At 31.8% G+C, this 288,358-nt stretch overlaps 1 protein-coding gene across 1 annotated transcript; it reads left to right on the top strand.

The window, feature by feature from the left end:
- Positions 1-76,654: 76,654 nt before the first annotated feature.
- LOC145252687 (serine/threonine-protein kinase H1 homolog) lies at positions 76,655-275,619 on the top strand. The gene is made up of 2 exons (XM_080112508.1): positions 76,655-78,562; positions 258,085-275,619. Exons 1-2 carry the CDS (start codon positions 77,651-77,653, stop codon positions 258,394-258,396), a joined length of 1,224 nt encoding a protein of 407 aa, XP_079968634.1. The 5' UTR covers positions 76,655-77,650; the 3' UTR covers positions 258,397-275,619.
- The last annotated feature ends 12,739 nt before the right edge of the window (positions 275,620-288,358 follow it).

The following is a 288,358-nucleotide window of genomic DNA, read 5'->3' as shown; positions in this document are numbered from 1 at the left end:
TTCTAAAATATAACGATAACGACCGTCAACGAACTTCACCAAACAATCTACACATTACAACCATTTTTATTTTTTTCATGTGTTGAATAATAGCATAACACATCTGAAATGAAAATTCATAAAACGAATGCAATTTCATTTATTTACAAGACTAAAATATATATGTCTCTCTCGTCGTTTCGCGGCGCGCACTTGTCGGATGTTAAAAAAAAAAGTGTCTCTTTTCTTTCTTCTAGTCGATTCATGGTGCGCACTTGGTAAATGTTAAAAAGTGTCTCTTTTCTCTCTCTGTTTTCTCTTTTTTCTTTCAAAATGTTCAACTGTTTTTTTTCAACCGGCGTTTCTTTTTCTCTCTCTGTTTTCTTTTTCTTTTTCGAAATGTTCAAACGCTTTTTTTTCCAAAACAAAATGTCCTTTTCACGCATGCGAATTCTTTTTCTGGCTCAAAGTCTTTCTTCAGGTGCAGTTTTTTTTTTCTTCTTCTTCGGGCGTCTCTTTATCGGTTTTCTTTTCTGTCTCTCCTTCCTTTGTTTTCAGAGGTCCCCGTCTGTCTGTCTGTCTCTTTCTTAGTACGTATTTTCTTCTGCCACCGATAATGTAGGATTATAACACAATCCCAATACCGTTTTATTTTTATTTTTCCGTGGCAACCCAAGGTCAAATCCTGGTCACGGCACCAAGTGTAACGCCTCGTTCGAGGAGGTGGCTAGGACTCTTATTTCACTGGATCTCGGCACGTGGTTGTCTAGGCTCCTCGGAAGTTGTTACATAATCTGGTATGCTGAAAGCGAATATCGAAGCGGCAGGCAGGAAGAAAGACAGCGATTGTAGTCTATCTACAAAAGCTTAATTCTCATAAAATTATGTACAAATGTTTTTACAATTCTCATTCAGATTTTGTAAGTTCTTTTCAAAGTCTCAACTCTCTTCACAGACAGCGACAGACGGATGGATGAAGTGGGGAGGGGTCCTCTTCCCAGGGAACGGTGGGTTTATACGACCTGTTCTCCCCGAATTCAACGAGCAATCTGTTTTATTTTAGAGCGCATCGATCCAATGTGGTGGGGTGGAAGTCTCCCCAGCCAATCAAATCACACTAAGCCCCAACAATCTGAGACCCCATTCAAGACTAAAAATCCCATAACCTCAAGGTCATCAACCATCACTCAGCCAGTACAATATGTCCATCTAACATCCTCGCATTTCCTGTTGTTGAGTTTTCCCCAAATAACAAAATATCTCAGGTCTCCCAACCAAAAAAAAAACAAAACAAATATATCCATTTCGACAGTGAATTAAAATATATCTATATTTATCTTCTCTATCTTAAATCTTTGGGTTATCTGGCGTCACCCGGGAATACAAAGCTACCTCAGCGTAGTTCCAATGCTCCTCAATGGGGGATTACCTTACATTACTAATAATAGGTAACACCGACTCAAAATAACAAATCGTTTATGGTTGGACATCTACTTTCCCGAGCAACGCCGGGACACAGATGAGCTACTATATATATAGTAGTGCTGGTGTATGTTTAAGAGAAATCAACAAAATTCTCAACCATAAGAATGAGAGAAAGTACACATGCAAATCAGTTATTTAAAAAGTACATGTTATACATGACGACCTACGCTACGATGGTTTCTGTTTAGAAAAGACTTTCGTAATTCATCCCAAATCTTTGACGACTCGTGCAATGAAGACAGTTCAACAAATGGAATTCAACGATTACCGGTTTCATCGTCCGGTGAATTCGCCCAAGTGTCCTTTTTGGAGAAAGTACTGAAAGATATATATTACCTCTAAAAATAGTGACCCCGACGTGATAAAACCTTTTGACAAAAAAGAACAAAAGAACATAAAAGGACGCACAGAACAAACCTTTCCATTTTAAAAGGTAATGTTTTACCCCTAAACAAATATATTTAATGAAAAATATAGCACGAAATGAACAACAAAACTTCTTTTCAACAATAATAACGAAAAAGTGAATTTATTTCACAGCAGAACGTTGAAGATAGGGCTATGATAGAGGAAGAAGGAATAGAAAGTTTTTTTTTTGTGGAGGGGGGGGAGGTCTGTGTCAGGCAATCGGTATATTCCCGGCGTCGTCCTAGTGGATAGCAGTTGTCTGCAGGTGGAAACCGTCGATGCTAGGTAGAGGTGTCCGGTGGACAGGGAACGAAAGAGGAAAGGTGTTGCTTGGCTGGAGGACAGGTCCTGACTGACGATTAACTGTAGTCCCAAAAAAGTGGTTCTTTGGGGACCGATGAATCAATGCGCCCTGTCAGCTGATTGGCCAGTAAGTAACCGAACAGTTCAGAGGAGGTGAACATTGATTCCCAAGAGAAAATAGGTCTTTGTGACTGCTACAAAGATTTTATTTTTAATTTTTTTGCGAATTTTTTGTTTTGATTTTAATTAGATGTTATTTTTTGCTAAGCTCAGAAGAGTGAACACTAACAACGGAACCCTAACAACATATATGCACATATCCGTGTATATCTATATGTATTGCTTTTATTACATGTGTAAATTGTAAACTGTGATTTTGGCCCGCTCAATCGATATGTTTCTTGCTTTTGTTTTTATTTCTGTCATGTCACTGCTATTTCGTAAATAATGTGAATGTATCTGTTTTATAATTTATGTTATATGAATGTATAATTTTTGTTTGTACATAATAAGATAAAATTAATTTTTCCTCTTTTTTATTCGTCATTATAGGTTACGCTTTATAAGAACTGATGCGTGTTTAAGGAAATATACGTCCGTTTCGTTAGCTTTTAGTAATTTCTACATTTTTCCGATTTGTCTGTCGTTCCTAAAATAATTATATACATGAGGAATCGGGGCAATTTCACTTATAGACTGAAATCTACTTCCATTTCCAACATGCTGGGAAATATTCTTCATCAAATAAATTGATCCTCATTGTTTCATTTCTTGCGACTCTCTTTTACCTGTTATACTTTATTAACTCGCTACACACAACCTACACTTTTTATTTATACAGCGTTTTGATTGGTTATAATCCTATTCTAGAATAAGCAAATATAAATTGGAATCAGAACATAATGTATAATATTAATTTATTTAGTACAAACAATTATTACAATGAACTATGCTATTTTTGTTCAGAAATGCTTCCTTTCTTTTGTTCTTACATTTACAGGTTATTTCGTGTGTGTGTTTTTTTTTTTATTTTGCTTGCATCGTTTGTTTTTCCTTTTCACCTTCATCTTTTCTCTTTTTTCTTTTAGTTTTCAGTGAGGGAAATGTATAAACAAGTTGCAATGTACTTTTCTTTTCTTTTTCTTTTTTAGATCGCATTCGGTTATTCCAGAATACCTTATTAATATCTCATATAGCAACACCTTTTCCGTAATTATATGCATTCTTATCTATTTTTTAAAGTTTTTGTTAATATGCATTGTGTATTGTGCATTTTATGGTTTTTACTTGTATCGCTTTACTATTTTTATTATATACTAGCAGGGGTGCCCGGCGTTGCTCGGGTGTTTGGAGGTGTATGCTGTGCAAAAAAAGCAAAAAAACAAAAAAAATGGTTAATTTTTTAAAATTTGACCCCTATTATGACCCCTTAAAATTTATAGTTTCGGGCTCAAATCACTTTATTAAGTTAGATCCAGGTTCAAGGAACCTATATCTAAAATTTCAAGTGTCTAGACCCAAAATTGTCGGAGGAGTTTGGTAGAGTTCTTAAAGGTCAAATCGTTGAAATTTGACCCCTTAACAGCCAAATTTCTGGCTGACACCTGTCACATCGATTTTCCCAAATCTCAGTACCCGGTATTTCAAATTTCGAGTCTATAGACTAAAAATTGACAGAGTTATTGCGTAGGGAAATGTACACAGACAGACAGACAGACAGACACGTTCACTTTTATAGATATATAGATATTTTATCTTGCTTTTTTTTGTATTTTACTGATTTTAATCTGTTACATACTTTTGTCTCTTGAATCTTTATTTTACGTTACTTAACAAGTTACAAGACCAGAAACAAGCTAGCACTTCTCGTGCACAGAAAAACGCAAACAAGCAAGCAAACCCAAAAATTAAACAGACAAAATATAATGTAGAAAAAGTATAATAAAATATATTAAAAAAGTATAAACTAACATATCGTCATTACCTTTTCGGTTTCACAAATGCACACACATAAATGTATATTAACACTAAGAAATGAAAATGAATAATGAAATGAAAGTTAAAATTTAAAAAATTAAATATATGTTGCACATATTTGGAACCAGATAACTCTAAACACATTTACACACACACACACACACACACACACACACATATATATATACATGTACATGTATAAAGTATGCAATTCGACGAGTAAAAATATACACATGCCCATACACTTCGCACACATATATACACAAATATAACCACAGGCATACGTATCCCTTAATGCATCTTATAAATAACCATGCGTGTGCCACGAATTTCAGTGCTGACATGTATACGATCTTGAGTAAGTCGCACTCGCCCTTTCATTTAAAAATTCTAGAGACTATTTTTATTAAGTCTTTGAGACCTTCTCTTTGCAAACAAAAAGAAAATCTTTTAGAAGTTAATTTAGTTTCTATGTAATTTTTCCCCCGTTTATTTCTCGCATTTTCCCCCACCATATTCATTACTTTTTTTAAAAATAATATTTTCCTCGATTTAGCTCTGTTGAGTGAGGGACGAAACTTGGTTAGCTAACCTTTATTTTCATTTTTTATTTTTTAAATCATCATGTTGATTGGTCTGTATTTAGCCAATATATATATATATATATATATATATATATATATATATATATATATATATATATATATATATATATATATAATGCCCCTTATCTTGAGTTGAGCATATTGAGAAGTGATACACAAATTACCATTAGCGTATAAGCGATGCTCTTTGTGTAAACAAATCGAGCAGAGGTAGTTCGGACGATGTCAAAGCATTGTTAAACTCAATACTCACACAACAGCCGCCAATAACGTAGTGGTTAGGAGCCTTGACTGTCGTACAGACGGTCGGGTTTAAATCCTGGCTTGAGGTAGTTGCTTGTCTAGCCGCACTGGTGAGCTGTGAAACAGCGAAACAGTACTGTATGTGGATGACTATATAGATTTTGGAAAAATCGGACTACGTTGAGAAAATGGCAGTTATTCTCAATGATGTTTCGAAATTCCGTAAACTCGGCCCCGTCGAGTTGACGGATAATACTTGCAAGAACGAGGCTAAAATGCAAAGACGTCTACTTGCATTATTTAAAAAGAAGGTTTTTTGCAAGGACATCTATGACAGGATCAGGCCCTCTGGGTCACAACGTCCCAGAATGTATGGTCTCCCCAAAATCCATAAGCAAGGTGTTCCACTGAGACCTATTTTATCAATGGTTGGTTCAGCACAACATTCTTTGGCTCAGTGGCTTGTGGCAATTCTGCAACCTGTGCGCGAGTTATGCCGTGGCTTTCGTTATAAAGATGGCCGGCCAGCTGAAAAAATGACGTCATCGCCGAGGTCCCAACAAGCAAGATATGTGGAACTCTTAGACTGTCAATAATGAACAGTAATTTTTACAGACAGCGTTACAAAACTTCAAAATTGGATTGAAATAAAGAAAGAACACGATGATTTATACTGAAACTCATCTAATATTAATAATAAAAAAAACACAAGTTGTTTGTTTAAGTATTATAAGCAATTGAATATTTCGTTGTATTATAGATTTTAAAGATTAGAATGCGTTCTTTAATTACTTATAAATTACATTTTAAAAAAGTGAAGGAACACAATTTGATTTGTAGTAAACTTGAAGTTTATTTAATATAATTAAATGAAAATTATGCATGTAAGATTATGAATATTTGAAGCAGAACACAAGCAAAACATTTGATATGAGTTAAGACAATAAACAAATATTAAAATTAAACTATTTTTTAAAATCAAAATGAATATTTTTTAATCAAAATGAACAATATTTTTTTAAAATCAAAATGAATATTTTTTAATCAAAATGAACCACAATATTTTAAATGCAAATGAACCACAATATTTTTTCAAAATCAAAACAATATTTTTAATAATGAAATATTGCACAGTAAAAAAAATAATTAACCTAAAGAAAAAATCATGTTTCTTATTTAAGATTATTTCACCACATAACAAAAATAACATGCAAAATCATTTTTTTATATCCATATTTTCAGTTTGTTAAAATACGTGGGTTTGTATTACTGTACACATAGATTCGAAAAAGTTGTCAAAAAACAAATATATAACAAATAAATGTTATCAAAGGCAAGATAAGTTATTTTTCTACCAAACTGGATATATTTTTCGTGTTTTTATTCAATGTAACATGTTTATTCAGCTCGAAAAACATACAGTGTTTACCGATGTATTGGAAAATTCAAGATGGCGTCTGATTCTCTCGTTAACACGGTAAGTTTGGTAAAAGGTGTTATAAATACAAAACCGGATAAAATACTGTTAAAAACTCGCTCAATATATGTTACCGTGACATAGGTTGACATATATTCGGCGGGTTTTTAATAGTATTTTGTATAGTTTTTTTATTTATAACACCTTATCCCAAACTTACCGTGTTAAAGAGAGAATCAGACGCCATCTTGAATTTTCGAATACATCGGTAAACACTGTATGTTTTTCGAGCTGAATAAACATGTTACATTGAATAAAAACACAAAAAATATTTGGTAGAAAAGTAACTTATCTTGCCTTTGATAACATTTATTTGTTATATATTTGTTTTTTGATTTTTCGAATCTGTGTACAGTAATACAAACTCAATTACGTTAATGAAATGAACTATAAGACCAGTTTAGTTTCATATATATATATATATATATATATATATATATATATATATATATATATATATATATATATATATATATATAAGTATTTTTAAATTTTATCTTTCTAGCTTTAAAAAAAAGTTAAAAAATTTTATCAGCCGGCATAATTTATTTTTAAATATGGAAAAATTTCAGGAAAATTAATTTTTGCTAGATTTTTAAAACATGTGTGTCAACAGCTTAAAAAATCGTCTTTTCAAAAGAACGTGTTTTAAAGAGTCGATGTTGTCTCGCATTTTCATTATTTTTGTATGCTGTAAAAAAAATTTTTTAATATTAGCAATTTATTTGAAGCTTCTTCTTTTGAAATGGTAAAAAACTTCTTCTTTTGAATGGTAAAAAACTTAGGATGATAATATTGAATTAAATTATAGTTACATCGTGTTAAATACAGGGGGGGAGCACGTTAAAACTTACTTTGCTGAATGGAGATATCCACGAGTGACTACCGGTGTCAAGCAACTATGGGACTATCCGTGATGACGTCAGCAGATTAAATTATTTTTGCCCACCGGCCATCTTGTCTTTTAAGACAGTCTTGGTTATACACCACGCGTTGTATCCCAGATTCTTTTCGGTTCGTTGATTGTGTACGTGGGCTGGATTCAAATGCAGAGACGTCTTTTATGTGCTCATTTGATGTCTCTAGTCTCTTTACCAACATACCGTTGGATGAGACTATACGCATATGTACCGATGCTCTCTATGATGGTCGCCTGACTGCTCCACGGTTTTCTAAAGAGATTCTTATTGAACTCATTTTAATGTGCACTAAATCCGTGGAGTTTAGTTTTTGTGATATTATGTACTGTCAGGTTGACGGGGTTTCAATGGGGAGTCCGTTGGCCCCAACTTTAGCGGATATTTTCGTCGGGTACCATGAATCCGTTATGTTTAATTCTACAACTAAACCCACTGCATATTTCAGATATGTTGACGACACTTTTGCTATTTTTCCATCGCAAAGTGAAGCGTCGATATTTTTTAATAGGTTGAATTCCTTACATGGGGCTCTTAAGTTCACTCTGGAAAATGGAAAGTGAGAAGGACAATTCGCTTCCTTTCTTGGATGTTCTTGTCGAACGCTCAAGGGGGGGGGGTTCTCACTACAATTTATAGAAAGCCGACATTTACTGGCCTATATGTGAACTGGTTGTCTTTTGTATTAAAATCACGTAAGGTCGGCCTAATTAATACTTTGGTACATAGAACCCTCATGATTTGTTCGCCTAACAGATTAGACGCCGGACTCGATAAGATCAGGGAAATATTCATCAATAATGGTTATCCTGTTGACCTTATTGATGACTGTATTTTCAAAAAGGTTGCGGATTTTAAATCCCCTAAAAAGTTTGGACCCTTGAAATGCCCGGTTTATTTGAAATTACCGTGGATTGGGGAGGAGAGTAATAGACTTTCCAAACAGATTCACAGAAGTATTTACGGCTGCTTTAATTCTGTGTCCTTGCGTTTGGTATATACTACGAGACCTGCTTTTCCATCTTTTCGCAAGGATAGTTTGCCATACATCCCAAATAGTAATATTGTATATCAATTTAAATGCCAGTGCGATGCTGGTTATGTTGGGCGAACATCCTTGCACCTTTTGACTCGTATAAACCAGCATGTTCCATCGAAGATCAGACAAGGGAGGATGGGGTCTGGTGGTCTCCCTCCTTCTGCAGCCTTGGACTCTGCTATTGGCCAGCATTTGGTTGACAACCCGTGCTGTGCCGATAGATATAAAATAGATTGGTTCGAGGTGCTACATAGAGCGGACTCCAAAAACCATTTAAAGATTTTGGAGTCTGTCTCTATTGCGGTGCGTCAACCTTCTTTGTGCCGGCAAAAAGAAACATCAAACGTATTGTTTCTCTTTGGGGAACTTTGAATCTTTTCTCCGGTTTTTTTTTTTTTTTTTTTTTCCTCCCTCGTTGTGCCAATATTTTAATCGTTTTTAAACGTTAATAAATTTATTTTAGTGTCCCCGTACTTTTGGTACATTTAATAAGTTCCCCATTAGAACTCTTTATTTTTCGACACAATATTATTTTGTTCGCTATGGATTTTCTCCTGACGAGATGATAGCCGAAAGAGCTCTCGAGAAACTCCCGCTTATTATTTTTAAAACTATATATAAATTCTGTACCTCTAAACATTTATTATATATGTATATATAATCATGTATAAACATAAGGGCATATAGTTCTAACCTACTCCATGTAAAGACATATACGCTCGTATATATACACTCATATATACACATATGTCAATATATACACATTATACACAAGTCCTTAAGTACGCACATGAAGACAAGCACACATACATACACACATATATCTGTATACAAATGGGCATAGGGTATTATATCAAGAATAACGCAGAAAATTATTACTTCGATTGATATTCATAAATGACCTCCCTGTGTCTGAGCTGGATATATTTATTGATGACACCACGCTCTGTAATAGACATGAGGGTAAAACGAATGTACACATATCCAAGACAGTGACAGGAACCCTAGAAAACGACCCTTATGTCGTAGTGAAATGGGGCTAAAAGTAGATGGTAACATTCAATGCTACTAAGACTTAGCTTCTTTCCTTTAGCAACTACAAAAAATTTTCTCCACCATTGATTGCCATGACAAATAACACCCTATTCGAGAGCTCATCATTTAAACTTCTCGGTTCAACAGGAAACATGAATTGGAATAAATACATTGATGACATTGCCAAGGCTGCAGCAAAGACGATTTGCTCCTTCTACTGGTCTAGAAAATTATTATCATCAGAGAGTCTCCTATATATTTACACCGCCACAATTCGCCTATATTGTATTGTTGTTAAATTTGAGCTAGGGCATCTACCACTAGTCTCTCACACATAGACAAAGTTAAAAAATATCTAAAATCTAATAGGTTCTGCACTATCGGCTAAGCTCCAGCCTCTGTCCCATCGCTTCAATGTTACATCAGTATATATGTTTTATAAGTACGTTAATGGAATGTGTTCTGGTGAACTCATAGCACTTATACTTTGTTGATGTACATACTTCCAATTAGCCCGACAAACAGCAAAATTTTACCCCTTCACTGTTGAGGTTCCTAGATGCTGGAATGCCTTCTATTCTAATAGCTTTTCTCCCCTTGGATTGGTAGACTTTGGAATTCCCTCCCTATTTTCTACTTTCCTGGTTGTACTGGCATGCAGAAGTTTAAATGTAGACACTAGGGGTGGATCAAATACAATTGTAATTGTATTTCAATTGTATTTAAATACAATTTTAATGTAATTGTATTTGTATTTGTATTTTAACATCACAAGAAAAAGTAATTTGTATTTGTATTATGGCATCCAGGAAAATAGTATTTCGTATTTGTATTTATATTTGAGAGAGAGAGAGAGAGAGAGAGAGAGAGAGAGAGAGAGAGAGAGAGAGAGAAGGAAACTTTCAGAGCTCTAATGATAATAAAATGCAATGAGGACATGATGTAGAATGTAATGTAGATGTCAAATTTGGAAGGAAATATTTCTTTTCTTTTTCTTCTTTTTTTTTGCATATTTTCAGATTTCTTTATTACTTTGAAAAAAAAGTACTTATATTTGTTTTTGTTTAAATCAGTTATTGTATTTTTATTTGTATTTTGAGATTAAGGAATAAAAGTATTTGTATTTGTATTTTTAGACTTAGACTTAGGAATAAAAGTATTTGTATTTGTATTTGTGTTTCTGGTAACCTAAACGAAAGTATTTGTATTTGTATTTCAATTGTTAAAAGTCAGTATTTGATCCAACCCTAGTAGACACCCATGTTTTCTACAATACAAAGATCTACTCACCAGATATGCCCGCTTAGTCCAAATAATCCATTGAACAGGACTGATTTGCTGCTTGTGTGGAAGTCGATCCAGAATTCTTAATTGTATTAATTCGCTTCTCTAAGATATCGAAAAAAGATATGTTTGTTTTCAATTCTGGAAGACCGTTTTATGCTGTTCACAATTTTTATCCATTGATACTATATATGCTCTTGATCTGCCAGTTTATTCATTTTAATATTTTGTACGGGTGTGTAGTTTTGTGTGTGTGTGTGTGTGTTGATAGGAAACTCCACTAGAGTGTGGTAAACTTGAAACCATTTCCGTGTTTTGTATCTGTAGGCATATGTGTTGCACGGTTGTGTGTAGACTCATTGCTGGACAGACATTGAAAGTTTACCATGAGTGTATTATGTCAAAGCTGGCCCAATAAATGAGGTCATAGCGTTTGACCAAAATCAAATCTAATGAAAAGATAACCATTTTAATTGTTTTTATGAGCTCATCATGTGTTTAGTTTGCAAAGGAAATATTGTTTCATTCTACTTCATAAAGACGTAAATAAAGGTTCGACCCAATGTGGTCAGGCTATTTAATAAATAGAATACGTCTGAAAATATGTAGCTAAATTAGGTTTGTATGAAAAAAGCACTTTATTACTAACTAACTAACCCATGTTCCAATGTTGGTCAGAAAAGTAGATTTACTCACAAAATGTCATGCCCAACCATGAACTATTGAATTATTTGTTGTTTATGATTATCCAGCCCGAACAAAGACCTCACAATGTTAACAGCAGATCCCCAGCTGAAGCAAATTAACCTCAACCATTTGAAAACATTATGGAATGGCATAAATGTTTTATCAGTAGATATATAGAAAGATTCTCAAAGTTAAAATTTATTCGAAAAATTCCGAAACACATTGACAGGATGAGCGCTTAATTTTTTTACATATGCATATGTTAAGAATTCAAATATTTTCGATTCTCAAGGAATTTCAGTGATTGACAATAATAATTACTCGAAAAATTCTAACTTCTTCAAAGAGCGTAATTATGTGTAAGAAAAAAGTATAGATGGAACATACTCAGTCGGACCCCAAAAACAGAGACTTCTTCAATAGATATTTCAGAAAGATCTTTGATGACCTGTGTGAAAGCTCCTTGTGAGTTAATAATAATAATAATAATAATAATAATAATAATAATAATAATAGTAGTAGTAGTAGTAGTAGTAGTAGTAGTAGTAGTAGATTAGAACCCCGGGATAAAGAATTAAAAATCAGTACAAATTAGTAAAATACAGTACAGTATATAATATACATGTATATAATCAAAGAACATTATAAATAACACCTTAAGGCAGGGCAAAAACACATCGTAACCTGAAAAAAACGTATCCTAGGGCCACCGTATCCCGGGGTTCTACTGTAATAATAATAATAATTAACAGAACCCATGGAAATTCCACCATAGTTTAAAGCATCATCACACAAGCCAACAACAGAATAAGTGTAATATTAGTTCTGATTAGACCATGAATTAAAAAATCAATATTTTGCAGACAAATGTGAATAGCTGCTTGAGATATATTATTACAAGAAATAGAATTATAGCAAGGCATCACTTTTTTCTAGAGATATAATTTAATCAAAGTGACTTGTAAAGCAGTATTAACTATGTCACAAACTTTTTCTGATAATCTGATAATTTAGTATGTAAGCAATAAGATTTGTTAGAAACATGTTACATGTCAACTTTTGCAATTTCTTCATAGTGGTAAGAAAATGGAATGGATCAGTAATTGGTGGGATTTGATTAATGAAAAAATAAAAGTGTAGGATGTTGACAGATGATATGGCTATACTTACATGTATATATATATATATATATATATATATATATATATATATATATATATATATATATATATATATATATATATTTCATAAGATAAATATTCTTAATTCATTAATTTGTTAGATGAAATAAAATGATTTTAAGATCATAAAGTGCTTCACCCATTTCCGTGACTGACTCCTTATACCCCTTTTGTTCTCTCCACCCGTTTTCATAACATGAGGAGAAATAAGGTACTTGTACAGTATTCTACCTATATGAGAAAACAATGAAAAGTCATACTACTCAATGATTTGACGTGATTTTCAGTTTTAAAAACTTTTATGTACGTCATAGATAAGATTTTCTTTGTTTTTCATAGGAGTACTATATCATACAAATATCTTATTTCTTTAGTCGATTTCTGTCCAAGTACCTTAATTCTTATTAAAAATGAAACTCTTCGATTATTTTCTGTAATTTCTGTTGAGCTAAGAGTTTGCTTGGTTTTAATAATTTTATGTACGTCAGAGATAAGGATTTTTGTTACTGCGGTGGCAAAGTGGCGACAGTAGCGACAGCCGTGGCGGTGGTAGCGGTGGTGAGTGCGGTGATGTTAATGGCAGTGGCGGTGATGGCGGTGGTGGCGGTGGTGGCAGTGGCGGTTAGGGTTGCAGCGTAGCATCTGAAGAACAGATACTACTCTTTGAGATATTAAATCCTTTATTCAAGCTAAAAGTACAATGCAAGTTCAAACTGAACAAAAAACTTAAGCACAAGGCCAACTCAAAAGGGGGTAAAATGGGGGTCGTTGGTCATCCTTGTCACTCCAGAACTAAACAAAAGTTTCTCTTAGCTAGTATCTTCTTACAGCATTCATCCTTTCGCACTGGGGAACGTCCTACTTAGAGCCCAATTGTTTAAAACAATTTTATTTACGTGTAAAAACAGAAAAGATAACAGTAATAGTACAATAGTTCATTTATGTCGAGGGCAGGGGAAGAAAAAATACAAAAGTTGTTAGTAGGACCCTCCCAACAGTTGATAGACCGCCCGTTCTGCTCTGGTTTGTAAAGGAACCTGAACTCCTGCAGGACAATCTCTAAGTGGGGGTGCCTTCTAGATGGGACGAAATGGAGAAAAGAAAAATTATTGGGGGAGGGTGTTAGTGATTGATTTCTTTCTCTCCAAGATGGGTGAAATTTAGAGGGAGGGGTGAAAAGAAAAATTGCAGTTAAGAGGGGGTGGAGATCTTGGAGGCTTCCTAGTTGAGGAGGGATGGAGCATTCACTCGGCTAGCTAAGAGGCTAAAAAATTTATTATACTTGATGGAACTGCACGTTCCACACCTAGCCAGGAACACGTATTCAAATTTGGTTTCTTTTCGTACACACAAACTTGCTACATGTAACCATCTTCTGTCGAATACCATCTGATCTTCACCCATAGTTGGTGTTCAAAGAAGGCGATCAAATCCTGATTAGAAAAAGACAACACCCCCCGGGACCTTAGAGTCGTGACGTCCAAATAACAATTCTCGTCATGGCCAGGATCATAATGTAAACCATCTGCCTTTCCCTGTCCCATGGCAGCCTCACGTTGTCAACGACATTAGATATGGTAATTGGGCAAGGATGTAAAGAATGTATGCAAGCACCAGTACTAGCAAAGTTTGTGGCAATCAAAGAAAGCGTGATCAGTCGTTTCTACAGCCGTTGTTCCACAGCGGGGACAAACAGGCGACTCCAAAAAACTGGAACTGCATTGTATGTTGTAGAGGGGAAGTGCATTTCGGGCCAATCGCTAGGTCAGAGAGAACTCTGAATTGTTCAGATGACTTGAACCTGACGCCCAACTCCACGCAGAGTGGATCACACTTTGCTGCCAACCCAAACACGCACACAGTGTGTCGTCGGCGCCCCCCCCCCTCACTAGATCCCTGTGGAGTTCCTTACGGGTAGCAGTCACAAGGTCGCTGGACCTTGGTAGTCATTTTAGCGCAGCTCATAACTCTTTTAGGAAGGCGGATTCTCCCCGCAGGCTGCAACCTCTTGAAAGAGGGGTCAAGAACAAGGTCGGGAAACGCGGCAGTAATTGCGGGGTGCCATGGTTGATCATCTTACATGTAGTGGCTCAGGAAGGCCAGCCTCTCAGCGTCTTGATGACACTTCAAGTCCGGCATTCCCAAGCCTCCCTCAAATGGACATTGAATACAGACCTGTCTGCTCACCCAGTGTCTTCCTCTGTCCCAAAAGGAGCGAGGACAAGAGTTTGATGAGAGTTTTAGGTGTTGTGCAAGAAGGGGAAGTACGGCCAGTCGGTAAAGGATGAGAGGAAAGATGTACATGGCGCATGCCTCAGCTCTGCCCTTTAAGGAAAGTTTCCTAGGAAGCCACAAGTTGACTGCAGCCTCCACCTTTGACCGTAGCTCTGACTAATTTTTGTCAAGCTGGAGATCCAGTATGAACCACACGCCGAGAATCGGAACTGGGCCATCCGTCCAGCTGAAGGGCTCCAGGAGGTTTGCGTTGCCACTCCAGGTGCCCAACCGCAGTCCGACCGACTTGCTGCGGTTTATTTTGGCTCCTGTAATTCTTTTGTACAATCTCAATGTCTCAGAAGCTCAACACAAAGACTGTGACATTATTGGCGAACGCGGATACCTTCCGTGCGTGGAATTGCTATACCTGCAGCTGAGCCACCAGGTATATCAATTCTGCACAGGGCCGAATTTGCCTCCCCACGTCTCAGCTTGCAGAGCAGAGGCTCCAACGCCAAGACATAGAGCAGGGGCGACAGTAGACAACCCGACAAATCGACCGAGAGATAACAAAGTGTTTTGAGCACTTTCTGTTGACTTGCACAACAGTCGTGGGTTGTCAATACATCACAGAGATCCACTTGCAGAAGTCCGGTTCAAAACTAGCGGCCTCTAAGGCAGATACCAGGAAGCAATGGTTGCCCTATCGAAAGCTTTGGACTGATCTAAATTGATCAGCGTGGCTTCCGTGTTGTCTTCTATGCCTCCCCCCTCTAGGATTGTGCAGATCAGGAGCAAGTTGTTCTGAATCGATCTCCTCTTCACAGCATAGTTCTGCTCTGGTTCAATCAAGTTGCCGATAACAACCTGCAGCCGATTTGACAAGATCTTAGCCAAAATCTTCAACTCTGTGTTTAACAGAATTATGAGCCTGTAGTCATCAAATTCTTTCCCGTCATGCCCATCACCTTTCCTCAGTAATGTGATCACTCCCTTTGTGACTTGCCCTGGGATGGATCCCTGAGCAAACCAATGGTTGGACACATCCATCAGAAGAGGCAGAAACATGGGCGGCAGCCTCAAATACAGTTCATATGGCAGACCATCGAGTCTTGGCGATCTGTCACAGCTGATCTGCTTCAGCACAGTAAAAACCTCCCACTCTGTCACCCAGCCCTCGCAACTAGCCGCTCTAGCTGGCTCAAGATGGGAGGAGTCGGCCAAATAGTTGCTAAAGTCAAGGACCAGAAGATCGGGCTGCTGCGTAAAACACTCCTTGAAATGTTCTCAAAACCCCTCGCAGATCTCCCGAGTCGATTCCAAGGTGCATCCATCCGGATGCTTCACTTTGCCAATATACTTGTCCGAGCTATGCCTAGAAACTACACGACACACATCCATATTAGAATTGACTACTTCATTGCCTATCTTTCTAAGCCTAGCTCTAACTACTTGGCCTTCGTAATGCTCACTAGTCTTGCGTAGAAGGTCCTGCTTAGCTAGTTCCTGACTAATCTTATCACCCTCCCCCCGTAGCCTGGGCTAGTTTCTGTTCTAGCTACTTCTTCAACTTAGCCTTATCTAGTGCGAGGTGCCGAATATATTTGATGGAGAAGCTTCTGATCTTGGCTTTAAGATCTAACCACCACTTACTCTCAGTAACCGCCCCCACTAGTGCCTTTTTAATTAATTCTCTTATCTCGGAAGTTTTGTATCTCCAGAAGGGAGGTGTTTAACTTCCAGTACCCTGCTAACTTAGGCCTATTTCCTAGCTTCATCCAGGCCATAACTAGTTATGGTCTGTCTGACCTAGCCAAGTGAATGTGAGACAGGATAGGAAGTTTACTTCACCTCTCCTAACTAACCCTGTCCAAATAGGTATTTTTATAGGAAGAAACACTATTGATCCACGTCCACATCTCCCGCCCTGGATGCTCGACCCAAAACCTGTCGAACAGACCGCATCTAGATATCAGATCAACCAGGCTGGGCTCGCATCTCTCCGACCCTCTAGCTTCGCCTCCTACCTTGTCTATCTCGAGGTCTAAGATGGCGTTCCAATCCCCCATTAGCACTATCCACTTCCGACATGCTACGAACGCATCAAACTAACCAAAGAATGAGACCTTCTCACGAGCAGTGCTGGGCATATGAACTGTGATCACCTGAAACACAGAATCTTTTATGGCAACATCGGCCATGACCAGCCTGCACTCCACACCCCTATGAACAATGTTGACTGTCGCAGACAGGGTACGTTTAACCAGCAAGGAGACTCCCTTCCTCCACAGGCTGCCATATGCTGAGAAAACCTTAAAATCTCAAGCCAGTACCTGACAGTCGACAGAAGAAACGAAATGCATCTCCTGAATCGCAGCCACATCCACTCCCAGGGACAAGAGGTTGTGCTGAAGGCCAGCCGCCTGGCCCGATGATCTCAAGCCCCTTGAATTCAGACTAGCCAAATTCAAAGCCATGGTACCTACCTTAAGGTGTATCACACTCAGCTTCGAAGTCAGCTGGGGAGAGGACGCCAATATTGTATGCAATGCTCAAGGTGATCAGGTTTTCATGTCCTGACCTTCTCTCATAATGCCACCAACGTCCAAAGGGAAAGTCAATTTATATAGTGCCGAATGAACCAACACTGGGACCCTTCACTTACATTGTTTTGACAGTCCGTCATTTTTCCTAATGAATTCAGTTCCCGTTACAGCTCCTTCAGCGGCCTCCAGCTTTGTCCACAAGTTGGTTTTCAGGCCTCTGGAAGCCTGACGAAAGTTGTTAGCAGTGGGGCGTCCGGGAAATTAGAGGGGACATTAATGTCTTTTCAGATAATACACTTTGATCTTAGCCCAAAGGCCAAGGAGAACAAATTATTTTTATTAGCTTTGCCTTAAAAGCGACACCAATTTTTTTGTTGTTTTATTGGAGAATATTTATTTGGAATATCCCACTTTCCTTTTAAGGGATGCTAAGGTTTATTTGGAATATTCCACTTTCCTTTTTTAGGAGAGCACAGCATGATAACGGTCGAAGCAAATACGGATCAATAAATAAATAAAGAAATAATAATAATGATAATAATAATAATAATAATAATAATAATAATAATAATAGGCACCTCACCAAATATTAAAGGAGGATGCACTTCATGATTCATAATGGAGATTCAGTCAAATATTGTCTTTTTGTAACGTTTTCCGGTTGAAAAAAAAAAATTTCCCTCTATCTTGGATGACTATCAGATATTTTATCTTAGCTGCTTTTTGCTCCCAGACAGTGGCAAAAATAAGACAAATTGTATTCATTTTTAGTTTGTGGAAGGGAATCTATCACCATACTTTCCCTTAAACACGCCAGTTAGACTTTTATTAAGTACAATACTTAATAATTTTTTTTTTTAATGGAGAGTAAGGAATGCATTGTGGCTGCATTATCGGCAGCTCCCATTACTCTCGCTTCTCTTTATTTGTCCCTCAGCCCACATTTTTAATGAGTGATTTTTCTGACAAAGGGAGAAGAAAAAGCTGTATTCTAGGTTGGCAATGTTTTGTGCGAACAGTCGCCAGAGATGTCGGAAATTCTGTGTTTCTATGTCTATCCTTGTAGCCATGTCACTAGTAAGGGTGCTGGAGGTGAATATTTTATCTGGGCTGACGTTATTCGCCTGATAGTCAGGGATCCAAACATTGGATTAATCATTAAGGAGGCTGTCCTACCAGCAGGTGCAAAGTACTGGGGCTGCTGTATTGCCATTTGGTGAATGGATTCTGGACCATGCAGTAGCTTGTGGTGGGGCCTCTCAATGCCATATTAGTGGGTAATTGTTACGGCTTTACCTCATCATGTTCTACAAAAAAACAAAAATATTTCTTTGTTTCTTTTTCTCTCTTAGTTTCCCCTCTCTGTCCTGCTCTAAGCAAGTCTGACGACCTAGTCCACAAATTACAAAACTCCATCATGACAACTTACCATTTATGTGCTTCTGGGTTGTACTAGCTCACATTACTGCATTTATATTTACTCTCTATCGCCCCCACAACAGCGGAATTACAATCTTTAAAAGCATATCTGAGAAAATTGACCATGTCCTATCTGCTTATCCTTCAGCTAACATTCACGTACGTGGAGACTTCAATGTTCACAATGTCGAATGGTTGACCCACTCAAACAAAACCGATGATGAGGGGAGGTTTTGTCATGATTTCTCCATTGCTTATGACCTCACTCAGATTGTTCATGAACCCATCCGTATGCCCAACACTGACGGCCAGTAAGCAAGTCTCCTAGACCTTTTTCTCACAACTTGCCCTGAACTATGTTCAGTTTCCATTCTGTCTCCTCTTGGATCTTCCGACCACTCTGTTGTATCAGTTAAGATAAAAATGAAATGTTATAAGTCCTCAGACATACCTCTCCATCGTACAATATATCGATACACTATGGCTGACTGGGATAGCTTCTGTACATTTATATCAGATCTACCTCTGCATTCCATGTTTAGAAAGGGTGTGTCCTCTATAGTATCAGACATGACGGAATGGTTAATTGTAAGTATAGACCATTTCATACCCTCGAAAAACTTCCAGCAAAAACCTAATAAGCCCTGGTCCTCTCCAGAATGTGCTGCTGCCATTGCGCACAGAAATCACTTTTTCCATTGCTTCCAATGGTAATAGATGTATGGAAACTAAAGCCGCTTTCAGGACTGCCAGCAACCATTGTAAAAAAGTATTAAAGAACAAAAGAGAGTTGTATGCTCAGTCCGACAAGTCCAAAGTAGCTGAGCAGCGGCTTGGTTCCCACCAGTTTTAGCAAATAGCAAACAGAATCCTCAACAGAAGCGTTTGTTTTATCTCAACTATCATCAATGGGCCTCAGGTAATCTCGTCAGCATCAGACAAAGCCAAACTCTTTGCCAAGAACTTTACAGCTAATTCTACTCTTTGCGACCACAGCCACCAACTCCCAATATTTCCTCTGAAAACACGCTATGTGATATACAAATATCTGTACGTGATGTTGCCAAGCTAATCAAAAACCTTGATTCCAGTAAAGCAACTGGCCCTGATGGTATTCCAATCATAGTAATTAAAAAACTTCAACCAGAACTAGCGCCCATACTTATAAAACTGTTTAAAAGTTGTCTTAGGGAGAATTGCTTCCCATCACCCTGGAAAATCTCATCAGTATGCCCTGTATTTAAGAATTCAGGTGATCGCTCATCCCCCTCTCAGTACAGGTCAATAAGTCTCCTGTGTGTCATGAGTAAGTTGCTGGAATCTGTGTTAAATAGAGAAGTAACCAACCATCTCAGCAAAAATGACCTTCTTAGTGACACACAATATGGTTTCCGTTCTGCTAGATCTACAGCAGATGTGCTTACAGGTATATTTCACAGGATTAGCAAATCTCTTGATGGAGGCAACCTTTCTAAGGCAATTGCTCTTGACATATCAAAGGCCTTTGATAGGGTATGGCATAAAGGTTTACTTCACAAGATCTCCAGCTATGGTATAGCTGGAAATGTTTTCTACATTATTAAATCATTTCTCTCTGATAAGCTCATAAGAGTAGTAGTTGATGGGCAGAAATCAGCGGGCCTCAGTATTAATGCTGGAGTCCCTCAGGGGTCCATCCTGGGGCCAACTCTCTTCCTGATCTACATTAATGATCTTTCAAATCACATCATTTCATCATTCAAAGACATTTATGCTGATAACACTACCATTTATGGTAGCACTTCTAAGACAGTAAACGACCAAGTTTTCTCCGATTCTCTCTCCTCTGATCTTGAGCATGTGATACAATGGGGAAATAAATGGCTGGTTACTTTTAATGCATCTAAAACCAAGCTTCTACCTTTACATCATCAGCGGGCTGATCCCCATCTGGCATCAATTGAAATTAATGGCTCTCATCTTGAGGAGGCCTCACGTTTTGACAAGCTTCTGAGCTTGACCTTTACTCCTGATCTGAAATGGAACACGTACATCAAATCTGTTGCCAAGGCCACTGGAAAAATGGTCGGATTCTTCTATCAATCCAGTAGATATCTCACTGCTGATGCAATTCTCTATCTATATAAGAGTCAGGTACGTCCAAGGATGGAGTACTGTTGCCACATCTGGGCAGGGCTGCTAGAAAGGACTTGTCCTGCCTTGATAGAGTTCAAAATAGACTTCGTAGCCTCGTAGGAGATGTCGTTTTCTCTTCGCTGCAATCTCTATCTTACAGAAGAGATGTTGCGAGTTTGTCTTTGCTTTATCATTATCTTCATGGAAAGTATTTGACTGAGCTTCAATCTATGGTACTCCTCACCAAACTTTCACAAGAACACTCGTCTAGCTGAAAACACTATCAATAATTCCCCCACTCTTTATCTGTGCCTAAACCTAAACGTAGATTCCATGAACAAAGCTTCTTTCTTAGAACTGCACGGCTATGAAATTGTCTTCCGTTTTCTTGCTTTCCAGCTGACTACAATATAGTTGTCTTCAAGTCCAACGTAAACAAGTTCTTGATGAGCCGTTGCACTTGTTAACAAATTTACCGAATTTCCATTACTAACAATTACTATATTGTCCAACTGACTACTGTACACTCTTAACCCTTATCCTCGAGTGGTCTCTGGGCCTTGATACGTGGTTATGCCTATGTAAAGAAATAAAAAACTACAACAAAGACCTACCTTAAAATTCAATACAAATTTTATTTTATTTGCCTCTGAAAAAGAGCTGTTAACAACCTCGAAAGGTAATAATCTTCATCAGGAACTGGATGCTGATTCATCTGTCTTCGAAGTTTGGAGATTACAGCCGTTTGAAGGGGGTTGGAATGATGCCTTCTGATGAAAAGATTCAATTTTCGTCTTGAGTTAACTTTACAGAAGTCCATAATTAATGTTCATTTGAAGGAAAAGTACTTAACAACAGGTCGATAATTCAGACCTTAAAGTTTAGACTCATAATAATAACTGTCTAATCATTTAGGCTTAACATTGAAGTCTCAAGGAGACAAATGTTAGAGATGCCCAAATACTTCATATGCCGAGAGTCAGTTATATAGGTGTGTTCTTCTTGGTTGCCTTCTGGAACTAGGTTCCATCCTTCTCGTTTAGTTGTCTTGATGGAAATGAAAAAGGAATGCATGCAAAAAATTTTCCAAAGCAAATCACTCCGCAGTGAATAAAATTGACCAGCCTGATTGGTTTAAAAGAAAATACTGTGGAAGGCTTGCTGTAATTGTTGCATTTCTGACATGACAAAATGTCGTTTATATAATGTTATTGTGATGAAGAAAGAAAAATGAATAATAAATTGAACACGTGTGTGCCTTTAAAAAGTATTTAGCACAAACGGTCGATGTTGTGTAAAATATAGACACTTTTGAATTTTATTATGAAACAAATTGAACAAGTGCGTCCTTATAAAATAATAATATTCGAGACAAAACGGATGATGTTTAAAAAATGTGGACACGTTGATGCTTAAAATAATAATAATAATAATAATAATAATAATAATAATAATAATAATAATAATAATATAATAATAATAAGAAGAAGAATTGAAGCTGCATATCTACAAGGTTTCTCTATCCTCTCTCTCATCTCCTCTCATTGCCCCCCCCCAAAGAATGATGCCAAATAGTCGAGAAAGGTCAAGGAGGATGGAAAGATAGAGAAGAGAGCGCTGACCAAACCTCCGTTGGACAAGTGTGAAGAGAACTGGGACCTTGGGGATGTTTATTGCCACTCAAGTTCCAGTGGAGACCAATGGCTGCTGCCAGCGAGAAACCAATGGAGGGTGGTTGTTGTGATGACGCAAATTTAGTTGCAAATATTATTGAAAGAAGTGGAATGTTAGGTGTATCAGAAATTTGGGGGAATTTTTGTCACTCCTAACAGAAAACTGCAAATAAAATATAAAAAATTCGTAATTTCTCTTTTTAAAGTGGGTTGGGTTTTTTTTTTGTTTTGTTTTTTAAATTCAATTTTCACCCCAAACAAGGCACAGTGCTACTTTGAAGCAGGGGCTACTATCAGGGACTTAATTAGCGGGGTCATTATGAAGGGAGATGAGTAGAAAGATGTTTGTTAACATTACACTTGAAAAAAAAAATAATAATAATAACAACAACAACAACAACAACAACAATAATATATATGAACAAAATCACGCATTACTAATGTTCAATTTAATTTACTATTTCTATTATTAACGGAGAGTAAATTATACTACTGCTATGTTTTCATGTCCAATTCAGTTTACCATCTTTCAATGCTTAATTCAGGAGGACTAGTGTACTTTAATGTGTTTTCTGTTGTCAATACCATCATCTCAAATATGACCCTTCCGTTGGGTATAGTGTAGTATCTGTTCTGCTTTAATGAGAACATTTGCCCGGGTAATACCTCATCCTTTAAGAGGCATTGTAATATATGTTCGTTCATTATGACACTACTCTCCTAGACTTGAAAAACTATGCGATCCGAAGGAGCATATGTTTGATAATAATAATAATAATAATAATAATGATAATAATGATAATAATAATAATAATAATAATAATAATAATAATAATAGGATGATGATGATGATGATGATGATGATGATGATGATGATGATGATGGTGAAAAGAAGAAACAGCAATGTTATCATAGATGTTGACATCATACGTGTGTTTAACTGCTCATGCAATTTACCAACATAAATAAATAAAAAGAAAATTTGTATCAGAAGATTACATGACGCATGAAACGCGCATACCAAATACACATTAAACGCAATAAAAACAGTTTTGATCTATCTATATTAACTCGTACAAAATACTAAAAATTTATAGAGTTTGAAAGAAGCAGCAGTCGTAACTGCCGCCTGCTTATATGATAGCGCAACAACTGTGGCTGCTGATTTAAAAAATTTTTTTTTTTTTTTTTAATTTGAACGAGCTTTTTTATGTTTAAAAAATACAGAAACTCTTTTGTTTGTTTACATTTCGATACGTTAATATAATTTTTTAATCGTAAATTTATTAGAATATTAGCAGGCCGCTAGGTGTGTCAGAGACTTCGTGAAAAATATTGAATAATTCGACCCCCTGTCTTTCCAAGCTTATAACTACTCGAAAAATGTAATTCAAACCCTAATTTTTTTTCAATTAAAGGAGCAAGGACCAAGGTTTCATTAAAAAAAAAAAATACAAACAACATGGTTTAAAAAAAAAAAAAGGTTTTAAACTTCGGACTTTACAGGTAAATTTCCAAAAAGCTGTTCTTTTTTTGTTTGTTTGTTTTAAATTAGAATATATTATTTATTGATCTTTTATCTTCAATTTGTGACATATAAAACTTTGGCACATAAATTAATTATTTACTTTTTAATAGACATTTCAAAATTGGGGGCGTGAATTAATTCGACCCTCTGTCTTTCCAAGCTTATAACTACTCGAAAAATGTAATTCAAGCCTTAATTTTATTTTCAATTAAAGGAGAAAGGACCAAGGTTTCATTTAAAAAAAAAAAAATACAAACAACATGGTTTAAAAAAAAAAAGGTTTTAAACTTCGGACTTTACAGGTAAATTTCCAAAAAAACTGTTCTTTTTTGTTTGTTTTAAATTAGAATATATTGTTTATTGATCTTTTATCTTCAATTTGTGATATATAAAACTTTGGCACATAAATTAATTATTTACTTTTTAATAAACATTTCAAGATAGGGGGGGCGTGAATTAAAAAAAAAACGTTTGTCTAAAATATTATATTCGGTTTATCAGAAAGAGCATAAAATTTCACATTGACCCTGAAAATATCGTAAAAATAGAATCAATAGAAAAAATTTTAAAGTTTAAAAATTGAAAAATACGGAACTCGTAAAATTCAATTAATCTCATTACTGTTTTTTAAAAACTAAAAAAAAAATATTTCTATTACTTTTTATACAACTTTAATAGTTTATTTTGGAAGAATAATCCATAAAGAAAATAAACAACCCACTTTTAAAAGAGAAATTACGAGTTTTTTATATTTTATTCGTAGTTTCGTGTTAGGGGTGTCAAAAATTCCTACAAAAATTCTGATACGCCTAGCAAGCCGCCCGGCGTTGCCCAATCGCAAAATACGCATAAATATTATAAATTAATTCATGAAAATTTCTTTTTAATTATTATAGAGCCAATTCTCTATTGGTTATTATCCAATATATAATAATGATTTCAGAAGATATAAAAATATGACTTAGGTACTTTCCACTACAATCGAACCCAGAATGTTTAGCAATCCAGTTTTAATCGTTATTTTCTCTCCAACGTCGTTATCGTTCGAACTACACATAGGTGGATACAAAGGATTAGAAATTAAGCGACTTTGAGTTATCAATGTTTAATTTTGCGCATGTGCAAAAATAACGGTAAGAGTAATGTTTTATTCGACTCGCCCTGCCAAGGTCAATTGTTTTGTTTTCAATTTTGTCCCTTTAAAAGCAATTTTTGCCGGCTAAAAACCAAGTCAAAAGTGTATTACAGGTCCAAATATCATATATCAAACTTCAACTCTGTAGACCAAATATTCAAAAAGGAGTTTGGTAGAGACTTTTCGCACCACCGACATTGTCACTTATATATATATAGATATATATATACAGAGAGAGAGAGAGAGAGAGAGAGAGAGAGAGAGAGAGAGCGAGAAAGAGAGAGAGAGAGAGAGAGAGAGAGAGAGAGAGAGAGAAAGAGAGAGAGATAGATAGATAGAAATATTTTCGTGTGCTAGAATGTTTTCATTTTAAATTTTACTCAATTATGTAGAAACCATGCATCAATAAGATTCAGCGTAATAGTGAAATGAAACCATAAAAAATTAATAACTAATTAATTACCACTCGCTTTTCAAAGGAATATGCAAAATAGTCAACCTTCATCTAGTGGCTTGCGTATCCATAATTGTTCGTTTTAATAATTTTTAATTCGAAAAAGCAAGCTTTTAATATCAGTATCAGAGCGAGAAAAAACTCAATTTTATAAGCATATAGATATACCAAATTAGTTGCACTAGTATAGTTGATTTTCCTTCCTTTTGTTTGAAATTGCGTAACGTCGTAACAGTGGCGAATATTAAACATATCAGGCATGGCAACATCTGGTCAGACCAGAAGTCTAATACCATACATTCGTCTCCATGAACGACAATCGTTTTCCCTATTTCGTGGAAGGCCAGTACTCAAAACCGTGCAAATAGCATCCTATACTACAAATCTTGAATTTGAGTCGATCACTGATTCGCCAGTCACAGAGGATGCAAGCGATTTGGCCAAGGACATTGCAGTCACAGCTATGTATCAAACCTCGATATTAGAAATCATGAGAAGACCCTGGCCATCTCGACGAATGGTTCCTCACTCATTTTTATTAGTGATCAAGTGGTCAGACTCAAGAAGAATCACGCAAACCAGTTGTTCAAATCCGTAGCAAATCTTCAAAACCAGCATCACGAAGTCTGCATAATATAATTTAAAGTAACAGGCAATTGGAGATTCCGAATATTGATACTGAAGAAAAGCAGCGAAAGTGCAGATTCCTTAATAGCATACTTTTAAAAAAAAAGATTCTTATTATTTTGTTATAACTGAGGACGTGGCATCCTACCGGACGCCAGACATTCACCCACTGTCACATATATTCCAACCGAAAAATTTTTAAAGACCCTAACCGCCGATTTAAGTGCCATTGTTTGTATCTTTCTTACACTTGGTTTACCGGTTATATTTGCCAGGTAGGTTTCATAAGTCACATCCATAAGTCACTGATTTTTTGGAGAATAGTGAATATAATGTAATTTGTAAAGTAAGTTTTTTTTTACATAGGAATCACCACTTATCAAGGCCCAGAGACCACTCGAGGATAAGGGTTAAGAGTGTACAGTAGTCAATTGGACAATATAGTAATTGTTAGTAATGGAAATTCGGTAATTTTCTTAACTTATATGGAACGGCTCATCAAGAACTTGTTTACGTTGGACTTGAAGACAATCAGATTGTAGTCAGCTGGAAAGCAGGACAACGGAAGACAATTCCACAGGCGTGCACTTCTAAGAAAGAAGCTTTGTTCATAGAATCTATGTTTAGGTTTAGGCACAGATAAAGAGTGGGGGAAATTATTGATGGTGTTTTCAGCTAGACGAGTGTTTCTTGTGAAAGTTTGGCGAGGAGTACCATAGATTGAAGCTCAGTCGAGCACTTGCCATGTAAATAACGATAAAGCAAAGACAAACTCGCAACATCTCTTTTGTGAGATAGAGGTCGCAGAGAAGAGAAAAGGACATCTCCTATGAGGCTACGAAGTCTATTTTGAACTCTATCAAGGCAGGACAAGTCCTTTCTAGCAGCCCAGCCCAGATGTGGCAACAGTACTCCATCCTTGGACGTACCTGACTCTTATATAGATAGAGAATTGCATCAGCAGTGAGATATCTACTGGATTGATGGAAGGATCCGACCATTTTTCCAGTGGCCTTGGCAACGGATTTGATGTACATGTTCTATTTCAGATCAGGAGTGAAGGTCAAGCTCAGAAGCTTGTCAAAACATGACTCCCCAAGATGAGAGCCATTTATTTCAATTGATGCCAGATGGGGATCAGAACGTTGATGATGTAAAGATAGAAGCTTGGTTTTAGATGCATTAAAAGTAACAAGCCACTCCTTTTCCCATTATACCACTTGCTCAAGATCAGAGGAGACAGAATCGGAGAAAACTTGGTCATTTACAGTCTTAGATGTGCTACCATAAATGGTAGTGTCATCAGCATAAATGTCTTTGAACGATGAAATGATGTGATTTGAAAGATCATTAATGTAGATCAGGAAGAGAGTTGGGCTCAGGATTGACTCCTGGGGGACTCCAGCATTCATACTGTGAGCTTCTGATTTTTGCCCATCAACTACTACTCTTATGAACCTGTCAGAGAGAAATGATTTAATAATTGAGAAGACATTTCCAGCTATAACATAGCTGGTGATCTTGTGAAGTAAACCTTTATGCCATACTCTATCAAAGGCCTTTGATATGTCAAGAGCAATTGCCCTAGAAAGGTAGCCTCCGTCGAGAGATTCGCTAATCGTATGAGATATAACTGTAAATCTAGCAGAACGGAAACCATATTGTGTATCACTAAGTAGGTTATTTTTGATGAGATGGTTTATTACTTCTCTATTTACCACAGATTCCAGCAACTTACTCATGACGCACAGGAGACTTATTGGCCTGTACTGTGAGGGAGATGAGTGATCACCTGAATTCTTAAATACAGGGCATACTGATGAGATTTTCCAGGGTGATGGGAAGCAATTCTCCCTAAGACAACTTTTAAACAGTTTTATGGGCGCTAGTTCTGGTTGAAGTTTTTTAATTACTATAATTGGAATACCATCAGGGCCAGTTGCTTTACTGGAATCAAGGTTCTTGATTAGCTTGGCAACATCACGTACAGATATTTGTATATCACATAGCATGTTTTCTGATACAGGAAGAAATATTTGGGGTTGGCGGCTGTGGTCGCAAAGAGTAGAATTAGCTGCAAAGTTCTTGGCAAAGAGTTTGGCTTTGTCTGATGCTGACGAGATTACCTGAGGTCCATTTATGATAGCTGGGTTAGAGCACACGCTTCTGTTCAGGATTCTGTTTGCTACGAGGGGCGTGCAATAAGTAATGCCCCTGACCCACTTCCCATAGCAGTAGAGCAACGAAACTTGGCACAGTTATTAGTCTTTTTCTACATAGGAACCACCCAGAGTTATGCATTTCTCCCGTCGTTTGATGCAGCTCTGGAGACCGTTTTTGTAGAATACCCCAGGTTGGTCCTCCAACCATGATGTGACTTCAGATATCTAGGCTGCATCATCTGAGAAACGCTTTCCTTTCAAAAACAACTTCATGGCTGGGAAGAGGTGAAAGTCAGAGGGTGCAAGGTCAGGAGAGTAGGAAGGATGGGGGCAAATTTCATAACCACACGCCCGTGCTTCTGATCTGGCAACATGTGAGTTGTGGACCGGAGCATGTCCTGCAGGAGGAGGATACCTTTGCTGACCTTGCCCTGCCTGATTTTGATAGCTTCCTTTAATTTCCTCAAAAGTGAAGCATAATAGGCTCCTGTAATTGTGGTATCATTTGCCATGAAATCTGTCATCACTACTCCATTCTGGTCCCAGAAGACTGTGAGCATGACCTTGTCAGCGGAGGGCTGCACCCTTGCTTTCTTTGGAGGTGGTGAGTCCAAGTGCTTCCACTGCATTGACTGGGCTTTGGTCTCTGGATCATAGTGATCGACCCAGGTTTCATCCTGTGTAATCAGTCTTTTGAAAAACTTTGACTCATCTTCTTGGCACATCTCCAAATTCATCCTTGAGCACTCGACGTGTTCTCGCTTCTGGAATGGTGTGAACAACCTGGGAATCCATCTGGCAGACACCTTATGCATATGCAAATGATCATGAATGATAGTTTCCACAGACCCTGTACTAATCTTGACATCTTTGGCTATTTGGCGAATAGTAATGCACCGATCTTCCAAAATGGCAGCCTCAACTTGAAAATTATACAGATGCCTCATCAATGGGTGACCAGGTCTGGGAGTTGTTTCCACAGACTTCCGGTCATGTTTGAATTCACGATGCCAGCGTTTTACAAGGTCGTATGATGGGGCATTATCACCATAAGTTTCTTTCATTTCATCAAACGTCTCCTGTGGTGTGCGTCCTTTCAAATACAAAAACTGGATCACTGCTCGAAATTCAACAGGCTCCATTTCACACCTGACTCAGTTCAAACACCTGTAAAACAGAAACCACAATTAGTTCAGAGCTGTAATTTGCCACATAACCCGTAGAGATATAAATCATTGCACATGCAAAATTTCAGCTAAATCAGACAACTGGAAGTGGGTCAGGGGCATTACTTATTGCACGCTGCTCGTATTTGCCAAAACTGATGGGAACCAAGCTGCTGCTCAGCTACTTTGGACTTGACGGACTGAGCATACAACTCTCTTGCATTCTTGCGTTCTTTCTTACTTTCTTACAATGGTTGCTGGCAGTCCTGAAAGCGGCTTTAGTCTCCATACATCTATTACATTGGAAGCAATGGAAAAAGTGATTTCTGTGTGCAATGTTAGCAGCACCATGGCTGGCTGTTAGGCTTTTGCTGGAACTCCTTTGAGGGTAGGAAACGATCTATACCTTCAATTAACCATTCCGTCAGATACTATAGACGACACATCCTTTTTAAACATGGAATGCAGAGGTAGATCTGATATAAATGTACGAAAGCTATCCCAGTCAGCCATAGTGTATCGATATATTGTACGATGGAGAGGTATGTTTGAGGACTTATTACATTTCATTTTTATCTTAACTGATACAACAGAGTGGTCGGAAGATCCAAGAGGAGACAGAATGGAAACTGAACATAGTTCAGGGCAAGTTGTGAGAAAAAGGTCTAAGAGACTCGCATACTGGCCGTCAGTATCGGGCACACGGGTGGGTTCGTGAACAATCTGAGTGAGGTCATAACAGAACTTCCCCTCGTCATCGGTCTTGTTTGAGTGGGTCAACCATTCGACATTGTGAACATTGAAGTCTCCACATATTTGAATTTTAGCTGAAGGATAAGTAGATAGGACATGGTCAATTTTCTCAGATATGCTTTTAAAGATAGTAACTCCGCTGTTGTGGGGATGATAGAGAGTAAATATAAATGCAGTAGTGTGAGGTAGTACAACCCGGAAGCACATATAGGGTAAGTTAGTGTTGTGTGAATTCAATTTTGTACTTATGACTAATACTTTAATTTGATTCGTTTAGCTTCGCTTGTTTGATGTCGAAGTGATGTTCTGACAGAAATCAGTATACGGCCGTCAACCTTTCCGAATTAACTAAGCGGATTTCATCTCTATTTTGCTTGAGCTGTCAACGTGATACAATTCTTTACAAATTCTGCAAATGATAGGTATGTTGTATGTCTAGAATACGGCGCTACCGAAACCTTTTTCATATTCAATGTATTTTTTTAAATCTGTAGTAGGCGATCAAGTTTTAATTTTCCTAATACTGAGAGGTAATCAATTTTACAGATTATTCATTGCAACCTTCTTACAAAAATATCCTCTTGCATTCGGGCTAATTGCAATGTGTATACAGTATGTAAAGTGAGCCATTTTTATATTCCTGTCGACAGTTTGGGCAAAATCATTTCGGTTCATTTAAACAGTTCAATAAACTTTTTCACTTCTTGGTTATACAAGATGTCTAGCATGCATCCTGGCGTGTGTGAACTTCTGTATACGTCAACTAAGTAGTCTTTCACTCCTCCTGCTTCTAAGATCAGAGTGGACGTGTGAAATGTCGTGTTATTGGACTACTACCCCTCTCCAATCTTTTCTTGTCACGTTGTTATTTGTATTAGGATTTTGTCTTTCACGCAGACTCGGCATGAGAATCGTTTCGAACATACGGGAATAATTTTCAACAGTGGAGTCCACAGATTTATATCAAGTAATCTTTTTCTTTTATTTTTTTTTACAAGGTGATCACCACTTATTCTTTTATTTCGAGGAAGGCAAGTGTAGCATGAAGTTATTGATTTGATTACATCCTATTTCCACGTGATACAAAAAGGGAGAAATAAATAGGAAAGAGTATGCTTAACGTACGAAAAAAAAAGAGAGTAGTTTATACAAGCTAATAATGATATTTCGTATCACATATATATGCCTCTACAAATTCATGCACTTTTTTATTTTATTTTGCATTTTACCGTTGTAAATTGTCATATCATTTAGTTTTGACAATTTAACAAATTGAATTTTTTCATAGGTCTTTTCAAACATGGAAAAACTCAATTTGTTAAATTGCTCAATTACTCAAAACCTATTGAGCGACATAAAGTTTCCTATTATTTAAATGTTTTTTTTGTTTGTTTGTTTTTGTAATCAAACTGTAGCAACAATTATATTTAATCTGAATTTAATAAGAGGGTATTGCAGAAAAAAATTAATTTTAATGAAAAGGATCTGACATTTTGTAAAATTGTTAGTGTCAAAAAACTGTATAGCAATGTCAAAAAAAATGATTAACTGGAAAAGGTGATATCAGATTGAAATGATACATTTAAATTTGGAAAAATAAAAAGACATGGAAATTAATCAACTGGTTTGCACGATTCTTCTTGAGTCTGACCACTTGATCACTAATAAAAATGAGTGATGAACCATTCGTCGAGATGGCCAGGGTCTTCTCATGATTTCTAATATCTAGGTTTAATACATAGCTGTGACTGCAATGTCCTTGGCCAAATCGCTTGCATCCTCTGTGACTGGCGAATCAGTGATCGACTCAAATTCAAGATTTGTAGTATAGGATGCTATTTGCACGGTTTTGAGTACTGGCCTTCCATGAAATAGGAAAAACGATTTTCGGTCATGGAGACGAATGTACTGTGTTGCACTTCCGGTTTGAAAAGACCTTTTACAACTTACTGTTTTGCTAACATCCGGGAATTCACACCTAATCACCTAAATAGAATCCCATTTTTTCAGAGGTGGTGAGAATTCTGGTTTAGCGGAAATGTTTATTTACAGTGATTGAGAAATTTTCACGCTTCACTTATTGAACAAATAAAATAAAAGAGATGATTAATATTAATAATAATAATAATAATAATAACATAACAACAACAACAACAACAACAGCAACAATCCAGATCAACAAAGTTGAAACAGAAGCCAAAGCGGCAAACAGGATGAAAGAGAACAAAAAAGGATGGAAAAGTGGGAATATCTCCCAGAGAAACACTAAACAAAAAACATGATGAACTAAAGCAAAACATAGCAACAAAAGAAGGAAGATTAAGATGATACAGATACAAATCAGAACAGTACAAACAAAACAGAAAAGAATGAAAGCCAATTTTATAAAAAGTAACTGGGGGAAGAACAAAAACAGAACAACCAGACCCAACAGAAACAAAACTCTACTGGAGCAAGATATGAGAAGTGCAACAAGGCCACAACAGAAATACCAAATAGCTGAAAGACATGAAAGGAAAGTTACAGCAAGTTGAATAAGAGACAGGAAACGAAATCGAAAACACTTAAGATAAGTCTAAAAACAATGGCAAACTAGAGAGCATCAGGTCACAATGAGGTGTACATGCATACTGGTTAAACAAATTCACAATACTACATGAAAGGCTAATTTAAAATCTGAAAAGATGTATCCATGAAACAGACATGCCAAAATGGATGACCAGCGGTAGAACCTCACTGATGCAAAATGACGCCGAAAAGGGACCCCCCCCCATAACTACAGCTTACCAACTATGTGGAAAATCTTAACAGCACAACTGAGAGAACAAATTTACCAATCTCTTTATAGTTGTAGACTACTTCCCGAGGAACAAAAAGGATGCTGAATAGGAAAAAGAGAAATGTGTAATCAACAGGGTGGAACAATAAAATTGACGCACTAGTAAAGACGACATGATTCCATTTCCATTTGATGAAAACCGGTTTTCTTTTTTTTTTTTTTTTGCAGATCATCTAATGGATGCCAGTTGGGTACAAATCCCAAGAGCGATAAGAGCCTTCTATCATGTCTGAAAGTGACACAATGTTCAACGAGCGAGATTGACGATGCACTGCTGTACAAGTCATACTCTCTACCGATCCAAGTTATGACAACAAGATCATTGCCAGAGCCCTCAAAATGCAAATCCGGACAGTTCAACACTTGAAGGCACAGCATCGAATGACCCACAGTTATGGTCTTTGGTTTGGTTTCAAGTAAGGGCCACATCATGCCACCTCACATCTCTGAAGTCAGCTTGAAAATCAACACCAAAGTGAGTGTACATGGATGTGCTGAAGAGTCTGGTGATCTCCTAGTGCAATCAGGTGGCCGGTGGCAGACTCTGGGTGTGACAGCAGGACTCGGCGTCAGCCCACAAGTCCAAATAAACCCAGACTTGGCTTCAGGTGGAGTGCTATGACTTTGTACCCTTCTCTCACTGCCCCCCCTCCTTCCCGACATGAACCTACTGGATTATTTTGTTTGGTACTATGTTGAGAACATCACTAACATGACCTCCTACAACACCAAAGTCAGCCTGATCGCTGCCATCCACCGAGTATTTGGTAAGCTCCAACTGGCGCTTGTGGAAATGGAATGCTCCCAGTTCTAGGTCCATATCGAGGGGGTGATTGAGGCTGAAGACGGCTACATTGAATAGATGTCAGCTCTACTACATAATCAAGTTACCTGAATTGCTTTTTTCAATAAAAGTTTTAAAATAAAGTTGTAGTGTTGTTTTGTTTAGAGCGACGATTTTATCGTTTTACTCTGACCAAAAACCCCGAAGGAGATAAAAACGTAGAAAAAAAGATTATATCCATCGACTACAAGAAACGCCACTACAAGATTCCTTATGTATGGATAATAGAATGTTTGAGAATATACAAGCTCAACAAAACACAAGAAAACAAGAAACGCAGACTCTGTGGACAAAGGAATGAAACGATAAACCACATCATAAGTGAATGCAGAAAACTAGCCGCCAAAAATATAATAATAGACACGATCAATAGGGAAGGCAATACGCTGGGAACTATGCAAACAACTGTATCTTGAACACTCAGACAAATGGTACAAGCAGAACCCGGTAACAGTACTTAAAAGCAGATATCATAAAATCCTATATGACTTGAATGTACAAATAGATAAACCCATCTAAACAAGGGGACTAGATATCATAATAACTAACAAATGTAGATCGTAGATTTCGCCGTTCTAGCAGACCACAAGGCGAATATCAAGGAGATGGAGAAGCAAAGCAAAGACATGGAACTGGATAGAGAGCTAAACAGGATATAGAAGATGAAGAAAGTCAAGATAACACCAATAATCGTAGGAGCACCAGAAACAATTCAACCCCCACCCCCACCTCCACCCAAAAAAGAATGGAAGAAATTGAAATCATAAGGATGTCTGAGAAGATACAATGGATAGCAATAATAGAAACGGCTAAAATATTAAGAAAACTCCTTAAATGTAGAGACTAATACATGCAAGCTCCAAACGCTAACCTGTCATATAGAAACTGCAATAGAAGTAAAACAGAAAGAGGAACATCACATGGAATCAAGAAAAACTGAAACTGTATAATCGTAAGTTAACACACCCCTCAAAATATGTAGTGCTGATATCGACTGGCACCACATCAAATAGTCGAGAAGGAGGATGGAAAGACCGAGGAGAGAAAGTATCAATCAGACCTTCACTAGATAAGTGCAAAGAGGACTATGACCTTGGGAAGGCTTATTGCCACGAAAATTTTGGTTTAATAAATCTTTTGCTAGCCAAGTTTTGAGTTCGATTTTCAATTTGGCATTAACAACGGTTTCAATTATTTTGGTAAATGTTATTTTCTCCCATTTATATTTTAATTATTATTTTCTCTTATTTATTTAGGGTGACATGTCGTACACACTGTCACATTTCTATAACATTTCAAACAAGTTTTTTATTATCGAAGCGTGTAATATAAACTATATAGATTCAATATTTTTCCTTGATAAATGGATTAGTATGGACTACTAAACCTACATCTGAATATTTCTTTTTCAATTCAAATTCAGATTACAGACAAATCATTTAAATTTATACGTGCAATTAAAATTGCAGCAGATGCTTCTCACAAAACATGCTATTTTTATATAGTTTTTGTATTTTTTTTTTTAATTAAAATCGTTTAATATTTACTCATCTTGTAAATGATTGTATTGAAATTAAATAGAAGTTGATTAACCCATTCCAACGTTAATCAACATCCGACAATACTTTGTTATAGAGTTTAAAACAGAAAAGTAAACCACAATTAGAAAGACATAATTAAAAGAAATGAAATAGAACACAATTGGTCTTATAAATTACATCAAAGATTAGACGATCACGAGGAGAGGACACGAAAGGTAGTTTCGAATTAAGATTTTTAATTTTAAATTAAGATTTTGGTAAGAACTAAGAACAATTTATGGTGTTTATTCTCTGTTCGCTTAATTAGGTCTTTTTGGAAACACTTTCTTCACTTTTCACATTTGCATGTTGTATGGTTACCCAACGTTTTCACACACCCATGAACATATGCACCAGAAGGTGCTCAAGCCTAATTATCTCTATTCTCTATACACTATGGCGCTAAGATTGTGGATTATAAAAGCCGAACACAAAGTGATGCTCTCTCGATTTTCTTTCTTGACTGGTCCGACACGCGTGTGCCTAATGCATGCATAAAATTCAAGGTATGTGAGACACACATTTTTTCATTTTCTTTACAGACACCCATTATTTTCAGACTTTCAGACGAGTTCTTACGCACACCTAAAGGCGAGTCTGAGTTTGCATTAAACAATTTGTTGTATGTCGAACATCTCATCTTCGATTTGTTCCTTGTTATCATATGTTACAAAAATTTATCAAGAGAAATGTGCATTTTCTTATGTTGCAAAAATTTGTACAAAGTAAAGTTATGATAATAAATCAGGTTCACAATGCGTTGATTTTTGTTTCAGGATGTTTTTTTTCTACAAATTCAAAAACATCTCACCATTTTTTAGCAAATCCGCTAAAATGCTCTAATCTTCGGTGAAACAGTCTACGCGTTGCATTCAAATGCCAATGTTCTTGAAGCTGCTGGAATTCATCTCTTGTCAACTGCTCTAGGTGTTAATCGACGAGATCTTTGATGTCCTCCATCATCAACTTTGAGACCTATGAACTTGCTAAAAGACATCATCTTTTTTGACTTCTGGTATCTCAAATAATTTCAATACGACACTGCATTAATAATAATAATAATAATAATAATAATAATAATAATAATAATAATAATAATAATTTACAATTCTCTCTTTCATTTCTGTTGCTTTGAAAGAGAAAATTGAGGTATTCCTTTCCAATTCTCGCTGTCAAATCCTGTTAAATCGTAGACTTTGCTGTTCTAGCTGACCACAGTGTGATTTCCCAAATTATACCTGCATATTATCTGAACTCAAACACGCGGCTTATTTTATTTTTATCTCTAAAGTATGCATTACTTCTAAACTTAATACGTAACCCTAAAGTTAAAATAACCAGACTTTCCAATTTGATAAAAGTTCCATTATAGCATATTTATTATGGGGTGGAGCTGGAATGCTCGAACATTCTAGCTCGAGGTAGATAAAGGCAAAAGTAGCCATGCATTAATATGAGAGGGATGACTATCTTCAAGTAATATCTTAAACTGGGAATGGGGCAACGGACATGTACTAAGTAGATATTAATAAGTCCTTCTCACCTTTTTTAATGGAGAGTAGATAATGCATGTGGATGTGTTATTGATAACTCCAGTAACTCTCGCTTCTCCTTCAGTCCTCATTTCCAATGAGTGATTTTTCTGACAAAGGGTGAACAAAAATCTACTTTCCAGGTCGGTAGTACTTGTGAACAGTAGCCCGAGATGTCGGAAAATTTCTGTTTCTATGTCTATCCTTGTGGTTATGTCACTAGTAAGGGTGCTGGAGGTAAACGTTTCATCTGGGCTGACGTTATCTGCCTGATAGTCAGGGACCTGAAAATTGCATTAACCACTAAGGAGGCTGTCCTATCAGCAGGTGCAAAGTACCGGGGTTGCTGTATTGCCATTTGGTGAATGGATTCTGAACCATGCAGTAGTTTCTGGTAGAGCCTATTGATGCCATACTAGTGGGTAATTGTTACGGCTTTACCTTATCATGTGCTACAAAAAAAATATTTTTCTTGTCTTTTTCTCTCTTACTTTCCCTCTCTGTCCTGCTCCAACCAAGTCTATCGACCTGTTCCACAAATCCCCAAACCTCAACATGACAAATCTCAAAAAAAAACACGAATAAACCTAGAAACCCATCCTCCAATGTAGACCCCTACTACCAGGTCTCCTTCTCCAACATCAGAGGTCTACGTTCCAACCTTCCAGAGGTTGAAACACAATTACCGGAGACGAAACCGGACATATTCTTTCTAAGTGAAACTGGTATAGGGCCAACCACTTCCCTAGACGAATTCATAATTAAAGGATACTCCAACTTAACATCTAAATCTGACCCTCAAGATCGACATTAAAGATGGCTTTCTATGTGGTAGAGATATCTCCAGAGAAGACCCTAATTTACCTTATATGTGCTTCCAGGTTGCACTAGCTTACACCACTGCATTTATATTTGCCCTCTATCGCCCCCACAACAGTTGGGTTACTATCTTTAAGAGCATATCCGAGAAAATTGACCACATCCTGTCTGCTCATCCTTCGGCTAACATTCACATTTGCGGTGACTTCAATGTTCATAATGTGGAATGGCTGACCCACTCAAATAAGACCGATGACAAGGAGAGGTTCTGTCATGATTTTGCCACTGCCTATGACCTCACTCAGATTGTCCAGGAACCTACCCGTGTGCCTGATACTACCGGTCAGTATGCAAGCCTTCTAGACCTTTTCCTAACAACTTTCCCTGAGCTATGTTCATGTTCCATTCTATCTCCTCTGGGATCTTCCGACCACTCTGTTGTAGCAGTTAAGATAAAAATAAAATGTAAGAAGTCTTCAGACGTACCTTTCCACTATACTGTACATCGATACTCTATGGCCGACTGGGATAGCTTCCGTACATTCATATCTGATCTACCTCTGCATTCCATGTTTAAAAAGGATGTCGTCTATAGTATCAGACCTGACCGAATGGTTAATTGTAGGCATAGACCGATTCATACCATCTAAAAAATTCTAACTAAAACCTAACAGCCAGCCATGGTTCTCCCCAGAATGTGCTGCTGCCATCGCGCACAGAAATCACTTTTTCCATAGCTACCAATGTAATAGATATACTGAGACTAAAGCTGCTATCAGGAATGCCAGCAACCACTGTAAAAGAGTAATAAAAAACGCAAGAGAGCTATATGCTCAGTCCGTTAAATCCAAAGTAGCTGAGCAGCAGCTTGGTTCCCACCAGTTTTGGCAAATAGCAAACAGAATCCTGAACAGAAGTGGGCGTCTATCCCAACCATCATCAATGGACCTGAGGTATCTCGTCAGCATCAGACAAGGCCAAACTATTTGCCAAGAACTTTGCAGCTAATTCTACCCTATGCAACGAAGGCCATCAACTCCCCGTATTTCCTCTTACTTTTCCCTGACTATCAGGCAGATAACGTCAGACAACATGCTATGCAACATACAAATATCCGTGCGTGAGGTTGCCAAGCTAATCAAGAACCTTGATTCCAGTAAAGCAACTGGCCCTGACAGCATTCCAGCTATAGTGCTGAAAAAGCTTCAACCAGAACTTGCTCCCATACTTACAAAACTATTTAAGCATTGGCTTAAGGAGAAGTGCTTTCCGACACCCTGGAAAACCTCATCAGTATGCCCTGTATTTAAGAATTCAGGTGAAAAGTCATTTCCCTCTCAGTACAAACCAATAAGTCTCCTGTGTGTCATGAGTAAGTTGTTGGAATCCATATTAAATAAAGAAGTAGTCAACCACCTCAGCAGAAACAACCTTCTTAGTGATATGCAATATGGTTTCCGCTCCACAAAATCTACAGCAGATGTGCTAACGATTATATCTCATAGGATTAGTGAATCTCTTGACAAAGGCTTCCTTTCCAGGGCAATTGCTCTTGACATATCAAAGGCCTTCGATAAGGTATCGCATAAGGGCCTACTTCACAAGATTTCCAGCTACGGTATCACTGGTAATATTTTCTCAATCATTAAATTATTTCTCTCCGATAGGTTCATAAGAGTAGTGGTTGATGGGCAGAAATCAGAGGCCCACAGTATTAAAGCTGGAGTCCCTCAGGGGTCCATCCTGGGCCCAACTCTTCTCCTGATCTCTCCCAAAACACATACTTAAATCATTCGTTGACATCTATACTGATAACACTACCATCTATGACAACACATCAAAGGCCGTAAATGACAAAGTTCTCTCTGATTCTCTCTCCTCTGATCTCGAGCACGTGGTACAGTGGGGGAAGAGCTGGCTGGTTCATCTAAAACCAAGCTTCTATCTTTACATCATCAGCACTCTGGTCCCCATCTGGCATCAATTGAAATGGATGGCTGTCGTCTTGGGGAGGCTCCATGTTTTGACAAGCTTCTGGGTTTGACCTTACCTCCTGATCAGAAATGGAACACGTACATCTGGTCTGTTGCCAATGATGCTGGAAAAATGGTGGGATTCTTCTACCGCCCCAGAAGATATCTCACTACTGATGCAATTATCTATCTGTATAAAAGCCAAGTACGTCCAAGGATGGAGTACTGCTGCCACATCTGGGCAGGAGCTGCTAAAAACAGTCTATCCTGCCTTGACAGAGTACAAAATAGACTTTGCAGCTTAGTGGGAGATGCCCTTTTCTCTTCCCTGCAGCCTCTCTCCCAGAGAAGAGATGTTGTGAGCCTGTCTTTGTTTTATCGTTATTTTCATGACAAGTGCTCGTCTGAGCTCCAATCTCTCGTGCCCCCTCACCAATCTTTCACGAGAAACACCCGTCTAGCTGAATCCACTGTGAAAAATTTCCCCCACTCTTTATCTGTGCCTAAATCCAAACGTAGATTACATGAGCAGAGCTTCTTTCTCAGAAGTGCACGACTGTGGAACTCTCTTCCGTTTGCCTGTTTCCTACCTGACTACAACTTGGATGTCTTGAAGTCTAACATAAACAAATTCCTGACACTCTATCAAATCTCCAATACTAATGATTACTACAATACTATCTCATTGATTACTGCACATGCAATAACCCTTATCCCTGATTGGCCCCCGGGCCTTGAAAAGTGGTGACCTCCATGTAACAAAACAAAAAAAATATCAAAGAAAAGGAGAAATGGAACACATACACAGAGCTAGCCAGAGAGCTAAAAGGAATATGGATGATGAAGAAAATCCAAATAATACCTATAGTAGTAGGAGCACTAAGGACAATCCCAAAAACTTTGAAAAAATAGGAGAAATTGAAATCAGAGGAATGACTGGTAAGATACAACGAATATCAATAATGAAAACAGCTGACATATTAAGGAAAACCATTGAATGTGGAGACTAACACACATGAGTCACATGTGCGGGCCAGATAAACGACTGCAGAGGCAAAACATAAAGCACTACATGGAACCAAGAACATTGAAGTGGATATCTATAAGTTCTCTACACCCTCCCATATTACCCCCCCCACACCACCACCACTACCAAGAGTGAGACTGAGTAGTCAAGGAGAAAGGAAAGACCGAGGAGAGAGCACTGACCTCCGCTGGACAAGTGCAATGACAACTGGGACCTTGAGGAGGCTTATTGCCACTCAAACTCCAGTGAAGACCAATGGCCGCTGCTAATGAGAAATCAATGGTAAGCGGCTGTTGCGATGATGCAAAGTCATGTTATCGAAAGAGGTGGAGAGTACTGGAAACCTTGCTGTCACTCAGCTTCCAGGGAACACCACAAGGAGAGATCTTTGATGACATGTGAAAGCTCCTTGTGAGCCAATAATAATAATAATAATAATAAACGTCGGGACACGGTCAGCTGATCTCTGTTATTAAATAAAAGTATCTTTGTCTGTGTATGTGAGAGTTCGTTCCCTATAGACTCCGAAACGGCTGGGCCGACATCTAGAAAAATTCACACAAATGTACTTCATGTATCTGGCAATGTTCTTAGATAGTTTTTTGTCAGACTGTTTTGGATAAATATCGATAATCGAAAAGATCCAATGAAAATATGAACAGACAATTTTGGCCACTTTATACAGCCCAACATCACATGTGCAGTTGATAAGTTTTATCACCACACAAGCATAAAAGTCTGACATATAAAATCAACAGTAGGTTCTTTGATATGACAGACGCATTCGAAATAAATGTTTCTATTTAAAGCACAACTGAAACATAATACTTGACTTTTGCATTTTAAACTCTAATTCAAGCCATTATATATAAAAAAATAATTTTATAAAACTAACAGTAGGTTCTCTACAGTGCAATGTAAACTACAATGCATTATTGACTAAATCATTGCGGGGAGGAATGTGAAGCTTTCTTCGTTGCACCACGATGGGTTCCCAATTAAAGCAGGCAATCAATCGATTTTATTGAAAAATTGGCGATTTCACAGATTTCGATGACATTATTCAATCCCGGGTAACGTCAGGTCTCCATGTTAGTTCATAATAAAATTTACATTTATAATGTAAAACCGGTTCCTCCTCTGCGAGATTCGATGATTCAATCAAATTATAATTTCCCCTATGTAGATAATGTTTGAAATGTCGTACAACTTCGTAAACAGAATATAAATCTCTTTCAAATATGCTGTGATAACACAGCGTGAGCTTAAGAAGAAAGAGGAATGGGTTTCCAAGAAATCAAAAACATTTTATTGCAAATCTCTTCCTACACCTAAACCATCGTCCGCCAAACCACTCCACATCGGCAAGGAAATTTGACAATTCGGTGATTTGATAATAATATCCCTAACAATTTTTTAAATTATTATTTTACTATTTCGTTTGGAAGTGTCGAAACCGAATTGCTAATTTTCTTCTTTTGAGACGTAATCCTTTTCACTTTAAAAACGAATACGCCGTCTGACTAGTGCATTACTTTGATAACAGATTTATATGTACAATATTTTAAAATAAATATTAACATATTTTATACCGACAGACACTAGTGTTTCATACTTATGAAACTACCAGTGTAGAAAGTGATAATTACTGCTGCTTGGGAGACTAAAATTCAACCATAAAGCCATCCCTGACTTTGTATGCAACCGCTTTCCCCCCAGGCCATCGGCAACTAACACATGAATGGGAAGAAATCAGATACTTATGGATGCCGTGCTGGCATTCACAGTCAGGTGTTCACAGTAAACAGTCATGAGAGTATTCAATGATAGGAAGTCAGAATGATGCGTTTTCGCTAAAGATGAGCGCTTTTTTTCTTAATTACACAAAGAAGGATCAACTTTACTTTCTTAAAGGGGCTTTATAATTATGCTTTTGTAAATAAATATTAACAATTTTTATTCCTACAGACAATAATATTTCATGCTTACGAAATCAGTGTAGGAAGTAATAATTACTGCTGTTTTGGAGATTTGAAACTGGTCACAAAGCTACCCATGACTTTGTATGTTAGCGTCTTTCCTCCAGGCCACCAGTAACTAACACATGAATGAAAGGAAATTAAGTACCTATTAATGCCATGTTGGCGAGCATTCACAATAAGCAGTCATAAGAGTATTGGACGACAGGAAGTCCAAAGTAATACGTTTATATATTTATATATTTATATAATGTGAAATAATGGTAATATTGTCGTCCTTTGAAGTTGCAAGCAGCTGTTAATTGCATGTATTTTGCTTATAAAAAAATAAAACATGAGCCATTGCTTGAGAAACTCTCAGCTGCCCCAAATAGGCTAGAGGTATGTTCTTACGCTATGATCACGACTTCACTTGTCTGTGTTAGGTATCTAATAGAGATATGGTTAGATTAAGTAAATATCCATTATCATAATCTACATTTTATTACCATATTCTACAGATGGTCTGTTGCAGTTTTTGCTGAGCATGACCCGGTTAGTATTTGATTGCTAAACAAGTGTTGCTTTGTTTGTCCATCTCTGTCATTTTTTCATCGTTTTTATTTATTCCTGGCCTCAAATTCGGATTCTCTCGTCGGGCGTTTACAATCTTTTGCTGTTGAGAGTTATGATTTTTCCTCAAGATTTGGATAATGTTTACTCAATTAAATAGGTTCAGCTTTTATTGCAGGCATATTTCCCTAGAGTAGTCTGCACGTTTCTTAATCTTATGATAAAGCTTAGTTTATGTAAGGAGCCTTTTTCTTTTGACGGTAAAGTTTGTTATTCCCGTATTTGGTACTATAATGACAACGTACAATGTAAACTGTATTTTTGCTGGTGTCAATATTCAGTTGGATTCTTAACCCTTCTAGTGTGAAGTTCATCACTCCCCATCCCCACCTGGTCTCAGAACTAACTGCACATGCTTCCACCACCCTGTCAACGATGAAGCTTATATAGTGATAGTTGCATCTTGTACATTTTTCTGATCATAGTTCATTAAAAGATATTTTCTGTGCGTATCCCCGAAAATTGTAAAGAGCTAATTCCTCGCTATTCTATATTTATTTACTGTTAATTTCGTTATTTTTACAGAATCTTATCATTATATTCATGTTCAGTTCTGTCAGATGTATCAGTTTTACTGTATCCCTCTATACACTTGATAGTATTCAGTCGCGCACCATCCCCTGTCTTTTAGTTGTTCAAAGGTACATTTTTCTGATTGTGAGGTGATGTCCGTTAAGAAAGACTGGGTATTGTTCCTTTCTTTCTTTCTGGTTTCTATTATTTAAGATGTATTGTTCGGTGAATAAGTCTTTTTAACTGCAACAAACTTTGAGAACTTGCGTATCAATGCACTGTATCTAGTTTTGGAATATTGATAAGCACGTCTGTTAATGACAAGGATTGTACATATTAGTTGTCTTTTCACTGGCTATGTGTAAGATATACAAATTTTAACATTGTGGGCCTTCAATGTTTTTTTTTATGCCTTGTAGTGTAATTCTAATTCCTGGAATTAAATCTTAAAATTTTCTTAGATGTTAGCAGTCGTTTTTCAATCTCAAACACACATTTGTGTTGGAGATTTAAAAGGTCTATGCTTATCCTTTACTTCTTATACCACGTAATATATTGAGACAAGGCTAAAGGCAGGGATAAAGAGAACGTATGTGATGTTCATATTTTTTTTAATTGCATGTTTATACGTCTGAACTGATGACCGAGAGAGAAGCCTCAGTTCTATTTCTGGCGTGACGTCAGTGAAATTTCATAATAAGTGGAGATAACTGATTTTTACAAAGAAAATAAATTGTAATTGACTAAATGTAGCTAAATCAATGATTGAGTGGTCCGTAGTCACATAATCTGAGATTCCACTTTCGGAAACATCCAACTGAAGAAATATTTGGAGTGATGCCTATGTTACTGAAAAACCTATTCTCCTATTTTGTTTGTAATTATGTGACGTTCAATGAAATAAAAATAAATCAAATCTTAAAATAAATAAACGAAACGTCAAAATCATTGAATAAAACATTAAATGGAACATGAGTAAGACATTAAAAACTGTAGTCAGCTTTTTACATTTTGCAACTGCAGTCGAGATGACAGAGTTCATAAAATTCCATAATCTTTTCATATGGCTGTTAATGTGTGCACGCATCATCGCTACACACATTGGAAAGCAGAAGGACTGACCTGACCTTCTAACTACCTACAGCGCCTTTGTAATCCCAAATGGCACTGGCCAGACTCAGCGTCACTTAACTTTGATAGTATCGACATGATTGCGCTGTACATGCTAGCTACTTCTGATTGAGTGTCAAAATCAAAGTTTAGTATTGCTCCCGGTGCTCTGTTTCAACTCCTAAGTAATTTACAATTGTATTTTGTGTGTTACACACACTTGGGGTTGTTAAATAATGGGGCCAGCCATGTGCAGGAATAAACAAGAATGAGAATTGCAGTAACAAAATTCCCAGACAATGTCAGGTTCCCAAAAAAAGCAAGTGGGAGAAAGCAATTCAGATTCTGACCTCTGATGTAGACGAGACATCAAATGCGGAACAAAAAGCAATAGATTCAGACTTAGGCAATCGTAATAAAAACAAATGGGTTTTGGAAAATAGGACAGTTACGGAGGTCAGAGACGCATGTTTATGAATCGGCTTGTCTACATTGCCCGCCACACATTGGTTGTCAAATAAAGTTTGTTTTTATAGATAAAGGAATTTGTTATTTATTTGATAAACACAGTATATTTAGGATGTACGTTTGGTGTTATTCAAGTAGAGTGGAAATGAAATAAAGGTGATTAATAAAACTCATTAATAAAAACAACTATATATGTGTTTGCACAGTAAAAAAGCAGAGTTTACTTTTATACATATTTTGTAAGAGATATGCTTGTTATTCAACTGATTGAACGTTTAACCTTCAGAAGAGGGTAACTTTTACAACTGAATTTTATCAAGTACTTTATCCACTATGCCACTGGTCTGCAAGATTCCCGAGTTTAACAAGATACATCTGAAACAGTCCAAGGTTACATCAACCAAAATGTTGTGAAAATAACACTCAAGATGAGAACAGTAGTCTAAAGAATTCGAATTGGCCTGATTTATTTACCCGTCTTTTTGTACTTATTAAGTCCCAGGGTCTATTCAAGGGTAAAAGTCAAAGAGATTATCACTAGGACAATTATCAGCACTACAAGAGGGTAGGAACAAATGGATGGAATATGCAGAACATTACTTAAGAGGAATTATCCAAAAGGACAATTCAACAAGTAATTGTTTCAATGAAGCTTAAAAACGACCATGATGTAGTCGGTTGAGAAACAGCCTCGTGGTATTTTGTTTCACAGATGGGATTTTCAAAAGAAAAACTGTTTGTGGAAGTTCCTATGATCTTTAGTACAAAAAGAGAAGGGAAAGTTCTTTGTTGTGGTTATGGGTAGACAAGTTTTTGCGAACGTTTCACAGGATGCCTAGGTATTGGAGCTCAGTTAAGCATCAACCATGATTATAACAGTACAGTAGAAAGAAACTAACAACATTTCTTCTGTGTGAAAGAGAATGTAGGGATGCGAAGTTCTCACTCCCTCACTAGATTATGAAAATGATTTTGTATTCTGTCAAGACAAGAAAGATTTCTCGGAGCAGAACTTCCCCAGATATGACAGTAGAACTTGATCTATTGCACGATATTGCCCATTGTCATATTGTCTTTGTGTCTCTCAGAGTGACTACACAGGCTTTCCCACAACAGAGGGAAAGCCAAAAACTATCTTCCTCATTATTAGAAATGTATAATTTATATTGTCCAATTTCCACTGTACACTCTTTAACCCTTATCCTTGATTGGCTTTTTGGCCTTGATAAGTGATGATGCCTATGTAAAAAAAAAAAAATTTAGGGGAATCAAAAGAAAGAATTGTAAGAATAAGTAGATTTATGCTTGGACGCAATATCTTAAAAAAAAAAAACTTGGATTAATGAATTAAAAAAAAACTTGGATTAATGAATTAAAAAAAAAACTTGGATTAATATCTAAAAAAAAAAACTTGGATTAATGAATTAAAAAAAAAACTTGGATTAATGAATTAAAAAAAATTTTTTTATTCCGATTTAAAACTCTTAATCTGGTGCAACCTTGAAATTATCAGAGAAGACTTATTCTTCATTGTTAACATTATATTTATGCAAATCCCATCATAAACAAGCGTGTTAAGAAATCAAAGTTTTTACCCACAAAAGCTCGAGTCCTTGCATTTTACTTTCACACCTGAAAATGGATTTAGCTTTATAAGCTTTGGTGTCAGGTGTGCAATTAAACGTGGTTATTTTTTTTTTTACTCTAACAGAAAAAAAAAAGAAAGGGTGAAAAAAAACAAAACAAATATGCAACAAATAACTGTTACCAAAGGTAAGATAAGTTACTCTTCTACCTAGTTAGATAAGTTTGTTTGTGTTTTAAGTTATTTTAAAGAAAAGAGGGAAAAGATAAATTTAGAAGAAGAAATTTTTAAACTACAAAAATCTCAGCTCATAAAAAATAATAATAAATGATTTTTGTTCATTTTAAAATTTCGGTACTAGTGCAGAGAGTGATATGGACGTAAATAATAACGTTATTATTTAAAAAGCCATTCTTAACATGGGGAGGGGGGAGGGTGTTTTGTACCTATTATATACTTTAGCCTTGAATTTGAATAAAAAAACATATCATAAAACTTTAATTAAACTTGAAAATACGATTTAAAAAATAGCGCGGATCACTCTCTGCACTAGCACCAAAATTTCATCAATTTTTGTTTTCGATTTCTATTTGAAATATTCATGCATATATAATGCTTTTTAGGATTTCTTTATTTAAAAACCTTTTTGTTCAAAACAAAGCTAATGTCCAATGTGTCCAGTTAGAAAAAAAAACTCGCTGTTGCCATAAGCATTGCACGAGGATCCTTGATAATAGCTCAAAAATCAAAAATGAAACAAAATACTGGTCGAATATTGCAGTTTTTAGACAATTGGTAGTATTTATTGAATCTGCTTCTATTAGTATTTAGCTTTCGATTTTTTTGCCCTCCTGCAATGTTTATGGTAGCCATGTTTCTTTTATTTATTGTAAGTTCATTGAGTGGACAGTAGATTTTATTTTGAACAAAAATCGCTTTAAACTAAGTTAAAGCAAAAATAAACTTATTCAGGTAGATAGAAGAGTAATTTATCTCGTATTTGATCACATTTATTTGTTGCATATTTGTTTTTTCATACCTTTTTATTTATTAGTTACAGTAACAAATATTCCAAAACATTTATAATTTTTCAAAAGATTGTTTTTTTGTTTGCTAGAAAAATATGCCATCACGTTGATCAATTTATAATTTTTCAAAAGATTGGTTTTTTGTTTGCTAGAAAAATATGCCATCACGTTGATCAATTTATAATCTTATTTGTGTCGACTACCCATATTGAGGAAAAGAAGAAAAACACAACATAAAACAAACGCCCTTTTTATTTTAACAGAGTGAAATCAGTATTATGGCCTTTGTCATACATTCTAAATTAGACCCAATCTCTGTCCAGGCGATCTAGCCTCTCTGACAACACCCATATCTCATTGCATAAACAGGGAAGAGCCAAGAGAAGACGTCTGGTTAATATTAACTTTAATGGAATCCTAAAAATACTACTTTTTATAAAACATTGTTGCACAAAACCATTAAATTCAATGTTTTTTGACAACACACAGGCTTGATTTAATTTGCAGAAAAATGAAATTATCAAGATTGTTGTTCAGGTTAGCTGGAGACAATTTAACAAGACTGTTCTTGTTGACACTTGTTTCAAACGCTTTTACAAACATTTCAAGATGGCCACTCTACGCTGAGATTCATTATACTCATGAAGAATTGTTTTTCAAGCAAATAAATTTGCATAAAAATAAAATGATCAATTTAAAACAAAGTTTGTAGAATAGGGAACTGGTAATTTTGTTTCTCTGTAAATTTATCTGCCTAGGAAAAAAGTTCCTTTGTGATTATAATGCATCAACCAGTGTAGAAAAGTCATTTTGAAATATTTGGACATGTCAACAAAAAGAAACAATGTTAAATAGTTTCCAACTAAAATTAGCAATAGCCATGATAATCATAATTATTGGCAAAAGTGGATTATAGGGAGTAGGAAAAAATATGCAACAAATAATTTATACCAAATGCAAGAAAATCTACTTTTCTACTTGCCTGCATGTTTCAAGAGTAGATACTCATTGTAAGATTTAATATGCATTTGTTATCATTACTTTTACTTAGTCAGATATGAGCATTTTTTTTATTATGGCCAATGTTATATATATCATTTATTATGGCCAATGTTATATATATCTTTTATTATGGCCAATGTTTATATATTTTTTTATTATGGCCAATGTTTATATATTGTTTTTATTATGGCCAATGTTTATATATTTTTTTATTATGGCCAATGTTTATATTATTTTTTTATTATGGCCAATGTTTATATATTTTTTTATTATGGCCAATGTTTATATATTTTTTTATGGCCAATGTTTATATATTTTTTATTATGGCCAATGTTTATAAATTTTTTTTATTATGGCCAATGTTATATATATCTTTTATTATGGCCAATATTTATATATTTTTTTATTATGGCCAATGTTTATATATATTTTTATTATGGCCAATGTTTGAATATTTTTTTTATTATGGCCAATGTTTATATATTTTTTATGGCCAATGTTTATATATTTTTTATTATGGCCAATGTTTATATATTTTTTTATTATGGCCAATGTTTATATATTTTTTATTATGGCCAATGTTTATATATTTTTTTATTATGGCTAATGTTTATAAATTTTTTTAATTATGGCCAATGTTTATATATTTTTTTATTATGGCCAATGTTTATATATTTTTTTTTATTATGGCCAATGTTTATATATTGTTTTATTATGGCCAATGTTCATAAATTTTTTTATTATGGCCAATGTTTATATATTTTTTTATTATGGCCAATGTTTATATATTTTTTATTATGGCCAATGTTTATATATTTTTTTATTATGGCCAATGTTTATATATTTTTTTATGGCCAATGTTTATATATTTTTTTATTATGGCCAATGTTTATATATTTTTTTTATTATGGCCAATGTTTATAAATTTTTTTATTATGGCCAATGTTTATAAATTTTTTTATTATGGCCAATGTTTATATATTTTTTTATTATGGCCAATGTTTATATATTTTTTTATTATGGCCAATGTTTATATATTTTTTTATTATGGCCAATGTTTATATATTTTTTATTATGGCCAATGTTTATAAATTTTTTTATTATGGCCAATGTTTATATATTTTTTTATGGCCAATGTTTATATATTTTTTATTATGGCCAATGTTTATATATTTTTTTATTATGGCCAATGTTTATATATTTTTTATTATGGCCAATGTTTATGAATTTTTTTTATTATGGCCAATGTTTATAAATTTTTTTATTATGGCCAATGTTTATAAATTTTTTTATCATGGCCAATGTTTATATATTTTTTATTATGGCCAATGTTTATATATTTTTTTTATTATGGCCAATGTTTATATATTTTTTTATTATGGCCAATGTTTATATATTTTTTTATTATGGCCAATGTTTATATATTTTTTATTATGGCCAATGTTTATAAATTTTTTTTATTATGGCCAATGTTTATATATTTTTTTATTATGGCCAATGTTTATATATTTTTTTATTATGGCCAATGTTTATATATTTTTTTTATTATGGCCAATGTTTGTATATTTTTTTTTATTATGGCCAATGTTTACATATTTTTTTATTATGGCCAATGTTTATAAATTTTTTTTTATGGCCAATGTTTATATATTTTTTTATTATGACCAATGTTTATATATTTTTTTATTATGGCCAATGTTTATAAATTTTTATTATTATGGCCAATGTTTATATATTTTTTTTATTATGGCCAATGTTTATATATTTTTTATTATGGCCAATGTTTATATATTTTTTTATTATGGCCAATGTTTATATATTTTTTTATTATGGCCAATGTTTATATATTTTTTTATTATGGCCAATATTTATATATTTTTTTATTATGGCCAATGTTTATATATTTTTTTATTATGGCCAATGTTTATAAAATGTTTTATTATGGCCAATGTTTATATATTTTTTATTATGGCCAATGTTAATATATTTTTTTATTATGGCCAATGTTTATAAATGTTTTTTATTATGGTCAATGTTTATAATTTTTTTTATTATGGCCAATGTTTATAAATTTTTTTTATTATGGCCAATGTTTATAAATTTTTTTTTATGGCCAATGTTTATATATTTTTTTATTATGGCCAATGTTTATATATTTTTTTATTATGGCCAATGTTTATATATTTTTTTTATTATGGCCAATGTTATATATTTTTTTTATTATGGCCAATGTTTATATATTTTTTTTATTATGGCCAATGTTTATATATTTTTTTATTATGGCCAATGTTTATATATTTTTTTATTATGGCCAACGTTTATATATTTTTTATTATGGCCAATGTTTATATATTTTTTTATTATGGCCAATGTTTATATATTTTTTATTATGGCCAATGTTTATATATTTTTTATTATGGCCAATGTTTATATACTTTTTTATTATGGTCAATGTTTATATATTTTTTTTATTATGGCCAATGTTTATATATTTTTTTTATTATGGCCAATGTTTATAATTTTTTTTATTATGGCCAATGTTTATATATTTTTTTTATTATGGCCAATGTTTTTATATTTTTTTATTATGGCCAATGTTTATAAATTTTTTTATTATGGCCAATGTTTGTATATTTTTTTTATTATGGCCAATGTTTACATATTTTTTTATTATGGCCAATGTTTATAAATTTTTTTTTTATGGCCAATATTTATATATTTTTTTATTATGACCAATGTTTATATATTTTTTTTATTATGGCCAATGTTTATAATTTTTTTTATTATGGCCAATGTTTATAATTTTTTTTATTATGGCCAATGTTTATATATTTTTATTATTATGGCCAATGTTTATATATTTTTTTATTATGGCCAATGTTTATATATTTTTTTATTATGGCCAATGTTTATATATTTTTTTATTATGGCCAATGTTTATATATTTTTTTATTATGGCCAATGTTTATATATTTTTTTATTATGGACAATGTTTATATATTTTTTTTATTATGGCCAATGTTTATATATTTTTTTATTATGGCCAATGTTTATATATTTTTTTTATTATGGCCAATGTTTATATTTTTTTTTATTATGGCCAATGTTTGTATATTTTTTTTATTATGGCCAATGTTTACAATTTTTTTTATTATGGCCAATGTTTATAAATTTTTTTATTATGGCCAATGTTTATATATTTTTTATTATGGCCAATGTTAATATATTTTTTTTATTATGGCCAATGTTTATATATTTTTTTATTATGGTCAATGTTTATAATTTTTTTTTTATTATGGCCAATGTTTATATATTTTTTTTATTATGGCCAATGTTTATAATTTTTTTTATTATGGCCAATGTTTATATATTTTTTTTATTATGGCCAATGTTTATAAATTTTTTTTTTATGGCCAATGTTTATAAATTTTTTTTTTATGGCCAATGTTTATAAATTTTTTTTTTATGGCCAATGTTTATATATTTTTTTATTATGGCCAATGTTTATATATTTTTTTAATATGGCCAATGTTTATATATTTTTTTTATTATGGCCAATGTTTGTATTTTTTTTATTATGGCCAATGTTTATAGATTTTTTTTATTATGCCCAATGTTTATATATTTTTTTATTATGGCCAATGTTTATATATTTTTTTATTATGGCCAATGTTTATATATTTTTTATTATGGCCAATGTTTATATATTTTTTTATTATGGCCAATGTTTATATATTTTTTTATTATGGCCAATGTTTATAAATTTTTTATTATGGCCAATGTTTATAAATTTTTTTTATTATGGCCAATGTTTATATATATTTTTTATTATGGCCAATGTTTATATATTTTTTTATTATGGCCAATGTTTATATATTTTTTTATTATTGCCAATGTTTATATATTTTTTTTATTATGGCCAATGTTTATAAATTTTTTTTATTATGGCCAATGTTTATATATTTTTTTATTATGGCCAATGTTTATATATTTTTTTATTATGGCCAATGTTTATATATTTTTTATTATGGCCAATGTTTATATATTTTTTTTATTATGGCCAATGTTTATATATTTTTTTTATTATGGCCAATGTTTATATATTTTTTTATTATGGCCAATGTTTATATATTTTTTTATTATGGCCAATGTTTATATATTTTTTATTATGGCCAATGTTTATATATTTTTTTATTATGGCCAATGTTTATATATTTTTTTATTATGGCCAATGTTTATAATTTTTTTTATTATGGCCAATGTTTATATATTTTTTTCATGGCCAATGTTTATATATTTTTTTATTATGGCCAATGTTTATATACTTTTTTATTATGGCCAATGTTTATATATTTTTTATTATGGCCAATGTTTATGAATTTTTTTTATTATGGCCAATGTTTATAAATTTTTTTATTATGGCCAATGTTTATAAATTTTTTTATTATGGCCAATGTTTATATATTTTTTTATTATGGCCAATGTTTATATATTTTTTTTATTATGGCCAATGTTTATATATTTTTTTATTATGGCCAATGTTTATATATTTTTTTATTATGGCCAATGTTTATATATTTTTTATTATGGCCAATGTTTGTAAATTTTTTTATTATGGCCAATGTTTATATATTTTTTTATTATGGCCAATGTTTATATATTTTTTTATTATGGCCAATGTTTATATATTTTTTTATTATGGCCAAGATTTATATATGTTTTTATTATGGCCAATGTTTATATATTTTTTTATTATGGCCAATGTTTATATATTTTTTATGGCCAATGTTTATAAATTTTTTTATTATGGCCAATGTTTATATATTTTTTATTATGGCCAATGTTGATGAATTTTTTTATTATGGCCAATGTTTATATATTTTTTTTATTATGGCCAATATTTATATATTTTTTTATTATGGCCAATGTTTATATATTTTTTATTATGGCCAATGTTTATATATTTTTTTATTATGGCCAATGTTTATATATTTTTTTATTATGGCCAATGTTTATATATTTTTTTATTATGGCCAATGTTTATATATTTTTTTATTATGGCCAATGTTTATATATTTTTTTTATTATGGCCAATGTTTATATATTTTTTTAATTATGGCCAATGTTTATATATTTTTTATTATGGCCAATGTTTATATATTTTTTTTATTATGGCCAATGTTTATATATTTTTTTTATTATGGCCAATGTTTATATATTTTTTTATTATGGCCAATGTTTGTATATTTTTTTATTATGGCCAATGTTTATATATTTTTTTAATGTGGCCAATGTTTATAAATTTTTTTATTATGGCCAATGTTTATATATTTTTTTATTATGGCCAATGTTTATAATTTTTTTTTATTATGGCCAATGTTTATATATTTTTTTTATTATGGCCAATGTTTATAAATTTTTTTTATTATGGCCAATGTTTATATATTTTTTTATTATGGCCAATGTTTATATATTTTTTTATTATGGCCAACGTTTATATATTTTTTATTATGGCCAATGTTTATATATTTTTTTATTATGGCCAATGTTTATATATTTTTTATTATGGCCAATGTTTATATATTTTTTATTATGGCCAATGTTTATATACTTTTTTATTATGGTCAATGTTTATATATTTTTTTTATTATGGCCAATGTTTATATATTTTTTTATTATGGCCAATGTTTATATATTTTTTTTATTATGGCCAATGTTTATAATTTTTTTTATTATGGCCAATGTTTATATATTTTTTTTATTATGGCCAATGTTTTTATATTTTTTTTATTATGGCCAATGTTTATAAATTTTTTTATTATGGCCAATGTTTGTATATTTTTTTTATTATGGCCAATGTTTACATATTTTTTTATTATGGCCAATGTTTATAAATTTTTTTTTATGGCCAATATTTATATATTTTTTTATTATGACCAATGTTTATATATTTTTTTTATTATGGCCAATGTTTATAATTTTTTTTATTATGGCCAATGTTTATAATTTTTTTTATTATGGCCAATGTTTATATATTTTTATTATTATGGCCAATGTTTATATATTTTTTTATTATGGCCAATGTTTATATATTTTTTTATTATGGCCAATGTTTATATATTTTTTTATTATGGCCAATGTTTATATATTTTTTTATTATGGCCAATGTTTATATATTTTTTTATTATGGACAATGTTTATATATTTTTTTTATTATGGCCAATGTTTATATATTTTTTTATTATGGCCAATGTTTATATATTTTTTTTATTATGGCCAATGTTTATAATTTTTTTTATTATGGCCAATGTTTGTATATTTTTTTTATTATGGCCAATGTTTACAATTTTTTTTATTATGGCCAATGTTTATAAATTTTTTTATTATGGCCAATGTTTATATATTTTTTATTATGGCCAATGTTAATATATTTTTTTTATTATGGCCAATGTTTATATATTTTTTTATTATGGTCAATGTTTATAATTTTTTTTTTATTATGGCCAATGTTTATATATTTTTTTTATTATGGCCAATGTTTATAATTTTTTTTATTATGGCCAATGTTTATATATTTTTTTTATTATGGCCAATGTTTATAAATTTTTTTTTTATGGCCAATGTTTATAAATTTTTTTTTTATGGCCAATGTTTATAAATTTTTTTTTTTATGGCCAATGTTTATATATTTTTTTATTATGGCCAATGTTTATATATTTTTTTAATATGGCCAATGTTTATATATTTTTTTTATTATGGCCAATGTTTGTATTTTTTTTATTATGGCCAATGTTTATAGATTTTTTTTATTATGCCCAATGTTTATTTTTTTATTATGGCCAATGTTTATATATTTTTTTATTATGGCCAATGTTTATATATTTTTTATTATGGCCAATGTTTATATATTTTTTTATTATGGCCAATGTTTATATATTTTTTTATTATGGCCAATGTTTATAAATTTTTTATTATGGCCAATGTTTATAAATTTTTTTTATTATGGCCAATGTTTATATATATTTTTTATTATGGCCAATGTTTATATATTTTTTTATTATGGCCAATGTTTATATATTTTTTTATTATTGCCAATGTTTATATATTTTTTTTATTATGGCCAATGTTTATAAATTTTTTTTATTATGGCCAATGTTTATATATTTTTTTATTATGGCCAATGTTTATATATTTTTTTATTATGGCCAATGTTTATATATTTTTTATTATGGCCAATGTTTATATATTTTTTTTATTATGGCCAATGTTTATATATTTTTTTTATTATGGCCAATGTTTATATATTTTTTTATTATGGCCAATGTTTATATATTTTTTTATTATGGCCAATGTTTATATATTTTTTATTATGGCCAATGTTTATATATTTTTTTATTATGGCCAATGTTTATATATTTTTTATTATGGCCAATGTTTATAATTTTTTTTATTATGGCCAATGTTTATATATTTTTTTCATGGCCAATGTTTATATATTTTTTTATTATGGCCAATGTTTATATACTTTTTTATTATGGCCAATGTTTATATATTTTTTATTATGGCCAATGTTTATGAATTTTTTTTATTATGGCCAATGTTTATAAATTTTTTTATTATGGCCAATGTTTATAAATTTTTTTATTATGGCCAATGTTTATATATTTTTTTATTATGGCCAATGTTTATATATTTTTTTTATTATGGCCAATGTTTATATATTTTTTTATTATGGCCAATGTTTATATATTTTTTTATTATGGCCAATGTTTATATATTTTTTATTATAGCCAATGTTTGTAAATTTTTTTATTATGGCCAATGTTTATATATTTTTTTATTATGGCCAATGTTTATATATTTTTTTATTATGGCCAATGTTTATATATTTTTTTATTATGGCCAAGATTTATATATGTTTTTATTATGGCCAATGTTTATATATTTTTTTATTATGGCCAATGTTTATATATTTTTTATGGCCAATGTTTATAAATTTTTTTATTATGGCCAATGTTTATATATTTTTTATTATGGCCAATGTTGATGAATTTTTTTATTATGGCCAATGTTTATATATTTTTTTTATTATGGCCAATATTTATATATTTTTTTATTATGGCCAATGTTTATATATTTTTTATTATGGCCAATGTTTATATATTTTTTAATTATGGCCAATGTTTATATATTTTTTTATTATGGCCAATGTTTATATATTTTTTTATTATGGCCAATGTTTATATATTTTTTTATTATGGCCAATGTTTATATATTTTTTTTATTATGGCCAATGTTTATATATTTTTTTAATTATGGCCAATGTTTATATATTTTTTATTATGGCCAATGTTTATATATTTTTTTTATTATGGCCAATGTTTATATATTTTTTTTATTATGGCCAATGTTTATATATTTTTTTATTATGGCCAATGTTTGTATATTTTTTTATTATGGCCAATGTTTATATATTTTTTTAATGTGGCCAATGTTTATAAATTTTTTTATTATGGCCAATGTTTATATATTTTTTTATTATGGCCAATGTTTATAATTTTTTTTTATTATGGCCAATGTTTATATATTTTTTTTATTATGGCCAATGTTTATAAATTTTTTTTATTATGGCCAATGTTTATATATTTTTTTATTATGGCCAATGTTTATATATTTTTTTATTATGGCCAATGTTCATAAAATTTTTTATTATGGCCAATGTTTATATATTTTTTATTATGGCCAATGTTAATATATTCTTTTTATTATGGCCAATGTTTATATATTTTTTATTATGGTCAATGTTTATAATTTTTTTTATTATGGCCAATGTTTATAAATTTTTTTTATTATGGCCAATGTTTATAAATTTTTTTTATTATGGCCAATGTTTATAAATTTTTTTTATGGCCAATGTTTATATATTTTTTTATTATGGCCAATGTTTATATATTTTTTTATTATGGCCAATGTTTATATATTTTTTATTATGGCCAATGTTTGTATTTTTTTATTATGGCCAATGTTTATATATTTTTTTTATTATGGCCAATGTTTATATATTTTTTTATTATGGCCAATGTTTATATATTTTTTTATTATGGCCAATGTTTATATATTTTTTTATTATGGCCAATGTTTATAAATTTTTTTTATTATGGCCAATGTTTATAATTTTTTTTATTATGGCCAATGTTTATAAATTTTTTTTATTATGGCCAATGTTTATATATATTTTTTATTATGGCCAATGTTTATATAGTTTTTTTATTATGGCCAATGTTTATATATTTTTTTATTATGGCCAATGTGTATATATTTTTTTATTATGGCCAATGTTTATATATATTTTTTATTATGGCCAATGTTTATATATTTTTTTATTATGGCCAATGTTTATATATTTTTTTATTATGGCCAATGTTTATATATTTGTTTATTATGGCCAATGTTTATATATTTTTTTATTATGGCCAATGTTTATATATTTTTTTATTATGGCCAATGTTTATATATTTTTTTATTATGGCCAATGTTTATAATTTTTTTATTATGGCCAATGTTTATATATGTTTTTATTATGGCCAATGTTTATATATTTTTTATAATGGCGAATGTTTATATATTTTTTTATTATGGCCAATGTTTAAATATTTTTTTGTTATGGCCAATGTTTATATATTTTTTTATTATGGCCAATGTTTATATATTTTTTATTATGGCCAATGTTTATATATTTGTTTATTATGGTCAATGTTTATATATTTTTTTATTATGGCCAATGTTTATATATTTTTTTATTATGGCCAATGTTTATATATTTTTTTTATTATGGCCAATGTTTATATATTTTTTTATTATGGCCAATGTTTATATATTTTTTTATTATGGCCAATGTTTATATATTTTGTTATTATGGCCAATGTTTATATATTTTTTTTATTATGGCCAATGTTTATATATTTTTTTTATTATGGCCAATGTTTATATATTTTTTTTATCATGGCCAATTTTTTAGTATTTTTTTATTATGGCCAATGTTTATATATTTTTTTTATTATGGCCAATGTTTATATATTTTTTTATTATGGCCAATGTTTATATATTTTTTTATTATGGCCAATGTTTATAATTTTTTTATTATGGCCAATGTTTATATATTTGTTTATTATGGCCAATGTTTATATATTTTTTTATTATGGCCAATGTTTATATATTTTTTTATTATGGCCAATGTTTATATATTTTTTTATTATGGCCAATGTTTATATATATTTTTTTATTATGGCCAATTTTTTAGTATTTTTTTTATTATGGCCAATGTTTATATATTTTTTTATTATGGCCAATGTTTATATATTTTTTATTATGGCCAATGTTTATATATTTTTTTTATCATGGCCAATGTTTATATATTTTTTTATTATGGCCAATGTTAATATATTTTTTTATTATGGCCAATGTTTATAAATTTTTTTATTATGGCCAATGCTTATAAATTTTTTTATTATGGCCAATGTTTATATATTTTTTTATTATGGCCAATGTTTATAATTTTTTTTTATTATGGCCAATGTTTATATATTTTTTTATTATGGCCAATGTTTATATATATTTTTTTATTATGGCCAATGTTTATATATTTTTTTTATTATGGCCAATGTTTATATATTTTTTTATTATGGCCAATGTTTATAAATTTTTTTTATTATGGCCAATGTTTATAAATTTTTTTATTATGGCCAATATATAAATTTTTTTTAATCTGGCCAATGTTTATATATTTTTTAGTTGCTCGATAATTTCACAATTAAAAGAAAATAATAATAAAAAAAAACTTACCCTAATCTGACTAGCAACCAATATGTTTCCACTAGCCCCTCTCTTTTTTTAAACTTTAAATTAGCGACCAGTTCCTCTTCAAAAGCAGAAGCTTTACTGGAAAATATTCGTGTTTATCTATGTAAACATAATGCAAAGATAACAAATCTTAAACCCAGCATTCACACTTGAAACTTATACAACAGATAAGCTGAAAAATGAATTTTCTTGCGTTTGGTAACAGTTATTTGTAGTATATTTGTTTTTCCCCTTTTGTATTGTTAACCCCAACCCTAACTTTTGCATTACTACTACTAATACTACTACTACTACTACTACTACTAGCAGAACCCGTAAAAACTTCATGATAATGTAAAATATTTACCCTCACATCAGCAACAACCTTCTCATCACATGAGTAATCAATTAGAATGGAGCTGTCCTTCAATAGAATAATTAGTGGAAATATTAGCTCGGATATAGAGAACTGCTTGAGATAGTATTATAAGAAATAGAACTAGGGTGAGACATCACTTTTTTCTAGAGATTTTAACGAACCAAGTAAAGAATAGATACCCTGTACCAGAAGGCGAAAACTGGCGCACATTTCAAGTGACACCGGTTGTTCGACCTTTACATTGCTGTTGGTTGTTTGTAAACACATCAAATAGCAGCATGGTCGAATCTTCGCGAGCAAATTTAAAAAAAAATATATTTACAAAACTTTTTAAGATTTAAAAGAAAAAAATATACATTTTTTTTAATATTAAATATTTACAAAGCTTTTAAGGATTAAAAAAAAACTTTTTTTCTATTTACACAAAACTTTTTAATATAAGTAACAAAACGATCGTAGTTAAACAAAATATATTTAAATAAGTGGGTGCCTTTCTGAGTGCTTTTTTTTAAAAATATATTTACAGAAATTTTAATAAAACTAATAACAATAATTATAATAAAAATAAATAAATAAATAAAAAGAATGAGCTATTTTAATTACGAACATTAAAAATCGACGTAATAACTGAGAATATCGGATGCTAAAACTTACTTGTATTTAACTTGCTCTTGTAGAGAAGAAAGCAAATAGCAAGTTTTTTTTAATAAAAATAAAAGTTATAAAAAGATATGTGAATAAAATAATATATTTTTAAATCTCGATTGTTTGTACTTGTTTATACTTGTCATTTTATGATACATAAAAATTGCCTCGGTCTAGAAGGATTTCTCTTTCACAGACCACCTAAATACATCGGACTTTAAATAAATATTGAATTGTATTAAAAGTTCACACGGCCCCCCCCCCCCAAAAAAAAAAGAAAATACTGTACATAAAAATCGATCTTGGTCGCAAAAATCCACAAAACATTAGCAAAAATCCACAAAACATTAACAAAAATCCGAACAAGTCGGTTATTTTATATTTATTTCTGCCATTAAAAAGTTTGGTTTAAATAATTTTATTTAAATGTCTTTAAAGATATGTATTTTTTTAATAGAGAGGAGGGACCAGCGTCCAAAATTCTCCGTTTTAACATGTTTTTAATGTTTTGTAATTACCATAGCTCATTCTTTTTTTTAATTATTTCTTAGTTTATTTATTAATTTTTATCATAATTATAATTATTATTAGAAAGTTCTGTAAATATATTAAAAACTTATTCAGAAAGGCACCCATTTATTTAAATATATTTTGTTTAAATACGTTCGTTTTGTTACTTACATTAAAAAGTTTTGAGTAAATAGAAAATTTTTTTTAATTCTTAAAAGTTTTGTAAATATTTAATATTAAAACATGTTTTGTAAATATATATTTTTTCTTTTAAATCTTAAAACGTTTTGTAGTCGAACTGAAAGCTGATTGGCAATGCATAACTGAGATTAAAATATAAAGAGGTATCTTCCAAGGTGATTCCCTATCACCACTACTGTTAATCATAGCCAAGATGTCCCTAAACAATATTCTAAGAAAATGCTAAGCCGGAAACAAGTTCACTAATATAGATGAAAGCACAAACCACCTAATGTACATGGATGAATTGAAGCTATTTGCAAAAACCAAGAAGGAATTAGAGACGTTAATAAACATAACCAGAATCTTCAGCCAGGATATCCGAATGGTATTTGGCATGAAAATTGTGCACTGCTGATCATGAGAAGAAGAAAACTGGAAGCAACGGAAGGCATGATACAACCCAGCCAAACGAAGATGAGTTTACTAGGTGAACATGATAGCTACAAATATTTGGGCATTCTGGAAGCAAACAATCAAAGCAACAGAAATGAAAGAAAAATTTGGAAAGAAATATCCCAGAAGAACAAGAAACTCCTCAAAATTAAACTATATAGTAGAAACCTAATTAAAGGTATAAACACTTGGGCAGTGTCAAGAGTAAGATACTCTGGACCGCTTATAGGTTGGACCAAAAGGAATTGAGGCATCTTAACCAGAAGACAAGGAAACTCATGATTATGCAATATGCACTACACCCAAACTCTATGTGAAAAGGAAAGACAGAGGAAGAGGGCCGGTCTGTAAATGACACAAAAAAAAAAGACTTAGAAAAATACACAATGCAGAACACGGAAAGTATAATTACCACCGCAAAAGACACTGAAAAAACAAACAAGACAAAAATAGAAGAAACGAGAGAAAAGAAAAGAAAAAGGAGAAGAGAAACAACTACACGGACGATTCATAAGGATGACAAAAGATAAGATTAACGAAATCCCTAATAACAGCTGTTACGATAACGTAAATTCTTCTGCAATTGTTATCAAAAGAAGTGAAGAGTACTGGAAATCTGGGGAAACTTGTTGTCACTCAGACTCCACAGCTTGTTTTCAAAGAGATAATAATAATTATTAATATTATTATTATTTATTTATTTTATTTTTTACTGTTATTTCACCCCAAACAAGGCAGAGTGCCACTTGGACGTAAAGGCTACTATTTGGGACCAAATCTATAGGGACACTATGTAAGGAGTTAAGCAACGAGATGCCTGATCACATTACACTTTAACTTCTGCAGAACAGTCAGGAAAGCAAGGACTGCGGAGGGAATTCCAAAGACTAGCTGTTCGAGAGAAGAAACTATTAAAGTAAAAGATTTTCCAACATCTAAGATCTCTACAGTGGGATTTTGCTGCTTGTCGGGTTAGTCGGGAGGTATTTATGTTGAAGTGCTTTGAGTTCGCTGGAGCAAATTCCATTAAAATATTTATAAAACGGGTACAGGGATGTAATATTTCGTTGATGGGACAGAGATTGGAGTTTAGTGTGGGATCTATTAGGTTCGAGACTCTTTTTTTTTACCCTGTTTAAAAGTGAGAGACTAGCGGCAAATACACCATCCCAGATGTGGCAACAGTACTCCATGCATATATATATATATATATATATATATATATATATATATATATATATATATATATATATATATATAAACTTTTATTTTGGCTTCTATTCAAGCTAATGCACCCAAATCATATCTATCTATCTATCTATATATATATATATATATATATATATATATATATATATATATATATATATATATATATATATATGTATGTATATATATATATATATATATTTTTTTTTTTTTTGAAATCGCAACTTTATATATAAAACTCGGTAGAACATCCACTGAATGCCAACATCAATATATTACATATGAATGAGTCCGCTATGAAATTTCCACAGATCCCACTAGTTATTATTATTATTGTTCCTGTTCTTGCTGTTGCTGTTGTTGTTGTTGTTGTTAAAAAAGAAGAAGAAGAAAAAAAATTAAATTAAATGCAAAAAACACTGAATTTAATAATTGTTTTGAAATAATGCCGAGTACCAGTTTTAGGATTATCCTAAAGTTGAACTAATTGTGGTTTCTGTTTTACAGGTGTTTGAACTGAGTCAGGTGTGAAATGGAGCCTGTTGAATGTCGAGCAGTGATCCGGTTTTTTTATTTGAAAGGACGCACACCACAGGAGACTTTTGATGAAATGAAAGAAACTTGTAAAACGCTGGTATCGTGAATGCAAACATGGACGGAAGTCTATGGAAACAGCTCCCAGACCTGGTCGCCTCCTCCCCTTCTGCCATTGATGAGGCATCTGTCCATCAAGTTGAGGCTGCCATTTTGGAAGATCGGCGCATTACCATTCGCCAAATAGCCCAAGATGTCAAGATTAGTACAGGGTCTGTGAAAACTATCATTCATGTCCATTTGCATATGCATAAGGTATCCGCCAGATGGATTCCCAGGTTGCTCACACCATTCCAGAAGCGAGAACGCATCGAGTGCTCGAGGATGAATTTGGAGATGTGCCAAGAAGAGGAGTCAAAGTTTTTCAAAAGACTGATTACACAGAATGAAACCTGGGTCGATCACTATGATCCAGAGACCAAAACCTAGTCAATGCAGTGGAAGCACTTGGACTCACCACCTCCAAAGAAAGCAAGGGTGCAGCCCTCCGCTGGCAAGGTCATGCTCAGTCTTCTGGGACCAGGACGGAGTATAACCCCAACCCCTATCTTGTCCGGGGCCGGGCCGCATCTGTCGCTAACTTGGTTCACAAGAGCATACTTGTGATGTACTCTTGGCCGTGTTCATTGCTCCCGGCTCGCAGGACCATAGATGCAACCCAGCAGGGCTACATTCTTACTTGTCTAGTGATAGACCCCTCCAGGGTGACCAGGCTCTCACTGGTCACTGGAAAATATTTCTTTGCTGCTCAGGGCACGCAAAATGTGCATGACCCTAAGTCCGTGTGGCAACACTTTGGCTGTCACTCTGGCTTCGTGCTGGATCCAGTCTATCTCTTTCATCCTCTGGTGTCAGGGCATACCTAAAATAAACTGCATCTTCATTCAGGCCGGCAATCGAGAAACAAAAAACTCTGGTTCATTTTTGTAAAAAACAAACAAAATAATTATTTATAAATCATTTTACACTTGTTCAAAGTCGAGTTCTTTGATCCGAGCTTCGTGATGCAGGTTGTATAACTTAAGTTCATCCAGTTAATTTCCCAGCTAAGAACAAGAGCTTTTGAACTTAGCTCTTATGAGGGTTTCTGTCCCCACCCCAGGCGGGGCGAGAGCGATGTGGACGTCTCGATGCCAGCCAGTAAAAAGACCCTAATTCTAAAAAGACAATCATTTTTATAAAACTGGCCTCTTCCCCTCCTCTGTCATTTGAAGACTACTTTTTTTTTTTCCTCTAAACCTCTTTTCTTGTGAACCTCTTCTTTCTCTTTCGTGACCATATCTCTCCCTAGATTCAATTTATGTATTTATCTGTTCAACTAACTTATCACTGGCTTGGTGGCCTGGTAGTTAAATACAACAGGTAGACCCAAATGACAACATCTCCCAGACACCAAAGCAGACATTTTGAACCCAAGTCATTGTTTCCATAGTATTTGAATTGTTCTTTTCAAAACTAAACCAGAAAACGATCCTGTATTGTTTTTCTGCCAAACTCAAGAATCTCATTATCATATTTATTTATTTATTTTTTCCATTGAAATATTTTATTTCTTATGGACATTTTTGCCTCTTCTTATCCCTACATAAGTACAAAATGGAAACTAAAACCGCTTAGAACAATTATTATCTATTATCCTCCTCCCCTCTGTATAAAGTCCCAGGGACATTTTTCTTTTTTTTCTTGATCAAATATCACACCCCCTCTCCTACCTTCTCTTCCTCTATTTGAAAAGCAAGGCCATCTGGTATTGCCCAAAATCTTGCTATAGGAGTAGTGATGACAGATTTCCTGGCAAAGGGTACCACAATTATAGGAGCCTATTATGCTTCACTTTTGAGGAAATTAAGGGAAGCTATCAAAATCAAGAGGTGGGACAAGATCAGCAAAGGTACCCTCCTCCTGCAGGACAACACTCCGGTCCACAACTCGCATGTCGCCAGATCAGAAGCACGGGTGTGTGGTTATGAAATCCTTCCCCATCCTCCATACTTTCCTGACCTTGCACCCTCTGACTTTCACCTCTTCCCAGCCATGAAGTTGTTTTTGAAAGGAAAGCGTTTCCAAGATGATGCAGCCTTGATTTCTGAAGTCATGTTGTGATTGGAGGACCAACCTGGGGTGTTCTACAAAAACGGTCTTCAGAGCTGCATCAAACGATGGGAGAAATGCATAACTCTGGGTGGTTCTTATGTAGAGAAAGACTAATAACTGTGCCAAGTTTTGTTGCTCGAAGTGGGTCAGGGGCATTACTTATTGCACACCCCTCGTAATGTGCGCGTGTATGTGTGACTTTTAATGTAATGTGTGCGTGTATATGTGACTTTTAATGTAATGTGTGTGCTTATTTGTAACTTTTAATGTAATGTGTGTGCTTATTTGTAACTTTTAATGTAATGTGTGCGCATGTGTTACTTTTAATGTAATGTGTGCGTGTATGTGTAAATTTTAATGTAATGTGTGCGCGTGACTTTTAATGTAATGTTCATGCGTATGTGTGACTTTTAATGTTTTTTATTTACTTCAGTCGAAGTTCTCAGAAATCAAGGGGCCCACAACCTGGGGCTAACACTTGAACTCTATATGAGATACATAGATATTCGAATGTTCCATTAATGTCCTCTATCTCTCAAACACAGTTAGTAAAGAAATTGAGAACATACTTTTCCTCTCCCCAATTAACTATTTTCATATGTCGTAGTTTATTTTTTGTTTTGGTCTCTTAGTCTTACTGGATTCCAGAACAAGAATTTATCTAGTCTGGTGGAGTATCAAGCTTCGTGCTATTACTTGAAGTAACATCACTTGGAGAAAGTGCACCATTCCTCATAAAAGCTAATGTGAGTTAGCCCTCGTGTGGACATTTTATTTGGGCAGTGAATCCTATGTGATTTTGATGATTTAGTCAAGGTTTACTTCTAGGGAAAAGTATCCTCATGCCAGGTTGTTCTGACAAACCCGTGCGCAGATGCACAGAGAGACCTTAAACACTCGAGGAAAGTGTCTAGTAGGCATTCAAGTTTTCTACTTTAGGCATTAATATGCGTGCGTATGTGTGATTTTAAATGTAATGTGTGCGTATATGTGTGACTTTTAATGTAATGTGCGTACGTATGTGTGACTTTTAATGTAATGTTCGCGCGCATGTGTGACTTTTAATGTAATGTGCATGCGTATGTGTGACTTTTAATGTAATGTGTGTGTGCATGTGTGACTTTTATGTAATTTGATGCGTATGTTTTACTTTAAATGTAATGTGTGTGCGCATGTGTGACTTTTAATGTAATGTTCGTGCAGATGTGTGACTTTAAATGTAATGTGCGCACGCATGTGTGACTTTAACTTATTTCTCTTTACTTTAGTTCAAATTTTCAAAAATTAAGCCCTTTCCCTCTTACTGGGCCTAACACTTGGTCTCTATATGAGATACGTAGTAATTCGAATATTCCATTAAAGTTCTCGTGTACATCTAAAAAATCTGAGTTAGTAAAGAAGTTTAGAACATAATTTTTCTCTCCCCAATTAGCCATTTAAGTATGTTATAGTATATCTTTCTTGTGGTCTTTTGCTCTGACCGGATTCCAGGACAAGAATTAATCTAATCCGGTTTCATTCTGTTACTTGAGGTAACATCTCAAAGAGAAGATGCACCAAAGCCTGAAAGCCAGTGTGGGTTAACTATACCGAGAAGATCTTATTTGGGCCGCGAATGCTAGGTAATTTTGAATATGCGCGTACGCCGTATATGTGTATGTAAGAGAGAGAGAGAGAGAGAGAGAGAGAGAGAGAGAGAGAGAGAGAGAGAGAGAGAGAGAGAGGGGGGGGGGGGTCAACATATATTTTTGTATACTTGATCTTTGTAATAATAATAATAATAATAATAATAATAATAATAATAATAGAGAATATATATTATTCCTATTTGCGTCCGTTTCTGTGTCTGTGTGCGCGTGTTTCTTTGCGCGTTTATATTTTCCCTTTTTTTATAGCCTGTGTGCGTGTGATGCAGAAGTTACAAAACGAAAAGAACTTAATTCATTGAATGCCCGTGACTGATGTTCAGGCACCAACGACGATTCCTCTTATTTTCTTTCTTCTTCTTCTTTTTTTTTTTTTTTGTTCTTATTTGAAGAAAAGCCAAGAATGTACAGACTTCCGGTGCAGAGAGTCTCCTCTTCACGTTTTTCTTTTTTTTTATTTTTTAATTTTATATATATATATATATATATATATATATATATATATATATATATATATATATATATAAATAAGCAAAAGTACCCGTCGTTGACTGAGTTCAAAAACAGCCTACAGAAAAAAGTATGATAGGTTATGAAAAGGAAGGGTTTTAAAGAGATAGTTTCGAATTTGGGGGTATCAAAACCAAAGCAAAATATGATGAAAGTAAAAATAAAATAGATAAACCCCATAATTTATTATACCATACCTGTTCACACTGAAACACTTATCACAATATTCTGTGGATCTATATTAAAAAAACTTGTTAAATTTTGTGACATATTTCCATTCTATGGAGGTCAGGCGCGAACGAACACACCATAATTTTATTATACCACATTTCCTCAAACTGAAACATAATTATCAAAGTATACTTACGCAGATAGATATGAAAAGTCTTTATTAAAGTTTGTGCCTATTTCCATTCTATGGAGGCCAGGTGCGAATGCAGACCCCACAATTTTATTATACCATCCCTATTTAAGTTAAAACATACTTATCAAAGTATTATTATGTATATCTATATCAAAAACACTTGTAAACGTTCTTTTTTAATTTTTAAATTATTTCCATACTTTATGGACCAGGAGGCGCGTACGAAGACCCCACAATTTTAATGAATCATCATTACGCCAAATCAAACATACCCATTCCTGTGTCTCGATACATCTTCTATCATTATATGTGATCAGTTTTCTATAATAGTCAACCATATAGGAGCCTATTCGTGACCACACGCACACACACACACACACACACACACACACACACACACACAGACGTTCAGCTTTATATTATAGAATATATATATATATATATATATATATATATATATATTAATTTCTGAGACTCATTTTTTTCATTCGACTTTTCGCCTTAGAAAATAAACTTTATGTAAAAGAGTAATTTCATAAAATGTCAGTCTTACCGAATGTTCATTTTTTTTTTTTTTTTTAATTTTAAGACATTAAAATAAGCAAAACCGAGTAAATTTGTTGGTTAATACCTTCAGCTAATCGCCACCCCCATGAGATTCTACTTGTTTTATGGGATTACGTGTGAACATCCTGACAAACTTGACTGAAAAATGACCCTCGCCCTCATAAAAATATATTTAGAATCTATAATGAGGGATCAGTTCGGTATATGAATTTAACGTAAAATGATCTTCCATTTTCAAGGCATTCTAACTGTATATATTATTCCTTAATTGGAATTCATTTTTGAGATGAGCATTATATATATTAATTTTATTTTTTATTTCGGACTATTATTCTCATCTTTATTAGTTGTTGCTTTCATCTTTATTGGTTGTTGTTTTTCACGACGTTTCGGCCAACTATTCCTCTGGCCTTCGCCAACTATTCCTCTGGCCTATCCGTCGCGGTTACCACCTAATGAAGGCCAGAGGAATAGTTGGCCGAAACGTCGTGAAAAACAACAACCAATAAAGATGAAAACAACAATTAATAAAGATGAGAATAATAGTCTGAAATAAAAATAAAAAATTAATAGCATTCTAACTAGTTTTAACTTATTCTACAGCCTAATCGCCTACAAAGTCCATCTCCCCAAGAAAAGCAAAGAATTTATCTCTCATAGCAAAAACTTTCTTCTAAAACGCTAGAATGGTGGACGATTTTATAGAAAAAATATATATGTGACACTGATCACTTCCCCAAACTCTAAAATACTTGTTTTTATTTTTATTTACTAGTTTGCCTAAGTTTTCAGGATTGACAGGGCCCGGCGATTACAAGTAACTGCCTAAAAAATAGAATCTTATTTAATTTTATGTGCGTGTGTGTGTGGGGGGGATTTAGCTCACGGTGTTAATCTACAAAACTACCCCCAAATGTAACGAACAAGGTGAATGTAGAATTCTCCCCATTTCAACCCATTTTTCCATTTTTCTATCTTATTTTTTATTTTCTATAAATTTCAATTTTAAAGTTATAAATAAAATAAACTGTTGAGTTTGATGTTTTCGGATGTCTGGTGTGAACGCAGAGTCCAGTGCATTATATATATTAGTGTTGGGACGATTAATCGGAATCACAATCAGAAATGGAAAGATCGGAACTTTTTACGGTATCGGAATCGATATCAGAATCAGAAAAATGTGTGTCTATTTTCCGATGCTAAAAACGATTCCTTTAATTATCTTTTTTATTTGATCTCGCTTAAACCAAAATCTTCCACTATTGATAGTAATAATATAATGATAACTATTTATTGATTTTAAAATACCAGTAAAAATAAAATCTATAGATCACCGCCCCCCCCCCATTTTTTTTTTACGTTTGAGAAAATATATCTTCATTTTATGATAATCAGTAAAATAACAACTATATAGTTAAATGTTTAGAGATTTATAAAGAATTGGAATTAGAATCGGTAATTGTATTAGAAGCAAGAATTTAGTACGGAATTAGTAATTGTATCGGAATCAGGAAAAATACTGAAATCCTTCCTTCACTAATACATGTGTGTGTGTGTGTGTGTGTGTGTGTGTATGTGTGTGTGTACATACATATATATACACACACATCTCTCTCTCTCTCTCTCTATATATATATATACTAGCAGATGTACCTAGCGTATTAAATGTAATGTTAAATTCCTTTAAAAAAAAAAATGAAGTAAAAAAAAAAAAACAGAAACGAACTGAGACATGTGCATGCGAGTATTATGTTTGTCCTAAACAGTTCACTTTTAGTAAGTAAAAAAAAAAAATTCAAGTTGAGATTGAAACCGAAATCTAAAGACAGTGAGTCAAGTATGATAACCACTAGGCTAGCTTATCACGATCTTTACAAATTGTTTTCAAACCTACTTATTCTTAACATAAGGAAGCTATCATGTGAATGATTCGTGCATGCATATTCATGAAACAGTTGGCAAACATATAAAAATCCGATGACTCCTAAGTACCAATTTTTAATTTTGACCCTTAACAGCCCTTCTTTCCGGATGAAAACTGATTAAAAAGTTTTCCACATGTCTGAATATTCTATATACCAAATTTCAAGTCTGTAGATCAAAAATTCGTTGAATATATAGTCATAAGTAAAGACTCCTATTGTTTTAACTCAAAAATTTTAAGAGTTACAAAGACAGAAGTGGTGCCATTAAAACGAATGAAATTTTGTCCTCCAGAATTCATTTTTTTACATAGTCGCCATCATTTTCAATGGACTTTTGCCAGTGATAAACCATTGCTGTGCATGGGTGTCTGGAGCTGCCGTTGTCATACGATGATCATTCCAAAAGTAAAGCCTCCTAATGTTTAACTCTAAAAGTTGAAGAGCTATGAAAACAGGAGTGGTACCATTAAAATGAGCAACATTTTGTGCTCCAGAAATTTTTCTACGTAGTCACCACCATTCTCAATGTACTTTAATCAGGAATTCAATAACATATCTTTTTTTCTGATGTACGTCCATGACAGGAGTTGCCTTCTTAGAATCTCCCACTGTCAATATCTGCAACAGAGAAAGGAAACTTTCAGGTCAAGAATGCATGTTCAGTTGCCATAATTTCACAATTTGCAACCACATCTGATCCATTCGGATGGAATAAAAAATAGGAGGCATTACTTTTAGAATGCACTTCATATACACACATACACACGTGCACACACATACACACATGCACACACATACACACGTGCACACAAGTGTATATATACATAAATATATTCAAATGTGAGATGATATATAACCATTTTCAATAATCAAACAACATTGCAGTTCACACAAGCCATTAAAGCCACAGATTGAAGTTCAAGGCCCGAGTTTCACCCTCATTTTGACTCATTAGTTGAACCTATCCAAACTCAAGTTTCGAATCCCGACTTTGGATATGTTCAACTAATGAGCCGAAATGAAGGCGAAACTCCAGTGTTGAACTTTGTGTGAGTTGCGACATTGTTTGATTGTGGAAATAATTACATATATGTGTGTGTGTGTGTGTGTGTGTGTGTGCGTGCGCGTGTGTGTGAATATATACACAGGGTGGGACAATAAAAGTGTCGCTCTAAAGAAAACAACACTACAGTTTTATTTTAAAACTTTTATTGCAGAAATCAATTCAGATAACTTGATTATGTAGTAGAGCTGACATCTATTCAATGTACCTGCCTTCAGCCTCAATTACTGCCTCGATACGGGTCTAGAGCGTGTCTTTTCCACAAGCACCGACCGGAACTCTGTGAATACTTGGTGGATGGTGGCAATCGGGCTGGCTTTGGTGCTGTGAGAGATCATGTTGGTGATGTTCTCGACGTGTGACTAAACGAAGGAATCCAGCGGGTTCAGGTTGGAGGAGGAAGGGAGCCAGTGAGAGAAGGGAATAAAGTCGTGGCACTTCATCTGAAGCCAAGTCTACGTTTCTTTGGACTTGTGGGCTGGAGCCGAGGTCTGCAGCCACACCCAGAGTCTGCCAGCAGCCACCTGATTGCACCAGGGGATCACCGCACTCTTCAGTACATCACGTACACTTTTGTGTTGACTTTCAAGCCGACTTTGAAGATGTGAGGTGGCCCTCACTTAAAACTACACCAAAGACCATAACTGTGGACAGGAACTTTGTTTTCATCATCCTGAACACATCCCTGTTATTCGTGGCAATCCAGCAATGCATTTTGAAGATACTGGCAAAGGTCCTGTTGTCATAACTTCGATCGATAGAGAGCATGAGTTGTACAGAAGCGCATAGTAGGTTTTCATCAAATGGAAATGGAATGTCGTCTTTTCTAGGGCGACAATTTTATCGTTCCACCATATATATATATATATATATATATATATATATATATATATTTAGGCAGCATTTTTTCATTCAAGCAAATATTATTAAATACAGCGGAGACATTTTTTCTTATAATTCTTTTTTTCAATTTTTCAATTTTTCGTATTGTCTTTTTTGTTGTTTCAAAATCAAAAATATTAATAAAGGATCCATACATGTTGCTGTTACGAGCACTTTCGATTCGTCCATGAATCATCATCAGGTGTTAAAAATACAGGATTGCGAAAATGAGGATTAAAAATGAAAACTAAAATATATATATTCAGTGATGAGTTAAAATAAAAGTCGATTAAGAATAAAAGTCGATTAAAAATTCGAGTGTTAAAACCAGCAAGTTCGTAGACACCATGTACGAAGTCCGTCCAACACGGACTACGCAAGACATTTCAGAACGTTACTGCTTTTTTGAAATGCAATGTCATTTATATTCGGTTGAAGAGTTCTAATGTACGACGCTTCAAGAATCTTTAATTTTTTTACATTATTTTCCCGTTGTATAATTTTTGTGTTGTCAACGAGGACCTTTCTAACATTGGAGGGGGGACAGCTATGTTCTTTTTTTAAATGTTTGTAAATCGCTCTTGTGTCGTTAAGGTGCATAGTTATTCGCCGGGACAACGTTGTTGTTGTATGCCCAATGTATGTATTATTTTTGGAGTTACATTCTCCAATAGAGCAAAAAAAAAAAAAATGTCTCCGTTGTATTTAATAATATTTGCTTGAATATATATATATATATATATATATATATAAAATCAACTTTTTTTGGATATTATCATTATTGGATATTTTACCCTCCACCAGACTATCCATTTACGTGAAATCACCTTTTCTACCCCCTAATCCCTCTGCTGGTTGGTTGTTTTTGTTTTACGGCATATCAACCCTTTTCAGGTTATTTAATGCCGAATCCAAAGATTTTGAAGAAAAATTTTTTAATAGAATATATTTGTTGTTTTCACGTCGGTTTCTATTTAACCCATAGTTGGGAACCTAACAGGTACTACCACTCCGGGTCAGAGTGGACCTGAGAGCAATGGCAATTAAAGGGTGGCTCCACACTCTCCAAAGCCCGCAAGCTGGGGCCTCACCACTGGATATAGTTTAAGGTCATATCCAGGACCCCTATTTCCTCTGCTTCACTATTTTTTACCACGTAAGACCTATGATTTACTTGTAGTTTCATTAAATACTTTTGCAAGCAAAATCCGATCTCGCATTTTGCTAATCCCTACCTTCTGATGAGAAGGAAAGTATTGCTTTGAAACTTTGCGGATTAAGGACTATCCACTTATTTTGTGCTTCCTTTTTAAAATGAAATATGTTTTTAACTCTTTTTCAAAGTTATTACTTGTTCTTATTATAAGCTCTATTTCCTATTTGGTTTTATCGAGCTTTTACATCTGGTTGAGATTACTTTATAAATATTAACTCTTTAATATTATAATATACCTTAGATTTGCCATCTTGGATTATCTTGGTAAACTTAATTGTAATTCTTATATATATATATATATATATATATATATATATATATATATAAGAGAGAGAGAGAGAGAGAGAGAGAGAGAGAGAGAGAGAGAGAGAGAGAGAGAGAGAGAAAGAGAAAATTATAATATAAATATTATCTTAAAATTGGAACCTATCAAGATAAAAAACTAAAAAATAGATAGAGAAATATAAAATAATATATAAAATTACAAACAGAAATATTTATTTTTCTTTTATATATATAAATATATATATACTAGCATTTCGCCCCGGCGTTGCCCGGGTATTTGGAGGTGTATGCTGAGCAAAAAAACAAAAAAAAAAACGGTCAACTTTTTTAGCTTTTACCACTATTATAACCCCTTAAAATTTATTGTTTTGGGCTCAAATCAAGTTATTAAGTTAGATCCATGTCCAAGGAACCTATATCTAAAATTTCAAGTGTTTAGACCCAAAATTGTCGAAGGAGTTTGGTAGAGTTCTCAAAGGTCAAATCGTTGAACTTTGACCCCTTAACAGCCAAATTTCTGGCCGAAAACCGATCACATCGATTTTCCCAAATCTCAGTAGCCTGTATATCAAATTTCGAGTCTGTAGACTAAAAATTGACAGAGTTATTGCGTATGGAAATGTACACAGACACAGACACACACACAGGTTCACTTTTATAGATATATAGATTATATATATATAATTATTTACTATAATAATTATTAAATATCTACAGACACTAGTGTTTCATCCTTTCGGGAATCATCAATGCAGGGTGTCACGATTAACGCCAGTCGAGATATTCGAACCCCGGCAACAGAAGTCATGTCTGGCTTCATTAGCAAGGACCTGAACCATTTGGCCACCGTCAACTGCGAGAGATACAGTTGAAATTAAACATTTATTCTTATTAAATGCTTTTAACGTCAGTCAAAGTGATCTAATCATTATATATATATATATATATATATATATATATATATATATATATATATATATATATATATAAACTGCTACAAAATTAGTATTACATTCGAATTCCTCATAAAACTTTATGCAACAAACCTTGTATTTGATGTTGGTCAACTGCATCACGGACAAGAGAGACAGATAGTGCATTTTCGACTTTTAGGTTGGATCCAAGGATGAACAAGATAATTTATTTTTTTTTAATGAAATAAAGTTGGGAAATTATTCAAAATGATTTTTTTTTCATTTATCTACTCATCTGTGATGTATTTGTGCGGAAATATTTTAATGTTTAATGATATAGTAAAAGATATAAATATGTCAAGTTACCGTAGATATTAGTTGCGAGCAAAGTAATAAGGGGCCAGCCATCTAGGAAGTAAGCTACCGGTAGGAACTAACATAAATGTCATATCAAAGAACAGTCTTTAAATTTTATTTATTGATCAAAGTGATCTACTCTGTCCTCAGTCAAAGGAGGAGAACCCCTCTTAGACTGAGTAAATTTTTAGATTTATTCGAATTCAGAGCGTCCCTTTTTGGGGGAGTTGTAATTTCATTATATTAGAAACTGGCATTGCTTCCATTTGAAAGAAAAGAAATACGGACATTGCACCTACCTGTATATTATAGATTTAAATTTATGTAAAACAAATTCATCTTTATTGATTTTAAACAAGTGTGGTTGTGGTACCGTAGGCTGAAAAAAATAGAGAAAAAACGGTTTATTACATTTTTTCATATAAAAACATAAATTATGTCTTATGTTTTTAGAACACATTAAAACTGAAGATTAAAGATAAATATTTTTGAGAATAAAATGTGGAAAAAGAAATAAAAGAAAAGAACTAATAATAATCGTAGATTTGTTGCTTTAAAGTTTGAAATACATCTGCGTATCGTTGTCATTCTGCGCGTGCGTGCGTGTGTGTGTGTGTGTTGTGCAACGAATAATGGGGTCTGTCTATTCTCTAAAAAGATCCACCCACTCGATGGAAGAGAAGGCTGAGAAGGCCTCAATAAGAAAAAGAAAAGAAAAACTTCAAATGATAATGTTTAGGCGAACAACACAATGTATAGCAAGTCTGTTAGTAGAGAGACAAACGTGTTAGAAGATAAAAGATAAAAGAAAAAGAAGAAAAATAATAATAGTAATAAAAAAAGGGTGAAGGAAGAAGACGACAAAGAAGAAAGGATAGTGAACAGCACCCGTGTACGACATTCCAGGCATTATTGGCAGTGGTTTTTAGGGACGGAGATCTTCGCAAACAACCAATGAGAACCCAAGATAAAAGTTTTTATTCTTTGCTGTCTCACAGTTATCTGCCCTTGCGTTGTTTGGGAATTGGGTCGCAGCCGCTTTGCCGATTCTACTAAGTAAAGGGGAGGACAGGCAGCCGTTTCGGAACACCGGATTTTGATCGGATATTATTCTAATATTAAAACACAAAAAAAGAAAAAAAAAAGACGCCGGATTTTAATCGTATGTTCGCGGACGTTTCTACGGAATTTCTTCATTTGTATTTTTTGGAGAGATAAAAAGAAATAATTATTTAATGACTTGGATCCTCAGCTGCTGTTCTGTGGAAAGATTCTACTGCGAGCACATTAGTATTACTCCGCCACATTCGAAAGTTGAAAACTTTGTTATTCTTCGCGTGATAACTTTTTCGGAGACGAAAAAGGGTGGAAATTATTTTCATATGCCATTTTTATAGCATTGCATTATATTTTTTCGCTTTCTTTCTTTAATCCGAGTTTGTTTATGAAAGTTTTTGGATGTTTTTACCGGAGGACTATCTTTTCTAAATGAATAACACTAAGTAGTTATCCGGTTGTTTCTGCTAGGGGAGGAGAGACTATTCTATTTTAGTTTTATTGTGCAACTCGGAAGTGAATATACCAGAGAAAGGTTTTCCCTAAACAGCTGGATGTTTCGATGTATCTCCTGGACTTCCTGCTATGTGGGAAGGGGATGAAAAACTCAACTGGTGACACATTCTGCCGGCAATGGGCTGTTTAAACACCAAATTAGTGCCGGAATCCCCATCAAGTCAACAATATCTAAACCCGGTGTATCATGGCCCCCAAAACCTGTACAAAAACAATCCCAACACTGCCCACCATCACCGGACCAAAGAGAAGAAATGTGGCGGTCAACCGCAACAACAATCGGATAACAATGGCCCCGCCGATGCGGCTCCTCGTCCCAATAAGCGAGTGGAGAAGTATATGGCCACATTTGATAATCGAGTAACCGCGAAATACGACATTAAGGCCTTGATCGGCCGAGGTAGTTTCAGTAAAATTGTACGCGTTGAGCATAAAGTTACCAAACAACCGTACGCCATCAAGATGATCAACCGGACAGAGGGACGCGAGGTATTCGAGTCCGAACTCAATGTTCTTCGTCGCGTAAAGCATGCAAACATCATTCAATTGGTGGAGGTGTTTGAATGCAAGCAAAAAGTGTACATGGTCATGGAACTGGCAACGGGTGGCGACCTCTTAGATAGAATCATTGGCAAGGGGTGCTTTTCCGAGAAGGACGCCACCTACGTTTTGCAAATGATGCTGGAAGGTGTGCGTTATCTGCACAGCCTAGGCATCACACACAGGGACCTGAAACCCGAAAATTTGCTTTACTATCACCCAGGAAATGATTCGAAAATCATGATTACGGACTTTGGGTTGTCTGCCACCCGTAAAGGGCCGGACAATTGTATGCGGACTGCGTGCGGAACCCCCGAGTACATAGCCCCTGAGATTTTAGCACGCAAGCCTTACACCTCACAGGTGGACCTGTGGGCGGTCGGTGTCATCACTTATATTCTTCTTAGTGGGGAGATGCCTTTTGAAGACGATAATAAAAACCGACTTTATAGATTGATTTTGAAAGCCAAGTATAGCTACGCAAGAGAGGTAAACAATTCTTATTTTTTTTTTCATTTACAAATTTCATTTTGAGATTTTTTCCCCACATCGTTTGTTTAACGTTAACATTTGTATTTTAATCAATTTCAAACACGTGTGCTGCTGCTGCTGTATGAACCCCCAAGCCTCATTAGTTGATGATTACTGCTGGTTTTAGTTACCATGGTTTTGTAACTTTAACTTGCTGTGATGTTTGTCAATTTCAACATCTTTTATGTCGATTTTATCAATTTCTTGGTACTCATGCAGAGAGTGATCCGTGCTGAAATAATAATGTTATTATTTAAAAGGCCATTCTTAACATGGGGAGGGAAGGGTGTTTTGTACCTATTCTGTACTTTAACCTTACAATTGAATAAAAAAAGATGTCATAATACTTTAATTAAACGTGGAAATACGATTTAAAAAATAGCGCGGATCACTCTCTGCATTAGCACAAATTTCGGGTTTGTATTACTGTACAGTAGATTCGAAAAAGTTGTCAAAAAACAAATATATAACAAATAAATGTTATCAAAGGCAAGATAAGTTACTTTTCTACCTAACTGGATATATTTTTCGTGTTTTTATTCAATGTAACATGTTTATTCAGCTCGAAAAACATACAGTGTTTACCGATGTATTGGAAAATTCAAGATGGCGCCTCACTCCCTCTTTAACACGGTAAGTTTGGGAAAAGGTGTTATAAATAAAAAACTAGACAAAATACTATTAAAAATCCGCCGAATATATGTCAACCTATGTCACGGTAACATATATTGAGCGAGTTTTTAACAGTATTTTATCCAGTTTTTTATTTATAACATCTTTTCCCAAACTTACCGTGTTAAAGAGGGAGTCAAACGCCATCTTGAATTTTCCAATACATCGGTAAACACTGTATGGTTTTCGAGCTGAATAAACATGTTACATTGAATAAAAACACGAAAAATATATCCAGTTTGGTAGGAAAGTAACTTATCTTGCCTTTGATAACATTTATTTGTTATATATTTGTTTTTTGACAACTTTTTCGAATCTGTGTACAGTAATACAAACCCCAAATGTCTTTATAGTTTATATAAATAAAACATTGGGCATTTTTCACAATAGCCAACAAATCTAAAAAGGGGTAAAAAAAATACAAAGATAAGTAACTCTTTACCTATCTGGATAATTTGTGTTTTTAAACTTATTTTAAAGCGTTGATTTATTTGAAACAAATAGTTTTAAGTCTGAGTTAGAATGAAAACAATTGGCGGTTTTTTTAGAGCCATCTCGACCCTCGATAATCGTTGAAAAATCGAAAACTAAACAAAATATTGTTAGAACAGAACATTACATTTTCCCACGATTGGTGACATATTGCATGCATGGGTTTCGACATGTATCTTCTTTTATTTTCTATTTTTAAATGATTATCGAGGGTCCAAGTGGCTCTAACGAAATTGCCATTTGTTATCGTTTTAACTCCGTCAATTAACACCTAAAAGCGTTTATTTATTTAAAGCATACAAAATAACTTATTCGGCTAGGTAGAAGAGTAGCTTATCTTGCCTTTGGTAACATTTTTTTGCATATTTGTTTTTACCCCCCCCTTTTTTTTTGTTTTATTGGCCATTGTAAAAAATGGCCAAAACATTTATTTTCTATTTCTCTCCCACTGTGGCAACATTGGACATGATGAGGTATGTTTATAGTGAGACCCTCAAAAGGTGGCACTTTGAATAGGTGTCAAATTTGCTGTGATTGTACCCATTTCGGGTGACCGACGATGAACTATCCCCTCCGAAAGAGGAGGTGATGCAAGGGAGGATGACGTTCTAGGACCGAACAGAACAGTATCGTATTCCACCCGGGCCTGAACAATGTTTGTGTTTATATGCGTAATTGAAAATGAAAGTTGAGGTATAGGGAAAGATGGTACTTGATTTCTATATGAATTTAACACAATTTTATTATTATTAACAACAACACGGCCCAAATGTGGTACGCACACACTCCTCTGCTTGGAAATGACTCCACAGAGATTGACATTATATGCAGCATTGCAGCTTCTTGAAAAACAGTTGTTCTCTTTTATTTTTTTTTTTTTTTTTGTAGTTTTGTTTGTAAGCGGCGGGTCGAAGTGAATTTAAAAGTTGAATTTTTGACAAAACTTGAAAATTATCATTCAACTAAAATTGGTTTTCATAATCTAACTTAAACAATGAATCGTCACATAAACAAGAGAAATGGATACCCATTTCGACGGGTTCCTCTTTGTTTTAACAATGATTACTTATGAAGAAGATATAAACAGGAAGAACACACGCACCATCCTCTCTCTCTCTCTCTTCATCTCCCTCCCCCCTTTCCTCTCTCTGACTGTGATGGTAAAATAAAAATCCATTCTCCCATCTTGACACTATTTCCAAAAGCTTCTTCATCCGAACATTATTTGTCATTTTTATTTATTTATTTATTTATTTGTAAAGAATTGAACATAAATACATTTAAAAAAATAGTGATGTTTAAAAAAAAAAAAAATGTTTGAAGAATAATACTTTTAAAAAGTTTTTTAAGGTCAACAAGTAGTATCAGTATTATCTTTTTTGTCTGTTTTCGTTCTTTCTGACACTTTTAAAGTAAACGTCTGTGAATCGTTACAAGTTTGAACTGTCAATCTATTTTATTTTTTAGTAAAGTAATTATAATTTAACTTAATTAAAAAATTGCTTTAAAAGTAAAAATAATCACAGCTCTTCAATAATTGGATTGTCTTTTTGCTTAAGAAGGAATAATTTATTTTCGTTGTGTTAGCGTAGCTTACACAACCTATTGTAAAATGTTATGTTCTAAATTAAGAATTGTGGAAAATTTTAACGTTAAACCATTCAAGAATAATAATACTAAAAATAATGTATTGGAGAAGATCAGCATAATATTAGTACCGTCGGTTTCGAACCTGATACGTATATGCTCTTATTTTTGAATTGTTCTTAGTCGAGCAGTCTGCTAGGGTTCTCTCCTACCAATCTTACCCAATTCTCAAAATATAGGTTTATATGTGGAAAAAAATCGTTTTACTGTTGTGGATTTTGATAAATCTTTTTTTTTTTTTTTTTTAATTTATTCCATTACATTTCTTGTATCTTTACTTCCTGGTGTTTTAAATCTTAATTTAAAAAAGGAAAAAAAAAGTTTTCTGCATACAGTTTGAGTTAGTGCGAGTGTCCCCATTATTAAAAGTGTATTTAGGGCGGACCTCGAAACTAAACAGCTCTCAAATTATTTTGAATCATGCTATCATTGAACGAAGAAGAAATACTCAAAGTTTTCGATTATTTTACGCTTTGGATGTTGCAGATTATCATCATGATCATCATCATCAATGAAAAGCCGACAGTCGTTTTGTTTTTCACATAGAGTTGATTTAAGAGTCAATTATAATTTCTCTTAAACGATTCTTTTAATTTCAAAACAACGCTAAAAGATAGTAAAAAACCCAATTGATTCTGGTTTATCTACCCATTTATGATGTATTTGCGCAGAAGATGAGTAAAGTAATAAGGGGTCGGGCAGACAGCTTATTTTAGGAAGAGACTAAAATGCTATCGTATTTAAATTATGGGGAAATACGACTATCGGAATACCCTGGCCAAATCAGTGAAATCACCGCAAAAAAAAAAAAAAAAAAAAAAATGTCCCGTTCATCAAACTTAAACGAATTTAGGAAAACTCGTCCCGGGAAAACTCGTCTCGGGAAAACTCGTCTCGGGAAAACTCGTCTCCGGAAAACTCGTCTCGGGAAAACTCGTCCCCTTTCGCTAGGTAGGAAAACTGGTCCCGTATTGAATAAATATCGATTGAAAACACATTTTATGATCGTTCTTGAAGGAGATATTGCTTTTTAAAATAGACTATAGCCCCCCCCCCATAATATTTTTAAAAAATATTTTTATTTATTTAATTTTTTTTTTTGTTTTTTTTTCTACCTAACTGGCTAAGTTCTTAGTGGTTTCACTTATTTTAAAGCGTTTATTATGTTCATACAAAGTTAATTAAAAAAATTTTTGGTTCTTATTTTAACGATGTTTTTTGGAGTTATAAAAACAATAATAAAAAAACAACAAAAAAATTAAAAATTGGGAGCGTTACTTTTTTGTTTTGGTTTTTTAATTATGATAGTTTTTTGTTGTTATGTTTTCGTTTTCTCTCATACCAAATGCAATGCACTCATGCGTTATTTAAAATTATAATTCTATCAATTATCAACATTTATTGTCGTCTTGTCAAATTTTGCAAAAATTAACTAATAAATTAAAAGCGAAATATTTTTTTGGCGCGAGAGATGCCATGTGCTAACAATCTCTCGTTAACTCATTTTTAATTTTTTTAATTTTTACTTCAAAATTCTAAAATCAATCATTCAGAGAAAAAGTAATCACTAAATAAATTTATTAATCAATTTTATTGAAAACTCCGCTATCGTTTATCAAGAATCTTTTTAATTTCATTTTTTGTTGGTTGTTTTTCCGAGGGAGATATAACCCCCCCCCCTCTCTAAATTATATTTCAAAAAATATTAAAATTTTGGTTTGTATTACTGTACACATAGATTCGAAAAATAATAAACTAGACAAAATACTGTTAGAAATTCGCTCAATATATATTACCGTGACATAGGTTGACATATATTCGGTGTTTTTTTTAATAGTATTTTGTCTAGTTTATTATTTATAACACCTATTCCCGAACTTACTGTGTTTAAGAGAGAGTCGGCCGCGGCCGCTATTTTGAATTGTCCAATACATCGGTAAACACTGTATGTTTTTCGAGCTGAATAAACATGTTACATTGAATAAAAACACGAAAAATATATCCAGTTTGGTAGGAAAGTAACTTATCTTGCCTTTGATAACATTTATTTGTTATATATTTGTTTTTTGACAATTTTTTCGAATCTATGTGTACAGTAATACAAACCCAAATCGATTTTACCCTTTTATAACAACAGTAAATAAGTAAATTCTTTTTATATTAATATAAAAAAATATGCGGTCTCGTTTATGAACATAATAAACGCTTTAAAATAAGTGAAACCACTAAGAACTTAGCCAGTTAGGTAGAAAACGGACACTTAGAAAATCGATTTTATTTAAAAAAAAAAAAAAAAAAAACATCAAACAAGTAAAAAAATTTTTTTTTTTAATATTATGGGGGGGGGCTATAGTCTATTTTAAAAAAACAATTTCTCCTTCAAGAACGATCATAAAATGTGTTTTCAATCGATATTTATTCAATAAGGGACCAGTTTTCCTACCTAGCGAAAGGGGACGAGTTTTCCCGAGACAAGTTTTCCGGAGACGAGTTTTCCCGAGACGAGTTTTCCCGAGACGAGTTTTCCCGGGACGAGTTTTCCGGGCACCAACTTAAACACCTAACCGGAAACTCGAAAACGAATTAAAATGAAATTTATGTCAATTTATTTTATTTTATTTTTTTTTGCTGCTGCTGTACTTATTTATTTTTAAAAATTTATTTCAGTCCAGGTACGCATTTACCAGGAAAGATGTATTTCCCCTGTTATTATTTTAATAAGAACAAATTACTGTTTCGGTCAACATTATCCCTGTTCATTTATTTGGATCGAAAATGTAATGTTTAAGAAAGATAACGAAATAGCAATTTCGTACTGACTAAAATAATAACAGGGGGAATACAATGTGCACTGCAGTGGGCAGTGGCAGTGCACTTGCACTGGTTGACCATCCTGCAAATAGTGTTTATTCCGAAAGCCATTCTTAACATGGGAGGTTGAAAAATAAGTAAATGTCTTTCGAAATAAACACTCCCAACCTTTAATGTGAAGAGCGGCTTTCGGAATAAACACCCTTTGCAGATTGGACAACCAGTGCAGTCAGTGCACTGCACTAGTGCAGTGAGTGCACATTCGCCGAAATAGTAATTCGTTCTTACTGAAATAACAGGGGAAATACATCTTTTCTGGTAAATGCGTACCTGAACTAAAATTAAAAATTTAAAAAAAAATTCGTTTTCGAGTTTCCGGTTCGGTCTTTAAGTTTGATGGACGCGAACGATTTTTTTTTTTAGCGGTGATTCCGGCCAGGGTATTCCGATTGTCATTGGCAGCCAGTCACGTCAGGTACTTTTTCCTGTGACTAAACAAGATGTCTTAGCCCTTATTGCGTAGAACCAATATTCACGGTATTCACACGAACGTATATCTTATATTAAATATTATTTAATTATAAATAAATCATGTTATCCAAATGAAATCGCATTGTGATGTATGTACCTAGTTATTCATTCAATCAGCGTCATAATGTTTCGATTGGCACACGTTTTTAATACTACTAGTTGTTAACAAATGGCCACCGTCACAACGCAGTCATCGAATTTAATTTGAGATATTATTATAGATTAACATTCTCCACTAAATCTCACTTCCTAAAAATGAAATTCTACTTTTTCAGGCGATTACATGTGAACACTAAAAAAAAAAAAAAAAATGGCGACCCCCCCCCCCCCCAAAAAGCAACAAAAAAAAAACCCCAACCATTTTGAATTGGAGGTCAGTTTCGCATATAATTTTGCATAAAATGATCTGGTGATTCGATCGTTTTAGGGCAGTTAACTTCTTTTTGGCGCTTCTTCGTTATAAGAGAGCAGTACCAGAAAGTCGAAAAAAAAATCAATAGTATCTACTTACTTTTATGTAAATTTTTAACTAAAAAGGAATCGTATTTATTTAGTTGTCATGTCGCAATTAGTTAAATATTACTGCATTCATTATTACATAAAACATATACTTTCATGATTTCATGAATCAGTGATATCCGCCATTAATTGTAACAAGACAGACTGCAATTACTTCCCCTGACTTCATGCTGCTTATTTATGTATAAACTTGAAGTTTATTTCAAAAAATATTTTCATTAATTATTAATTTTCTATTTTATCGTTTGTCGTAATTTTTGGACATGTTACTAAATTCAACATGACAATTAAGTAGATACCATCGGTTTTACTTGAAATTGAATATTTCGAATTACACTCTTATAACGAAGAAGCACTCCACTTTTTGAAATAAACTCTGCATTTTTAGGCGATTATGTTTTTATTTACAATGTTACTACTGAGACTGTAGCTGTAAACATTCGGTTAATTGATTAAGGTTTAGAAACGAAGACATCTTACGTTAACTTTACATACAAAACTCATTCCTAACTCTGGATTCTAAAATAATAAAAATGTTAATAATAATAATAAAATAAAGGAAACAAAATATTTATTTTTGAATGGGTGGGTAAGGGAGAATGTTGTAAATATTTACCGATAAAACAATAAATAAAAAGAAAAAACATGCCTGGAATCCCATATAACAACATTAAAATAGAAAAATTATTGTTTACTTATGTTTGATTGACTCATTCTAAATTATTTATTTTTTCTGTAAAATTTGATAAAGCAGTCATTTTTTTTTTTTTTTTGTATCTTAAATGAAATTGCTGCTTTAATGATTTTTATTTGAACCCTCACTCCAAAAATTGGGGTAGTTTAAATTTAATGTAAAATGGTTCACCCACTTTCTGATTACATGTTTTTTTGAATTGGAACTTTTTTTATTATAAGGTTTAAAAGACTTTAATTGTTGAAATAATATTAAATTGATGTAATAGAAATGCCTGAACCTTTTATGTACATTATTTTTGTTCCGCTAACCATGACCAGGTAGAAACGTCAAGTTGTTTTTATTTTATTTTTTGTTATTATCGCCTACAGAGAGGATTAAACGTCTAACCTTCAGAACTTAGAACTGATTGTTGCTCAACACATTTATCCTTTGCGTCACAGGGCTGTGTAAAAAGTAATAATCAAGATAAGAATAGTAGTTTGACTAACCTAACTAGTACAAATTATCAAAAATTCTGAAACCTGAAAATGAATATTTGTTCAAAAAAGATTGCAATTTTATTTGTGTACTGTCCTAAAGAATTAATTTCCATTATACTTGATTAGTCATAAAGTCAGGACCCAGTGTTTAGACTGAAAATCGATCAACAATGCCACAATGAGGAACATATTAGTCACAACCCTTTTTTTATGTTGTAAACAATCCTCAGGATAGAATGATATATAACTGGAACACGTTTTGGACTTGCATTTGATGGGGAACCCAGAAATCATAAAAAAGTAGAAAGACTCTTAGAACCTTTACTTTAGACCTGAAATGGAAAGCTTATATAAAAAAAACCGTTGTTAGTTAAAGTCACTAAAAATAGTTGGTGGGTTCATACCCAAACTCAGACTAGCAGCATCTTAGTCATGCTGTGGCTGATGTGGTCGTGTTCTCTGTCTGTATTATAAGATATGGTTTCATGCAGTTCTAAGAGGTTCACCTTGTCAGACTTTGCCTTCTCACCTTTTGAGAACGGGTTAGTTTATTGCTAATCACCTGAGGCGTCTCTACCAGGGAATACTGATGGAACTGCACATGCAATTTTTGTTTGGCCAGAGTGCTCTTCCTCTAGAGTGCTGGCTTTTCAAACCCCATTTTCCTGACCTTGTGTCTAATCTTCCCGGACACAGGAAAGAGATAAATAACTACCATTATTTGCAGTTCTTGGTACACTATTCTCCTTAGACGAGTTGAGCTGATTTCCTCTGAAGAGGGAAGATTCTAGGGAATGTTAAATTTACAAGCAATTCCCAATTGTACTTCAATATATTGCTACTCATATTTGTTAGAGTATCTGTTCTTCTACCAAAAAAATGGAGAGAAATGTTACATTTTTATAACCAATCAAGCATTGAAAATATTCATTTAAAAAAAATCAGCAAAATTTTGGTGCTTATCCATAAACGGGTCAAATAAACTTTTTTACAAGAAAAATCTGGAAAAAATCTTTATAATGTACGTACTTGTCACTGCATGGACATGTCATATTCCAAAAATTACGTAAATCGATCAAGTAGTTTTTTAAGAAAATCAAATATTATGAGACATTTTATCGAAGAATGACTTCACGCCATCTTGTTTATGAATGATACACTGCTAGCGACACATATTGGGAATGTTTGGAATATAAAACAGAAAAGGGCAGACAATCGACTTTCCACGCTCTAAAAAAAAAAAAAATACTTGGAAAATTAAGACATAGGTTTTTGGGGACGTTGAAAACGAAAATAATGTTTCAAATTCCAGCAAATGAAGAAATGTTAGTTTAAAGAAAGTGGGGGATTACTTTTCTATAATAATTAAACGTATAATGATCACCCACTTTATGGCCACCTGTTTTGGTGGTCAAATAATTTACGCCGCTGAAATACACATTTGCTGAATTTTTGTTGGATGAGCGTCAACGTGTGGGTGCTCAATTTACGTGAAATGCTTCATATCGTGGAAACTACTTGTTTGCTGGAATTTTAAACGTTATTTTCGTTTTTAACGTCCCAAAAACCTGTAAATGTCTTAATTTTCCAAGTGTTTCTTTTTTTTTTTTTTTTTTAAGAGCGTAGAAAGTCGATTGTCTGCCCCTTGCTGATCTTATATTCCAAACATTCCCAATGTGTCGCGAGCAGTGTATCATTCATAAACAAGATGGCGTGAAGTCATTCTTCGATAAAATGTCTCATAATATTTGATTTTCTTAAATAAATAAAAAAACTATTTACGTGATTTTTGGAATATGACATGTTCATGCTGTGACAAGTACGTACATTATAAAGATTTTTTTCCAGATTTTTCTTGTAAAAAGTTTTTTTTTTGCCCGTTTATGAACAAGCACCAAATTTTTTATATCCTAATAAAATTTATTTACATTCATCCAATAAATGACATCAAACTCATGAAAATTAGTTTCATCACAATTGTTTATATCGGCATACTACTGCCTCTCCCCTATCAAATCTTTTTATTATTTATATTTATGTAAAGTCAGGTATGTGTATATTATTGGTAGATATAGGATTTATCCTAAACTAAGTAACTGATCATTATAGATTTTGGAACATAGCTGTGAGGTGTAAAGGTGGTTAATGTGGGCTTTATTTAGTTTAATTTAGTCTCATGCAAAGGGAGAAAATTCAGATACTTTAAATTTTTGTGAAAATTTAACAGTAGGCATTTAACAGATATTATTAATATTTCCCAAATTTCAGTTTCTTTGGAGTATTTTAAAAGCTTTTTAGGCAACACGATATGGGTATAACTTTCCATTTGAAAATTCAAATATTTCAGATTTGCATTAACTTTGATCATACTCATAAAGACACCAATTTCCTAAATTTCAATTTAAGCTTAAACTTTGAATTTTAGACATTTTCTAGAATCACATAAAAATTTTCATCAAAATTGAAATAAAAATTCTAGACATAATATTTCATAGTATTATAGTCCGATTGTAATATTTGTAAGCGGACATAAAACTGTTATTTGATAAATTAATTTTACCAATCTAGAGATGAATATTCTTCTAGTGATCATATATATTTTTTTAAAGTACCTTTTTATGCACACCCATTATTATTTAAAATGAAATAAAACAAAAATTATGGGAGATTACAAAAATAATATTCTTCAAAATGTGAAACTAATCTATATTTTTGAATTTTTGAGATGAGGATTAATAATTTTCTTTTTTTTTTTTTTGTTACAAGGGAGTCACCACTTATCAAGGCCTGAAGGCGACTCAAGGATAAGGGTTAATGAATGAAAGGTGGTAGTTTAATAATCGTTAACGGTGTAAATTGGGTAGAATTTGAATCATTTAAGAGGCCGACTCAATAAGAACTTGTTGACATTGGATTTGAAGGCTACCATATTGTAATCGGTTGGGAAGCAGGCCAAAGGAACAGTATTCCACATGCGGACAGTTCTAGGAAGGAAGCTTTGTTCATGGAATCTGTGTTTAGATTTAGGCACAGATAGAGAGTGGAGAAAATTGTTGATAGTGGTTGTAGCTAGTAGTTGTAGTCTGGTGTGTTTCGTGAAAGTCTGGCAAGGGGGGACCATAGATTGGAGCTCAGACGAGCACTTGCCATAAAAATAATGATAGTACTGTTGCTATATCTGGGCAGCTGCTAGAAAGACTTTTCCTGTCTTAACAGTTCAAAATAGACTTTGTAACCTCGTAGGGGATGCCCTTTTCTCTTCCCTGCAACCTTTTCCCACAGAAGAGACATTACGAGCCAATCTCTGCTTTATCATTATTTTCATGGCAAGTGCTCATCTGAACTCCAATCTATGCCCCCCCCCCTTCGCCAAACTTTCATGAAAAACACTTGTCTAGCTGAGACCACTATCAATAATTCCCTCTACTCTTTAACTGTTCCTAAACATAGATTCCATGAACGAAGTTTCTTTATTAAAACTGCACACCTGTGGAACGCTTCCCTTCTTTTCTAGCTGACTACAATATGATCGTCTTCAAGTCCGACATAAACAAGTTCTTGATAAACCGTCCTCTTAAGTAATCCAATGTACACTACTAACAATTACTACAATACTGTCTGATTGATTACTGTACACTCATTAACCCTTATCCTCGAGTAGCCCCTGGGCCTTGATAAGTAGTAACTTGTTTGTAAAAAAAATAAATAAATGAATAAATAAAAAGCAGTCTTGCAGTGCCTCTTCTGTGAGAAAGAGGTTGCAGGGAAGAGAAAAGCGCATCACGTACTAGGTTTCAAAGTCAGTTTTAAACTCTATCAAGGCAAGATAGGGCGCGCCAAGCAGCTCCTCTCCAGATGTGGCAACAGTATCCCATTTTAGGATGTATTTGGTTCTTATACAGATAGAGAATTGCATTTGCACTGAGGTACGGTAGAATTATCCAACCTTTTTTCCAGTGATCTTAGCAACAGATTTGATTCTGACTACTGTTCTCCTCTTGTGTTATTTTCACAATGTTTCAGTAAGTTTGCAAGGACACATCGTATAACGGATAAAGTATTAGTATTCATTAAAATTCAAATCCTGAATTTTAATAAGTTTTCTCTTCTGGCGGTTGAAGGTTCAATTCTTAGTATGGAGAATCCTAAGAATACAATTGCAAATTACTTAAGACTTCTACCTGATTATATCCAAGAGAATGAGATCAGTTGCTTAAATAAACTGTTCCATTTGAAATTCTGTGCAGATTATCGAATTCAAGAGAAAGATTCTAGTGTTTGACAAGATACACCTGAAGAAGGTCAGAGGTTACATTGGCGAAAACATTGTGAAAATAACATTCAAGATGAGAACAGGAGTCCGATTAATCCAAATAACACTAACTAATTATATTATTTATTATCAGTCTTATTAAATATTGTTTATTGAAATTATTGTGAAGGTGATTAAAAAGAAAATGAAAATATATTGTGTTGTATAAGGATTGAACTCACAACCTTCTGATTATAAAACTTCATTCCTTTCCTCCCACCATTTTTCTTTATTTTTGATTATTGATTCAATAGATTATTCTGAATTCAAATTTAAATAAAATATTTTGCAACTAATTTTGATAATATTAACTGGCTGGTAATATTATTTACAATTAAAATAAGTGCATTATTTCACTGAATATAAGACTTATGCAATAGGATGTGTGGATGAAACTATGGAATAACAATTATTCTGTTGGCAGTGAGACCTCTTCTTACATTATAGATAATATATTCTTATGAAAAGAAGGCTCTGAAGAGAAGCTCTACTGATGGGGTTATCGCAAAACACCAGTTACTATGATGAGTTTTTAGAAATGAATTGAAGATGAAATGAAAAATGGAAACACTTAAAAAAATATTCAAGACCAGAAATTCGTTTTTGTCCCAGTTAGAAAATTGAAATAGAAAGTTTTAAGTTAAGTAAATTCTTAACTAATCTAATAACCATCTTTGTGTGTGTTTTGTGTGCGTAATAATTTGCTTCATGGATAAATGAATATTTTCTTTGTAAGATTTTATTTCATAAAGCTTATGAATTGTTATAAAAACTATTTCTGTAATTTGAAGAGAAAATTTATGCAATGTTACATTAGATGAATTAAACACAATCATTATCATGTTGGAATTGATTCCAATAATTGCGCAGTAAAGTTAACAGGGAAAAAGGGGCACAAAAGCAAATTTACAACAAATAACTTTTACTAAATGCAGAAAGATTTAATGGTCTACTAACTCGCATCATTTTTGAGTTTTGAAACTATTTTTTAATGTTTGATTTTTAGATTTTGTTGCCTTTGTAAAAAAAAAAAATTAAAAAAATCTAAATAGCCAACGTTTCTTTATTTAATGCAAAGATTCGATGTTGTATGTTTAATAACTCAAATATCGAAAATAAAAAATATTTTTGCTTAATTTTCGATTTTTCAATTTAACTGATATTTTTTTTTTTTTTTTCATTTTTTATCACTCCATTTTTTATTCTTGTTAACTCTACTGCACAATTGGCTTGATTCCTTTTTTTTAGTAAAACCTATAGTATATGTTCTTTTGTAATTGTTGATAAACTTTGTTATCAAATAATATAATACATTGATAATGCGGACCAACTCTGGTTCTCTCTTGTAACCCATTCACTGCAAAAACTTGCTTTGTTACCACAATAAAAATAAACTTTCTTCTCCTATGTGCCAGACAAAATTTTCACTACAAAAACTTCCACTCTGTGGAACACATTACAACAGAACTGTTTCCCTGCAGATTACAACATAGCTGTCTTTGAATCAAATGCCAACAAATTTCTGTCTTAAACCACCCAGACAAGTAATCAAATTGTTCATCGCTTTTATTATTTTTTTAATGAACAATTATTCCATCTCATTACCGTTTATCCTCTAGTGTTTTTTGGCCTGGATAAATGGTGACCCATTTAGTACAAAAAAAAGTTCTAAAATAAAATGATTTTTATAGATTTGTTAAAAGTAAATTTAGATGAATGAGAATCCAGCAACATTTTTGATTGGCTTTGATTCTGGCATTGGTTTTTCCAATTCTAAGAGATATGACGATTACCAACATCTATGAAGGAAAGTGGTGTTACAGAATCAACTGAATTTCAACTTGTCACACCTAAGTTGTCAATCTGCATTATCAACCACCTTGATAAGACAGTGATGCGTTTGAAATTAATGTTTCTGTTTAGAGCATAATTGAACTATGATACTTGAGTTTTGTATTTAAAAATTTAATTCAAGCCATTATACCAATTTAATTTTATAAAATCAACAGTAGATTCTCTACAGTGCAATGTAGACTACAATGTATTGTGGACGAAGTCACTGCAAGAAGACATGTGACGTTACCTCCCAGTACATTACAGGGGTGAGGGTCCACAACTAGAACAGACAATCGATTTGATTGAAAAATGGGCGATTTCACCAATTTCGAGGACAATAAAAGTATGGGAGAGTTGAACATTTGTTGATTCTCATTAAGTCCCAGACAATGTCGGACCTCCTTGCTAGTACTATATAGATTGATAAACTGTTCTATATAACAATATAGATAGATACAAATTGATGAACTTTAATGAATGTATTTCGTCATAATAAATTGATACAGACGATCAATGATTTGTATTAGTTCACATGGATCTATGGCACAACAGATATAAGTCTTGATTAACAATCAGTTTTAAATGACTGTCTTCTTTAGGTTAAAGGTTCAATTCTTACTGTAAACAATAATAATCAAGAATGATATAATAATTAACATGTGACAGAACAAGAAAAATCTACCCCGGTGTATTAAAGGGTTCAATTCTCTTTATTCCATATAGATTCCCAAGTTCAAACAGATTCCCAAATGCGAAAATCTGAACCTGATGGTCAGAGGTTACATTGATTAAGATGGGAATAGTATTCTGAATAATCCAAAATGGATTGATCTACCATAAAACAAGTGACCAGCAAATTATTCCTTGCATTTATTTGGATGTTTCTTTGTTCAGCTATTTTCAAAACAGAGAAGCATACAAAGGGAAACGTAAGGATGACCTACTCATCAGATGTAAATAAAACAAACAAGAAAAACAATCAAAACTAAATAAAATTATTTTATAGGTTGATAATTATTTCTTAAAGAAAAATATACTTGAATCTATTGATAATATATGGTATAGGGTGCTATAGTTTATAAATTGATGAACCTTGTCATAGAATAAAATACTTCATATTTTGATAAACTTTGTTCTAGAATACTTTATCTTATATAGATTGATATACTTTGTTGTAGAATAAAGTGGCATGCAATTAAATTTCAAAATTCATTCTTTCTGCAGTAAATGTTTTTCTACTTTCAACAGCTCTACTTTAAAATCATACATTTTACTTTGTACACACATCACTACTCTCACCACTACTTCCCTCCTTCTACCATTATTTTTTTGAAGGAATATCAAATGTGTCAAAATATTGTTTCTTCCAAATTCCACCAACTTTGATAACATCTCAGGAAATGAAGAAAGCTCTTTCTCATTAACTTTGTTGCTCTGGCCACTTCATCTTATTATACAAGCGAGGCAATAAAAAATCTTTGAAAACACAATCTTTTATTTCCTGTTGTTCGTGCATGGCATTTTCTGGAGGTTTTCTGAGCAAAATCTTTTCTCTCTGCTTCTCTGTCTATATTTTGCCAAATAAGCTACAAAAAGCTCATTGTTTTAACGGAAGCAAGTCGGGTGTAATTGAATCTCAGCTTGGATAAATACTTAAAAACTTCTGTCTCCAGAGATGGACCAAATCCCAGCATGCGGCTGGGTTACATTTTCTTTCAAGAAATCCTTTACCCTGGTCTCTCTGCACAGACACACCAACAAAACCAAAAAAAAAAAATGAAAGAGGGTGGGGTGGAGATTCACACACGCACATTCTTATGAATTTATTTTCAGGAATTTGTCTTTTAAAACCTATATAGCTTGTGTCTCCTATTATTATTCATTCCTTTTTTCTCCCCCCCCCCCTCATTTCTTCTTCTGCTCCTCTTCCTTCTTTCATACATCTTTCTCCTCCTACATCTTATTGTTCTCTTCACACATTTATCATTTATTTATGAAAATCAGATTTTTATAGTTATGGCTGATCAAATAACTTATTTTTCTCCATCTTTCCAAAAAACAGCCTAGTCTAATTAGAATCATTGCGACCGTTTATTAGTGAAAATCGGACTTATAATTATGAATGACCTAAATAAGCTATATTTTCTTTCTTTTGAGTAGCAGTCCGGTATGATAACTGACAGTGACAATGGGGATATAGACATAGAATATAAAATATAGATTAAAAATAAGTTCCACTGACAGAAGTAAATGCATTAAAAAGAGCAAAAGAAAAAATGTCTAAGCCAGCAAAAGACGGGGGGGGGGGAAGAAACATATAAAAAAATTGGCAAAAAAGATAGATTGATAGAATACATATACATATATGCCTATCATTTCTAGTTTAATATTATTAGACTGGGCTAGTGTCCAGGAGATTTGAAGAAAAGCTAAGCTATAGATCATTAGGGTATACCATAACTAATCGACTTTGCAATCTAGTTGGAGATTATCTCTTCTCTTACCTAAAGCCTCTTTCTCACAGAAGAGCTGCTGCTAGCCTTTCCCTACCCTATTGCTCAGCTGAACTCCAATGTTTACTCACTGAAAAATATTATTTTACAATCAAAAATAAATAAATGCATTAAAATTTTAAAACCAAATATCAATGAAAAAAAAAAACAATTATTTTCTTTAAATCCATTATATTCACATTTGTTTTATAAATATTTTTCAGTTCTATAACCATGCCTTTTTGTTAGCTTCATTATATAAGCTAGCAAAAAGAAAATTAGGAGCGTTAACTCTAAGAATTGTTCCTCTTAGTTGATATTTCTTTTAGGTGTTTAAGACTGTCTCCATATTAAACATGCTGCCAAACTAGATTAAGTATTAAAAAAAAAATAGATTGTTGCAAAATATGTTCATTGACATTAAAATTGTACAACAATAAAAAATGAAAATACTATTTTAAAATTGATTTTAAAAAATTGATTTTAAAAAAATAAATGTATGAATATTTTACAATCAAATATCAATGAAATATTTGATAACAATTATAATTGAACATATGCTCACAAACCAAACAAATATGTCCTTTTTCTACAAAGTCGTTAAAATGTAATAGAACCATTTTGTTATGTGCTATGTTAACTGATTACCGGTTGTAATTGCTGGAAGATTGTTATTTTCTTATGTTACATTGATCATATCGGTTAAATATCCACTTATATAAGATGTGTGTATTTTGTGTTTTACATTTTTCTGCTTTGCCAGCAGTGAAAGTCTTTTCTACTACTAGTTGACATATCGGTCTCTGCTAAGGTTCTCAATTTTTCTGGAATTTTAAATTCAAGAAAAGTACATCTTTAAATTAATTCTCATCCATTTTTTTTTATCTTAAAACAAAATTATTCAAGTTTATGATAAGAATCGCTATTAAACATTATAAAAAATTGTCTAGTATGAGATTCTAACCCAGTTAGTATAAAATATTGACAATGAAGGTGGACGCTCTATCCACAAGGCCACCAAGCTAATGGCAGCATTTTGTCATCTTATTTTTTATTCCAACTTGAAGATTATTAAAAAGGACTGAAAACAAGGAAGCAATCAAATGTTATGTTATTTTTTTTACTCAGGAAGATAGAATAATTATGGGGAAGTGGTTTGCTCAAATATTCATCTATTTCTCTAATAATGGGACTGAGTAAGGAAAGAGTAGTATCTATGTGGAAAGATTCAATTTATACTTAAGGAAAACATGTGAATTATATTCTTTCTTTTTAATTCTTAAATTTTATTTAGATTGCATATTTTATGGTATAATTCTTTTGTCATTTAATAGCAAAACAATGATTTTTTTTATATAAAAATTGTATTGATTCCGTGTTTCTCAGGATTTATTACATTCAAATTTCTTTTGTAAATATTTCTATATTCGAAAAAACATACCCCCTTTTCTTTTTTTGTTAGGTTCAATATTTAAGCTAAACAAAATGCAAATTAGGAACATTAAATTATACGAATAAGAGTTATTCCCTTGATTTTTTTCTTGTTTTTATTTAAGAACTTGCCTGGGTGCCCGGCATTGCCCGGGTGTTTGGAGGTGTGTGTTGAGCAAAAAAAAAAAAAAAAAAAAGTTGTAGTAGGCAGGCTAGAACCTTTACCGCAAAGGAAAAGAATGTGAAAAAAATAAATGTGACGTTTTATTGTGTCATCCATCACCAAACCGGAAGTGGTAAAGGTTTAAATTAAAGCTAGTCAATCGAAAAGAGGGATAACTTTTGAAAAAAGCGACCCCCTCCTTGTAGAAAAGTGCCCAGTTGAGGGTGAAGGAATGAATGTTTTTAGCCAATTTTTCAATGTTTGTCATTTGAAGAGCTGAGCTTCAAAACGATACCAATCTTGTGAAAATCCGTCGCCTCTGAAAAGTTTTAGGTAGACATACATACATGAATTTAAACAGGTGAGATTTATATTATAGATGTCTCAATATCAGCAAACTTCTGAACTGGATTAAGTATTAAAAAAAAAATAGATTGTATCAAAGTATGTTTATTGACATTAACATTGTACAACAATAACAAATTAAAATTGGCTGGATTTGGACTCCCAACTTCAGAACTGCTGAAAAAAAAATAAGACCTTCAACTCCTGACTTTTGGTAGAAATTATGCCCAATTCCCCGCCTCGGAGGTTATTATCTGCAAATAATGACTCCTAATTTTTGCAAAAATTCACAATTCTCAGCTAAATTTCAACACTTTGTTTAATACTCAAAAGAATACTCAAACCACTGAATTTATTTTCTGCAGTTTTGTAATAAATAACTTCCTGTTGAAAAAAAAAAATGAATGGTTACTTTTTGAAGAATTTTAAAACTTTATTTTTTACTTGACTGTAACCAAAATAGACTTGTCAGGTTTCATTTCCTCAAATAATTTATTTTTGTTTTGGGTTTGATTTTGTTTTTTAAACTTTTTAAATTGATTTCTTTGTCAGTTTGAAACAATTGATTTAGGACAAACTCTGAATTTCTCTATAGAGATTTTTTTAAACAGAAAGAGACATTTTTAAAGTTTTCAGTTTAGAAATGTTATTGTCTTTATTTACATTTTCAAAAGTTATAAATAAATTTTGGAATTTTCTTTTCAATTTCTCTATTGAAAAAAACAAAACCAAAAAAAACAGTTCTTAAAATTAAAATTCTTTTGTTAGACTACTTGAAATGTTAACTGGTAAAAAAAAATTCATTAACTTTTGTCATAATACAGCCGGTACATACTGGGGTGTTGTCTTATCAATGTGAGAGTTCATACCATTGTTTTTGGGGGAGGTGAGGTTCATTCTATTCATTATGACCGTCATTTTAATCACCAGAGGTGATAATGGGTGGTGCTGAACTGCTTGAGAAGCTGAAATCATTAGCAGCGAGATCTTTATAGTTGAAGAAAATTCAACCATGCTTAAAATGAATAATTTTAATTGTTGGATAGTCAATACTGTATTTGAGATCTACATACAAACATAGTGGTAGTAGAGGAGAACAACAGATCCTTATTTGTTCTGGTATAAACCCATATTCATGTGTGATCAATTATACTGCTAGTGTGAACTAATATGATTTAGCAAAAATCTCTTCATCCTCATCCAGTTATCTCCCCTTCCCATATTTGGCTGATTTAGCCTTAAACTCTGTTGGACAGTGTTGTCCTTGAACAATTCCAAGTACAACCAAACGAAAAATAACTGTTATTCAAAACTAACTAGTGCACAAACTACGTTGCTACAATATATTACATTATTTCTTGATTATTTATTATTATTATTAGTTGTATATTCTATTATTAGAATGCCATTACCATAAAAAAATTAGAGAAAATCAATTAATAAACAGGAATAAAGAAAAAAAAAAGCAACGTTTTTATCACAATCTACATTCAAACAATGGAATATTTAGATCAACAGTTTATTCTTGGATAGTGAAATTTATTTTTGGGTGTGATTGAAGAAAAAGTGAAACTGTACTACCCTGTATGGAGATTGAACTCTCAACATTCAGATTGAGATATTAGTGTTTAATACAATAGTTTCTCTGAAATCCAGCCGTGCTTTGAATTGATCAACCCAACTCAAATATTTTTAGTAATTAAATAGCTAATATTTTATTTTGAGGTTTACACACACAATACATAAGAAGGGCAGATAAAATTAGAGATCCTGATTTGTTTGGTTCCAAGTGGGCTTATGTTTTTTAGCCATTAACGGATGTAAAACTTTACCAATTTTTTCTCTTCTTTGATGACATGATTTTCACTGATTTAACCTGCAAGAAATTTTTTTTGTTTTTTTTTGTTTACAAAGGAGTCACCACTTATTAAGGCCTGAAGACCACTCGAGAATAAGGGTTAATGAGTGTACAGTAGTCAATAGGACAATATCGTAGAAATCGTTAGTAGGGGAAATTTGGTAAAGTGGATTACTGAAGGAGACTGCTCATCAAGAACTTGTTTACGTTGGACTTGAAGACAACCATATTATAGTCAGCTGGAAAGCAGGGAAATGGAGCAGTTCCACAGGCGGGCAGTTCTCAGAAAGAAACCTTGTTCATGGAATCTACGTTTAGGTTTAGGCACAGATTAAGAGTGGGGGAAATTATTGATAGTGGTTTCAGCTAATCGAGTGTTTTTTGTGAAAGCTTGGCGAAGGAGGACCATAGATTGGAGCTCAGATAAGAAAACAATAAAGTAGAGACAAGCTTGCAACGTCTCTTCTGTGGGAAAGAGGTTGCTTGTATTCAAAACTAGTTATCAAGGCCTAAAGGGCACTCGAGGATAATGATGAGTATTTATCAAGTGAACAGTGAAAGAATATGGTGAAGATTGGTGCTGATGGTTGAAACTGGACAGAATTTGATTAGGAGGATGGCTTAACAAGAATTTGTTTGCATTGGACTTGAAAACGACCATGTTATAGTCACCCAGGAAGAAAGGGAAATTATTTACAATGGTTGTAGCTAGAGGGGTTTTTGTTGATGTTTTTCAAGGAGTGGGGGTTACATTATAGATTAGAGCTCAGTCGAACATCTACCATAAAAATAACGATAGTGTAGATAAAAATTAACGTTTCTTTTGTGAGAAAGAGGCTGTAAGGAAGAGAAGAGGACTTCGCCTACTAGATTTCAAAGTCCGTTTATATTTTACACAAAAAGTACAAGAATGTAATCACAAAAGTTTATTTATTTTTTTTTTTTACATTATTTGCACGTTGTCTTCATTTTGTTTATTTGTTAACTTTCTGAGAATTTAAAACTGAACGATTTATTTAACCAACTTTCCCTACTGTCACTATTACTTTCTTGCAACATAGAACAGGCTCTTTCCTATTTATTGTAACGCCTTCATTAGAAACAGATAAAACAATAAAATAAATGACTACACAAACATTTTACAGACAAGAAATCAAAAATACAATTGGCTGCTTGTTAAGATAGTTGACAGATCGATTTTTTAAAGATGTCGTTTTAAGCAAGATCGATATTACGTAATTGTCATGTCGAAAATAGTAATATATACAAAAGTTAGGAAAATTCATCAATTTGAACAACTGTTATTTTGTTTTTAGTAAGTCTATCGCTATAATGCTAAAATATTGATTGCCATAAGTGTAATCTAAAATTTTCGTTCCAAATTATGTCTCCTGTGTGTAAACTCTTCACCGTCTACTTTATAACATCTAACAAAAATACAATTTTACCCAATTTTGCATAAAAATTACTTTTAAGTATAAATAACTTTCTACTCGATAAGTTTTCCTAATTTTGTGGTATATTACTATTACTATTTTCGACATGACAATTAAACGCATTAAATTGTTTTTGCTTAAAACGACACATTAAAAAAATCGATCTGTTGGCTTAACAAGCACCTACAATTGTCATGAATAAGGCCCTAAAATATTTTTCTCTTAAGGATATACATGTAAACTTTCGATTTATTTTTTGCATATTGATCAAGAAAGTGGTTATTCTCATGTTGATTCCCGCCTTTCTGAGATCAAAGTGTAGTATCTTTTCCGTTTGTAGTTTACTAGAAAATAAGTCAGCCATTTTTATACCTTTTTTTTTTTTTTTCATTCGTGAAAGTAAAAATTCTCTTTGGAAACATTAATTCACAAAATTTACTTTACTGATAAATAAACTGAAATGCATTTAGATTTCCTTAGAAAGCAAGTCAGCCATTTTAATGATTTATTTTGTGAAATAATTGTAATTACGACAAATAGTTTATTTACAAAAAAAAATTTACTTAAATTTTATTGACTAGGATGCTTCTCTATTTCTTAGAAAACAAGTCAGGCATTTTAATTATTTTGTGAAACTTTCTGACTTATTTTGAGCATGTATTAAAATAACATTAAGTTAACTGCACAGTTATGTCAGGTAAGGAGTGTGTGTGTATGTGTGTATGTGTGTGTATACATTCAATATTTCTAAGCTGAGCAGCAACAGAATTGAAATTTAGATGATACATCTCAATATACTAGTGTGATGGTTGGCAGTGACTAGAGTTCAGGCTGAGAAGAATATGTAGATTCTATTCAAGTTATAAAGACCAGCTTCAGGAAATTCAAACGTTTTACAGTAAAGCAAGCTGCCTGGTGGTTGTGACTAGAACATCTTCACTTATGTATGAATGTATTTATATATGTATGTATGTATTTGTGTATATGTGCATATGTATGTATAGCTATATGTGTGTATATGTGCATATGTATGTATAGCTATTGTATATGTGCATATATTAGTGTGTGCATATGTGTGTATATATATTAGTATTATTTAAAATATTAAGATTGTATCTAATTGCTAACACATTTCTAGATAATTTAAAGTATTTCAAGTGGACATATACAAACTTTGACATTTATATAAGAAAAATATAATATGAAAATGAATTTATGATTTTATTAATAAAAAATGTCACTTTGAAAATAGGCAAGAAACTGAAGAGTTTTAATTTGGTTTTATGCTGTTACGAGTAAAGCATGTGGTGAACACATCAGGAAACAATAAAGCGAAACAGAGAGAACATTGTGTGTGTGTCTATATATATATATATAGAGAGAGAGAGAGAGACAGATAGAAAAGAGAGAAAGAGGGGAGTACTTCTGGCACGTTATGTGTTCCACTCTCAATCTGCACAAACAAACAAGTCTTAGTGAGAGAAAAAAAAGAAAAGTTTCATCTTATATTTTAGGAGCAGACATCTTTCTCATCTGCATTTTGTCGCTCGTTTTTTTTTTTTTTTTTTTTTTTTTTTTTTTCCCCAAGACAACAAAGTACCCCAAACTTCATTAAATTCTAATTTTCAGTAAACATTTAGCTTATTTTAAAAAAGTTTATTTACATGTTTTTGTGTAATATATACATATGTATTTGTGGCCTGGCAAGGCCGCAGGGGAGACAACCAAGCAAAGAAAACCCAAGCAAAATTCATCCAAAAGCAGCAAAACTGAAGCTGGCCTGCCAGGATAATATATATACAAATGTAGGTAAAATTAGGGCATATTTTATTGGTTTGAAAATATAGGTTCTTTTTTACCAACTGTCATAAAATTTTAACCATAGATAATATTATAATCTTCAAAAAAGCTGCAAATTTTTATGTAATTTTGTCCCGTAGAACAGAGATATGAGCATTTCAATATTCAATTTGGCTATAAGTAATATATATAATATTATTTATTTTTCAAAACCTCTGGCTTTGATGTAGGAGAGACTAAAACTTGCTGCTATGGTTTAAAATGATCTGAAATAACAGCTAGGTGAGACTTTATTCCAAATATTTCTCATGTTATATCTCCCCTCTTTTGGAAATAGGGTACGATTATGAATATCTCCAGTACCAAATAATCCTTATACACTGAGATTTACTTTATGTATGAAAAGAAAAAAGAAGAGATATAACATAAAAGATTTAAATATCAATTTCTAACAGTGTCAGCAATGTAGAATTGTGGACTATGAACTAAATAGTCATAGGTATGATTCCATCTTGGGACGAATGCTAGTTTAGCCACACAAGAACCATGATATAGTGCGTGTGTCCAAAATTGTTTTCCCAATAGTCCTCTCAATAAACCTGTTTTTTTTTTTAATTTATTGTTGCTACAAATTGTTCTTTGTGGACATTGTTATTTCTTTTTGAATACTTGTAAGAATTTTGTTCTGAAGAAATTCGATCTTTTGACAGTTTTATATTTTATTATGACTTATAATAAACATTGCTTTGAAACAGTTGTAAACACTTTAATATCATTATTATACTCTTTATTTGGTTGAAAATGATTTAAAACGTCAAAAATAAACACAAATTCCGGTGAGATTTTGTTCATAGGAGTTAATCCAGTGAATAACAGATTGTTCTTTTTTTTTGTTAATTATTATCGTTTCTATTAAGGTTAACATAAACTAATAGACACTTCTATCTGGTAATAGAAATGAGAACACTCTCACCTCCTGGATTAAATAAGAGTTTGTTTTAAGTATGACAAGTTTGAAAAGATGCACCTAAAGAAAGTCAAAGATTACATTGATTTAAACATTGTAAAAATAACAGTTTGAATAATCCAAATGTATTTATGTATTAACTAAGTAACCGATCATTGTAAATTGTAGAACATAGGGGTTTAGGAGTCCAAATGTGGGCTATAATTAGTTTAATTTAATTTTATGCAAAAAGAAAGCCTTTTGTAAAAAAATCAAATCCTCAATTTTTGTGAAATATTCTCCAAAATTCAATTTTTTTTTTTTTTTTTAGAGTAGTTAAGAGTTTTTAAGGGGCATAATATGGTACAACCTCCTATTTGAATATTCTAGGTATGTGCAAAATGAAAAGCCGATGCTCAAAATGTATAAACATTTTGACCCCTCCCTTTACTTAAAAATTCACCAAAAATCAGTATTTATCAAATAATGATCACGGACTGAACCCATTATTTTTATTTGAATCTTAGTCGAAATGTATTATTTTGTTTGAACAAAAAACACCTTTACTAAAGTTATGGTTTTCAGTAGTAAAAAAAAAAAAATAAATTCATTCATTTTTTTTTTTTTGCTTTTTTATGAAAATAAAGCATGTAAATTGTAACAATAAAAAAGAATTAATTTTTCAGGAACATTACAAAAAAAGCCCCCTAAAGTCCATATTAATGAATTCAATATAACTCAAAGAAAATTTATTTTTTTGAACTATCAATATTATCATTGAATTAAGCATTGTTTATTTAATATTTTCGCACAAAATATTATAATTGCAAAAAAAATTTTTTTCTTTTTTTAATTACATGTTTCACATAATTTTTATACGTAAGGTTCTAATATTTTCCTTGCTTGAATGAATGTGAAACTTTCGGCATAACATAATTTTTATATAATCTTGAAATATAAAAAAAAAAAATTTTAATTTAAAAGCAAGAACATGGGAAATAATTAAATTTAAAAAATGGTAAAAATTACAAACTTTTACGGTAGCAATGCACGGCTGGGGAAAAAAAAGAAAATCAGCACCCCCTATCTCACTTTAACTACCTGACGTCATTTTCAGACAGTCTTTTGACTTTCTGACATTTTTGGGCTTCCATGGAATTCATACGAACGATTTTTTGTTTGTTGTGCTTCTGCGAAACCAGAATCTCTTGCTTTTGGGAACTAATTAAGATATTTTTTGTACAAACAAGGTGTTTTTTTTTTGTTTTTTTTTAATTTAATTCTATATCTTAGAACTTTACTAATTATCTTTGAAATAGACCAGAAAACTAATATTTCAAAGGATTTTTATAATGAATTTATTTAACTTCAAAATTTAGCTGAATTTGTCAGCTTCCAAATGTTGCTGTGAAAACATTTTTCATTATAACTTTTTTTTTTTTCACGTGTAAAATATTTTTTCCCCCTTTAAAAATTAACTTTAGGCTTTAATTTTCCAAATACAATCAAAAAGTAGCCTGAAACCTACAAAAAACAATTATAATAAACCAGCTTTCAAAATTATGCCCCTCTATTTTTCCGCCATTTTTGCCCGTACCTAGAAAATTAATTTAGATTTCCATTGAAATTGAATCCATAATCATTAGATATCAAATAAGGAAAATTCCCTGAATCACCTTAAAACCCCTTAAGTTTAAACTTTAAATTTTAGATATTTTTTAGAATCAAAATCATCTAATGCAGTTTAATCAAAATTAAAATAAGGATTCGAAACATAAGGTTTAATATTGTTATATCTTGATTTTAATCTTCATAATGCCTTGTGCAAAATTGTTCTGTTTAAAGAATTCATTTTACTCATCCTGGGACGCTATTCTTATGTTTATATATATATATATATATATATATATATATATATATATATATATATATATATGCTAAAAAGTAGATTTATACTTTTTAAACATGTGTTCAAGGAAATGGCTTCGCAATGAAGCAGGATTAAATAATTTATCCCATTTTATGTTTTACTTATTATACGATTTCATTCTCCTCTTTTTTGGTCCACCGACTTATTTTTTCAAATTTTTTTTCTTTTAAACATTATTAACCTATTTTTGTCCCACTGTATATAAGCGAATGTAAGTAAATATATTTGTACTTACAGAGTCCCTCAGAAAGACTTGACATTAAACATTTCTTCGCCCTTTATCCATTATTTCCTTTGTTGCCCCAAATTATATAAGTATTGGATTAGTAGTATTTTTTTTTCCGGGGTCATTAATGAAACTTTCTTTGGAGGCGTAGTGTGTTCAGAGATGTGAGCCGACTGTATGAATCAATGAAAAACAGTTTTTTCAATGAAATAAAATGAAACAATATTATTTAAGATTTATAACGTTATACGAGACAACTTGTTTCTAAAATTTAAAAATGTTAAATTTGTATTTTTAAAAAATATTTTCAATGTTTTCATTTATTCATAAATTTGACTCTTGTACGGCACAATCACGTTGACGCACCAGTTCTCGCCAGATCACCGAAGTTAAGCAACGTTGAGCCTGGCCAGTACCAGATGGATGACCATTTGGGAAGGTTGGGCGTGGGGCCAGCACCCTCACCCTGTAAAAAGAACCCAGTCGCTACAAAAGCATCTGCAAAGTTGTAGATGGCCTATGCCCCTTAGGGGCTCAAAGCTGTGGATAAATTTGACTCGCCCTACTGAAATCATGTTAACTATATAGGATCCAATAAACACTATTTTCGTTTTCATAATAATGAGCTCTGTATCAATAAAACTCTTGTGTGTCCATATATGTGCACGTTTTTCGTCTCTTCATGATGTACACATGATTTTATTTGCTATTTAATCAAATTATTTATTAAAATAAAAAATGCAATAGCTTAAAGTACTAAAACGACATTTTTCAATATTCTATTAAAAAAACAAAAACAATTGAATTACGAAATTAAATCCAACATAGTACATTTCGATTTCTTTATTGTATTATCTTTTAATGATATCAGTAGTGTCGTATCGGTTCTGTTATAAACTGTTCTTCCAGGAATTGTCTCTTCCTTTTTTAAGGGGTAATACTCTCAAGTATTACATCCTCCTTAAGGAAGGGGTATCTGTTCTGTTGTCATATGAGGTCACCTTCCTACGGACGACCTTCTTTTTTGAGAGTGAGGGTTAGTGTAGTATCTGTTCTGTTGCCATGACACCATACTCACAGGTATTACCTTTCTGCAGCGATCCTCCTAAATATTAACTCTTTTGAGGACAGTAGAGTATATATTCCTTCCTCATGACACCATCCGTTTGGAGGGGGTAGTATACTATTTGTTCTGTTATAATATCATCCTTCTAAGTATTAGTTCCTCCTTTTTTTAGGGAGAGGGCGTTCACCATGATGCCATCCTCTCCATTATTACCTCATCCTTTTGAGGTTAGTGTAGTGGAGTGTACGTTCGTTGGCCATAATATCCTTCCAAGCTTACAAAAATATGTGACCGAAGGTAACTTATATTTGTTAGTATGTGTGTGTGTGTGTATATATGTATGTGTATGTATATATATATATATATATATATATATATATATATATATATATATATATATATATATATTAGTAGATATAGCTGAGGTGATTGTTGCAAAAACAGTGAGAATTTTGTGAAAATAGTGCTCCAGCAGACAATCCCTTTTGTCTGATCTGATAAACACTTGTAAAAAATAAAGATTTATTTGTTCCTATTTAATAACTTGACTAATAAAACCTAGAGTACATTCTTAGCTCATCTTTTAGGTGATATTTTAGGAACATCCTTAAATAAAGATTCACTTATGGTGCAGATATTTATCAAGATTGTCTTTACTTGAAATGATGAAAGAGTTTCTGCCATACACATACATCCCCCCCCGTTCCTCTCACGTACGTGTGCGTGTATGTTTTAAGTTGTTTTATCAAGTGTTTCCCTTGTGTATGTGTTTAATTTTGAAAGTAAAAAAAAACAAACTTTAAACCCATTTTTGTATATAATCTGATGTTTATGATGCCAAGTATATTTTTATGTATATTTATATTTTTGTACTTGTTCAAGTATATTTTGATTCCATATATATGTGTGTGTATTTGTGTAATCGTGTTTTTTTTTATATACATAAAAAAATTGGCAGTTTGTGTTGAAAAACTATCTTTCTCGTGAAAGTGTTTTTATCGTGTCTAAGAGTGCATTTTAGTTATATAGAAAGAGTCAAAAGTGTTTAACAACTAAAAATCGTGTATTTGTCAAGTCTCAGCTTTTAAAATAAATGGTGTTATTCATTAAAAGAAATATATGTATGGTTTTCAAATTTCTATAATTAATACGAACATATTTACCCAAGATGTGACCAATTCCTTTTATTCAAAAAAGCGCCGATCATATTCTATACATCGACTCGGAATTTACTTTTAAAACAAAACTCTTGTTACAAAAATGTGATGGCATCTCTCCTAAGGTTAATACGTACCAGTAGAATGAAGAAAAATAAAGATAAAAATGAAAGTCTTGTTTTCTTGTCAAGTCTCAATTTTTAAAAGAAATTATTTTATTTATTGAAAAATAAATATACTACTAGACGGACCTGTGATTTGCTGGGTTACATCCACTAATTTTTATTTTACTTCAATTCGAAATTTTTAATGCATTCGTGTATAAGTGAAAAGAATCAGTCTTTTTACTGCTGTATTGTTGTTATTATTATTATTATTATTATTATTATTATTATTATTATTATTATTTATTATATAGTGTTATTCTATATTCTGAAATAGAAGTAAAACATTGTTTTGATATTTAATTTTCAGTATTTATAGTCTGTGCAGACATATGTATGTGAATTAAATGACCATGTTGAAAAAAAAAAAGTCAATCTTTATCTAAATGTTCACCATAGGTATTAAGAAATATTAGAAAGTAGTTGAAACAACATAGTCGAAGAGACTAAATCAAACAAGAAAACCATTTTCTTTCAAACATAACTCAATTCCAGAACTAAAGTATATGTTAGCATGTATTTTGTATTATTACACTACATAGGAAAAAAGCCTTAGGGAAACAAACGTTGATGAATTCCCATTTAGTAAATTAAAAGATATACAGGATGCATAAGATGTTTAAGAAAATAGGTTATTGTTACTATAGCAAAAATATTATTTGACTTGATATTTTCTATTTTTCAGAATAATCGATACTGGCTCCTATACAACAGCAAATTAAGTAGCATACTGTTACGATAACTATAAAGGCCGAATATAATAATATTCAAAGAGCTCTGTTTTGTTTGACTGTTTTCTTTTCTGAACATTGCTTTTGTGTAATATTTGCCTTCATTTGGGACCCTCCTCCTGCTTTATCATCACGTTCGACTTCACTGTTATAGTGATATATTACTTTCATACTTACCTTCATGTCTCATTCATGTACAACTGCATGCACATATACATATACGGATGTGTTTGTGTGTGTGCGCATACATACATACATATATATATATATATATATATATATATAGAGAGAGAGAGAGAGAGAGAAATAAAAAGGAACAAACCGAGTTATGTGTTCATCAACGTTTCGTCTTTATTTCGAGACTTCCTCTGGATGAATAGAAATAAAGACGAAACATTGATGAACACATAACTCGGTTTTTTTATTTTTTTATTTCTCTATTTTGTTGGAATACTATTTCCATTATTCTCATCGTATGTATGTATGATCTCCTGAGTATGATACAAAGTGGTGTGGAAGCTTTTGGAAGTGTAAAGGCATCCCTTATTTACCACTACTCTCAGGTTCATTCTAAACCAGAGTGATAGTATCTGTCAGGGCTTCTTTGGATTAAATAGAAACTATCTTTTACAAGCTTTATTAATATTTATTTATTTATTTATTTACAAAATAGAAACTTAAACACAAAGTAATGTACTACCAAGTGTATACAAAACATATGTAAGGTAAAAATGACCTAATGACAGTTGACATTAAACCCAACAATTAAGTTGTGTGCGTGTATAGAGTGAGAGAAAGTCAGTTATAAGTATTTGTCTTGTTATCCTCCCCCCTCTTTCTTTTTTTTTTTTTTTTTTTTTTTTTTTTTTGTTTTGTTTGAGCTGGGGATGCCAGATATTCACCCACTATCTCATATATTCCAACCGAGGGATCTTTTGATGATTTTAATCGTCTCTCATTGTGAAATTTGTTGGTTACAACGCCCAAGGCACCTAATATTTATTTCTAAAAAGTATCTGATTTACCTATTATAAGTTTGTCTTAATGTTATCTGCTTTGTTATAAAGTTATTTGCCTTACATTTTACGAATGAGCTAAAAAAACAAAACTATATACTTTTTTATAAATTTGATTTTTAAATATTTGTCTTAAAAGAGCTTTATTTATCAATTTGCTAATATGATATTTGTTATTACATGTAATAAACTGTATTTGTGATGTTCAAATTTACTTGTCGTCAGTGATTAAAAGTGCAAAGAGCTTTACTATTTTGATGAATGAAGCTGAAATGTTGTTTGGTATTTATTGGTAGACAGGCATTCTTTTGGAATCTGTCTACCTGCTTGCAGACAATTTGTGTTTGTACTTATTTTATGCCGGATGTAAACTAGTACTTGTCTAACCTCCATCTGCTTGACTGATATTATAGACCAATTTGATATAAGTGAGTTTAGCAGAAGTGTTAGTAATCTGTCGGTTTCAAGTTAGCTGAGATAATCTTTTTGAAGAAGAACTCTCGAGTTAGTCTAATTGACAAAATCATGAGTTCCTTGGCAATGTTCCCATAAGAAAATATTATTACTTTGATGTTTGTCATCTAAATGCTGCTGGAAAACCTAAATAAATAATTCATATTTTCATTGTGTATCAAGTATATTTACATATTTTGCCAAATTGCGTTATCTAACAAAGATTTGGTTTGTATTTAAAACTGTACAAATAATTATTAAAGCTGTGACTTGTTGGGGTAAGTTGACTATAATGGTAAATAACCATCAGTTATATATTGTTTTGAACCAGTTGTCTGTAACTTTAAATTGTCTTCAACTGTAGATTTGGAGGATCAGTCGTCTATAACTATATTTACCCATGAGTTATTTGGGATTAGTCAATAGCTATGAATTCTCTTCAGCTATGTATTTTTTGTTGTTTGTGTTCATATAACTATTGTTTGAGATAAGTCGTCATAGCTGAATTGTTTTCAATTATGGATTATTTTGGATTGGGTTCTGCTATTGGATTTATTGACTTTTTGTATAGCTTAACATGGATTTCTTGGGATTGTTTGTGTCTCTGGAATGTTTGCAATTAATTGTCTAAAGCTATGAATCGGCTAAATCACAACTCGGTGTTTATCATATTAGAACATTAAAGAATATTAATTTATCTCCTTCAAGTATATTACTGCGATAGTTTTTAAAGAGTGTTTTCTATTAAGTGCCTCTGCTATAAATCTTAGAACCAAAAAATCAGATTTATCTTTTTTTTCTTCATTTTTTATTTCTAATGCTTCCAAATATTTGCAGAATATTTATTTTTGTCTATGAACAACTGCTACCCATTTAATTTGAAACAGCATAGTATATTCGGAAACTATTCTCAACAACAGAATTTTACCTGAGTATATTGGAAACAGACAACCAATGAAGAAGTTGTATGCCTTCTAGGCTCATTTCCCATTATTCATTTAAGTGTGAGCAAGTCTTTTCATTTAATATGAAAAGATTTTTGCTGGTTTGTTTTTTTCTCCATATTGTTTCCATCCATATTGACCTTAAATATCTCACTTCTTTCATCTTTTCATATCTCTCTCTCTCTCTCTCACACACACACACACGTATATATATATATATATATATATATATATATATATATATATATATATATATATATGACAACGCCCCTCCTCTTATTTTGCTGTTTGTTTTAATAACTTAAGAAGCTTCAGAGGAACAGATGACGTATTGGAAAGGCATTGGTAACCAGTTTGGGACTCTCCTTGTCATTCTTTTATCTCCTCTGCTATATTTACTTGATTCCCCACGAGGCCAACGTGCCTCTTAAACAATCGAATTGTTATTGATGAACTGATAGTGACGGCTTCATTATGACAGCTCTTTGTAATTTCCAGTTGTTTAGTTTTTTTTGTTTTTCAAAAAATGCAATATTTTTAGCATATGCTTTATAAACATGTTTTGATTTCATCATTCGTTGCTGCCATTTTCACAATATTTCGTCCTTCAAAGGTCATCTGTCATAATTTGTAACTTTGTTGAAGTAAACTCTCTATTTAATCCCCCTCCTCTCATTCCACCTTTCATACATTTTAAATATCTCAAACCAGTTAATTTTTTCTTAACTTCATCACCAGCGTTTGAATTAAGAACCTTTAAGTAGGATTCATTTTAAAATATTAATTTCTATATACACTTGGCTATGCATCTATTTTTATATTATCTTCTATGGTTTGCCTATGTTATGCCATATTATTCCCTTTGTGAGTTATTGAATTGCAAATTGCAGTACCTATTGTAAAGACAAATGATTGGTAGTTTACCAAAATCTAGGGTGGGAGTGGGAGTTTATAACTTTTGCAGAAGTCAATCTAGTAACATAGTGTGAGTTGTTCATGGGTTTTAAAAATTCAGAGCTATCAATATTAGTCTATTTAGCCGGATATCAGTTTGTACAGCGACTGTTCAAGATATTCTCAAATTGATTAACTCGTGAAAACATTTGCAAAAGAGCAAGAGAAATATTGTTTAGTGATTTTCAATGGACACTGTTTTCGAGTTTGCTGTATTGGGATTTTTGTTATATTATTTTGGAAAATATTATAAAAGACTATTATCTGAGGTTTTCTTTGAATTTAAACATTTTCTGTGTGTATATGCAAATACAATTTTAGAAAGCTAGAACAGCATAGGATTTCTTTAAAAAAAATAGACATTTATTTATAATCAAATTTTCAGGAATGGATTTTTTTTTTTTTCTTCATAATTTTTGTAACATGTAATCACTAGGAAAATAAAGTCTGTATACTATTTTACCAGTGAGATTTTTAAACATTCAATAAGGAGGATCTCACATAATCGCGTGAAGGAAATAAGTAGTTTTTTTTTTGTTGTTTTTTTTTTTTTACCTTTATGAAAGCATTGTTTAAATTTGAATAAAATCTTAATTTTAGAAAGCCAGTACAAAGCAAGATGAAAAAAGATATATGCACACATGGACAATATTTATTTGTAAGATTAATCTCTAGGAAAAATTGACATAGTAGTTTCATTTTTTAGATTTATTGATCATCAACTTAGGTCATTTTGTCATCATGACTTGTTTTGTTGATGAAACCACTTGCTTTTCATGACAGCCTTAGGCAGCTTCACAACTGGCTACAGGCCTCCACCAATGTCTCCCAACTTGGACCACTAAGGGCTCTGATGATCTTGAGCTTTAGCTTGTCCTTTATGTTACAGCTGAATCTGTTGATATCTTGTTCACTGTGCGGCACAAAGAAGTCAAAGGGATTAACGGTCATATGTCAGGTGAAGTGTGGTTGACAAAGTTCTTTGACTGCTGAGTCTATGTCTTTCAGTTGGTATGGCAGGGCACTGAATCTTGTTGCCATATTTATAGTCTATCCGCAGCTGCCTGGTCGATCCAGGATTTCACTACCTCGATTTTTAGCCTGAGGCCCACCGGGAAAGAATTAGGGTAACATGACATCACCTTCAATGCTGATGACACTACACACCATGATTGTTGCTGGAAACTTTGTCAGCATCACTCTGAACATGTCTTTGGATGAGGCAGTTTACCACCTGTCGTTATGGAAATTGATCTTGTTTATATTATAAACTTACAATATCAAAACTATCATAAATATCAAAAAGATGTGATACCTGATAAAGGTATTTAAGAATTCATATAAGATTTGGTTAATATTTTAAAATCTGCACCAGAATTCTAGCATCGATACTGGACTTTAACTTCTGGAAAATTACACCTGCCAGAAATATCATTTTTATTCATTCGTTATTTTTATGATCAAATTATTGGGAGTATTTTAAACCTCACTCTTTTACTATTTATCGTGAATTTATGCTATACTTAAGTAATTTATATTCATTTTATTATAACAATATTTTTATGGTGGAAGAAATAATTTCTATATTTCAATTCAATAAATTATGCAAAAAAATAAAATAAATATGCTTCAGTTGCCATGCAGGGAAATGGGAGAAGACGATGCAATGGTGTAGCACCTGTCCAATTTAATTTGTCCTTAAGTTACTGTTCCATTAGTACACTTACTAGATTTCCTTAAAGTCCATTGCAAGGTCCAGATATCTTAACTGAGAAAGCGGTCCTCTTTCAGTTCAATCGAAATATGCATTGAAAAAATTCTGATAATGCCTTAATGACTTATTAGATATAGAGTATAAGTCTGAACAGCACACTTATGGAAAATGACTCCATTAGACATATTTTTATTCATTAGTTACTTTTATGATCGAATTATTTGAAGTATTTTAAACCACACTCTTTTACTATTTATTTTGAATGCTTGCTATGCTCTGATATTTTATTTATTTTATTATAACAATATTACTTTTTTATTGTAAAAAAATAGTTTATAAAAAGGGGAGGTGGAACCCCCCCCCCTCCCCAATGACTGATTTCCTACCTCAGATGTGAAAATATCCTACTCTGATAAAAAAAAAAACTCCTGCAAAAATTGTTGCTGACCACTGACTTAAACTGCCAACATCAAAGGTGTGGAGTTTGCTGAAAAAAAATCCGACTTAAAAAAAAAAAAATAAAAAAAAAACTCTGACTCCCCATCTTTGCAAAAAAGATTGATACAATATGTTTGAGACAATGTCAATATCACATCTGCAAAGAAAGATTTAAAAAAAAAAATCTGTAATGATAATAAATCTTTTTTATTTTTCCTTTTTCTGAAAACAATTCCCACCAAATGTTATGACAAAAGTTTCTGGTCGTTACCACAGTTGCCCAAATAATGTTTTGTAAATTAAGAAAAACCCGAGAATGATTTTCTTTGTCACAGATTTTTGGTTGTCTTAATAAAACGAATATTAAGATAAGATATAATTATTATTGACATAAGGGGCTGAGCCTGGTATATTTTCATTTGAAGACAAACTGCCAACCACATGTGGTCCTGAAATTACCAGTTGTGTATCTCTTCCATAAACTACTGAATAACAGAAGTTACCCATTTTCAGATAGTGTAACCATAGCCGAAAAGACCCTGGCTTGGCTCCGTTGTTATCAGCAGCAGCAAAGCAGCTAGCAAAACAATATGGTGAGAATAATGACTCTTGATATTTCTAGCATTTGTCTTATTGGTAGAAAGGACAAAAAGAAGCCAGAGGCATTTGGCATTTCCTTAGATGTTTTCTGGGCAGTGGCCTGCTTTTTCACTTAAAATTGGTTCCCATTAAAAACAACCAACTACCTTTTCTCTGTTTTCTCTTGTAAGTATTACGTCCCACCTGATTGTGGGCCAAGTGAAACCCTTTCCTTATTCTAATGCCTGAAGGAGAAAAAGAAAATGTTATTTTAGTGATAGTTTCAATATCTCTCTCTCTTTCGCATATATATATATATATATATATATATATATATATATATATATATATATATATAAAAGATGAGAATTAAGTTATATATAACTTTATTCTATCATCAGGATAATAAGGAAAAGTAAAAGGTGAAAATAAGAAAAAAAAACTTTTTAGGCCATGACATTTCGAAGCTAAATGCTTCTCATGAGAAGAGAGGGGCCAGAATTATACAAAATGTAGATATGGATAAAAACTGGCTTATTTTCATTTAGATATGAAATGAGAATGAAGGAATAGGATTATATGATAAAAAATAAGAAATATTAAAAGTAGGTACAATGCATAAGAGTAAATCAAAAAGGTAGTATATACGTAGGTAATAGTAAAAAAAAAAAAATATGGGTAACTATGAAATAATGGGGATCATTAAAAAGAGCAAATAATAAAAGGGAAAAAAAAAGGTAAGATAGATGAGAAAGTGGAGAAAGAAGGGAAGGAGACATGGGCACTGTATCACAGGCATATCAAGAAACTGGCACTTTTCCACATGCGAGCTCTCTGCTCCAACCTGAGAATCGGATGGCAGGATGGCATCATCAATCTGGAGGACCTTGACCAAGCAAAGTCCACCAGCATAAAGCCCACCATCATGAAGGCCCAACTTCGATGGGTTGGACACCTGATTCTAATGGAGGAGTGTCGGATGCCAAGATGCCTGATGTACGGGGAGCTCCAGGCTGGCAAGCGAAACCAAGGTCAACCAAAACTGTGGTATAAGGACACAGTCAAAGCCAATCTCCAGTGGTGCTACATCAAACTGAAAGACCTGGAGGGTTATGCAATGGACAGACTAAAATGGCGAGGCTCGGTTCATAGAGCTGCTACCAACTTTGAAGAGGCTTGATGTCAGAAACTCACTGCTGCCAGAGAGATACCGCAGAGCAGTTTCAGCAGGGAACACAGCAACTGACTACTTCCGATGTCCCCACTGTTTTATTTGCTTCTAGGCTGGGGTTGCAGAGCCACCTCTGTATTCATAGATGAGATGTAAAATGAAAGCATCATCATTGGATCTGATGGACAACCAACAACAAGGATAAATTATGGTTAAAACAATACTCTTTTGTAAAAGAATTGAATATTTTTGGTTATCAGTATCATAGAAATGTAAATAAATGAATAGTTCTATTTAAATACAATATAATTTCTCACACTAGTAGAAGTGGCAGATTTCATAACTCATATTGTCATAGCCCATCCAACACTAACCACTGAGGTTTTGTATCTTGTTGCACCTAACCACTCTGATAAGTTGTAGAGGAGAGGATGAAATGTGTCTGCGGATAAATGTATTTTATACGTGTGTGTGTGTGTGTATATATATATATATATATATATATATATGTGTGTGTTCGGTGGAAGAACGACATAAGCTCCACTTGATACATGTCATAAAAAAAAGGTTAAATGTTTGGAGCATAATGATTTTGTTCATTGTAATTTCCTATTTTCCAGAATGATTTAAATATTAATGCACTCTTTTCCGAGCCGCCTAATTTTACGGAACATTTTTTTTCCAAGAACATGCTTCTTTAAGGCTGCACTTTCCTACAATGCATTTTGAAGAATTACTCACATATTCTTCTCCACTATTCGCTTCTGTTTTGCTGTTTCTCATTCCCTCTGGTCAACCTTTCATCAAAATTTCAAGTTTTAGCGCTTATGTCGTTCTTCCATCGAATGCATCATAAAGTTGCTCGGAAATCCACACAGAAGATTGGTTTATAGTGGTGAAGGCTTTGTGTAGAACTATCCACACTTTCTGGTGTTACTGCTAACTTCTGTTGGTGCAGATAACTGCCACAGGACAGAATATACGGTAGACCATAGGTTTTTAAATCGGTTTCCTTCTCCTAGATGCACGTCTTAACTGGGGGTGCATCTCTCCCAGTGAATTAATGTACCTCTAGATATCAACCTGGAAATTTCTATGACTTGGCACGGTACATACAGCGCCTAACCTTCCCAAATGGTCATTTTATTCGGTTGGGATTAAATTATCTATATATAAATACTGGTATTTATATTAGATTGAAGTTTACCATTGCATATCAGGTAAACACTACATCCTTTTGATTTTATTTCTTATATATATATCGGCATATAAGGCAACCGTCAGATAAGACGAAGTACAAAATTGGAGCAAATTTTAATAAATTTATCATATATTGGTTGTATAAGATGACTGCTAAATCACAAAACCATGTTTGTTTAGTCGAGGCTATATATATATAATCGCTAGTAAACATTCCAAAGTCAAAGATTTCACACTCATATTGTTTTATTGTTAATATGGTGTATTTTACACGTGTTTCGTTGAATGGTGGACCAGATTTATATTCCTCAGAAAAAAACAGCTGTAGATCTTTTTTTCCTTGGATTAAAAAGGATAAATGTTGGTAAAAGGAAATACATTGAAAAAAGGAAGGGGTATATTAGCACTTGCAAAGATCTAGTGTTGGACACCCTAAGAAGACATGAAAAGGAACCATCAGGCAAGACGGTAAACAGTGGTAAATGGACACAGATAATCCCCACAATTGTGATCACTAGAGACTTAGCATAAGAACAGCCAAATTCGAGATGAACATGGATAGTGATTAAATAATTGATAGGAGTGTTTATTCATAGAAGTTAGTCCTATTAAACTATGGATTCTATAAGATAGTGCTCAATAACTAGGACAGCTATATTTTAGTTATATTTGAGTATATTATTGTCAATGGTCACATGATACTATGATGATAATAAGGTCATAGCTGAAACATGTATGTACATATGTAGCCAAAATGTTTCTGTAAATAAAAATTTATTTTATATATATATAATTAATTTTTAATTATTATTTTGTAGATATTATAATTTAGTACAATTATTACATTATTCTTTACAAAGTTTATTATATTACTGTTTCTTTTTATTATTTCAAAATGTGTCAGGTTTCTTGCGGTATGATATCTTTTTCTGACACAAGCTAAATTTCTTAATTCTAGAATGACCTGTTTTATTGTGAGTTGAGTACCGCATGTAGATTTAGGTCTTCCTTATGTAAAACAGAAAATGAAACCGACACAATCCATAACTTTTTGGGAAATCTGAAGTTAGGAAAATCTGGACTAGGATTGGATTGTTTTATATTTGCTGAGAATTGAGAGATTTGGCTTTCTTTGCAATCTCGAGTTGGTTAATAATATGGGTGTTGTTTGAATTTGAAAACAGACCCAAAACATTTAGCAATATATAAATCTTTAAACAGTTTTAAGACAGCTGGTTACATATGTGTGTGTGCGCACGAACACACGCATATATAATCATATTTTAGGGTTAATTATAAGATCTCTTATCACATAGTATTACTTGGTCTAAAGATAAAAATATTTGAACAAGCATTCTGTAGTATTTACATTTTTATTTGAAGATTCTGAGTGTCAATTTACCATGTGTCAGACAGCATTAAATTAAATTGTGAACAAAATAGCACATTTTTTTGCAAGATTATTGTACAAAAAATATTTAACATTTGATGAACAATGTCTTTATGAGAAACGTATTTATTCATGAACAACTTTTAGGCTTTTAGACATAAGAATGTGAAATATGCTAGTGATGGTCCTCTATCTGTGTAAATTATCACAAGGAGATTTGCGAGTTGAGGATTCTCACTTTTTCAGCAACCTGTTCTCCAGACAATAAATATCTATATGATGAGACTGTAGTGAAAAGAAAGCTTAATCATAGGTTTAAAAATGTTTGAGTTAAATGAGCTTTAAAATAATTTTTAAATTACTCAAATATTTAGTAATGTGCATAATTTTAAGTGAATTTTATAGATTTTAAATTTCATTAAAATCAGATATGAAAGGTTGACATTAATATTCCATTTAAATCCTTTTATTAGAATATATATGCATATAAATTCCTTTAAATTTACACAGGCGTTGGTTTAATAGCTCAATAGTGTATCATTACTAGAACTGAAAATCTAATATAATTATTTAATAAATATTCCAAATTTCATTTTAATACATTTTAATTCATACAATTGTTTCAGCCTATTTTCAAAACACATCTTCTTAATAATAAATTTAAGATGTTTTCAAATGGTTTCTTCGGTGGATTAAAAGGAACAATTTTGATGCTAACAGTTATGGTTCTTTGGTTTAATTTGATGTAAAAATTCACTGAAGACGCCTTTTCAAAAACTTTATTAATTAAAAAACTGATATTTTGAAAACAATTATATGCAATAAGTATTTGGAACAATTATATGCAATAAGTATTTTTCTTATTTTTTACAAATTTGGAACATTTATTAAATTATTATATATATATATAATATAACTACTTCATTTACTCACATAAATTTAATATACGAGAGTATAGATTTATGCGTAAACTTTAAGTATTTACTTCAAAAGTGCTCAATACGTAGGTAGAGCTAGTTAGTAATTTATAAAATATATATGGCGACTAAGCTACACTGAATATTCTGCGTTTCATCCACTGTAGGATTCGTCAGGCTTAATATATATATATATATATATATATATATATATATATATATAGATGATATTAACCGCTCTTATAATAGAATACCTATTTCAAATCTAATAAAAATGGTGCAGTATGTTCTTTATACACTTACACACACACACACAATGCACTTAGCGTTAACACTTTACTCCTGGGGGATGGTACTAAAAAGATGTAGACTTTCAACTAGTGCCCCTCATAGGAAAATTTTAATTAGCTGATGATTATTCATAACAAATTTTACGTTTCTTAGTCTAATTGTTTAAAATTAGTAAACGGACAGACGTCTCTTATATTAATATAGATTTAAATGAAGGTAGCAGCAGCAGCTGCAATGTGGATTACGGCCATAGTGGAGTTGTTTTGATTCAAAGAACCTTCCATTTGTTTGAAAATAGTTCTGTCTGGCTGACAAGATTCTCTTCTTTGCATATGTGCTTCCTTTTGCTTAACAGGATGTCAGGAATTAGGACTGATTTGAGTTTGTTATAAAAGACTCTGATTGGTATACTTTTTCTAAGTTTCAGGAAGTCTGATACTGAGACGTTGACCCATTCTTGATGCCACGATTTAAACAAATTCATGACAATTGCTAGTTAAACAATCACACGCCCAAAATGTAATGTTTTTCTCCCCACCCCGTTCTCTTCAGACCGTTATCTCTGTTTCCAAGGTCTATCCAGCTGTCTGTCAACATGGTTGCAAATTAAAGAAACTGCTTTTTTTTTTCACATTTTTTAAAAATCTTTATTTCCAAGGGCTATTCAGTCAACTGAGCTGCAAGTTTAAAAGTGGCTGCTTTCATATGTTTTATCTCTATTTCCAAGCGTTATTCAGCCGTCGGCTATCAACTTAATTGCAAATTAAAACAACTGCTCTCACATTTGTTGTCCCGATTTTTAAGGGTTGTTCTGCATCCTTCTATCAGTTGAAGTACAAGTTAAGATGATTTTATCCAATCTTCTACAATCTACATCCTGCTCAAACTCTGATGCTCTTAGCTTGCATGCTTGTCACTGTGCACATGCTACTTGTACATGAATGTTTTGGATGGTGGGTGAAAGGGCGAATAACATAATTAAAATGGTGAGAGAAATGGAATGATGTAAATAAGAGTTTTAGTTGTTTTGCTTTATAGTATATTGACACTTTTCAGATTATATAATGCCAAATCCAGTCATTTTGGTAAAAGTTCTTTTGCTTAAAGTTCTTTATATCTTCCCATTTATTCATGGTGCTCAATTTAGTTTCATTGAGGAAAATTATTGCTTTTGCTTTTGCCTTTATAGAACGTGATTGAGTTTTGCAAATGGAAAAGAAAAGAAAAACAATAACATCAATGTTTGTTGCATTTAAGTTAGGAAGCTGATATGTTCAGATAGCCTGATCAGGTAGCACCAGAAAATAAAAAGAAAGTACAGGGGAAGAATGATGATCTATTATGACATCACAATGTATTCTGACTTTATGAAATCCTTTGATTTTGTAGTGGAATGATGTAAACAAGAATGAGATGAACAATTGAGAAAGACTGGAAGAAAGAGAGGGTGAAGATAAACATAAAGAAGGGAATGAGTCTATTAAGACATCACAATGTATTATGTCTTTGTAATGGGATGATGTAAATTTATAAAAATTTGATGTTTATTTATGGAAATCAAACTTTTATAGGTGCAGATGTCTCAAATAAGCTATAATTTTTATATTTTCCTTCAGACGAGTATTCATAAATGTATTGGATAAAAAACAAAAAAAAAACTCAATTAGTGTTAAAACAAAGAGAGAGAGAGAAAAAAAAGAACAATATTACATTGTTAACGCTTGTTTAGTATTATTAGACTGGGTTAGTGATCAGGAGAACTGGAGAAATGTACAAGGTTATTAGGACCTACCATAATCAATGAAAATTGTATTTCATAAAGGTTTATAGGTTTGAAATAGAAGTGTCTTATCAATGTTATCTGCCAAGTTTATTACCTATAGTCTCTCGTGTCATAAACATTAAGGCTTTTTTCCTACAACTGTGCTATCAGTTAAGATCTGCAAGTTAGCAAATTTCCTTTTCTTTTTAGTTTTATAGTTTCCATCTTTTTAAAGATACGAGATGTTTTAATGTAAGGACATATTATAAACTAAAAACATATGAAAGAAGTAAATGGACGATCCTCAAAAATAATTCATTTATGCTTAAATTTTCTACCTTCATCAACGGCCAACACTTGATGCGGTACAAAGTCGTAAAAGTTTGTAACATCAATATTTTATTTCCAAGGACTCATGGTTCAATGGATAAAGTACTTGGTAAATTCAAATGTTAGTTACACTCTCGGGAATCCAGTTGTAAGTGATACTTTTCTGTGGGTTGAAGGTTCAATACTCAGTACAGGCGACACTCAAAATACAATTGACTTCTACCCAGTCATAGTTGACAGAACGAGATATGCTATACAGGGGATTATATAGAGACTTAATATTCCGTGCAGATTCCTGAGTTTGGCAGGAACATTCCATAAGTTTGACAAAATAGACCTGAAGAAAGTTGGAGGTTACATCGATCGAAACGTTGTGAAAATAAGACTCAATATTAGAATAGTAATCTGAATAATAAAAATAATATGAATTATCAATATTTTATACGAATTAACATCTTTTGTTGTGTTTCACATATCAATATATCTATCGTATATTACCATTTATGTATGGCACAAATCAAAGAAGCATAAGAATTCTCAGAGTTATAGAGGAGCTCCAGGGCTCTATAGACAAATTTATCTTTAGTTGACCTTTGGCCAGTAAACAAAAATATTTATTTGTTAAATAGAAAAGTTACTAGTCTAACTCAGTTTGGAATATGACATCTTCATTCTGTGATCAGTAAACGTACACATAAAGATTTCTTGTTTAATTAAAAAAAATGTAATTTTAAATATGCACCGAATTTTATGTTCAGATTTGAAGGCATAAACATTCAAATTGCTTCAGATGTTTTTTTAAACAGCCTTTGTTGAAAAAAAAAAACAACAAAAATAACGAGAGTTTATTGTTTTATTAAACCTTTTATTGTTTAAATAATTTGACTTAAAAAAATAGATTGAAAAATTTCTTTTCAATCTGTAATGAGCTTTGGAAGATTGTTGGTGAAAAAAACACAATTGTCAAAATATAATTAAAAAAAAAAAAAAATTTCTAGGCACCACTTGAAAAAATCACTTGCAAATGTGACTGTTTTGCTCGAAATGTAAAGCCCTTAACTGTATTATAGCTTAATCTAAAGGTGGACTTAATCAGCATCAAATTGCTGCAAACCTCAGGATTTATTTTTTTTACTGTTAACTGAGCGATTGTCAAATTTATCAGCAAGGGGGAATAATCAATATCTAGCTTAAATTCATCAGGATCCTTTGATAACAGTTTTCACTATTAATGATAATAACGATATCTATTTCTTTCAGGACTATATGTATATATTTTTGTTTGTTTGTTTTCATAGTTTTACAGATCAAAGAACTTTTATTAATAAGACATCACAAATTAATAACATACAATTTTTTACTTTTTAACATTTTGTATATCTGAGAATGTCTAATATAATTACATACATCACAAACTAAGAACATACTTTTGTTAAATTGCATAAAATTGGACCCGTTGGTGTATGGACTTGACTCCTGTATGATATATAATAGGTCTATTATTCTCCTTATGAGGTAATAACATCCGTGGGTGTGGCTTGTCTGATGGTCATTATTATCTATTATTAAGTCGATGTAATTGTCTCTACTAAGGTTATGCCTATTTCCTTCACATTAAATACCATTACGATTTCTCTTAAGATTATCGCAACTCATCTCTTATTCTATCAACAGTTTCATAAATTCAACTCTTTTCTTTTCATTTCTGGGGCTAGGACAAAATGTGAAGTTTATGAAGATTATTTGCTAAATAGCAAAAAAAAAAAAAAAAAAAAAATCTATTAGCCAGATAGATTCATAGCACGAAATATTGTAGAATTACAATAATCTTTTTTGCTCCTTGCTTATAGTCCCTGCTCCACTTATGTAAATATATTCAATGTGCATCAATTAACCAAAGATTATCAGTCTTAGTATTATCTCTCTCTCTCTCTCTCTCTCATGATTTTATTGCTGTGGTTTCCTAGATGTTGATCCAATAAAACTCTAGTGTTTATGAAATAGTGCTCAGTAACAAGTAGAACTGCATTCTTTCTTTATTTATTTATACAAACATTATTGGCTATCTATATGCATACATGTTTCAATTGTAATTTTGTTTTCAAAATCCACCATGATCAGGCCAATAGTCTTTTGATGTCACTGAATTTGGACAAAAATTTGCAAAGGAAACATGCATATATATGTAGCCAATAATGTTTGTATAAATAAAATTATACAATATATATGTACATAGGTAAACAATTTTTCTGTTGAAAAACTGTTTCTAAAGTTATGTGTTTGAACAGAAAGACTTTAATGTTTCATTCTTTGTATGCAGCGCCACCTTTCAGAGTAGCTATTTTATACCAAAATCAGACCCTTCTTAGGCATGCTGTGCTGGTGTGGCCTTGTTTTCTGTCGTTCTGAAGTGTGATCCTGTGCAGTTCTAGGAGGTTCACCCTCCCAGGCTTTACCTTCTAGCCCTTCAAGAAGTGATTAGATTGAGGGCCCCTATCAGGGAATGCCGGACCTGGCCAGGTATTTTTTGGTCATTAGAGCGATGGCTTTTCAAATTCCACTTTTCCGAACTTTGTTTAATCTTTCCACCATGGACGGGGGATAAATAAAATCCAGTTATATTTGAGAACGTAACAATACAAGCATGATTAGTGTATTTAATTAAAAAAAAAAAAAAAAAAAAGCAATAGTAAAGCGTAATGTTCGTTTCTATGATTTTGCATTTCTTTTAAAAGACGCACTTTAAGCAAATGATTAAAAATAACAACTTTTAACATAATTTTTAGAAGATAATGTTTCTGTTATAATTTAAAGATTTTTACAAATATCTTTATTTTATATAGATCTATATAGTGTTAATTATGATTACGACTGTAAAAGCTGTGGTTGAATCTGTTTTATTTAGCTCTATTCATTTTTTTATCTTTTGTTTTATTTATTTCTTTTTTTTTTTTAAAGATATATCTTTTAATTCTTTTTAAATTTTCCATAAAAATGTCTGAAGATGAAAGTTATTATTTGAAGAAAAACTTTTTAATCTTTTTATTTTCATTTTGTTCACATGAATCGGATGATTCTATTGTTGGCATTCGTTTCCCCTGATATCTTTCTAGTTGGAATCCTTTCTAAGACATCAGGTATGTTCACTGGAGGTACCACATGAAGGTTACCAACATCCTAATTTAAAGTGTTTCTGGGGAGCGGGCTGTAATCTAACTTAGCATACTCAGTTTGTGTCGTTAACCACTGAGCCACCCTCATCTCCTATTTTGCTTTTGTTTGGTTTTATTTAACCATCTTAAACATTGTTGCAGTAATGAAAGAAACTTTATTTTAAATGCAATTAATTGTTAGATTATGTTGTAATTAAATGTCTCAGAAATATAAATTAGAATTCTTAGTTTATTGCTGGTGTACATTTACAATTACAAAAATTAAATTGTTGTACCAAAAAAAAAAAAAAAAAAAAAAAAGAAAGAAAGAAAATATTTGTTTTGCTTCAGAGTTAATGGTGGTCTCCAAACTGAAGTCGGGAGAAAAACTTAGTTTACTTTTTGTGGAGATTCTTACAATTTCTACAAATTTAAAAGTCTGAAGGAAAAAAAAAGTTGAAGAGACTGAAAAATATTTAATTAGGATTAGTAAAATGTACAATATTGTAAATTGAAAGTTTTATGTGCATAGTTAAATAATTAGTCCGAGCCCCCCCCCCCCAAAAAAAAATCACTCAGCCACCTACATGACTGCTGCTTTCAAACAAACAAAAGTCCTCAGAATTTTAGTATTATATAGATAAGATTAAAATAAAAACCGCATGGACTTCTATATTTGTGGAAGCGATACATACAACAACTAGATGGCATTAGACTCTTGCAGATAGCCACCCCATGGTTGTATCCAAATATTCGTGTTGGGACGATTAATCAGAATTGAGAATCAGAAAAATCGGGACTTTGGTGGTATCTGAATCAGAATAATTTGTGTATATTTTCTGATGCCAAAAACGATTACTTTGTCTTTTTATTTGATTTTGTTTAAAACAAAATCTCCCACTGCTTATAGTAATGAAATAACAAATATTTCTTGATTTTTAATCGACCAATAAGATACCCCCCCCTGCCACATGCATGTTTTTAAGCTTGAGAAAATATCTGCACATTTAACATGTGTTTTTACAGTAATCGTTGGGGGGGGGGGGGCAAATATCAACTTTATAGTTACATATTTAAAGATTTATAAAGAATCAGAATCAGTAATTGTATCAGAATTGGGAATTTAGTATGGAATCGGTGATTGTATTGGAATTGGGAATTTAGTATGGAATCGGTAATTGTATCGGAATTGGGAATTTAGTATGGAATCGGTAATTATATTGAAATCGGGCAAAATATTAGAATCGTCTCATCACTACTAAATACAATTTAAAAAATAGATTTCTCTTAAATTTAAGCTTGTATTACTCACATTTACACACCCATAAGATAAAAATAATTTTTTCAAAGTATTAGTGGTTTCAATTATGGTTTAAATGTTATTAAAATCAGATATACATATTTGAAATTTTTTATGCCTTCATAACCACCTTAGGGGTGGATTTAATGAATCGGGAATACTTTCATTATCTTCCCATTAAATTTTATGTAGGAATACACTTTTAGATTTTATGTACATTCTTTAATCCTTTCTTTTTATAGTGAACACACAAACGTCACCCCCTTCCCCCATATACACAGTAAGACACAGACCTTGAGCTTTGTATATATAGAAGATGAGTTTTATGATGGTGTCATAGTAAAGAATCACATTTTGTCTTTTACTTATTGGTGGGAAGATTTTCTTGTTTGTCTGGGACATCATTTTGTTGGAATAGAGGGCGTTTACCCATATACCCCTATCTGTTGGGATGCAGGACGTAGGAGAAAGGGTTGGGGCTCGGTTAGGGGTCGTCCCAGCTGAAATCCCCTACTCAACCTCACTGAAGAAACTGAAAGTGATGTTGAGGTCTACCAGTAAAACGCACCCCTCTACCTCCACTCTGAGTCTGATCTCCTATTTTGTGTTGGGCAACACCCTATTTCTCTGGCTTATAAGAACATTTTTTCTGATCACAATCATTTATTTCTATCTGTTCTCTTTCTCTTGTATTGTTATTGAGCCAAGCATCCCCCCCCCCCACTAAATCATCCTTCAGTTTTAACTGTATATCTCTCCCTCATATCCCTCTTTCTATATATTTCTCTCTATCATTCCCCTCTATCATGTCCCTCCTTTTCTCTCTTCCCTCTGTTACACCCCCTCCATTCCTCTTTCTCTCTCTCTCTCTCTCTCTCTCTCTCTCTCTCTCTCTCTCTCTCTCTCTCTCTCGTGTATGTGCAATTAGATAAAAACGTGTGCTTTCTTTTCTCTTTCTTCTGCTGCTGTTAGTCTCTTAAATTTTTCAGAGTGTTCAACACGTGTATACACAAACCACAAGTTCTAACAGGCCATCTTTCTTTCTTCTCTCCTCCCCCCCCCTTTTTTTTTTTACATAAAATTAAACTCTTGAGGTTCATCTTTGGAAACATAATCTTATTTTATTTGATTCCATTATGAAATATATCCCAAATTAAATCTTAACAATTCTCTTCTCCTCTCCCCAAAAGAATTCGTAAATATTTGATCATCTTTCTTCTGTAACTAAAGGCTGTCTTCACAGATTGAATTAGAAAGAAAGAGTTCTAAATCATTTTTATTAAAAAAATGATTTAGAACTCTTTCTTTCTAAATCCTGTTTTTGCTTTATAATTACATGTTGTAATGCAACGAAATCATTTTCAAAAAAAAAGTTCTATAATTTATCAATATAAGAAATGTTTCTATTGTAATATTTATTTATTTAAAGCTCTATTGCAAACTTATGAAGGTTTGAATATTGATGTTCATTTTGCCTTCTATTTCATTTCCATAAAAATAGACCCGAACTAAATAAAATAATTGTTTTGCTTTGTTTTATATTAGTATATTATAATATATAATCCACAGCCACATATTTCGTCATTCTTGTGACTCACTAATATGGCTAGACAGTTATATTTGAAACCCAGGCCCCTGCAGTTGCCATCCAGTGCTCAACTATCAAATCTTCCACTTATAGTGGAAGAAAAAATATATTGTATTTAATTGGGTCTAACCTTTTTATTTATTTAATGCAAGCATAAAATAAATATCGACTTCTTAAACTTTTAAGCTTTTTCTTCTCATTTTTAAGTTCTGTTTAGATTTCTTTGTTTTCTCCACAATTTTCTATCATTCATATCTTGATTTGCTAATCACAACTGTCTCGCGTTTTCGACTACTGTTTCCAATTCCCTTGAGATGTATCCCACATTGTGTGGACTTAAAACTTGTTTGCTTGGATCTTCTGAAGACATCCAAACCAATTTAATATTCTACTTGAGATAACTTCCTCCACATTAATGATCTAAAAAATTTATATTAAAGTTAGCTGCCATTTTCTTTTGTTTTATAGAGCTTGTGACTCGAGGATTCTTATAGAACCAATTTAATATTCCATATATATATATATATTTCAAGTGATGGTTGTTTAGTTCCAACGAGAGAAAAAAATGTATATTTAAAAGAATGTAGCCATCAACAATTGTGGGTTTTTTAGCATTTTATCATATTTTTATTTTAAAATATTTTTATAATTTTTATATATATATTATATATATGTCAATATTTATGTTATAAAACTAATCTAAACATACCATTGAAAGTTTCTTTGGTTCTAACTGATATCACGAGGAGCAATTATTGGTTAAGTCCATAAAATAACTGAAATACATTAGAAAAAAAAAAAACAAACAAAAAAAACGAAATTCATTTTCTTTTAAATAGGTTTTCTTTATTTCCTAAAACAAAAAAATTAAACAAAAGAATATCTGAAAAATATATTTATAGAATTTAAACATTTAAATAATTATTTTTATCGATAAATCTTTAAAAACATTTACAATAATTCAAATTTGTTTTGATTCATTAAAACTATTTGCAGTTTTGTGAAGTCATTTTTTTTTTAAGCAAACACGATTGAAATTTTGACTAGCAATATATTCCAATAAGGTCAACGAGAGAATACTATTCACACAGAAACACACACAATCTAAATGAATAAGTGCAAAAGCATTTTAAATCACTTCTATATTATCAGCAAAACCGTTTACTGTCATTGAAATCGATAATACAACATAGTATTTGGAAATACTGTATATATAGTACGGATAAAAAGACACCTGTTTGAATGATAAATTTGCATAACTATCTTTTAAACAGTTCATAATAAATTAATGTTTCGTGTTATTCTTTTGTAATTTTATTGTTTGCACATACCATCACTCAGTCAAAATGATTTCTTTATTTTGATTTCAGTGCGCTCTTATTTAAAGAATAAATAAATTTGTATAAAAATTACTAAAATGTTAATGTTTATTACGAATAAATGCAAAAGTTTTAGTCTTATGTTTGCAAGAAACTTATAAATTTATCATTGAAATAGCAGGGTGGGGTAGTGTCCAACCTTGCCGGGTCATAAAATACGCTTAAATATATTTTAATTCATGCAGATTTCATATTTATTATTACACAACCAATTCTCTATTGAATATTATATTGTACCTGATATAAAGTAGTGATTTCAAAAGTTAAAAAAAAAAATAATAATAATTTGGGTGCCATCAACTAGCATCAAAACCAAAACATTTAATGCCTCAGCCGCGTCTCCTACTGATGTAACTATCAAGAGATAATTAAGAAAGATTTAATATTAAACGATTTTAAGAAATTAATTGAATTTGGTTATGCGCAGATAGAAATAAAAATAGGTCGGCAAGTTGAAATGAACAGCTTGCATTTCAACTTGCTAATATATGTTTGTACGTGTGTTATTCATCCATCCAAACAAAGATTTTACTCGTTATAAACCATCCTTGGTGTATGATTACTATTTTCTGTTAATTTCAGTGTTATGTGACCACTGTAGCAGTGTCAGAAATTTCGTGAAAATAGTGAATAATTCCACCCCATCTTTCCAAGCTTATAACTCCTCGAAAAATGTAATTCAAGCCCTAATTTTTTTTTTCAATTAAAGGAGCAAGGACCAAGGTTTTATTAAGTGTTTTTTTTAAAAAAAAAGGTTTTAAACTTCGGACTTTACAGGTAAATTTCTAAAAAAGCGATTTTTTTTTGTTTTAAATTTGAATATATTATTTATTGACCTTTTCTCTTCAATTTGTGATATATAAAACTATTCAAGATAAATTAATTATTTACTTTTTAATAGACATTTCAAAATGAGAGGCGTGAATTATTCGACCCCCTGTCTTTTCAAGCTTATAACTCCTCGAAAAATGTAATTCAAGCCCTAATTATTTTTTCAATTAAAGGAGCAAGGACCAAGGTTTCATTAAAAAAAAAAAAAAAGACAAAAAAAAGACAAAAAAAAAACAATGTGTTCTTATAAAATAAGGTTTTAAACTTCGGACTTTACAGGTAAATTTCTAAAAAAGCGATTTTTTTTTTTTTGTTTTAAATTTGAATATATTATTTATTGACCCTTTCTCTTCAATTTGTGCGACATAAATTAATTATTTACTTTTTAATAGACATTTCAAAATGGGTGACACTTGGGGGGGGGCGTGAATTTAAAAAAAACGTTTGTCTAAAATATTATATTCGGTTTATTGGAAAGAACATAAAATTTCACATTGACCCTGAAAATATCGTAAAAATAGAATCAATAGAAAAATTTTGATAGATTTTTAAAGTTTAAAAATTGAAAAATATTGAGTTCGGAAAATTCATTACTGTTTTAAAAAAAAAAAAAAATTTCTATTACTTTTAAAACAACTGTAATAGTTTATTTTGGAAGTATAATCCATAAAGAAAATAAATAACCCACTTTTAACAGAGAAATTACGAGATTTTTATATTGTATTCGCAGTTTCGTGTTAGGGATGTCAAAAATTCCTACAAAAATTCTGATACTGCTATGTGACCAGTAGTTAAATATTTACACAAACATACATACACACATAATCTACTGTTTTATTTATATAGATTATTATTTAAAAATTTGGATCAAAGTATTTTAACTAGCAAGCTGGCAAAGGTGGCTAGTATAGATATATAATCCTGAATAAATACGTAAGTTATGAATATGAAAAAAGAAATGAAGTCCTAAGAATTGATGTAAATTTCAGTTAAGTGTTGTTTTTTAGTTAGTGAATCAGAATTTAACCAATAAGTCAAACAGAAGTGGTTTATATAACCTATCTTTAAGTGTCACGATTTTTGCTTCCTACAGTTGAATACATTAGGTGTCTAGCAGTGCATTTTACCAACCACTAACATTCGGAATACTTTAGAGTCACTTCTTTGTTCACCAATGCATTGAATTGACGTATTTTATTGCTGTTGCTAGAAACTGAATTTCTATTCTTAATTCCCTGTGACCTCTATAAAGGGGTGGGGCACTCTTAAGAAAAGGGCCCTTTGCGGTAGATATTCTCTGTGAAGAACACAGTATGGTACCCAGACAATTTTCTAGATCACGAGACTTAACAAAGAAAAAAAAAAAAAAAAAAAGCAGTTTTGATGATAAATAAATAAAAAAATAACTAGTGTACCCTACAACATAAAAATTACGTCATACTTGTTTTATTGCTTCTCAAAGTGACTTAGTGAGAGTAGTTATTTTTTATTTATTTTTTTTTTTATAAAGATTACTGATACTTCAGTAAGATCCTGCTGATGCTTGTTATGATATCGCTTGGCAATCAGATAAGCAACATAGATATTTTGCTGCTACAGATGACAATATTTATATCAATGGAAAATTTCCTTTACTTACATGGAATATCTTCTTGTAAAACATTGAAACAAAACTCTAGTTTTCTCTACTAGTCTTGGTTCACAACTTACCTGCAACTTTTTTTAATAAAATCACTTGGAAAAGAAAATTATCCTCTTGTTTGGAAATGTTATGTTGTTGATTATATAGTTGATGCTTTAATAAACTAAATATTAAAATTTCAATGGACTAAAACAAAAGTATCCAAATGTTCTGAAATCAGAACAGAACAAGTTTTATTGTATTTATGCTTAAGAATACCCGCATATAAGAAGGATACCCATCTTGGGATAAGCAAAATTAATTCTCTAAACAGAATTTTGTGCGATTTTTTTTCTGTTCCCTTATGAGAAGTAAAATCGAAATGTAATAATACTAAACCTAATGTTTAGAATCCTCATTCCCATTTTGATCAAAATCCATTACATGATTTTGATTCTAGAAAATCTTTAAGATTTAAAGTTTAATAAGCTTACAGCACTATAACGTTGACTCACCGATTTTTGCCAGATCACTGAAGTTAAGCAATGATGAACCTGGCCAGTACCAGATCAGTGACCATTTAGGAAGGATATGCACTGTATGCAATTAAATTTCTAGGTTGATATCTGGGGGCACATTTAACTCACACCCCCGAATCAAGATGGAAAGCATCAGGAAACTGCCATCTTTACTTGTCTTCCCGAGATTATCATGGTTCTGCAATTTGGAAAGTTGTGGTTGCTGATGCTGTTAAAAAAACAGCAGGGCTGCTGCATGCAAGCTTAAGAGAGCTTAAAAATAAATATTAATTCAGAGAATATTGTCTAATTGGTGTCTATGGATGAAATTCGGTGAAAATTTGATATATTTGAAACTAGCATGGATAGCCGGCATTGCCCAGGTGGACATGAAGTTCAGTTGGACACAGCCGTTAATTCCATCGTTACCCCCACAACAATTTAAAAATAAAAGAACGGATATAAACATGAAAATGTAATCGCCCCCCCCCCAAAAAAAAAGAAGTATGTGAAAGCCTCCCCCACCAGATATTTCGGCAGAAGGGATATGAAGATAAAAAGCTATTCTCTAGATATTGAGCATTTTTTGATGACTATATACCAGTTTAAGCTAACTTCTTTAATGCTGCCTCAGTTTAGAAAGATTTCTCATTACGGTTTGTTGCAACGAAAACAAACTGAAAATAATTTTTTTTTTAAATAACGAAGTAGAATTTTTTAACCAAAATAATCGTTATAAAAATGATTAGTTATGACTTAATGTATTAAAAAAAAAAAAGTTAGCAGTTATGATGTCAAAAAATGTGATGTAACCCTCAAAATCAGAAAAAATGTTTAATTCAATTAATTGCCGATAAAAAAAAATGTTAAATAAATAATACAAAGTTTAAAAATCTTTTAACCCTGTTTAAATGTAAAAGAAGAAAAAATGTAAATGATAAGTAGTTTTTTTTTTTTTTGTCATTGGATTGAAATTTTTGTTTAAATAAAAACTTAACCTTCAGTTTACTTAAACCTCTGATAAAAAAAATCGAAGTAAGGAAATTGTTTTTTTTTGTTTTAATATAATTATCTGCCCAAATTACAAAACAACCCTGTTTAAATGCCAAAAAGAAAAAAGACTACCATTACGTGTACGCGAACGTCAAAACTAAAGCTTACGAGGAAACCTGATACACTGGCCAACAATTCTGATTGCAAAATAACATTGGAAATTCTTTTATTTAAACCAATTCAAAAAATAATGCTTGATGCATGTGCAGTTTTTGAAGTTGTTTAGAAAGACAAAATTTTACTGATCCTCCCTTCGTTTAAAACTTTATTTCTATACAAAAGAATTCACTATTTTTTCTAATTTTCACATATTGTGTGACCGAGGTCTCCCTCTTTCAGAGGGTACTGGTTTTGACCTGGTCCAATGCAGCTGACAAAAGATTTTAGTAGACACACACACACACACACACACACACACACACACACACAAACTGACGTTTGAGATTTATATTATAGATGTCAAATGGGATGTTGTACCCATATTATACTGCTTAAAAACCCTTTAAAATACTACAAAGTAACTAAAATTTGAGGAATATTTATTAAAATTTTACAAAAGTCAAAGGTATCATAAATTTCACTCTTTTTATATATATATATATATATATATATATTGTCCTCTATATATAAAATTAAAACTTCATATAGTCCACATTTCACAACCTTACACTTAATAGTTATGTTTCAAAATTCATAATGGTTGATTAATCAGTTTATTAGTGAATATAAAATGTAGAAAATATAAATATATAATTAAGAAATTAGAAATCTAAATAGAAATATATAAACATATATACACACCTAACGTATTATAGCGTTTCTGTATAGTTTACTTGCTATGAGTATACTTTGATACTATGCATATAGGTATATCTTTAATATATATTTAAGTGTAATAATAAAATCATCTGAAATAAGAGGTAAGATAATTGTGATGTCGATGGTGACGTAGTTATAGACAGGCATACACAATCTTTATTATAAGATTAATCTGATTTTTTTTCCTCCTTTAACTTAACAGGCAAAAAGAAGCAAAATACATTTTGTGACTTATTACAGCAGTCAGTAAATGTGTTGTTGCATTAAAGAAGTCTTCTTTAGTGTATTCCGTCACTTCAGACCAAACTCGGTTTAGATAAGGAATTGCTTTAACCTCTTGTCCATCAGTATAAATAGAAATAAGGACTCTATCACTCGCTATCAAGTTCAAAGATAGACCTACTTTAGGTGTTATAATAACACGGTGCATAGCTAATATTAGTTCTATGCTCGTCTTTTTCTTCATTCTTTTACAGAAGAGGCTTTGGGTCAGGACAAGGAATATAGTATCTCTGTGGGATTTTGCTGATTTTTTTTTTTTTTTTTTTTTTTTTTTTTTTTTTTAAGTAATTAGGTATGTATCTGTGAACCACTGCCACTATTCTAATATAATTTTGTTCAAAATTTTATTGTACAACTAAAATTAAGTTTCTTTATTTTTATGTTGTTGTTGGTAGTGGTGGTGCTGTGAGTTTAAGTGATAGTCATATTATAGTGCCATCTAAGCTACATGCGTTTTTGTTGTATATACAGGCACTCATATGTTAAGAGTCAGTATTTTCACAGTGACATTAAGAAATATGAGAGTGGTTGAATCAACATGTATGATTAGAGAAATACATCTATAAATATAAAAGCGAAAATGTATGTATGTATATTCGCTTTTCCTCAATGTCCACGAAAGGCTTCTTTCAAACAAGCGCTTACTCGCTTCACAACTTTTTAAAACTTTTTATATCATCTATAAATTGTAATATCTACAAATTATCCACGGAGCTCGCCTCTCTATTTAATTTTATTGACTTTCAAACCTTAATTATTCCACATTTCCCGCATCGGCACGCATTACATTTGCTTTTCGGTATAAAAAAAGCGAACCTCGACTCTAATCACAGGCCCAGAGCCAGTTTGGTCAATGTCGACTTCGTCTTCGCTCCTCCTAATAAACAGGGAGCGGGTTTTTAAAAATAAACAAACCCATTTATTCAAAACTGTCCCGCACAAAATAACTGCTGAATACCTATCGCCGTCACGTCAATCAAAAACGTGCACCTGTTTTTTGTTAAAACACTTTACTATTTTCCAACTGCGCGTTGTCAACGCTTCGGCTTTTTTTCACATACCCCGAAAAACACCCGGGCAACGCCGGGTACCCCTCGCTAGTCTATATATATAAAAGCGAAAATGTATGTATGTGTGTATGTATGTTCGCTTTTCCTCGATGTCCACGAAAGGCTTCTTTCAAAGAAGCGCTTGCTCACTTCACAACTTCTTAAAACTTTTTATATCATCTATAAATTGCAATATCTCAGAGATATCCACGGAGCTCGCCTGTCTATTTAATTTTATTGACTTTCAAACGTTAATTATTCCACATTTCCCGTATCGGCACGCATTACATTCGGTTTTCGGTATAAAAAAAAGCGAAACTCGACTCTGATCACCGGCCCAGAGCCAGTTGTCTCTAGAGAGCTAAGTAACGTTTATTCAATGTCGACTTCGTCATATCAGACGGTAGCTTTCATTTTGCTCCTCCTAATAAACAGGGAGCGGATTTTCAAAAACAAACAAACCGATTTATTCAAAACTGTCCCGCACAAAATCGTAACTGCTGAATACCTATCGCCGTCACGTCAATCAAAAACGCGCACCTGTTTTTTTTTTTAAACACTTTACTATTTTCCAACTGCGCGTCGTGAAGGCTTCGTTTTTTTTCACGGGCACCTGTTTTTTTTTTCACATACCACGAAAAACACCCGGGCAACGCCGGGTACCCCTCGCTAGTAGATAACTAAAAGAGATGAGTGACGTTTTCAAGTAATTATAAATTACAGCTAATTAAAACAATTATAACAGAATTATAAAAATATAACTCAGTCTGAGAACTAAGGTATATTTTAATATATATTTTTCTTATTAAATGGGAAAAACAGGAAAATGTTGATCAACTCGCGTCTCCTTATATATATATATATATATATATATATATATATATATATTTGTATGTATACGATTCATTCCTATATGTACCATTAACCGATTATTACGAATTTTGGAACAGTTGCTCTTTCTGTGAGGGCGTAATGTGGGCTATATTTAACTTAATTTAATTTTCTTCAAAGGGAGTAGAAACTCTGTAAAAATTCAGACACTTCTGATTTATGTGAAGTTTTAATAAGATATTAAATATCGGTTAATAAATATTCCCATATTTCAGTTTCTTTGACATATTTTAAAGTATTTCTAAAGGGCATGATATGAGCACAGCCTGCGATTTGAAAATTGAAATATTTCAGATTTGCATTAAATTTGATCCATAAACCCAAGATCCTGTTTGTGGCTAAGTGTAAAACCAAGATAACGGTTTTTGATTTTTTTTTTTTTCCCCAATAAATAAAAACCAACAATCTTTGGTCTTTTTTAAAAACAAAAAACAAACCCTTGTCTAAAGTCTTTCATAAAACATATATAAATTAAAAATTGCTGCCAAAATATATAGTACTTTATCTATTTTTCTTTTCATGTCTGCAAAAGGAGATAATACGTTTTTTTTTTTTTTTTTTTTTTTTTTGCTTCCTTTAAACAAAACTAAAGTAAAAGAAACTCCCTTCTCTACCATCCTCTCCTCTCCCGAAAAATATTTGACTCTGCCAGAAGAATTTGGTTAAAAAGATTGCTTACCAAAGATAATGCTTTGTCTGCAAAATTATTTTGTTTTATTTTATTGTTTATTTTGTGTTGTATTTTACGCCAAAGCAGGATGTACTACTCTTGGCACTGTTTTTATCGTCTCTCTCCCTCGCTCCCTCTTGTCTTTGAGTAATTAGGATTTATTATTATAAGAATCTTTCATTATAACTCACATGGAAGAATAAGCATAGATGAACAACGAAAAGAGAAAAAGAAAAATGTGGCACTTTCTCTCTCCCTTCCTGTCTCTATACAGCAAAATTTGCAACAGTGTTCTCTCATACTTGGACAGAAATCATTTTGCCAGCTTGCCATATGTTGTCATCTAGATTTTATTATAAAATTTCACTTAAGATATTATTTAAAGCAATTGTTTTGTCTTTTTTTTTTATTTATTTTTTATTTTTTCTGAAAATAAGATTTGTCTCGGTCTGGAGGATTTTCAAGAATCAGTGCCAACGGTTTTAGGGTTTTTGTTTGTTTTGCAAAAAGTTTTTAAAATAACAGTAGATTTAGGAAAATGTAGTTTACAATAAGTTTATCACAAGCAGAATCGCCAATCCTATGGTCACGTCGAAAGAATGGATGATTTTTGGGGTTAGTAGATATAGAACAGTAGAGGTAAAGAGTCAGTTGGTAAAAAAAAAAAAGAACATGGCAGGAAGTCGTAAGCATGGACTGGAGAGAAAGAAAAGATAAAAAAAACTGGTCAGCAACATTAAATGACCCATAAATTGTTTGCATTAGTTTTTTAACATATCAAAATTAATTTATCACAAGAAAAATGTCTGCAATTCTGTGATGAATTTACAAATAAACTAAAGAACGTTTTGTGTTGCTAGCAAGTTGACTGCATCTCAAATGCTGTTCTTTACCAACATCTCAACCTAAGGTCATTGTAGTCTGTCTTGGAGAAACGTTTTCGGTAATTTGAGCTACAGCTAGTTACCCAGAGGGAGAATTAATTTTCAATGTAATCCTTCCTAACTTCCTGCCTAAGTTGTACAGGAGTATCAGTGGATAGCTGAGGACGTGAACATCAAGAAGAATTTAGTTGAGTTCTTAAGTCCACAGGTTGTCAACCTTCAATGGTGAATCACAATTGGCTAGCCATATCATGTAATCCTGCTCAAGACAGTCATGTATAGACTGCTATGGATCAAGATGTAGTGCCGACCAGTGAAAAAGTTGGCTCACTCTGACCAGGTTGAATACTGTTGCGAGATTAAATGGCCCCAAAATTGTTTGGTTAGATTTGATAACATATCGAACCAATTTATCTCAAGAACCAAAATATATTTCTGCAATTAATTCCATGATAAATATCACAAATATGATAAAGAACTTAGTTAATGCTTGATTAGTAGAGGTTATAATTATAATCTTAAAAATTACATCCCTTTGATTTCTATAAATAGCTTTACTAAATCGAATATTTTTTCTATTAAGGAATCATCCAGGAGCCATTCAAAGACAATTTTTTATTATTTTTTTTTATTTTTAAATATTCTATTGAAAATAATTGTATGATTATTTCCACATTAGAAAAGAAAGCAGCCTTATGCTGTTCGTAGATGGTGGGGGGCACAAGTGATGTAGTGGACATCGATACCAACTATGGAATAAATCCCATCTCGGATCTTTCATTTACTTACCATTGGAAAAGGTATGAACCCACTTCTGTCCAATTGTTTGTAAAATAACTTGTTTCAATTTTCTTTTAACATATAAAGTCAGTCTATCTTTGTCCTTGAGAGTTTTCTTTCTATATTTGATTCTGGTTTGTCAGTTCTTTGGGAGTTAAGAACAATAAAATGTAATTTGATTTAATTCCTTCCAGAAAATACTTTGGCCAGGTGTAAATTATTTTCATACGTACACTATCTTAAAAAAGGGGGCATAACTCTGCATTCGTAAATACAGAGTTACTTTACATTATTTGAAAAAACAAAACAAATAATATGAAAGAAAAAAACCTTTAAAACATTGCAAGTAAAACTACTACCGGTAGTTACAAATATATTTGATATGTTTTCTATCAGTATTGTTGTATTTTGCTGTTAAATAACCACAAAAAGAGTTGATACCCATAACATAGATAAACTAACCCTTTGATCGTTCCTCTCTCCTCTAACTCATACTAACTGGAAGTGCGAAAAGGCCGTTGTAGTATACTTATGAACAAATCCATGAAAAATATCTATTCTTCTTTCAGAAATTTTCTCAACTTTTGAATTTTTTTAGTATATTTCAAACGATGATAAAGTAAATAAAAACAAAGATGGCTCATATCTTTCAAGAAAGTTGTAAGATGGCGAGGGTGGGAGTAAAAAGGAGTGGGTTCAAGCAAGCCTGTTTCGGTCAAAAGTACTGATATCATACTCTACCTAACAATAGATCCCTTTTTTGTTTTCTTCGTTATTTTAATTTTTTTTCATTTTATTTAATTTTTTGTCTTCCGTCTGTTTTCTATATAGATTCAGTTTGGTAAAGTGATTGGATCGTTTCACATCTCTACTGATATTATCCAGAGAAGTACATATGGTATCTGTTTAGCTGCAGGGTTTGCTGGGTGAATGACTTGAAAGACTGCCTATGGGGCTTCTTCTTTTATTCTTCTTGTTCTCTTAATTTCTGGTCAATATCTTTAAGTGCCAAGACAAAGTTAAGACTTGGCAGTGTTCAAATTCACGCATGAAACTCAAAGGCAAAAAAACAAGTAGATAATGTATATCAGTCTCGCTCAGTAGGAAATGGTGTAATGCCCGAGATGAGATCTGAAAACCACATTTACAAAACTCCCAAGCAATAATGTGAACAATGATATCTGAGTTAGACATGAACTTAGTTCTGTGCCAATAGAAAAGCCTGTATATCACAGTATTATCTCATATTATTATTCTAAAACTGAGTGAATCAAAGGCTTTACTCTTCTATATTTTAATAAAAAAAATACATACTTAAAAGATTCCTGAATTTAGAGATTGAGTTATGTTCAATAACATATTTAATTTTAATTGTTCTAATTAGTCATAATTTGTAAATAATTTATCAAATAACTTAATTTCTGTCTATCACTCCCCTTCTGTAATATTTGATACACCTCTTTTCCTAGTTTATACGGTATCTATTTCTCTCTCTCTCTCTCTCTCTCTCTCTCTCTCTCTCTCTCTCTCTCTCTCTCTCTCTCTCTCTCTGCTTTTTAACAGTCAAAAATAATAAAATTTAAAATAGGGATAGTTCATTATTTACGCCAGGAAAAAGAAAAGTTAGTAATACATTTTAACCTGTATTTAATAAGAGAAAGTGACGTGGGGGAGGCAGATAGAAAGAATTAATTCTGTCATGTTTTTTTTTGTTGTTTTTTTGTTTTATTTGTGCATTTAACTGGCTTTGTAAACTCCCCTTTTTCTTAATTTAAACCATCAAAATCGAGCATGCATATATATATATTATTTTTAAAATATAATTATCCACTGACACATGTTTCGTCATCTAGAGTGGCTGAATCTAGCGAGATTCGAGATTCAGCCACTCTGATGAGTCGTAGGCGATGAAACACGTGTCAGTGGATGATTATATTTTAAAAATATATATACCGCTCCCCATTTAGGGGGTACCAAATTGGTCAAAGGGAAAATTATTCTCAACTCACATTTAGGTAAAAATACACTTTCGTATAAATAATTGAATTCATTCAAAAAGTATCGCTAACGGAAATAAATAAAAACGTGTGTGTATGTGTGTATATATATATATATATATATATATATATATATATACACGGCTCCTTCAGCCTTTGACACACTATGGATACCCACAAAGGGGTGCCTGCACATGAGTTTTGTGAGAGGCGGTGCGTAATCTCCAACCATACCTCTCCCGAGTCAAAATTGTTAAATACCAGTGGCAAGTGAAGTGTCTGTACAGGACGACTGGAAACAAATGCCGAGATAAGTGGAAAGCACATACAGCACTTAGAATTACCAAATGGTCACCCATCTGGTACTAACCAGTCTCAACGTTGCTTAACTTCAGTGATCTAACGAGAACCAGTGTGTCAATGCGATTATGCCATATATCTCATATATATATATAATTGTCACGACTTTCCTTTCATCACATTTTTGGCTTAGACTAATAAAAACTGTAACAAAACTTCAAATTTATCACTCCTTTCGAAATTTGAACAAATAACTTAGACAGAAAGGCCTAATACGATTACCACAAAAATGTAAATCTGAAAATTTAAGTGGTTTGTATCTTGGACATTATATGCCAAAAGCATTCTAGTTAAAAGGATCACCATTATTATTACCTAACGATGTTAACACACATCTTAGAATACTGCTATAATCTATATACCATTGAATACTGCTATAATCTAAATACTATTAAATACTATATATCTAATGCTATAATCTATATACTATTAAAGTCATGGCGCTTTTTGTAGTTTCTTTGTCAATCACGTCCCTATTTGTGTATAAACAAAGTCAAAATAGACAAAGCACACATTACTAAGGCAGTAGTTTTTGTCAATACCCGAGTTCAACTCTCACATAAGTCTAAATAATTATTTTTATTTTTAAGTGGATACATGCTTTATGAATTAAAACAAAAAAAATTAACAACATAACATAAAATATTGCATAAATATTTTTCCATCAAACTAAGTAAACTTTTTTCTGGTAATTCACAAGAAAAGTAAACAAAGGATATTCACATTATTCAAAATGAATTATTTTTGCTTAAAAAAACATTTCTAATGCTTTCTGCCACTAAAAACATGTAAATATATTCATCATAGTTACTTACTCTTGTATACAAATACTAACATATTTTTTCCACAAAATTTCAAATATTTTTCTTCATACTAGAGATATAAAGCAGTAGAAGGTAAAGATAAGAACTATATCAAGTAATAATGATTAAGTATTAAATAATAATAAATAATTAATAAAAATTTAATCTATATTTATAATTGAACATTTTTTATTTATTATTCACATAGAAGTTCGAAAACTCCACGACAGAATCGTGCCAACTTAGAAATAACTTACCATTAACATGTTAGCATTGGGTAAAATTGTACTAAGTTAGCATAAAAAGCCCTAAGTATGCCGGATATGTCATAGGTTAAAATTAACATACTACTATTACTACTAATAATAATACAAATACTGCTAATATTAATGATAATAATACAACTAATTCTACTGCTACTACTACTACTACTACTACTACTACTACTACTACTACTACTAATAATAATAATAATAATAGTAATAATAGGTTATAAGTTGCATAACAGAATTGCAGTAAATGCCTGATGTAATAAACTTAAGAGTGTTAATCATGGTGCTTAAATGTAAATCCCACCTCCCTTTGCACCAGTTAGATCCAAAGTAGCATGTAGGCAGCTTTTTGGTTAGTACTTAGTAAAAATATAGTATAAATAGTTAGTACTTAGTAGAAATATAAATAGTGTACCTTTAAAGAGTATAACATGCACGGGTGCTTCAGTTTATGCTATTGAAAGTAATTGATGTGAATTGTAATCGGTTTAAAGTGTGGATTTAAAAAGGAAGGCATTTTTCTTTTATTTTCTTTTTATGTATTTTCAATAAATATCAATGGACCATTCTTTTTTTTTTTTTTTCATCTGATGATGTACTAGATATAAAATTGAGAAAAAAATTGTTTACGGCTGAGAAGGTGAATCAACGTCCAATTAATCTTGCTTCGGTTAACTGGAAAAGAGAAATTTCGATATTAAAAAACAGCTTGAAATGTTATAAACTTTGCTCAGTACTCTCTGCACTCTTTCAGTTAAAGAATGCAGAGAGTAGTGGGATCTTGGGGAGGTTTTTTTCCACCAAAATGCCAGAGAAGACTAATAGTCATTGCCCACAAGCAATCAGTGGTAAGCGGCTGTTGTGATAACCATTGTAAATTATTGTAAGTTATTGAAAGAGGTAGAGAATACTAGAAATCTGAGGAAACTTGTTCTTGCTTGAGTTCTGTGTGAGAACTAATGAATAATGATGATAATGATAATGATGATAATAACTAGCAGAACATGTGGAAATTCCATGGTAGTTGAAAATTTTTAAAACACATAAATAAAATGAATAAAAAATAAAATAAAACAAATAACGACGAATTTAAAACAATTTTTAGCAACTTTTTTTAAAAAAAAAAACTGAAAAGAATTGATTTAAAAAATGTAGATTTTTTTTCAATGAAAATTCAACACACAATATTTTTTTTTTCTTAATTTTTACTAAAAATTATAAAGGAACAGATGTCCATTCACTTGCACTTTTTTCTTTAATTTTAAAAAGAAACTATAATAAAAAAATTTAGTCTCCTCTCAACATGACCTTTTTCCTAAATTATAAAATAAAATAACTAATTTTAATCCGTAAACAGATAGCTATGTTTTTTTTTTTAATTTTTGGAGAGGAAATGGTTTTAATGATTTTTATCTTATAAAGAGAGGATATTCGTTTCTCATTAATTTAATATTTGCGATGTTTTTTTTTTTTTTTTTGTGTGTGACACTGGACGTATGGACAAGTAAATTAATATATATATATATATATATATATATATATATATATTTTAACATCCTCTTTACATGCTAGTATGTGTTGGATGGCTTTAAAAAAATTGACTATGTATCTTCGCCCAGGTCTTTATTTATCCCTCTTTCTCTCTAGTTCATTTTTATCACTTCCCCTACCATGGTTTCCTTGGCCTTCCCTTGTTCTCAGAGAAAAGCCAAGGAAAACATAAGTACAAATGATACAAAATTGACTTAAGAGGAAGCAGAATAAAGAAAGACCTGGTAGAGATAGCTTTATTTACTTTAGCCATGATATAAGAAAAACTATTTTTTTTAATGATGAAAGACAATTGAATGTTTATTAAATTTTGATGCTGTTTTTCATCATCTAATGGCATTGTTTCTTGAATACGTAAAGACTCAGTTGGGGGTTGGCAATTTTTCAAAACATTTGATTTGGAATCAGGATTTAAAAAAAAAAAAGTCGGAAGTCAGATGTTTTTTAGACATTTTTTTCCTCTTAGAAGTAGAGGGTCAGAGTTTTCAACTGTTGCAATATTCTAGAATTGGAGTTTGGGTTGTTTGAAAAGTAGGAGTCAAATTTTCGTTCACCCCTGCGTGTTGTCTGTCAGAATCTGTTTCCTGCTCTTCACACTGAAAAACACAAAATATCCTTAATTCATTGTGATATGAACAAATTGCTCATTTCTCACATGAATTCATATACTAAAAAATGTGCCATAGACTTTGTTTATTTTATCATTCTTATTTTTTATTGTATTTTTTATAGAGTTGTATGCAAGAATTTTTTCTCCCCCTCCCCCTTAAAAATTTTTTTTTTTTATGTATATCGCTATAAAGATACATGTTTATCTGTAAAGGATTCACTTAACTAATTAACCGATCATAATGAATTTTGGAAATCGGCTGTGTTCGTAAGAGTCGTAATGTGGGTTGTGTTTGGTTTGATTTAATTTTATGCAAAGGGATAAAGTGTGTGGACATATTTGGTGAAAATTTAGATACCTCCAGTTTTTATGAAATTTTAACAATTTCTCTAGAATATTTTAAAGGGTTTTAAAGAAGCACAACCTCACATTTGTAAATTTCCAATATTTATTCAGCAGATGCCAATTAATCAAGATTCCCTGAATTCCAATTTCTTTTTAAGACCTTATAAGCTTGAGCCTTAAATTTCGGACATTTTCTAGAAACAAAATCATGTAATGAACTTTGTTTAAAAATTGCAATACAGATTCTAGAGATAAAGTTTTGTATTATCATAAATTTTAATCTTGTTGGACATAAAAATAGTGCAAAATTGTTGCTATTTGTTGGAACATTAGTTTTACCCGTCATGTGACAAGTATTCACCTAGTGTACGTTTATGTATATATAACTCGCAGAGAGACCAGACGTTGCCTGGGATTGAATGCGGATCAATGAATGTTCCACACTTCCAATACTTTTATTGCCATCGAAATTGGTGAAATTGCTCATTTTTCATTCAAATCAATTGATTGCATACTTTAGTCAGGGACTCACTGTGGTGCACTGAGAGGAAGCATTACATACCTCCCTGCAGTGACGTAGTCCACAATACATTGTAGTCTATATTGCTTTGTAGAGAACCTACTATTGATTAAAAAAAAAATTATTTTAAAATCAATTTAAAATGTAATAGTCAAGTGTCTTGATTTAGTTGTGCTCTAAACAGAAACATTCATTTTGAATATGCCTTTGTCTTAATCCAGAAACCTACTGCTGATTTTATATGCCAGGCTCTTCTGCTTGTGCGGTGATAAAACTTCTCAAATACACTGTGATGTTAGGTTGTATAAACGTGTTGTTTTTGGTCCAAATCGGACTGCTCCTTCTTTAATCAGATTTTTTCGAGTATCGATTTTCAATATTTATTGGGGGCATTTCAATACAAAACCTACCCAAGAAACACTCCCAGACACAAAGTACATTTGTGTGAAATTTCCAAAAAGTTGGCTTTGCCATTTCAGAGTCCATAGAGAACAAACTCTCTCTCACACACACACACACACAAAAAGGTGTTTTTATATAAGTAGGGAAGAGATACTGAGTTTGTCAATCTTTATTATTTTTAATTAAAGAAAAAAAATACTGGAAATAATACAATAATAATAATAATAACAACAATAATAATAATAATAATAATAATAATAAAACGCTATAGTTCTCAAAAGTGCACACTTTTTTTTTTTACATAGGCATCACCACTTACCAAGGCCAAGAGGCCACTCGAGGATAAGGGTTAAAGAGTGTACAGTAGAAATTGGACAATATAGTAACCGTTAGTAATGGAGATTCAGTAAATTTGTTAACTTATACAGAACGGCTCATCAAAAACTTGTTTATGTTAGACTTGAAGACAACCATATTGTAGTCAGCTGGAAAGCAGGAAAACGGAAGACAATTCCATAGGCGTGCAGTTCTAAGAAGCTTTGCTCATGGAATCCACGCTCAGGTCTAGGCACAGATACAGAGTGGGGGAAACTAACATTATGTATATTAACTAGCAAAAAGATCCAGCGTTGCCTGGATGTAGACATATTGCCAGGTAGAGGGTTTAGAGAAACATAATTCAAAATATAATTATATTCAGTTTTTGTATTTATCAAAGTTACATATGGGTGAGAAACACAAGAGGGTTATTGTAAAACTGAGCAAAGGACTAATAGTTTTATTGTATCATTGTCTTAAATGGTTCTATTGCGACCAATTAGGTGTACTTCCTATTGTACTTCAAAACAGCTGTAAACCATCATTTCTTTTTTAGAAACAACTTAAATCGAAAGTTCTTCCTGGGTGTGGTGGGAAGGGTATGACAAAGGCGGAAGATGTTGACAATGAATGTTTTAAAATGAGATCATATTTGCACTAGGATGATTGTCTCATCTTTTGCCAGGTTATGTTTAAAAGCTGATGGTTGAAAACAGTTTATATATATATATATATATATAATATATATATATATATCTTTACTAGTAGAATACCCATCCCAAGATGGGTATAAGCTGTAAATATAACATTAAGTTAAAATTTTAATGTTATTTTCTTCTTTGAGAGATATGATATTATTTAGATGTCCCTCACTCCAAATAAAAATGGTTTAATTTATATATATATATATATATATATATATATATATATATATATACACACCAAGAACACATTCCATCTATTATATAAATGTCACCTGTCTGTTTAAATGTGTGTATGTATATATGATTGTATTGTCTGCCTAAATTTGCAACAGAGGTGACAGATTTTCACGAGATTGGTATTGGTGTGAAGCTCAATTCTTCGGACGACAAATATCGAAAAACTGGCTAAAAACATTAATTCCTTCACCTCAACTGGGCACTTTTCTACAAGGAAGGGTTGTTTTTTTCGCCGATATTTTCAAGTCTCCCCTCTTTTCGATTGACTAGCCTTAATTTAAACGTTCGCCACTTCCGGTTTGGCGATGGACGCAACAGTAAAGACATCACTTTTTTTTTCATGTTCTTTTCCTCCTTTCCAATACGGGTTCGAGCCTGCCTGCCTACTACTGCTGTTTTTTTCTCACCACACACCTCAAAACACCCGGACAATGCCGGGCACCCAGGCTAGTAATTCATAAGTTTAACAGTTTGGGATTTTACCAAATATATTATTAATGTTCACTTGTATGCACTAATCCTTTTAAATAACTCCAAATTTGACGTAGAGCAATTATTTTCACTATTAAATACTTTATATCTAACTTTAAAGTTTTAGGGTGGATGTGAGTTTTGGATGGATGTATCTTCTAAATAGCAAAGTTTACAAAAAAAAAAAAAAAATTAATGTGCACATGTTACTCACCGGGTTGCTGAAAATATATATCTCAAAATTCATAATGAAGAAGAAGAAGCTAGTTCAAAATACCTAAGGTGAATGCTGCTTTGTTCTCCGTTTGCTAACAGAATCATAATTCACGAATAAAATTAACAAAATAATGAGTACTTGTTGACCAGAAAGAACCTTGCCCTATGAGTGCTATACCATCTAGTACACATATACATATGGATTATGTTTATCTACAACTGTGTACTACAGATGTTGGCCTACTTATAATGCACATTACCTTAGCGCAAGTTCATTCATAAGTAAACGTTTGAGAAGTTTGCAAGTGCGGATGATTTCTTCTGTTCCTTACAGCTTTTTCTTTTTTTTTTCCTTTGTTACAGAAGAGACGTTGCTATTCGTTATATACTCTATCATTAGTTTCACAGGTGTTCGACTGAACTCAGATCTTTGATTCCTACTTGTAAGACATTCACAGCAATTCGGCTTTCTACCATAACAAAGAAATACTTTTCTTTCTTCTCCAGTGTGCCTAGTATCAGGCATACATTTCGACAAGCAGAACTTTGTGAATGCTTTTTGTTTGTGGGACAAATTGTCACAAAACTGGTTCCTCATAGATTACAACTTGGTCGTCTTCAAAGCAAATGTCAACAGATTCTTAAATAGAACCGTCTCCACAAGTAATCGAACCTGGTCCTGGCACCAATTCCATCTCAACTATTATATTCAAGTGTCATCTGGTCTTGATAAGTGGTGACCATTTTTAGTTAAGAAAAAAAAAAAAAAAAAAAGGATGTTTCATGCCAAATTTGATATAATATGCATGCGGCATAATCACGTTGACACACCAGTTCTTGTCAGATCATCAAAGTTAAGCAAGGACGAGCCTAGCCAGTACCAGAAAGGTGACCATTTAGGAATAGCAGGCACTGTATGTGCTCTCCACTTATCTCGGCATTGTTTCCAGTTGTCCTGAAAGTTGTACTTTCCACTGGTATTTAACAGTGCTGACTCAGGTGTGATTGAAGATTGTGCAACTATTGCCAAAAAAATTTTATGCGCAAATCACAACCTCATCAGTGATTTGTGGTATTCATTGAAATGTATGGATGGCCATCAATAAACAAAGGTATGTTGAGTTATAATATAGGTAAGAGAGAAATAGAGATAAGAAAATATACAACTTATAGGTCCTTGTCAAATTTATGAATTTAATTTTGTAAAACGTTATCCGTGAACAGTGTTATATTGTTTCTTACTCTTGCTTCTTTTTATATGGTAGTGAAAAACTATTTTTCCCAAGATTCCATGACTTTGACCAACCTTTAACATCCTCTGGCTTTTTATACACATGATGAAACCCATTGTGTAGATGAAGTTGATCTTCATACAAAAAAAAATACCAAGAAGCTAGAGGGGGGAAGCTTCTGTTTTGTACATCTTTTCAACAGATGGTAAAACAATTTTCAACATCTCAGAACTTTTATCCAGCCTGAAGCAACCCCAACCTCACCCTTTTTCTAACCTACTACTACTGCTCTCTCTTTCTCTCGGTGTCATATCTTCTGATGCTACAGATCACTTTTATTGTGTATTTGTCTATTCCACCTCCCTCATATATATAATGACAAATAGTGATGCCCTACTGAAAGTTATTAGCTATATGAAAGGTTTCATATAGCTAATAAATCTTTTGACTTTAAATATGTTGACCTTGACTAAGTCTTTCATATTCCATCTGCATTGCATTCTGTTAACTGCTATTGATCAAATTAAAAAATTTTCAAGCATAAAGGAACTTATCCCAAGAGAATCGTTTTATGGTTGACTGAGACTACAAATTGGCAGGTTTAAACTATCAAAATATTGATCTATCTGCAAACTAAAATTTTACAGATTCTACATAATTGAATAGCACATCCAACAATTGAATGCCACAAATGAAATTACAATGAAGAAAGATATTTCACTGTTTTATCTGTGAATATTCTTTCACCGTTTTGTTTAGTGAAGTTTGCTTCAAAAATATTTAGTTTCAAGTTCATGGAGTCAATGTTAAATTATTTATTCTGTAGATGTGGTTTGTACACTTTTAAAAACTAAAAAAAGGCTCAGGTGCCATTTCAAATTTTAAAGGATTCTATTTCAAATTTTAAAGTTTATTTTCGAAATATGAAACGGTCCATTTCAAATCATGATAGGATTATGTTCAAATGTAAAAAAGCTCAATTTAAACTTAAAATTAAAATTGCTGAATCAAGAATTAACAAAAGGCTGAATTTCAATTGTCTTACAATGGCTTTTTTCATTGATTATTTTTATCTTCTTTTTAACCAACTCATTATCGTTTCTAGTATTCCTTGTCAATCACTTCGATAATTTTGTAAAATAGCAGTTTGTGTTCAATAAATTATTTACAATAGGTATAGTGCTTTATTATTAAATGATTCATAAAAAGGGTTAATATACTTTAAAGCAATCAAATACTTTATTCCACTATATTGACAAGAAAGATTTCAAAAATGAAATATCACACAATTTGATTTTTTTCTGATAGATTAATATGAACTGTATTACTCTATCAGCAATTACACAGCTAATAAAAAACTTTCCAAAATTACGTTTTCAGATTAAAAATAAGACAAATATCCAGTCTTCTTTTCCATTAGAGTATACATAATAGAACGTCCCCAATATTTTTTGTGTTAAGCTCAACCTTAATAAACTATTATGCTTTATTTTTGCATTATCGACACATGGCTTAAAATATCACACTTTTTTAAAACTCTTCACAAATTATTTAATTGCATCTACTGTATATGTAATGCACACAAACGTGTAAATAAGTCTTCAAATAAATCTTTTGGAGAGATTACATTAAACAATGGTTTTTGAAACGGTGATCCGTTTCTTTTTGCCAGACTGAATCAAAGGAACCGTCTGTTATCAAATTCATTGCTTTTCCAACTTCAGCTTCTTTTGCACAAAGCAGACAAGTGTGAACCTACAATAACACCACTTGTCTTATTGTTTGCATGCCTAGATGATGGATATGATGCATAGGTAACTTTAGGATTTGTGGCACCACAGTTTCTTGAAGAAAATGTCCCCTTGTCCTAACAAAAATGTTAGCTTGTCTGCAAACAAATCAAGATGAGGAAATATAATAAAAACAAAACTTGGTTAAGCATTAATAGAATCTAAATTCTTCAAACATTTCAAGATTAGGATGTTTTATTTTGTACATCAAATCTATAGGTAGTAGTGTTCATGAGGGAAGACGATAGCTCTGTGGATCCAAATTAAGGAAGGCTATCGAATCATATTCAAACTATCTTCCTTTTTCATATTTTGCAATACTAATACTTCTTGATTCTTTGGGGCAAACTACCAAGAAGTTGGCCCTGGCCATCACTAGATCTCTACACACTACTCTTCATCTTGTGTGTTTTATGTTCCTTACTGATTAAAGAGAAAAGTATGTAAATTATAAAATTTCAATTTAGATTTTCTAATTGTTCTCTTGTAATTTTACTTGTCCACCATGAACAGAGTTTGTTCCCTTCAGCCTACAACATGGACATCTTCAAATCCAATGTCACCAAATGCTTGTCATAAACCATCCTCATAAGTAATAAAACTTTGGAAATGATGAATGAAATGAAAAATCGTTTTATGATATACATCATCATTCGTTCATTACAGTAAATTTTTATCCTTGAGTGGCTTTTGGCTTTGATAAGTGGTGATTTATTAAAAAAAATGAATACTTATATAAAATACATATGGTGCTATTGTTTTTATAGGATTTTCAAGTTAAATTAAAATTTTACGCTATCTTTTGTTTATTAAATTATTAGTTGAAAGTACAGAATACTTACAAAGCTCCCTTATCTCCCCATGTTAAGAATGGATTTTTAAATACTTTATTAATTCAACACGTTCCGTATTTTACATAAATACCGAAAAAAAGTATTGTATGTATTATTGTGCTCAAAATATATTGCAAAAAAGTGAAGACAGGTTCTTTAAGATGTTTTTTCTTTTCTCATCCTCTGTCGCTTGTCTTGATCATCAGAGAAGAATCAGACTCTCAACCTCCTTCTTAATGTGCCTTCATTGTTCCCTTCCTTCCCCACTCTCTCTACTCTACCTTTTACCCCTCCCCATATACGTTTCCTCTCTCTCTCTCACCCCTCCCCCGTTATTGTATTTTATGCCCATATGCTCTCACTTACTGATGATCTCTACATTTCATGCCTTTGCCATGGGAATTATTTGCTGGCATATGGCTTGTCTGTTGTTTGGGGTTCTTCGTTTAGTCTTTTTAGGTATGTGCTTGCCCGTGTGTTTTATTGTGTCTGCCCCCCCCTCTATATGTATACACACAAAAATGTGTAAAATATATGCGTGCACCAACAAGGGTGTGTGCAGCTATATATGTATGAATATTTGCATGTGAGAATGTATAACCTTACATGTGTGAATAGTAAAGCAGTATGCGTTACATATGTGTATGTGTGTATTATTATATACCAGCAAACACTCTGGTGTTGTCCAGGAATGAACAAGAGGACCCTCATGTACTTTTGCTTTTGGTCCTGAACCCTGTGTTATTATTTTTATTTTTTATTCAATATTATTGTAAAAAAAAACCCAAAATACAAATTTTTACTAACATTTGATTCTTTGCAACATTTTGCGTTTTAAAGGTTATATTTGATCTTGGTATAGAGCTTTCAGTTATGTTGATTTATCATGCTCGACAGCCGACCATGGCTCACATGACTCGTGTTTCTGTAAAACCTGAACTATCGAACTGAATAGAACTGAAACGAAATATATTACAGTTATCGGACACTCAAGACTACCGTCCATGAGCTTAAAAAAAAGTTGTCATTTTTCTTTTTTTACCCACTAGCAGCCATTGGATCCAATAAGTCAACATTGAAGCAAAATGCAAAAAGTGATAAAATATTTTGCGGTAATTCTGAGTGTCTGAAAATTGTAACTTATTTATTTAGTTTTAGTTGCATTTAGTTTGGATTTTACATAAACACTGGTCACGTGACCCATGGGCAGGCATCAGACGTCATAAGTAAACATAGCCGAGTTTTGTTTTCAATTGCATCCTGGAGAGAAAGACAGACATTATATTTATATTATAGATTAGTATGTGTCAACCTGTATGGGTTTGCAAAGTACTTTAAGAAGTATAGTTCATTTTGATAAAAAAGTAGACATTGTAAGGTCTGTGTTTATGTATGGCATCCATAAAATTGAAATGGGTTTTACTTCATTTTATTGTATTTTTAATTGGAAGGTTATAGAAATTAAAAAATAAGTAAAAAGAAAATGGTAATTTAGCTTTAGACTTAAAACCAAATGCTGCATATGCCTTGAGTTAATTAAATAACTTAGCAAAATTTATGGCGGTTGTCTAGAATTTCCTCGCTCTATGAATAAACAAAAATGAATAGAACTTTGTATGATGTACATACCCATGATTGAAAAAAAATCACGGAAATTGAACTAGATCCTATACTTACAAAGCTGTTTAAGCATTGTCTTAAGGAGAATTGCTTCCTAACATCCTGGAAAACCTCATGAGTATGTCCCATGTTTAAAAATTCAGGTGATCGGTCATCTCCCTCTCAATACAGACCAATCACTCCTGTGTGCCATGAGTAAGTTGCTGGAATCTTTTTTTTTCTTTTTTTTTTCTTTTACATAGGCATCATCACATTATCAAGGCCCAGAGGCCACTCAAGGATAAGGGTTAAAGAGTGTACAGTAGAAATTGGACAATATAGTAATCGTTAGTAATGAAAATTTGATAAATTTGATAACTTATATGGAACGGCTCATCAAGAACTTATTTACGTTAGACTTGAAGACAACCATATTGTAGTCAGCCGGAAAGCAGGAAAACGGAAGACAATTCCACAGGCGTGCAGTTCTAAGAAAGAAGCTTTGTTCATGGAATCTACGTTTAGGTTTAGGCACAGATAAAGACTGGGGGGAATTATTGATAGTGTTTACAGCTAGACGAGTGTTTCTTGTGAAAGTTTGGCGAGGGGGGACCATAGATTGAAGCTCAGTCGAACACTTTCCATGAAAATAACGATACATCAGAGACAAACTCACAACATCTCTTCTGTGAGATAGAGGTTGCAAGGAAGAGAAAAGGACATCTCCTACGAGGCTACGAAGTCTATTTTGAACTCTATCAAGGCAGGCCAAGTCCTTTCTAGCAGCTCCTGCCCAGATGTGGCAACAGTATTCCATCCTTGGACGTACCTGGCTCTTATATAGATAGAATAGCATCAGCAGTGAGATATCTACCGGATCGATAGAAAGATCCCACCACTTTTTCCAGCGGCCTTGGCAACAGATTGATGTACGTGTTCCATTTAAGATCAGGAGTAATGGTCAAGCCAAGAAGCTTGTCAAAACTTGAGGCCTCCTGAAGACGAGAGCCATTCATTTCAATTGATGCCAGATGTGGATCAGAATGTTGATGATGTAAAGAGAGAAGCTTGGTTTTAGATGCATTAAAAGTAACCAGCCACTCCTTACCCCATTGTACTACGTGCTCAAGATCAGAGGAGAGAGAATTGGAGAGAACTTGGTCGTTTACTGTCTTAGATGTGCTACCATAAATGGTAGTGTCGTCAGCATAAATGTCTACAAATGATGTAAGGATGTGATTTGAAAGCTCATTAATGTAGATCAGGAAAAGAGTTGGGCCCAGGATGGACCCCTGAGGGACACCGGCATTAATACTGTGAGCTTCTGATTTTTGCCCCTCAACTACTACTCTTATGAACCTATCAGAAAGAAATAATTTAATAATTGAGAATACATTTCCAGCAATACCATAGCTAGAGATCTTATGAAGTAAACCTTTATGCCATACCCTATCAAAGGCCTTTGATATGTCAAGAGCAATTGCCCTAGAAAGGTTGCCTCCGTCGAGATTTGCTAATCCTATGAGATATAACTGTAAGCACATCTGCTGTAGATCTAGCAGAACGGAAACCATATTGAGTGTCACTAAGGTTATTTTTGTTGAGATGGTTGATTACTTCTCTATTTAACACAGATTCCAGCAACTTACTCATGACGCACAGGAGACTTATTGGTCTGTACTGAGAGGGGGATGAGCGATCACCTGAATTCTTAAATACAGGGCATACTGATGAAATTTTCCAGGGAGATGGGAAACTATTCTCCTTAAGACAACGTTTAAACAGTTTTGTAAGTATGGGCGCTAGTTCAGGTTGAAGTTTTTTGAGTACTATAATTGGAATACTGTCAGGGCCAGTTGCTTTACTGGAATCAAGGTTTTTGATTAGCTTGGCAACATCACGTACAGAATCTGTATTAAATAGAGAAGTAGTCAACCACCTCAACAAAAATAAGCTCCTCAGTGACATGCAATATGGTTTTCGTTCTGCTAGATCTATAACAGATGTGCTAAGAATTTTATTGCTTTTAGAATTTATTCCAGGCATTTTATTCTGTGAAGAAAAAATATTTATCAGATTCTTTGTATTCTGCCAAAAGTAACCCTCATCAGTTATAAGTAAGATATGATATAGAATTAGTGAATCTCTTGACAGAAGCTTCCTTTCTAGAGCAATTGCCTTTGATAGGATATGGTATAAAGGTCTACTCCACAAAATCTCCAGTTACGCTATAGCTAGAAATGTCTTTTCAATTATTAAATTATTTCTTTCTGATAGGTTCATAAGAGTAGTGGTTGATGGGCAGAAATCAGAAACTTACAGTATTAATGCTGGAGTCCCTCAGGGGTCCATCACATTCTAAGATCATTTGTTGATATTTATGCTGGCAATACTACCATCCATGGCAACATTTCAAAAGCCATAAATGACCAAGTTCTCTCTGATTCTCTCTCCTCTGATCTTGATCACGTGGTGCAATGGGGAAAGAGGTTGCTAGTTAATTTTAATACATCTAAAACCAAGCTTCTATTTTTCCATCAATGCTCTGATCCTCGTCTGGCATCAATTGAAATGAATGGCTCTTGTCTTGGGGAGGCTTCATGTTTTTACAAGCTTCTGGGTCTGACCTTTACTCTTGATCTGAGATGGAACACATACATCAAATCCGTTGCCAAGACTGCTGGAAAAATGGTGAGATAATCCTACCGCTCCAGTAGATATCTCATTGTTGATGGAACTCTACCTTTATAAGAGCCAAGTACATCCAAGGATGAAGCACTGTTGCCACATCTGGCAGGAACTGTTAGAAGCACCTTATTATACCTTGACAGAGTTCAAAATAGACTTTGTAGCCTAGTGGGGGATGCCCTTTTCTCTTCTCTGCGACTTGTTTCTCACAGAAGAGACATTATAAGCCTGTCTCTACTTTATCATTATTTTCATGTCAAGTACTCGTCTGAGCTCCGATCATCTTCAATCGTCTGAGCTAGGATCCCACCCTAACCTGACTTTCATGAAAAACACTCGTCTAGCTGAAAAACTTATCAATAATTTCCCCCAATCTTTATCTGTGCTTAAACTTAAATGTAGATTCCATGAACAAAGCTTCTTTCTTAGAACTGCATGCCTGTAGAACTGTTCCATTTTCCTGCTTTCCAACTGACTACAATATGGTTTTCTTCAAGTCTAATGTGAACAAGTTCTTGATGAGCTGCCCCCTTAAGTAATCCAAATTTCCGCTACTAACGATTACTACAATAATTTCCCATTGACTACTGTTCACTCATTAACTCTTATCATAAAGTGGCCTCTGGGCCTTGATAAGTGGTGACTCCTATGTGTAAAAAGCAAAAAAAAAACATTCATCAAGTACTTTTATTTTTATAAAGAAAATCATTTTTAAGCAAAGTTCAGTTTTTCCAATGCCCACACCCGCTTCCCATATTAAGATGGCTTTTTTAAAATCTTGCAAGTTTGAATTTTTGGGAATTATCTCCCTTGTTCCTTCAAATTGTTTTCAGGATAGCATTGCAAAATTGTTGCTCATCCTTTCACCATAAAATTTGATTTTCTTATTTAAAATAAAACTACTTGATCAATTTACATGGTTTTTAGTGTATAATATTTTCTTTCTATTACAGTTATGTAAATCATACTTTCTTTGTTTTTTTTCAGTTGGGGAAATTCTGAACCAGCACCAAATTTATTTCAATTAATATATATGCCCCATCTAATCTATTCAAAGTTCATTCTTTGACTCTACCTCAAAAATTGAATGTTATAAAATGTAAAATATGAATAAAAATATGTGTTTTTTATGGTCTTGGCACAAAAAGTGTTTTTATTCGATTCCGGACAATTCTGGAGCTTAGTTGTATTAGTTTCTGTTATTAAAAGTGTGAGATGTCCAATATCGTTGATACATACATATATGTCGATCTAAGTTTGATTTTTCATTAAATTTTGTAGATTTACTTGATGATTCTATTTGATAAGTAAAAAAAAATGAAATTATTAAAAATATTGCATATCTGTTGGTTATAGATGGTGTGTCATTTAGGTAAATTATTGATTCAACAAAGATTTAATTTATTAGTAAATGCTATTCAGTTGGTGATAATTTATAATTGTTTTTATTTTAATTTAAATTAAAAATATTTAAAAATATTTTTCACTCAAGGAATTAGATGGATGGATTATTAATTGAATGATAAGAACTATGAGAGGATTCAAAATAATGAATAGAATAAACAAAATTTGAATTACTTGTGACATGTATCAGCAATCTTTGTTTATGTGTGTACCAGATTAAGTTTTCTCATCTCAGACATTGAGCAGAGTCCTAATTGTAGTCTTTTGGGAACGGTTTATGACAAATATTGACAAGTATTTGTGGAGCTGATGTACAAGAAAGGGACATTTGAGAAACCGTATATAGTATGTTTATATATCTGCATGTACAGAATCCACTATTAAACTAATTGATCAATCCTTACGAATTTTGGAACAAGAGTGGATAATGTGTGTCATATTTAGATTAATTTTTTTTTTTTTTCCAAAAATTCAGATATCTTCTATAATGGGTATCAGACATCAGTTAATAAATATTACCCAAATTTAAGTTTCTTTGAAGTATTTTAAAGGAGCTTAAGGGGCATAGTATATGTACAACCTCCCATTTAAAATTTCAAATTTATCAGATTTGCATTGAATTTAATTCATAGTCAATAAACGCAAATTAAGCAAGATTCTTTGAATTTCAATTTCTTCAGTAAACCTTTTTTTAACTTAACACTTAAATTGTAGACATTTTCTAGAATCAAATCATGTGATGGATTTTTTTCAAAATTAGAATAAGTATTCTAGACAAGGTTTAGTAGCATTATATTTTTATTTTAATCTTCACAAAGGGATATATAAGTTTTATTTGGAGGAGTAACTTTTATCCTTCCTGGGACGAGTATTCTTCTCATATATGTGTGTGTCCTTTTAATAATTGTCTCTGTTAAAGAACATGCTTAGTTCCATATGTATCTCATTTTCTGTTTGTTACCCCTCCCATGTCATACACCTACCTTACATGTGCACCTCCCCCTGTCCTCATCCTGCCTGTCTTCCAAATTCTTTTTGGTTCCCACAGTCACAGCCTCTTCGTGGCAATTGTTTAGATTGTCTCCATTTTTATTTCTATTGTCTTCATTGCTGCCTTCTGTCTTGTTTCTGCTAATCCACCCATCGACCTCGCCACCCTATCATGCATGTGTCCCACTGAATTGAAACACCTGCCTTAACTATGTCAAACTGCATTAAGGGAGATGCCTTATCGTTCAAAATGCACCTGTCCCTAAATTTTCTAAACTAAGATAAAGTTTAGGAAAAGAAACGAATAAATGTTGGATATTATTTATTTACTGGAGTGCCAAAGCAGTAAAACAGCAGAGATAAATTTTTGTGTTGAAGTAATTATACTGTTGAAATTGATTATTGATGTTAATTGAAAGTGATGTAGATATGTTACAATTTTGTATTGGAGCATTCATGCAGATAAAAATGATGTAGGTATTTTACATTCTTGTCGTGGAGAATTCACACAGTTGAAATCGATGTAGATATGCTCCATTTTTGTACTGGAGAACTCATGCAGTTCGAAATGATATACGCATGTTATATTTTTATACCGAGTTACACATACATTTAAAGATTATGTCAACTGGAAAATCTTAAAATTTATTCATTCTTAGTAGAAACTGTAAATTATATTTAGAGGAAAATATTCAAAAACCAAATTAATTTATCAAAAAACAAAATATTGACATTAATATTTTTAATGTTTTTTTTTTTTTTTTGGCAATGATAAACCGGTTAGCTTTAAATAAAAAGCTCATTTGCTTGATATAAGATTGTTAACGTTATCAGAAACGAAATGTATATGGTCACTGGTCTGGAGGCAGACAAAAAACAGCTTTGACAGTCAATTCCTATTTCATAAGGGAAAGTATGTGTTCAAAAATACTGCAGTTCAATGGTAGAACTAAAGATATGATATTATATATAGAAGGTAAATAAATTTATAAATATTTATTTATGTACATTCCAAGAATTCAATATAAACAATTTTGTATACAATCATTTCTGAAACCATATGAATTTTCATTGATATTGGATCTCATCAACAACATAGTGAATAGACACCAAGTTTGAAGTTAAAAAATAGCATCATTAATAGGGTGCAGACTATAATCAGTTTACAGCAAATCGAGAGGTTGAGGGAGGGCGTGGTAATTACAATTCACTTAAAACCGGTTACAAAGCAATTATGCCATACATATAAAGGGATACTATCAGGGAAATAAAGACTGTTTACATGTCTCATATAAAAAACATACAATATAATTTTTAACAATCAAATATTTTTTCACAATAATAAAATATGAGAATCATTAGTTAGAGTTAATAAATTAACCATTAAATTAATTGAAGATATTTTCAACTTTTATAACTATTTTCAGCAGTTTCATCCCACAACCAATCTTAATATAAAAAGTTGAAAAAATGAAATTAATAAAATTTGCAGTTTAAAACTTATGCTAAGTAGAAGTAAGTTTAAAGAAAATTATACAATTTATAAAATTTTAGCAGAATGTACCCTGTGTAGCCCAGTATTAAACATGTAAAAAAAAAACAAAAAAAAAAAAACGGATAGAAACTGAGACACACGTGCATGCAAGTATTATGTTTTTTCTAAACAGTTCACTTTTTGTAAGTAAAAAGAAAAAAAAAAATACTCAGAGATTGAAACCAAAACCTAGACAGTGAGTCAAGTACGATAACCTTTGGGGCAGCTTGCCACAATCCTTAAAAAGTATTTTCAAACCTACTTAAAACATAAGGAAGCTGTCATGTGAACGATTCGCACATGCACGGTCGTGAAACGGTTGCCAGATAAAAATCCGATGACCCCCCTCCCACCCCAAATAACAATTTTTCAATTTTGATCTCTCAGCAGCCTTTTTTCCAGATGAAAACCGATAAAAAGTTTTCCACGTGTCTGAATAATACCCTATATATCAAATTTCAAGTATGTAGCTAAAATATTTGTTGAGTATATAGGTTGAGAGTTGTTCTTACACACATACACACATTTTCAATTTTATAGATATATCGATTAATAATTGATAATTAATAAATAATGAATAAAAAATAATAGATAACAAATTAATAATGAACTTGAATAAAAGTAATAATAATAAATAATAGTAATAATACATAACTAGCGGGACCTGTGGAAATTCCACAAGGGACTCCTTCATATGTAATATATTGATGTTAGCATTCTTTAGATGCTCAGCGTTGGAGATGCTCTGATATTATTGTAGCTCTTTTGTTAAAGCTGCAAAAGCTATCAGGGACACCTGGCATAGCTCGGTCGTAAATATATTTTAACTTATGCAGATTTCGTATATATTATTATAAAGTTAATGTTCTATTGATTTTTATATATTATAAATTTGCAATTTCAAAAATAAAAAAAAATATATCCATATGACTTGGGTGCATCAGCTTGAACCGAAGCCAAAACTTGTAAAAAAATATATGTATATATATGTATATAATATATATATATAAACTTGTGTTCCTTAGGCTATAATCAAAAACCGAAATCAAAACTTATGAAGAATTCTTGGTAAAATTATTTATTACAAAAAATGGAAGTCCATAACAATTAAATGACAGTCACTTGGATGTAAGCGTGACGCACAAAATAACACACACGCTATCCTATATAAATATATAGATAATAAGAATTAAAAATTAGAAAATGATGAATAATTTCAGGTTAATTCTTATTTCATTAAGACAAAAAAAAATCATAGCCGTCATCATTCATAATATTAGAAAATGAATGGCAAACTGCAAATGGACATTTTCTCAACTTTTGGAAGATGAACATAAAATGTTGTCTGTTTGATGATACGTGTTTGCTTGAGATTGAAACATTTTACTAACAATGGCCTTTTTGTGTTCAACTGTAGATGTCTATTTTATCAATTTGTACTTTCGTCTTGCTCATCTTATTGCTTTTTTTCCTCTTTTCATGCATAGAATTGAGTAAAAATGGGCTATAAACGTTTATAGTATGCACTTTCTATTATACAAAGTGCAAGACCTTTTCTGCTTCTATTGTAACAATATCATGATATCTAATTGGATCCTGACCAAATTTGGCATAAAGGATCTAAATGCAACACAGTATAATGTACAAAGAAACCCAGACTCCACCCAAAACCAGATTCCACAAAACTCATAAATGGGTTAAAATTCTAAATCATAGACTACAGTGCTGGCATGTATGTCAAAATGGTCCTGAAAATTATATATAAACAAAGCTCATAATTTTAAACGCCCCCCCTCTTTTTTTTTTTTGATAGAATTAAAGTCATAATTACTTTTTCTGCTTAGTTTCTTTAGAATTCCTTATTTCCATTATCTAATATATTTAAGTGATTTGATAAGCAAATAATTACATGAGAGGACCAAGATTTCTTTTGTTAGACACATTTAATTTTATTAGACATTTGAATCGCTCTTAAAATTTGTTTTCTAGGATATATAGGTCCTGTTAACTGATTTCCTGTAGACATGACCAGGAATCTTGCGGGTATTCATATTCTGCAATTTGTCACCTGGGTGACACTAGATAACTTTGCTGAAATTCTATAATAATTCTGTAGTTATTATTGACTCTCTAGTCTTTGAAAAATGATGATGGATGTGCTCTCAAATCAATGCAAACAACAAGGTTATCATCTGCTGTGATTGCAGACCAATGTGTAAATGGCAGACCCTATCACAGACTTAGCTGGAGGCCTAGGTTCAAAGGTCTTTTGTAGTATGCCTTCTATGTAGCAAGCTAGCTCCTCTCCTCTGTCTACCACTGCAATGCGAAAGCACTATGATGTTTGGCTTTATAATTGAGGACCTGATTCATTGCTAGTTATGCAGGGAGATATTGTAGGCCAGCAAGTTTACTTTGAATTGAAGTAACATGACCAACTCTCTCATGCACTCATCACAAAATTAAGCTAAACCACTAAACTCATGCAAACAGAAAGAAAAAAATCTTTTTTTTTTTCTGTTTTTAATAAAATAATTTGCATTAAAGCCCCAATATTCAAAATGTGCATTCAATTCTTTTGTTCCCCCATTTCTCAAGAATGTAAATTTTTGTATTTGTGTTATTCGAATGCTGTTCTCGTCTTAGGTGTTAGTTGCACAATATTTTGGCCAATGTAACTATTCAACTCTTCTTCAGGTATGTGTTGTTGAAATTGGGAATCTGCACAGACTTTCAAACAGAACCTTTTATTCGATTCCCTGGCTGAGGAACTCCCTATCTTATGAGGTAGACTGCTCTTGTTCTATCAGCCATGATGAAGTAGAAGTTTTAACAAATCTTAATCGTATTCTTAGTATCACCTCTATTGTGAATATTATGGCTTAGCACTTTATCCATCGCACCACAAATCCACGTTGACACTTCCGAAACATAATTAAATTTTTGTTCATTGAAAACGAGAAAACCTAAAAAGTTTGAATTTATTTGGTTATCTTAAGAATTTTATTGCTTTTAGAATTTATTCCAGACATTTTATTCTGTGAAGAAAAAATATTTATCAGATTCTTTGTGTTCTGCCAAAAGTAATCCTTATCAATTATAAGTAAGATATGATCTATCAACTACTTCCTGTAATAAAAAAGTGGACAAGTGAAGTAACCACAATACTTCTCTACTTATTCCAGTATTGTTGTTGACCATCTTGAATTTCTTTCTACCATAAGATTTAAGCAATGCCAGATTTAGAGAGGTTTGATTGGTGACTGTGCAACTATTGCCTCACTATAAACTTCTTATTGTTCATACATCAAAATGCTTTTTCTATGAATTTCTTCAGTCAGGGATTTTCCCCTTCCCAGAGTACCTTCTTTTCAAGACTGTTTTGTTCCTTTCTTAAAGGTTTTCTAAAGGATGTTCTCAGATGTAGTTATAAACTCTATTAGTGTTAATGCCAAAGAAGGACAATGAGTCAATACTCTTGAGAAAGGTATGAACCCACCCTTCTAAGATAAAATAGCAGTTAATCTTCACTGATTCAATTACAATATATCATCGATTATTTATCAATTATTAAATAACTTACAAGGGGATTCTATAAAATAGACAACTGAAAGCAAACTATCAGATCTATTGCTTTTATATATATATATATATATATAGCTTATATATATATATAGCTTATATATATATATAGCTTATATATATATATATAGCTTATATATATATATATAGCTTATATATATATATATATATATATAGCTTATATATATATATATATATATATAGCTAATATATATATATATATATATATATAGCTAATATATATATATATATAGCTAATATATATATATAGCTAATATATATATATATATAGCTAATATATATATATATATATATATAGCTAATATATATATATAGCTAATATATATATATATATATAGCTAATATATATATATATATATATATAGCTAATATATATATATATATATATAGCTAATATATATATATATATATATATATAGCTAATATATATATATATATATAGCTAATATATATATATATATATATATAGCTAATATATATATATATAGCTAATATATATATATATATATATAGCTAATATATATATATATATATATAGCTAATATATATATATATATATATATATAGCTAATATATATATATATATATATATATATAGCTAATATATATATATATATATATATATAGCTAATATATATATATATATATATATATAGCTAATATATATATATATATATATAGCTAATATATATATATATATAGCTTTTATATATATATATATATAGCTTTTATATATATATATATATATAGCTTTTATATATATATATATATATAGCTTTTATATATATATATAGATAGCTTTTATATATATATATAGATAGCTTTTATATATATATATATATAGCTTTTATATATATATATATATAGCTTTTATATATATATATATATAGCTTTTATATATATATATATATAGCTTTTATATATATATATATATAGCTTTTATATATATATATATAGCTTTTATATATATATATATAGCTTTTATATATATATATATAGCTTTTATATATATATATATATAGCTTTTATATATATATATATATATAGCTTTTATATATATATATATATATAGCTTTTATATATATATATATATAGCTTTTATATATATATATATATAGCTTTTATATATATATATATATAGCTTTTATATATATATATATATAGCTTTTATATATATATATATATAGCTTTTATATATATATATATAGCTTTTATATATATATATAGCTTTTATATATATATAGCTTTTATATATATATATAGCTTTTATATATATATATAGCTTTTATATATAGCTTTTATATATATATATATATAGCTTTATATATATATATATATAGCTTTATATATATATATATATAGCTTTATATATATATATATATAGCTTTATATATATATATATATAGCTTTATATATATATATATAGCTTTATATATATATATATATAGCTTTATATATATATAGCTTTTATATATATATATATAGCTTTTTTATATATATATATATATATATATATAGCTTTTATATATATATATATAGCTTTTATATATATATATATAGCTTTTATATATATGTATATAGTTTTTATATATATATATATATATATAGTTTTTATATATTTATATATATATATAGCTTTTATATATATATATATATATATATATATATATATAGCTTTTATATATATATATATATAGCTTTTATATATATGTATATAGTTTTTATATATATATATATATATATATATATAGTTTTTATATATTTATATATATGTATATAGTTTTTATATATATATATATATATAGTTTTTATATATATATATATATATAGTTTTTATATATATATATATAGCTTTTATATATATATATATATAGTTTTTATATATATATATATAGTTTTTATATATATATATAGTTTTTTTATATATATATAGTTTTTATATATATATATAGTTTTTATATATATATATATAGCTTTTATATATATATATATAGCTTTTATATATATATATATAGCTTTTATATATATATATATATAGCTTTTATATATATATATATATATATAGCTTTTATATATATATATATATAGCTTTTATATATATATATATATAGTTTTTATATATATATATAGCTTTTATTTATATATATATATATAGCTCTTTATATATTTATATAGCTCTTATTTATATATTTATATATATATATATATATATATATAAGGTAAAATTAAAAGCCAAGAACAATGCGAGATTTTTTTTTTATATAGAGTAAAATTAAATGCAAACAAAAGAAATAAAGTTCTTTTTTGTTGTTGTTTGTTTTTTCTTTTTCACACAAATTTTAACTCTAAACAACAGTAATTTTTTTTTCTGTTGTATTCAATGGTGATATAAATCTCAATATATTTCAGACTTATTAGTCCATTTTCAAGAGAAGACAAAAAATGGACTAATAAGTCTGAAATATATTGAGATTTATATCACCATTGAATACAACAGAAAAAAAATTACTGTTGTTTAGAGTTAAAATTTGTGTGAAAAAGAAAAAACAAACAACAAAAAAAGAACTTTATTTCTTTTGTTTGCATTTAATTTTACTCTATATAAAAAAAAAAATCTCGCATTGTTCTTGGCTTTAAATTTTACCTTATAATTTTCTTCAACAATGCTTCAAGCAAACTACAACCTACTTATATATATATATATATATATAGCTTTTATTTATATATATATATATAACTACTTAATTTACTCACATAAGATTAATATACAAAAGTATAAATTTATGCGTAAACTTTAAGTATTTACTTCAAAAGTGCTCAATACGTAGGTAGAGCTAGTTAGTAATTTATAAAATATATATGGCGATTAAGCTACACTGAATATTCCGCGTTTCATCCACTCTAGGACTCTTCAGACTTATGCGCCTGAATATATATATATTTCTTACTCTCCACCGAGTACAGAGTAAGACAACTCAGAGAAGCAGCACATATGCTAGGGAATAACCAATCACTAAGTAGACCTAATATAGAATTTAATGATATGGGAACCATTAATTATAAACAATAGATAATATATATAAATGATAAGTACAAAAATTTATATATATATATATATATATATATATATATATATAGTGATATTTACAAATAGAAATAAATTAGGTTTAAGGCTCCTAGAAATTAATACCAGAATTATCTGTAAGAACCCGTGCCACAGTGGTTAGAGTACTTGGAAAAATCAATTGTAAGAAGTGATTTTCTCCTGAAGGTTGAATATTCAATATGGGCGACCTTTATCCAGTCATGGCTGATGGAACAAGAGCAAGAGTTCCGCTTTAAATTCCGTCCAAATTCCCGAGTTTGACAGAAATATTCCGGAGTTCGACAAGATACACCTGAAGAAGGTCGGAGGTTACATCGACCGAAACATGAATAATCACACTAAAGATGAGAACTGTAGTTTGATGATTCCAAATAATACGAATGACATTTTGATTTCATAGTACATCAAATTGCTTTTTTGTGGATTTTAGTCAGAACTCCCCTCGCGCCTTTTCCTCAGATTTCTCAAGACTGTTTTGTTTCTCAAACTTTCACTGTCATCCTATCTCTCATCTTGATAATTCCTAAGTGTCACAAATAAACTTTGTTTCTGTTTTTGATTACTTTCTATTTTTTAAGAATCACTCTGCAAGATTCGCCTTAGTTCCAAATATCTTCGGCAAATTTATTGCATGCCTAGATTTTATGAGACAAATCTGCTGCAGTTTTGTGCCCAATCTCATAGTCATGTCACTTCCACATGATTTGCATATGTGTTTAGTATTTCAGGCTTTTCAGTAGGTCAAAAAAACAAGATTTAAAATGTTACCACAGTGGACTTATTTATTCCATCCAAGCCCAAAGCTGTCCTTCAGATTTGGTTTAATTCTTAGTTTGTCTCTCTTTAAACACCCTCAGCCATTTGAAAAAAAAAAAAAAAAAAAAAAAAAAAAAAAAAAAGTTGTTGCAAGTTTTTTTGTACTCTTCTGTGTAAGGAATTCAGAATTGACTATCATAGAAACAACAATGTCAGTTGCTGCTTCTATTCTTTTCTCTCTGTTTCTGCTGACGATGAAATTCCAAACAAGATAAGTTTAACATTAAAAATTCCCATAAAATGGGAAGTGATTTGTTTCGGAATGCTTAACATTTATCACTTCATGTTTTGCTGCGTGTAGCTGTTATATGTAAATCATTGCACCATTTCTTCGTAAAACAAAAATTGTTTTCTTTCTTCTCTTTTTCAAGAGGTAAAACGCCTATATTCACTTGCATCTTCAAGAGGGCAGAGTTAGACACAGAGTCGGTTTTTAATATAGGGAAAATTAAGCTCCTCCAAAAAGGGTACTCTGGTTTGAGACAAAAATAAAATTTGACTGTCTAGAAAAAACCCTTTCATTGACCGAGGACAGAACAGATGAAGTATAGCATTACACTTGGATCTTAGCCAAAACAAGAGGTAAAATGTCCTTTTTTAACTGATAATTTTATTTAACGATGAACACCTATTATCAACTACTAAGCGAGGAAGTGTCACATACTATACAGTCTTTGGTATGACTCAACTAAGGGTTGAACCATGGTTATTTACGAAGATAGTTTATGACAAGCATTTGTTGACATTGGATTTAAAAATACAAGGAAGCAGCCCCATGGTAATGTGTTCTATAAGTGGAACGTTCTTGGAAAGAAGTTCTGTAAACATTGTTATTAAATTTAAATAATCTGATCAGTTGTTAGGAAGTGATGACTAAAACTAAAGTAGTAGACACTGTAGGTGAGTTGAACTGGTTTCCTCCAAAGGAGGAAACTTTATGGGAGTATCAAATTCATAAGCAGTCCCCAGTTGCTTGTATATCGTCATTAGGGGAGATGACGGTGTTAAGTTTTTTCAGTTCTTGTAGGGAAGTGTCAACATCCGCTATATACAGCCCTTATATTTTTAAATGGTTGCTCGTCTGGTACTAATCAGACTTGATGTTGCTTAACTTTGGTGATCTAATAAGAACTAGTGTCAATGTGGTTATGCTATATGAGGAAATAAGAATCGATTTGAGAGAAAGGTGGATGGAGAAAGACCTGGCCAGAAATGGGTTAGTTTGGAAGTCAATTTCTAAGAGTCGTTTAACATGTGACATTAAATCGAATATGATGATGTTGCTGATGATTAAAGGTTGTCTCTTATATTTTGTCATTATTAAACATTATTAAATTGTTACTATGATAATGAGTCGTACCTAGCATTAATTTTGCCAATTAAATTTTTAGTTACACATTTTATATTTAGAAATACGGACCTAACACTCTTTATAGGACAGTTATATTTAACCATCCCATAAATTTGTTTGGCATGAACATCTAAAACAAATATGGAACATCTTTCCAAAAATATGAAATCTTTCCAAAAATAAAATCCACGTTTAAATGTTTTTTTTTTTTTCTTATTTTAATTTTTTAAAGAATAACAGTAATCTTATCTAAGATTTAAAAGTTTATTTGATGGTTTAAAATTTGAGTTTATATTTAGTTATCTTTATCCATTTCATAAAAGTTGTAATGCCCAAATTTATAAAGAGACTAACTGGTTTTGCGGGCTTGATATCACTTTGAAAAGTTCATTACTTGAAATACTTGAAACATTAATTTAAAGTAATAAATATTTCATTCATAACTTTGTTACAAACACAAAACAAAATCTTGTCATTTATTCTTATAGATAGATAAACAATTTTGGTAATTTTGATACAAATTTTATTATCTTAAGAACAAAAAGGAAATCAATTGCAGATTAGAAATAGATTGCAACCTGTTGAAAATCTAATTGGTCCTTGAGGGAACATTTGTATAGGAAATCAAACAATATTGTAAAACATATTGTTATATTAGAATGAAAACCCCCATTGAATAATAATAATAATAATAATAATAATAATTAATAATAATAATTAATAATAATAATAAATACTTACTTAATAAAATGTCCTTTTTTTTTCAAAATCAATGTGCAAATTAGCTAACATTACGGCAGCCATATCACATATTCAGAAACAGTATATAAAAAAGATGGCACTTCTATTGTATTAATTAACTTGAAATCTGGCATTTTGGACGTTAAGTGTGAGAAATGGAGCCCAACTTTCACACTCGTTCATTTAGATTAACAACGCCTATCCTGCGTTGCTCGGTTGTCTTTTTACATTTGTTTCACTTTCCTATTTTTTAAAATAGGACTTCAAATAGTTAAATTTAATTAATACATTATTGTTTGCTTATTAAATTATAGCAAATTTTATTTAGGTACTTTAGTCTCTGTTTATAAAATGATTTTTTACCTTACACATCACAAATGCATTTGAAGAGTTTTATTACCACATAAGCCGAAAGGTATGGCATATGAAATCAACAGTAGGTTATTTGATATGACAGCGGTGTGTTCGAAATGATTAGTGATTATTCTGATGTCGTTATGGTAAAAATTCTGACTTTACCTATTTTAAAATGAATTGTTATAAAATCAAAACGTCGTCCAGTCAACTAAGACTACAATTTTAAATAAATACATTTAAAAAAAATAAAATTTGTTGTATTGATCTGAAGATTTAGCTGACAATTGTTTTAAGAAGGCAGAGAATATTGTTTTAAAAAAAGAATTAAATTTATACAATTTTAAATAAAGATACTCATTTTATTTATTTTAAGAATATTTATCTAACAATGGAAAATCATTATTATAGAAAAGTCATTTTTTCTTAATAGTATTAACCTTGACAGATATTTATTATTTCAAAAGGAATATTGACAAATTATAGATAGGTTGTAGAAAGCACCTTTCACGAGATCTCACTAATTATTTTTAATACTATACGCAGCCTTTGTAAATTCCCCACCCCACACACAGGTGTACATTTATGTAGACATTTATCACATTTGTCCCTAAGACAAATCAACCAGAAAAAACCGTAAAGTTTGACGCTAAACTATTGCTCGCCTAAACCTACATGAAAATGGTTGTAGTGGTTGTGATTCAAGTAACTTTAAATGTAAAAATTGTTTATGCTTCTACTTTATGGCGACAGATGGTTCGACTCATCGGTCAGAATATAACTGTCGACATGAAACAAATCTGGATGGAAAAATCCAGCGTGAACCCTGCTTTAGCAGCATAATTAAAAAAATTCGTACTTAAAGAAAAATGAATATATTAATATATTTTCTATCAGAAAATAAAGAATAAGAATTTGACGTGCATTTTATTCCAGGGCCTTTTAAGAATTCCCTTATTGGGGTTGTTAAATTTTGTAGGAGAAGGTGGGGTGCTTGATTTCATTGTGTGTGTGTGTGTGTGTGTGTGTGTGTGTGTGTGTGTGTGTGTGTGTGTGTGTGTGTGTGTGGAGTAACTAGTGTGTCCTAAGAACGCTAGACAGTGTCTGCTTTTCCCTTCTTTCACTAAAAAAGTTTCATACAACGGCCTGCTGTGCATATGGGAGAGATTGAAGGGGAGATATTAACTTTTATAGACCTTTTATTTATTTATTTATTTCTTATTTTATTTATTTATTTCTCTGTTCATTTTATTTCCGTTCTTACGGCTGTCTTTTTTTTTTTCTTTTTTGTTTTCTTCTTTTTCGTAATTACTCTCTGATGCTATCACTTTGACGCACGGCCTTTTCTTTTTCCTTTCCTTTTTCCTTTTCTTTTGTCTCCCACATCTCTTCCTTGACCTAACCCGCCCTTCATCCCCTTATATATATTTTTCCAACTCCTTTAATACACTCCGTTGGATACACGCAGAAGCTGCTGCCAATATAGTGCTGATAAGATCCCCCCTCCTCCCCTCTTTTTTTGGGTGGGGTGGGGGTCAGCCTTGGGTGCTAGGGACCAAATCACAAAAATAAAACGAGAGAACGAGAGCAAATGAAAACAAGGGCGATGACGACACCACGAGGAGCACCGAATGAAAGAAAGAAACAGAGGGACCCCCACCATTCATTTCTGTTAGAAGGGAAGAGAGAAACTGGCAAAGACAGGTAGAGAACTAAGGCTCTACAGCAAACTGATGAATCATTTCCTCCTAAATGCTCTCCAATGGTTCTTTCACTAGGCCCAGCCTTTCTAACCTATTTATTAAAAAAAAAAATACTAGTATTTAACCTCTACTAGTCTGATTATTTAGTCTGGTTGAGGTGGCAAAGGATATGGATGGATGGGAAGATGAAGAAAGAAGAGACAAAAGATTTACAGTGTTGCTGCTTCTTTTTCTTTCTTTTTTTTTTTTTTTTTTTTTTTTTTGGAGAGTGGGGTAATGGCGAGAGTGAGAGGGGGGCGTCTCCATCTTTCTTTTTCTTTCTTTTAACTTAACTGCTTGCCTAACTAGCCCCAGGAGGTTAGACAAAAATATTCCTCAGGACCCCACTCCCATAGACCGCCTTTTCTACCCACCCCAATTCCTACTTTGCAAGTAGTAGACATATGCTCATTCTTTTAATAGTGAGATAGACATACATACACATACGCACACTCTTCCACCCCCTCTGTCTCTCTTCATTCTGCCAAACTTATTTATTCTGAAGATAAAGAAATATCAAGAGTGAAATTGCTGTTGAATAATAATAATAATAATAATAATAATAATAATAATAATAATAATAATAATAATAATGATTTATTTACTAGTTTAAGCCATACTACTTAGCAAACGTGGTTTTAGAACAGCCAGTACCATTCACACCAGTAACCATTTCATGACTTTCATGGAAGATCACCTGCCAGCAAGTCCATTCCATGTTTCAAAACTCTCGGTAGTCTAACAAATTGTAGCAAAAGTGCTTGATTCATGGTCGTAATTCTTTGTTGGGTTCTTCGTTCTTTCAGCCTCTGAATTTCCCTCTTTATAATTTTCTAGTCACTGTCCATAATTCTGTACAACCAAATCATACTGTGGATTATTTAGACTACTGTTCTCATCTTGGACGTTATTAACACAACGTTTCAGCCGATGTAATCTCCAAACCTTCTTCAGATGCATCTTGTTGAACTTGGGAATCTTTATGCTGAACTCGGGAATCTGTATAGAAATTCTGAATGGAACTCTATTTAATACATGAAGATAGTTTGCTCTCGTTCTGTTAGCCATGACCAGATAGAAATCTTCTTATAATTGTATTGTTAGGACCGATTGTACTGAGGATTGAACCTTCACCCTCTCTTAGTTGTTTTATCTATTGATCCGGTTATCGTTGGTTAAAATTAACTTATCTCCCTTCCACGGTGGAAAAATGTAACGCAAAGATTGGAAAGTGGGATTGAAAAACTAGTGTCTCAAGGAAGACAACTGTAAAAAAAAATGGCAGACTACCCTGTCGACATTTTCCAATAGAGGCGCCTCAAGCAATTAGCAATAAACTCATTTTTAAAGGAAGAAGGGAAAGCCTGGGAGGATAGATCGTCTAGAACTGCACAAGACCTGTGACATGCCGCTGTCAACAGAGAAAAGGCCATTTCAGAAATGGTCTAGATCTTGTTCGCTTTGGCGCCAACTGTTGCTGACCAATACTGTTGAAATACTCTATAAACACAATTTCCTGTTGGCCATGAGTAAAATTGAAGTTTGTGTTCAAGTAAACGTATACAATGAATATTTTCCATTAAGTAATACATCCCAACATTCAGTAACTACAAAACGGTTGATATGACTTAAAAAGTACAAACAAAATTGTAAGTGAATATTTGAGTTTTTAAACTTTATTTTTGCTAAAGGAAATTCATTCTGTGTTTTTTAACTTCTTTCGTGATATTTTGATCTACAAATAAAGAATCGTGTTTTCCTTGGGTTCTTTTTCAACACATTTTCTGTTTCTCGGTTTTCTGGGTTGTAGTATATTTCTTTGACAAGTTGTCCTATGAGGATTCTCCATTTCATAAGCGGCTACATTTGCAGGCCTTTAATCGCTTGCAGTTGTTTCATTTTTTTTTTTAATTATTTTTTTTTTAGAGTAGTGGTTTTAATTCACATTAATAAAATCTGAAAAGATTTTTATAACAGGGAATTCAGACAAAATCAAACTGATGCAACCAGAGGTTGTGAGTCGGACGAATAAAAACCGACTCTGAATTTGGTTTCAAAACATTGACTCCAAATTCCTACAAATATTACTGATTCCTGAGTCAGTTAAAAAAAATAATCCACATAAATTCAAACATCGACTCTCAACTTAATATTAATCTTTTTATAAACTCTGAATTTGATTTTAAAAATGTTGATTCCAATAACACCTCATGTCAGAAGGCTAGAGAGTACATCGGCTGAAAGCTTAATATAACAACCATTATAAATATAACTGTCTGAAACATCTAAATATTAAATATTACTGATACCCGAGTCTGTTAAAAAAAAAATAATCTAAATAATTAAAAACTTGTTAACTCTCAACTTAATATTTTGATGGAAATAGCTCCAGACAAAGCATGAAGTCGCTTGATATAAAAGCTAAGAAATCTACTTCAAAGAAGGAAACTAACCAACGATAAGTGTTAGATGGATAGATTCCAAACCATGGAACAACAATTCTCCCCCCTTTGTCAGAAACATCACTTAAGGAATGCGAGGACTAAGTGACAAAATAAGGGAAGCAAGCGTTATGAAGTTGTTGAAAGAAATTTTTTTTTTATAAACAACACTCTTTGTGAAAGATAATTCTGGAAATGAGTGGATGTAATTGTATTTGCATATGGTAATAACATTGATTGCTAAAAGAAGCGGGGGGGGGGACGACATTATTAGATTATAGTCCTCTTGCCCATCATCAGCTACTTGAAGATCCCTACTTTCATCAAACAATTATGTAATTGTTTTTAACTTTCATGAATGGTTGAACAGATGTAAAGTATTTAATGATTCGTTTAATTCATTGCATAATAAAATATTTGATTTTTTAGTGCTTTGTACTTAATTTCAATTGATGACTGATTCAAAAGTTCAAATGTAATTTTATTTCTATTTAGAATTTGATAACATGCAATTTTTATTCATTGTTATGCAACAGCTAGTGCATCTTCATCACAATAATGAAAGCAAAAAACATTAATAAACAACAATAATAAACACAATAACAATAAATAATAAACAACAATAATAAACACAATAACAATAAATAATAAACAACAAAAATAATAATTAAAAACAATAAATGCACTGACAATAAAAAACAACAATAATAAAAGAAATAATAAAAAACAACGAAAATAACCATTATAAAGAACAATAAATGCAATAACAGCAATAATAATAGACAATAAAAAAGATGTACCAATAAAAATAAACAAAAATAACAATTATAAACAATAAATGCAATAAAATAAAAATAAACAATAATAAATGCAATAAAATAATAACAACAATAATAAACAACAATAATAGTAAACAACAAAAATAAGAATAATAAACAGAAGTAATAACAATAAAAATAAACAAAAATAGCAATTATAAACAATAAATGCAATAAAATAAACAATAATAAATGCAATAAAAATAACAATAGCAATAATAATAAACCATAATAAAGTCAATAACAACAATAATAAACAATAAAAGCAATAACAACAATAATAAACAATAATCATAAAGTAATAACAATAACAAAAGCAATAACAATAAACATTAAAAGCAATAAAATAATAAACAGTAATAAATAACAATAAAAGCAATAACAACAATAAAAGCAATAACAATATTGTTAGCATCCTTCCGTCTAAATACACAATGGAGAATCACGCCTGAAGGTTGTCATGAGTGGTGGCAACTGTTGCTGTGACTGAGCAGACCGATGCAGGAGCGGCAGATTCTGTTGCCCTTCCCGCAGGGATACCCTCTTCCGTGCACTGCTGATGTTGTCCTTTTGCACCTGCCTCTTTTCTCCTCTCTCTGTTCATCTCTTCTCTCCTTGCTCAGCCAGACACATTTCTTGACTTTGACCCTCCAGGAGTCACGGTCTGCAGCATAGGATTCAAGGTCAACAGGGTTGATGTTGCCGGATTTTAAGTCCCTTTTGCAGACATCCTTAAATCTGAGAAGTGGTCTACTGGTTGGTCTGCTGCCGGCTAAGAGCTCGTCATACAGGATATCTTTGGGGATTCAGCCATCCTGCATGCGAATGACATGTCCTATCCAGCGCAGACATCTCTGGGAGAAGAGGGCAAACATGCTTGGAAGATTTGCTTTGGCAAGAACGTCTTTGTTCAGATCGCGGTCCTGCCATGTGATGCCTAAGATCTTTCTTAGATTGCGCAGATGGAAGGCATTTAGTCTGCACTCTTGATGCTTGTAGAAGGTCCATATCTTATTGCAGTAGAGTGATATGCTGAGGACACAGGCTTGATATATCCTCATCTTTGTGTTTAGGTCAGCATGTTGTTACTCCATGTTCTCTTGGTCAGGCGGGCCATAGCTGTTGCTGCTTTCTCAATGCGGGTGTTTAGCTCAGTGTCCAGTGAGAAGTAGTTCGAAATAATGGAGTCTAGATAGGTGGAGTCGTTCACCACCTCCAGTGTGTGATCGCCAATGAATATGCAGGGGACGTTGCTGATATTTTGAGCCATGACATTTGTTTTCTTGAGGCTTATTGTCAGACCAAACTCGTTGCAAGCATGGGCGAGGCGCTCAATGAGTTGTTGGAAGGCTTCCTAAGAATGGGCCATTAATGTTGCATCATCTGCGAACAGTATTTCCCTGATGAGGGTCATGCGGACTTTAGTTTTGGCATGTAGATGAGCCAGGTTGAAAAGGCTTCCATCTCCTCTTGTGCGAATATAGACGCCAACTTCAGTTTCATGAAATGATAAACAGTAATAAATAACAATAAAAGCAATAATAACAATAAAAATAAAGAACAATAATAAAAGCAATAACAATAATAAATAATAATAAAAACAATAACAATAATAAAAGCAACAACAATAATAAACAACAATAATAAAAGCAATAACAATAAACAACAATGATAGCAATAACAAACAATAAACGCAATAACAATAATAAACAACAATAATAAAAGAAACAACAATAATAAGCATCAAAAGCAATAACAATAAACAATAATAAAAACTATAATAAATAACAATAAAAGAAATAACAATAATAATAAACAATAATTAAAGCAATAATACTAATAAACAACAGTAATAAAAGCAATAATAATAACAAACAACAATAATAGAAGCAATAACAACAATAATAAATAATAATAAACAATAATAAAAGCAACAACAATAATTTCAATTGTTTGGATTAATGTTCCCATTTTGTATGTTCTTCACGCATCTTTTCTGCTGAAATAAGCCTCAACCTTTTTCAAGTGTATCTTGTCGAACTCTGAAATCTGGATGGAATTTTGAATGGAACCTTGCAAGGATCTGTATATTATAAAAATATGAATAAATAACAATAATAAAGGTAATTAAAGATAATTTAGTGCTATGGTCTGGATATAGGGTTATAGTCACCTAACATACTTCCTAACTTCCAGCATGGCTGCTACCAGAAGCGGTAAAAAAGCAAATCAGTTCCTTCGCTTTTTTCTCTCGCGCCTATATCTCCCTTTTGCATGCATTCTTTTTTTCTTTCTTTTTTTCTTTTTTTTTTTTTTTTTTTTTTTTATTACGTTTTTTCCGGCGGTTCTTTTTTTTTATTTAATAATCATTGAAAATTTTTTTCGGTCTTATTTTTATTAAATAAGACCGAAAAAATTTTTCAACGATTATTAAATAAAAAAAGAACAGCCGGAAAAAACGTAATAAAAAATACGTTTTTTTATGTTTGAAATTTAATTATTTTGATTTCAATAATTTTATTTTTATACTTTCATAAACATATATTTATTATATAAAATCAAATAAAAACTTATTTAAAAAAAAAAGAACGTATTTTTATAATTTCACAAACATATTGCTTATAAAATTTAAAATAAAATAAAAAAATTATTTTTGTTATTAAAAGTGCAAATGAAGATTGTTTTATTTTTATATGTATAATCTTGTTAATTTTTATTGTATATTTTTCGATTATATCCTTTTCTCATATTTTATTTCAATAAATTGCTTTCCAATAAAAACAAAAGTAGAAGAACTGATTTGCCTTGTCACCGTTTCCAATAGCAGCCACGCCGGAAGTTAGAAAGTAGTTTAAGCTGATTATAACCCGATATAAGGTTTTTCATTCAATCCCTGTCAATGCTGGATCTCCCTGCTTGTTTTTAAAATGAACGGCTGATATGTGCATTGGATTCTATACTAAAGATGTTTGGGCTTAGAAGTATGATGCTATGATGAATCCTTATGCATGGGTGTGTCATGTTTACAAATGAGTAACAATATAGCAATAGATTTGGCCACAGCACACGAGCACTTCTCTGTTTCTATTTGCATGTGTGTGTATATATATTTGTGTGTGTGTGTGTGTGTAAATTTAAAACGACTGAGTTACTTTATTTTATCTCTTTTTTTAAGATTAGCTTAATCGTACACAATTACAACATCCTGTTTAAAAAAAAAAAAAGTTTGGTCTTTGGTTGTCTGAGTTTTACAATTATAGATATACAAAGAATTATTAATGCGATGAATGTTCTTCCTAAATGAAGTGTTACGACTGACTGACTGAGACAGTATATCTCATAGATGATTGAACGTATCTCAGAAGTTTGTCATAAAATCGAAAATCGTTCAAATATGAAACATTTTGAAACAATTTTTTTTTTTTTTTTAATTCTTTAAAAAATAATATTTTTTCACATTTCCATAAATTTGGCTCACATTAGGTGACATCTCCTGAGGAAGGTTTCATTGATTGAAATGTCAGCTATATTAACTAAGAATGAGATTTAACAGTTTCATTATTTTGAAGATTTTGGCATCTATATGTTAAGTGTTAAGTCATAATACCATTATGTCAAAAAATATTTTTTTAAAATAAAGAGATTTTTTGTATTAATTTCAGTTTATGAAAGCTAATAAATATGAAAATTGACAATTTGTTGATAATTTTGCTAATATTTGTTTCTTCATCATCAGTCTAATGTCTGTTTTATATGCTGGCATGTATTGGACGTCTTTTAGAAATTGATTTCCAAACTAACCTATTTCTGTTCCGTTCTTAATTCATCTCTCTTTCTCTCAAATCTACCCTTATCGTTTCTGCCTATGGGTTCATTGGCCTTCCTTTGCCAATTAGCCCTGATATCTCAACTGTTCTACGTCTACTAACCCAAACATTCTTGTCTATTCTATCAATATGACCAAACAAGGCCCCTTTTCTGCTCACATCTCCCTATTCTGTCCAGATTTAATCTTCCTCTAAGATCATTAAATCTAAGCCTGTCTTTAAGATCCATCCTACTATTCTCATATCATTTATTTCCATGCAACACATATCCTCAACCCTCATTGACCATATTTCACTACCATACATCATCAGACTACGTACATATGCCTAATAAACTCTTGTCTTGGTTAACAACAGTAATACTCTGTTGGTTAGTAACGGCTAAAGTTCCCTGAAAGTTTGAAACTGCAATTAAATCGTGTACAATAAACTGTTTACAATAAGTACTGTGATTCTGAATTAAATAACCTAAAATGGGGTTGATATGCCGTAAAGCAGACAAACCAAACCACATTCTGATCATAAACTCACACAAACAAGATACAAACAACCATGTGGGAGCGTGACAAAAGTTCTTATAAATTGTTACATTTAATATAAAAATAAATGTTGAAATTATCAGTTCATCAAATTTAAATGCGTAAAACTTATCAATGTATGCAAATAAATGGAAATCATATTATATTTGGGAAATTTTTAGATGATGATTTGTCATTTAAATTATTTGGATTATTATTTTCATCTTGGATGTTACATTTTGACAGATGAACCCTCTAATATTCTTTGCAGGTGTGTTGATCTGTACAGATTTTCAAATTGAATATGGAGGTAGATTGTTCAGTCAGTTCAAAATGTCATAAGATTCGCAAGTTCGGCATAAAGATTACAAAATTTGATAGTAGGTTGGAGGTTACGTTGATCGAAACATTATGAGAATAACATCCAAGTTGAACAGTAATCCTAATCTAAATGTGGTTATACAACTATTTCACACTTTTTATGCAGTCAGATTCTGATAAACATCATGCTTGAATGTCTCTTTGTGGATCAGACATTACTGTTGCCCTTCTCTAGGTAATAAATGTAATTGTGAAAAAAAAAATGGCGTTAATAATAAAAAACAAAAACAAAAAGAGGAAACCCCAATTTACTGGCAACTAATGTAGAGTAAATAGTTCATAATAAGCCCTCTGCGGAAACGCTACATGATTGGTTGTCAAAAAGAACAACAATATTTCCTTAGATAAAGTTTTCTTGACTTCCATATTCCTTCTTCCTGACTACTTTTTTCTGATTATTATTATTATTATTATTATTATTATTATTATTATTATTATTATTATTATTATTATTATTATTATTATTATTACTATTATTATTCCTTTTTTAGGTCTTGCTCTTTTTTCTGTACTTTTTTCTAATGTGCGCTTAGTACCAGTGATAGGTTCGTGACCTTGTCCAGATTGTCTCCAGCAGCTCCCACCACCACCACCACCACCACCACCAATCTCCCATGCTGTGTGACCTTTTGTTTTCCCTGCTTTGTTGCTTTGCAAAATCCAAACTTAATACCCCTCTTCTTCCCAGTCTCACTTATTTCCTTGATGTTCAACTCGGAAGATAGAACAAACATAAACACTATCCAGGCAGGTGATTGGTGTGAAGGAGACTGAGTGGAGTGTGACTACTTACTTAACAAGCAAAGGAGTAGCTAGAGTAGAAACTGCATAAAGTTTCTTTTTTTTTTTTTTCTTTTTTTTTAATATTTTGAAAAAGGCCATGTTTATTCTTGGCTAGCAGAAGGACTAAATCATTGCTTGCAAACTTCTTAATTTGCTCCCATCCTTTCTGTGTAAACGCTGAGAAAGAAAGACATTTTTTTAAATGCCATCTTCTGTAATTGTTTTGTGAATTCACATTTGCTTTGATAGGCAAGTCCTCTAAACCCATTGCCATTGGTTCTCCTCTTCCAGTAAAACGAGGTATACTTAGAGAAAGAAAGGTGTGTGGGTAGAAGGCACTTATATATATATATATATATATATATATATATATATATATATATATATGCTGCCTATTATTTTATACTGAAAATGGTTGAGCAGTTTGTGAAATGTTGCAGGATTCTCAAGTTAATCTTGAACCAAAATATGGAGGATAGAAGCTTTGCAAAGGTAGGTAGGGGTTCTCACAGGGTAAAGATACTTTTATCAATAGAGATGAGAATGCACCCATTTTTATGATTCTCTTATTTCTTTATTCCAAATAAGAGAGAGACAGTTTATTTAGGCAATCGAAGTAAGCAATTTTTATTAGAACTGGTAGTCAGTTGGTTTAAAAAATCAACTGATTCCCGAGTCAGGAATAAGTTTTTCATCTGATTTCTGATCTCTCAAGTGGGAGTCATATTTTTTTTTTTTTTTTAAACCTATGTTAATCAGGAATGGAATGTTTTTAGCTTCCCACCTCTGTTTATAATCATGAACATTACATTCCTTCCATCTAACATATAAAGTTGTCTTGTTGGATTTTCAAAGTCAAACCTAAATAGCATTTAAGTTGATAAGTCCAATTTTGCTTCTGACTAACCAATTTTTATTTGTTATTATTGTACCGTATTATTGCCAATATAATAACGTTCTTTGTTACAATTTATATTTAAAATGACTTAGTCGGGCCCAGAAGACTGCTAATATGAAACATTTCTAAATAATCACTTAAAAGTAAAAAGCAATAAGGAAGGTACTTCATTTTAAATTGAAGAATATAATAGTTGTCAACCTGAAGTTTAAAAATATGCAAACAAATAAAAATTCACTGCATCCCGGGAAATACTGGGTAAGTCCAGTTAGTTTGTATATAGTTCCACCAAACTGAGTAATGTGTGCAATTTTCCTAATGGACACTGTTGTGCCGATTTCATATGCTATTAAATTTATAAATTATAAATTTATAATCTAATTATAAATAATTATTGATTATATTATTATAAATAATTATTAATTATAAATAATTATTAATTATATTATTATAAATTTAATAGCATATGAAATCGGCTATGCCGATTACATATGCTATTAAACTTATAATTTTCAATTACACACTAATGCTGTTTGGAAAGGTGTGAATAATCCAGATGTGATTAAAGTAGCAAGTTGTGTTCAATTAAGAGTATACAATGAATCCTTTTGAATACATAGGATTGTTTCACTATTAAGTAATCTATGCTTAAATATTTTTCATGTTAGATAATTCGGCTCCAAGTTCAAATCCTTTTGTCTATTATACTCACTTGTCTATTGAGTTCATTATGGAAGGTATGAGCCACACTTACTCCCAGCTTTGGGTGAAATAGCAATTATTTCTTTATTTGATCTTTTAGTGGTATTTCCCCGTTTCCCTTAAATAATGCAAATAGTTCTCTGCTTATTCCAGCATTACTTCTAGTTATTTTGAATCTCACTCTGCCATTGGAATTTAGCAAGTGCTGTTGCGGATTATACAATCTTTGCCTCATTACAAACATCATAACCATTCAATCATTCAGGCCCTCTTTCAAGAGTATGCGCTCTTTCTTAAGACTGCAGGAGACTAATGATAAATAATTAAGTAAACAAAACTATTAAATATTTTTATTTCACTAATTTTTTAAGTAAAATCAACAAAATAAAATGGCATTCAGATTGTGATCAGTGTATTATTTGTTCTGTTTTTTTGACACAGAAAGAAAAAATTCTTTCTTGATTTGGACAATTTCTATTTTAATTCCATTCAAACTACCCCTTTTTAGAGAGCTGGATATCTTCAACATAATAACTGACCTTGTGTCTAACTTTGTCATCAATGGGGAGACAAAGAAGTTCCTATTTACTTGCTTTCCCACGAGGGCAAAGTTAGAGTGCTCTTCTTTCTTAGTTCTTATACTGTTGTATATGATTTTCTCTCTCTCTTCCCCACAACCCAGGCAATACCAGATAACCTATTATAGTCCTATATAGAAAGTAAAAGATGGACAAGTACTGTTATGCAAATGAAAGAATAGTCTGTTCCTTTTAATCAACTGGAATCGTTGTTCACTGTTTCCTCTCATCGTCATCTATTTTTTTTTTTTTTTTACATTTTTTGCTGCGTTGGACATTTTATTTCACAATCTTTTCCAGATGACTTGTATAAATTGGCAGAAAATGACAAACATTTTACATCTGTTATGTTCTTAAAGTGTTTTTCATATGACACCCTAAAAAATGCTTCTATCTGCAAGGGAACAACAAAAATGTCTTCTGAACATATATATATATAACCTGCAATTATCTATACTAGTCTTAGATACTAACAGGGTCTGTGTCCTGGTGTTGCCCCTAAGTGCCTAAAATTTTCTACTCTGATCGCTTTTTCTTGACATATTTGTCTTTGGAATTCCCTCTCTACTCTGTTTTCTTGATTTCAACTTAGCGGAGCAGATTTTATAGTCTTTGAGAGTACTCATTAAGTCAACTGTGCTCCACTGCCATTTGTCAACGTTCGGAATGATTCTCATTTTAAACATATTCTTAAATATCTTATAATTTTCTATTCTCTTAGTCCTATATCATGTCGATTATACAACCACAAACAATGAATTGTTTGAATAAAATAAGCATTATCTATTAGCTTGTACGTTACAATTTTACATTGTTATTCAACAACGGATACACAACTCTACACACATGTGTGTATATATATATATATATATATATCCACTTGAGGTAAACTGAATGATAAGTGGATATAAACCTCCACCTCCACCCACGTTCCAATGCGCAACAAATACATTGCTTAAAAGACAACTGTTTTTGTTTTTGTTTTTCTTCCTCTTCAGTAAATCTCCAACTGCTTGCAGTGTCTGTAAGGAAGTCAGTCATTTATGGTAATGTGCTTTTGTCAAGAAGGCACACTTCTCTCACTTTAAATACTGACCAGGATTTGGAGCAGTCTTCATCAAAAGGATGCAGGGATTTCAAAGTGCCACGCGCCCAGCATTATACTGCTTACTACTAACTGGAAGGAAAAGTATTTTGTCTCTTAATAATGAGTGTTATTACACTCAAGTTTAGCTTCGCCTCCCCTTAAAAATTTTTTAATGAAAATCAATTCTTTCTAAAATTATTTGAAGCAGAAGCACTTTACCTATTATAAATGATTCATTTAAATGAAGACAACTATTTTCACAGCTACTTTAGGGACAAACTTTCCCAACAGGATTACAGTGTAAATTGTCACTATTGATTTGATATAATTCAAACCCGATATGGTAGTATCCATTAGAAACAAAATTCTCAAGAAAGTTTATATTTACTGGCTTTCTACAAAAGCAAGGTGTGGCACAAGGCCAAAAAGTTGCAAAGAAAAAGACCTTACCCAAGCAGGTACTCTACCTAGTTACAAAAACTCTGTCAACATTCTCTGGTAAGCACACTTTAGGCAATCGAAAATAAATTCCCACTCTGGAAAGAAAAGTTAATGCATACACATCCTTTGACCAAACTGAACCATATTTCATTTTAACAAAAAAGATTTTATTACCAACAATAATGATGCCAAGAGCATATCCACCTTGTCATCTGGTCAGTGAAATCAGTTGGCAAACAGTTCACTTTGATTGAATGATGAAAATCTAAAAGTTCTCGATTTAATAATTATTTTGGGTGGATTGTTTTATTACAAGTGGGAATATGGCATTTTTCATGACTTTTAGTCTTTTTTGATAAAAACAAGCAAATTTCACATGAATGCTAAATGCATCTAAGAATGTGTTTACCAAAAAATTCCAATTTCAGGAGTTCCTTCATCATCATCCGGTTTTAGTATTTAAGGTACTAGAAATGCTCCAAAGTTTAAGGTGTCCAACACAATGCAATGTCTTATGCCTGCTCACTATGTAATCTGATGCAAAGAGTTGATACTAGTCATGTTGCCAGCAGTCAAATCACTTCATATGCAGCTGAATTCAAGTCTTCATTAGTATTCCATGCATCTTTGTGCTTGGAGTATCCATGCATGTTGTCTAGTTGATGCAGGAGGTGGCACAGTATACATGGCCAAACCACCTGAGATGCAAAAGCACATATGTTATCCAAACTCCCACCAATATACTTCTGGAAGCTCTTTATTTTTGTCAATCCATAATGCTCGCTTTTTGACAGAGGGAGGACTAGATTTTCCTTGTATTAAAATCTACTTTGTATCTGATTCACCCCTCGTAAAGAGATAAGTAAATAGGGATAGTGAAATTGAATATAATGGATCAGACTGGATTTGAACTTGACTAAACAGATTCCATTCACGTGTGTGCATGTGGCATGATCCATTTTTGTTACCGTGTTGCCTTTCAAAAAGAAACCAGCAAAATTAATCTATGGTGGGCGATGGTCTTTCTCTTTTCAACTTTCAAAACCAAAAAAGAAACCCTCCTCTTCATTGACCTGGCCTTTCAGTGTTAGTATGGCATTAGTTATCAGCTCTCTTATCCGTTTGTCCCATATGAAAATTTGCAAGGCTTATTTCCACCTTGAAGAGCGGTTGTCTGCCGGCGATGGAGAATGGCCTTTATTATCGCTTGTGTCTTAATAAGAGAATTACTGATAACATTCACAATGGAGGCAGGAAATACACAATTATTCCTTATTAACTCTCGACTTTCTTCCATGTCGGCCATAATTGATTTAGCCCTAAAAGTTATTTCATTTTTACTTCAGTCTGAACTTAAGTAAAACTCAAAACTTGATACCATCTGATCTTTTATCTTTCTGATTTATAACACTAAAAATGTTTACAAATAAACTCTTTCTTTTTTATGTTATAAACATTTTCAAACTCTGTACAAAAAATAAAATTTTTATTAACTAATTTCTTTCTAGTAAAATGGAATTTTTTTTTCTCTGCAATGTTTATCAAGAAAAACAATTATTTTAAGATAATATTAACTTTAAAGAATCCTTAAAAAGTTTGCACTATTTCAAAACACTTGAGACTAGGATGTTTTAATAACACCATAAAATGTAATGTTATTTAATCAAAATGTTTAAAGTGATAAAAAGAGTTACCATAGCTGTTGAGTACATTAGCTGCAAAGAATTCAACATGATTTATTCTTGTTGACACTTGTTTTTACATAATTAATTTTCTATTTCAAATTTTCCTTTCTGTTTCAACTTTTGCTACATTCTATTTTCTTTTTTTTTTTCCTTTTTTTTTTAACTTTGATAAATTTCATTTTTACCATTCTTTATAGTATTTTCTTTGAAAATTGTGATAACATATGATATGAATACAAATTCCATATTCCATACAAACTTTTCTGTCAAATCTAAAAATATCAACATTATGGAGTTAAAATTTGCAAAATAGCAATTATCTTCTGATTAAGTCATCAGGAAATTGCTCTATTCTGGTTTCATAAAAAATTTAGATGCTGGGATCAGTTTTATTTTATTTATTTTTTATATATATATATATTTTAGAGGAGCATGTCCAACTTTTGATATTGGCTTGATTCAGTTGCTTATTCATGCAAATGGTTTATATTACAAAAGAGTATAAATATAAAAAAAATATCAAAAGCTACTGTTATAAAATTATTTTATTTTAATTTTATTTATATTTTTTAATCTAAATTTGTTTTACATTTATTAACCCAGGAGAATTACTGTGTAACAGTAATCTTCAGCACAGTCGTTTAGATACATAAAGTAAACTGAACGTGATGTTTGCTAACGTCACATTTAGTAGATCCAAATTTTGCCATATTTTTTTTATTCACATGATTTGATGTGGACTTAACTATTAGATAATTGTATGGAAATGGTTTTAGAATATATATATATATATATATATATATATATATATATATACACACACCACTGTGTTTATATTAGCCCTTTATCACCCTCATAACAGCGGAGTTACTATATTTAAGACCATATCTGAGAAAATTGACCACATCCTGTCTGCTCATCCTTTGGCTAACGTTCACGTCTGTGGAGACTTCAATGTTCACAATGTGGAATGGTTAGCCCACTCAAACAAGACAGATGATGAGGGAAGGTTCTGTCATGATTTCTTCATTGCTTATGACCTCACTCAGATTGTTCATGAACCTACCCGTGTGTCCGGTACTAATGGTCAGTATACAAGCCTTCTAGACCTGTTTCTCACAACTTGCCCTGAGCTATGTTCTTCATCTGTTCTGTCTCCACTGGGATCTTCCGACCACTCGGTTGTCTCCATTAAGATTAAAAGACAATGTTATAAGTCCTCTAACATACCTCTCCATTGTTCAGTATATCGATACTCTATGGCTGACTGGGATAACTTTCGTACATTTATATCAGATCTACCTCTTGGATCCATGTTTAAAAAGAATGTGTCCTCCATAGTATCGGACCTGACTGAATGGTTAATTGTAGGTATAGACCAATTCATACTCTCAAAAAAATTCCAAAAACTTGACAGCGAGCCGTGGTTTTCTCCAGAATGTGCTGCTGCCATTGCGCACAGAAATCACTATTTCCATTGCTTCCAACATAATAGATGTACTGAGACTAAAGCCACTTTTAGGACTGCCAGCAACCACTGTAAAAGAGTAATGAAGAAGGCGTAAGAGTTGTATGCTCAGTCTGTCAAGTCCAAAGTAGTTGAGCAGCAACTTAGTTCCCACCAATTTTGGCAAATAACAAACAGGGTCCTAAATGTGTGTGTTCTGTCCCAACCATCATCAATAGACTTGAAGTAATCTCGTCAGCATTGGACAAAGCCAAACTCTTTACCAAAAACTTTGCAGCTAATTCTACTCTGTGATCAGGGCCGTCAAACCCCCATATTTCTTCCTGTGTCTGAAAACATGCTATGCGACATACAAATATCTGTGCATGATGTTGGCAAGCTAATCAAAAACCTCGATTCCAATAAAGCAACTAGCCTTGATTACATTCCTATTATAGTGCTCAAAAAGCTTCAACCAGAACTAAGTTCCATACTGTTTAAGCATTGTCTTAAGAAGAAATGCTTTCCAACACCCTAGAAAACCTCATCAGTATGTCCCGTATTTAAAAATTCAGGTGATCGCTCATCTCTCTCTTAATACAGACCAATCAGTCTCCTGTGCATCATAAGTAAGTTGCTAGAATCTGTGTTGAATAGAGAAGTAATGAACCACCTCAGCAAAAATAACCTTCTCGGTGACATACAATATGGTTTCTGTTCTGCTAGATCTACAGCTGATGTGTTAATAGTTATATCTCATAGGATTAGCAAATCTCTCGATGGAGGCTTCCTTTCTAAGGCAATTGCCCTTGACATATCAGATAATTCATAGTGTGACATAATGGTCTACTCCACAAAATCTTCAGCTACAGTATATCTGGAAATGTCTTTTCAGTTATTAAATCATTTCTCCTGATAGGTTCATAAGGGTAGTGGTTGATGGGGAAAAATCAGAAGCTCACAGGAATAATGCTGGAGTCCCTCAGGGATCCCTCCTAGGCCCAACTCTCTTCCTGATCTACATCAATGATCTCTCAAATCACATTCTAAGATCATTTGTAGACATTTATGCTGACAACACTGCGATCTATGGCAACACTTCAAAGGCTGTAAATGACCAAGTTCTCTCTGATTCTCTCTCCTCTGATCTTGAACACGCGGTGCAATGGGGAAAGAGGTGGCTGGTTAATTTTAATGCATCTAAGACCAAACTTCTATCTTTCCATCATCAACTCTCTGATCCCCATCTGGCATCAATCGAAATGAATGACTCTCATCTTGAGGAGGCGCCATGCTTTGACAAGCTTCTAGGCCTGACCTTTACTCTTGATTTGAGATGGAACACATACATCAAATCTGTTTCCAGGGCTGCTTGGAAAATGGTGGGATAATTCTACTGCTCCACTGCTGATGCAATTCTCTACATGTATAAAGCCAAATACGTCCAAAGATAGAGTACTGTTGGGCAGGAGCTGCTAGAAGTATCTTCTCCTGCCTTGACAGAGTTCAAAATAGACTTTTTAGTCTAGTGGGGGTTGCTTTTTTCTCTTCTCCTGGGACCTCTTTCCCACAGGAGAAACGTTGCGAGCCTGTCTCTGTTTTATCGTTATTTTCATGGCAAGTGCTCATCTGAGCCCCAATCTATGCCTCTCCCCCAGCCTGACTACTGAAAAACACTCGTCTAGCTGAAACCACTATCCATAATTTCCCCCACTCTTTATATGTGCCTAAACTTAAACGTAGATTCCATGAACAAAGCTTCTTTCTTAGAACTGCATGTCTGTGGAACTTTGATCCGTTCTCCTGCTTTCCAACTGACTACAATATGGTTATCTACAAGTCTGTGAACAAATTCTTGATGAGCTACCCACATAAGTAATCCAATTTACCAAATTTCCATTACTAACCATGACTATGACATATTTCCCTTGACCACTGTACACCCATTAACCCTTATCCTCGAGTGGCCTCCTGGCTTTAAGTGGTGACTCCTTTGTACAAAAAAATACCTTGTTTCAAATTATCAAAGCAAGTTATAAGAATGAACCAAAAGTTTATGCATTTTCTTTTGCAAAAGATAAAGATTATTTGAGAGATAAAGGCAACATTTTCCAAGCAAATAAATATAACAAGCAAAAGATTTAATGTTTACTTTTCTTTCATCATATTCATAAAACAATATTACAAGTTTAAAAGATTCATTTCCTTCAAAGGAAATGAATCTTTTAAACTTTTTACTTTCATCTTCATGTTTTTTCCTCTTCCAATATTTTAATTCTATTGTCTACATTCCCGTTTCTACTTTAAAAATTCCACTGAGTCACGGTAGGCAAATCTCTGTGGTGGCCATGACTGAGTTCGACTTTTATTTGCTTTTTACATTAAATCTTTTTTTTTTTTTTTTTTTTAATAAACCCATTTTCTGTATATGCAAATGTTAAATTCTTTTCCACGTCTTAAATATAAAATAACTAAAAATATTTATAAAAATAAACGTTAAGGAATTAACTGCATTATTCAGCAGAATTATCGAAAAATATTTAAAAACTAGGGAATATTTTAGCATGTATTTTGTGACTGAAATATATAGTAAAAAGGTTTTGCATACAAATATTGATGAATTCGGTTTTAATCCTTTAATAGATTGATGAGATTTGAAAGAATGTAGATCTGATCAAACAAATATCAAGTGTTTATACTTTATTTTTATTGGGGACTCATTTTGAGATATTATTTGTTAAAAATTATTTGAATTACATTGTTGGGCATAAATAAAAAATCTACAAGCATTTATTTATAAACTAGCCTGGGTGCCCGGCATTGCCCGGGTGTTTGGAGGTATGTGTTGGACAAAAAAAAAAAAAAAGTGGTAGTAAACAGGCAGGCTCGAATCCATACCATGAAGGAGGAAAAGAATGTGAAATAAAAAAAAAATTTGACGTCTTTGCTGTTGCGCCCATCGCTAAACCAGAAGTGACAAATGTTTATATGAAGGCTAGTCAAGTGAAAATGTCAGCATAAAAAGCGACCTCTCTCTGTATAAAAGTGCCCAATTGAAGGTGAAGGAATTAATGTTTTTAGCCAATTTTCCATATTTGTCGTTCAAAGGACCGAGCTTCAAAACGATACCAATCTTGTGAAAATCCGTCGGCTCTGTTGAAAGTTTTAGGCAAACATACATACTTGCATGCATGTATGCATACATTTAAACAGACAGATGAGATTTATATTATAGATTGTAAACTTAAGTTATGGAATACCCTAATAATATTTTATAATTCTTTAGCTCTCTCAAACACTAGTTCAATCGAATATTAACCCAATGTTGACAATGGAATATAAATTATACTTTGTATTATTTGGATTATTCTGACTATTGTTCTTCAATGTTATTTGCACAACGGTTCGGTCGATGTTATCCCCGACTTTTTTTAAGTATATCTTGTCTGACTCTAGAATCTGCACAGAATTTCAAACAAAACCGTTTATTTCATCTATAGCAGCGGTCATCAAACTTTTTTACTGTGGGCCGCAGGAGTTGGGAGAAATGAAATACTTAATTTAAAGAACTCCACAAACATGAAAATCTCTTAGTATTGTAAACAATATTCAAATTGAAATTTTATCACCAAGTTTTGTGTTCCATATGTTTTATCAAGCAAATTCAAGTACCACCAGCGGGCCAAATGAACTGACCTCGGATTCAGCCAGCGGGCCATAGTTTGGCGATCCTTAATCTGTAGAATAGCGTACTCTTGTTGCATCAGCCATGATCGGTTTGAAAACTTAAATAATTTGCACTTGTATTCTTAGTATTGCTCGCACTGAGGATTGGACCTTCAACCTCCAGAAGAGTGTCACTTAGAACTTCTACTCTAAATGTTTTATCCTAGTTTTTTGCACTCTTCGTTCCCTTTTCTGTTATTGATTCTATTTATTTGTCTTCTTATGATGGCAGAATTTGAAACAGTCAGCGATTAATGTGTGAAAAATCTAGCTCCCAAAAAAGAGCACGGTCTTGTTTACACTCAGTATGTTTTTGTCCTGTTTATCTATTAAATACATGTATAAACATCCGTTTTAGCATCAGTCATATTTTATATTCTATGCATATATCCTCATTGTCACTGCTGATTTAATATTATTATATTAATGTTCAAGAACGATTGAAGAAAAGCATAAGTTATTTGATCCATCTATAACTATACGAGTCTAATTTTAATAAATAACTGCTTGTAAGCAAACAATTAAAAAAAATAAATGTTGATCCTGCAACCAAGAAGAGCATTACTTGTGTTGGCTAAAGAAAGAGTATCAGTCATGTGTATGCAGTGTAATGATATATGGAAGTTAAACCTGGTCAGGCTTATATATAATAATGATATGATGTGTGAGTTTAAGACCAGCTTAGATCTCATGATCTCAGAGAAAAAGAATCAATCTGAACAGTCTAGAGAGATGTGTGCAGAACAAGAGACTTCACTGGTGTAGCTGTGTTGAAAGAATAGATGAGTTTGTGGGTTAATAGATGTAGAACAGTTGAGGTAATAGATTCAATTGACAGAAAAAGAAAAGCTAGGTGTCCAACTATAGTAAAGGGTGACATGAGGCTCCCCTTTTCTTACCCTCTACACCTCGGTGTATGGGGAGAGCACTATTCCACTTGTCTTTGATCCTCTTATAATGCTGAGTGTTTAACAGGAGAGGAGACATCAAGAGCCACTGTTTTTTAATCTTTGGTTTGAGTCTACCGAGGATTTAGCCCCAGTCTCACCGCCCATTAGTGAACACTCTTACCATTATGCCAAATAAGCTAGTTACAGGAGAAGAACAAAGAAAAGATGGGAGAAAATCGTAAAGATGGACGTGAGAGGATAAATAACGACCTGGCTAGAGATAGTTTGATTTGGAAGTGAATTACAAAAAGCGGCCCAACATATACCAGCATGTAAAACTGAAGTTAAACTAATTATGATGTTTATTATCTTCTGCTTGTAGGGACACAATGACAATGAAATAGATTTTGATCCTGCAACCAATCCATTTTTTGTTATCGTCTGGTTTGGTTTGATTATTCAGTAACTTTTTGTCTTCATTTTTTTTTTCTTCGTCGATTTCTCTTCCGTTAGAAGAAAAGCACTTTTCAAGAAATAAAAATGAATCTGCTGTTTTTTTTTCTTTTTTTATCTCTCAAAAAATACCAAAATGTATTAATGCCTTCATTTTGTTCAAAACAAGATACCAATTTCCTGTTTAAACAAAGAAAAAGATTGACTGTTGTATGCAACTTTTAGAGCAGAATAAAAAATATGTTACCATAATAAAATAGTCTATTGTTCATGCCACATGTAGATAGGTTTAAATTTGAGACTTTTAAGAGAAATGTCTTCATGAAGTTTTCAGGGTTATAGACATAGACAATGTATTTCTGCTCCAGGTTTATTGGGTTTTCATATTTTAGCAAGAAAGCAATAATTCAAATTCTTTCATAACGTTAATAGTTCTGCTTGTTGAACAACAATTCTGTTCATGTCTTGTTGTGGCTAGATTCAAAACTTTAGTTTCACATCTGCTTCTTATGGGCCACACACATACACATACACAGACACACAGACAGACACACACACACACACACACACACACGCACACACACACACTAGTGAAAAATGAAAAGTAGCCAAAAAGTGATTCCATATCTTTTTATGTACTTTAAGACTAACACATTACCCATAAATGTGGCATCATCAGCTCAATTTTGAAGAGATGAACTGATTCTTAAAACAGAAAACGGCAGCATTCACTTTTTATTCTTTATGTTTATGTATAAATAAGAAAGCAGATAAAATAAAATGTTTCATGTATTGATAGGTAATACATACTAATAAACAATAGACGAAAGTAACCTTCCCTTTCAAAATTTTGTGTATAAAAATACGAGAATCAAGTTGCCAGACAGAGCAGGTTTCATGAGCGCCGAGATAGCAGCCAGAATATAAACTCTTCTTACTTCATGAGTTAATAAAACTGTTGGAACTGATGACACCGCTTTAATTTATCATTTAGCAATAGAAATAAAGTTTTTGCTTATATATTGTTTCCTATTTCTTTTGAATTCAACCAAGTTGTCTACTTTTTAACCTTTGGTTTAGACACATGGAGCACTTCCAATGGCAGATTAGACTAACACAAAACCTGTTAGACCCTTTTAAGGGGAGGATCTTCCAAAATAGAAGTTTAGTCGTACAACATGAAAAATAAATTTTAAAATTGACTTATTTATTCAAATGCTAAAAATATTTGCAGCAGTCATAAACATTGACATCTATTTTCTCTCACTAAGACGACCAATCAGTTTTCAGGGCTTGCTAATTTCAACCAACTTTTGAAGAACTGAGTTAGTATTTACAAAATCAATATGAGAGAGAAGGGAGAGAGGGTCCATTTCATAAATATTTGGAATCAAGACAGCAGCCTCAGAGAGCTCTCTGGCACCAACCAAGAAAGATGCTGACCTCTGCTCTCCCACCTCTATCACTGAAGCTATATTCCTCTAAGAAGACTTTAGCAGAGAGAAACTATTTATGATATCAAAAATATCAATGTTATATAAAAGTTCATGCCCAATGATTGATACATATTTTTTGCTTGTTCCGATAGTGATTCTCTTTAATTTTGAAAAAGATGTTTCTTCACTGCAATTGATCACTATAATAAGTAAGAAATAAATCTGCTGAAATTTCTCCACATTTAGGGAAATTGATTCTATGTTAACAGGTGATAGAATTCCAATTTCAAATTGTCTTTTGAGAGCACCAAGCAGACCTGAAGGAAGGGTGTGGAGTGTAATAGAACCTTGGAGGCGTATTGCCATCCAAATTTCAGAGAAGACCAATGGTCATTGCCAGTGGCTGTTGCGATAACCATTGCAAATGATTTTGTGTTATCGAAAGAGGTTAAGAATATCGGAGGTCTCTGGAGACTTATTGTCACTCAGATTCCAGAGAACACCTCCAGTTATTGTCAGTGAGCAATCATGATCTCTGTGAGAACTCCTAGTGAATAATAAATAAAATAAAATGTAGTAGCATCAACATCAGTTGATACCAGATGGTCATGAAGGAGCTGAGAGAATAGAAAGATGGAGGGTGAGTATCATCCATACTTCCACTGAAATTCTGGAGAAACTTATTAACAGCCTTTTCTAAAATTCAAATTCTAATGTTGCTATCTTATTTGCTTGTTACTGTGCACATAAATATTTTAGTGAGATGGAGAGGCAAATAATCTAAATAAAGGGTGAAGGATAAGAGGCGAAAGGAATCGAACTATGTAAATAATTAAAAGGGGGGGCAGAGAAAAAAGAAAGAGTCGACTTTGACATCACAATGTTTTTTTTTTTTTTTTTTTTTTTATTACATTTTCACCCCAAACAAGGCAAATTGCCACTTTGGTGTAGGGGGCTACTATCAGGGGCAACAACTACTGGGGTACTATGTAGGGATTTGGGCAGCAAGGTGTCAGTTCACGTTACACTTGAACTTCTGCACGTCAGTACTGTTGGGGAAGCAGGAACCTGGAATGGAATTCCAGAGTCTAGCGGTTCTGGGGAAGAAACTATTGGAGTAAAAAGATCTTTTACATCTAGGGATCTCTACAGTGTGGGGGTGGGATTTAGTAGCCTGTCGGGTTTGTCGAGGGTGCACACGTCGTGGGGGCACAAGTGATTGCAGTTCGTCAGAGCATTCACCACTAAAATACTTGTAGAAAAGACATAGGGATGCAACATTTCGTCGATGGGACAGAGGCTGAAGTTTAGATGCCAGTTCAGGGCCTATCAGGTTTGCGACTCTCTTTTGAACCTTGTCAAGGAGCGAGAGACTAGTAGCAGATGCACCAGCCCAGATGTGGCAGCAATACTCCATACATGGGCGAATGGTGGCCTTATAGAGGTACAGGATACTTTCGGGTGTTAGTAGTTTTCTAGCACGGTAGAGAGAGCCCACCTTTCTTGCAGCGGCCCTGGCAATGCCTTCAATGTAATTGTTCCAACTCATGTTTCCTGTGAACGTTAGGCCAAGGAGTTTGAAAGATGGACTCTCAGATAAAGAGTCGTTGGCCATTGCTATGGGTGGTAGAGAGGGTTTCTTGTAATTATTGAATGAAACTAGTTTAGTCTTGGCAGCATTGAACGCGACCAACCACTTTTGTCCCCATTCCACTACAGATTGGAGGTCTTCCTCTAGTGTTTCTGCCATTTCTTTAGAAATGTGTTCATTCGTCTTCCTGTCGTGCCTGCCATAGATTGTAGTGTCATCAGCATATATACCCATCTCAGAGGCAATTTTGTCGGGGAGGTCATTTATGAATATCAGGAACAATAGAGGTCCAAGGATAGAACCCTGGGGCACCCCCGCATTTATATTATATTGTTTAGATGTACGACCGTCGAGGACAGCCTGGATTTTTCTCTTATCTAAGAAGGATTTAATTATGTTAAGTATTCTACCAGTGATACCGTATGATCTGATTTTACTGAGGAAACCCTCATGCCATACCCTGTCAAAAGCCTTAGATATATCTAGAGCTACCGCTCTGCCCTCCCCTGCGTTGTCCAGTGAATGGTATATACGTTCAGAGATCACAGTTAGGATGTCTGCTGTGGAACGGGCTTGTCTAAATCCATATTGTTTGTCAGTCAGTAGTTTAGCATCTGTAAGATGATGGACTAGAGCATGGTTAATTATGGTCTCAAATATTTTGGCAAAAAGTGGGAGGAGGCTAATGGGGCGATAATTTGATGGGTCTGTCCTTTCGCCAGAATTCTTGATTACTGGTACAACAGAAGCAGTTTTCCAACAGACCGGAAAGCAAGCTTCATTAAGGCATTTGTTGTAGAGTTTGGAGAGAACTGAAGCTACTTCGGCTGAGCACTTTTTTAATAGCACAGCTGGGATAAGATCGGGTCCACATGCTTTTGAGGTATCAAGGTTTTTTATGATAGCATGCACCTGAGCAGGGGTGGTTTTCAGATCGTCTAGTGTGGCGTCTGTCCGCATAGGAAAGTCAGGTAGGGGGTGGTTGGAAGGGTCCAGTGTGGAGTTTGAGGCAAACCGACTGGCAAGCATATTAGCCTTGTCGGTTGCTGAGGAGACAACCTCGTGATTGTTGGTTAGTGGGGGAATTGTTGATTGCCCGTTATTTACTACACTGTTGTAGATTTTCCAGAAGTCTCGAGTTCCTAGTTTTTGTGCTTCGATGCGCTTTTTAGTGGTTTCCGTAAATTCTCTCTTAGCTGTCGCTATTTCTTTCTTAACGTTATTTCTAGCTTCTATATACTTCAGCCTGTTTGAACTGGACTTATGTCGGTTAAACCTACGGTATGCATGCTGCTTTTGAGCAATGGCAGTTGCACAAGTCGACGTAAACCATTGGGAAGAGTGGGGCTTACTATAAAATTTCCGCATGGGAACATGCGCTTCGATTGCAGTTTTGAACCAGTCAGTGGTCTCGTTTGCACATTGTTCAGCAGGGAGAGAGAAAATATTTTTCCATGGAGCATCTCTAATTAGTTCCCTGATGGCTTTGTACTGCAACTGTGAAATGCTTTGATTTTGTAATCCTTGTAAAACAGATTATTAAAGTTAAGAAATTATATATTTAATTATATATATATTTCCCCCAAACCTCTGCCCTTGATGGAGGGGAGACTAAAACTTGCTCCTATGATTTCAAGTGATCTGAAATAACAAGAGGAGACTTGATTCCAAATATTTCTCATGTTACATCTCCTCTCTTTTGGAAATAGGGTACGATTATGAATATCTCCAGTATCAAATAATCTTTATACACTGTGAAATTTACTTTATTTATGAAAACCAAAATAGGGGAGATATAACATATGAGAAATATTTGGAATAAAGTCTCCCCTTGCTATTATTTCAGCTCATTTAAAATCATAGCAGCAAGTTTTAGTCTCCCCTCTATCAAGGCTAGAGGTTTTGGGGGAAATATATACTGGTAGCCAAATTGAATACTGAAATGCTCATATCTTTGGTTCTATGGGACAAAACTACATCAAAATTTGCAGGATTTTTGAAGATTATGATATGGTTAAAATTTTATGACAGTTGATAAAAAAGAGCCTATTTTCAAACCAATAAAATATGTCTACATTTGTATATATAGTGTCCTGCAAGCCAGCTTCAGTTTTGCTGCTTCGATTGTCTTCCTTGTGGCCTTGCCAGATCACTAATATATATAATCACAAATACTAGTATTATACTACACCATTCGTTACTCGTTGGGTCTGTATTTATAAAGTTAATGAGAGAGAGAGGAAGAAAGTCTATCAATAGGCTTTTCATAAATATGTGGAAATTCCAAAATAGTTTCATAAATGTTTGGAATTTTCAAATTGTTATGAATTTTTCTTGTAATCTCATAATAAACCTTTTCTTTTCGCCTTTTTCTCTCTCCCTGCTCCCTTTTATTTCTCTTTCTCCCTGTCTCTGTTTTCCTTTGTCCCCTTTTAATTATTTACGCCACTCACCTACCCCCCCACTACTTCTCTTATCATTCGCCCCTCTTTTTTCATTTACCCTTCCTACTACTACCTAAACAATTCATAAAGTATGTACAGTAACAAACAAGATCAAAACAGCATCAGAATCATAGCAGTTTATGAGTTCATAGTCAAAATGAATAACAAAAAAAAAAAAAAAAAATTATTCAAGTAGTCTATCGGCTGGCATTCTGATGATGATTTCTTCCATCAGCTGATCAGTTTGTTTTTATTCATGAGTGACCTCCCTTGTTAATCAACATTATATGAGATTAAACAATACCTACATAGGAAATGCTAGGCTTTATATAAAGCATTTAATAGCAGTCAAAGGATTAGTTATTTTATTTGAAGATTATTAATTTATTTGCGATTCTTATGTGTGTGTGGGACGATTCCGATATTTTTCCCGATTCCGCACTAAATTACAGATTCCGATTCTTTATAAATCTCTAAATATTTAATTATGAAAGTGTTATTTTGTCCCGATTACCATAAAAAAAAAAACATCTTAGATGTGCCTATATTTTCTCAAATGTAAAAACACTTATGAGGGGGTGATCTAGAGATTTTAGTCTTACTGGAAGTTTAAATTAATATATATTTATTATTTTATTATTACTACATGCAGTGGAAAATGTTTCTTAAACAAATCAAATTAAAAAAAATAATAATTTAAGGAATCGGTTTTGGCATCGGAAAATAGGCTCAAAGTTTTTCAATACCGATTATTCCGATACCCCAAAAAGCTCCAATTTTTCCGATTCCCGGTTCCGATTCCAATTAATTGTCCCAACACTAATATATATATATATATATAGAGAGAGAGAGAGAGAATTGAATCGATACAAGAACCAAAGCAAGAAAGTTGATTAATAAAGCTAATTCATAACTAATAGTTCTCTTCTCTTTTCATATTTAAATTTGAATTTTATTTTATTTTCACATTGCCAAGTTTGACACAAGGTCAATCTATTAAAAGCTTTTACATAAAAAATGAAAAAGAAAAAAAAATGTATTGATTCCCATTCAATAGTTTGTTTCGATTGAATTGTGATACTTGATCCTTATTGATACTAAATTTTCACACAGCTTGAGTAGGTATTCGTACTGGTTGGGGATACGTCCTTGACAGTCAGTCTGATAGTGATTTGTTTGCTATTGGGCTGAGGTATGGTTCTCTTAACTTCTAGTAGGTCCGCCTTCCCATGCTTTACCTTTCCTCTGAAAATGCATTAGTTTATTGTTAATCCTCTGAAGCATCCTTACACCAGAGTATGCTCGTCCTAGTCTGCTGGCTTTTCAAAACCACACCTGACCTTGTGTCTAACTTTCTAGAGAGGAGGTTGATAAAATACTACAGTTCTATTTGATTTTCCTCTCTGTGTGTGTGTGTGTGTGTGCGTGTGGCTCACATGGGACAAATAATAAAGAGAATCCACAGTAATCAAACTTAGATATATCTACTCCCTGTCACCTTCCACTCCAAAATAAGTAATGCTATATATGAATTGATGTACTTTAACAAAAACTACTTATTATAATAGATATATTAAATATCTTACTGTATTCTGTGTGTATAGAGGGGATATTACAGTTTGAATGTTTTCTTTTTACATTTTGTGCTATCAGATTACTGTCAAATGTTTTTGTTTTGCTAAAACATTTACAACCTCTAACTCTGTGTATTACATGTTTTGATTCGCATGAATATATGGGACTTGCTTTTAATATAATTTTTTTTTTCTTTTAGAAAACAATTTTTTAAATGGATGAGTTTTGCTCAATTTTTTAAAGTTTCTTTTACACACACACACATATATATGACTGAAAATTTCAGTGATACTTGGGCTCTTTATATTTTGAGCTCTAGTATTTAAATCACTATTGAGCTTTCAACTCACTTTCTCTTAAATTATACTATGTCATCTACAGATAGGTCCACTGTATCACAGCTTCTCAGTGTGGCTAGACTAGCATCTAGCCTAAACCAGTATCAAACTTAGGAGCACTGTTGTTAAGTGATATCTCAATCTATATTCCTATAAATTCGTTTTTCTTTTGTGTGTATTGATATTCATATTAAAAACCCTCTTATTTATTTAGAAAGAAAATACAACTTTCTTATATATGGGCTATGGAAATGCATTCACTAGCAAAAGATCTAACTAATTTGCATATTCTTTTAAACATTCATTTTAATTAATTCCCTATTAGTTGATTCGGTTTTCTAATTGGATAATCATCTTTAGTTAACTATTACGTGTAATTATATTCATGCAGATATTCTACATGATTTATACTTGCATAATATTGGTGTAAAAAGTTTATAGTAAACACAAAATTGTTTCCATATATATTTATGTATACGTATATATGTTTAACAAATTTTGCCTACCAAACTCCTAGAGTTTTTGGTCTACAGACATGAAACTTCATATATAAGGTATTTAAATCCATGCAAAACTTTATATTTTTGTGCCAAAGTGTAAAAACTAAAAAAAATAAAATCTGCCAAGTGATGGTCGAACGCCGGCATTACAAATGCATAACGTAGTAGCTATTGGTTCATGTTTTACTTTTTAGCCTTGCAGTAAAAATGTTTTCATAGCCCAGTCATTGGCAAAATAAATCGTTAGCTGAACATTTTGGTTTCGATTCTCGGTGGTGACGCATGAGTCTTTTTTATATTTTTTAAATCATTACTATATATTGCATCCAATCTATCTATCCTTCTATCTATAAAAGTGAAAATGTCTGTCTTTTCTCTATGGGTAGTTAAGGAAGACCTTTATACAGAAAAGCATTACATATTCACACTTTTTAATATATACATATGCACATAACATTATGAACAGTACGTAGGGCCCAAGCAAAGCCGGGTGGAACTGCTACTTAAAATATAAAATACAAACATTATCAGCCACTAAACAGTGTTCTATTTATTTATTCATAAAGGGTTTTGCATTATGCCAGTAGTGATATCTGGCAATATCACTAACGACCCAAGAAGGGGTGGTCAACCCAAGAAGGGGTGGTCATATATTTATTTACTTAAGGAGGAATAATAATAAAGGGGCTAACTACATTTGTTATTACAGATAATACCATACAGTTATGTGATTAGTCATGTTAATACCAGTACTTTCAAAAGATTCAAAAGATCCAGCTTGTTGAGCTACCTCAGGCGCATTAAAAAAATATATATTTTTAACTATGTTTATGATATTGAGCTCAATTTTCTCCAAGCTATACATAAAAATAGCAACTTGTGTTAAATTAATCGTATGTATTAGCATTGGATAAATCAAAATGATTGATTTTCTAGTTTAATAGATGAATCAAATTTTAAATATATTGTTAAGTTGAAGTTTTTTGTCCCAGGGAGTTTTCTTCAAAGTATTTTTATATTTTAACCTCCAATACATACAGTAAGTGTTTTCCTAGTTTTAGTTATTTTTTATAAACGTTTCGTTTTTTTTTTTTTTTTTATTGGTGAGTTGTGAGACATTTTTCTTAAGATTTCATGTTCTCCGAACCATATCTTGTCTTATCAACTGATATAAAAAGAATTGATACGGCTATAGATCCAGTCTTTGATCAAATCTTTTAACATCTACCTCACCAACCCCCATTCTCTATTTGTATCTATTTATTCTTACAGCAAAGCTTGTGGAATAAGTTGAGTCGAATAAATTCGTTGCTTTAGGAATAAGTCTGTGAAAATTGACCAACTCTGACTCATTAATGAAAAAGAAAGCAAAACCTGATCTATGACAAAAATATGCACAAAAATAAGCACCAGAATCATTTGTAGTCCTGTTTTTTGTTTTTGTTTTTATTGTTTGTTTTTTGTTTTATTTATTCTTTTAATGATTCAAAGACTGTTTTAAACTTTTTCATAATGTATAATTTTTTTACATTGAATGCTTACATAAAATTAATTTGAGATTGTTAATGACGTACCACACCGGAGACAAACGTGAATCGAGTTGGCCTTGTGAGTGCCTCTCCATCGATGCTACTAATTGAAACCCCTTTTGTAGCCTTCCTAATGAGCAAGATGAAACTACTAGATACTTACACGTTGATTTCGAGAAGGTTCATTTTATAAATTATTTGCCTCCCCATTTTTCTTGATTTTTATTATTGACTGATGTTGAACATTTTTCCTTTTTGATTGGTAGCTTTTGCCCTTATTTACTTTTTAGTGTATATAATTTTTAACCATATTTTTAACTGTAATCAAAAGTTTAATTTGTTGAATAATTTTTTTTTTTTAAATTTAATAAATTGAAAAAAAAAAAAAGAAAACAATAAAACACTGAATTCACAACCCACCCACCCCGGAAAAAAGCGTTCTTTAAAATGAAACCATGACAAATCTATATATTGCTTGCTTGTCATCGTGTACAGTTTTTATCTGTACATGAATGCTTGGAGGAAGGGCAAATAACGTAAAACAGCTAATGATAAATGAAATAGTAAGAGGAATGGAAGTGTGTACATAATTGTGAGAGAAGTAGTTAGGAAGAGAGCGGATGTATTGACACCACAATATATACTATGAAATCAGAGGAAAGGCATGTTGCTGATTGATTTTTTTTTTTTTTTAGGCAAATATTATATTTCTACATTAACAAAGAGAAAAGGCGTTGATATGATGACATAAGACAGACAACTGAAATCAAGTGCTTCATTTTTATGTAAAGTTATTTTCCATCAAAGGAAAGAATTAAAAAAGTCTTTGCAATATGGTTGACGGTTAATAAAGACGGACATTTTTGAAGTCTGTGTGTAATTGAGTGGGAGAGGATTGAAGAACAACTGAAAAAATGAAAAATGATCTTCATTTTTTTTTTCTTCTCATATCCAATTCTTAAAAAAAAAAAAAGATTACTTCCTGGCATAGCTACTTCATTTTTCACTTTTACTCCGACTCAGCAGGTTCCGCTTTGTCCTGGGACTTGAAGGAACTCTCTTTGACTTGGATGTTCCTATTTAAAATATATTAATCTGTCAATATCGTTCCCATCTGTACTTTGAATTCCACATGAAAATACTTTGCTTCCCCCCTTTTACCTCTCTCTCCTCCCCTTTTATCTCTTTCCCCCTTTTATCTCTCTTTCCTCCCTTTTTATATCTCTCTCCTTCTCCCTTTTATCTCTTTCTCTCAGGATCATTTCTATTACATACATAGGTCTTCCACCAGTGCACACTCTGCAGGTGCTTTTTATAGGAAATCTTCAATCTCTTTCTTTCTGAGAATAGAAGAGAACCTTAGGTATCTCTCCTTATATTTTTGGTTCAATAACAGATATCTGGTATTCATTAAACTCTTACACAAAGCCACAATAATTGGGCACATTGTAAGATTTTAAGGGAAGCCATAATTCTGTCTATGTAGGTCCGGCTAAAGGTCAGAAACAACACAAACCTTTTACAAATTTTAGGTGCTCTGACTTGGTTATGGCAAGAAATACTTTAATATTCATTCCCATGCGATCATCAAATTGGGGAGGGGGGGCTAAAAGTACTGGTAATTGTCAAAAAAAAAAAAAAAAAAAAATACTGGAACTAAGCCAAACAGCCAGTCATTGATGAACTCTTTCATTTTTTATTTTATTTTTTATTATATTGAACCAGTTTCTAAGGGTAGGGCTAGAGGAGTTTTAAAGAAAAATGTTACACAACTTATTAATGTTTCTAATCTGTTATCCACGTTCCCTGGCAACACTAGAAGCTCTGCTTACATCATCGGATTTCATATGGCCATCAAGCTGATTATTATAAAAAATAAATATACTGTACTATTCGTTCCTTTGAAGTTACCAAGTACGAACTTAGTGCATGGAGACGGAAGGGGTAAAATTATTTTCATTATTACTTGTAGTTGTTTCAAGAACAATACTGAAACTAACTCTGTACCTCTAGGCAACGCCAGGTCTCCCTGTTAGCTTCAATTAAAGATAAATGATATTTAAGTGAAGAATTTGAAAAGTAAAGCAAAATTGCATCAGACAAATCTATAACTGTAAAAGGTTGGCTGTATGTATAAGGAAATTGAAGGGCATTATTCATTATATATAATGATTATTTTATGTATCCACATAAAATTTCGATAAAGAGATATATTTTATGTATGAATTTACAGTATTTACTTTAACAGTATTCAATATGTGAGTAGAGCTAGGTTTGGTCAACCATTTTCTAAGAAAAGTTCTGCTATTGAATAATGAAAACACTAACTCAAGGGCAGGAATAACATTTGAATCTGATTAGTTAGCTAGCTAAACTTAACACTACGTGTGTATATAAAAAAACACTGGGTAACATGAATTCTATGCATTTTAGTTTTGTGTGGGAAATTCTGTATAGCTTAATTGCTATATATATTTTCATAACTTGTATGTGCGTGTAGTTTAACTGTTGTTGTTCATATAAATTCATATTTAAAAAAGATGCATATCTTAGGAATAGGCTGAAACAATTTTCTGATAACAAAGTGTTTTTGAATGCAATATAGAATATTTTCTGAATAATTGTGATTATTTTATATTAAACCGAGAAATCTCGTTGTTTTTATGTGAACTGATAGATTTATATAATTGTGTGTTTGTGTTAGAGATGTTTAAAACTTGTAGTGGCCTATGAAATAAAAATGGACAGATTCTTTTAAGGAAGGAAGTGACATGCAGGTGGATGTGAGACATAAATTGATGCATGTGAAATTAGAAGATAGTCCGATTCGGTGAGTGCGGGTGAGAAGGGGTAGTAGTTGAGGATTGAGGCCCCCCCCCCCCAGACCTTACTCCCCCCACCCCACCCCAGGGAGGGACAGTGAGATGGTAGAGATAAGAAAGAAGAAAAGTTCTTTGAGACTTTGTCTTTTCTGCTCTTATGAGTGAGGCAGACAAGTGGAGCAAACTCAACAAACTTTGGACCTTTTTGTTGTCAGTTGTTGTCTACCACCACCATTGCTGCTGCTGCTAGAAGAACTTGCTGAATTCTTCAAAACCTCTTTTTTTATCAACAACCTACACCCACACCGTACCCGACCCAGATATTCTTTCCTTGCATTCAAACTTCATTAATTGACATCCATCCCACAATCTCTCTCTCTCTCTCTCTCTCTCTCTCTCTCTCTCTCTCTCTCAAAAATGAATTGTCACTTTGTCTGTTGCATCTGTGTTTTAAATAAATTCCACTTTGTATATTTATTAGTATTTTCTAAAACTACATTCAGCCTTTTTTAAAACTATATATGGAGCAAGGACAGTTTGTGACGAATATATGACATACCTACCTCCTCGCCAAGATTTTTATTTACTTATTTATTTTGTAAAACATTAGAATAAATAAAATACCAAATTTTCAGATTATAAAACCTTTCAGCATTTTTTTCAATTTTTAAGTGGGAGTGTGAGAGATAATTTTATATAAATATATAACACAATTATCCTGCCTGAAATTAATACTACTTATTTATTTATTTTTTAAAGACTTACCTGTTTAATTTTTAGTTCACTTACGAAAAGGCATTTTTAAATGTGAATATTTTGGTTAAAACTCAGTAAAATATCAATTAGTTGGATAATACTACCTCCTTGCAATAAATTGAACAATTTTATAAATCTTTTTTTTTTTTTTGCTAATCAGAAAATGATGTGCTTCTTGTAAATTACAAAAATATTTTTCAAATAATTAAATAGCAAAACTTTTAATCGAAAGGAGATGTCATAAGCTTCCATCTAATTTGTTTATTTCCACTATAACTGTAATTTATTTTCTTTTTATTTCTATTTAACTCTATCATTTTATTTATTTTGTATCATTTTGAGACAAGTCCATATTTCTTAAATCTGTTTTTTTATTTTTCCTTAAAAGTTAACTTATTTAAAAGTTAATTTTTAATACAAGAAAAAATCCTATAGATATATTCCTCTTAACAAAAATAAATAGGGACTCCATTTTAATTATGGAGGAAGAAAATATGAAATAAGTAACAAAAAAAAAAAAAAAAGAACGGTGGCCCTGATGCCAACTGGTGCCAGTCAACCCTTTTCTAAAAAATGTAGGCCAGTCATATGTTTTCTTATTACTAAAAAGACTATCCCTTCGCCTGTTAGATAGGGAAATGATAGCAGTGCAGTACTTTTGGAAAGATGAGAGAGAGAGAGAGAGAGAGAGAGAGACTGGATGATTTGGCTATTAAAGGTAGAAGGCTTTATATTTTTCTTTCTTTTCAATTATATTTAAAAAAAAAGAAAGAAATTATTTTTTTTTTTTTTCATCAATCATTTTTTATTCATTTTCAATCATTTTACCATTTTTTTAATGATTTTCATTCATAATAAATCTTTTTATTTGTTGAATGTTTTTTTTTCCAAATTTGGGGTTATTGGTTTTCGTTTATTTCTTTTAATTCTCATTCATTTTACTATTTCTTCCCTCTCCTTCACCATTCTTCTCATCTTCTTCCTTTCTCTCTCTCTCTCTCTCTGTACTGTTTTTTTTTTTCGCTGTCCCTCATTCACTATTATTTTCCCTCTCTTTTTCTTATTCACCATTGCTTTCCCTCTCTCTCCCATACACTACTATTCTGTCCCTCTCTTTTTCTTTCATTACTATTTTTACTCGTTCTCTTTCTCTTTCTCATTTTCAGTCATTCACCCTCTTTCATTGAACACTGTACTTCATCCTCTTTTCCATCCACCTTAACATTACACTATTTTTCTGTTTTCTCTCATTCTCTTTCCTCACTTTTGATTCCTTCATCTTTTTTTCATTTTTATTTCTTATTCCTTGTTTTCAATTACACACACACACAGACACACACAGTGTTATCAACTCTCGTCGACTTGTGGCGGCTAGCCACAACCCTAACCAACCACATAAAATGTTAGAAGGGGAAAGAATGGTGCCATCTTTTTGAATTGTGCAATACATAACAAGAGTTTAAAATGCCTTCGCTTGGCTTCACAAAAACACTGATTCGATTTTCAGGCACAAATGCTAACTGCATTTTTGTATGTATTTTATTATGTTTATTATTCAAAGAAAATAGCATTAATGTATTTCTCTTATTTTTTTAAATAATTATAAATTGTCTAATACATTATTACAACTATGAATTAAAATGATTTCGGGTTATTTAAAAACCATATTTGATAATATTTCTTAGATGTGATATGAATGCTAGTTAATGTTTTATTTTTTTTTTTAATTTATTTATTTGATTTTGGCTGTTGCCTACTTCACAATGTTTCAGCCATTATATTCTCCAATCTCTTTAGTTAGTTTTGTTGTAGTTAAGTTTCTTGGAAGTTCGAACCGTAAAAAGATAAATGAAGTTTAGTGTCCATTCTGAAAATGAAAATTTTGTTTTCTGTTCAACTCTGGAACAAAGTGTACTGTTTGTTCTGAATAAAAATGAACTATTGCCAGATATCTAAATTACATGATAAAAAAAATAAAGGACGTATATGTCATAATCAAATGATAGGATTTATGCTTTGGGCTTCCAGTAGTGTGAGTATGATATTTTCAAATCCAAATAATAGTCATGACGAAGTCAGTACATCAATAATGTCTTCAATACATTTACAGAATATATTTAGCGATCAGAACCATTTTACCTATCCTTGGTAGATTTGGAACATATTTTCCTATGGGTATGTGTACTACATAAATCACTAACTGAAACTATAAAAATAAAATTTACAAAACAAACAAAATTGAGAACTAGTAACATACCAATGGACATAACAGTTTGTGAGATTCTCTTTGTATTGCAGCTGACTGGCAAGTAGAAGTTGCGATGATTGCACTGATCTCCAGTTTATTTGAAAAACTACTACGAAGTAAAGTGTAATATGTTTTGATACTACACTTAAATTTTTGTCCCATTCCAGAGTGTCCCTGTTTGGGGAGCTGGATTTTCCACCCACATTAAAACGATTTAAATCTTTCCTCATGTAAATAGACTCTGTAACTGATTCTAACCTCTGATAATAAATATGTACTACAGGTAACATACTATTATCTGCGTTGCCTGTAATTCTTCTCTTTATTTGTATATTAATGTTGCAATAAGCTCTGTCACATGCGACTTTGTGTAACAGCAGCTGTAACTGCTACAGAAATTATATATTTAATCTTCTTCTGTATGTATAAAAGTCAATGTTTGTGCGTTCTAGAGCAGTTAAAACAATAAGGGATAGTTTTTACAAAAAGTCAAAAGACGCCATTAAAATTTTCCTTCAATGTCACTAGGAGCAATTATCGGTTAGGTCCATAAAATAACTGAAATATATTAGAATGTAAAGAAACGAAATTCATGTTTTGAGAATATAAATAAAATTAAACAACGAATATCTCGGTGAAGAATATATATATATATATATATATATATATATATATATATATATATATATATATATATATATATATAAAAGTTTAAATATTTAAATAATTTTTTATTGGTATTTTTAAGATTTAAAATAGTTCACTTTTTGTTTAAATAATTCGAATTTGTTTCAGTTCGTTAAAACCATTTGTTGTTTTACAGTTGTCTGTAACATACACATACATATATATATATTTTAAGAACACTATCATAAGTTTCTTGCCCTCATGTTTCCAATGCAAAAATTGTATAAATGAAGATATTTGAAATTATTTTTTCCTTAGAAAAAACTTCTGACAAGCAATATTTCTTCACTCAGGGAACACCAAATAAATACTTCTGGTAATATGTATAGCAAGTACTGACTCAGTGGGTCAGGAGTGGCCTATTTTCTTATTTCTAACAAATATGAAAAAACTGAAAAGATTTTTAATTTTAATAAAATTTTGAAATTCTGACAAATCCCGTGAATATTCAAGAACTGCCTCAAAATTTAACCAAAGTTAATTTTTTAGGAGATCAATTGTTCTTTCCAAACCAATAAATATTTTTACAGTTTTTAATAAGTTTTGTATAAATCTATAAGTATTTTGTATAAATCTGTAAGTTTATATGAATCTATAAGTTCACATAAAAAAAGTACAAAGCAACTAGCAATAGGTTTAGTTTGAGTTTATGTGTTGGTTTCCCTTACACTTATTGAAGGATCAACCATGTGACTGGTACTCTTGCTACTATTAACATGCACCAGAACTTAAAAATAGCTGAATGTATTAGTTGTATGTGTATGAGCTCTAAAAAAAGAAAGGCCAGTCACTACAAAATAAACCAAAAAAAAACAGAAGTTCTACCCTTGACATGATTTGAACCATAGAACTAAAACAAACGATAGAATCATTCAACAGCTGTTGGGTCTTTTCATGGTAATCAGAACATCACCTATTAATATGCATTGTACATGGAAATTATATATATATATATATATATATATATATATATATATATTAGTCATCTACAGGCAACTGTTTTATCCTATCACAACTTCTCAGTGTGGTTAGTGAACGTTTCAAGTTATATGCTGCTATCTGAGATAAAATAAAAAGATCTAAAACTTCAAGAGTACATTTCAACGTTTCACCAAATTATGAGAGCTTTATCAAGAGTGAAGTTGAAAAAAATGATTAAAAAAAAGAAACTCTCATAACAGCTGAGTGAAAAGAAGTTTTAGATTTTCCATTTTATTTCATATCGTTGGATTTGTTTGATCTTTTATTTACCAAGCTGAGATCTGAAATCCGATTGGCAATGTGGTAGTCAAGTTTAGACCATCTCCACAAAAGCAAGAGAAATAATGTTTTTGAGTTTAATTTACGTATTTATAGGGAACTCTCTTCAAAGTAAGAAGAGTTATTTATTTCATTTCTTTCTGCTGGAGAGGTCAACCCACGAGTGGGGAGCAAGTGTGTGTGTGTGTCTGTGTGTCTCTCTCTTCTATATATAAAGTTTAGTTCACTTTATGAATAGAAAAATTACCTTTTTAAAAACCAATAAAATGGTATTTATTTAAACATTATTTTGTAACAGCATCTAGAATATACGCGGACATGATCGATATATTCGAAATGTGAAGTTCTACTATTTTGTATATGAAAAAAAAAATGGTTTAGTGTTAATGCCATTGTGATATCTATTTCAAATGAATAGATAAATTACTATGTCTTGTCATGAAACTTTCAAAGAGAGTTAACCAGCTTCTCCTGAACATTCTTTATCCTTTCATTTCTCAATGAATTTTCTTATATTTTTTAAAACTTTTGGAATGGTCAGTCACTTTGTCTAGGTCAGTTTCTTTTTGTACTCTACCAATTTTTAACATAACGTTTCTGTATCTTTATAATGGCCAATTGATCCTTCTCTCTCCCTCTCCTCTATTTCTCTTTCTTTATCTTCTGATTATTTCAGTTGCCTATTCACTCTGCACTAGTCATTAACTGACCAGCTGAACCAACAATTGTTTCAAGAGAGAGTAAAAATAACTTTGCCATCACTTGGGTCAGACTCTCTCTCTCTCTCTCTCTCTCTCTCTCTCTCTCTCTCTCTCTCTCTCTCTCTCTCTCTCTCTCTCTCTCTCTCTCAACGATATTTACACAATCAGCAAGGAAACTTAGTATATCTGGTTGTTTAATTGGTTAAAAGCAAATATTTATAAAACTCTAACCCCATGCTCTTCACTACACATTCGACTTCCTTACAAAGATTCAAAGACATTTTATTGCTTCTATCTCTTCACCCTCACCCCACCTGTCGGCTATTGTACACAGACTTGCAGAGTCAGAGCAAATTCATTGCTTTCAAAGTTGGACCAATAAGTTCCAGGATTCCTCCATATCGTGTCGCGGTTAGACAACCAACAACACTACAACTCGGATTGTATATAAGAAAAGTCAAATGCTTACAAAATGTTCATAACCGAAATTTCTGTTAGTTCTTATCTAGATTTGATCTAAAAATGTTGTTTACTGTACTAAGATGACCTCTTATCCACAGACACCACAGACAGGGGGGGGGACATGGTCTAATATATACGGTGTCATACTATGAAATCAGATCTATCAAATTCAATTCTTATTGCATCAATCATGTTCAATTATTTCTAATGTATAGGATTGACTCCTAAACTAATTAACCGATCATTATTATGTAAGGATGAGTAATGTGTCATAGTATAATTTAGTTTTGGAGGGAATTGAAGTCATTTGTGAAAAATTCAGATACCTCTAATTTTTTTGTGAAATTTTAACAATTATTAGACAACAATTTATAAATATTCCATAAATTCTAATTTCTTTGAAGTATTTTACAGGGTTCTTTAGTGGGCATATAATATCTGCACAACTTCCCATTTGAAAATTCAAGTATTTTAGATTTGCATTAAATAGTTATTAGTCACGAATTAAGCAAGATTCTTTGAATTTCATTTTCTACTTAAGACTCTTTAGCTTAAACTTTACATTTTAAATAATTTCTAGAATCAAAATTATGTAATGGATTTTGCTTCAAACTAGTATATGGATTCTAAACATAAGATTTAGTAGCATAATCTTCATAAATGGTGCAAAATGGTTTTGTTTGGAAAATTTTACCCGTCTTGGGATGGGTATTCTTCTAGTACAATTAGAATATATGATATTTGAATTTATGTTTATGTAGCAATATGCATGTTAGAGTACTTCCTCTTATATAAATGTCACCATATTGGATATGTTGTGTTATTGGGGATAGCATTAGGTTAGAATAAAAACTGCAAAAAGATGATAAAGAAACGATAATAGTAAACGGTCACACACACACACACACACACACACACACACACACACACTGTTGGATTACCTTGCTGATATACTTTGAGTATCCATATTTAAGTTTGCTCAAAGACAGGTATTTCATCTGATACTCTCTTTTAGAAGATAATGTCTTCTGTTATATCTAATCTGATCTTTGTGCACTACTTTGAAAATAAGAATTCTTCAAGATCATGAATGATACCGACGCCACACATCATTTGATCCCTACAATTTGTTACTTCTTTGAGTCAGTTTTACCATTTATAAATTATCTTGTTCCAATGATATGAACTTTTTTTTTTCTATGTAATAAAGAGACAAGTTTCTTGTTGGCCGTTGAATATTCCTTTTTCTACCTCCCGAAAGAAGAATTCTACTAACATTCACATTGAATCGAGCATGATAAGAATGTTAATACACTTAACTGATTTTCTTTTTTTATATATCATCTTTTCACTTGTTATTTTCTTTTATCTGGAAAAAGAAACCGGTACGATTCCTTCTTTATTTTTTAAATTTTCAAATTTTTTAAAAAATTTTTGCGGGGTGGGGGGGGGGATAAAAATTGATGTTCTATTGTATAATAGATATGCTACCTTTTTTTTAAATTTTTTTTTTTTTATTATTAATGCGAGTATAGATATCTTTCTTTCTCACTCATATGTGTAAAAATGTTTTTGCATATACTTTCTATTCTTTCTATGTACAAACCTTTTCAGGGTAAAAATTCAATGATTATTAACATAACGGCAGAACATATATAAACAACATTTTGCTACATTTCATTACCAATCTTTTTTTTTTTTTTTTTTTTTTTTCTAAAACAAAAAAACTTTCGTACAATTATGGATCTGTTTCGTTTACAAATATCTGTTCTTCTGTGAACGAAATGGATCAATAATTGTACCAAAGTTTGTTTTATCGCAAAAAATGATTGGTCTTTAAAATGTAGCAATAATGTTAACATCAAGATATTATTTAAAAGGAACTTTATGTGTGTAGGAGTTCGTTCCTTACGGACTCTAACACGGCTGATTAAAGAAGGAACAGGCGACACCTTACATAGTTAAACCTTTACATAGCCTAATATTACCAGCACATTTGAGAAGTTTTATTACCGCACAAAATGAAAGATTAGAGATATTTTGATGTTCACAAAGGGTTTACACAGTCCCCTTTTCTCCCTTTGCATATAACTTAAGTAAACTGAATATAGTCCACATTATCCACCTTTTATACCTAGTTTCAAAATTCATAATGATTTGTAAATTATTTTTACGGTTAATTTTAAAAAGAAAACAAAACAGCATTTAAATTGTTGAACATTCTTTATTAGTTCATAGTCAGTATTTAAATTAACAAAAACTTCATCAAGACCATGTATGTTCAGTGGTGTTAACCAAATCTATGAAGGTCCTGCATATGACCTTAAACTATATCCGATGGTGAGGCCTCAGCTTGCGGACTTTGGAGAGTGTGGAGCTACTCTTTAATTGCCATTGCTCCCAGATCCACTCTGACCCGGATTGATAGTACCTGTTAGGGTCCCAACCATGGGTTAAATAGAAAATGACTTGAAAAAAAAAAAATATATATATATATATTCTATTAAAAAATTTTTCTTCAAAATCACTGGATTCGGCATTAAATAACCTGAAAAGGGTTGATATGCCGTAAAACAAAAACAACCAACCAACAAATCTATGGATAACTAACCAAAAATATTATCTATAAAAAAAAAAAAACATTTTCAAGTTCTCACGTTTTCATTCTTATATTTACCAACCAATGTTTTAATATAATGGCTTCATAATTGCTTTTCTATGTACAAATGTTTTACAACAAAAATCGTTAAAATGGGAATATTATGTAAAATTTAGAAAAGAAAAATATAAACAAATGAAAGAAAAAATGCTTTTGTTTTCTCTGTAAAATATTGTTTAAAAATTTGTTGCACAATCTGATTTAAAATACACCTCAAAATTCATAATTTGTTGCTATATCTGCAAACTTTTTATTCGTCTTCTGGCAAAAATAGAAAATAGGAAGGAGTAAATTTTGGGGATATGCATTATTTTTAGATTTTAATATATATTGTTGCCTGAAAACGTCTGTATGAATTAGCTCTCAATTAGCCACTCTCAAATTGCAGAACAATCCTAATGAACAGTGCAACATGTAATAGCTGGATTCAATCTATAGTAGAACGGTTTAGCTGTGTTTAGAAGTCAGGCAAACACTTTTTGAATTTTATTATATATATATATATATATATATATATATATATATATATATATATATAGATGTTGCTTGTTTGTTTTTGTTAGCGATACTTATTGAATAAATTCAATTATTTATATGGAAGCGTATTTTTACCTACATGCGAGTTGGGAATAATTTTCCCTTTGACCAGTTTGGTACCCCCAAATGGAGAGCGGCATATGTATTATTTTTAAAATATAATTATCCACTGACACGTGTTTCGTCGTCTACGACTCATCAGAATAGAGAAAGAGAGAGAGAGAGAGGGATATAATTAAAGACTGTAAATTATGATTTACAAGAATTTATTGTCCAACAATCAAAAAGAAAATCTTTGTCAACATTACAAATTTGACTACTTCTTATAAGAATATTGATTATTATGACGTTTTCATAATAGTTTTAATTTATGCCACCACCAGCAAATTCATAGTTTCGCTATAATAATCATCTTTCCTCTGATGGAAAAAATGCATTCTTTGATACTCTGCAGATTAAGAAAATTTTAATATTTCTTTTTGAGTATACTGTCTGACAATAAATTCTTGTAATTATAATTTATAGTCTTTGTGTTCTTTTATGATAAGCTCTATTTTCTATTTTGGTTGTACTGAGCATTTTTATTTGGTTGGGATTATCTAAATATTAATATTTATATTCTCTTTAAGTTTACTGAAGCTTTTGGCTTGTAATTTTTTTACTTCTTACTTACTTTTTACTTATATATATATATATATATATATATATATATATATATATATATATATATATATATATATATATATATATATATATTCTTTATTTCCAGAGTAAATAGCAGACACCATTTTCAGGGATGTTTTGTTTCTTTGTGTATGTTTAAACTTTAAACAGGTTACTAATTGAAAAAAACGAAAGATGTAAACAGAGGAGACAGATGGTGAATTGAGAAATGATTTTACAGAGTTAGACAAATATATTAAAACATAAATAATTAAAGGAAACCTCAGTGATTCTTATTTCTTGTTTTTTATTTTTTGTTTTTTGTTTTTCACGAAAACAATCCAATTTATTTCCAGACGTCATCCAATGCCTTTTTTATTGCGTTTTTTCTTTTTCTTTTAATTTAAATAACTTTATTCTGAAGACGCGGAGTTGGAAGGCACATCTTTTTGTTGTTGTAAATGTACAACTCAAGTTTGTTGGGAATATTCCTTTGTCCTGTTTAAAATTGTTTTCCTTTTTTCTATCTTGAATTCACAAATGTTAGAAAGAACCTCAAGCTTTCTATCTAGAAATCTTATGCTTTTTACTACTGAACCATGCTTTAACAGATGAAATTTTGAAATGTTATTTGATTCTCAAATCCTTTATGAAGTTTAAAAAATGTATATCAATCTAGACATTTACGATTTTGATTTCTCTTTCGCCATGAAAGACTGTTTGGTTGAAAGTATTTGTCCTAATTTTTTACTTTGTCTTTTCTGTCTTCGGTTAGTGAAGGTAAAAATCTTCAAAACTAAGGAGAACGGAGAGGGGGGTGGGATAGATAGAGAAAATTAAGAATAAAGATTTTACAGACACTTTTAAACTTTTCTATTTTATTGTGCATGCTCCCGGCCAACACCTAGAGTAATCATACTAGTTTTAGTAAGTAAAGTGAGGTAGTTGTTCTGCTTAAAAAATGACGAAAAGAAATGTAATCTTTTTGAAAGATATTCTTCAATCCTTGAAAAAAACATTTTTGTAAATTAGTATAAATTTTATTTTCATTCTAATAATCAATAAGTTGCATCAGATTTCTTGTTAGATGTTTTGTTTTGTGACAGTTAAAGTTTGGAGATGATTAAAGAAAAATGAGAATGTACTGCACTGTACAGGGATTGAACTCAAAGCCTTCAAATTAAGAGTTTTTGTGTTTGATGCATCCCCACACACACTTATCGCATTCATCCTTCATTGTTACCTGTTACCTTATCCTCGGTAGTGATCCGATAGAAAAGACTTGTAGATATGTACACATCTTCCCATTATGTTTATTGATGTAAGCTAGAGGAAACGTATTTCAATCTCGATGTAACCTTTTTCTTTTGTTCCGCTTTTTGAGGAAATGTAGTTTGTTTGTTTTTTTGTTGTTTTTTTTTTAATGCGAAAATTAAAGAAAAATGAAAAGGATGTCTACTGAGTGGGTGGAGTCCCATATCTTGAATCTCTGTCTCATTTCATTGTCCTTTATCCTCTTCTTCTTCTTCTTAGCTTCTTTTATTCCACCCCACCTCATCCACATGCACCCTTCCTGCCACCTAATGTTTTATGATTCCCAGTTGTATATCTTATTGAGATCTGTGACATTAGCTTTTTCCAAAGCTCATTTCCTGCTGTCACAGAAGGAAATTGTCTAATTCCTTAGTCTGCTTTTAAAATTGTCACGTCTGTGTGGGAACAACAGACGAGAAGGAAACGAAGAAGAGAGGAAAGAAGAAAAAGACAACGAATAGCATGTTTTGTTTTTTTCTTTTTTACTTTAGATAGGAGGACACACTTTGAAGGTAGCCAGTTTCTCATGACAAATGCCGCCTTTCAAAATGGCAGCATCATCATCATCATTAGAATCATTGTATTTCATTATCGGTACTGAGAAGGGGAAATTATTTTCTTAAATTTTGAAATTAATCTTCTCGTTTTGAATTTGTATATATTCTATGCGGTTTCAAGTAGCTCAAGTTTAACTCTTTTTCATCATCATCATCATTTTCATCATTCTTGTCATCATTATCACCGTCATTGTTATTGTCATCACCATCATCACTATCATTGTCATCACTATTATTGTCACCATCACTATCATTGTCATCACTATTATTGTCACCATCAATATCATTGTCATCACCATCATTATTATCATAACCATCATTATTGTCATCATTATCGTCATTATTGTCATCATCGTCATTGTCATCACATCATTATCATCATAACCATCATTGTCATCATTATCACCATTATTGTCATCATAACCATCATTATTATTGCCATCATTATCACCATTGTCATCATCATCATTGTCATCACCATCATTATTGTCAGCAGTAGCAGCATCATTATCATCAGCATTATTGTCATCATTATCACGGCCATCATCATTTTCATCATCATCATAACATGCATTGGGTAATTTTAAGAAATTAACTTCCAAAGTCGCCTAATATCTATTTATCCATCTTTCAAATTCCTTTTTATCATTTCCTCCTTTATATTCCTTGACCTTCCCATGTGAGTCAGACTTGTTACCTTAACTGTTTTACATTTAATGATCCAAGATCTCTCATCCATTCTTTCAATGTAGTTGTCTCCTATTCTGCACACCTTTTCTTTTACTGTCCAAATACCTATGTCATCAATGTTAAGCCTACCTTTAAGACTCGCATTGCATATCCATCATATTATTCTCATATTTTTTCTCTCCATGCAACACACGTCCTCAACCTTCAGTGGCAAAATTTCACTTCTATACATCATCACACTTGTGTACACATGTATGATGGACTCTTTCCTTGGTCAGCAGTGGTAACGTTCTACTGGTTAGTAAGGGAAGAAGTTCGTATATAATTAATCATAACTCATATATTGAGTACTGTTGAAGTAAATGCTAAAAAATTTCATATGCATAACATTTTGATGTATATAAGTCTAAGGAATGATCTCTATCAAATGTCTCTGTCAATGGTCTACAGACTTGACACTTATATATATATATATATATATATAGGGAATTTGGATTTGTGGAACAAATTTGATTACCAAATTTTAGCCGGTAAAAATAGTTAAGTAGTCAAAATTGAAAATAGTTGGAACCTGGCAGGTGTAAGTCGACTTCAAGTGCTCTTCTATGCATACGCAAATATTCATTTATACCTTTTTACACTATAATTTTTAAGTTTTTATATACATAAGGACATAGTACGGATGATAATGAATATGGCTAGAAATCCATAAAAAAATGACTTGGTGCCATTAGCATTTTGGTTTCGATTCTAACAGATAGCACCAAGTCATTTTTTTTTTTTTCAACTTTTGAAATCGCTACTATATATTGGGCACAATATAATCAATAGATAATTGACTCTATAATAATGATGAAATATGTAAAATATATTTAAGCATATTTTACAATCATCTCTCTCTAAATATATATGTGTGTGTTTTGACATAATTCAATTTTTATTATAACCGAGTTCTGAAAATAAAAACTTATCAATGTTTATCCATATGTTCATACACTTCAGAAAACTATTCATTTTATTACATCAAAGTAAAGCTTGAAAATTCATGATTTTCGTCATCAATATATAAACTTTATCAAATATGATTTAAATAACATCCATTGGAAATATTCACAACCAATTTGAGAACTTATTTCACATTGATATTTTTATGTTAACCTTTAAAATTAACCTGTTAATCATTGAACTTATTTTTATTTGCAATGCTTAGATAGTATCATAAGATCTAATTTGTTAAAACAAAATGTATTAATTGATGTGAGGATATCTTGAACGATTGTTTCTTTATGTGCATATAATATATTAGAAAGCTTTTGACTTCTTTCGATTTCTTTCTTTACAAAAAGTAAACATTGAATTCACAAAAATCAAACTAGTGTCTAGGAATTATTATGCGTGTAAGTAGTCGAAGTCTTAAAATATCTGGAGTTGGAGTTTAGGTGTTCAAACTTCCTACTCCACAGCTCTTCTCCTTCCGAAGTGGTTACACCGGAGAAGATAACCAGCAGTCTGTAGGGACACATGAAAGAAAATATACAAGCACGAGTACAAATAACGTTTTAGTTTATGTATTTATTGTTTTGTTGCATTATTTTCCTTCTCTTGAAATTGACATTCTCGCATTTTTGGGAATAAAACGAATAATAATAATAAAGAAATTTGCATAAAGTATCTGAAGTTTTCATTACTCATTTTTCTTTCTTTCTTGTCACATTTCAGCAGAATACTTTCTAAAGGTCAACTGCAGGATGTAGATAAATGGAGTTCTAAATTCTAGGATTTAAGAAAATACTTTAACCCCCATCACCACAATCAACTTACACATACACACATACAAACTTGAAGACCGTCTTCTGTTTTACACATGACTAGATGATTATAGCATTTGGTTGTGGCAGATTTCATATTCACAATTACTGTAATAGTCAGTTCTAACTTATCTCCTTTTATTAGAACTCTTCACGAACGTCACTCCAAAAATAGAAAGGAGGCTTCACTTTTTTCTCATGAACAGAATCCAATTCAGATCCATAAACACTCGGGTAATAAAAGCTTCAAGTGAACACCAGATGCGTTCTTTTGATTTCTAACTTCAACCGTATATCAATATATTACAGATAAATAAAAATAAAGTAGTTTACTATATTTGAGGGTAACATGAAGGTTCCTTTTTCATTGGCTACTATACAGAAGGGTAGAAAAGGATACTATTGCTTTACCAAGATTACTTTATTTACACTAGATTTTTAACCTTGTAATGCTGAGTGTTTAGCAAGGAGGTATGAACTACCATATTTTTTAGTCTTTGGTATGACTTCACCAATGATAGCTCTTTTGGCCCATTAGCGCAAACCATTATGCCAAATAAGCCGGTATTGAAATTCTGTGTTTGTTCACATATATGTTCCACTTTAACAAAGCTGTAGGTTTCTGTTTTAACACTTGATTCAACAAAAATCGAAGTACTACCAGATTTTCGTAAAAATATGGATTTTCTCTATAAAAATGTTTATTTTAAAATCCACACACACACACACACACACACACACACACACACACACACACACATATTAAAAGTGACAATTCAAATACATTTATTCGCATTGAAATATGTAGCTTTTTTTGTGTGTCAGTTACATATCTTTTTTACATGCATCCTTATAACTGGTTATATCTTTCGGCTAATCGGCCCCATTTAACCATGACTTTGATCGGGTAAGCTATTGCTGCTCGTTTTGTTTAAAGCTAAAATTGAGTATTTTTGAATTTATAAAATAATTTAAGGTGATGGGCGATTTATTTTCTATGTGAAAAAAAAATGTTTGTTTTTTAAATTTGATATGAGATAGTCCCATCTTAAAAAATAAAAGACCACTCGTTAATATGGTTGACTAAGTTGTTTAAAAAAAACAAAAAAAAAAAACAATTTAAGTTGAGTCAAAACTTTAATGAATAAATTCTAAAACTTTTTTTCACCAAATTGTGTTTCCATCTGTTTTTATATCTAAGATTTTTTTTAGCTTCATTTATGATGTGCCATGAATGTTGTTACTAGTTAATGCATTGAACCTTATTGAAATGAATCTTGGATAAACAGTAAAAATTGCACATTTGTCATTTTTTCATGTTTTTTGAGCGATAATTATATTTTGCTAAATGTTTAATATAATTTAACATAATTATTGTTTCCATTATGATTAATGTTCATTTAACACAAGATGACATGATACGTTTGTAAGGATTTTTAACTTGTTTGAAGCCTTCATTTTTAGTTATAAACAGTGAAAATTCTGAACCAGTAGAACACAAGGCAACTTTTCTAATTTCCAACAAAAACGGCCATAATTTAGTGACTAGTTATGTTACCAAACTAAAATTGCTATCGTTGTTTATATTTTACATGGAGAAAATAAATCTTTGGTTTGAGATGCCTATTAACAGAAGAATAAAAATAAATGACTTTTAGATAAATTTTGTGGTTAATTAATTTCATTATCTGAAATTGTAAATGGCATCTTTGACAGAAAAAGAAAATAAAGAAGTTTGTGTGTCTTACATGTTAATTTATTTATTTTTTTGGAAGGGTAATCTGAAGTTAAACAGTTGATCAGATATTAATGAAACAGATGTGAAAATCTATTTCCTCTCAATTATCCCCTTCTCTTCCAGCAGTAGATGAATTGCCTCTTGTCTAATTTAATATAATTCATTCTGAGAAGGAATTGTTTCAACATGTGATGCTCCTTTCCCACCGTCTCCTTAAATCTTTATTTTTTTCAATATGTCTAAATAACAGTGTGACATCAAAATGATTCACATTCATGCCTTAAACATTCATCTTTGAATACTAGCTGAACTAACCACCACATCATAATTACAATCACTTGAATAAAGAGGAAAACTTACATGCAATTCAATTTATTACCTCTCTTGGAAGTATATGTCCGTCTGTGAAACACAGTACCGTGTGGTTGCTTCCCAGCTGAGTACAACATGGTCGTTTTCAAGTAAATAATTATTGTTGAGCCGTCCTCATATAATTAAACCCTACTCATGTTCCAACATTAATGATCATCACGGTGTTGTCTCGGTGTCGACCCGACACTCATTAATCCTTATCCTAGAGTAGCCTCCAGGCCTTGATCAGTAAAAAACAAAAAAATAAATAAATAAAATAAACAAAAATAAAGAAGATCCATGGATTCTGATTGAAAAAGTGTCCCTTCTCCAATTTAATTGAAATCAGTGGTAAAACAGTTTCTTCTGGTGTCTCTCTCTCTCTCTCTCTCTCTCTCTCTCTCTCTCTCTCTCTCTAGTGCAGAAGTGAATAATAGATCCCGACCATAGACTGTAGGTTGGATCCTAAATTGATTTACATCTACTTTGGTACTTAGTACACTATTCGCCCTGTTCAGGTTGTGCCGGATTCTTTAGAAAGAGGAAGTTTCTAGGGAATTAAATTCTGAAGACCTCTCCAGTTGCATATATGTATATCTCAATCATAGCATATAACATGTTTTTGTTTTTTAATTTTTTATTTTGTGAAGAGGTGTTGCTTTCTTTCCACACACAGCGTCTGGTAGTCCTAAATAGTCACCCACTTGGTACTGACTAGTCTCAACGTTGCTTTGAGAACCTGTCTATTAACATGATTATATCGTATTATGATTTATGCCTATACTTAAAGTAGATCACTTTGTTCTTCACATTGTATTTAAGTTAGTATGACCCGGAGGAGAGGAGAGTGGACAGCATGATGGTATTACTCATGGAGAGCGGGGGGGGGGGTAAAAATGGTAACAAGAGAGAAAGATTTAAAAGAAATGATTAAGTTTTGTTTAAAAAAGAAAATTAAATTACCCGTGACCCGTTGGGTCACAGCCACTACCACTATTTATTCCTCTTTGATTTCATTTAAAAATTCATTTGTTATATCTGTTAAGAAATTCTTGATTAATTAAAAATAAGTCTCTTTACTTCACCTATTATTTTGCTATCTAATTTACATAAGTGTTTATGGTTTGTCAGAACATACGATGTAAAATATTAGTAAAAAGAGTTACATTTTCTCTAAATGTTCAAAGGCATTAAACACTATTGGAGAGTGATTGAATCAACAGGATGAGGTAGAGAACAAAAGAAATACATAGATAACGAAGAGATCGATGACTTGTTCAGTAAATTAGAAATCATAGCTAATTAGAAGAAATAAAACAATTTATTTTTCAAGCATAACTGAATCCCAGAATTAAAAAATATTTTAACATGCATTTTGTATATATGAAAAAAAAAAAAAAAATTAGCACACAATCATTGATTCACTTAGTTTTAGTAATAATTGATGAAGATGTAATTTATATCGATTTTCACCAACATTTGAAGTTAGGGGAGAATGGTGTAATGGGTAATAGCATCGACTATGCAATAGAGTAAGCTGAGTTCAAATCTAGTCAGAAACTTTGCATTCCCAACAGTAGTTCAGTGTTTGACCCCCTCTCCTCCTTAGCTATAGGTAATCAATAGGGCTATGACAAGAGCATATATCAGTTAATATCTTATGTTTTTACAGTGATGTGGTTCCCGATTAATTAACTGTATCTAATTGTGTCGGATATATACTCGAGAGTCGAAACAATAGGAATATTCTCTTGCCATAGCCCTAGTAATCAAGGATGTGAGTTCTTCGCTTTATTCAGCTTTTTGGTAATTTGGAAAATTCCTAGAGATTTATGTCTTTATTTTATCCCCATTTGGTTTGATTTTACCTCTCTCTCTCTCTCTCTCTCTCTCTCTCTCTCTCTCTCTCTCTCTCTCTCTCCTTGCTTCACTTCTCTTTCCCTTCTCTCTAAAAAATATTAAATTTGCCCTACTTCAGACGATTCATCGGTATGAAAGAGTAGAAGAGTTTTGTTTATGCCAATGAATCTCTTCCTATCTTCTTAAAAACGTATCAGGCGATACTTAAAAAAAAAAACGGATATTCGTTAAATACTCCACCACCACAAAAAATAAGAACCTACTTTTTTTTTTAGAAATTAAAGCTATTAAAAAGGGTTGGTATGTCGTAAAGTAGACAAACCAAATTACTTAATATTGGACACCTCTCCATTCTGGTGGTCTAATATAGTAAATATTTATATTCCAGATCCTTAACACGCAAAAGTACTAAAGATCTACTATAAAATAGTTTATAATCTTCTCTTGTTGCAATCATCATCACCTTAAGGAGGCAAACAGCACCGTCATGCGATGGGTTTGCAATAATTATGTAGTTTTATTTTTTTATATTTATTTTTTTTTTCATATTTGCTTTGTCTTTTTTCTTATTTTACTACAAAAACTTCTGCATAAGATTTTCACTAACAAAACTTTTCCCCCCTATTTAACGACGTTATTTCCAAGTTGAATTAAAAAAAAAAAAAAAAAAAATTTCAGTTTTTTTTTTTTTTTTTTTTTTTTTAGACACTATCATTTCCAAGCGGTGCTTTGTTTTATGTTTTCTGTTGAAATGCTTAAGGAACAGGTGCATCTACATTCCTCTTTTAATGTTATACCTACTTACGGCTGTGTGTGTGTGTGTGTGTGTGTGTGTGTGTGTGTGTGTATAACAAACCAGATGAATTAAACACTGCACAACTAAACCAAAATCCTCCGGTAATGCACCTGGGAAATAAATGTGTTATAAAGTTCGAAAAAAAAAAAAAAAAAAAATTAAAAAACAACAGAGAAACCTTGTTTTCTTTACTCTCAAACATGGCGTTTTCTCTGACCCCCCCCCCTTTTCTGTTTTTACTAATGAGTCATTGCCTAAATACTCAGGGTTAAAAGCCATTCAAAGATAAAACTTGATGAGAAGGCTAAATTATCAGTTGAATGATGAAAAATCATTAACACTTATCATTTTCCATTTAACGTCCTTTTCACATGTTAGTATGTATTGGACGATTTTAACAAATGCACTTCCAAAGTAACCTACCTTTGATCAGATTTTTATTTATTCTTCCTCAGGTTCATTTTTATCACTTCCTCCCATATTTTCCTTGGCTTGTCCTGAACATGTTACCTCAACTGTTCTACATCTAGTAACCCAAAAGCTTTCATCTATTCTTTCAATATGGTCATACTATCAAAGAATATTATGAGATAATTGGAAATAATGAATAGAATTAACAAAAGTTGATTGCTCATAAGCACCGTTTATGACAAATATTTGTTCTCATTTGATTTGAAGACTACCAAATTGTAGTCTGCAGGGAAGCATTCTGGCAGTAATGTGTTTCACAGATAAGAAAAAAAAACTTAGTTCATAGAAATTCTGTTTTAATGGAGAAAGAAAAGATTCTTTGTGCTTGCAGTAGAAGACGAGTTTTTGCTGTGAATGTTTTGTAAATAGGAACAAATGATTGGAACTCAACATTTCTACTGTGAGAAAAGGTTCTAGACAGACGCTCCCTCCAGTAGATTGTGAAAATTGATTTTATCAAGGCAAAAAGGAGTTCTTTTTTTTTTTTTTTTTTTTTTTTTACATAGGCATCACCACATTATCAAGTCCAAGAGGCCACTCAAGGATAAGGGTTAAAGAGTGTACAGTAGAAATTGGACAATATAGTAATCATTAGTAATGAAAATTTGGTAAATTTGATAACTTATATGGAACGGCTCATCAAGAACTTATTTACTTTAGACTTGAACACAACCATATTGTAGTCAGCCGGAAAGCAGGAAAACGGAAGACAATTCCACAGGCGTGCAGTTCTAAGAAAGAAGCTTTGTTCATGGAATCTACGTTTAGGTTTAGGCACAGATAAAGAGTGGGGGGAATTATTGATAGTGTTTACAGCTAGACGAGTGTTTCTTGTGAAAGTTTGGCAAGGGGGGGACCATAGATTGAAGCTCAGTCGAACACTTTCCATGAAAATAACGATACATCAGAGACAAACTCGCAACATCTCTTCTGTGAGATAGAGGTTGCAAGGAGGAGAAAAGGACATCTCCTACGAGGCTACGAAGTCTATTTTGAACTCTATCAAGGCAGGACAAGTCCTTTCTAGCAGCTCCTGCTCAGATGTGGCAACAGTATTCCATCCTTGGACGTACCTGGCTCTTATATAGATAGAGAATAGCATCAGCAGTGAGATATTTACTGGATCGATAGAAAGATCCCACCATTTTTCCAGCGGCCTTGGCAACAGATTTGATGTACGTGTTCCATTTAAGATCAGGAGTAATGGTCAAGCCAAGAAGCTTGTCAAAACTTGAGGCCTCCTGAAGACGAGAGCCATTCATTTCAATTGATGCCAGATGTGGATCAGAATGTTGATGATGTAAAGAGAGAAGCTTGGTTTTAGATGCATTAAAAGTAACCAGCCACTCCTTTCCCCATTGTACTACGTGCTCAAGATCAGAGGAGAGAGAATTGGAGAGAACTTGGTCGTTTACTGTCTTAGATGTGCTACCATAAATGGTATGTCGTCAGCATAAATGTCTACAAATGATGTAAGGATGTGATTTGGAAGATCATTAATGTAGATCAGGAAAAGAGTTGGGCCCAGGATGGACCCCTGAGGGACACCGGCATTAATACTGTGAGCTTCTGATTTTTGCCCCTCAACTACTACTCTTATGAACCTATCAGAAAAATGATTTAATAATTGAGAAGACTTTTCCAGCTATACCATAGCTAGCGATCTTATGAAGTAAACCTTTATGCCATACCCTATCAAAGGCTTTAGATATGTCAAGAGCAATTGCCCTAGAAAGATTGCCACCGTCGAGAGAGTTCTCTGGTAAATTATGCTCATTTATTGATCATTGTTAATTTTCTTCCATATTACACCTCAAACAAATCTGATTTGTTGGCATCCAAACAGTAAGCAAATTAGTAAACTGGGGATTTACAATAGATCTCTTTGCTTTAGATATGTTTATTGCAAGGATTAACTAGATTTCTCTCTCTAATGCTCAACATATCAGTCATGGCATAATAAAGTTGTATCCTTTTTTTTTTTTTTTTTTTTTTTTTTTTTTTGTTAAGTGAGGATTGATAATTTGTATTATGAGGATTACTATTCTCATCTTGGTTGTTTACAACGTTTCAGCCGAGGTAACCTCCAACCTTCTTCCGGTGCATCTTTTCGAACTTACAGAAAATTATAGATGCAAATGCACAAAATATAAATATGGAGTACATTTTAATTAATAATCATTATTTCAAATAAAAAATTTAGTTTGTTGCTAGCACTCAGTTATTTCGAATGCACATCTCTCAAACAACATCCATATTTGCCTTTGCCATTTGTTTAGCTATCCTAAATATTCATTTGATCATCCATTTATAATATATCTGCAAACCTGGCTTGCTTCAGCTTGGCTTTACAAATTACTTTTCTTGCTATTCTTTTCCATCCGATATATATATATCTTTATTCATGAAACTTTTTCTCTGCTTATTTCATCGTTTCTGATTTTTTTTTAAACCCTTTTCAACTTTCGCACTCCACCGCCATGTCACCATTCACGTCTTGAACGTCCTTTCATCCACTTCTATTCACTTGTTTCGAACATTTTGTTTTTACAATTTTGAAAGCATTTTTCTCCAACAACATCCATATTTATCTTTACCATTTGTTTAGTTATCCTAAATAATTAATTGGCCCCCCCCCTCAACAAAAGGAGGGTGGACAGGTAAATTCACCCCTGTCCGTCCGTTCATCCTTTTCTCAATCTTGGAATTTTTTTAAATTTTGCACAAACATTAAACATGATATGAGTAAAAAGGTAACAGAACAGATTTTCTGATGCCTTTCGGGTTTGTGCTTTTAAAAAAAAATTGATGCCTTAGATTTTTATAAAACTTTCTGAAAAGATGTAATTGACTGATTTATATATACTTTTGTTTGTCTATACTTCGTGATATCTCTTGGGTGTGGCCCAGGGGCTCTTTTAGGGCTAATAAAAACCCTCCATTTTTGGGACTATTTTACCATATTTGTCCAAAATTTTCTGTGTATGTCTATTTAGCAGTTTTGCATGGTGGCGAACTCAAATTTGAATATGTTAAGGCCTTGGGGACTTTTGGGGCTAAATATGGAGGGGGGGGCAATGATGAACTTAATCATTTTTTTTTATGCCTTGTTCACTGTGCACTCACGGGGGACCATGCATGCTTCATTTATTCTTCTGGTCATTTCTTTGTAGTATATCTGAAATTCTAACTTGCTGTGTTTAAATTAAAATGTTAAATTCATTATTAACTAAATGAATCTAATAACCCATCTTGTTATTGTAATTCTCTTGTCTGGTTTATGCGAAATGGCTCTTTTTGAATTTCTTAAAATTAAAACTCCTTTTTTTTTTTTTTTAAATCAAGATATGTTTTCATCAACTTGTTTTTCATTGTTTTCCTTTTTTGTAATTTTTAATTTTCATTATTACATCTAATTATAATTTACTCGTTAATATAAGAGTTTATTCAAACAAAGTATTAACATATTATTCTTTGGTTGGTTTGATGTCATAGTATTATCTAACCTTCTCCTCTATATGTATTAAATTCAGGGATTGATGAAGGGAGAAGCATATCAGAACTCAAGATTCGGGATTAAATACCTTAAAAGGGCTAACATGTGATAAAACAAACCATCCAATCTAGCACACTACTCGAGCTTCATGCTATTAGTCAGCGTTTGTAAAAAAAAAAATTTTTTCTCATATGAATAGTAACCAAGCAAAAATAACATGTTTTAGTTAAGATTTTTAAAAGTACAATTTGTGCACGTTGACACCAACAACAAAAATATTTTGCTTTCCTTCACCTACTCAAAAACAAAAAAACGTACTCGAAAATCTTGCAACAGTCTTGACTTTTTAACTGTGCCCTCTCCCATCACATCCACTCATGCTGATCTACTTTAACCCCCTTATCTTCCCATTACTTCCCCATCGTTTTTTTTTCGCTTCTCATTCATCAATGTCTCCACTTCCAAATTCTTAAATTTATTCTCTTTAACCAATAACAATAACTTAAAAAAATAAATAAATATATAAATAAATGAATCAAATAAAAGGAATCCTTTTGCTGCGTGGGTGGAAGAGTTTGGTGAGAATTTGCTAAAGAAAAAAAAATCAACAAAAACAAAGGAAAAAAAGATTAAACAGATGCACAGCAAAACGAAACAACAAACAAAAACTAAGAAATTTGATACTTTTTTTTTCTGGTCAAAGTTTTTCAAAAAACATTTTATAAATGCAACAAGCAAAAATTAACAAAAAGAAATCCATTTCACTATTTCTTTCAGAATTTAGCAAACCAAGAAATATGTACAACACTCTCTTTCTCCCTCGCCCCTTTAAGCACTCCCAACTCCATCTTAACTCCATTTTGAATATCTTAACGACTTCACGTTTTGTGCCTGTTGATCCTTCAAGAATTGCCCACATTTATCAACTCTTACTGTCTGAAGCGCATTTCTAACTTCAGATAGTAGGACAAAATCCCAAATGAGGATTTGTGGCACAGAGCAGGACTAAACATTCTATTACAAAGTAGACTTTGCAAAGTGAGATAAATTGGATTGGACCTGCCCTCTCTTAGGAAATACACATCTTGCACTGCATGATAAATTATGACCTGGAACATGGAGTGAGGGAGGGGTGATGATCCCAGAAACACCTGTGAGTGTGACTCTCAGAAGAGTAGTTTAGGAAATAGGGGAAAACATCAATTAAGATTACTATTGATGACCTTGTCACTTGGCAGCTACTCGTCCTACAGTTACTCTTTAATTTCAGTAATAAGAAGTTTAATGAGAAAAAAATGTTGATAATACATTGTTCAAATGTTCGATTATAATAAAGCCAGGCTGGAAGCTACCAAGTGGCCAGTTGGTGAGTTGCAGTGGTGACTGGTGACCTGAAAACAGCCATCTGGAACTTCTTTCTAGAGAAGATGTCAAAGGTCCTGCAAATTTGTGATGCAACCAACCAACTATATTCGATTTTACATTTTTAACAAGTTTTTAATCGTGTGTGTGTGTGTGTGTGTGTGTGTGTGTGTATATAATATAAAGCCTCAATACAAAAAATAAGATTGCATAGTTATTTCCCTTTAATTGTATCTCTCACATAATGAAAATTTTTATCTTCCCTTAATCGTATCTAATTTTCATTCGGTTTTAGTGGTAGTGACGCTAGCAGAGCTTTGAAATATCTGAGTATTTTCTTGTTTTATTTGTAACTAATACATTCAGCAATTTTATAAAATATGTTCTCTAGTGATATATCTGCCATTCTTATATTGACTAACTGTTGCTTTTTACATGGGTTATCTCCCTTTGATTGGATTGCCAAACAAAGCAAGAATCCATTTTATATTTTACATTAACTGACTTCCTTTTTGTCTTTGAGGCAATGAAGATCTTCTTTTGAGCTAGGATCAAAGTGTAGCATTTTTTCCATATAAAGATCTTCTGCACACTTTATTTTTGCATTTAGCTTCTCAAAAATTGTTTTCATCTTGTAATCGGCTCCTGATTTTATTTTGTTCTTGTTTTTTTTGCTTGAATGCATTTTGTTGTCCAATTTTCTATCTTTATCCAATGTATCTATAAATATATGTTGTAAATAAAATCTATATTCAATCATTGAGGCTATTTTAAGTAGGGTAGTCTATAGAGTAAATGTGATATTGTGGTGACTGCTGAAGTGATGGGAATGTACACATCATGCTTGAATGGGTCAAAATTAAGTTAAGAAGATCACTACCAACAACCTAACTCTTCACACATTTTATGGCCTTGTGACTTATTTGTAAGTGAAATTGATTATGGGCAACTGGGGACCGCCTGTGAATTTAATATTCCCCTAATACTTTCTTTGGAGGAAGCCGGTTTAACCTGTCTATGGTGAATGCTATAAACAATAAACAACAAGATGTGAAATTGATCTTTTATTTCAAAGTGTAACATCTGTTTTGTCTTTGGTTAAGAGATGGAACTTTTCTCAATTGGAGCAATTTTATTTATGTCCTCATTCAGAGGGTCCCGTTTTGGGCAACTAGATATTCCGCGCATTAAAAATCTATCTTGTGTCTAACTTTGATCTTGAGAAGAGGCAAATAAATAAGAACGAAAAAGACCTCCTGAAAGGGGGACTACATGATAAGGGGCTGGGGGTTATAATGAAGCGTAGTGAAGTTTATATTTACTTTACTTAATTGAAACTCGAATATTATTCCGTTTAACTGCCATTCATTTCTGTTTACTACTACTACTACTACTCTTTTAATTTTATTGTTCTTTTTAATTCAGATATCCTTAATATATATATATTCTGTGAGATTATATATGTATGTAGATGTATTTATAAAAAAGAATTATTTCATTAAAAGTTGAAATAGGATTATTGATTAAATGAGATGCCCACGGGTGCATAATAAATAAAATAAATGCTTCTCTTTTTGTGCGGCATTTTTTTTTTTTTTTGCTCCCAATTTCTTCATCCAATTATCATTTTGTTTTGCCGCCTCTCCTTCATTTCGCACATTTTGTTTGTTTAACTGCTTCTCTGTTCCCCTTTCCCTAATTTTTCTATTATAACTATTGTTTTTATTACTGATTCCGGCTTTGAGCTGTGAAATTACTTCCTCTTTTACCAATTCCATTAGTAAAACGATTTATGCTTTAGTAACAAAAGAAAATCCCACATAGCAACAGAAAGGAAACAGTCACGTCGTGAGCAAATTTGTCTCAAAAGAATACAAAAGAAATGAGAATTGTGCAAGACATTATGGTTTAATCACATAAATCTACTTACTCGAGCACTGATATAAGTATATTGCGTTTTATGCTGGTTACAACAACAGATTGTAATATTATTGGATACTCCTTGATAGGCTCCATGGTTTTAACTGGTATCTGAATCTTCTGCATTGTAAATGCTTCACTATTGTGGTTTTCATTCTGTATAGCAAGCTTAGTAGGAATTAATGATCTCTAGCAATACAGCATATTCATATTATATGTATTTAATTTTGCAAACCTTCATTTTGGTTGGAATGGTTAGTGAGTAATACAAAAGTTCCTTGGAATTTTCTGTTGGTATCATCATCGAAATGGAAATACTATCATTCACCAATTGATTGGTTAATTGCTCTCATTACATATGATCTTGTTTGACCAATTAAAACTTTTGATATCTTTCGGCCACTCACTGTTCCATTTCAAATAAATACATTAAAAAAATGCTACAAAATATTAAACAAACATTTTAGAATTTTTGTTCATCTTTAAAAAAAAAAAGAAGTTATTTACAAACAAGAAAAATGGAAAAAGATAAAAGGAACCAGACGTTTGAATAAAAAAAAATGCTGCCAAAATACAACATTCAATTGATTTCTATTGCTGAAATACAATACTTTGCACAGTTTCTATTACCTGTCAATCACAATTTCATATATTGTAATCCGTTGGAAACCGTACAGGTTATTGCATTTTAACCAAATAAGTTACATACGTGATTGTGTTCTTTGGGAAGTGGGATTACAGAGTGGATGGAGTAAGTTCATGAATCTTCTATCATTACTAACCAGCAGAGCATGACCATAGAAAGAATCTATTAGAAATGTGTATGCAGTGTAATGAAAATGAAACTTAATCAGTGAAGGTTGAGGACATGCATTGCATGGAAAAAAAAATATATGAGAATGATACGATAGATATGTAATGTCAAGCTTAGATCTGATAATCTCAGAGGAAGATTAAATCTGGACAGTATACAGAGATGTGTGCAGAAGAGACTTTGATGGTATGGTTACATTTAAAGAATGAGAGTTCTCGAGTTAAAAGATGTAAAACTGTTAACGTAGCAGAATCAGTTTATAGGAGAAGGCGAAGGAAAACATAAGAGGAAGTTATAATAAGGAAAGAAGGATAAATAAAGACCTGTTAGTTTGAAAGTTAATTTCTAAAAGTCATCTTATGCATACCAGCATATAAAATAGATATTAAACCGAATATGATGTTAATGACAACAACCGAAAAATAGGTTGATCTGCAGTAAAACAGATGAATCAAACAAAACCTACTTTGAACTTTGAAGTTATTCAATAAAAGTTCTTCTCAAAATCCAAGAGCAAATTCCTTGTGATCTCAAGTTTTCTCAAATCCCCGGAATTTAAATGATCTAATGATTCTTTTTTTTTTTTTTTTTTTCTTTTTACATGTATATATTGATTAATATTCCTCTGTTTATAGTTGAGATTAATGCCATGGGAGGCAAGTGGCCCTTGTTTGAAAAACATTGTCTTGGACATATGGGGCCTAAATAAGTGGTAAACGCCTGCCAGATTTGCTTAATTTGTGGCTGTAACTGAGAAAGAACAATAACGTCAACACGGTTGAAGTTCTATGATGGAGCCATTATTTCTAACCATGTTTAATGTGGATATAATTATTGTCTGAGTTCTTTTGAGAATCCAGAATGGCAAAATAGGGACACACCAAAATGGTTAAACAGCTGTAATTATTTAAATTGACAAAAGACTTTGTGTGCAATTGAAAGAAAATGCAGTTGTAGATTCCACTGTTGTTTCATGGGACGTCGTCGTTAGATGACAACGCCCCATGTTGAAATGATTATGGCTCCCATTCTTTCAACTTATTAGTTTAATTGTGTGCGCATATGTGCAAGAAGAACAAAGGGTGGAATTAATTTGGATGGAATTCTGTCCAACACTCTTTCGCTTTCGAAAACTACACTTGTCTTGATGTAACGGTAGCAGAGTAGGAAGTACACATCGAGTTTCCTTTCAGCAGCTTCGCAACTTTCGCATCCCTTATTTTGTCATTTAGTCCTCGCATTCCATGAGTCATGCGTTTTCTGGGCCAGAATCTATCCATCTCACACTTATAGTTGGTTTTTATCTTGAGGTAGTATTTTATTTTTTTATTAATATTTTTATTTACTTATTTTCTTTTTAGCTCCTTACAAGTAGCTTCATGCTCTCTCTGGAGTGATTTCCATAAATAAAAATTGCATAAAGAATGTCTGAAAATATAAAACATTGTATTAAAAAATGGATGAACATATGATCGTTGTTGCATCTTATTGAAACATTTTTATACTAATGAATCATCGCTTATCAAGGCCTAAAGATCACTCAAAGATAAAGGTTAAAGAATTTGTCAGTTGGATAATGAAACAATATCTTGAAGATTAGAGACAGAAGATTGAAATGGGGAGAATTTAATTAAGAAGGTGGCTCAACAAGCATTTGTTAACATTACATTTAAAAACGGACATGTTGTAGTCAGCTGGTTCCGTGTATCTCACTTCCTCTTCATCATTTGAAATGGTTTTGTATAGGAACCCGTTTTATGCATATTGGTCTTTATTATATAGTGGACGATTGATAGTTAGGTTTTATAGAATTCTTCATGAGGGATTCTCAACTAGAGAAACATTTCTGATGAGAAAAACTTTTGAAGGTTTAAATAGGTGAATAGCAAAATCAAAGAGTTAAAATATTAGTTTTGTTTGTCCATTTTTAGTCCATTTTCATGTTAAAACAAAACACATTGCTTTTTAAACACTCAGCATTACATGATGAGGATCAAGGGTAAGTGGTAGAATCAAGAAAAAGGAGTAACAACCTTTACTACATCTCTTTGTTGTAGTCAATGAAAAGGGAACCTATACTTGATCCATTTATTATTAACAACAACAAAAAATTATAATAGTAATAATAATTCTTGTAATGAGAATGGACTGGAAGACAAGGGTTAGATCCTTAACCTCTATCAATGCTAATCTAGAAAAATAATCCAAACTATATATCAACATTAAAAAAAATTATTTTAATATTAATATATACATGATAGAGATTGATATTCTGAAATAATGTGCAGACAAATGAAATTTTACTAAGTAGATCAACACAATATCACCATTGAGAAACGGTATTTATCCATTAATAGTTGAAGGTTTAGAATTTGTTTTTCTATGTAAAAGTTTGGCATATAAGGTTTTCATTATCACCTCTGTCTCCTGCAACCAAAATTAAAATATAGCATCCTTTACTTACGTTTTTTATAAAACTATTCTCTAACTTTAACTATTCTCCCTGAGAATATCGTCAATTGTTAAACTTTACTTAAATCGTGCCTGAAATTCTAAGATAAGCCATTATTATATCCTATACAATAAGACTGTTATCTTCATCTTGACAATGATCGTAAGCACGTTGGCTACTCTTCCTTCCAGCGATTGTTCAAGTGTTTGTTGCACTCAATAAGTTTTTTAGAAATTAAACACTGAACCTTTCATTTCTTAAGATGAGTATTACATTGTTCTCATTATGTGTTGAGTTACACTCTGGAAAAACTCTAACAAAGACAAGTTGGGCATAAAAGATGAAAAATGACAACACCACAATAGATATGAATCTGATCGTAAATAATGGAAGTCATACGTCAAATTTATTTCTAAGGTTACTGAAAAAATATTGGAACAATTTTACCATTCCAGTAACTATCTTGCTCCTGATGCAATCCTCTACTTGGACAAGAGTTAAATATGTCCTAAGATGGAGTACTGTTACCACATCAAGAGAGGTGTCACTCAGAGCACAATGGTACTAATATTGTTCTGATCTTCTGTAACACATATATAAATAAATATTGCGCTCTTATTTTAAAAAAAATTTCTTAAGAATCGATCACTCTGCTGGGCTTCTCTTCCACATCTCACAAAGAAAAATGCTTACATACGTGAAGATTTGTTCAGAATTTTAAAATCGGAAATCAATTTTTTATTTGACAGTTGAAATGCTTCTGAATTCCGTTCAGATTTCAAAGGGTTATAAAATAATACATTTTTTTTTTTATTCAACTGTTAACAAAATATTAAAATTACTGACTTGTTTATGAAAACACGAAATGCATTATTTTGGATTTTATTTTAAAATACAATTCTTTTAATTTTGTTTTATTTTAAGTTATTGCGTTTTTCCTTTTGCTTTTTTTTTTTTTTTTTTAATTAATTAATGATTACAAGTAACTAAAAAAATATTACTATGCAAAGACAACATATACAGAAACACCAGAAGTTATAATTCTATTAATATAATGATTATGCATTTTTGGTTATTTCTTATTGTAATCGATTATTTCATGTCACAAACTATCCTAAATATTTCATCAGATAGACACTTTCCTCCAAAAAAATGTCCTTGAAAATCCATTATTGTATTTATTTATTTTTTTCTTGCCATTAATGTTTTACTGTAATAAAAATATGCCACTTTTTTTTTCATAATATTGAGTTTAAGTGATTATTTCAGCATACCCTACATTCAATAATATTCAATAAATTAAAAATTAGAAAATTTCCAGAAATTATAGGTTGATTTGATTGAAAAAGACAAAATTAATTAACAGTAGTTTTCATCAGATCATAGAAGTTAAGCAAAGTTGAGCTTGGTTAGTGTTTATATGATAGTGATGGGACGATTCTAATATTTTTCCTGATTCCAATACGATAACTGATTCTGTTCTAAATTACCAATTCTGTTTTTTTTTTTTTTTAATTCATAAATATAGATTTGTTTTTATTTTTGTTTTTTTTTTGTGTGTGTATGGGGGAAGAGGATTACTGCAAAAACCCACGTTACATGGGCATATATTTTCGCAAATGTAAATATACTCTTATGTGTGTGATTTATAGCTTAATTTTCCGCAGCTTCTATTAATTATAAAATGATAAATATTTTATAGCTACCAGTAAAACTAAGTTTTAAACAAACACAAAAGCAATAAAAAGAATCGTTTTTGGCATTAGAAAATACACAATTTTTTCTGATTCCAATACCTCAAAAAATTTTGATTTTCTGATTCATTGTTTGCAACACTATTAGATGGCTGATCATTTGGGCATACTAAATGTTGTAAATAAACCCTCCACCCAAGAATATAGTGTTGTTTAATGCCCGTCTTACAATGCTAACATGTGTTGGATGGCTTAGAAAATAGTATCAAAACTAACCTATCACTGGTCAGGTCTTTATTCATCCTTTTTTTTTTTTTTTTCAAATCAATTCTCATCATATCCTTCCATGTTCTCTCTGGCCTACTCAACCAACTGATCTTGATCCATACATACAAAAGAAAAGGCCAAACAGTTCAACATCTACTAACCCAAGCACTCTTGTTCATTCTTTCAATATGACTAAACCAACAAAGTTTCCTGTTCTTCCCACATCTTCCATGTTTCTTTTTAAATAGTATTTGGAATGGCACTGATTCTTCATTGTGATATCTCATCATGAGAAACTCACTGCTCTACATACTAGACATTCTTCCCATGAATAAGGTACTGTATATCCTTCTTCCCACAGGTGCAAATCAAGGCACATGGCATCTTTTATTATGTTATTAGTTTATATATGAAGCATTCACTTAGAATCAAAGGTAAAGAGGGCTGGTTTAAAGGTGAAGGTGGGGTGTCCTTGGCATCAATCGACTTCTTACTATCATACGGTTATGACAAGCCGTTAGATCCTCACAGAAGATGGAATTCTATGGCTAAATTGGGTTATATAGCCTTTATATGTTAAGTCTGTGAATGTAACCCTAACCACCCACTCACCCATGAAGGCTTTATCTTATTTTGACCTCATTCCTAACACGATGATGAGTTCTGCCATCTTCTACTTTTTCCTCAAATCACTATGTGAGCATCAATATATGGTTACATTATGTGATATGAGCATTAAATTGGCTTAAATATATTATGGTTATATATGGTTAAAATATGTGCCCGAAAGAATTTAAGCAAAATTTAGCCTGGTTAGTTAATAGATGAGTGGTCATTTCTGAATACTAGATGACGTTAGAAACATTCCACCCATGTATATGAATAAATGTCAACTTTCCTAAGAGCATAGTCATAAACTAGCATACTTAGGACAGTATCATCCCTATTTAAATAGTCAATGGACTCTTCCAATCAGTATAGCATACTTTTACTGTAATCCACCCAGAAAGTCAAGTAACAATATTATTTGCTGGAATGGTATGCATCATACTAGTTGACAATCTGTCTTCAATAATCAATCAGGCTGAGGTATTAGTCTGGGGTAATCCTAAGAGATCCATTATCCCCGGCATTGCCTTCCTTCTTTGGAGAGAAGTTAGTTTATTCCTAACTGCCTGAAGTGCTTTGACCACGGAATGCCAACAAGGCTGCCCAGGCACTTTTAAGGGGTAGAGTATTTCTTCTTTAGGGGTACTGACTTACATTCCCAACCTTCCAGCCTTATAACACATCATACTTATGTGGGTAGTATGTAAATACTGAGTTGAGCAGCAAAAGTACTTTGTCGACATTGTATTGCTGTAATATAACCTTATTTTTCTTTTCAATATATGTTTGTCTTATTTATTTATGCCCCTTTAAGGACATAACAATCCTCTACTGGGCAGGTGAGACTATCAGGCCATCCATTTTGCTTAACATTATAAAACCAAGGCTTAAACACCGGTTCTATAAGCCCTTATACTTCTACTACCACTGCCATTGCTGCTAATAAAAATATCACCTGGGAGCAAGGTAGTAATGATAGTTTTTTTTTTAAACTTAGCCAAAGGTTAGCCGTGTGAAATTTCTACAGTCTTATTTCGGATATATTGCCTTTTTGGAACTGTATTTTTTTAATCACTATCATTTCATATCTAAAATGCAAAATATTTAACGTCAGTCATGCAGAAATATCTATGTATGTTTTTTGATTCTTCTGGAATTTAATAGTAGCAAATCTTATCACAAAAAAATCTGTGTATATATATATATATATATATATATATATATATATATATATATACAGGTGTATAATATGAAAATGAATTTTTCAAATATGAATTCTGAAAATAAAACAGCAGATTTTGTACATATAAAAAGCTCAATATCTTTTCAAATAAAGTTTTATAAAAAATAAAAGAATTATAATAGATTATCATATTGAATAATCGAAATTTGTTATATATATATATATATATATATATATATATATATATATATATATATATATAAACTGCATCTATAGATTATATGCAAGTTATAAATTGGTATATAGATTTGCGTCTTTTATGTTAAAATTCCTATTATGATTAGATTCTACTCAATATCATTACGTTAAATATATAGTGATAAAGAAAACTATTTTTTTGTTTGGAAAAAAATACTAAGTTAACAAAAGAGACTAATTTGACTATCAATAGTTTATTTGCAACTATTTATTTGGATACGTTTACATCATTATACTTTGTAAAACTAATCTAAATACATATGAAAAGATTTTTGTACCCTAAAGATGTACAAGTTTGAAAAAGTGGAATATTTAATGTCTCAATGAAGAAACCGATGTCGTTTCCTCTTTGCTTGCTATTGGCACCAATGTCTTCTGTCATTTTGCCTTTTTGTGATGATTATACCACTTATACAATTCAAATTAGTTCTACCACCAACCCAACCTGAACCTAAAGTTATAATCATGTCTTTTGACATTTGAGATGTAATCAAGCCAAGCACATTCTACTGTGCCCCACACACACTTACTCCACGCTGCGATTTTTCTGTGTTCAAAAGTAAAGTTCAACAGAAAATGTTACCAATCTTTTTAACAATAAGTCTAGAGAAAATTGCTCCCAAAGTGATAGCCGAGTGGTTAGCATCTACATTTATACTTTGCAATAAATGATTTCAATTTTGGTTGCCAATTTATTGTCTTAAGGTAGAAATCGTAATACTTCATCGTTGTAGAATTTTGTCTTCAATGAGAGATCAGTGATGATTTGTATGTGGATAAATATCTACTAATATCATGTGCCTCTGTAAAAAAGAATGTTCTGGATTTTTTTTTTTTTTTTTGGTCAATAACATTAAAAATATTTCATTATGCGTTACTTTTCTTTTTCATCTTAACAGTAAAATTCCATTTTTCACAAGTGAAAGATTTTTCAGTTCATTTTCTTCCCTAATTTAAAATTCATTTTTTGTATTGCTTTTTCTTTTTTTTTTTTTTTTTTCTTTCATTCAAATATTTGTTTGGAAAATAATAAATCCAATTAAAATGTAATTTGCTATGTATCTTTTGTCTTTTAATTTTCCCGGTATTCATGGGAAGAGTAGTATATCTGAATAAAGGAGTGAAGACTCGTCCTTCATTATTTATTCATAACTAAAAAACATAAAAATCGATAGATAAATGTATATACATATAAAGATAGATTTAAACCTCCCCCCCTTTTTTTTTATTTCATTTTTTTTGTTTCTAGGGAGGTAATCTTTTCCAGATTTTTGTCAGTGCAAACTATGAAGTTTCCTTCCACATTGAATGAAAACTATAATCAACTAGCTGAATTACTCAGGTGGCAAATTTATTGGTTAAAATGTATTATTTTCACATTTAATAACCACAAAAGTGTTGATATACCATTAAACAGAACAAACAAAACCCAGCTCAGCATTGCTAATAAAATGCAACCAATTCGGTTTATTAAATGTGAAAATGATAGGATTCTTCAAATAAAGAGGGAGGGAGATGAGAGCCTTTAACCTAATTCTGAATTCATATACAAGAAATCTTTTTGTTAATCACCATCAAAATCTCATTAAAAATAAACTGTGGTGGCTGGGGTGGATATGTAATAAAAGAAATATGTCGGTTGATTATTTTAAGCATAAAAGAGCAAAGCTAAAATGGATCATATCTACTTAAATTTTCCAATGCTGATAATCTGATGAAAAATGGTTTTGACATTTTTTTCATAGTATGCGTGTGAGGGGGGGGGGGGCAGTGTGTAATTAAATCTTGATGAAAATATTCAAATTGTTTGGGGATTAAACTAGGTTGATATATGCTGTAGATAAAGGTATTATAGAAACAAGATAAATCTGCTTCTTTTATTTGACTGGTTTGGTACAAATTTACCTTCAAGTCTAGTGTGATCTCAAGTTTGCTTTCAGCAGCCTCATAACTCGCTTGCCTTATTTTGTCGTTTAGTTCTCATAACAATGTTTCTGACAAGATAGGAAGAGCTACTGTTTTTCTGTCTGGTTTTATCCATATAACACTTATGGACTAGTTTTTGTCCTTGTAATAGTCCTTGTAATTTTATTTATTTTTGTTTTTTAGTTTCTTGCATCATGCCTTATCTGGGATGATTTTTATTAAAAATAAACTGTATTTGAGACAAATTTGACCAATTTAAAAAAAAAAAAAAAAAAAAAGCAAGAACAAACACCAATAATTGATGGGTTCTGAAAATTCAAAATGCATTTCTTAGAGGATCTGTTGCCGAATACATCTCCCTTGAAGAAGCCATCCCGAGCCACCACAACCTTTTGATCAAGTTTTTGACTGTATGATTCAGACTCCCAATCCATGGAATAGACACAGAAAATGACGAAACAAAAGTTTCTTAGTCCTATTGAAGTAACATCTTAAACGAAAATTAAAATCTTTAAAAGTTAGAAGTAAAGCAAATGAAAGATTATTTATTAAATTAATCATTTTTGAAACAAGCAAAACTTTGGAATTTGAGAGATTATAATCACAGCTTTGTATTATGTATAAGCAATGAACTGCACAAATTCAATTTATGTTCAATAAAATAGGGAGGAAGGGAAATAACTCTGTTTTGTATTTTGTTAAGAGATGCATTCTCCCATTTCTGCTTTAGATTTTCACGTTTTTCTTTACCTAAAAACAGATGATTCTTACAATAAATAAATTAATTAAACATGGATTTACGACCACAAGAAAATCGTTTGCTAACGTTTTTTTTTGGGGGGGGGGCATGATTCTCTGCTCTTAAGATAGATCTTTGTTATGCATATAATTAATTGATTCTCTGTTTTTCACTTCCACTGGCCAACACCAATCTCCAAGTACTTTTATGTCATTTTAATACTTAAACATCATTCAGTTTTAAAAACTCTGTAAACAAATTTAAGGGAATTCATGTTGTAGTTTCTGTTTATGCAAGTGACAATTTCTAAACAAAATGTTAATGTCACTGTAATAAAGGAATTCTAGAAGGAATCTTTTGTTTCAGTATACGTCAAATAGTTGTGTTAACTATCATTAATTGAATATAACTAAAATATATTTGAATTTAATGATGAGTTGAAAACAAGCTTTTAATAAATCTCTCAGCTTTACAACTGAGAGATGACAGTTGGAATTGGGAATTTACTGACTTAGTATCTACTTATCCTCTTTGTTTGCGGTGCATAAGAAAATTTAAAAACTTTAAGTTTTTTCTACATTTCAGTCTTAATACAAATGTCCAACGGATGTAAACAGATTCATTTCACTCTTTCCGTCCCACACTATCCAAAAATATTGCTATTCAACTTTTCTGAACCAAAAAATTATTTTTCAGTATAAATTCATTTATAAATGAAAGTGCTAAAGAGCTCTGTAACTTTCATTTACAGCTGGTGAACATTTAGATCTGTTTCTGCTTATTCTTTGATGGAAAGGTGATGTATAGTATGTAAATAATATATATCTAAATAAATTCGAAAATTGGCCCCATTTCTTACAATAACAATAAAGTCAAAACACCTTATTTCAAGTTAATGCAACTTTATACAAAAGACAAGCCATCATTTTTTTATATACTGTTTGCTTATAAGTGATATGATTTGCATAATGGCTTTGAAAAAGAGCATTTTATTTGTTATTGATTTTTAATTCAATGATTGCTTGATTTTAATACAACAAATACTTCTGTTTTGTAATATTGTTCAATTTTCTCGAAAAATACTTATTTGTGTTCAAATGTCCCTTTCTTTATGAGGATTGACTTGATTTTCAACAAGTTGTGATTTCTAAATTGCAAGTGCAAAAGCAAATTGATTTTTTTTTCTTTTCTTTACGGTCACTTTTAAGAAATAAATTTGAATCCAAATTACCAAAATGGTAATCTATATGATTAAATAAGAAAGATTTTGTTTTTTATTTACAATGGAGCTATGAGTGATTTTTTTTTTTTTTTTTTTTTTTTAAATTAATACTTCAAGTATTTTAAGTAGCCAACTTCACAAAGTCAGCTAGTATGCTTGTATGTATCTCTCTCTCTCATATATATATATATATATATATATATATATATATATATATATATACATACAAAAGGTTTATATTCCAAATTTCAAGATGTTGACCATACAATTGCAAGTACTCTTCTGATTTTTTTTTTTTTCAGATTTATGTAATCATGCCCATATTTGTTTTTATATTGAGTACTTATTCTTCTGATGAGTCAAGGTGGAAAAGATTCAGAAATTGACATAATAATAATATGAATGATTCTGTCAGATGCAGTCAAGAATTGAACATTTTAACATGCTGAAAGAAACAAATGGTAACATGGATAACATCTTGGAATATAGACCTTTTATCATATATATATATATATATATATATATATATATATATATGACATTGATTTTGACCACTTGAGATTTCAGGTTTAATTTGAATGAAAGGGTTTGGTCTAAAATCAAATTATATAGATATAAATATATATCAGACGTCATATATCCGAGAAGTCAACATATTTAGCACACAGAGCAAATGTTTAAGACTTTAGAGGAACTTCCTATAACATATTACAGACAGTAATTGTTTTCTCATTTCTCAGAGTTTATATCCAGATTGGTAACCTAAAATAATTATTGCTTGTAATGTGTTAAATAAAGTTACCCTTAAGCCTTATATATGTATATATAAACCACACACGTGCACACACGAGTGTGTGTGTGTGTGTGTGTGTGTGTGTGGTTTATTCTTGTATATTAAATATGTACATGACAGATGATTATTGTTTTGAATCCTGTTCGAAGAAACTGTATTTGTTTTTGTGTTTTAAATTTTTTTGGTTTTCAAGAAACATCAGTTTTGTTAGCATAGCTTCTTTTTTTTTTATTCTTTCTCCACCCCTTAAAAGAATGTTAACTTGTTTCTATTGTTGAATAGTCAGCCATTTTTGCAGGATGACCTACTCCCAGAATTGGCCTATCCTTCTCTGTTAAGATAATGAAAGAAGGATGCTGGGTATTTTTTTCCGGGTTTGGTTGTGGGTTAGGAGTTAAAAATCTATACTTATCAGATCAAGTTGTCTTCCACTCCTCTTCATTCCTCTCTCTCTCTCCTCTCACCTTTATTGTTATCATGCTTTTCTAGAAATGGTATTATCTTTAACACTCACTGACCAGCCTTCTTTTTAAAACCATCCTACATCATTTTTTAAACTTTGTCTTTTTTGGATTTTCTTTTCTTCTGTTTTGTCCCCCCCCCTCTCTCTCTCTCTCTCTCTCTCTCTCTCTCTCTCTCTCTCTCTCTCTCTCTCTCTCTCTCTGTCTTCTCCCATCCTTATCATGTCTGTCTTGATAGTTTCTTCCAACATCATCACTGCCACACCCATTCCACCGACCCACACCAACCCCTCCTTCTTTCCTATTATCTCAACTGTCTGAACTTTCTTTTATTTATTTTGTTATCTACCATTTCCTTTCCATCTCCAGTCAGCTCCAATTCCTTTTGTCTCTCCACTCAACCTACCTACCCTCTTTTCTCCATCTCTCCACCCAAACAGGCATCTTTTATTTTATTCATCTGGGCCGGGCAGGGGGTAAAGGCGGTTGGCCTTTTCTTCTTTCTTTCTCTTCTTCTTTCCTGTCGTTTTTTTTATTATTGTTGTTTCTTGTCTTCATTTTATAATTTCAACATTATTTGCTGCTGCCCTGCCAAAATGTCTGTTCTTACTTCCTTTCCATGTGAGCACCTCCTGTCCCAACTACTCTCATCCGCTGCTGCCGTTGTGGGGCAAGAGAGGGATGGAGGTACCCTTGAATCTCGGCAGGTTTGTTCTATGTGCACAGCACTCTACATTCTCATCGGTTTCTTCTCTGTATATCTTTGTCTCTGCCTTTGTTCTCCCTGTCTTAAAAAACACTTTTTTTTTTACTCACCCTCCCTCATCCTCCACTCCAACCTTATTTCTATCCACCAAATCTCTTCTCTCTTGTCTTCTCATCAATTTTTTCTTTTCCCTCTCTATCCCCCTATCCTACCTACACGCACTCCCGACCCTCCTTCCCTGTCCTGGCCTGACCTACAGATTACCAGAAAACCAGGAGGCAGGAAGGCTGACAGATCTGGACCAAATCCAACAAAAAAAAAGGGGGCAGGTGGAAGACTAGGGTGGTGGGAAGTATTGCAACATATATATATATATATATATATTAATGCCGTACATTAATGTGTTAGTCTATCTATGCAAAGAGATGTAATATGGTTCTTCCACCTTTCTACTCTCTCTCTCTCTCTCTCTCATAGATTTTCTACATAGTTCTAGGATTTCCACTTGTTTTTTTTTATGTTCGGCCAATGTGCAGAGAATTGGAACAAACTTTAGCATTGTCCATATTTCTCTTCTTTCATACGTTTCCAATTTTATGACACAAGTTTTTCTTTCTTTCTTTTTTTGTGAAACTTTCTCATCTTCACAAAATTGTTCATTCTAAATTCTAACCTTCTTGTAAAGATGTTTCTTTAAATATTTTGCACAAACGACTGCATTTTGTTTGGAAACTGATTGTTCACATATGGACGTGGAGTCATTAGCTCTACTTCGATTCTTAACATTTTAAAACACTCATTTAGATGTAGAACAGTTGAGTTAACAGGGTTAATTGGCAGGAAAGGTCTAGGAAGTGAAAAAGAATGACGTGATAAATCCAAGAGAAAGCGGAATAAATGAGGATCCAGCCAGTTTAAAAGTCAATTTCTAAAACCCATTCAACACTTACTGGTGTGTAAAATAAACTGAATATAATGATGCTATGAATTCTACATTGTTTTGTTTTTGAATGAACAAAATCTAAAGAATTTATTTTTTCAAGATGTCTTCATCAATTTAATGTCTTTTTTACATGCTGGCAGGTGTTGGATGGCATTTAGGAATTGATAACACAAGGATGTAAAAAAAAATGTAAATATCAATTTCCAAAGAATCAAAAGATTCTAAAAAAAAAACTTGTTTAGAGAAAAACTAAATAAGCATTTAATTTCATGGAATTGATTTAAATCTATTAAAACAAAATCTGGAGATTCTTTTGTCTAAAAAAATATTTTTTCAAAATGTTTTAATCCAATGATTTCTTAGAGGTTTTATTTCTTTCTCTATGTGAATGTAATGCTGTATGCACAAGCGTTTCTTTATTTAAATGCGAAAATCATCAGTTCACCTCTCTTGATAAGAAACCTCAACATGCAAAAATAATCAGCATTTACCTCATGAAAATGTAGAAAAAAAAACTCTGCAGAAATGAACAATTATACCTGAAGATCAGAGGGCGAATCGGCTGAAACAGTAGATATATATATATATATATATATATATATATATATATAAGTGAAATTGTCTGTGTGTACATTTCCCTACCAAACTACTCTGTCAATTTTTAGTCTACAGACTCTAGATTTGATATAAGGGGTATTGAGATTTGAGAAAATCTTTTTAATCGGTTTTTGGCCAGAAAATTGTCAAGTGGTCAAAGTTCAACGATTTGACCTTTGCAAACTCTGCCAAACTCCTCCGCCAGTGTTGGGTCTAAACTCTTGAAATTTTAGATGTAGGGTACTTGGACATGGATCAAACTTTTTAATTTGATTTGAGCCCCAAACAATAAATGTTAAGGGATTAAAATTGGGGTCGAAGTTAAAAATTTTTTACCTCTGCGGTCTCTACCGTCTTAACATTTGAATTTTTACATAAAGGGTATTCAGACATGCAAATAAGCTTTTTCATCAGTTTTTGGGTGAAAATTTGGCTGTCAAGAGGTCAAAGTTGAAAGACTTTGCAGACTCTACCAAACTCCTCCACTAATTTTAGGTCTAAACACTTGAAATTTTAGATGTAGGTTACCTGGACACGAGTTAAACTTTTTTAATATATATATATACATATGCACATAAAGTTATGAACAATAGATAGGGCCCGAGAAAGCCAGGCCGAACTGCTAGTATATATAAAGAGTTATGTATACTTATGTTTTTATATTTGTATGTACATAATTCATTTCTAAACTAATTAACCGATCATTATAAATGTTGGGACTTAGCTAATAGGTATGAGGTTAGGTAATGTGGACTATACTTAATGTGGTGTTCTGAAAGAAAAAGAACTGATATAGATAGATATCAATTAATAAATATTCTATAAATTTTAATTTTTTATAGAATATTTAAGTATTTTTAGGGGCTTAATATGGACACAACCTACCATTTGAAAATTTAAATGGTTCAGATATACCTTGAATTTGATCTATAATCATTCAACACCAATTAAGTTTCTTAAGACACCTTAATCTTAAACCTTAAGTTTTAAAGATTTTCTAGAATTAAAATCATGTAATGAATGTTAGTCAAAATTGGAATAAGGATTCTAAACATTAGGTTTAGTGGCATTATATTTTGATTTTAAGCTTTGTAATGGGAGATTAGTGGTGCAAAATTGTTCTGTTCAGGAAATTCATTTTACCTGTCCTAGGACGAGTATTCTTCCAGTTAAATGCAAGTACTCTAAAGGAAAACAATCTACATAAGAATAAAGAGATGTGAATTTTTTTTGCTTTTATCAAAAAACTAGCACGACCCGTTAACCGGCATTGCCCAGTGGAAGCTTTCACCCCCACCCCACCATCCTAACACGCACACATACCTCGCAAAAAAGTAAGCTACAGTTGTTGTTGGTGACCACTGCCATCCCTGAACAATTGCAGACACTGGCAGCTGAGGCCGAAATGAAATAATCTGGCTTTCATTAGCGATTAGTGCTGGTTTAGGGCAGTAACATGCAGATACTGTTTGAATTTAAAAAAAGCAATTAAGGGAATGCGTAAATCAGTATGAATTAATAAAATTATGAAAAATAGTCCATTGGAATAATAATGGAAAGTAAAAACAGAAGTTTTAGAAGTTAGGGATTCTCACTGTATATGAACTCAGTGGTAGCAGTCCTAGCTGTTTCAGTGTTGTTCATGTCTCACTCTTCTTTTCAACTCTTCCACAAATAGTATTAAATTAAATTCCAGTTTTATGTTGTCTTTTTTTATGTTTAAAACAAAACAATTACGAGTTTTTTCACTTCAGTTATTTTAGTATTGTCATGTTAAAAACGGTGTTTTGAATAGACATCCCAAACCTCTCATGTTAAGAACGGCTTTTGGAATAGACACCACCAACCTCTTCATCTTAGGAATGGCGTTTGGAATAGACACCCACAACATCTCCATATAAAGAACAGCTTTTGGAGTAGACAACCCCTTTGGGGGGGGGAATAATTGCCCCAAATTTAAAATTATCATTGTCAGCATACCCACCCGCAAATGCTTAAAAATAAATTGGGAGGCAGGGTAGGAGAGAAGTAGATTTGTTTATTGCATGCGTTCAAACCTTGCAATCAGTTAATTACAGTGCATAATGCAGGTCATTATATCTGTATAAGTACTTGTTTCAAAAAAATTTGAATGAGATTTTCCTTATCAGCATAGTTGGAAACCTTTCAAATTCCTCATTCTAAAGAAAATTGTGGAGGTGGACCTAATGAAAAAATTTAACCCGCACCAAAAAAAAAAAAAAAGTTAATGTGTGCGCAAGTTCAAGAATCACTCTGGAAAATAAAATTAAATAATTGTTCCCCTATGTAATGAAATTTATGTTACAACTGTAGCGGAGGTAATCAGTGTAAAAAATCAGTAATTGTGCATAAAACCAGACCCTAACTTTCAAACATGCCGGCAGCTCTATCAACTGAGGTATGGAAGCACAAAATGGATACAATACTTCTGCTATTCTTCAAAACTGCTTACTTATATATTTGGGCAAAATATTAAGATACTTTTTTATTAATATATTTTTTCAAACATATTTACTTTTTTTTTTTTTTTTTTTTTTTTACAAGTATATTTACGTTTTTTTTTAATGTACTTTATTTAAATATACTTTATTTAAACCTGTACAGTCTATTACAATCATCGCCAAGTTAAAAATAAATGTTCTGTAATATTGTCTACTGGATTCATACTTATGTTTGAATTTAATGTTTTTTTTTTAACATGTGAAATATTCAAAATTTAAAGCTGCTAAACTATTTTCTGTTGCACATTCACTTTTTTTAAACTGCTAAAACTGTAAAAAAAAAATGTGACACATTCATTGTTTTCTTTTCATGTAAATGAATATATATTTAAAATATCTAAATCGTTTGACAAAGTATATAACATTAACTTGTATAGGCATAGTTATTTTGAAAAGATATGTGATTAAAACAATAAAAAATCACTTGATAAAAAAGTTTACATATTTTTATATATTTTTATTGTAAGGGGGATAAAAAATAAACATAAAATATAGTTAACTATAAAAAATAGTTTAAGTTTTAAAATGTGAATATTTCACATATGTTAAAAAAAAACATTAAATTAAAACATAATACATAGGAATCCAGTAGATGATATTGCTGAAACATTTATTTTTAAATCAACGATGATCGTATGGCGCAAGTTTAAATAGAGTATATTTAAATAAAGTACATTTTAAAAAAAACGTGATTAAGATTGAAAAAATAAAATTACTGGAATAAATGTACAAGCGAGGGAGTGAAGAAATACATGTCTGTTGTTTGTTCTTTGGCATCGCCATGGAATGTTTTTTTTTTCTTTGGTATAAAAAGAAATGTAAAAAGCGAGTGAGAGAGAGTTGGGAAGAATATTTATATCTATATACATAGAGAGAGAGAGAGGGGGGAATACAAACTAGTGTACGTATTGTTTATTCTGTAAAATGTAAGAAAATGAATGTAGCAATTGACTCAGAGCAAAATAGGTATCACTGCGACGCCATATTTGAATGGTACATTAGAGTTTATTTAGCATGTGAATACTGTCAATCCGAAATATAGGAATGGTCAGAGCTCAGCCAATCAGAATGAGAAGAATTAGTCTGAGGAGACTTTATTATTTTTAAATCGGAAAAAGGAAAGATTATGGTATGTCTACGAGTTGATGATCCAGTTATGAAGAGTGCAAGCATAATGTATGTATGTGTATATTTCCTCCTGGTGTTGACTGGAAGTGGTAGGAAGACTGTAGAGGAAAAAATAGGAACTAGTTCCCATAAAGATGGTTGTAATTGTGATACTGTTGTTTCTAGGATGAAATGTAGGATTTTATTATAACAACTAAATGTGTCTCAAATGTCATTCTATAGTTACATAAGATAATTGCTAATAGTCTAGACATAAGAAATTTGTATGTGGCATCTGTTGTTCCAAACCTATGGTACTTTGGTCCAGAGGGGAATTTTTGCAATGAAAATATTATATATGGAAATATTCATACTTTTATAATTTACCTACTCTTCTCTTACAATTAATGCTTAAATACTGACCAAAACAAATTGTTTACTTATAAAATCGACCAACTCATAAGAGACACTATTACCAAACATTTTATGGGGTTCAAACTGAGTTGCACTTAAGCTAAACTAATACTTTCAACAGAACGTTTACGTTTTTGTAAAGATATCCATTTTTCATCATTAGTCACAAGTCTTCCTACAAATGGTAAGATGAGCTCCTAAGAGGTTAATTCTTTTTGTTCAGTTTGTTTTTGTCGAATCACCAGGGACTAATTTTTTAAGTTTAGGGACGTCTTTTCATGTTATTGCAGTGACAGTGAAAATTGCATGGTTAAGTTGAATTTTCGAGTTTTAAGCTTAAGAGTATAATTATTTCTGTCAAGTTTAAATAAAAACATGTTTATGCCAAGATGAATACATTATTAAATTGTCAGTAACTGTAATCTATTAAATAAAAGAAAGATGTTTGTATGTTTGTTGAAAACTTTTGTCAGCCGCATCCAACAGGGTCAAAACCGGTACAATCTGAAAGAGCAATCCCTCAGCGCATGATATGTGAAAATAAGAAAAAAAGATTCTGTAACGGTCAACTGGACCACTTTTTGAAAGGAGGCAGAAGTTAGTTTTCATGTCGCTGTGTTCGCAAGTCACGCACATATAATTAACTAAAACTGTTTTAAACCTTATTTTGTAACGTTATCTCATAAGTACTCTTGACTGTAGCGGCAAACGCGTTTGGCAGTAATTTTTTAACTTTTACTCTTTCGCGTTTCGAGTTCAAGCCCAGCTGCTGTGGCTCATTTTCTTTTTGGTCGCACAGCCACTTGCTGCTATTCTGATTGAAAGTAAAGTTGTTTTAATTGATTTTCTTTTTTTAGGTGGTGGGGTCCACTGCATGGGCGACAAAAAGCAAAAAGTGCTTAATATCCGGAGAATCCTTTTTGCCGATATATCTGGTGGGGAGGTTGTCACATACTTGGGGGAGGGGGGCGATGCCATTCTTTTATTTTTGAAATTGTTGTGGATGGTGTCGATGAAAGTGCCTAATATCCTTAGTATAGCAGCTGTGTCCAAACCAAACTTCATGGCAACCCGGGCAACGCTGGGTATCCATCCTAGTTACAACGTGACTTTCCAAAGATGGATTTGTCTGAATTTTTCAAAAAGATACCAATGTTATGGAAACAATACAAATTGCTCTCTATGCCAGCTAAAGAATTGGGAATATGTGTTCAAATCATAAAATAATTTACGCTGATATGCATGTCTTAAACAAAAATCGTTTTTTTTTTTTTTTAAATCTTGTTAAGACATTTCTAAAACTGTTTTTTTAATTTGATATAATTTTTATGTTAAAACATATCGACGCCTTCCTTTCTTTTTGAATTATGTCTCTGCTCTGAATCTTTTTTATTTTTTAAATCAAACATGGAGTTGACAATCATATTCTTTTTTCACTCAACACACCACATCTGGTTGAAACTTACCAATTTTCATGTTTTGGACAATAAAGAACTATACGAATAGTTGTGTAAAAATACTTTTATAATTTCAAGAATACAAGTAATATTTATAATGAATGAACACGAGAAAGAAAACTTCTCGAACCTAAAATTTAAAATAAAAAAATGAAAAAGACATATCAATCAGTATAAAAAGAAAGTTTAAAAAAAAAAAAGAAAAAAAAGAAAACGTATCATGGAAATAAATTGAAGGATTTCTTTCCAAATTCATTTTAAAGAGTTTGGTTGGACATGCTATTTGCTTTCCTCTTTTCTCTAAACACTTAGTTGTTGTTGTTGTTTTTTTTTTTTTTTTTTTTTTTTTTTTTTTTTTTATTAACTCATTAACGTGTGTGTAACGCCGGCACAGGCAAATAAATACACACTGGTCTTAATTATAGCGGAGGATGCAATCATTATTGTTGATTATCGTACTTTGAAAAGACCCCCTGTCACATTCAGCCTACTATTTCAACTGATTCCTTGCCTCAGACTTTCAAATCTTTTTTATAAATTGATCAACATATCAAAATATCGTGATCGATCAATACTTACCAAATATCTCACTAGAAAAGGGGGATAACTCTCAATAACTAATCTTAGAAAAATTAGAAAAAGAAATTTCTTAATTGTAACACTGTTTTTGTTTTGTTTTTTAAACTTAAATTATATTAATCACAAGTTCTTGATTTAAGCTTGCCTGTATTCTTAAGTATTGTATATTTTATTCTGTTACATGGAAACGCTAATAATTACGTTCCCAAATATCCAGCGGGGTGAGGGTGCCCTTACGTTACCCAGTCATAGAATTAAAATACACTTAAATATATTTTATGCATGATTTCGTATTTATTATTACAAAGTCAATTCTCTATTGAATATTACACACACACACACACACACACACACACACACACACACACACACACACACACACACACAGTGATGATTTTACAAATTTTTAAAAAATGATCTGGGTGCCATCAACAAGAATTGAAACCAAACATTTAGTGCTTCAGCTGCGTTCGCTACAGTTTGAGCTATCAAACAGATCTAAAATTCAACCACTGTCAATGAATTTGCGCATGCACAAAAGTAATAGAAATATGTTAGCAAGTTGAAATGAACGTTTTGCATTTGAACTAGCTGATATATTTCTGTGTGTTGTTCATCTGTCCAAACAAAGATTTTACTCGTTATAAATTATCCTTGGTGTATGATCACTATTTCCTGTTAATTTCAATGTTATGTGACCAGTAGTTTAAGATTTTATCGGTTAAATATTTCTATACACACACATACATCTACTGTTTTATTTATATAGATTAAAGTCTAATGTCAAAGTTTTATCAACATCTCAAATTCTTCTTAGAACTACTTGGTCAACATTGCTGTATTAATAAAACTATAAAGCAACATCTTGCGTGTTTCTATACTTAATTCGATAAAAATATATTGAATAATTTCGTGTTTATTATTGATCAAATATTTATCTAAATAAGGAAAAACTATTTTTTTAAATTGTATTTTTTATCTTTATTTTATTTTATTTTTTTTATCTAACCCAACAATGTTTGCACCCAGGCAACAACGGATGAATAGAATTAATGTGCATGCAAGTGAAATTATATTAGAAAATCAGAAAAAAATAAGACTGAGGAGATGATTAATATTGTCAAAATGTAGATTATTAAAAAAAAAAAACAAATAAGACCCTTTTCTGGGGAAAAAATCCATATTGTCTATAGTCTCATCATTGTATTTTTGTATATATTTTTCAAATATCATATCATAATCTATTATATTATCACTTATATTTTCATCCTATTTTATTCTTGTATGTATTGAAAAAAATATTTGTATTGTCATTCTTCATATCATTTCTGTGATTTGATTTCTCTATTCTTTTTTGGAATCCTTTAAAAAGTTTACAAGGTTTCCTCCTTTTCTAAAACAGAAGAGACCACCATTTTGATAAGGTCACTTATATAGGATTTCAATTTAGGGCTATTTTGTATATTTATCATACAAAGGTTGGGATGAACTGGTAGTTGCTGGGGTTTCAATTAGAACCAGTTGGTGGTACCAACTGAAACCACATTTTGGCACCATGAGTGTGCATAAAAAAAAAAAAAAATAGTTTTTCAACCATTTTTTTTTTTTTTTTTTTTTTGTCAAACTTCGGACAGTTTTTTTTCATGTTTTTTTTTTTTTTCTTTATTCATTGTTTCACTGAAATTTTACTTTTCTGCTCTTGGTTTAAAAGAAATCTAATGAATACCCACTCCCTCAACACATACATGCTCTCTGAATTGAAAAGCTATCTGAAAATGAGGAAGAGAGTACGGAGGGAGTCTTTGATGGTGAGGTGGAGCAAATGGCTATTAAATTTCTTCTGTGTGCTTCAAAGAAATAGTTGTCTCTACACTAGAATATGTTTTCCATTTGCTGTATCCGGATTAAAAAAAAAAATGTAAAACATTTTCACCTAATGTGTCTGTCAGTTTACAATGAGTTTACTGTTAGTTTTTATATAGGGACATGTATTTTTTTTATTTTTTTTTTTTGACAAAGTTTCATATTTGCCAACAGTTAAAAATATTCTATTTTCTTCCTTTGATTTTTTTTATTGCATTCAATTGAAGTTTCTTATTTTTTATTTCATAAATTTTCTCTTACAAATTTCTGTTTTATATATAAAAAAGTAAGGTCAAAATCAATCATGATGACTTTGTATATTTTGATAAGATAGATTCGTTGTATGTAATTTTGACACAGACTTGAAGCTTTCTATAACATTATTCATGTCTTCAAATTAAACGATTCCATGTAATCTGCTTCAATCATGTATACATACATGCATGTCTTAAATATATTCAATTTTACCCTAATTAATAAGTGAAAGTTCTAACTGATATAAGCTTATGATATAAGATTATGCTAATTGCAATATTTAATAAACGTGTAGGTATAAATTAATATTTTAGAAATATATATATATATATATATATATATATATATATATATTTCACCCATGAGAATTCAAGAATTATTTTAATTTATCAACTAGTATAGTTCCTTTATTATATATTTTTTGGTGTATTTTTCCTTATAATAGAGCACTCTGCTGAAGTCCTTTTTTTCCAAAATAAATATATATATATATATATATATATATATTTATGAGTTGATAAATTCGACATGAACGACATTATATAAGTCCATCGTGGTCCCTATATATATATATATATATATATATATATATATATATACTAGCAAAAGTACCCGTCGTTAACTGGGTTCAAAAACAGCCTACAGAAAATGGACTCTGATTTATGAAAGTATGATTGGTTATGAAAAGGAAGGGTTGTAAATTTGAATTGAATTTGGGGGTATCAAAACCAAAGCAAAATATGAAAGTAAAAATAATATAGATAAACCCCATAATTTATTATACCATACCTGTTCACACTGAAACACTTATCACAATATTCTGTGGATCTATATTAAAAAACCTTTTTAAACTTTGTGACATATTTCCATTCTATGAAGGTCAGGTCCGAACGAACACTCCATAATTTTATTATACCATATTTCTTCAAACTGAAATATAATTATCAAAGTATACTTACGCAGATAGATATGAAAAGTCTTTATCAAAGTTTGTGGCTATTTCCATTCTATGGAGGCCAGGCACAAACGCAGACCCCACAATTTTATTATACCATCCCTATTTAAGTTCAAACATACTTATCAAAGTATTCTTATGTACATCTATATCAAAAACACTTGTAAACGTTTTTTTTTTTTTTTTTTTAATTTTTAAATTTTTTATTTCCATACTTTGTGGACCAGGTGCGAACGCAGACCCCACAATTTTAATGAACCACCGTTCTGCCAGATCAAACATACCCATTCCTGTGTCTCGATACATCTTCTATCATTATATGTAATCAGTTTTTTAAAATAGTCAACCATATAGGAGCCTATTCGTGACCAGACACACACACATTCAGCTTTATATTATATATATACTTTGGAAAAAAAGGATTTCAGCAGAGTGCTCTGTTATAAGGAAAAAAAATTCCAAAAATAAGAGCCTTATTATTTATATTTTTATTTTCAGAAAATATATGTATTATTATGTGTGTATTTCCTTTAGTTTTGTAGAAGGTGATTAAATAGGAGGATCGGTTATTGAATAAGAGCATGATATTTATTGTGTTACGGAAGATTAGGTCAAATCAACAAGTCATCAGTTTCAAGCTAAGTATGGTCTCAAAAAACGAAACAATGCTTTATTAGGTTTGCTAGTAACTTAAATAAACTGTCACCAGCTCTCTTCAGCCATTTTTTTAAAAAATTTAACTTTTCAAACATAGCTGAAGAGAGCAGGTGATAGTTAATTTACATTACAAGCTAAATTGTTTCATAAACCCTCAATTTAAATATTAATTTAATTAAAAAATGTTCACCATTTTTATACAATTTTAGAAAAGATATCCTACATTTATATTCCTCTCTATATAAAAAATAAATAAAATTACTGAATCTAACATACAATATGATTCCTACAATTTTCTAAATATTTTTACACCTTTTTGATTTAGATATTAATTTCATTTTCATCTTTTTTAACCCCCTACTCCTGCCTCCGCCATATTTTTATTGAGATTTTAACTAAGGGAAGTAGTAGAATTAAAAGACAGAATTAAAAAAAAATTGTTTTCACTTTAAATAACCCTATATATACATGCTTAATCATTCTCCAATTTTTATCTCAGTTCTAGAATATTCTTTTGCAAGATTCTTTTTAGTTAACATACAATAAATGTGCTCTACTGCATCCTCCATTATTATTTATGTAGATTATTTATTATTAATATAACAATGGTTCGTTGGAAATGTCATGTCTTCCAATATCAGAACCCTTACTGAAGATGAATATTGCTTAGGTTATCCAATTCCAAATTTGTGTTTTGCTAACAAACTAAAGAATTTTTTCCAACATTGAATTTTATTCTTTAATACTTTTGAATTCTATCCGTCATTCATATTTCTTATATCAAAAGATTTATTTTCGTTGATGACTGTTCTTGTCTTTCTCTTTGTATTCTTACCATTACTCTTGTGTATACATATCTTTGTCATATGTTTTTTGTTTGTTGGCATTGACAGATCGTTCAGAACCTTTTAGTCTTCTGGTTTGCATTAAATGACAACAACACCATTGTCTTCTAAACATAAATATTTCCTTATGCCACTCATAAATCTTTGCTGCATGGCTAAAAGTTACTTCAAGTAAAAAAAAAGTAGGAGAAATAATTTTTTTCATTCATAAAAACAGATAACACATGAACAAGAAACAAAAATAAGAAACCAATTATTTGCAGCCATTTTTTTTTTTTTTTTTTTGTGTGTGTGTGTGTGTGTGTGTGTGTGTGTGTTTATAAAGTATTTCATTTTTGTTGGTGAATATTGTTTTATCACAAATTTCCGGTTTGACGTCCATTTTACTAATGTTGACATGTGTTGGACAGCTTTTAGAAATTGATTTCCAAACAAACCTACCTTTGGACAGGTTTTTATTTATCTCCTTTTTTCTCGAATCCATCCTTATCACTTACGATTATGTTTGCCAATTAACCCTGCTATTTCAACTGTTCTACATCTAACCTATACTAAACACCCTCATTCCTTCAATGTGACCAAACCAATGACATCTCACCTTGAAATGCACACATCTCCCTATACTGTCCAGGTTTATTAAACCTGTACAGTATAGGGAGATGTGTGCATTCCAAGGTAATCAGATCTCAGCCTGTCTTTAAGACTCCCATTACTCCTCCATCTATCACTCTCATATCATTTCTTTCTAAGCAATTTCATCATCCAAGTTTAATCTTCCTTTAAGTTCATCAGAGTGAAGCCTGCCTATATCAAAGTAAAAAAAAAAGCAACCTTTTATTTTAATGTATTTGTTAGTTTTGTAAATTGTTACAATTTGATTTAGTTTGTCTGTTTTGTGACATATCAATCTTTTTATGCCTAGTGGAGGTCATCTTTTCACAATGGTATTACAATATAATGCAACTGATTGGATTTGAAATTGGCTTAGTATCCATTACACCACTTGAACGATTTGCACGATTAAACATTTAAAGCTTGTACACAGATTTTATTTGCTTTTGATCAGTATGCATTTTTATCTATTATTTAGACCTTTTTTTTTTTCATTATTACATCCAATAAAAAAAAAAAAACTTTAATTTTTCACCAGCCATGTGTATCCAGCATTATCCAAGAGTTTTTTTTTTTTTTTGCTTTCATTTTTTATTTTATTTTACTTTTCCCTTTAGTGTTTTCAATTTTAAATCGCATAAATACCATTTGAGGGATTTTTATTTTTATTCTTAAAACTATTTATAACTAGCAGTTTACTATTTGAAATCATTAAAACGAAAATTTAAAATAGCATTTCATTCATAAGTTTCCTGCAAACACAAGACTAAAATTTTTGCATTTTTTGGTATAAATAAACATTAACACTTGGTAATTTTGATACAAAAAAAAATCTTTTTAAATAAGATTCTCATAAAATCAAAAGAAAGAAATCAATTCACATAATTTTAATTTGGTTATTTTTATGCAGTCATTGAAAAACTTTTTTCTTTTTTTTTTTTTTCAGATCGTCAAATTTAATCAATGTTAATCCTAATCAAAACATAGATTGATGACATCTTGGAAACATTAGGTACAATAGGGTTGGAAGTGACTGAAAAAAATAAAGAAGTAAATGTTTCTTTCATCCTCACTATGGATGAAAATTTAAAGTAAATAAGACTCTCAATTATAGAAATCCACTAATCTTGGAAAAGGAAATCTTTGAAATAACGACTTTGTGCTATTTTTAACTTGATTAAATAATTTGTTCTAAAAATATTACTATATTCAAAAACGAAACTGATTATGTTGTAAATTTACTTTTTGAAATCATTTTACAGTTTTCTGAAAATCTATTTTGTTAATTATTGTAACATTTTGGTTACTAACATCAGTTCTCCACCATCATCATTTTGTGGTGGAAATAAAAGGCTGATATTTTTTTTCAAACTCATTCATCTACCTATATGATATCGAAAAGTTAGTGTTTTAAGAGTTCATACACAAGGAGAAACATACAATAAATGTACAATAAGGGAATAGGCAGAGTACACATTACTAAAGTAGTAGTTTTTACAATGTCAATATTTGACTTTGAATCTTACTAAAGTATTTGTTTTTAACTGAGTACATCTTTTCAAAGTTTAAAGAAGTTAACATAGCATTATATATATATATATATATATATATATATATATATATATTAAAAGTACTTGACCTTTTTTATATCTGTAAAAAATAGACAAAGAATATTCGGCAGTAGTTCAAAGCAAATTATTTTTGCTTAAAACCATAATTTCTAGTAAGATTTTTAACAATGAAAACAGTACTGAAAGACAATAATCATAATTATACGCTCAAGCAAATATTTAGTGTATTTTTTTACACAAAATTTTATAAATATTTTTCTCCATAGAAAGCAGCAAAAACTAGGTAAAGATAGAAACTGACATACCCTGGTACTATACCAACACTGCTCAAATAGTAGATATAAGCTATTAATTTTTATATATTTTGTTTTAGATTGATAATTTTATTATTTGATTAATATATATATTTTTTTCTATTTAATTTCAGTTGTGGAAACATGTGACAAATGTAGCCAAAGATTTCATTGATCGGTTACTCGTGTTAGAGCCACAAGAGAGGATGACATCCAGTCAGGCACTTGCACACACGTGGCTTAGGACTCGTGGTGGCCACTCGAGTAATCGCAATGTCCAGCACACCAACAGCTCAAACAGCACACAATCAAGCAAAAGTAGTAGCAAATCAAATCGGTCAGGACGTTCATTACGGTCAGAGCACCGGCATGTCCACCCGGAAGAAATCGATGAACTTCACAGAGACCCTGAGATACTAGCAGATATTGCTTCAATGGGCTATTAACAATGGGGGGGTCCGTCAATTCATAATTCTCTGGTGATGGGGCTTTTTATTCAAAAATCAAAAAGGGGGGAAAAAACGAGATTTATATAGAGATTACAGATTTACAAAGAAAAAATATGGTTAAAGGGAAGACTGTGCCCCTTTGTTCATCTGACTCTCAAAGGGGCAACAAATTAATTTAAAAAGAAAAAACGGAGGATCAAAAGAAGTGTCCTTTTTTTTTATCACTAATTTTTTTTTCTGTCATATGGTCGATGATGAGTTTAAAATGAGGCACCATTATTGTTGTTTCAGGGATAAGTATTTCATACATTTATACATTGATGCATGGATCGATCGGATTCAAATCATACCACTGAGAATGATAAAATAAAAACATTGTAAAAATCATGCCAATAATAATAATGTTCGTTTGAATAAATCCTAAATTTGTATTGTAGACAAATTCTTTCCTCTTCCTTCTCCTTCCTTACTTTCTTTCCTCCTCCTTCACTTTCTTTCTAGAATCTTTTTTGTTCTTAATAACATATTTATTATTTGAAAAAGGAAGGTTACATCAAGTTAAAAATTATTTCCATTTTTTTTTTTTTTTTTTTTTTTTTTTAATTTATATTTTGCTGTTGATAATTTGCTAGTCCATTTTGGGTCCAGGTGTCTGACTGCTGAGGGGGTGGATTAAGGTGATTTTTTTTTTTTTTGTGAGCAATGGTTTCCTTAAACCGTTGTCTTCTCATTTTCTGTAAAACATTTTCTTTTATTATATGTAAGAACATTGTAAGAGGCTATCTGGTATTGCAGGCTTGACATTCTAAACTTACAAAAATAGGAAATGATTCTTAGTTTATTTACATAAATAGACTATGGAAAAATTTCAGTTTATTTTAGCAGATTTTGATAATTTTATCACTAGCAACGAAACGAAAAAAGTACAAATAATAAGGTGAATATTTTTTATGGCTGATACTAAATTGATAATTTATAAAGAAACTATCTTTATATAAATTAAATAATTTTGTACATATTCTTGGTGTCTAGGTGAGAAGATGTTTAAAATTCAATAAATTGAAAACTAGTAAAATTATGATTAATTGAAAAATAAAATGGTGGCATTTATGTTGTATTATTTTTCATTGTTGGAAAATGTTTTATAGAAAAAATGTAGGAAAATTGTCCCCATCTTTGATCTTTCTCTATGTGATCCTGTTTATTTTTATGTTAATTAATTATAGAAAATACATTTTATATTATTTTCTGTTTACAAATAAAGATTATTTATGGAGAACATATATTTGAGATAAAACTATCTTATTTTTACCAAAGATAAATTTTATTGCCAGAGACAAATCTTATTTTTGCCATGCAAATCAAAACAATTGTAAGTTCTCCATTGATAAACAATGTTTCTTTGTAAAATCTTTAAATTTAATTTCTAAAATCTAGATAAATAAAATATTTTTACTTTAGAGAGAACAGTCAAAAAGATTTTAGTTTGTAAGCGGATTGCAAGAATTAGTTTGATTCTTTGGATTAAAACATTTCAAGTTCATAAAATGTGGTTATGATTTTATTATTTAAATAAATTATATCATTTTCTGTTTGAAAATATTTGTTATTTACTATAAATGAGGTCATGCACTTATTTAACACTTAATTTCTTCTTAATTTCTTAAAGCCTTTTTAATAAAAAATAGGATGAATTTTTTCGTAAAGAAGAAAAGAAAACAAGTGTTTTAGTCAAAAAGTGAATATTTGTTGAAATTTTTAAATCTCAAATCAACATTTTTTTTCTGTTTTCAATTTTGATAATTTTTTAAGTCATATTTTTAGAAAAATGAAGTCATTTTTTTTTTCATGGTGATGAGATTAATAAATAAATTGAAAATGATAGAATCAAATTGTAATCAGTTTTTGTACACAGAAATTTTGGATACTTTTATTGAAATTTATTTATACTGTCTTTTTGAAAAGATTTCTATCAAACAATCAGATTTTATCCACTTTAGCATCAATTATGTTTTAAATATATATATATATATATATATAAAACTTTTAAATATATATATATATATATATATATAAAACTTGATGTTCACATTCGATTCTAACTAGCTTCAAATTTATACAAACATGTGAAATAGAAATACATTTAAGATGATCAGATTTGCCATTAAACTACAGTAAACTTTTCAGATAAGCCCCTTTCAGATTATTGTTTTTAAGCTCTTTCTGAAATGATATTGAGTACTTTGTACATGCAAGATGTGCTATCTTAGATATGATCTGTTCCAACTCCAAGAGGTTGACTTTTCGTGACTTATGTCCATAGTATACACACACACACACACACACACACACACACACATATATAAATATATACACACACACATATATATAAATATATATACATAATAAATTTGGCTTAACACTTTGCTACAATTTCATGAATCATTCAATAATAATTCATTTATAAATTGTAGAACATTTTCATACATTCCGATACAATCTGGCACATATAAAGGGCTTGACTTCCTTTTAGATAGTTTTACAACAATATTAAATAAAATTATTAAGTTAAGCCAAATTTGCGTTTCTTATTGCTAACAATTTGGAAATAAAATGTAGATGGTTTTATCTATTAGTATTTTACAAATAAGAAATATCAGAAAAATGTATTTTTATTATCAGAAATACAATTAACAATTTGATTATACTTGGACATTTTTTAAATAAAAAGATAAGGTGAAATAAATGGCATTTGTGTCATAGTGATAGAATGTGGTAATGTTCAGACAAAATTAACCTTAATGTGTATCAATGGTAACTATATATATATATATATATATATATATATATATATATATATATATATAGCTATCCCTAGGCAGATTGTTTTGCTGTATCACAGTTTTTCAATATGTGAAATTTTAATGATTATATTAAGCATAATCAGCAGCTGAGAGTGCTCTATTATTTTAAGAAAATATATATATATATATATATGGTTATTCTTTTTATCTAACAAAACCATTGATTTGCTACTTTTCCCCTTACTTCTACATAGTGCTTGTACACCTTCCCACATGCAATCTCTCAGCCTTTTATTTTAATTGACTGAACAATCAGTTTGAAATGACATTAAAATAGTTTTCACACTAATCAAAAACCGCTTTATTCAATTACTATTAATCTGGCAGCATTAAATTTGTAGGTTTCAGTAGTGAAAATGTATTTATCTTCAAGTAAGCACCAATTTTTTTTTTTAGGATTTTTGATGAAAAAAATTTTTTATGAAACTAATTTTAAAATCTGATCCAAATTTAAGCATTTGAAAACTTTTTATGTCAGCTGATATAACATAACCTAATCAATAATACCTTTATTTTTTTTTTTCAATTTCTCTAAATATTTAATCCATAGTCATTTGAAAGCATTATTTCTGTCAATAAAGAATAAAATACTTCATTTATTAATCAAACCTTTTATGATTCAGCAGTGTTCCCGTATTAAAAATATGTTCCTTAATAACAGTCTATATGATATTAGTGTAAATATTTTCAAGATGTATACTCTAGCAGACAAAGATAATTCATTTCTATTCTGTGGGATAAAATGTTCATGAAAGTTTACTATGAAAACCCAAAACATACAATTTTTAATGAAATCAAAAAAACAAAATTAAGTGTGAATTTCTTGTAAGTTTCGTTTTTATTTTTATTCTCAATGGATTTCGCTTTGTTGCATCTTAATCCAAAGAAAAAATTTTTCTTCCTAATTCTTGAAGATTTAGATAATTCTGTGTCATAATTCAATCAACCAGTATTATCTAAAAATGAGAAAAAATATTAAAAAAAAAAAACTCATGTTTATATTTAAATTGCACACAATTGGTGGAGGATGGTGGTGGAAATAAGACATTTTGGGCTTCAATTTTTAATAGAATATGAGTATGTTAGGCTCAGAAAATTAACATTGACAAATGAGAATTTATATCCAAGGACTAATCTGTAAGATATTTATAAATCATGAAATAACATTTCAGATATTTATAAATCATGAAATAACATTTCAGATATTTATAAATCATGAAATAACATTTCAAATATATTTATAAATCATGAAATAACATTTCAAATATATTTATAACTCCCCCAACAACAACAGAATTTATATAAAATGCATTAGAATTAAAGTCTTAATCCACATAGTTTTAATATATGAAAATGATGTGTAAGAGTTTTTATACTGTTTAAAAAAATTCTTACAATCGTTTAAATACATTAAAATGAGTGCATTCTGCCATTTTCTTTGGTTTACAAATTCTTGGATACTAAATATTCTGTACTACGAACATTAAAAAAAAACTTACAAATAATTTTCGGCACATAAAAAATGTGTGAATTCAGTAAATAATTTCATTTTAATGCTATTTATATAAATTATATTTTTTGCGGGGGGGGGGGGTCATGAGTTCTTGAATGTAAACTGTTCTGTACTTTTAATAGTTTAAAAAAACAATATGAAAATTTGTTCATTATGAATTTATCATATTTTTTCATTAAAATTATTTAAAAAATGTTTTTGAAATATGAGATCAAATAAAGAAGTGTTTTCTCTTCTCAATTCAAAGGAATAAAACTTATTTCTGTTTTTATTTTGTTTCCTTTGCTTGTCTGACCTTGATGTTAAATTAGGAGATAAAAATATCAAAATGGCAGATTTTTTTTTTTTTAAACATTGCAAACAAAACAGCAGTTCAGATTGAATAATCTCTGATTAAAGAAGAAAATAAAGTAGACTGGGGTTAAAATAGAATAAAGTGTTTTCTTTAAATCACACAGGTCTGTTGAGCTAAAGGGGCAAGGGAATCTGTTGTAAAGTTTGGCTGAATAAAATACTGATAGGGGGAAATTAAAAACTTAGAAGTCAAAAAATAAATAAGTTGAAAAGGGAAGTGTGTGTGTGTGTGTGTGTGTATATATATATATATATATATATATATATATATGTGTGTGTGTGACTGATTCTGTGAAAGTTGCCTTACAGCAAATTTGTATTCAGCAAAGATGGAAGCAAAAGATAAACAGGAAGTTGAATCATGTGACCTAAACTTCCTGTTAAGTCAGCAAAACCCCTTTTTCACCAATGGTGCACTTATATAAATCTTGATTTTGTTGTTGGTATTAACCCTTATCTGTTTGGAATGGGTTAATCCAATTTCTATCTTAAAAAAAAACTAAAAAAAAGAAAAAAGAAATTGGTTTTTCTGTCCAATCTTTTTTCTTTAATTTCTAAAACCAATTGCAAAAGAAATGAGTACTTTCCAAATGCATGCTTGAATATTATTTACAGTGAAATCGATTTCGACATTACTCCCAAACAACTTAATAAAATAATGATTCATGTCATGTTTTTTAGTAAACTTAAAGTATACTTAACATTTTGGTAATATTCAATCAAAAGTCAACATAGTCATCTGTATTTGTCCACTGGGTCAACAAAATTATATTGAGAACAGATAATATATATATTGATTTCAGGGTACTTACTAGATTCTGGATTTGTTATATATATTTCCAAAGCAGTAGTAACAAGAGTTATCTACCCCTAGATTAATTTATTGACAAAACAGACAATATAAACCATCATGTTGACGTGTTTGAACATTACCAAAAATATGGTAAACAGCGAAGATTTGTTTAAAAAAATGTATTTTTTAACAAACAAAATTACATGAGCCATGGTTTTAGTAAAAATTATTTGGAAAAAAACTGAAAATCTATTTCACTGTAAATAAGTGACTATGTATTAGGAAATTACCAACCAATGTGGATTAAGATGCAAGAAGCAAAAAAAATTTTTCATTTTAAAACTAATGAAGAGAATAGATGAAAAAAAACATTGAAAAGTAAATGGTTGAAAAATTAGAAACTCGTTTTTGCTTGTATTTATTTGCTTCCCCACCAAAGCAAATTAGGCACAAGGCCGTTTTTAATGTGGGGTAAAAACCAAATAGGCAAAAAGGGGGCACTCTGGTTACCAAAAATAATAATTGTCCCGGTATAGAGGGTTTCCCCTCCATTGACTGGTACCAATTACCTTAAGTGCAGCATCTGCAGAATAGATACTACACTTTGATCCCGGCCCGAAGGCCAAGAACAACAACAAAAAAAGGCAAGCCTCTTTTCTATTTATTTCTCGTTTTTGCTGTTTAGATTAAAAAATAAATTCTTTTTAATTAAGAATAAAGAAGTTTTTTTATAGTGTCTTCATAGGAAATTTGGAGGATTATCTATTTTGTGTTCTGTATACTATGAAATGAGTTTATTAAAATGATTAAATTTCTTAGAAATTTAAAATTAAGTCAATTGCTGCTGTTATATAAGGTTTTGAGATTGAGGCACTACATCAACAAGGGAAGCAACTTCATTCTGATGAATCAAATAGTTTAACAATAAAATAATTTTTCATGAAGATGCAGGAAATTAATTGTCAGATCTTCATTGCTAGCCCTTGACCCATTAAAAATAGATAACATAAGTAACCAAACAAAAAAAACAGTGTTTTTACACCATCATGAAAAATTAACTAACACTGAATACAAAATATATATATATATATGCCTTATTAGTTTTTTAATCGTCCAATTTTAGGCTGATTGAAAGAACTAACAATTTATTTTGGGGGAAACAATTTGTCCAAATGCTTGAAACTTTTATATTTACAATTTTAAGTTTTAGGTTGGAGCGAAATGACTAACAATTTGTATTCAGTGTCAGTCAAATAATTTTATGATTTTACGAGTGTTGAATGTTAAAAGAAATGATTTAAGTGAATAATTTTTTGTTTTTTAGAAGACAAGAAAGACTGAGTAGTGGCAATAAAAATTTTCAAAGAAATAAAGATTTTTAAATTTTACAACATTATATAATAAAAATTTCACAGAAATAAATTCTTGATCTATTTGTTAAAATAATTTGAAGACAAAAATCAACATTAACTGAATAGAACTTATGCAGGCCAAAGTGGATGTTAAAGATTTGTTATATAGCGTGTGTGTATATATATATATATATATATATATGTATATATATATATATATATATATATATATATATATATATATATGGCAAGTAAGCTACAGGGAAACGTCCGTGTGGTTACTTACATACTACTACTAAGCTCTTCTTGCAACATTGAAAAAATATGTATACATAATATTTTGTGTTATAAGTGTATATACATGAAATTAGTAATGTGTGTGTGTGTATATATATATATATATATATATATATATATATATATATATTATGTATATTTATACAGTTCTGGTTGAAGACCACATAGTTTTCACATTTTGTCATTTTAATTACTTTCTTGACACATCGAGTAAGCTTTGGCATTTCAGGTGGTAATTGGTGTAGTATGGCTCTGAGAGTTCTTTTTTTCAGTCATCTCAAATGTTTGCAATTATTATCAGGATTTTTTTTTTTCTTAAAAAAAAAGAAAGCAGAAACAAAACAAAAAAAACTCTCAGCACTTCACTTCAGATGGACAATAAAAGAATTCTCAAAGCCATATTACACCAATTATCACCAGAGAGCTGAAAACTTGCCCACTGTGTTGAGAAAGTAATTAAGAAAATTACAAAAACATGAAAATTACATGATATTAATAACGACTTGCTGTGTAAATATACATGTATATATATATATTTGTGTGCATGTATATAATGTGTGTGCAAAATTTGATTTGGTGATAGGTCAGATAAAATTGTCCACTTTATTGCTAACAAAATGGATTAATTCTGTGCAGCAAAACTGATACAAAAAAATGGAAAACACAATTTTCTCTTATTTTCTGGTTTCAGTCTTAAAATAAGACAGATTTATTAGGTCTGTCATCTGATAAAAAACAAAGGATCTCATGTTCTCTCACAATTTTTGTTTTTAAATCTGAACTATTTTTAAGAAAAATTAAATTAATTTTAAGAAAAAAGATAATCAAAAATTGATGTTGGTATTTAAGTAGCCTTTCTTTTTTGTCTTTCCCATAAAAATAGAGTTTTTAATAAAATATAGTGTTCTATAGAGACACTTCGCATCTCGTTATATGTTCCCCATGAAGTATATATATATATATATATACTGCTGCTGCTCTTTTAAAGATTGAACCGATTTGGCTGAGAAATAAATGTGCTAGGAAGTCCAAAGTTATCTCCTCCTTAATGAAAAAAACCCAAGAGACAAACACAATTTTTCGTTCTACTTGTTGTGGAGGAAAAAGAATTCATTACTGGAACAATAATAAAAAAAAAGAAGCCAAAAACAAAGAAAAAACTCTGGTTGTCTATGAAATGATACATTGAATAAATATTTTCCTTCAAAAACAATGAAATTACAAACATTTTGGATAGTGTTCTTAAAGAAAAGAAAGAAAAAAAACAGACATTCTACTACAAAAAATCATCTTGTCTTTATTTATGTAAACATATTTTTGTAGATAGACTGTTTCCTCTTTTGTCATACCTTCACAATTTTAATTCTTTTTTTTTTCTTTTTTTTTTTTACAGCTTTATTTCAGTATGTTTTTTTTTCTTTCTGTTGAACACTGGCCAGATTTGAACCCCAAACACCAATTATCCAGCTGTCCATTTTAATATGGTGGGTGGGGGTCTGTCTTTACTTCCATTCTTTATTCGTCAAACCAGCCTGTCATGTAGAATTAATATCTGTACAAATCAAAAGCCACCATCGAATATTTGAATAAAAATGAAAGAAAAAAAAAATGAAATTAAATTTTATGCCATTGTTAAATATGGAGGAGAAAGGATGTGATTTTATTTTTTAATTATTTTTATTGATATTTATGTACGATGGTGGAAGTCAATTTGTTTTCACACTTGTCTTCAAAAACTGGTAAGTAAAATAATTCTGGTTCTGTGAACTTATCTTTGAATTAATGTTCTTTCATGGCCAAGAGATTTTTTTCCCAAATACTAATGAATCACCACTTATCAAGATCCAAAGGCCCCTCGAGGATAAGAGTTAATTGGAGAATCCTATGAGAGGATTGAAAATGATGGAAAGGGCAGAATTTGATTAATTTAAAGTATTTGTTGAACTTGAAGACGTCTTGTAGTCAGCTGGGAAGTAATTTGATGGTATTGTATTCCATAGATAGAGAGTAGCAGAATGTGTACTCACATTGAAAGTGGAACCAGAGACTTTAGCTGTAGTGAGCATCTACCATAAAAATGGCAAAAAGTGGAGAAAAGGATTCTAGGGAAGAGATCATCAAGAAAAGGCTACTATAAGTGACTTAATTACTGATGTGATCTACTCAACATGTGTTTGACTCTTCTACACATAGCGGAGTTCATCAGGAGTTAGGGTTCAGCACTTTCTGGAGGGGTAGAATGATCCCACCATTTTTCCAACAATCTCCCCAACAAATGTGATGTCATACTTATATTTCAGGTCGAGAGCAAAAATCAATCATAGAAACTTATCAAGGGGAGAGCGATTCATTTCAACTGAGGCAAAACGAGAATCAAAGCATTGATGGTCAAATCAGTAAATCTTCTTTATTGACTGATAGACATTGCAGTTGCCACAAATATTACGTTTAAGCAAAAACATCTTTTTTTATTCAGATGTTTCTCTGTAAATGAAATGAAAGTTTGCTTTTTGAGGTGACAGATCTTGTACTAGATGAAACCACTCTATCACCAACATCTTTTTATTTTACCCATATTCACCCTAAACAAGACATACTGAGACATAAAGACTATTGTGAATTATGAAGTTCCTATAAATCTGGGGAGTTGTGTAGCTAGATGCTTGTTCACATTACATTGTTTTCAAGCTAGGGTGAAAGAAAAGAGTTCCAAAGACGAGAAGTTATTAGAGTAAAAAAATCTTCCAGCATTTGAAAACCTTTACAGTGAGGGGGTGGGATTTTGCTACTTGCCAGGTTTTTAAAATGAGGGAGCACAAGTGCATCAAGTTTCTCAGAACACATTCTGTTGAAGTACTTGTAAAACAAGCACAGGGATGTAACATTGTGGTGATGGGACAGGGGATGGCACTTGATAGACTATGTGACCCCTATTGGGTTAGTGATTCTTTTTTTTTTTTTTTTTTTTTTTTTTTTTTTACCCTGTCCAAAAGGAAGAGACTAGTGGCTGATACACTAGGCCAGATAATAATACTTCATGCATGGGTGAATAGTAGTTTTGTAGAGATATAGGTTACTGTCAGGTGTGAGAATTTTTTTTTTTTTTAGCCCAATAGAGAGTCCACATTCTTTGCCGCAGACTTGGTAGTATCTTCTATGTAGTTATTCCAAATCATGTTAGCTGTGAATGTTAGGCCAAGCAATTTGAAGGTTGAACTCTTGGAATGGATTTGATCAGCCATGGCAATTAGGAGTTGGTCTTTGTACGATTCCTTCCTCTGTCAGTTACTGTGCCGGCGTTGTCCACAATTTCTGATGGTGATTGGTCAGTGAATTCTGATGGTTCTCAAGATACAGACCTGGATAAATGTCACAGTTCTCTATGTTTCTGTTCTGTAGAACAGACTCTGCAATAGGTATTAGCCGATTCTTATTCTTGCAAAAATTTCTGTCTTCCAATTTGTTATTTTGATTCATTGTTCTGTTTTTGTCAATCAGCAAGTCACTCCCATATGCATCACTCTATGATTCTCTTCTCCTCATCAAATGAAATTACATCTCATCATCAATCCAGCTGTTATAGTTGAATTGTAATTCTGAATGACTGAAGCTTAAATTCCAAATATCATAATTGTATTCTTCGTTTGTTAAAAAATCCTTAGTTGCAAACTTTAGCAATTTCTTTGAAAAATATAGATTAACTTCAATAAAATATAGAGATAACTTATAAAAGAAAGAGAATCTGTTCTAAAAAAACAAATTGACTTCCACCATTGTGTGTGCATGATTACAGGTTAAATGTTTTTGTTTTATTTTGGAGAGATTTATTTTAGTTTGAATAATAATCCAATTTCATTTAACAAATATTGGAATGAAGCCAAAACTACAGACATATTCATGTCCTCACTTCCTTGTTAACTTGGTCGATTTGCAAAGGCAAAATTGCTCTTTAGAAGTGTTGCTAAAAGTATTTAATTCAAAATTCCATATAGATTCCCTAGTTTGGCAGAAATATTCCTGTGTTCAACAAGATTCACCAAAAGAAGGTCAAAGGGTACAAGGCCAAAACGTTGTGTGATGCACATCCAAGAATGAAAAAAGTAGGCCGAATAATACAGATAGTACTAATTATTAATATTCATCTCAATAATTCTTAAAAATAATTTAATTTTGTCTTTTTCCTAATGATTAGTCTCGTTTCAATGATTTCAAGTAGTGAATAGGAATTGCCAAACGATAACAAGTAGGGGAAACTATCTAGTGATGTAATAAAGTCAACCATTTTATAAGCTAAACGATTTTATTGTTCTTTTAATTTATCATTCTTTGATTTTATCATTTAAGAATTCTCTTTAGTGGTTTAATAATTGATCATATTTTCTAATCACAATTAATCAAATAATCTCTTTGCATCTTCTATTACAGAGCAATAGATACAAATGGCCAACATATGTGTGAGGTGTGAAAAAAATAAAATTTTATTTTAATGGAAAAAGCAATAACTCATTTTTATTTATATCAGAACGAGATTTAACAGGGTTTTTTTTTTATAGCTAGATAAGTATTTCATTAAAAAAACATTCTCTCTTAAAAATGTATTGTTTAGTTGTGGCCTTAAAACGTAAAAAAAAGATTGTATAAATTTTTGTTTGTTATTTAACAGAATTCTCTACTGAACTGATTTCCTCAAGATTTGTTGAAAAGGTGACACAGGAAATCTGTTAAATATTAGGTAAGGTTGTTTATGCAAAAGTGTTTAAAATATTTATCTTTTATTTTTTTTTAATTTTTTTTTTGCAAAAGTGAAATCGTAAGTCTCATTTTATTTATCCCCCCTTGCATGATGGTTTTTAATTAAAAACTGAATAAACATTTCGTTTTATTCAGTAACTGGCAGGGGGCGCCTGACCTTGCTAGTCATAAAATACGCTTCATATATTTTAATTCATGCAGACTTCGTATTTATTATTACTGAGCCAATTCTTTATTGAATATATCTAATATATAGTACTGATTTTCAAAGTAAAAAAAAACAAAAAAAACTTTGGTGCCATCGGATAGAACTGAAACCAAAACATTTAGCACTCCAGCAGCATTCCTTCATTTAGTGCTCAACTCATGGCTGTTACCATTTGAGCTAACCTGACAGATAGCGAAGAAAATTAAACTGCTTTTAGAAATGTTGGCAAGTTGAAATAAACATTTTACATTTCAACTTGCTGACTTCTGTACATGTTATTCATCCATCCAAACACAGATTTTATTCATTACTAACTGCCTGGTGTTAGTATGTCTCCCTCCCCTGCGTGCAAAAAGTACTTCTGTTGGTGGTGGTGTTGTTGTTATGGCCCAACCAGCAACCTCCTCACATTTAGAACGGCTTTCAAAATGGACACCACCATGTTAAGAAAGGCTTTTGGAATAAACTCCCCCTTTTGTGAGTGAGGGAGGGGTTGGTCATTTTATGTATTTTTGACAGAAATATATTTCACAGCAAATTAATTTGGTTTGTGATGTATTTGCATTTACAAATAATTAAAAGTATCTAAATTACACTCGGGTATCATTCAAATATACATAAACGCAAACTACAATTGTATTTTGGTTTGTGACCTACGGTGGGTTTATAAATAGAAGCAAAACATTTAATATTAGTTATTCGCCTTGCGAGCAAAAAAAAGTAAAAAAATTAAGCAACCTCCTATGGAAAAGTGCAAATAGCATCCAGTACCGTGTCAAGCAAACAAAAAAGTTACCGGTAGTCCCAAGGTGCAAACGCGGAATGCTAAGTGGAAAAGGAGGCAAAGAAAAAATAAACACTTTTAGCGAATTGGCCACGATAAATTGTCACTTTGATTGGCTTCGAATTAACCCTTGTAACATGTGAATGAGATAGTGACCTAAATAAAAGTGTAACACGGCTTATCTCTCTCTCTCTCTCTCTCTCTCTAGTTTAAACATAATAAATTTGTATGTGCCATCTGGTGTTGTAAACCTACGGTATTTTGGTCCAGAGGGGGAAAACTGCGCCTCTTTTATTATATATAGAGATAAACCATCCTTGGTGTATGATTATTTTCTATTAATTTCAGTGTTATGTAACCAATAGTTTAAGAGTTTAGCGGTTAAATATTTACAGATATACACATGGCTGAAAAACTGCCTCTGTGGTACCAATTTACAAGAATTCTGGCAAAAGAACTGACCCATTAAATTATCACTCCATTACTCTCTTCCCTCTTTTCGCCAAAATATTTGAGTCCATAATTAATCAAGCTCTAGTCCACCATCTTACTGTTGCTAAACTTCTGTCCGACCGTCAATATGGATTTAGGCAAGCCCATTCTAACTAATCTCTGAATGTATATACCATACACTGGATAAAGCAGGGGAGGGGAGGGCAGTAGCCCTAGATATATCTAAGGTTTTTGACAAGGTATGGCATGATGGTCTTAGGAAAATCAGGTCCTATAGTATTACTGGACAAATACTTAATATAAGTAAATTCTGCTTAAGAGAAGAATCCAGGTTGTCCTTGATGGTCGTACGTCTGAACAATATGATATAAGTGTGAGTGTACCTCAGGAGTCGATCCTTGGACCTTTATTATTTATATATTCCTGATATTCATAAACGACCTCTCTGATAAAATAATCTCTGAGATGGGTATATTTGCTGACGACACCACGCCCTATAACAGGCACGAGGAGAAAACAAATGAACACATATCCAAGGCAATGTTGGAAATCCTAGAGGAAGACTTCCAATTTGTAGTGGAATGAAGTCCAAAATGGATGGTAACGTTCAATGCTGCCAAGACTAAGCTCATTTCCTTAAATAATTACAGAAACCTTCTCAACCACCAATAGTTATGGCTAAAGATACATTACCTGAAGGTACTTTGTTCAAACTCCTCGGCTTAACATTCACAAGGAACATGAATTGGAACAGATACATCAAGAGCATTGCCAAGGCTGCTGCAAAGAAGGTTGGCTCTCTCTACTGTGCTAGAAAGTTACTTATGTCTGAAAGTATCCTGTACCGCTACAAAGCCACCATTCGCCCATGTATGGAGTATTGTTGTCATATTTGGGCTGGTGCATCTGCTACTAATCTACCTCCTAGACAGGGTTCAAAAAAAGTTGTCAACCTGATAGGTCCTGAACTGTCATCTACACTTCAGCCTCTGTCCCATCGACGAAATGTTGCATCTCTTTGCCTGTTTTACAAGTATTTTAATGGTGGATGCTCTGATGAACTACAAGCCCTTTCACCCCTGACAAACCCATCAAGCAGCAAAGTCCCATCCCCTACACAGTAGAGATCTTTAAATGTAAGAAAGCCTTCTCCTCCAATAGTTTCTTCTACATAACTACGAGACTTTGGAATTCCCTTCCAGTTTCCTACTTCTCCAACTGTACTGACATGCAAAAGTTAAAGTGTAATGTGAACCGGCATCTTGCTGCTCAACTCCCTACATAGTATCCCTTCAACTTATGTCCCTGATAGTAGCCCTATACATCAAGTGGTACTGTGCCTTGGTTGGAGTGAAAATGTAATTTAAAAAAAAAATTAATGAATTCTAAAATAAAATCTAAAAAAAATCTATATTATATTTTTTAGTCTGTTTATCTTCCTGTCATTAATTGTTTTCTCAAATCTACTGGTCCGATCTGGCTAAAATTTTATATGGACCTTTATGATATAGTACATCGAACTAAGTATTATGGTATTCATTCAATGCATAGTTAGGGATTAGTCACCACAGTACCACATTTACTTTAGAAGTGAAATAGCATGGAAGACCAAACTAAACTCTCGAGAGTAGATTTCAAAAAGATCATCTTCGCCATCAAAATATACGAACTAGCAAACTCATCTCTAAAATCTTTTTTCTACAACATAAGATCGAGTGAGATTTTGAAAAGCCAATACACTAGATGACATATATTCTGGCCTACAAAAATGCCTGAGCATCCAATTGACATTCCTTATAAGGGCACCTCGATAATACAAACCTTCTTGGAGAGAAAAGGAAAGCCTGGGATGGTGGGCATGTTAGGACTGAAGAGAACAATACCTGATTATGACAGCTACAAAAATTTTGATTGTCAATGACTTATCTGACTTATCTGACTTATGGCTCATCTTCTTTAAAATCATAAAGTGTATATATATATATATGTGTGTGCGTGTGTGTATATATATATATATATATATATATATATATATATATATATATGTTGAAAATTAAATACACTTTTAAAAAATATAAAAATATTATTGTATTTGCCTGGATCAAAATTCTACCTTTCAATTGCAAGTATCCAAATGTAAAATAATTCTTTATCTTTTGGAAAAGAAAATACGATCACTTTTGGTTAGTTTTATTTTTTTTTCCTGAAACAATACAAGCACAAGTCATTTTTTGAGAATCGAAACAGAAAATGACCTTCGTAATTGTTGTTTATCTTATAATGCCATATTCTGTGATGTCAGCAGAAAAATGAAACTCAATGAAAACACATTCTCTTTACAATGGAGACGATAATAGCCAACACTATACAAAAGCAAATATTTGATATGCACAGCTGCTACAATCAAAGAAAACCTTTGAAAACCTACAAAAGAGTATCCATCACCTTTTCTGGACCTTTCTTTTGTAGTTTAATATCAACAATGTGTCATTGTCTACTGCCAAATGAAGGAGGTGCTATTTATAACTAAAGAAACTGCACTTATCTTGACTTTTTTTTTTTTTTTTTTGAAGTGGAAGTTTTCTTTACTCCTTTTCGTATGGATGATGAACCTCACTTACCTAGAACAAACAATTCAACTGCAGCATTTACGCATGTCTGATCTGACAAAACATGTTGCATTTTTATGTGAGTGCATGGCATACTAATTTGCACACAAAAACATATGTGAACATTCTCAGGATCAAAAGGATTTCAAATGTTAATATCTCCCAGGTGGAGTTTATGAAGAAGTAGAGGAATATCCGTCCTAGGACAGGTAAAATTAATTCCCCGGACAGAAAAGTTTTACACCACTATTATACCCCACATTTACCAAGATGAAAATTAAGATATAATGATACTGGACCTCATGTTTGAATTCCTTATTCCAATTTTTATTAGAATCCATTACATTATTGATTTTACAAAATGTCTAAAATTAAAGGTTTAAGCTTAAGGGGACGTAAGAAGAAATTGAAATTCATTAAACCTTGCTTTTTTATGAATCAAATTTAATGAAAATTTGAAATATCCAAATTTTCACATGAGTTTGTGCTCATATAATGCCTCTAAACTTTCTTTCAAATATTCAAAAGAAACTGAAATTAAAAAAAAAAAAAATCATTGATGTCTAATACCTATTGTTAAATTTCACAAAAATCAAAAGTACCTAAATCTTCATAAAAGCCTTCTATCTCCTTTTTACTTCCTTTGCATAAATTAAATTAAACTAAATATAGCCCACATTATGACACCTTACATCTACAGTGTTCCAAAATTCATAATGATCGGTTAATTAGTTTAGGAATAAATCCTTTATATACAAATATATAAATATATACATATATCTAACATTTTAACTATATAGAAATTTGAGAATCTATATTATAAGTAAGCATTAGTTTGTCTGTCTGCCTCAGTCTTTCAAAATTTATATTTTCTGTTTTTGTTCCTATTTACTTGCCTCCTCACGAGGTCAGTTAGACACAAAGTCGGTTTTATATGTGGGGAAAATCCAGCTCCCCAAAAGGGGCCACTCTAGATAGGAACAAAAATTAAAATTGCCTCAATCTAGAAGGATTTCTCCCCCCCCCCCTGATCGAGGTCAGAAAAGGTAAAGTGTAGTATCAAAACAGATATACTTTGTTCCTAGCCAAAAGGTCAGGAACGTTTGTGGAACAACACTAGTAGGCATTAATGTGGTAGTTATGTCCCTTGTATAACTTGGAAGTGGAGAAGAGTTATTGCCCTTGGTTTTTATTGATTTTTCCTGTAATGGCATTTCATTAATAAAGCATGTGATGAATCGGCTCTTGTCTTATTCGTTCATTATCACAACCATCTTATCCAATAACCCTCATAACATAACATGGTGTCAGAATTAGGATTATAAGGATACACTTATATAAAAAATGAAACAAATTGGAATAATGAATGAGCCGTGATATTTGTTTTTCTCCAATGATTAAAAAAAAAAAAAAAACCCCGAACATGTGCATATAGCCGTTAAACATGAATTAAGATAATTATCTTTACACTAAAACAATAAGATTTAGCATGATAACTTCATCTAAGTTCCTCCATTGACAATAGATTGGCCCAGTACAAACCTTGCCAAATAAATGGACAAATTTATTCGGCAAGTCAAGCTCTGTTTTGAAGGTCCAATGTAGAACATCAGCTACAACATTAAGCTTAGACATCTTTTGTTATGGGCTAGTGTCAAAGGGACAAGGAATAAGTGACACATATATTTTTCAGCAGGAAGAAGAACCATTAAAGCATACATTAGATGTGAACCCAAATTTGCGAATCCAAGGTTGAATTTTCATGTGACAAGACACAAATTGTTGCAGTGCAAACAAAATTCAAATGAATCTGCACGCGCATTCTTGAAACGGCTTTACCAAATAGCTAAATGGTATGAATGTGACCGAATGGTTAAAGACATCCTTATAGTTGATCTCTTCATATTCAGCATTTATCTAAAGTCAATGCAGAAATCCTTAAAGAAGGTAATGATCTGACAATAACAAAAGCGCTAAGCATACTCGAGACAGGAAGTGACTTGCAACCAAGTCGAAGCTATATGTGCCCTAGTAGATGAGAGCAGTACGTATGCAATTCAGGCTAAGAATAATAACCGGCCAACACAGTGTGGATATTGTGGCAAAGGACATCCTCGAGTGCCAAGCAAAAGGAGAAACATGCATAATATGCAACAATAAGGGAAATTTTGCTAATGTTTGCTGCTCCAAGATGGGAGATAAAAAAGCAGAAGAATGATACAGTCACAATGGCATAAAAACAGAAACCACATCGCAACACAAAATAAAAGTAATACTAGTGGTTTGAGTGAAGATATATATTTCCACACTGTTCAGCAGTTATCATCAACTACTACCAAGTTAAAAATTGGCAACCGACAAATGCAGATAGATGTCAATGTAAAGATCAATACAGATGCAATCTTTTACTCAAGGAAATATATAAAAAGTTAATAAGGTTAATTGCTTTTGGCAGAACAACAATTGATCAACAAGGAATCTGTCGTCTGGGAGTAAAAGATTCCACAACAGATTTATTGGTGCAACATTCCATGTTGTAAAATCAAAAGATCCAATATTGATATCACGGAAGTTAGGATTAATGACCCTAAACTTAGCTGTAAAATCAGTCGCTACAGCTACCAAAAGTCATCAGGTACAAACGGTGACCAAGCATCTCAGTAGAATACAAAACCAGGTCCAATGTTAAGATCAAGTTGTAAAGTAAATTTTAATGAAAGAAAGAAAATCATTCAGGAATATGTGGACCTAGAAATACCACCAGTTCTACACACCCCTCAAAGAATCCCAATAGCTTTAAAAGAGAAGTTAAAAATGAAATTAGACTCCTTAGTAGGCCAAAGCATAATATCTACTGTGATAGAACCAACACCATTGGTGAATTTATTTGTTTGTGTAACCAAAATCAATGGTTCGATCAGACTATGCCTAGACCCTCATGACTTAAACAAAGCAATGTGCAGGCCATATAATGTCACTCTGATATTTGAGGACGTCGCTCAATGATACAAGATGGTTCACAACAGTTGACATCAAATTGGTATGCTGGCACTTAAAACTGGACGAGAATTCAATAAGACTTACAACATTTATAACATTGCATAGTAGATACATGTTCAACGGGTTTCTCATGAGAGTAAAAAGCATCCAAGATAAATTTCAGTAAGCCATGAAAAAGAATTTTGGTGGCCTTAAAAATGTCCTTTCTGTATGTAATGACATAATCGTATATAGTTTCAAATAAGATAGTTGTGATAATGAACTAATAAAACAAGAGCTGATTCATCATACTTTATAAATGAAACGTCATTATAGGAAAAACAATCAAAACTAAGGACAATAACTTATATTCTATGATGGTGTTTCATAAATAAAGCATGTGATGATTCAGCTCTTGTCTTATTAGTGCATTATCGCATTTATCTTTTGCAATAATCCCCATAACATAACAGCATGAAAGGGTTAAAGACCTGATTTAACCCTGCAAAACAAACAGTAATCTAAGTATATGCATCAAATAAAGGCCTTCAGAAAAAACAAAACAGTATTTGCATTGATATCTTGGAGGAAGATAAAACAATAGTATGTAATTATTGAACTTGAAGTTTTAACAGTTGTTTCAGAACGTCAAGCCACTGCAGAGCAACCTAAGAAGCCTGATTGCAATTCTGCATTATATATACATAAGCATGACATGACCATTGTATATCAACTAGGCAAGAGAATGAGATTAGTGAATGAATTTTTAAGACTATCCTTAAAAAAATAAAGAAACAATCGATGAACTTTGTTCAATTCTCAGCAGAAAAATGAGCACAGCTATATCAGGCAATAAATGCTGATTCAATACTGTGTATACAAACTGAGGAATATGGTTCTGTGAAGCTGGTTAAGCAAATTCAGGAAAGTTGGCAGAAATGGATTTAGCTGCCCATCGGTAATGGGATTTTGATCAAAGGCAATTGAATTATAATACCATACCAATAAGTCCATGCAGCAAAATTTGTTATGGTTGTCAAGGGATCAAGGAATGCAGGCTAAGAGTAAAAAGCTGAATGTTCTGGGATAATGTCAATAAAGATTGGACAATTCAACTATGTGATATATGCTAAGAACACTAAAAATGCTAATTGCAGAATCTTTGATGTCATGAGATCCTAGTGAGACCATGGTAGATCGTAACAATTGACTTATATCCGGTTTTATGTTGCTGCTATTACTTATTAGTCTAGTCTAAGTAACTAAAGATTAAATTAGTTGTTTTTATTTTATTTTTTGTTGTTTTTATATTTTGTTTTTGTTTTAAGTGACTACTTAGCCCAAAAGCCACTCATGGATAAGGATCAACTGAAAGATGAGGAATGCTAAGAGACTACTAACATTGATCAATAGTATAACTTTTATTTGATTACTTATGGAACAGTTTTTGTGAGTCAATTAAATGATTTCATTCCAACCAGGAGGTAAAAAATACAATGAAACATATATTTTGGGGAATAAAAAAATTCTCACAGACAGTGATTATCAATAACAGCCCAGTTTTTTAAATATTTCATGAAAGAATGGAAATTTGAGCACCGCACAGCATCAGTGAACATCACTAGAATCAAATGACAGGGTTTACAGTCTTGCAGAGTGTTGTGTACAAGCAATAAAATCTGCCAAACCTGCAACAAATGACATCGTGTTATGTTTTTGAACTAATCAATATTGGAATCTGGAAAAATATTAGCTTAATTTCCAATTCCAAAAACGATTCTTTTAATATACTTTCTTTTTTATTTAAAACTTAATTTTCCATTGCTCATACTAAAAATAAAATGAGAGATATTTATTGTTTAAACTACCAGTAAAACTAAAATTTATATATGATAATAACGAATTTAGATAAATATTGCACAAAAAAGAAAATGACACAATAAAAATGACACAGATAAAAAAAAGCATCAGTGAATAAATAGAAAAATATGGCACAAGTGAAAAATATAGATGAAAATCATACAATGAGTTATCAAATATTTTCAATCAATTACAATGGAAAAGATTAGAGAAAAATAAATATATCTATTTGTGTAATGCACGCCCCCTTCCACTTCCCATGCATGCACAAATGTACTTTTACATTTGCAAAAATAAATGCACACATTGTATATAATTTTATATTTTATTTATTTTTTTTTACTCATGTTCACCCCTTACAAAGTACATCGCCACTTAGATGTAAGGGGCTACTATTTGGGGCCACATCTAGGAAAGATTAACAAGATATTTCTTTATGTTACATTTAAACTTCTGCATATCAGTACAGCCAGGAAAGCAGGCATCAGGAAGGGAATTCCAAAGTCTAGCTGTTTGAGGGAAGAAACTGTTAGAATAGAAAGCTTTCTGGCATTTAGGGACAACAACAGTGAAGATCATATTGCTAGGCGGGTTTGTCGGGATATGTACGCCGAGGGGGTACAAGTGAAACGAGTTCATCAGAACACATTCCATTAAAATATTTGTAAAACAGGCACAGTGATGCAACATTGCGGCGATGAGACAGGGGCTGGAGCTTAGTTGATAAAGTGGGACCGATTAGATTGACAACTTTTTTTTGGACTTTATCTAATAGGGAGAAACTAATGGTAGATGCACCAGCCCAGATGTGGCAACAATACTGTTGTGGGGTACAAATCACCCCTATTTCAGAACTAAGTGGAATCAACCAGTCCTATGAATACCACTGGTTTCAGAGACTAATTGGAGACATTCATACCATGTTTAACCGCATGCTACGAACATGTTCCTCTCATACCGCTTTTTTGGCTCCTGTATCCTTTGTGATAAATGCATATTATGTTTTATACACTTTACACTACTTGTGGTTTCTTTCATTTGTGACCCCTAGCACGGGTCTACAACAAATACTCCATGCATGGGCGAATGATAGCCTTGTAAAGGTACAGGATATTCTCAGGCGTGAATAGTCTTCTAGCTCGATAGAGGGAACCTACCTTCTTTGCAGCAGCCTTTGCAATGTCCTCTATGTATTTGTTCCAGTTCATATTGCCCGCAAATGTTAGGCCGAGGAGTTTGAAGGTAGAATTCTTAGGTAGGGTGCTATTTGTCATGGATATAGGGGGTTGGAGAGACGTCTTGTAATTATTAAAGGAGAGCAGCTTAGTTTTACTAGCATTAAACGTTACCATCCAATTAACTATCCATATATATTTTGTTTATAGAGCGCTATCTTTATGCTGCATGTATGTATCCAAATTATATCATCTAGAGTCTGTTTTGTGTATGCACATGCATATACATATGAGTTATCTAGTGGATTATGATATGTATGTGAATGTATATACATGCCAATTCATATATATGTAATGTTCTCTTTTCTTGTAAGTGTCATGTTCATTGAGTGAGTGACTGAGTGTGTGCACTGTTTACACTTATATAATTTTAGATATAGATATTGTTCATCATACAGGACACAAAGTAACGAAGGACAGTTTTAACAGGACAAATAAAAACTTTTCTGTGGGGGCACATCAGACGAAAGGGAAACATACCTTCTTCCACTGGTTGGAATCAATTAATATGCAAGAGATTACATGTAAATACAAAAGAAAGTAGAATCATGTAACTGCTACGCATGCATTAACGTTTCAAAATACAACCTCTTATTTTATTTATTTTAACTCAAAAAGTTGAAGAGCCATGAAGACGAGAATGGTACCATTAAAATGAGCAACCTTTTTTACTCCAGAATTTATTTTTCTGCATAGTCACTACAATTCTCAATGCACTTTTGCCAGGAATTCAATAGCGCATTATATCCATTGTGTCACAGTGCAGTTGGTACAAATAATACACTGATGAATTACTTAACATTTCTACCTGATCATGGCTGACGGAATCAGAGAAAAATACATCCAAGAATGAAATAATTTCGAAATTCCATACATATTCTCGAGTTTGACTTAAAGATTCCTGAGTTATATCACATACACCTAAAGAAGGTTGGAGGTTACATCGGCTGCAACGTTGTGAGAATAATATCTAAGCTAAAAACAATAATCTGAATAATCCTGGTTAATACAAATTATCAATGTTCATTCAAAATATTCTGAAATATAATTGCCTTATTTTAAACAAAATCATTATTGTCAAAGTAAATTGTATAGATTGTTGAAGAAAACAGAATCTCTATGAGGTTCGACTAGTCTATTATAAATACGCAGCATTTATATGTTGGTATGTTGTTTTTGCGTCAAATGTTGGAATGTTTTTTCTTTATTTTTAATTAATTAAATCTCTGTCATCTTAGCCCTAATAAAAGTTTTTCATCTGAGATGAGATGACATTCTTTATGGCCGTGATTTCACTCTTCATGATAGAAGACGAGTGTGTGCCGCTGATAACAACGTTCGCTGATTTGATTGATAACAAGGAAGCATTCTTGTGCTAATAATGATCCAATGAAAAAGCAGGATACAAAAAAAAAAAAAAATAGCGAAGTCTTCGAAACTTGTAATTTTTCATCTTCTCTATATTAATGACTCTAGAATTATCTACAAAAATCCCATAGAATTATCATTATATCAGGGCGAAGTGGGGGGGGGGACAAGTGCCAAATATTTATTTTCTTATCCATTTTGTCATTTTACTTTCCATATTATTTCTTTTTACTCCTTTTCTTTTTTGCTACCTCTTCTCATTGGATTATGTCCAGACATTTTTGATGGTCTGCTCCGCTTATCACAGATATTTTGAATCTATTAAGCATTACAATCACAACGTCATCAGAAGAGAGACATAACTTTTTATTAAAGAGTTCAGTTGTTTGGGTGGCAACTTCAGTAGTTCTGAATCCTTATAATAACAAACAAATAGGTTTTTTATTTGAATATTTAACTTAATACATACAAAACTGTTGAGAGAGAGAGAGAGAGAGAGAGAGAGAGAGAGAGAGAGAGAGAGAGAGAGAGAGAGAGAGAGAGAGAGAGAGATGTTGGGGTCATTGCATTGATATAAATTCTTCAACACTTGTTTATTCAAATAGTTTCCTCAGCAAAACAAATAGTCTGGAAAAAGTTATGAAAAACAGGAATACAAAAGATGTTGAATCAAGAGACATGCATGCAATATAGAAATTAGATTGAGTTCAGGTCTTTTATAGCAACTTTCGTCAACGTCATGACAAGAGGCAAGAAAAGAATGTGAGATCTTGTGAACACAATGCTCAAACTATGTTTATGTATTGTGAAGAAAAGGTTTGGGCACAAAAGTATTCTGGCTCAACAATGCATTAATCGCTCCACTAGTCAGATATTATTTATGCGAGCATAAAAGAAAATAGATTGTAATTATGTAACTCCAAAACCTCCAGTCTGTAGTGGAATGTGCCAGTTTAATGGTTAGTCACATTTAATACTACTAAGACAAAACTCCTTTATTTTAACAATTATTTAGAAACTTTTTCAATCACTGATTGTCATGGTCCATAGCACCCTTCCTGAGGGTCTAACATTTGAACTCCTCAGATTAATATTCTCAAGCAACACGAAGTGAAATAAATACATAGAAGATGCTACCAAGTCTGCTGAAAAGAAGGTAGGCTTCTTCTTTCAGGCTAGAAAACTGATCATGTCTGTTAGTATTCTATATCTTTATAAAGCCATCATTCGCCTGTGCATTGGATTATTGTTGCCACATTTGGATTGGTGTATTAACCACTAATCTCTCCTTATTAGGCAGAATGAAAAAAAAAACATTCATTACTTTGATGTTTGAATGAATCTAACTTTTGATACCACATGAACATAATTTTCAGGGCTTCTCAAATTATTTAAATTATGTAATTTTAGAAATGAGAAAAATTATTATAAACAAATGAATAACTTTGTTAAAACTTTCTGAAAGAAGGCTATGGTGAAGTTGAAAACAACATCAATTGATGACCTGGGTGTGCCAGGTTCAAATCCAGTAAGTTCCATAGTACTACTTTCACTTAGGGATGTAAGCACCCGTATCGGTAAACAGCAACAGAAGGAAGCCGATCAAAAAAGTCGTGCCGTTCTTATTCATGCATATTTACTTTTTTCTCATTGTTTTTATGATTAATTTTTCTCATTTTTTTCAAGTAAATTATTTGAAAGTTTGATTTTTCTCATTACAAAGCTTTATCATTTACACAATTAGAGAAGACCTCAAAATAATCTTCTTGAAACAGCAAAAATAGATTTACAAAACAATTGTGAAAATAGGTTCATTAAAATCACAAACTTCGAAATAGTGTTCTATGCTGCTCAAGAAGCAAACATGCTTAACACGTAATCTCGGCGGCAATGATAACAAAACTAGAGAGTGTGGCATCCATTTGTAAGATTCTGCTGGGGGATAACTACTATGCAATGTAATACAATGGAGTATGTAAATATTGACACTAGACCTATTCTGGACCATGTTGCAGTCTCTGGTGGGGCCTCTCGATGCCATTCTAGTGGGTAATTGTTACGGCTTTACCTTTTCATGTGCTACAAAAAAAAAAATATATATTTTCCTGTCTTTTTCTCTCTTACTTTCCCTCTCTGTACTGCTCTAACCAAGTATGCCGACCTGTTCTACAAATCCCAAAACCTCAACATGAATTATCTCCAGAAAAAAAACTCGAATATCTGACTACAACTTGGATGTCTTCAAGTCCAACGTTAACAAATTCCTAATGAACCGCCCCTTTAAGTAAACACCTCATCAAATCTCCACACTATCGTACTGTACTTGCAATAACCCTTATCCCTGAGTGGCTTCCGGGCCTTGATAAGTGTTGACCACCGTGTAAAAAAAAAAAAGAAAAAAAAAGACCATTTGTAAATAATTGAATATCCAGTGTAGCAGCAAGTCCTAGGAACATATACCACAAAGTATTGGTGGAAATCTACTAGGGTTATGAAATCCCTACAGAAGCTCCACATTCGTAGAAAATGGAACTGTTCAATGTAACATAATGATATAGGCAAGATGGAGAAAGTGATTGAAGTCATTGTCCCTAATGATGCTGTCTTAAACAGAGCTGAGAGTTAGAAGATAATGAAATACCAAGGTCTTTCGTACAACATGTAAAGAAACAGGAATTCTAAAAAAATTTCCATGAATCAAGTAATGAATTGAACTCATGAAAGAGAATTTCAAAAACTATTTGGCGAATATACCCGGTGATCTAAGTGCAATCGATATTCAAATAATTGTGTTTAAAGGGACAGTTATAATCCTAAAATATCTTTCAGTTTGAGTCTCTGAAATAAAGGATGAATGTCTGGCTTTCAATAGGATGCCCCATTCCCAGCAAAAGCAGAAAGATAAGAGAATTGAAAAAAAATGGAGAAAGTAAAATTCAAAAATTCAAATAAGTAAATTACTTATCAATATGTAACTAAAATTTCAAAAATTCATGAAAAAATAAGTTTTTTTTTTTTATGGCAGTAAAATTGTAATAGGATATGAAGAGGTCCTAGTCAATTGTTTGTCCTACTAAACTACATGGTTTTAGTGTAAATTTTGTTGCATGTTCTTTCGTCGTCATTAAATTAATAAAAGGAAAGATTAATGGTGAGCTACTGATGCAATCCAAGAGGAAACAAAGTTTCAGAAATTGCTAAGTTAGAAAAATAAATCCTGCTTAGGATGGGCAAAATAAGCCAACATTATAGGTTATCATCCGAGTAAACTCAGTCCACATGACAGCTATATTTTCAACTCTTCTCTATGAAGTGGCAACACGGAATATATAAAAAAGTACTCAAGTGGCAGAATCTTTTATGCATTTGTAGTAAATTGTTATTTCACAAACAGATTCGCTGCATGTGTTCAAGGGGAAATAACTCAATTGAAATTATTTTAAGTTTTAAAACAGACGTTAGATCTAAAAGAATACCAGTTAACCTACGCAAATAGACGGTGGAATGTTCATTGCTGCTTCATCCCAAAGTCATGTAAATTCTATGGGGACAAATTTTTGTCTTTTCCTGCATGTGTACAGTAAACAGGATGGGAGTGTTGCAATTTTGATTATAAATACAATACATGGAAAAATCAAGTCACTTTAGTGAGAAACTCCTTCAAGAGATTATTTACCAGGAAATACGCACACTGAAGATTCGCACCAATGGATAAATACCTATAAAGGGATTTCTATTCACGCAAGTAGCAATTAATAACTTTTCTTTAAATTTTTCGCTTTTATCCAGACACATGAATTTATACGTAGCCGGCTACATCAAAACATTTCTAAGCTTGTTCTAATAAAAAATATATAATGGATTTTAATTCCATGTTGATGAACATAAGCCTTCCTAATTTTGTAAAGAATTACCAGGTAAAAGAAAAAAAAACTACTGTGTTGAACAAAACTATTATTTAATATATATAAATGCTGTGTTCAAGTTGAAGTTTTTATCATTTATTTTCTGTAAATATAAAATTACAAATATTAGTCAAAAAATAAAAAAATTAGGCACAAGGCCAACTCAAAAAAAAAAAAAAATGGGAAGGGGGTCTGTAATCATCTTTATCACTGTACCTTTTTACTTGTCTGAGGGGTATTCCTAGCTAAAGTTCTCACTTGCAACAATCACTCCAGCAGCTGTCCTACTCACTGGTCCCAAATCAAATCGATTTTCATTTTTTTTTTGTTCGTTTTTTTTTTTTTTTTTATTTAACAGAAAAGAATCATGTTTTATTTACAAATAAACAAATTCAACAAGAGTAGAAAAAGATTTCATTGGTGGGGGTGGGGAAAAACAATCAAAAAAGATTGTTAGTAAGCCCCTTCCAACCTTCGCTAGATGGCCTACTGCTTGATGAACGCCAAAAACAACCGGGTCAATCCCTAAGGGGTTTAAAAAACTAAGTTTGGGACAAAATAAAAGATGCGGAGTTGAGTGGAGATGACTCAATCCCACGCTTCTCATTCAGTCTTGACGTTTACACCACCATTCTGGCTATGGCCAGGATTGCGAGAAACACCATTTGTTTCTCCTCATTCCATAACGGTCTGGCATTGTGCATGACCAAGGACACGTTCACTGGACGAGGATGTTCAGGATCGATGCAAACTGTCACCTCATTGACATACCTCCAGTATCGACGGAGTTCACTGCAATCGAAGAAACTGTGCTCTGGTGTTTCTTCTGCTGAGGTCCCACAGCAGGGGCACTCAGGTTGTACGGCGTTGAGGAGCAATGTGTTTCGGGACAGTCATCAGGTCAGTAAGAATTCGGAGTTGTTCATTATTCCCCTGCCTGGCGTCCAGCTCCATCAGGAGTGGATTTCCTCCTCATTTGTTGGTGTCGTTCTTGTGTGTTGCATTTTATTTTATTTTTTTAATTATTAAGGAGTCTTTGATATTTGGATGAATATTCAAACGCCATCGATATCACCACTTTTTATACACTTATTCTATGTTATGTTATCTGAGAATGTTAACCCAAGGAGTTTAAACACTGGCAAAAACAGCTGAAATCTTAAGCAAATGCATAAACCAACATAAATTATGAATGCTAATCTGCCCCAAGGAAGTTGCAATAGATATAAAACAAAGACATAAAAAGAATATCCACACATGAATCCGAGGAAACTGAAACAGCAATTTCATAAACTACCATCTTCCCCCAAAGAAAAAGGTGGCACTAGCCTTGGCTGAAACCACATAAAAATGGTAGTGCAGGATCAAAGAGGATGAAAAGAGGAAAGAAAGCACTATTCATACCTCCACTGAAAGGGTGCCTAGAAGGATGGAGAGAATTAATGTCATCCAAGTTCTAGAGAAGATCAATGGTTGTTACCAGCAAGAAACCAATGGTGAGCAGATATTGTGATAACACAAAATAATTTGCAATTCAAAAGAAGTGGAGAGTACTGGAAATCTGGAGAGACTTGTCACTCAGACTCCAGGGAACACTATCGGTTATGATCACTGATGATGACCAGTGTGAAAACTCCTAGTGAATAATAATAATAATAATAATAATAATAATTAAAAAATGTGTAAATAATCGAGAATTGTCAAGGAGGATGGAAGGACCGGGGAGAGAAAGCACTAACCAGACATTCACTGGATGAGTGCAAAGAGGACTGGGGCCTTGGGGAGGATTATTGCCACCCAAATTCTTGTGAAGACCGATGGTCGCCACTAAGGAGAATTTAATGGAAAACGGTTGTTGTGATAACACAAATCAAATCAATTTAAAAAAGTAACCAAAAGAGATGGTGATTATTGGAAATCTGCTGTCACTCAGACTCCAAGGAGTACCACAGATTGTTCTCAAAAAGAAATCTTTGGTGATGACCTGCGTGACTACTTCCCATGAGTAAATAATAATAATGAAAAGAATGATAAGGAATTCAGTAAATATGATAAAATATAAAGAGGTTTTATCCAATCAACAGTGATGAAAAAGATGATTAAAGGAACAAGAGATCTCCTTAAAAATAAATCATATAATGAAAGGAATCTCTAGTATGATATTCTGGACTCTTTATAAACTGGACAAATGAAGTCAGTAACTTGAATTAAAAAACTCGAAAATCAATGCACTGCACCCGATGGATGATACTGACCGACTCTGTGGCAAGAAATGAATGTGGAAGATGACTGCTAAATATTGAAGATTGTGTAGATGAAGTAGAAAAATACAAAACACAAAATACATTGAGGCATACAAGAGAAGCACCCACATGAGCAATATGGAGAGAAACAAATTAGGAAACCAAAAGTTGCTGAAAGAAAAATGGGAAAAGAAGCAACTATATGGACTATTTATATGAATTGCACACACACACACACACACACACACACACACACACACACACACACACACACACACACACACACACACACACACACAAATAGACATGGCTAAAGAAAGGACACTTGAAAAAAGCAATGGGATCTTTACTAACAGCTGCACAAAACGACACAATCAGAACAAATTCCAT

The sequence above is a fragment of the Euprymna scolopes genome, chromosome 29 (assembly GCF_053919585.1).
Source record: "Euprymna scolopes isolate OS-2025 chromosome 29, ASM5391958v1, whole genome shotgun sequence".
In the NCBI taxonomy this organism is placed as follows: Eukaryota; Metazoa; Mollusca; class Cephalopoda; order Sepiida; family Sepiolidae; genus Euprymna; species Euprymna scolopes.
This window is presented reverse-complemented; position numbering and strand designations above follow the sequence as displayed.

What these genes read in the sequence shown, in the direction of transcription:
- LOC145252687 (XM_080112508.1), top strand. Translation starts at nt 77,651, where the DNA reads ATGGGCTGTTTAAACACCAAATTAGTGCCGGAATCCCCATCAAGTCAA. An exon ending in AGTATAGCTACGCAAGAGAG is followed by an intron (nt 78,563 to 258,084) that starts GTAAACAATTCT and finishes ATTTAATTTCAG; the next exon opens with TTGTGGAAACATGTGACAAA.